Source organism: Poecilia mexicana, unplaced genomic scaffold (assembly GCF_051168715.1).
Source record: "Poecilia mexicana isolate PSO_F unplaced genomic scaffold, ASM5116871v1 scaffold_8, whole genome shotgun sequence".
NCBI lineage: Eukaryota > Metazoa > Chordata > Actinopteri > Cyprinodontiformes > Poeciliidae > Poecilia > Poecilia mexicana.
Window position 1 is genome coordinate 20642600 of NW_028263377.1, and position 242021 is coordinate 20884620.

The 242021-nt window shown below is 38.6% G+C and overlaps 11 protein-coding genes, 2 long non-coding RNA genes and 3 other non-coding genes across 23 annotated transcripts; 8 read left to right on the forward strand and 8 right to left on the reverse strand.

Moving 5' to 3' along the window:
- Positions 1–830: 830 nt before the first annotated feature.
- lfng (LFNG O-fucosylpeptide 3-beta-N-acetylglucosaminyltransferase) lies at positions 831–8509 on the reverse strand. Its single transcript, XM_014999260.2, has 8 exons — positions 7295–8509; positions 4033–4081; positions 3756–3858; positions 3513–3666; positions 3341–3426; positions 2726–2891; positions 2522–2607; positions 831–2431 (listed from the first exon to the last, which is right to left on the reverse strand). Exons 1-8 carry the CDS (start codon positions 7682–7684, stop codon positions 2365–2367), a joined length of 1101 nt encoding a protein of 366 aa, XP_014854746.2. The 5' UTR covers positions 7685–8509; the 3' UTR covers positions 831–2364.
- Positions 8510–36620: 28111 nt separating this feature from the next.
- Positions 36621–39036, reverse strand: rps11 (ribosomal protein S11). Its single transcript, XM_014999259.2, has 5 exons — positions 38972–39036; positions 38371–38511; positions 38086–38161; positions 37221–37350; positions 36621–36815 (listed from the first exon to the last, which is right to left on the reverse strand). The coding sequence occupies exons 1-5, from the start codon at positions 39017–39019 to the stop codon at positions 36692–36694; spliced, it is 519 nt and encodes a 172-aa protein (XP_014854745.1). The 5' UTR covers positions 39020–39036; the 3' UTR covers positions 36621–36691.
- On the reverse strand, positions 36903–36987 carry LOC148158056 (small nucleolar RNA SNORD35). The gene has a single exon (XR_015764127.1). It is a non-coding gene; the product is annotated as a small nucleolar RNA SNORD35 (small nucleolar RNA).
- LOC148158057 (small nucleolar RNA SNORD35) lies at positions 37447–37531 on the reverse strand. Its single transcript, XR_015764126.1, has one exon. It is a non-coding gene; the product is annotated as a small nucleolar RNA SNORD35 (small nucleolar RNA).
- LOC148158058 (small nucleolar RNA SNORD35) lies at positions 38234–38318 on the reverse strand. Its single transcript, XR_015764125.1, has one exon. It is a non-coding gene; the product is annotated as a small nucleolar RNA SNORD35 (small nucleolar RNA).
- Positions 39037–40048: 1012 nt separating the features above from the next.
- On the forward strand, positions 40049–43252 carry LOC106925143 (apoptosis regulator BAX-like). 2 transcript variants are annotated; one of them, XR_015763898.1, is made up of 7 exons: positions 40049–40158; positions 40498–40546; positions 41134–41286; positions 41419–41554; positions 41779–41883; positions 41986–42216; positions 42432–43252. XR_015763898.1 is itself a non-coding variant. In XM_014999258.2 (6 exons), the coding sequence occupies exons 1-6, from the start codon at positions 40080–40082 to the stop codon at positions 42091–42093; spliced, it is 630 nt and encodes a 209-aa protein (XP_014854744.1). In that variant the 5' UTR covers positions 40049–40079; the 3' UTR covers positions 42094–43252. The 2 variants fall into 2 exon arrangements, 1 of the variants encoding a protein (XP_014854744.1); XM_014999258.2 differs by having other exon boundaries at positions 41986–43252.
- Positions 43253–45000: 1748 nt separating this feature from the next.
- On the forward strand, positions 45001–50688 carry LOC106925142 (apoptosis regulator BAX-like). The gene is made up of 6 exons (XM_014999257.2): positions 45001–45063; positions 45648–45696; positions 47023–47181; positions 47284–47419; positions 47508–47612; positions 49331–50688. The coding sequence occupies exons 1-6, from the start codon at positions 45036–45038 to the stop codon at positions 49427–49429; spliced, it is 576 nt and encodes a 191-aa protein (XP_014854743.1). The 5' UTR covers positions 45001–45035; the 3' UTR covers positions 49430–50688.
- Positions 50689–53023: 2335 nt separating this feature from the next.
- map3k14a (mitogen-activated protein kinase kinase kinase 14a) lies at positions 53024–63467 on the reverse strand. 3 transcript variants are annotated; one of them, XM_014999251.2, is made up of 16 exons: positions 63403–63467; positions 59163–59444; positions 59009–59084; positions 58721–58916; positions 57812–58201; positions 57605–57739; positions 57373–57502; positions 56987–57115; positions 56078–56182; positions 55830–55987; positions 55589–55739; positions 54711–55028; positions 54512–54621; positions 54120–54249; positions 53931–54031; positions 53024–53852 (listed from the first exon to the last, which is right to left on the reverse strand). In XM_014999251.2, the coding sequence occupies exons 2-16, from the start codon at positions 59428–59430 to the stop codon at positions 53634–53636; spliced, it is 2616 nt and encodes an 871-aa protein (XP_014854737.2). In that variant the 5' UTR covers positions 59431–59444; positions 63403–63467; the 3' UTR covers positions 53024–53633. The 3 variants fall into 3 exon arrangements, with proteins under 3 accessions (XP_014854737.2, XP_014854739.2, XP_014854740.2); XM_014999253.2 differs by lacking the exon at positions 63403–63467 and adding an exon at positions 60784–60924; XM_014999254.2 differs by lacking the exon at positions 63403–63467 and adding an exon at positions 60585–60726.
- Positions 63468–66557: 3090 nt separating this feature from the next.
- On the forward strand, positions 66558–90995 carry gpatch8 (G patch domain containing 8). 5 transcript variants are annotated; one of them, XM_088007668.1, is made up of 10 exons: positions 66676–66714; positions 69555–69632; positions 70426–70462; positions 75991–76063; positions 82042–82083; positions 84114–84181; positions 85148–85234; positions 85352–85495; positions 85788–85924; positions 86008–90995. In XM_088007668.1, the coding sequence occupies exons 6-10, from the start codon at positions 84155–84157 to the stop codon at positions 89840–89842; spliced, it is 4230 nt and encodes a 1409-aa protein (XP_087863794.1). In that variant the 5' UTR covers positions 66676–66714; positions 69555–69632; positions 70426–70462; positions 75991–76063; positions 82042–82083; positions 84114–84154; the 3' UTR covers positions 89843–90995. The 5 variants fall into 5 exon arrangements, with proteins under 5 accessions (XP_014854736.2, XP_087863794.1, XP_087863792.1 ...); XM_088007667.1 differs by lacking the exon at positions 70426–70462 and adding an exon at positions 73291–73309 and having other exon boundaries at positions 66680–66714; XM_088007666.1 differs by lacking the exon at positions 82042–82083.
- A 992-nt stretch (positions 90996–91987) lies between these two features.
- Positions 91988–95449, reverse strand: gosr2 (golgi SNAP receptor complex member 2). The gene is made up of 6 exons (XM_014999256.2): positions 95260–95449; positions 94950–95014; positions 94155–94263; positions 93394–93526; positions 92691–92831; positions 91988–92246 (listed from the first exon to the last, which is right to left on the reverse strand). The coding sequence occupies exons 1-6, from the start codon at positions 95286–95288 to the stop codon at positions 92085–92087; spliced, it is 639 nt and encodes a 212-aa protein (XP_014854742.1). The 5' UTR covers positions 95289–95449; the 3' UTR covers positions 91988–92084.
- A 9178-nt stretch (positions 95450–104627) lies between these two features.
- Positions 104628–111855, reverse strand: wnt9b (wingless-type MMTV integration site family, member 9B). Its single transcript, XM_014999255.2, has 4 exons — positions 111313–111855; positions 110672–110925; positions 108924–109189; positions 104628–106605 (listed from the first exon to the last, which is right to left on the reverse strand). Exons 1-4 carry the CDS (start codon positions 111396–111398, stop codon positions 106144–106146), a joined length of 1068 nt encoding a protein of 355 aa, XP_014854741.1. The 5' UTR covers positions 111399–111855; the 3' UTR covers positions 104628–106143.
- A 4601-nt stretch (positions 111856–116456) lies between these two features.
- Positions 116457–117211, forward strand: LOC148158059 (uncharacterized). Its single transcript, XR_015764026.1, has 2 exons — positions 116457–116569; positions 116914–117211. It is a non-coding gene; the product is annotated as an uncharacterized LOC148158059 (long non-coding RNA).
- Positions 117212–117480: 269 nt separating this feature from the next.
- On the forward strand, positions 117481–123695 carry arf2a (ARF GTPase 2a). Its single transcript, XM_014999249.2, has 5 exons — positions 117481–117595; positions 120574–120728; positions 120825–120935; positions 121053–121177; positions 121554–123695. Exons 2-5 carry the CDS (start codon positions 120584–120586, stop codon positions 121713–121715), a joined length of 543 nt encoding a protein of 180 aa, XP_014854735.1. The 5' UTR covers positions 117481–117595; positions 120574–120583; the 3' UTR covers positions 121716–123695.
- Positions 123696–134344: 10649 nt separating this feature from the next.
- On the forward strand, positions 134345–195105 carry LOC148158060 (SRC kinase signaling inhibitor 1-like). Its single transcript, XM_088007670.1, has 2 exons — positions 134345–134468; positions 194464–195105. Exons 1-2 carry the CDS (start codon positions 134393–134395, stop codon positions 194856–194858), a joined length of 471 nt encoding a protein of 156 aa, XP_087863796.1. The 5' UTR covers positions 134345–134392; the 3' UTR covers positions 194859–195105.
- Positions 195106–198070: 2965 nt separating this feature from the next.
- LOC148158061 (uncharacterized) lies at positions 198071–210593 on the forward strand. Its single transcript, XR_015763899.1, has 3 exons — positions 198071–198579; positions 201861–201887; positions 210380–210593. It is a non-coding gene; the product is annotated as an uncharacterized LOC148158061 (long non-coding RNA).
- Positions 210594–212006: 1413 nt separating this feature from the next.
- On the forward strand, positions 212007–226510 carry srcin1a (SRC kinase signaling inhibitor 1a). Its single transcript, XM_088007893.1, has 11 exons — positions 212007–212014; positions 212158–212500; positions 214332–215107; positions 215247–215348; positions 215740–215867; positions 217954–218117; positions 221298–221473; positions 223883–224189; positions 225439–225700; positions 225815–225954; positions 226090–226510. Exons 1-11 carry the CDS (start codon positions 212007–212009, stop codon positions 226327–226329), a joined length of 2646 nt encoding a protein of 881 aa, XP_087864019.1. The 3' UTR covers positions 226330–226510.
- The last annotated feature ends 15511 nt before the right edge of the window (positions 226511–242021 follow it).

Genomic DNA, 242021 nt, shown 5'->3' on the forward strand with positions numbered 1-242021 from the left:
TCTATTCTTGGATCATTTTAATACTTCTTATTATGCATATTTATTATATACTACCAGATGCATGCACATATGCATGACTGTGTATATTTGTGATTGTGATTATTTTGTCATTAATGAAACAAGTGTCTTCCATATTTGTACATTCATGGTTCACCTTGAATGATATTTGAAGGATCATGAAACTTGTGTCCTCTGTGTTTCAGCTTAATGTTATTATTTTCTCAGGTTTCTGATTCATCCGGGTGGTTTTATTCAAAGTCTATCCATTAGTAGACAATATTTTATTTTATACTAACTAATTAACTCATGCCATTCTAGTGTCATGCCATAACATTGCCTGATGAATACATTTCTGTACATTTAGAGGATCTAATAGTGTTAATAAATGTAATTATACCGTAGAAAAATTATACACAAACTGTGCAGAAATATTTTTTGTTTTAACTGTTACTAAATTTAGAGGCAACTTATTTTAAGTTTTGCAATGGTTAACATGCCTGCTTTCTTCACCTTGACCACTAGATGTCACTAATTATTACACACTGTTCTTTTAACTTAAAGTGTTTTTTTTTTTATGCAAATTTGGCAGAAACAATAGTCCAACTGTAAATGCATATGGAGAAGTAAATACATGTCAAGCGAGAAGAAAAATAAAATTAAAGTAGATTGTTTAATATTATACTCAACAGCTTCCCCTTGAGCGTGAGATACCACTTCTGGTTTTGCATCAACTTGCTCCCATGTTTACATAAAACTTGCCTGCAGCTAGTTAAAAAGAAAAAATTCTATATAAACTCTGACAAAACTAAAGTAACAACATGACAACTGTGTAAAAGGTTCCCAGTGGTTATGCACTTTTATTCAACTTTTCGGGTCCCACCGTGGGTCCCTTGGCGGTTAATACCAGGATCAGCTCATAATCCCTGAGAAGTCAGATGTGGGAATGAACTGCTAAAACCCTCCAGATACTGGAGAATAAACACCAGTCATCTAGCACAGTTCAAGGCAATAGCAAAAAAAAAAAAAACACAAACCCTGGCCAAGTCCTTTAAAATCGGCGTAAACCACAATGAGAACGTTACATTCTAAGCATACACAATCACTACTCTTTTTAAACAAAGGTGCAGTATACAATACCACCATAAAGATGAAACCCAATATGGGTGAGAGAGGACACGGAGGGATCAAAACACCTCCATGTGGAAACACTGACGCTGCTCTCACCTCAACAATAACCAGCTGGATTTATGTGTAAATAAGGACCAATTGTGCTGACAATAACAGATAAACTCCTAATGCTTTTTTGTGCAAGCCACAATAGACTGCAGCGTGGATTACACGAGCAGATGTTGCCGTTTCTTGGCTGCTTTAGCCAGCGCTTCTCCGCTGTGAGGGGGTCTGTAGAGGTGAGGTGCAGACGTCAGGTCATTTGAAACACAGCTGTGCAATTCTTAAAACAACATAAAACCTTTTCAAAGCAGATTGTAGCTTTCCCCCCGCCTCCCCCGAAACACAATCTCTTCCACTCATTGCTTTTCCCTGATTGTAACTAATGCAAGGAGTGTTATTAAATACATAGACATGAATAGGGAAGTTAGTCTCTTAGGGGGTTATTTTTGTTCTCCTTGGAATCAAATCTAAAGTATGTCTTAAAAGTACATAAACTCAGTCAGTTAATCATAAAAAAAAGTCTCTCTTTTTTTTCTAAAATAAGGGGTGGAAAGTGCTTTGTTCTGACATACTTCAGATTAGGTCCCTCAAAAGAAAAAAAAAAATGCATTTGGAAATCTGCCAACTGCCAGCTCAGGTTGTGGGAAAAGTAACACTGTTCATGTAAAATTACAGCAAAATCTTCATCTCAGAGCATTTATCCGGAGTCATTTAGACTAGAACTGAATGCAAATGTCAGGAAGAAAAATGTTCACGAAAAAAGTATCTCGCCAAAAACACACCCGAGTGGCATTACAGTTTTTAACGGAAAAAATAAAAAATATAGTGCTGGCAAAAAAGGCTTGAATATATGAGAATACATTCTATGAGAATTTCTGATGCATTTACAAGCAACATTTACATCACAAAAAGCACGAGTGATTGCCTGCAAAGCTAAATGGCAAAAGCTACTTCCTTCTGACAGACGCACTCCTCCGCCCCAGCGTTTTGGGGGCGGAGTTGTGGCCCCGGAGAGGAAGAAAAAGAGTCCAAAGAAGGGCCGCACAGCAGCTTAGTAAAACAATTCCAGACCATGCACGGCTGCGGCGTCAATGCGGCAGCAACACGGTCTCATACGAAAAAGAACACTGGTCCCCGTGAGCGTTTCAGATACCGAGGCGCGACGGGGACGAGGATGAGAAAGGAGCGGTCACCCTAGAAGGCAACCTGAGGGGGACACCATGGAGTGTCTGGGTACAGCAGACAGTGCACAGATTTGAACCTGGGAAGTGCAGAACGGAGAACTGAATCAGTGGAAATGCAGAAACGTGTCAAATGTCTGCAAAAATGTGAAGCGGAAAAACGTCCCCACCTTGATGGATCCTCCTCCACAGGAAAAGCCCCTTTCAAGCTGATGATATTGCTTTTATTTTCAAACATCCCATAACTGAGAGTGATCTGGAAGCAGAAGGAAAATATATATATATATATATTATAAGCATTTTATCCAAACTTAACCTGCACATGCATGTTTTAAGAATAGAAAAAGAAAACAAATATCCTATAAGGGTCTCACCTGTTTGTGAATCTCAGATCGGGACACCTGTTGCAAGTTTTCCAGGTGGGAGTGAAACAAGCTGCTTCGGGTCAGAGGGACTCCCAGAACTGACTCAATGATGTAACCGATGGTGCAGTCATCGGGCAGACGGATCTTCTCTGCTGTGTTCATAAAGTGGCCGCCACTGAGAAAAGAGAAAGAGAAAAAACAAAGGTGAAGACTAAACACAACTCATGCTTTTCTCTGTTAACTCATTTCTCAAAATGAGATACTCTCACAATGTTCAGTCCCTCTACTGAGGTGTGTTTGAAACCAGATATTTACATATCATGTATAAAAACACATAACCTCTTCTTTTTTTTAACCAAATATGAACATTTTTTGGCACCAAATGTGCACATCAAACCCAGAAGTAATGCAAAAAACAGTTTGTGTATGTGTTGGTATAGTAACATGGGCTGAAATGCCACTCAGAGAAGAAGAAGAACCTATTCATCAAAGAATGGAGTAACATTGCAAATGAAAATAATATTGGTGATCTTTATAAAACAGAAGAAGTTCAGTCTGATTTCACGCCAGAAAAAGATGACGTGTCTTTTTATTCACTGGTTTTAACAGTAAATATATTCTCACCTGGCCCACGGGCTCATCTTCAGCGCCAGACCCCGGCTCACACAGAAGCCAGCTCCTCCCGTGGCAAACCAAAAGTTGACTGGTTTCTAGTTTAGGAATAAAACTGACAATTACTACATTGCCGTTTCTTTAAAACAGCAACATCACAAAGGGCAACAATGCTTTATCGTACCATTTTGTTGTCGCCCAGCCTCTCTGTGGCCTCTATCGGCCGGTCCAGACTCGGTTTACCGATGTACAAATCCTGGGTGTGGGGGTACTGAGACAAGTGCTTCACGAGAGTCCGAACATTCACGTAGTTATCGTCGTCTACGTGACAGAACCATCTGGGAAGCAGGAAAAGCAAACAAGAGATGAGATGCAATCATCTTCAGACTATTAATGCACGAGCCCATCCTCGGGCAGCAAGGCTTACTTTTTTCCTGACTCAATAAACTTGTCATATTCCACCGCCATCTTGCAGGACAAAGCTTGCCGACTATGAGCGGCAGAGCAGTTGGTGTTGATTGCGTGACTTCCTGCAGGAGCAAAATGACCGAAACAGAAATAGTTTTATTGTGAGACTGCACAATCAAAGGAAACTGAGGAAAATAAAAAAAATTAATAGCTTTCATAAAATCTATTTAGTAGTTAATGAAATGTCCTTTCAAGCAAAGAACATCTCTGTTGACGAGTTTCCACATACAACTCACCGATTTTCTTCTTTAGCTCATCGTCTTCGCCGTCTGTGAAGATGTAAGTCTGTGGACAAAGAGAAGTCATGGATAAGATGACTTGGTCCAAATATAAAGCAGGAATAAAAAAACACTGGTTGTGGAGCTTTCACACAATCAAAAGCAAAACAAAATCCCGCTTCCTCGCGTCAAGCCGCTGCGATTAGCATCAATCAACGTGTCTTTTATGCAGTGGAAAACACACTGCGTTAAACAGCCCCTTGCTCTAATAAAGGCCTTTTGTCCTGCATTTTACTCTCTCCATGGCAACCATACAGCCGCCCTGAAGCATCCCAGACAACCGACAAAGGAGGAGGCAGACTGTCCGCCTCCCAGACACACACCCCACATCACGTCCACCCTTGGACCAGCCAGCTCGCCCGGCTAATCGGAGCCTCGCAGTGTTTACTCTCCTGAAACAGTGACGTAAAAAAAAGTTACAGCCAACACTCCATCGTCTTTGTCCTGGAAGGTGTGTGACTGAGGGACTCATAACGTCTGAGGAGTTTTAACCTCGACACTGCAGGCACTTGTTGAATGTAGCAATTAGTCATAAAAAGGGTGAGCAACAAAGGCGCCACCGATAACTCCCACAGAGCAGGTGCAAGCTGCTCAATGAGTATGATGAAAGGGCCTGAGGCCGCAGGCTTTATAACCGCCAGGGGTATGTTTACTCTTCACCTCAGGTGAGGCAGCACCTGCCAAACATCACGCCACCTTATCAAGGGCACGCGTCTAGACACGCCGGGTCGTGGTGCCTCACGACAGGGCGCTTTGTGTCAGCCAGGGCCTCGATCGTGCATCCGCAGTTAAAGAAAAGATCTATTTCTCTACGCAATAAAGGATGCAAACAGAGGCTACCGCAGGACTGTTCGGAGCAAATTCTGAGCAGATGTTTTTTTTTCTTTTTCTTCCCCTTTTTATGCTAAAAGCAGAGAGTCTGTATTTGTTTAGGACAGGGTGGTGGTTTCAGTGGCGAGGGGATCACAGGCTGGCGCTGTTTGCTTTAAAAGCTCGATGAATAGATGGCCTAATCACTGAGGCAGCTGCCAGAGCTGCCAGGGCACTGACAGAAAGAAAGATGGAGGGAGGAAAGGGTGGGGTGGGGGGGATCTCACCACTGATTAGTAAATCGAAAACCGTGTGTGGCCATTCACCCCCTGTTCCTCCTCATCCTGCCTCTCTCTCCCCCCCCCTCACTCCCTCTGAGCCCCAAACGCAGCCAGAGGCTCTTGAAGAGAACAATGCGGAGAGTTTTCATGCTGGGTAAAGGCTCCGCTGGGTAAATTCTGAGCATGTTTGCCTGCATTTGCATACAGCTGCAGGAGTTAAGTGAAGAGAATGCACTTTAGGGAAGAGCTTCTGCTGCCATTGTTGGATTCCTGGAGCTTAAAGGTACAGCTGCTTTCACAGAATATGAAATCCAACCAAAAAGGGGGGGGGGATTCTAAATGTTTGGTTGTTAAAGTAGAGATAAGAAACAAAAGAGAAAATGAAAAAGAGGGGAGTGGATACGGTGCAATCCAGAGCACAGGAAGGGGTTGCACGAACGGCCCTGTCTGAGCTGAACGTGGTGCCTGGCTGGCTGCCTCCAGCTCCACAGGAAGGAAGGCCACCAGGCTCCCTTCGTTCCACCAACCACCTCCACCCTGACTCCTTCCCCTCTCTGTTCTGCAGCCTTTCAGCACTTTTTGTCAGGACAAATGAGCTGGAAAACAATTCAGGGATACGTTAGAGGCGTGATGTGTCCACGCTTTGCCTCTGTGCCAAGGCCGACCACTTGTACTTTACAGCCTCATGCTGAAGCCAATTTATTAACTCGGCTACGGAAATATTTATAATAAAAATGTCCGAGGCTCATACAGGGAGACTTTTGGTTTCGAGACTGCAACTTCATTTGAATATAAATTTTTTAAAAAAGTCCCTTTGCACAGACAGCAGTGCAAGGAAGTGAATTTGTCTAGCAAGAGATAAGCATAAACAATAATCCAAACTTCACAGATGCTCGTCAGCTGACCGTGAGAATCAAACCTCTGCTGATGAGGACGGCCATATGCACACGGTGGGAACTCTGAGCATCATATGGCTGGCATTAAAGCCGTTCTTTGTTCCGTCTCCCCCTGACCACCTGGCACCCTTCCTCCAGAAACTCCCTCCTGCATTGTGCTGCTCAGTCTATCCTTTTTGTCCTTGCGGGACCCCCACCCCTCCCACCTGTCTGCCCCTCTCCATCCCCCCAGCTGTCTGCCTATCAGTCCTGCTGTTACCTCTGGATGATGCAGTTCACTAACATGATCCACGACAGTAGCTGCAAGCCAATTAGCACATGTCGCGAGATGCCGAGGGTGTGTTCAAGCCTTTAATGGGAGATGTTCAAACAGTTCCGGCTAATGATTTCTCCGGCTCTAAGATGTTAGAGCCAGTAGTGACTGATGGGTCAGTGTCGTTACAGATGGTGATTCAAGCATGTTCTGAAAGTGGAGTGCATCAACATGCAGGATAAAATCACTTTTGATGTGCTTTCTTCAAAAAAAAAAAAAAATAATAGGCCTCTCTTTGTGCACCAGTGTGCAAACCTGCCTGCAGATGCACCGCTTTTGTCCCAGGCATCCCCTCTCATCAAAGACCCCATTTTCCCATCCCTTCCCAGTGTGCCTGAACCAGACTCAGTTCCCATGTTCCCATGGAGAAAGAGAGAGAGAGAGAGAGAGAGAGAGATAGAGAGGGAGAAAGAGAGAGAGAGAGAGAGAGAGAGAGCTGGGAAAGCCTCCCCCCACCCTCCACTCCTCTTCTTGTTCAGTAAGATGCTTTGTTAGTCCTGGAAAAGGGGAACAGAGCTGGAGTTGGTTCTGTGAAGCATCCATTGCAGCAGCGGCATTCACAGGGACACCGAAGAATAGGAGGGATAATAGGCAGTGGGGAGGCAGAGAGGAGGAGGTGGGAGGAAGAAGAGGGAGGACAGGGGGTCCTGAAACTGCTCCCTCCGTTCTCAGGGACATCATTCAGAGGAGAATAAAAAGTGAAAGAGTTGCAGAAACTTAGCACCGTTTACAGGAACCGCGAGGATATTTAAGTGTGCCAAAAGGTGACAAGAGGAACAAAGCAGCACCTAAAAACACTAATCGCCAAAGATTTTAATATTTAATTGAAGTTGAATCACCTTCACTGACAGCTTGCACATTGCTGTTAACAAACTAATTAGTATGAAGGGAAAAAAAAGAAGTCAGGAATGCTTTTTCACCTGTTGCATGTTCCTAGAGATCCACGTCTCCAGCAGCAGGTTCAGCCTGGACTGGTGGAACTTCTTGGTTGTCTTCACGGCGATGAAGATATCAGCCGCGCTGATGTCCTCAGCCGGAGGGGGGTCCGAGGCGGCGGCTGAGGTCCGTGCGGGCTTCTCCACCTCCCTGCGTCCCCGGGCCAGCTTGGTGAAGTAGGTCGAGAATCCTTTCTTATTCTGGGCGCGCGGTGCGCTGTCCTGCGCGGAGCGCGCAGCTGCGTCCTCTCCGTCCGTCTCCTCGGCCACCTGGACGCGGTGATGCTGCACAGCGACCAGCAGCAGCAGCAGCAGGCAGAGGCATCCCGTGGAGGCTACGGAGATCGCTGTCTTTTTCCCATTATTTTTCGGCATGATTAAAACTTCAAAAGAAACTTCAAAAAAACAAAACAAAACAAAACATAACAAAAAAAAAAAACTATGAAGCGGCGCAACGTGCAACTGATGCCAAGTCCATATGGTGCTGCTCCTCCTCAGCGAAACACAAACTAAAATACAGAAACTCCTTTAGAGATCATAGCAAATGAGTAGCTCCATTGTAAAGTGGGGGTATTTAAAATCTCTCACAGAGGCCACGCCTTCTGGGAGGTCTGTGAATCTGACATGCAAGCCTGTGATGGTTCATTGGGCGGGGTTTGGTTTGGTGTCTGGGTCTGCGGCTTAGCTGCAGTTTTCAAGATCTCACAAGAAAAAGTTTGACCTTAGAAAATCCTGAATTTCGGTCATCAAAGAGCAACGTGTACAGGAGGAGCTATTCATGTTGATCAAAAGTTAGGAAAGACAAGATTTTAAAAAGATGTCCACTCAGCTACTTAAGTGCTGCAGACTTGCTTTTTTTAAAATCAGCTGGATTTGGGTATGAGTGCCTGTAAACAAGAACAATATCCCTGTATTATTATTTGATCTAAACGTAAAGTTTTGTTTACCAACACACATTGCACGGCAAAAATCACAATAATTCAGTCATAAAACCTAAATAAACCATAATGGTCTTTCCACTGTTATTAAAAAGCTTCTGGAGCTATGCCCCTGTATATATTGGGACTGATAAAAAAAATGAATTGAAAAATGTTTGTTTTTCACAACACAGCTGTGTCCACACTGTGGATACATCTATGGATGAACTTAATTTAAGTTAAAAAAAAAAAAAAAAAAGGCGAAAATGGCATGTTTCACCTTTTAGTATTATTCATGTTTGAAACCCTATTTGTCCCTGGATTAAGAAACAATTGGATTCTTCGATTTAAGGGAATAGAATAATCTTTCCTTAGTTAAGAGGATACAACACAGGTCATGCCACAACTGGCACAGAGAGCTCAAGCTTTTTTGTTAGTATTTATTTTTTTGGTGGAGACTGAGCACTGCATTGATGGCTGTCTTGTCAATGTTCAACAACATCTGGCTGCATTTTGGCTATACTGTGCTTGCTTTTGGTTCCACACTTCTTCATTTTAGACATAGAAATCAATATAACAATTGCGAACTCCAAGCCTGAATCCAACTTCAGAGTAAGTAAATTAATAATAAAATATGTATTTCCTTTAAGAAAAATGATAAAGTATGGCTATTGCTTTGCATTGTTTTTGCGAAACCAGTTTTGCCATGCTAGGCCTATTAGTGATCCCCATATGGGCACCACTTAGAAAACTTTCTTGAGATTCCCGTCTTCCAGGGAGAAACTTTTTGAACTCACCCAAATGAGAGCCGTGTGTTCACCAGACAAACAGGCTCCATTGTTTTTATTTGACCTTGTAAGGAATCTGAACAGTTGGCCTCTCTTGAACACTTGTTATTCAAATTTTGGCTCTCACCAGCGAGTGCCGTCTGGTTCTGGGATGCAGACCAAACGACATGAGCTCCATTCAGAGGGGCACGCAGCTGCAGAACCCTCAATAAAACCCCTGCAACCCAGCAACCACCAGCCACCACCAAACCTGCTGCTCGATCTCAAATCTTTAGTACTATCTTTTCTTCTTACTTTCCAACATTTTCCCATTGTAACGTTTGTGTTTAAGAAAATTAACGGTACCCAAAGTTGCCATGTGTTCCTCTAGGGTGTATTGAAGAAAAGCCCCACCTTGTGAAAGGCATCATTGTCGTAAAATAGTCTTTCCGTTTGAGCTAAATTGCCATAGCAGGTGTGTCCCAGAAAATAAAATGCCTACATGTTCTGTTGTTCATTTGCATCTAAACAAAAACTACAAGCCAGGAACAGGGGATTGTTTCTCTGACATTCATTAATCTTCAGTCAACCGCTTGTTTTTTGCTGAGCAAGCAGACTGTCCATCCCTCTTTTCAGATCTGTCAGATTTGCAAATTCAGATCTTTGCTTGACAAGTGGGAGAGCTCTACCCTGACTTTTCTAGGCATTTCAGTTTATTTGTAGCGGTTTTTGTATCTCTGCTGGCACAGTTAATCTTCAGAGCCTTCATACAAGTGACCAGAAACTCACAAATATTTCCGTAAACATTTACAATTTTCTTTCTAGATTATTTGGTAATCTGAGGTTGTATTTTGAAGTTTTGACTCACTGTGGTTTATTTCTCTGCATGCTGCAAAAAAAATTCCTTACTGAATTGCGTAAACCCTGACACAAACAACAAATGATTAAACAGACATTTTCGTATGGCTACTTTCTCTTTTTCATTTTGGATTCCACAAAACCCAAAAGCACACGCGGATCTCCAGCGGCGTTAGATCGACTCCTAAAAGATCCAGAATGTTGAGAAGAAAAAAGAACCTGGAAGATATTAGCTGAAAGCCACAGCTTCATACTGTTTCCATTTTCCTACATTTTGGTGCGTTTAACATTCCTTTGGATGTATCTCTGAAAGTCTCTTCTTTTGAATTATTTTCTTTACTTACAAATACTTCAAAGGTCTGTTTGAAGATGATGCATAATGCTTTGATTTAAGCTTTAGATCTTCGATAAACTACGCGTTGGAAAAGCACAAGTATCTTTTATTTATAGAAGCTTGAGATAAACTCTAGCTTTATCTCAAATGTTCCGGCTACAAATACAAAAACTGAAAAAAAAGGGGGGATTTTTAAAAATCAAGTGTTTTATTCACTATCTCTGTATAATATTTAAAAGTAGTATGCAGGATTCTACATATGTTCGATTAAAGGTAATTTTACAAAGCAAGATTAAAAATTAAAAAAGACCAATATCATTACTGCTATGAAAAAAAGACCCGTCAATTTGATGAAGTGTCAAAAACACACATCCCCCTTCCTGCTAATAAAATTTTTCTTTCTCTAACTTCCTGCTAATAAAATTTATCTCTAAACATTTCACAAGACATTTTAAAGAGTTTATGAATCCCTACACTCTAACAAGCTTTTCAAGGTTCATGGAAAAGACCCACAACATCACCGATTCTCTAATTAATAGTAAACATGCAACGCTTTAAGATTTTCTTTTATACCTCCTTTACTATCCTCATCAAAATTCATTGTGGTGAGAAAGACTTTAGACCTCATTGGACCTTGTTTTTGACAGTTCAAGTCATTTAAAACTTTTAATTTATTGATCTTACTGCAGATTTAGATAAGTAGCTCTCCCCCACCCCCCAATCTTAAGAGCGACAAAAATGCTCCTTTGTGCCAAATCACATCCTGGAATCTAAAATAAATAAAAAAAATTGTTCAGTTACATTTATTTTGTGGAAATTGTGTGAGATCTCATGAGTGTCTCACTTTATTTGGTTAAATGCCTTGGATACATTTACTCAAATGAAAGGTTGATTTCTGGATTCTTCTGTTCTTCTGCTGTTTATATAATTAAGTCAGAATTGTTGCTAACCACAATAAAGAACTGAACACCTCTGGGTGAACGTGTGAGTTCAGAGGAAAACATCATGCGTAATTCTCAGAGGACCAGTGATTAGCATGAAGATCCTGTCTTCACTTCTGTTTACTTTCCCATCACAGATACGGTATCTCTGACGGGATTAAAGGTCACAGCAGACCTGAGAGCCGGCTTCGTTCTCAGAACTCCACTTTTTTTTTTTTTTTTGCTCTCATTCAACATTAGATGGATCTCTCAAAGGGCCGGCACTGAGTGCTCTTCAGCTTCTCTTGAGATGAGTAAACATGGACAATTTGTACAGGACAGCAGAGACTCCATTAAGCTAAAGAGAGCTTTTCAGTGCAAACAAAACAAGACACTTAGTGAGACACTATCTTTAAATAGAGTAAAAACAACATTGAGCTTTTAATTTTTTTTTTTTGGCAAAAGAAATATTACTTTTCACATAAGTCTCTTTTTTTGCAACTTTTTGAATGAAGTTAAGTATAGATTAAGAAAAGTCAAGACACAAAGTTGCTCACTTTTCAAAATCAAACCATGATATGAGACAAAACTGATGTTTCTCTCACAATAACACAAACGTTTTCACTTAGTAAAGAACCTCAAGTCGTTCCTTGAAATCAGATAGCCTCTGGAGACCCTTCAAGTTCATATGTCAACAAACCCTGGGGACCTTTAAAAGCTTTTGTTGACTGAGATATTTCCATGTCCAGTCCCAGTCTTAAAGACACTATCCAGAGTTGTACTTGCACTTCCAAATGTAAATTAATAATAACAAAAAAAACTCATCTGGATAATGAAGTTTGACCTTCCAATAGAGAATTTCACAAAATACAATGTTCTGAAAATATATATTTAAAAAAAATACTAGTAATGCTGCTTTGTGTCTATTTGGGACAATTATATCACAAGAGGCAGAAGAATCAAGCTGAGCAGCTGGCATTAGTAAACACAAAGACAGGCTAACAAGTTTTCAAAGATGTAAACAGATTCTGAAAATCTTGCTCAATGTAAGCAACAGTGAAAATGATGTTTGGTAGAAATGTTGATGCAAACAGTGATCATCTTCACGATTTAAGCATGTGTGACTTGACTGGTTTCCTCTCGTTAGAGATTTTATTTCTGTCATGTTAAGTGTGTATTGCAGACTGTATGGTTTTTATGTTAACTTCCCTTGAAATGATTGCTTCTGTTCAAATGATCTTTGATCTTTGAAATTTGTCTTTTCCGGTCTGCCCCAGTTCTTTTCACAAACTACTTCAGTATGAGTTCCAAAAACGCACGCTGTTGATATAAACTTTGTGCTGCAGCTGTACAAAACACTGGCAAACAGTTTTATGGGAGGACATTTGTTAAATACATTAAAATAAAAAGGAAAAAGGAAAATATTATAAGAATAAATAACACTGAATATAAGGATTGGATGCCATAACTTTTATGATGTCACAAGAAGTTTGCATACAGTTCAAGCTTCCTTTTGAGAAGGTATTTAGTTTTGATGAAATAGCACTTTTCAACAAAAATACCAAGACAAATAGAAAAATGACCATGAATGTTAAAGGTTAACCTTTATTTTGTATGTTCCAACTCTACCATATTTGCATTAATTACCACATTCACCACCATGTGAAATGAATAAACCTTTGACTTTTCCTAGATGTGTCTTAGAAAACTCGTTTCTCGAATGGATAAACAAGCTTTCCACTTTGAGCTCAGGGAGATTTTTCTGTGGAGAAGAAAGATAACTCTACGGATCCAACAAAAACAGGAAACTCATGCCTGGTGGCTGATGTCCCGTTTCAAAGTTCCCCACGCTGAGGTCGTACTTGTGCACTTCGCACCCACTTTACTGCCCTCGTAACCAAGTGAAAACGATCTATTTGCATAGCGACCCCTGCCGCTGCCCTATTTCCAGTCTGTCACCCCAATTTTTTTTTTTTTCCCAGCATTCTCTCTTTGTCCTTCTGTTGTTGTGGGAACATCAAATGATCAACAAATTGAGAGTCCAGCCTAGTCTGATCTTCTAAAGCCTAACAGGCATGCATGCGGCGGAACGGCCCAAAATAGAACAGACGAGGAAGACTTGGCTCGGCTTCCTATTTGTTGTCTCATCACCAGTGTTAGAGGAGGGTGTAACATGAAGAGGTGCAGCGACATGATCTGTGTTTGCATTGTGAGGAAAGAATGGGACTGTGGGATCTGAGACTGTGGAGAAGACAGGGCGGTCGGATGTGTCAGACTCTCACGGGATGACAGGCAGAGCGGAGGAAGACTCCAGTGGGAAACTGCTGAAGTTTCACTCTGGTAGTGTCATGTGGGTTACAAAGTGTGTAATCCACCTTTTTTTTTTTTTTTTTTTTTCCACAGGGAGGTAAGAATAGCAACAGTCTAACAGAGATAGTGGTCATGGCCTCAAGGGACATGATGTGAGTTCTTTTTTATAAGATGTAGTCTGAAAGAAAAGTAACTTTCTATGGATTCAAAATAATGTATGGTATTTATTTAAAGCAAAAAATCCAAAATGTTTGATATCAGACCAGATAAGCATGGAAGATAAATAAACTAAAGTGATGATTTATGTAAAAAGTCTGTCTTCAGACTTTGGTGTCCTATTAGTTGTGGCAAAAAATAAATAAATAAATAAATAAAATAATAATAATAATAATAATAATAATAATAATAATAATAATAATAATAATAATAATAATAATAATAATAATAATAATAATTTGTTAAATATTGATTGTTGCCTCACAACAGAAGATTTCCCCTATTACATCAACTTTTAATACTCATCTTCATCTCAGGTTTTTTATTATCATTACCTAAGATGTCTTTCACTAGCATTCCCAAAATTAAAACCCATTTTTGTCTGTGAAATGTTCGGATCTCCCTGATCGTTGTCACTTCTAACACTCCTATGCCCCATGCAGAGGCATTTAGTCGACTGCAAAATTCCACATCTGTAGCCGTTTAGGTTTTTAATGAATGTTTGCTTTGCATTCAGAACTCTATTAGCAACCAATTACCTCACTTTCAACTCCCCATTCAAAAAGATTTGATCTCCCAGCTTGTTGTTTTTACAAGTTAGCTGATGTGTTTGTTTGTTTGTTTGTTTGTTTGGTTTTCTTTTTGTAATGCAGGGCGGCAAAGTTCAGTCGGGGCTGCCGGGAGCAGAGGGTGATATACAGCAACAGGGGAGGCCGTTCAAAATAAGAAGCCAAGACAATGAAAAGCAGATGTGACCGCGGAGTAGTTAAATTACTTTACTGGTATGTGAAAACAGGAAAAAACAGAGATAGCTGAAAATATTTTGGGAATTAAGTAATTAAGTTCTAATGCCTCCCAACGTTGGGAGTCATGATCCCACTCTGAGTCAGGAGATTCCAAGTATGGGGTTTTGAGATTACTCCACATATTAAGTTGCGTTCAAAGACCCTTATTCGTAAAAACTAAAATAGTTAGTTGTAATAAATGCAGTCAAAAACAATATAAGATGGTTTGGGTTGTTATTTGTTTTAAAAGAAAAAAGCTTTAAAAGAAAAAAGCACTTCAGGTGGCACCATTTGCGTTCTCGGGTCTCTGGTGCTGTTTTGGGAAAGATTAAGAGTTTGGCAATTGTACGACGTTGTAACCATTTTTTCTCATGCTCTTTACACCCGCCAGGATGTCATCTGAGTTAGCACCTCTTCAGTGTAGCAGGAGGTAATATAAATCACAAAATCAAACTACCCCTTAGGGATTTTGTTATTTCCTTTCATACAACTCATATTAGTGTTTCCATATTAGAGTAAACATCATTCTTATGTGCTTCCTTTAACGAGCCACAAAGTACTCTGAAGTTAAAAACAAAGCAAGGTGGATGGAGCCCCTCGGGATTTTTCCACTTAAGTGACATCAGACCTGGGACTGGAGGAGATTATTAAATCGGTCTACTAGAAAAACATCCCATTCATTAAATGCTTGTTTTATCTGCTTGTATCTCCATGATTCACAGTTGAGAGTTGCCATTAGCGTGTTGCCTTAATTGATTTTTTTTTGTTTTTTCCCAAAATAATGGACTCAAATCCATTGTTTTCCTCCACTGTTTGTTACATTTTACTTTTTCTTTTGTGTCTATTTTACAAATCCATCATGTTTATTTGAATGCCACATTTCAGCAACAAGGGAGTTCAAAGCGCTTTACATTATGAAAATTTAAAAACATCATACAGGCACCAATTATGAAACCAGTAACAATACATTTTGTCAAGCGCCATCATCAATACACATCAAATATGTTGGTCAATGTGACGATAATTATGGGTCAAAAGCGACGCAGAGTGGATTAGAACCAGAAAACCTGAGTCTAGCACTATATAGTATTAAAATGTTGTAAAAACTATGTGAGATTGGGATAAAATGGCATGTTCTCAGAAACATTTTTATTTTTGAAAATCGTTTAAACTGCTCTTTTGGGTGGCCATAAGCACCATCACAAACAATGACTGCTTCACTGGATTCAGTGATGGACGATGGTGAGTGTTTTATGACTTTAAGAAAATTTCAAGCTACTGGTCCCACTGGTGGGGAGAATACTCTGAATTAACAAAGAAAACTTGATCCCATTGTCCCCTCCATGAAGACAATAGGAAAGCTGAGATAGCATCAGCTTGTTAGTGCCACAGAAAGTGCTGGCAGTAGCGAAAGCACAAAGAACTGGTGCTAAAAACACCAGCGTCTCTTTGGCACTGTAAACAATTAACTGGAAAAACAACAATTGCAGTGCTTTAAACAATGGAAGACCAAATAAAGACAATGAGAAAAATCTTAGTCCATTAAAATGGATTTGGCACGGATAGTTGCTGTACATTTCCTGTATTTTACTTATTTGCATCAAAGCTATTTAAATTCCCCCAACCCCAAAAGATGAGTAATAAAAATGCCCACCATCTTGAAAAGTCGTACAAAGCAGTTCGTAAGAGCTGCCAGCAGCCAGTGAGTCAAATGTAGTGGAAAGATTTAAAACAATTCAAGTGTGTTGCTGTATTTATTTCTGAATCCATGACAAACTTACATTTATGAAATTATAGTTCTGAACTCTTTTTTTCCCCACCCTTATTTGCCTTTTCAACAAATTCCAGGAATGACATTTTCTGTGATCTCGTATATTTTCAACAGTTTCCTAAGCTCTTTTATTTACACAATCCGATCATTTCAGTTAATACAGCAGATTTGTCTGCCATGACAGCAGGAGGATTTTGCATTGGAGGGAGAAGAAGCTTAACGAGACAGAATAGCGTTGCACTTGGTATACTGAACATGCCACCTGTCAGAAAATCCTACACTGTAACTGACTCCGCAAATGGATTCATTCTTTCACTGAAACCATCAAATCCTGGTTAGTTTAGGAGAAATATAACTAGTTTGCTGTTGGGATTAACATCCAGCACCAGACCTGGTTCAGCTCCAGCCAGGGAATCAGAGCAGCATCAATCTCACAGACCAGAGTTTTACCTCCTGTTGTCAATCCAGCTGAGCTGATCCTCTCATATTAAATGGATTAGCAGAGGCACTGTTCATATGTCAAAAGCTCATTACATAGAATTTAGCAGGCAGACATTTTTATGCCTTATTTATGAACCGAAATGTGCTGTTTGTTTTTTTTTTTTTTCCAGTTGTGTATCCTCCCTTTTTGAGAATATATTTCTCTTTGCACTGCATGAGTCAGAAACATGATCCCAATCTGCTGAAGCTCTGTATCCTGTTTGTTTACATCTTGTCATATCCATGGGAAAGTGTAGTAAAGCTTAGAAGCCTCCTCAGTTTTCCCACGGGACATCTCCGCAACAGCTGCAGGTAGTTTTAAATTGAATCCCTTGCAGCATTACGGAGATCGAACGGATCATGTCATGGATATGGAGATGTCAAAGGGATCAGGAATCAGTCCAGTACAGCGGTGTTGACATATCTGGAAAGGCAGAAACACCCTTAATCTGATTCACTCTGATTAATTAGCATTGTAGTTACAGAATTTACCCCACTCTCTACACTCAACTTTACCAGTTTGCCACTGTAATAATAAATATAACTGAAATTTTATTGCGATCAAAACCTGATCAAGATTCCCATTTCTGTAAGGATTCTGAGAGCATTTTTGCTAAACAAGCACTTTGCTCAGTGTGTGCGTACTCTTGTTTCACACACTGCAAACAGAACCTGGTTCCAGTTTAGAAAAAAAAACATATGCAACACATTAGTATAATTACCCAGCAGGTAAGAAAAGCATTTAGGTCTGTAAAAGAGAATTACCCAAAAGCAGAGTCTGTAAAAGGTAAGGATCAGAAGAGACCTCACCTGTTAGAAAACCTGCTTTAGTCTGTTGGGACTAAGCAGACTAAGCAGAACTTGCAGCATAATTTTATTAATTTGTAAAAAAATAAAAAATAAAAAAATTGACACAGCTAGTAACAATTAAAAGCAAGAGAGGGTCTCAACATGACCATACACCCACTTCCTTCCTTCTTCAACCCTCTTCTCCACCTCCTCCATCATCCCTACCTATTTCCGCCCTCATCCCTTCTTCCTGTCTCACTCGTCCCTCATACCTACCTCTTTCATCCTTTATTCTTATCTCTTTCAACCTTCATCCCATCTTCCGTGCTTACTTATCTCTTATCCTTCAATTATCCCCCTTCACCTCTCTTCTACTAGGTCAAGTCTCACCTGCTGATTAAACCAAACTTAAACCAGTTTCTCGTATTCTCTTGCAACATCCACACTTCTCTTCAACATTGATTACTTTTTAAATCAATCCACTGTGTGTTGTGTTCTTTGCTAGTGCTGCAGAGTGCGGTGCAACACCTAAGCTTTGCAAAACATTATCACACTATCCCAAGCAACACTTGTTGCAGCATGTGGCTGTATTTGTTAAAAAGAGCGTGCTAAATCTGGCCCACCTTCAGGACAGATTTGTTACCCTCTCAAAAATATTTAGGTCATTACAAAAACGTGCTTAAAATGATCACATCCAAAAGAAACCTAATTCCAGGCTCAGAGACCTGTTGAGACGGTGTCCCGTGAAAGTTTCAGTACAGAAGGAGTTACACAGACGCACATCCGCCTCGCTGTATAACTGTCAGAACTGGTCAGACACTCCAACAGCTACAGCCACCCCCACCTCCACCGGACAAAGCAGGGCCCGGAATCGTTGAAGTCTTTGTGGCCCATTCACTGAGGCCGGATCGGCCGCGGATTGAGGCCACACTTTCTCCCTGGCCCTTTCCCACAACCTCCAGGCACCTTGGAGGAAGCCATCCATGCAGAACGGTGCTCCTTAATCAAAAGCTGAATGTAGAAGTTGTCCCGGAGGTTGGCTGCTGCAAGAGCGGCATTAGCAAAGCACATGCAGCCCTTTCACAGCGAAACAATGCCGCCCATTGTGTCGAGCCACAAGTGTCTATTCTGATTTAAAAAGGGGTCTCACCAGCAGATAAATAATGATGAAGGACCAACAGGGACAACGGTCAGGATTCTTTCAGGACACCAGAAAATTAACACTTCTTTCACTGCAATTAAAAAAATAAAAAATAATAATAATAAAATATATATATATATATATATATATATATATATATATATATATATATATATATATATATAACTGTACTAAAACACATTTGCTGTTACAAAAGATCTAATCTGATGAGAAATAGTCTCTTTAAGCCCGTCTTTGTTTTAAACTTATGCTACAATAATAGAAATAAGAGACCTTTTTCATTTTTTGTTTTGTTTTAGTTGACAATGAAGAAAAAAAACATTGAGCCAAGACACAAGGAGAGTGCTTTCAACTTTGCTCCTCCTCATTAGGTCTCATCAGTGGCTTATAAATAGCAGTGAACCATCTTTAAATAGGACATTGTGCGTTCCATTGTCTATCTATTTCTGTTGTGTCACTGAGGTAAAACCACCGCGGTAAACATCCTTCTGCACAAAGACCCCAAAGCATCCAACTAAACTTGATGTTCTCTATGCTTTCTGTTGGTTCTGTTAAGAAAAGCCAGAAAACAGAAGAAAATACATTATTTTCTCACTGAAATAAAATGTCAATGTCTCATGGCTTTCTGTCAGGGTTTTCAGCGACAGACCCAGGAACAAAGTAAAGGATCCGGATGTAAGACATCACGTGTCCTTAGAGACGACAAACAAAACCAAATGTCCAGAACAGTAGAGCATTTATCAGATAGTGAGACTCAGATAAAGGTGTTTGTCCAAAACCTTACAAAAGGTTTTTCTAACTACGTTTGGCTTTTCAGTATCCACATTTCTACAAGCCCTATTTGAACGTTATCTGACATGTTGTTACATTTTGAACTAATTTGAATTCAAATCTGACTTTTAGCAACGTTTACTTATGTTGATTGTTTTATTATTATATATTTAATGAAACCCTTCTATTAGACATTTTTAAAAGATATAATCTTGTGAAAACTTGCCCAGACATGTCCTGTCTCCTAACCCGACTACATCAGCATCAGAAAGACAAGGGTTTTTTTTTCCAGGGGTTGAGCACTACTATTCCCCCAATTATGCTGCTTTTTGTATTCATTGGAACGATGGGCATCTATCAGGAGCCCCAAAGGTCTCTTTCATTGCCCAATAAAAGATCTGCATGGCGGAGCCTGTCTGTGGGTTGCTCTAACGTTGGAGACGACAGATGTGTTAAACATACAGGCTCTTTCTCCACAAAAGCCTGAGGAGACGGGGCTGCATGCTCCCTGATGGAGATGCAGCTTTATGTTAATTACTGAATGGAGTAAGTCAAGCTGGCGAAGGGCTTCAAAAAACATGTTCAAGACATCAGTGGTAATAAAAGCTGCTCACTTCTTCTTATTAGTTTGGAAAAGGGAGCAAAGACAAGATTGTAAAACTGTTGTGAGGTGCACAAGTAAACCATGATGTTAGATCTAATAAAAAAATAAAAAATAAAAAAAAAACAAGGGTGGTACCAAAGTGGCTCCAGCACTGACTGAGGATTGGTACTGAAGACAGTTCTGAATTGGTTCTGCAGGAGAATTTGACACCTGATTATAATGTGACAAAAATAAGCTGTTTTTTTCCCCAAAAGGTTTAACTTACATGTAGGACACACTGATGCTGTTAAATCAAAGTGTATTGTACTCTTCAGAATATATTTAGAAATATAGTGACATAAATAAAGTCTGTGTTATGGCAATGGCATTGATTGTTTTGCTATTTTGACAGAAGGAATCTGATTAGCTAGTTTGTGGTTGATGACTTAAAAAGAGCAGAAAACAGCTACACAATGACAATACGGGAACAGTAATACAAAACACATCTTTTGACCATTTTAAAATGTGTTTTGAGTTCTATGTGAATGAAATTCATTGTATAAGCTGTTTTCACTTTGCAAAAAATGAAAACAGAATGAAAATATCTTAACCTGATTATTAAGATAATCAGGTTAATATATCTTAACCTGATTCTCTTACAGGTTAAGATAATCTCACCTCACACGACTAACCATATAAAACTAGTTACACATTTTTGAGGTGAGGTTTTGTGGTTTTATAGTATCTCACTGGGCCTCTGAGTCAGAGATAACAGGAGAAAACATGACTTCTAGCATGATAGCCGGCTCTGAGAGCCTGCTTGTTTCCCCACTGGGCCACGATTCCCTCCTGTATTCCTGTGGGAATCAAGATAATCCTGGGAGATTATGTTTTCAGTCTGTCAGTTTATTTATCTGCTGTATTTTACACCTGGTAAGCTTACTTTTTAGCAACAGCGCCTATGTGATTTTTTGAAAACACTAAAAATATCGGACATTTTCTGAATATTACTGCATCCGGAGTGGTTAAAATCCACTTCTGCGCCCTGGCATCCCCTTGTGACACTGAGGGAGGAGGAGTTAAGGACCCTGCATCAGATCCCTGAGCCTGAACAATAGAAGCTTGGCTTGGACGGCCCGAGGCGTAGACATCTGTCGCAGAGAGAGTGGAGTCTCTTTGTCAACTATTGTGGAATGTGGAAGCAGACTGATGAGAGCTGGGTGATTCCTTCAGGCCACGACGGGGCATCAAGCTCGAAAAGAAGCTGCAGGAAAATCCTCTCTCCTTCTCTCTTCACATTTAGCGATCACAAGAGAATTTCAGAAAAATAAACGTCACTTGAGTTCCCCAAAGCCAGTCTTATGCAATCAAAAATGAGTTTTATTCATTTTAATGAGATCTTTTTTGCAAATTAACAGAAGAACTCATGAATAATCGTTTTCTTCTTTGCTAACATTTCTAAAAGGATGCCGACTAGAGGGAGTTTGTCCCAAGGGCAGAGGTGATGACCTCTAACCTTCTCAGCAGGTGGTTATGGAAAGGTCTTATTGAGAAAAGTCAGAGCAGAAGCATTCTGGATTTTGGAGTTAGAGCAGAAAAGGGGCTGTCACTTGGAGATTAGGGGGGGACGAGGCAGATGTTGTACGAGGAATCCTCCAGGGGAAAGTGTGCCACCACTGAGAGAAGGGTTCAGGGCAAAAGGCCATATCATCCAAGAAACCGTGTGGCTGCTATGGCAACATTCTTCATTACTGAAACATCATTCATCAAGAACAAAACCACATTTTACTTAGCTTTTAAGTCAGTAAGAATTCTCAAATTTTACTCCAAATAGGATTTTAGGATCTTTGTTTTAGTATCTGACTTTTCATTGACAAAACAAAGAATAAAAGGAGTTCATCAAATAGCAGGATTAGGATTAATTAACCAATACTATTTGTATTATATTTTTGAACATTTGCATAACAAATACTAAAAGTAGCTTTCAAATGATGATTTCATTTATTAAAGTAAATATATATATATGTATATATATCCAAGCCAACTTGCCATAATGTGAAAAGTAATTCCCTCATGCTACACCCAAACCCAACTACTGCCACATTAAAAATTAAAAAGTCGCCTAAGCAAAATCAGTGTAAGAGATCTCAAAAAGTTATTTTGTCCAATCAAAAGAAATTCAAAGTGAGATGAGAAACAAAGTCATTGACATTCAGTCCACAAAGATTCTTAAAGCAGTTTCTAAGGTTTTGAGACTCCAGAAAAGCACAGTGAGTGTCACCATCTCTAAACTGAGAAAGCAAAATTCATCCTTGGGAACGTTTATAGATAAGAACCATAAACTAAAAGCAAAATACGATAAAGGCTATTTTATGTTATTACATCTGCCCAAAAAAATACCTTGATGATCCAGAATACATTGCAAAAAATATTCTATGGACTGATAACTGGAAAGTGAGCACACTTTAATGGCATCTTAGAAAAAGAATATCACACAGATGATCAAACATGGTGATGGCCATCTTCTTAATGTAAAAACAAAACAATTAAAGGGGCCTTGAAGAAGCCTAGTGAAAGTCCAAACTTAAATCCAACTGAGATGCTGTGATGAGAACTTAAATACATCTAATGTGCTTCTGGAGGATGAATTAATGCAATTATACATAGAAAAGTGAGCCAGAAATCCTCCTCAGTGATGTAAAGAGACTTGTTATTGAAAACAGACAATGTCAATTGTTGTTGCCAAGGGGAATACAACCAGCTATTAAATTTAAGGAGCAATTTTTATTCCACATACTACCAAGTTGGCATGATTAACTTTTTCCCTTTAATAAAAAAAAAATCTAAATTACACTTTCTTTTTTCATGTATTATTTGTCTGATCTTAACATTAGTTTGATGACCTGAAACATTTAGCTAAGACACTGTCCCCATCTAGCATTTAAAGTCGTCTGCAGACCAGACAAACATAATGCTAAACCCTGACCATCGAACATTAACTACAATGAGAAACCTTATTGTCTGAGAATGTGTCAGCTGCTAAGCTTCAAAGCCACAGGGTGCAAGAGATATAAGACCTCCAAATAAAAGGCACAGCTTGTTATTTTGTGTTCTGTGAGTCATTTCCTTTGAGCTGCAGGCAAGAGGAGAATGTGACTTTCTGCTGATGATCAAACTTATCAGACTCCCCACAAGGCAGGCAATAAAGCAGATGCTTGAAATGACTCAAAAAAAAGGTGTGCTTTGTGTCTTGGTAACTGGCTTCAGATTTAGTAGAGTCCTCACAAAGATCTATAAACAGAAGCTGAAAACTGTTCTTGAAAACAAAATCTACTTTTTTGCATGATCTGGGCAGCGAAATACAATAGTGCCAGAGGTCTCTGTGGTTTCACAAAGGGTCCTTTTCTGCTGCAATCCCTGTTGGCAAACTGCCTTGCCCTCATGCAAGACCTGTCAGTCCCATGACGCATGACATTTGTATAACATTACTGGGGTCGCAGCCCACAGTCAAACAGATGAAAGAAAGTGAGTCAAACCTATACGGACAACTCCTGACCTTCAGTCGGCATGAAGAAAGCATGGGTCAGAGAGTCCTCAGATACGCATCTTCAGTCGATGCCTGGCCAAAACATTTGAAAGAACCCCACAATGTCACCCTTCATCGTTCTGAAGAGCTATTGTTGGAGGAACGGAAAGAACAAAGAAAAGTTCCTTATCATATCAGTACATGCCTCTGAGAATGCTAAATTCATTGTGTTCAAAAAGAAGTGTTTTACTTTTCATGCTGCTGGTAGAATGAAAACATTCAAATAATTCAAACATGATAGAGCGCTGAGAATACTGTATGCCACAGTCACTATTTTAGTTTAACTGTCTGCTGGGTAACAACAAAAAACATGTGGTCAGTCACAAGAGTGAACAGACCCGAGCCTCTGAGAAGATTGTAGCTGAAAAGCCTGCAGGTGATTAGCAGACTAGCTGCCTTTTTTCCTCTTGTTAAGTACATATATACTTTTTACCCATTATTCTGAGAAACTACATTCCTGTAGAGCGATGAAGGGTCATCTGAGAGATTTATTTCACTCATAGCTCATGGATTATCTTCATCCATCATAGTTGTCAAAATCTTGATATTTTTACAGCTTAAACTTACAGTTCCTTACATAACATTTGGAGGAATCCTCTTAGTTCCTTCTTCACATGGATAAATATGGCAATATTTACTGTCAGAAAATGATAGTTGCTCTCCTCCAACACAATACCAAACATAGTCTATTGCTGGTTCAGACTGAAGTATATATATATATATCATAAGGTATATATATACCTTTTATATGCTTTTATATGCTTTTACCATAAGGATTGATGTCGCCGGTCCATTTTAATCTGTTGCCATATTGCTGTTGAAATAGGTCATCCTTTGGAAGGTGTGCTTGCAAAAAAAAAAATGCAGGAAGACTATTTGAGAAGCTCCAAAAATATGTTTTTTGGCCAAATGAAAGGGAAGTGATGAGGGATTTCTATCATTACTGAACAATAGTGCCATAAGTGGCACCAAAGTTGTAACTTTCAAAGTGTCAATCCAAACAGAAGTTATGATTCACAGAAAAGGGAAGAAAAATCTAACTCTTTAAAACTTTATGGATCTTGAATTATTGCAGTAACATTTAAAACACAAAGTTGTCTGCAGAGCAGTGCGCTGCCAGGACTAAAAATGATAATAAAAGTCTGGAAGAGGAAACCATAAAGGAATCTGCCGATTTGTTCTTTGATTGGTTGTTTATACAGAGTTGTATCTTTCCATAACTTAATTCATCTAAGAAGGTACGTTAAGAAATGTTCCCACAAACTAAGTTATTCTAGTTTGCGTACCCCCAAATTAATTCAACCATACACCTAATATAAAAAGTAGCTCAACTGATTGGGAATCCATTCAGATTTAGAGAGAGACAAACTAAAGCTGACTGATAGACTTCTGGACTTCCTCTTTACAATACGATGTGGCAAGATAAGTGTCTGTTATCACTGTGTCATGCCAGAAAGGATACAGGTACCATCAGACTTCCAGGAGCCAGCACAAACATGGAAACCTCATCACAGCTTGAGCAGAGCCGGAGGGAGGAGTGCTTTCCTCTTTGCGAATCCTCCTCTGATTAGCAGGAAAGGGTCACCATCCCTCTGACATCTCTTTGTCTCCACAGTATTGACGGAAAAGCATTCTGGTTTCCCGGATCGTCGGCGTGTCTTTCTCGGTCTTGGCCAAAGTTTGGCTGACCTGGCTGAGGAAACGTGGACGTGGTCACAAATTCAGGAAGAATCCATGCTGAGATTTTTCCCCTTGTAGTCTGCTAATCGTCCTGTCTCTTTTTATTTCATGCAGTAGCAGAGAGTAATTTGCGGACTACTTTTTTTTTTCTTAATCTTTACTACATAAATGCCCATAGTCGTTGCTCTCTTAAACACTTTAAGATTTTTTTCTGACTGCTTAATGAAAAATGCCATCATCCATGTTTAAACTCTGGACTTGAAAATCAGCAACAGCATGGAAATGATAAAATACAAGCCAAGCAAAAAAAGAAAATCAAAGGCATAGCATATATGGAAAAAGCAAACATCAGTTGGATGATCATCAAAGGGATTTTTTATAACAAAGCATGCCAAACTATGCTGTAATGTTGCTTGTGGTGGTCTTTATTGAAGACAGATGAGTGAGAAGAAAATTATCTCTCTAATTATACTGTTTTATGTGACTGTTAATAGACTTCATGACAATTCTGTGGCTTCCACTGTCATACTTTCATGGTCATGGATTAGTTCATAGTAAAAAAAAGTGTATATTCATAGTAAAAACTTGTTTTAAGAAAAAAAATAAAACTTTTTTTGTATAATTTCAGACATTACCCCTGATTGGGAGTTTGCAAAGCCAAAGATTAGAATAACAAAACGAATCCTGCAGAGGATGTGAGCCCATCTGCACTGCTTCCTCTCCGCTCTCCCTGGGTGGGACTCCCTCCAGGTCGCTAAAAATCGCACATATCCACTGTTCCCCAGTTATGTCTCCAACTATACAGAGCAATGACCTCTCAAATATAGCCTTCATGTTTCTCTTTAGTGCTAAGGTTAGCGACCCTTGTGGTCAAGGCTCTGTTGCAATTGGGCTGCTGCCAGCAGAGATTTTAATCTCCAGTTGCGGAGCAGGAAATCAAAAATAAACCGTGGACTACGCTAAATTAGAGAAAACAGCTTGTTTTATCCACTTCTGCGTAGCATGAAAGGAAGAGCCTCGGTTCTCAGAAAACATCTGTGATCATCTCAAGGAAGGGAAATTATTTTAAGGCAGGATGCTCTGGGAGTCTGGTTCAATGGGCTATTCCAGTTTAAGTTAAACAGGCAGATTATAAGATACTCATAACATTGAGTTTGCTTTGAGAGTGTATTTGACTGATCTGAAACCAGAGGAGACATGGAAGCTTTTAGAAATCACATTATTGGGGAAAAATGAATGCGCAACATTAATTGTAAAGTCCAAAACTAACCAAGATCTTTCATGAATTTGAGTGCAATCTTCATCCTTTTTAACATGTGGAATACATTTTCTGTGCTAATGCATTTGTCTGTACCAAGTCAAATACTTCCATCTTAAATGGAAAAATTGGGTTGAGCCTGTTGGATCACTCAATCCCCTTAGGAAGCATGTGCATCAGTGCAAGAAGAGGAAGTTTACTCTTCTGCTCAAAAGATCACTGTTTTTGTTGGGGCCATTGCAGCAATATAATCATCGTCTGGACTGTTCAACTTGACCATGACTGGTTATACTTCAGCAAGCATTGTATACATTCCCATTACATTTACAACAGCACAAATCAAAACCATATACACAGCACTATGACTATAAGATATTTTCTCAATCAATAATATACAAAGACACATTTGATAATGAAGAAAATCCTGATAGACCTGACATAATGACTTCAAACTGAGTAGAGGAAAACAATCTCCTTCCTGTTTATTAAGCTGGAACTTAAACTTGAAAGTGAAAATCTCTATGGTTTTGATGCATAATATGACAAGATGTGATCATTCTTCATCTTTTATAAATTAAAAGGCAAAATTTGCAAATTTTGTAATAATTGCTGTGGCAAACTGAAACAACTCTTAGACACCACAAAGGCCAATACATACAAGAGCAGTAAACTTTGACCACTATCCTGTCACTTTTACATGTCTCTCTGATGCTACACAGCTGAATCAAATAAGGAGATCATTAGCAGGACATGACTGCACTGAGAAGCTAATAGGTGTTTTGGACCAGTGGAACATCTAAGTAGCCCTTGAGACCTGGAGTTTGACACCCCTGTTCTAGTGGCTGTAACATACTTCTTTAGTCCTGAATTTTATATCAGCAAAACTCTATTGTTAGCTCGTGATGCTAATCGGTTAGCCTGTACTAGCATAGCTATCCCTCTATTTTCGCTTCGCATGCTGTGTTTCAGTGACTGACTTAAGGGGAATACAATGAGCTCAGTTAGCTATATGAGAGGTTTAGATTCAAATGGAGGGCCTATTTGTGTAAATGAGAATGATTTCCCTTAAAAAAAATGATCCACATATTTTCAGTAAATTATCTGTTGGTTAGGTGTAGCACAAAAATTTCCCCTTAAAACTGTTTTGTTTTAGATGCAGCTATAAAGCAGAGGGCTCCATTTCACAAACTGAGTCGTCATAAATCAATAAAAAAACAGCAACAGAAATGTGCTAATGTAATGTTCTGATATGTAATTTTGTCCATTACACCTGAAAACACATCCTTAACATTCATCAGCACACTTTCCAAAATATTTTTACAAGTTACAAAATGCCATTTGGTCCCTAGAGGCTTACCAAAACATCAGCTTCCTTTCTTTGAATTTTGGTGGTCTTAAAGCCAGATTCTGTCTTAGGATAAGGAGGTTTACTGTTTGCTTAAGTGGGAGACAAATGTAGCATTTGTTTTTCTTTTTGTGGATTGCTTGGAATTGGTTGTTATCTTGAAAATGTTTTACAAAGTGAAGCAGAGATACTCTGGCAGGCATGCCTGCACACAATGGCACAGGGTTATCATTTGTATCACCCCTTTCCCTTTAGTTTCACTGGGAGGGGGTCCTGTTGTTAACTTTAAAGAAGTTTATCAGGGTCAGAGCTCAGACAATATGGAAGTGCTCTTACATGGTTTTGAGTGGAAATGTTATTATATTTTTAAACACATCTTTCTAATGATGCACATCATACACTGAAATCTCACACTAAAAAATCTAGAAACAGTCAACCTATAATTTTATATTGTGGGAAAAATCCACAAAAGGAAACAACATAAATGAAGTAGCCAACCTTAATGGCTAATTTGACTATTCTGATTAAAAAATGTAACTGACATGTAACTGAAGGGTATCTTACCCTTCACAATTAAGGTTTAAAGGAATATATTCATATTCATATATTCATATTCATACAGAAAACAGGCATTGGTACAAATGATTGTAAAACTCCATGCACTTCATTCTCTTTGTCCTGTACAAAAATCTAAAAAAGTCTTGCAGACATCCTTGTGTACCAAAGCTACATGAGTATAAAATGTAATCTATGCATCCTTATGATTTACTGCTCTTTTAATTGCTTTATTTGATCAATATTTACTATATTAAAAAAAGGTTTTAATGTGCAGCACTGTAACACTCGCACTTTGCTTTTCAGTTTTGCAATCATGATTTATACATGTTCCACTCACAAAAACACAATAAGCATTACTATTTTCTTTTATAATTCTGAACCTACACATGTTAGCCAGTCAGTATTTCACCCATTTTGCACAAAACTGCAGCTGTTGTTTTGTAAAACAAATAAATTAATTAATAATAATATTTTTTATTTCAGCCATTGTTTTTAGAAATGTTCCTTCTCGGGAGGTACTGGTGGGCTCTGGGTTTTGTTCAGGGTGGAAAACTGGCAATGCTTTGCTAATCATGACAGCACAGTGTTGCTGAAATACCTTGTGGTTTGTGGGGTGGGGTCTTTGTGGACGGGGTTTGCTTCCCACAGTGACACTAGATCCTATTATAATGGTATCTGGGGAGATGGAAACTGGGTGAGCACCTCAGACTCTTTGTCACATGTTTTTAGCAATTCCTAATCAGTTTTCTTTTTTTCTTTTCTTTTTTGCAAGACCCACTGGGGGGCAAAACATGTTTCCATCAAAAGAGCTGAGTTAATAAATTTACCAATTACTATTTAATATATGTCTTTGAATTGTTTGAATTGTCTATAATCACTACAGAAATGAACTACCCCCCCTAAACCCAAAAAAGAAAAATTGCTGAAATATTTTGCTTGTAAGTGGAACAGCTTTTGCCAAAAATCAGAGCAGCATCAAGTTACCAAAATCCTAATTGCTGCCTCTGACCTTTCTCATCCACATTGTCTTTATAATAAAGAGTTACACATTGAAGATGAAGCTATAAAGTTTTAATTAATCTGAGAGGAGCTCTGTGAAAACTGGGCCACTGTCACAATATCTGACTATATGTGGGAACTGAGGTCAAACTGGATGCTGTATTCTCATGGAAAAAAGACTGAGAGAAAATTAAAACAGCAGACAAAGGAACAACAACAAGAAGGATCTCGACAACAATGTGGTGCGGTTAAGTAGTTGCTTGTCAGAATACTACTTACTGTGGTTCTACAAGTTAGCATATTTATGAGCCATGAACAATATATGTATTTTCCATTGTGGAGAACTATCACAATTTTCCACCATGGGAAAACTGTGATAAAATAAGAGCAACTCAAACAAGTACTTCAAATGTATAGACAGATTTGGCGCTTGGAAAATAAATTCTCATAAAGTTGCTATAAACAGCCACATGAACGAAGCAAAGTGAGAATCTCTGTTTAATTTGTGACAGAAAAATCACTTCAATCTGTGCTTTAAAGTCAGATGTCTCACTGCTGGAGATAAGAAACAAGATCCACCAGAGGAGGCAGGACGGAGAGATCAATTACTCCGAGGTTTCCCATGATTCCAATTCTCTCCAGGGAGATCCAAACCACTGCTATGACGCTGCGTGGGTCTCTCAACCGTCATTATCACCAACTGGAGCCACAATAGGTCAGGGAGATGAGATAACATTGTGAGCAGTGAAGCAGCAGGTGAGAGGCTCGACGGGGCACGATTAGGTGTCCGGGTCCCAGGGTGTAGCGTTGCCTGAGGGCCTCTGGGGCCCAGGCCTCACCATCTGCCAGGGTGAATTCCTCTTGCTGCAGAGAAAAGACCACTCAGAAGCAGCATAAACTATTGCTGTGAGGCGTAGCTTTGAGTTGCTCCTGTTACCTTTTATGCAGACAAGTGTTACACTTTACAGCTCTTTTTTCCCCACTCTGCAACACGGATTCAAGGAATAGGAGAAATTTTAAAATATATATAGTTACTGTTAGAGGATTTACAATACCTCAGCTGTTTTTGTTAAACCAAAATTTTAATGTAAACAAACAAACATTTCATCTTTGGGCATGCAGTTCCTGGTTAGCTTGCCCTATCCATTCCAAAACTATAGTTTTGATTTGTGTTAAGAAGAAATGTCCAGTTCTAAAGCCTCACTGTGACAAAGTTCACTTCAAATAAGAGGAACTTGGTCAGGTTGATTGGGAACAGCCAAGGAATGGCCAAGACTCAAGTCTTTTAACTGGAAGATTCTGGAGCACAAAGTTGACTGACCACAGTGAAAGTGGGTTTACCATCAAAGTTAAATAAGAGGGTGACAACCGGAGAAAATTGGCTTCTTAAATCTCAAATGAAGACCAATGGAATATCTCTGGAGAAAAGGTTTTATGGTCAGACATTCTACTTGTCTGAAAAAAGCCCAATTGGGCTTAGAATATTGGCAAACAATGACCTAGGAACATTTAAAAATGTATTCACTGTGCTTAAAAGCTGGGTTCAATCCAGGAATCCAACCAGTTTAAAATAGACCTAAGGTTTAAGAACAGTTGCCAGATTTATGTGAGCACCTCATCGATAGCAACAGAGAGTGTGTGACTCTACTGCCACGTGCAAACAGACACTAATACAAATATTAGGAAGTGGTCTATATAATACTGAGCCTGTGTGCATTAGAAAAAAATATTGAATTAAATTTAAACATGTGTGCCCAATTGTTGTATTTTTAAAGCTAATTAAAGTGCATCGTTAAAACCCAAAAGATTTCAATTAAAATTGCCATGCTGTGCGCATGTTAAATTCTGCCCAGCACTGCATCATCTGAAAATAACACTGACTAGATCAGTAGTCCAGATTCTCCTTTCGCCTACAGTTCAACACTCTCATGTGGTCCATCACTCAGCAGGAGCACACTGCAGGGATGCCTTAATGACAGCCGTTGTGGATCGTTCACACATGACCCAAGAGCGCTGCTGTGCACAACGCCACGTCCTGTGATCTGCCAGCACTGGCCTCCGCTTTGATCTGACAGAGTGCTGTAAAATTGGAGATGCCTGCTGCACTCACACATGCCAGACACGCGGTCTGCCTGACAGACAGGCATGAACGTGGCTGAACACGAGCATATTGAATTAGGAATTATGGCGCAAACTCGGGACGTGGTTGCATGGCTCTCGTCTTACCATGCAGACCAGGTGAGCATCAATCAATCAAGGTTTTTGTAATGAATAGACTTGAACAGGGAGTGATAACGTTTGACCCTTTGAGAAATGTTCACGCGAATGTAAATAAACGGGCAGCAGTTTCATAATCACAGTTGTACAACTGCAGATGAGTTTAAAGAGACAAAAGGAATGTTTGCAGTCTCGATAAGTCTGCAAATCGCCACATCTGTTCAAATACTTCAAATCAGTTAAGAAGCTCACGGTTTTGTCGAACACATGAGACACTAATCACTGTGACCATAACCTCTAACCTTAAAGTAATAGATCTTGACATGCTCATTATTCATTTTTTCTACTTTCACTCACTTCAAATGACTGGGAGACATTCCTGAACCATACTTGATCAGGCTAAGGATAGTTTGCTACACATAGTTAGGATCATATTTGTGCAACATAACATCGTGCCGCCCCAAGTTTTTTTTTTCACAGATGATGCTGCTGGACACTTGTCTATGTCTGGCTCAAGAACATTGCCAGTCTTTGTGCAGAACTGAAAGGATGATGACATGTGCAGATGTGCCTGGTAACTCGGGGCTGACCTTTGGTAGAGCCAACAGTGTTTCTGTTGTGCGCCCCAGCAATAAGCTGCCGGATTGTGAAGAGGTTAATAGTTTCATATTATGCTGTAGAGGAAAAGAACTGTAACTGTATGAGTGGGACAGCAGCGGGATTGAACTTACATTTCCTGAGGCAACAGGAAAAAACACGGAAGTCGTGTTTTTAACATGTCACAGAACATTAGAAGAAATATTTTATTGACCAGTAATTAACACAATAGGATGAAAAGTGGAATTCAGATATAGAAAATAGAAAAGAAAAGATAGAGAAGAGGATATTGGAGGAGGAAAAAAGTTATGAAAGCCCAAACAGTATGACATTCTGCAATAATTGAGCAAATAAAGATGTCACAATTATACAGAGAAGTATCCTGAAAAACCTGATAATGGGCCATTTTCAGTTCTCTAGTAGAGTTGTTATTATTTAAATCCTCCTTATCAAATTATCAAATTATTTGGTATTCAACTAACAAAGTTCCCAAGACCTGAAAGAAACAGGCCTTCATCGTGTTTTTGAATGAGATTGAAGTGTTCCTCCATAAAACCTGGAATGTTGCAGAAAAATGTAATCTCAGTACCAAAGCACATGACTCCAATTTAGTCAAGTTTACATTTTCAAATTTGTGATGGTAGCACAGAAAACTCGGTTTTCTCCTAAACATCTAGCAACCATGTAAATAGTATCTAACTTCCTGCTTAGTGGTTTAGCACCATGTGGCTAAGAGGATAAGAACAGGATTTCATGAAAATTAATATAAATTAAGTTACTAAAAAATCTGATCAGTCAAGAAGAGTAAAATATAAATTTAAAAAAACACCACAGTTATATATTTTAAATGCATTAATATTTTTGGTATAGGCTCCTATTTTTTGATGTATTTTTTTTCACTAAATTTATATAATCAAATTAATTCTGGAGTTTTTGTGGTAAATCTTGTTAACGTAATGACCAACATATTTGTCTGTGTATCTTCATGCAGAGGCGTCTGAGGACTGATTTTCTGTTCGAAGACAAGAGCGCGGGGTGAAGAGCCGTATCAGATACAACCCAAACTCATGCCGACAAACCCGTGCTCCATTTGTTCAGTCTATCAGGTCTTCTGCTGGAAAAATCAGTCTGAATACTGCTGACAGCTTCCAAACCACCAAAAACAAGGGTTCATCAGTGGGGGCCGAACAATATCCCTCCAGACCAAACCTCCCGCTGGGAAACCAGAAGGTCCCTGTTTTGATAGTGACCATTAGCTTCATTTGGCTTGAGCTTCTGTGCCACTGGATACACAAGTATGTACGACTGTGACATTGGATAAACATGTTGGCAAACTGAAGGAATGTTAAGAGAAACTTTTTAGAAGAGAGAAGGGAGACAGATGGATGAGATGCTCAGCTGAAAAAGGGTTGAGAAATCATATAGGGATGCTGCAATGGTGTTCACTGAAGAAGTAAAAGTAAAATAAATGCCTTGTATTACTGATCAAGCAACAGTAGAGTATTTAATTTGAACACCTTTTGGGAATGTTTTCATCCACAGCAGTGCATAGAATAAAATTAGGAATTTTTTTTTCTCCATCTTTTCTTTTCATTAAAAACAACCTGATTCAGGTGTCAGATGGACGGTGCAATAAATTTTAATCTCTAATGCTGACGCTCACATTTTGTTGATGGTATTGTGTTTTTTAGAGGCAACATCTAAAAACATTAGCCAGGAGGTTAAAGGTTGCAAATGGGTCTTCCAAATGGACAATGACCCTAATTATACCGCCAAATAGGTTACAAAAGTGGCTTAAGGGCAACTTGCTCAATACATTGAAATAGCCCTCACAATCTGTCCGCGGTCCAGATCAATCCATGGGAAACCCATGACATTTCAATCAGCTTCACCACATTAGAATATTCAAAGAAGAATGCATCATTCATAACTTGAAAAATGGTCTCTCAATTTGGTCCGTTAGAAGCAAGGTAGAACTTATTGGGTTTCTAATTACTACGAAGGCACACATGGATCAGCTGACATAACCAGCAATACAATCTGGCATCACTAAAAGCAATTATCCATCAAAACTTGACAGATAGTCGGCGGCTTATTTTTGTTGTTCATGCTTTTTCAAAGGATCAAAGCTCTGGCATTTAACAAACAGTAAATCGGAGCATAGCTAGACTCATGCGGTGGGCCTACTGGGGCGTCGTGCCCCGCGGGGTGTCTGATTCTGAGAAGCGCTGTTATTCAGAAAACATAGTGAAGAAGCCCTCCCACCCTCTTGCAGTGTCTTCAACGTAAGGAGACGGAGCTGGGAAAGCCCCCAGTACAAGACAGGACATTTGTGGTTTAACACTGTGACTCTGCTGTTTGGGTAAACACTGCAGCATGTGTCGAGGGTCACATAAGCTAAACAAAAACAAGTAAAAGTTGTAGTTGAGAAGAAATATTTGCTGTACGCATCGAGAGAACAGCTGTTCGCTCTGCTAATCATTAAAAGATGGACCTACTCAGACTACTGGGCTCACATTAGTCACTTTCTCCTGCTCAGATAATCTCCATATGGTCTACATTCACTGGAAGATTAGGATAAAACATGCACTGCATCAATATATTAATAGATGTTATGGTACGCTACAGACAGACGGTGGTGGGCGGAGGTGGGGGTCTGACTGATTCCCACGCAGAAAAAAAAGATCTCTTCTCAAGCAAAAAATAAGGACAAATGCAAATGAATCAGTTGACGCAGACAGCCATGAATACACTCTGATCTATGCTTCCTGTTCATTTGTATGTTTAGCTGGATGTTTAGCTACCGAGAGTTACAAGCTTAAAACTCCACAAAGAAAGCAGGCCATATCATAGACAAAGCATTACTACCATTGTCGGATTCATAAGATGATCATTAACTAGGTTCGGGTAAATAAATATAACGGATTACAAAAGCTTAACTCCCATTGCCAGCTACATTACATTTTTGCTGCGCACATAAAAGGTGGAGGGCCATGTTTCAAATAAACTAGAGCAAGCATATCAACTTGCCTTTGTAGAAAGTCTGAATTGTGAATCTCATAGAAAGTGAGCTGTCCTTGCTGTATCTGAGATATATATTTATAACCAATATACATAGGTAATAATCAAAGTTAAAAAGAAAATTTTGTTTAGCATTAAACAATAAATTAAGTTTGACATTAGTTGTGAAAACCCTTGGAAAGGAAAAGATAGAAACTTTGATTTAACAATGACGCCCTCTGCTGGTAACTTTTGCAGATATAGCAATAAAATTAATTCAACCACTAAGAGGGGCTGCAGTGAACATAAGTGCATGATGTTCATATTGAGGTCAGGATTTTTATCCACCTTAAGTCCTGGAGCTTTCCACCAGTTATTTTACCTTGTATGGAGTTTATTAAACATTTTTGTTTTAGGCTGCTCTAAATCTAATAATTAATTGGACTTAATTTTTTTTCTTTATTTTGAGCATATAATTTTATGAGGAAATTATATTATGTATATGTAATTTTCATATGTACTCACAAAATCCCTTTTAAACCAAAATTGTTTTGTGGATTTCTAAAGTTACAGTAGGATAAATGGCAGGACTGGTCCATCATAACAAAATTAACATTAATGGGTAGATTGTAAGAAAAAAAAATTCTACACTTTTAACTAGTTTTAAACCTCTAATATAAGTCAGTTAGGTATCTAATGTGCTGACTACAAACTTTAGCAGTAATCAGAGTTTAAGGATTAAACTAGAGTACAGACCTCCAAGCCAAAACAGATTCTGTAGCAGTTTGATGCAAATCTTGTGAAATACATAAAACCTCCTCAGGAACATTGGTTTTCCACTCTTTGACAAGACCCCATTAGTGAATCTCAGCTACAAAAACTCAATTGATCAACTTTTTATTTTAATATACACATTATTTAATGAACTATAGGATTGATTCAGTGTTCTTGCATGCTATTTTTTAAACCAGTCGTTTTCATTATGCCATTCAAGGTATGTCATCTTCAGGCTTTTGTGTTCTGTATTTAATCCAGTAACTAAGAACTTCACATTTTTTATCCATGTAACCCAAAATCTAAAATGAAAATCCAAACAAATGTAAATATTGTATATGAGGCCCCACTGCCACCTTAAATCCTTGACTGTTGACAGCACTTCAATTAGCAGGTTTATTTTGAATTCTTTAGCTAAATTTAAATTAATGAGAACAGTAGGTATTTATAAGCCATCTTGCATTTAATGTCTACCACCATCCAGCATGTTTTTGATTTTGAACACACTTCATTAAAATGAATGTATTAATGACAGAAAATGTTAATCCATTTATTTTAATCCTTTTGGCAGTGACACAAAAACCATAATCTATTAGTGGAAAGTCTAGGACTAAAATAAAACAACAAAGAAAGCTTTTAAACAAGATTTTCTTTATTAGACAGTGAAACAAGCTGTTCTGTGGGCTGCCATGTTTATAGTCTTGCCTAAAACTTCTGGAACTGTTTCTTGGCTCCAGCAGCCTTGGTCACCTTGAGGACGTTGAATCTCACCGTCTTACTGAGGGGTCGGCACTCTCCAACAGTCACAATGTCTCCAACTGTGACGTCTCTGTAGGTAAGAAGTTTAAAAGATGATTAATTTAAACATGGTTTTAAACACAAGTAATCAACTGCTCCAACTTAAAGGGTATAAAGTAGAAGTGCATCAGCGTTTGCCAAAGGCAATGTCGTCAAAGCTTCCTGAGCTTGGAAGACCATCGTGAGAAAAAGCATCATTTGCAGCTAATATGGATTCTTTGGACAGGATTAGTATTTAAACTAGCATTCCAACAAACATGGCAGACTTATTATTAATGTTCCCTGTAGAAATACCTAAGACATCATTTTTACAATGAGCAACAATATTAAAATCAATAACAGCTCAAATCGAGTAGGAAACAATACATGATTATGTAACCTAAATAGTTACATAATCACCATTGTTAAAGTGAGCAGAGTGTAAAACGTGCATTACCTGAAGCATGGTGACAGATGGACAGAGAGGTTCTTGTGCCTTTTCTCAAAGCGGTTGTACTTGCGGATGTAATGCAGATAGTCGCGTCTGATAACGATGGTCCTCTGCATCTTCATTTTGGTCACCACGCCTTTGGAACAAAGACAGAGCTTCAGCTTTGTGTCAACACTGTAGAGCTAAGTCAAGATCCCACTTCAGAGGATGATACCGCTTTCACTTTTGTCAATAATCAACATCAGTTTTGCCATTAGGCACTGTCGTCAGAACCCATAGGGGCTTGGAAGACCATCGTGAGAAAAGCATCATTTGTAGAATAATGACAAAGGTGAAGTCGGGTATAAACTCCATCCTACAATTGTAGCTTTAAAGGTAGAATAAATCCCAGTTTGAAGTCAAATAAAGTTTGACTTCAAACTTTATTTGAAGTCAACACAAATTTATGAAATAGTTATACAAGTAATGAGTCTGTGGCTGCCGTTTAAGCTGCAATCACTTTATTAAGCTACTGCTAAAACTACACCCAGAAACATTCATTGTTTTTCCCCAAAAAAATTAACTTAGACAATTAAGCTATGTTTTTTGTTTTTGCTTAAATTGTTGTCTGAAATAATTATGCTTGATTTACCTGAAAATGAGTAATGCACTTTTAACCAAAACCATTTTTTAAAATGTCCAGGTATATTTTAAATTTCAAATATGAACAGATTTGATAGAAGAGCAAATGCTTAGTCAACCCAGTCTCCGTCAAAAATCTCTTTAGTTGTAAAAAATGTGGCTATCCTACTGAAAAAAAAAACTATTGGATAAGTTACAGTAGCTAACATAAAAGGCAAGTGTGCAGGTTTGCTGGAAATAATATTTTTACCTGAGAGGATACGGCCACGGATAGAGACATTCCCAGTGAAGGGGCATTTCTTATCAATGTAAGTGCCATCAATAGCCTGGAAAGAGGAAACAAGTAAATTGTTACTGGGATAATCACTCAGTAACCCCACAAGAAAAAAAATGGATCAGATGTTGCATCAGTGTTGCCAAAAGGCATTGTCGTCAGAACCCTAAAGGTTTGGAAGACCATCGTGAGAAAAAGCATCACTTGCAAAATTATAAACAAATACGTCCGATTTTACCAGCTTCGGAGAAGGTTTGTTACCTCTCTTGGGGTTTTGAAGCCAAGCCCGACACTCTTGTGATAGCGGGGGATCTTCTCTTTAGCCTCCTTGCCACCCTCAACAGCCAGAACACGCTTCTTGTTCTGGAAGATTGTGGGCTGTTTCTGATAAGCCCTCTCGGTCTGCAAAAAAATACAAATTTAAAAGATTTAAATTTGAGTGACGATCACCATCCACATTTCTTTTACACCGCCACAAATGGTAACTAAGTTCGCTAAAATCGACTTCCTGTTTCAGCAAATATTACCGCAGCTAACCGCTTTAGTGACAAATAGATCACATTTAGCAGTGGAAGCAATACAACTGGCAAGATATGCTGGGACATTTAAGATATCTTTATATTCTTAACTATAACCTCATCATTAGGCTAACAACGCTAGCATTCCGGCTAATTCAGCATTACACGAGGGTGTGCAGACCGAAATCAAATACCAACTCTAAACAATTAGATTTGACCTGAAATTGCTTTATTCCATAATTTAGGTCAATATTGTAATGTTCATGTCATTTGAGGTGACAAATAACTTTAATAAAATGCCTATAAATCGATTTAAATTCACCACGCTGTCTTCAACTACATACTTGAGCATCCGCCATCTTGCCAGCCGAGTTGCGAAGAGGCCTGAGCATGCGCGTGATGGGCGGAAGACGACGGAACGCAGGAAGTTACGTTCAAGTGAAGTTACGTGAAATAAAAATTTGGCGTATGTGAATTAAAAGATGTACATTACAATGAATATGGAAAATGTCAGTGGTACAAAGTGTTCCAAAGAGTTACAGATGTGTAAAATATAGTACAATAGGATATATAAATAATGAATAAAGAAATACCTTTATTAGACATTTTGAATAAATCCTATAATAAATGTACACTTTTGTGTTAGTATTAATAAAGTCAGTGCTTTCTTATTGTGCAGAAAGTTCCATTCTGAACAGACAACTTGAAATCTGGGGATTTATACAGCAAATGTCTGTCATGCATAAAATACATAATTATATATACATATTAATATGTGTAATCTTATACTGACTACTCAAAGGATTTGTTTAAAATGTCATGTAAGTATTTAGACACATTGTCTTTACAATATGAGGCACTTGCCTGAAGCCTGTTTTTTGCATGAATCTTATATTGATTGTGATTCTCTTTCTAAACCAGTCTGATTACACAAAATACAACTGTAATGTTTTTTTAATAAACACAAGCTATATTTTCTATATTTTATTCAAGCTTTTTGAAAAAAAAAAAAAAAAAAAAAAAAAAAAAAAAAAAAAAACCTCTCTGCAGGAAAGGCTATTACAGAGAATTTCAAACACATTCCTTTTAACTTTATCCAGGCCTTACTTCTTTTGGTTCAAGTCTTCTCTGCATCCCCAGAATGAGAAACAAACAATACATAGAGAATCAATATTCAGTCTTCTAATTCAAGACTATAAACACCCAATTTTTTAAGAGATGCTTTTAACTGAAAACGGCTTAATTGTGTCTGGATTTGAACATTTAAATTATATTTGTCTTTATTCTGCCTCTGTTATTTGTTAATTGCACTGTATTTTTATCACATAAGCATTTTTGAACTACCTTCTTGATGAAATTTGCAATACTAGTAGTAAACATGCCCGGTTTTAGATCTCGCGAGTTTTCACGACATAGACGCGATGTCATAAATCAGCTGTACTTGGATGAGAAATGAAAAGGTCAAACTTATATGCGGAAATGTTAGAAAACAACATGGCTTCGGGAGGAAAAGGAGACGATCAAGACACAGGTTATTCGAAAATACAACTTGTAACAACATTCCTAACAGTGTGATATATTTAAGATAACTTTCTTATGTTTAGCGGTTTGTGTACCCTACGGGAGTTGCGGGCAACTTTACAAATATTATGATACTAAAATTAAAAACCCTTAACTGTCACACCCGGAAAATATAATGGAAAATGGCCCGCGGGTGTTCTGCTATATGTTAAGGGTGTTTAAACAAATAAAGACAAATGTATAAAATGGCTTTTTATAACTTTTTAAAAAATAAGTAAACTGTTTCATTTTCAACTTAGCCATATCGTCATTTCGATTATGTAACTCTTGTCTGATTCTTGTCTTTTAGGATCTTTTAAAGATACCATAGTGAAACAGCTAATTGTGTTGTTAAAGAAGTAAGTATCACTACTGAACTGTTCATGATTACATATAAAAGAAATGGATGTGCAGAATCAATGTTCTAGTGTTTCAAATTACGTCTTACCAAAATATTAAGTCATTATTTCTCTGTGGGTTGTGTTCCCTTAAGTTTGATGGTATTATTTTTCATTTAGTGTGATTTATAGTCAGGTGGTACCTTCTCTCTCTTCAGATCAGTTCAGTTTCAGTTTCCAATTCCAGTAATGTCTGTTATTGCGAGGTAGACAGATTGGCACCTTCAACTGATGAAGGAAACTGCCAGGAGGACATTTTTCTGTCCTTATTAACTAGCTGGGACTTTTCTTTATGCTCTAATCTAGGTGTTGCTGTGGCTGTTTACATTTTTTTTTATAAGGAAAACAACTTTAAGTGATTATTGAACAGATTCTAATATGCCATAAGCCCATATCAACAATATTGTTATCCTGGTCATGTAGATATATGACATGATTGTACACAGCTACTTTAATTATTTTTTGAACAACTTCACAAACTGGCTACTTTCTTGGCAATGTGTCTCATTCTGTTTGCCTGATCTACACCCACCTCGTCCTCCTTTTAGTTTCATCTGGAAGCAGATCGAAAGACGTTCACTGGGTAATGCTGAAATGATTCGGAAAGTACTGGACACACCGCAGCTCAATACCCCACAGATGCAAAAAATCTCTCGGTGTCTCCAGGCTGTTGGAGATCAAGTGGATGGAGATGTACAAAGGTGAGCTTACCTTTCTGGTAGGGTTGCAGCTCTAATTTAAGCACAAAAGTGGATTTTGAAAAATATAAGTTGTAGAATTAATTGTCTTTCCCTTAACCAAATATGGATTTCATCCCCCCCACCTCCCTATAGTGCAATGAAAGATCAAACAATGCGTCCCTCATTAGAGAACTACATCAAAGTTGTCCTCGGGATCTTTTCAGACGGTGAAATCAACTGGGGCAGGGTGGTTACAGTATTTTCCTTTACCTGCCTATTTGTTTTGAAGGTAAGTGAAGCACTTGGTTTCTTCTTAGGGAATTATTGCAGCCATACACATTAGTGTTAAAAGTATTTTCATATTTGATCAACTTTGAGCTTTTTAATTTTAGAAGTATTTGATCATTCTTATTTTAGGAAGCAAGTTTAACTTGTGCTCAAGTAGGTAACAGGTTTATTCAATTAAATTGAAATATATAAATTCAATTACACACTTTCCACACGTCTCTCCAGGCATACGAAGACAACATTTTTGACATGATAAAAAACATAATCAACTGGACCGTAGATTATTTCCGGAATACGGTTGTCAACTGGATACGAGATCAAGGTGGCTGGGTAAGAAACTCACTAACAAATCGTGTTTGAGGACGTTGTCAGCTGGTTGTTGAGCTTTGGTCATAAAAAGAAGGTTAGTAATATTCATATGTATATTTTCAGGAGGGGATTTACTCTTACATTGGCACTCCCACGTGGCAAACGGTGGCAATTTTTCTGGCTGGCGTTCTCACCACCCTTTTCATCACCCACAATGTGAGGCGTCCGTGAGGCGCAAACGGAAGAACGATGCAACAGTTGAACGAGAAGATAATGGGCGTCTGCAAGTCGAGTCAAACAAGAGGATCTCGTATACAGGGAAGGATTCCTGATCTCCCGTTCGAGTGTGAGATTGTGAGTTGGACTAGAAGTGTTCCTGTTTACATACACAAAATCAGGGGATTTTAGAAAAAACAAAAAGTGAACTGAATAATTTTTAGCTGAAAAAGCAGAGTTTCAGTAGATGTCATAACATGTTGAAAATTTATTTACATTTATTTGCACTTTTGGTACTTACTACATTTTCCAAGTGCCTAGAACTGAATTTTTTTTTTTCCAATTTGTTTCAGAAACTATCCATACCCAACATACTGTCAGTTCATATTTTGTGGAACAGGCACTACTATCCACTTCCAAGTTTGTGGACACTTTATTTAAAATGTGCTGTCGGTTACACCTTGTCAGTCTATGAGTTAAGCATTTGGCTAATTATATAAATATATTACTCTTGAAAGATGTTATCTTCTGACACCCTTATTTATTTGTCTATTTTAATAGGTTGTCTGAAGGACAGTTTCTAACAACACATCTACAATATTAAAATGCAGTTAGTACCATGTGAAGCACTGATTGTTTGAATAAAACAAATGTCTGAAAAGCAATTTGTAGAACCTACATTACTGTTAGAATATGCCTTTTTGCACATCATAAGCTCTGATAACCACAAGTGCTCTCAGTCTGAAGTACTTTGGTGAACTGTATTTCAAAATGTAAAAGGTATATTTAAAGCATAAGCTTTAATTGAATGACATGCAATCATCACACTGAGTTTTCATGCATTGTTGTCTACATGTATTTACTCGATTTCTGGGACATTGGGGTTTGTTCATCATGTGTTTTTTGAGTGTCATGGACTAATTTTTAATGTGACCATTGAAAGAAGTTGTGTTAAACTTCTGGCATATGTTCAATCTATTTTCTGACAAGTTCTGAGCACTTTATATCTGACTAATAGAAATGCTGTAATATTATAAAGCCAGTGCCTTCTGTTTTTTTTTATAAGAACAGTTGTATTCCAAGGTTTCAACATTTTCTGTTTGTAAGGCTGAAAAATGCCTCACGTTCACATCATAAGTTGAAATGCAAAAAATAAATGCCTCCTTTTTAAATACTCCTTTTGTCATGTGCATCCATCACTATGAACTCTGTCATTCTTAAACCTTTATAAGGTTGCTTTAACTTTTTTGCATTGATTCAACATTAATTCCAGATTATTTAAGTGCTTATTTGATTATTACAAATTTTAAGGGGGGAAAAAATCGTTTAAATTGGGCAAAAGAATGTGAAAGCTTCTGTAAAGACTCTTAATTAAACTGTTTTTTTATTGTTAATATTACATTTATACATTGAACCAATTCTATCTCTGAACTCCTTATCTCTTTCAAGATTTCAAACCTTAATCAAATGTTTCAGCTAAGGTTTACTCTTGACTCCAATGTGCTGTTTTTGTAAAGTGCAAGCCACCATTTTATGGTAAATTTTAACTTTTCCATATGGAAAAGTCACCTAGTTTTACTTTGGGCTTAAATTGAAGGAAGTGCAGTATGCTTGATTTTGCTGGTTTGTAAGGACAAATGTTTTAATGAGAATATCTTTAGCTTCTCAAGTTAGTCCAGACTTTCAAGACAACCTAAGAAGAAAAAAAGCTCACTTCATGTGCGACAGACTGGAAAGAGCGATCTTATCAAGATGTTAGACACGGACGGGAAGAAATGAAAACACCAATAACCATCTCAAGTTACTGTTTTGACGCCAGCCGTCCAGAATTATTTTCACCCTATAAGATAACATCTACTTTTAAAAGTGGCCTCACAATGTTGAAAAATATTGTCAAATAAAGGATAATCAATGCGGACGACCTTCTACAAGAAAATGAAGCACAATACTTTAACATAAATTTAAAAAACAGAGTTTTATTAATGCGAATATTTATTATGGACAATTAAAATATCATATATCCTTGCTCATTTAAATGAATTTACACATTGAATGTTTTGATAAGAAATTACCAGATGGCTTAAAAAAAATCACCTTTTACCTCAATTTAAAAAAAATACAAGACTTTGTTAAATATTCCTTTAATCATTATATCCAACACATTTAATTGGACTTCAGTTCCACTCAGTTTTCTTTAAGTAGAGCTGAATTATGACACTTTATGAATTGGTCATATTAGCATTCAGTTCAGTACAAATTCACTTCAATTTCTAATAATAATGCCATATTCATATAATTTTCTATACAGTACACTTTAAACTCATAATGCTACATGTTACCCTAAGTAACACCTCTGACTAATCTCCACTGCAATAATTCATGGCGTAGTGATAAGTAAAAACACAGAAAGGCAGTTCTTGTCAAATCTTTCTCACCAAATCCCAAAATTATTTTGAACCTCTTTGCAATCTTTGGCTGCAACTGAATGATATAAAAATAAAAGAAAAGAAGAAAACAACAAATAAATCATACCAGTACAGTTTAAATCTGGTTAATCGGGTTTTCTATGGTTGACAGCAGGTTGGTACTAAACAAAGAAAATGTAATGTCAAGTCAAATTGTGGTTCGACTGCAAGGGTGAGGACACTGCAACTATGTAGATGTAGATTTTATTTCATATGGTTAAAACGGTGATGAATACGTTTTGAAATTAAAGTCATACTTGTTTGGCCACCATCAACATTGTTAGTTGTGATACAGATTGAGTCATTTCGCATGAAAACATTGTGTTTATGTTTATAGTAACTACTGTTTAGATGATCATGACAGAGTGACTGACTAACCTCAGTTCTGTCCATCATGGTCACATCAGCATCAAGGAGGAGCAGAGGAGAGAAAAAAAAAGATGTGGTCACATGACTGTGCGGAAGTAGGAGCCGGGGAGACATAGAAGCAAAATGGCAGAAGGAGGTGGAGGTGACCAAGGTATTGGCTTGCATCTACTATGTTTTTTTTATTCGTATAAGCTGTGACAGTGTTCCTAAATGTTTTGTAGGGGTAGAAGACCTTCCAGATTAGCGGTTTACATCGGATTTTTTAGTTCCAAGTTTATCGAACTGTCGCGAAAAAAAACAACAAAAAAAACACCGTTGCTTGAACTGATGTTAGCTTAGCAAAACCGCTAAGTCTTAGCACTGATGCTGTAGAGTTTTTTTGTGCTTTTTAGAGACTAACCTCAAAACATTGATATTTGGATATTCGTTTGTATTCTTCTCTTCACGCCTAAAAACCCACAATATTCACCAGGAAGCTAGACTATTTTGAATATGAAAAGAAAATGTTGAAATGATTTAGCTAAACCTGACTCCTGGGGTTTAACGTGATGCTATGGTGCTCTGGAAGTCTCATCTGAAATATTTATTTCGAAGCCGAAAAGCGGAAAAATAATGAAGAGTAGGAGTAAACAAGCTGTTGGTGTTTAATTTGAGATGAATTTAGCGTGAGTTTCGCTTTGGCGCTGGTGCATCAACATTTGAATGATGTGACTCATCCTGACCTTTGTTTCTCAGGAAATTCATCTGATCAGATTGTGGAAGTCGGTGCTGTGTTGTTGAAGGAGTAAGTCAACGTCGCATCTGACTTTTCGTTTTCTCCTGTTACACTGTAAATAGATGTGATTACTACGACTTGTATTTGTCCTGTTGCGCATTACGGTGGCTTGTATTACTGTCTTCAAGTTGATATTACCATTTTAATCTGGGCCCTGGATGGCTCAGTTAATAGAGCAGGTCCACCGTGTGGAGATGCTACTGTCGTCAACTCAACCGTCCTGACTATTTATTGATCTTGCCATTTCTTTTATTGATGGTATTCAATGTTTTCTGCCTGCTACTATTTATTTTTTTACTATGAACATTGGACGCCCAATATAATGAGGTTTTTTGCCTGAAACTCTTTCGCCTTTGGTAAAATACAGCGGAAGAATGTATTTCTGTCTCTCCAGGCAACTCATGTTACTGAGTGTCTAATGACAAAAGAATTTTAAAGACGGCATCGTATATGAACACAATTGGTTTTATTGATAGAACTTATGTCAACTTTTTCAAGACACGCCTGAGTTATGTGTAGGACACTCTGACTTAAACATACCCTAAGGCTCATCAAACCGGTTTCAGCTTCTCAAGAAGAAAAAAACAACAACAATAACGTGAATGCTGGGTACAGCGTGTTCAGACAGAAGATTCTAATCAGCATAATTAATAAAAAGCACTTTAAAAATTTGTAACATTAGTCTGTAATTACAGTCTTAGCATATGTTTAACATATTTTAACCAAACTGCTGTAATTATATTCATAAGTGTGATTAATTTTTGATATATATGTTTTTTATATATTATTCTCTAATAGAAAGTCAAAATGTGACAAGCCCAATATGATTTACTTTTTAATGTTGGATTTTATTTAGGATTGGAGTTGGGATAAATTTAAAAAAAAAACACACTTGTACTTTTTTTGAGATTGTACTTTTTCAGCTTTAGACTAACTTTTGAGCTTCTTTTGAAGCATTGTTTTTGTTCAAGGTCTATCAATCAATCCAATTTTATTTGTATAGCACATTTCAGCAGCAAGGCATTTCAAGGGGCTTTACATAATTAAAGAAAAAAAATAAGAACAGCATGTGACATTGAATAAACAGTAAGAGAAAGAGATTTTGAAAAAAAAAAGAAAAAAAGAAAAAGATTAATCTATAGTGGTTTATTTGGGTGGGAGATTATTTTAAAGTGATTATACCTGGCTTGTACACATCCTGTTGCATTAGAGCCACTGCTGATCAAACTGCTTTTTATTTTAGTGGCTTTGTAACATATCATTGTGTTATCAATTCTGTGTCAAAGTGTCCTGGACTGCAGATCAAACTTTTTTTTTTCTGTTTTGCCCGAGTAGCTTCATTTTCGAGCGGATTCGGCGGCACGTAGACGGTGATGCCGTAGTGACCAGAGAGCAGCTCGGCGCACAGGAGCTGTGTGACCCAAATCACAAGAAGCTCGCTCAGTGCCTTCAGCAGATCGGAGACGAGCTGGATGGAAACATGGAGCTACAAAAGTAGATGAACTCTCTAAATTCCAACACAAAATTTGTAAATGTTTATTCTGTCTGCACTTGCCCTCACTCACAAATTGACTCAGAAAATAATGTTTTCTCTAGGATGATAAACGACTCCGCCCTGAGCCCGTCAAAAGACGTCTTCATGAAAGTTGCCTATCAGATCTTTTCTGATGGTAGATTCAACTGGGGCCGAGTGGTTGCGCTCTTTTACTTCGCCTGTCGACTCGTCATAAAAGTATGTGAAAGCTCCTCTGCTGTTCCTCTGTTTGGGATTATTACTGAATAATAAAGTGGTTTTTTTTTTCCTCCCATCCATTTTCAAGGCCCTTATAACCAAAATTCCTGATATCATCAGAACAATAATTAACTGGACAATAGACTACCTCCGGGACCACGTGATCAACTGGATAAGAGAGCAAGGCGGCTGGGTAAGGAACCATTAATTACTTCTGATTGTGATTACAAACAGTACTCAGTGATTCTTGAGAATAGGGACAAAATGGGTTTTAATTTTCCCATATTTTTTTTTTTAATTATTTCTCAACCTTATGTATGCAAATATGACAAATAATGTTTAGAAAATATGAAGATGCTAAGGTACAGGCTCCCAGTTGCGAATTTTTAAAAAAAAATTACATTTTTAATCGACCTGACCCAGAACTTTGTCATCACCATCTGACAAAAATAAATCTAAAATTATTTTTAAAATACCCCATTAGTGATATTTTTACTCAATTTACAGACAAATGCTTCTCAAGAAATAAAATAAATATTATTTAAAACAAAAAACAAGAAAAAGTCCATCTGATGGAGTTGACAGTGCATGACGGAGTTGACACAGAACTGAAGGTGGTGACAAACTAGTGAATAAAATGAAAAACTTGGTACATGTGAAGTAATGCAATTCATGTAAAATACATTAAAATGAATTAGTTGCACAATTAAGTGAGATTTGACAACAATTTCACTGAAAGAGTCAGAAAAACTCTGACGGAGTTGACATCTGACGGAGTTGACGAAATGCCAAACTACCTCAATTTATATGATGTTATTCTGAAGGAGGCCATATTGTAGCTCGTCAGGTCCATGAAATCTTTACATTATACCAAAATTAAGCTTTTATTTCGCAAAATTTCATTAAAGTTTTGTAAATTGTCAGTTATGGAGTTGACACATCATGGTTGTGACAAACAACTTAGGAATAAAACAGAAGAAAAAACTAAAGAATAACTTAAGCTAACCGGAGCTAACTGGCCCTCCTAGCAAAGGAAGAGAAAAGACAACGTCATGGGGTCCTCAGAAGTTCTGGTGCCCCCCAATAATGCCTGATTTTTTTACATTCTTTTCATTTCTGACGGTGTTGACAAAAACTAAGGACAAATTTCAACGGAGTTGGAAAATATCTAAAAATTATTTTTAATTCAATTTATCGATACTTTTATAATTATTTATATGACTACTTATACTTAATTGTCATAATATATAATTTTAGTATTTCTTTAATTGTTTTAAACTATAAGAATGTGTTGAGTTCTGCTCCTGGACAAGGGCTTTTACAGGCATCATCCACCGACTACAATGTTTAAAATAAAAAAATATTCAGCAAAAAAAAGAAAAATATACATTGTTGTGCTCACATGACCCAGGTTAGTTTAGTTAGATATTTGAAAAAAATATATTTTGTGTATATTTTATTCAAATTTCATGCTTTATCCATAGGACCTGTTTTGTCCCTATTCTCAAGAATCACTGTATAATCACTGTGTAAAACTCACCAGGAATCCTAAGAGTAAAAGTAGCTTCTTGTGATGTCATTTTAGGAAAATGTGTAGAATTTGTGCAATTCCAAGATTTTTCTTAGTATTTTACCTCTATGCGATCAAAGTTTGTAGGCCTTAATGGATCTCCTAACGTAACAAAATGCTGATGGTGTGTTACAGTTACGTTAGGCTTAAGAATTTTTAAGCTAAGATCGGATTTCTCTGAGAATCTTTGCAAGTATAGATCCAGACTTGTATGAATAATTTGAATAGTTCCCCAAACTTTGGAGTCTTTTGAAACAAACAAAAAAAATTCAATAAGCAAAATATAGTGTAAATAATTGTTGTGGTTTAAAACTTTGTCTTTTTTTTTTTTTTTTTTTCAGGAGGGAATTCGTTCCTACTTCGGCACTCCCACTTGGCAGACGTTGGGGGTTTTCCTGGCCGGTGTTCTTACCACTGCTTTAGTCATGCGCAAGATGTGAAAGCCGCTCTAGGAGCAGGGAGGAGAAAGACGGGGAGAGCTACGACTGAAGGAACAGGAGCAGAAACAAGATGATCAAAGGGCCAACGGAAACAAGTCAAGGCAGAGTTAAAAAGAAAACAAAACAAAAAGTTGAGCTAGAGGAACTCGTACACAATTCCTGTGAAACTGAGAGCTGGACTGGAAGCGCTGTTGTACCCTGTGATCGTTAAGCCGCTGAGGAGGAGAGATGTGCATGATGCGCAAAATCAGAAAGATAGGGAGGATTTCAGACTTGAACAAAGAAGGAACTTTAAATAATTTATTTTTTACTTGGTACAAAGTCACTGCACTATGTTTCTTAAACCTAAAACTAAAAGTTCAGCTGGATGGAGTGGGTTCTCTGTTATTTTAGTTGTAGTGCTCTTTCTTTCTTACTTTCTTTTTTCGTTATCATCATCATCATCATGTCTGTATGCTAGCCCATCTCCATTAATATGTTATTGTGAGTAGTCCCCCTGACGGAAATTTTCAACAAACTGGCGGGTATGGACATATTAGATGGTCACATTGAGACAAGATAATGACATTTTTTTAAAACAATTAATAGATGAACTAATCTGAACATGGAGTTTAAGCAATAGATTAAAACAAGCCCAGTTGTCTCCCCGTCCAACCAGGAATCCAAAGTGTCTAACTATTTCAGGGACTAACGGAGGGTGTCTAATCAGTTGGTTGTGTTCGAAGTTTGTTTACATTTAGAAAATACTCATCTTATCGTTTAAAAGAAACACAACCTTACCGAATTGTTACTGTTAGGATCACTGAAAATTCTTGAGTAAATTTGTTGCTGTTTTGGGTGTTCGGAATATCACTGCAACTGTGACTCCTATAATAAAGAAAAAAACACACACAAAACAATCTGTTTTATAAAAGAGCCATGTGTCGCGAGTCAGCAGTTGCTTTGACATATGAAAGAAGTTGTGCTGCATACACAGAAAGCAGTGGGCTGCTTACCTCACTTTTGATACGTTCAGAGTACTGTATTTTTGCAACAGTTATTGAAACTGCTGCAAGGTCATGCAGCGCAAGGCTTTTTATACGTTTTCCTTGTTCATCAGTGCCTTGGTGTTTGCTTTTTTACGATGAAACCACTTTGATATGAGTTTTCACCTTTTCTATCATATTTGTACGGGCGGAAATTGTCTCAAGGTCCCCTGAAAACTTTTTTGCAGTGACTTGTTATGTTGTGATAAGGAAAATAAATCTTTTAAAACACTTCCTATGGCTACTTGTGTGCATTGTTCAGATGAAGTGCTATTATGAAATAGCCAAGTCATGTAAAACGTTAACATTTTTTAGAGATGTTTTTTGATATAATGTTGGTGTATTTTTTTTATATTCCTACTCGCATGTCCTCCGAAAATACTTTATTACATTTAGGGGAAAAGCGTTTGCAGCAAAACCTTTAGCTCTACAGAGGGTTCAATTTTATTTAAACAAACTCATTTTTTTCTGATAGACAAACTTTTGCCTGTAGTGCTTAGTTTAATTGGTAACATTTTACTTGAAGGGGTGTGCATAAGACTGACATGACACTGTCATAAACATGACATAACATCTGTCATGAACAACTTTGCGTTAAATTATAATTTACAAAATCATGCAAAGTTGGCACTTTTAATGGACTTTCAATGGAACTTTTAGAGCAACTTTGCATTAAAAGTGTCATTATTTACAGAATGACACTTCATGACAACTGTCATAAACATTCATAAAGACTTCTTTATGTTCATGACAGATGTTATGTCATGTTTATGACAGTGTCATGTCAGTCTTATGCACAGCCCTTCAAATAAAGTGTTACCATATGGGGTATTGTACTGAGATTCAACCCAAGGCAGGCCCTATTTTCTGTATGCTCATACAAGGAAGTAGTATTTCTCAAGTAAGTGGGAGGGAAGCAAACTCTCTTACATTCACTATCAAACTCTCTTACATTCACAGTCAAACTCTCTTACATTCACTATCAAACTCTCTTACATTCACAGTCAAACTCTCTTACATTCACTATCAAACTCTCTTACATTCACTATCAAACTCTCTTACATTCACTATCAAACTCTCACATTCACAGTCAAACTCTCTTACACGTACTATCAACGGAAGTTAACTTAAAATTTCAGTTTCTGATTGGACCCCAGGCAGGAGTAGGCGGGTTTTCACGGACAGAAAAATAGCTTAGCGTCAGCGACTCACAGAGGCAACTAATATTTTAAATGCCATCGTTAGCGCTCCTACAGTAATGTCAGCATTATCAGAAGTGTTTAGAAGCCGACAGCCAGCATCGAAAACCCATCTATCAGTGGGATAAAGCTAGCCGCCTCTTCGGAAATGGCAGTAAAGCCAGCCTGCACTCGATTTTAATGTGCGCTACAGCACAAGTTATGGCGCTCTCTTTTCAAAATAAAAGCGCACATGTTGCACATATGTGCTACCTCTACAGAATTTTTTGCCCACATAATGTTTTTTGCCCATATAATATGTTTTAATTTATTTTCAGATACATGATTTCCTTTAGCAAATCAATTAACACGAAGTTTTACATTTTTAAAGCCGCAGGAGAGAAACATGAATCAAACATAAACCGGAAATGCGCCTTTGTAATGAAATGTAAGAGTTTGATCGTGAATGTTAGAGAGTTTGACAGTGAATGTGAGAAAGTTTGATTGTTTGATAGTATGTGTAAGACAGTTTCTAAGGTTTTGCCCATGGGGCCTCTCATAGGAAACTGTTCACCTTTCACCCTTAAGATGTCCTTTATAAATTTAACACAGAACAAAACAATGTCTACCTCCCAAAACTTTCTGAAAAACATTTTTTTTCCATCTTTAAACATGTCAGTATGTTACAACTACTTCTACCTGAAATGTTTATATCAACTATAATCAATATTTTGTGTGATTTAACCATGTATGGCTCCCAATCTTATTTATTTTAGTTGGAAAAAACAACTATAAATGGTACTCTACCAGCAGCAATGTGCCACTGTGATTAAAAAAATCTCAAATAATACAGTATCTCAATATAGTGACTCATTATAATGAATGAGATTTTTTTAACATGGGCTTCCATAGTGATGCAGTCTTCAAGAAAAAAAATGTTGAATTCAGCTACGTTCTTTAAATGGTTAAAAGTGCTGCCATCTGGTGGTACAGATTAAAATTGATTTTGAGCCCAAAATGAAATCTTAGCATAAAAAAATGCAACGGCTCATGTTCAGCTGAATTAAAATATATTTTCATATATTTTCCGCTTTTGGGAAAGCTGGCAGCAGTTTGGTTAATATTTTATTCACACTTGATTACTCTTATTCAAGATAAGCCTGTGACATTTTGCTTTTCGTCATGTCACCATAGCAAATGAGTACGAAAACACAGTCAACATTTTCAAAAGGAATACGAGACGCCACACCCAATGATTCAAAGCAACCTGGGCTTCCATTAAACATCAGCAGAATCATAGTCTGATCCCCTCCATGCCACACTACATTGATGAAGTAATTCATAGCAAAAGAGTCCTAACCAAGTATTTAAGTGTATAGAAATGGAAAACATTTATTTTTAAGATATCCTTTTATTGATCTTATGTAATACTCAAATATTCGAACATAGAATTTGGGATTTTTATTATCAGTAAACCATAATCACCAAAGTAAGAAATGAAGGCTTGAAATATTTCACAGTGTGAAATGAATGAGTTTGACTTTCTGGAATGAACGACAAACATTTTAACATGCAAAGGTCATAATTGACAATTCAGAAGATAAAACAGCTCTGACAGTTCCAATTTTTCAGAAAAACCAAAAGAAATAATACATATTTTAAAAGCATGTTTGTCTTTTTACACTAATTAAGTGTGCCTAAACTTTCACAAGATGTTGAACACGTTTTTCATTGTAAACAATAAAACTGAACAGACTTAATACCCAAAGGGATGGAGCCAGAAGCTGGCTTTAAAAACGAAAACAAATGTTGAGACGTTGTACATGATTAGGCGCGTTTGTTGCCTCCAAGTACATGTAACAAAAAGCGAAATGTAAACATAAGACACAATGCTACAAAACAACGCTCCAATAAAAGCAATTGAAACATCAGACACTTTTGCTAAAACATTCACTATTTTTAAAGCACTGATTAAAACAGCATTGGATGGTGAAAATCAAATCAGTTCAAGACAGAGTGAATCAGCTGCATTTCAGTGGTAGAACAGAGATGAGGATTCTTGCTCATCTCTAACACTCCGTCCTTGATCCTCCACCTCCAAGCGGAGCTGAAGTCTGGAGCAGGAACACAGCGGAGTTCAAGACCAGACTCCAGCACCTCCTCGTCGTGACTGATCTGCTGGCCGTTCTGCGTCTCCAGGGTGAACACCCGCTCTGAAATCTAGAACAGCAACAAATATTTAGCACTTTCTTTCACTTTTTTGTCTCACTGAAGTGTGTGAGAGCTGCCCAGTCTAACCTGATCACTGATGCCAGTGGCGATGTGGCCAATCTTAACCCGACGTTTCTCTCTGATCTGAATTTTTTCCCGGCTGAAGTCTCTGATGCAGACATCCACCCCTGCGCCAAAAACAAAACGCAGACATGTTTCCTTTTGTCCTACAGGATGACTTGGAGGAAGGAGAGATATTTCTGGGCTTTAGCTCACCTTCAAAACAGCAAGGTGGTGTTTGACCAAGCAAATCTAAACTGAAGACCTGTACATCTGGTTGGCTGTTGTAGGAGAAGAAACCAGAGCTGTATTCATCTCCGGGGCTCAGGGACCAGCGACCAGAGTCCTGGGAGGAATAAAAGTAATTCAGTTAAACAGATAGTTGAAACCTACAAAATGGAACACTATTCGTTTCTAAGAGTCTTTAACGGCTACATTAAGGCTTTTCCTTCGGACGGTACTATTTATTAAAGTTTAACAGAGTAAATCACATTATGGCTGCTTAGAGGTTTTAAAAGTGTACACAAGACATTACTGACATTATTGTTATTATTTTATTAACTCTGATGTTAAATTTGAACAATGTGGGTTTCTCTAATTTCAATTACCTTCTTGTCCCATAGTTCCCTGTTGCAATAATGGTCACTGTTAATACAAGACAGGAGCTGCTCCTGCATCTCAGCAGAAGGAAGCTGGGACAGACTGCTCAGGTAGAAGTCTGAACACAAGAGAGGCAAAGAGCAGGAGCAGAGATTAGACATGGAATCAGACACATGACAACAACCATATCACCGGATAAAAACTCACCTCGCTCCAGTTTGCGAAGCTCAAGTTCAGGCACAGTGGTGATCTTGTTGTTTCTCTTGAAGTTTGGCTCAGAGACGAGCATCTGCGGAGCGTTCCATGACTCCCGCTTTGGCTCATTGAAGCTGGTCTCCAAGTCTTTCTCAGCAGCTTTGTTTTTTGTTCTTGGGTCTGTTATTATTTTATCTGCAGATTTCTTGTGTTCCTCCTCATCCTCAAACTCACCACTGCTATAAACGGGGCAGAGGTCATCAGGAGGTTTGTTTGGGACATATAGAGGCTCTGTGTAGGGTCCCTGGACTGAACTGGTTAATCCTCCAACTGCAGAGAAAAAAACGATTACATCACTTAGTAAACTCTCCGATTACCTATTTGGAGATTAGATATAAGCTTAAATCATGACACATGTACTAAATAGGAGTAATAAACTAATTTAGTTTGGTTTTATTCTCCTAAGTTCCAAACATCCTGGAAAACACTGTTGAGGTGGCTAAGAATGGCAATGTGCAAACTAATCAGGACTAATGAAAGCTTTTATTCCAGTAGCGTCCAACTCCACTCCTGACCTTTGGATGCGTCGCTTCTCCAACACCTGAATCATATGGCTCAGCACCGAAAAGATGTGGTAATGAGCATTCATTTAATTCATGTGTAAGAGAAAGGATGCATCTAAAATTTGAGGGATAGTAGCTCTCAAGTGCTTAAGTTGGGCATTTAAGAGCTACGTCACCTATGTTTATTTGCAATCAAAGGGATCTAATAAACTATGAGGTTATTGGATTCCTATCAGTAGGATTTTTGACCACAGCAGCATACTAGTGTCACCTAAATGGCTTAAACACAGCTAGCAGGAAATAAAATACACTAAATAATCACTTCACCTTCTTTCAGAGCTCTATCGGTTTTTTCTTTGAGCTGAGAAGCTGATGATCTCTTGACTGGATCCTTCTGGAGTCCAGCCTTTAAAACTTCAGCCGTGAGAGGGCTGCAGTCAGGTGGGATCTCTCTGACCGGCGGAGGCTCGTTTGCAATCTGTGTACATTAGAAAAGGAGAATTTCGTTAAACTTTGATATGAATAACCAGATAAATAGCGATACTGTCTGTGTGACTGTGAGCAGCACCTTCAGGTAGAGTCTACAGGTGTAGTATCTTGTCCATGGCTGACACCCGTTCAGCATGTGGAGCAACATGCAGCAGCTGCTCCACACATCTGCTTTGGCTCCACGGGGTTCTCCTTTTACAATCTCAGGGGCCATGTGGGTCTCTGTTCCCTTCAGATCTGATTTAAAGAAGGAAAACAGTAAATACACACAAAATTAGATGAGTTACACATCACAAAGCTGGTTAGCTAAAGCTTCACCATGCTTACCTCTGGACGTACTGAGGCTCTGGCCCTGGTTGTCGAGTTTCTCTGCATGTCCAAAGTCACACAGGAAAGTGTCTCTCCCATCTTCTGACAGCAACACATTGTCAGCTGTGAGAACCAGGCAGACATATTAATCTTTGTTTTGGATAAAATAGTCCAAACTACAGCCTCTGACGGGACATGAAACAGTCGGCAGGGCAAAATCTGAAATTAGCTCTTAAACGTGGAATCAATATTGAGGCTACAATTGCTGTTATTTCTTTTAAAGTATCCTGAACACCAGGTGGCGCCTAAGCTTCAAAATAAAACATGTTTTTTTTTCTGCTGTTCGGCTGTGCTTCGTTTGTTGCACTTCCTCCTTTAGAGTTCTCCTTCTGTTTTTCTGTTTCCTCCTTTTATTCGACCTTCTTTCTATACTTGCACTGTTCCTTCTCTACTTGTCTCGCTTTCTATACTTGTACTTTTTTTTTTACCCAACTTGTCTCGTTGACTGCTTCCTGCTCCTCTACCCATCCCCCCATGCCTCTTCTGCTTAGTTCTTTTCTTTCTTGTCTGCACATGCGCCGTTACTGAAGAGTGGCTGTGACTCACGCTGTGGGAAATTCCCAGCCCGTCAGCAGCACACAGGTGCCTCAAGATCAAATCTAGACTGTAACTATGACACTCATGTTCCACACAACAACTAAACAAAGACACAAATTCTTCAGAGGAAAACTAAGTCAAAATGTTTCTTACTTTCTCTATATATTTTCCACTACATACTATGAAGAGAGTGTTCAAATTACATTAACACACCAATATTAATCATCTGATTTAAAGAGTACATAAAATAAAGATAGTGTTTAAGTTCATTAATCGTTATTAACATTTTAGCTTTAGCATAATTCAGATCAGACTTGTTCAAATACACACCTTTAATATCCAAATGTGCCACTTTCTTCTTTATCAGGTATTCCAGGGCTGCTAAAACCTGAGACTGGTAGTGAAGACTTAAATCCTCTGGAAGTCGGCCACGCTTCATTATCAGCTGACCCAGGGAGCCTGGACATAACAGATAAAATCTTGTGTAAAAGCTAGATTATAAAGTTTAAAGTTTTCTAATAAAGATTTATGAGTTTGAAAAGCTGGAGCTGAAGGAGTGTTAATGGTCATTTAAGACATTGCAAAATCCTCACCTTATACAACCTGATACAAATTATACACTATTTGAGTACAGTTGAATTTCAACTGTCTCTACTTTAGTCTCAACAAAATGTGTTTTGTAAAAAAGAAGAAAAAAAAAAGCAAAGTTTATTTACCTGATTTTTCCTCCATTAAAAGGACAACATTTGGTCCCTCTCTGACTACTCCAAAGAGCTCAGTGATACGAGGAGATCGGAGGGTACTCCACGCACCCACCTCCTCACTGCTGAATTTCTTCAAGGCAATCTGTGTTAAAACAATATGGAGATACAGAATGAAATCCTACATGTCAGTGTTTAAAATCAGACAGTGGGGACAAAAATGTTGGCAAAAAAAAAGGTAGTTCACCTTTTTGGCTGCAAATCTGTGTCCTGTGTTGACATCCTGAGCACTGTGAACCTCGCCGTAGGAACCTTCTTTGATAAAATGTGAGAGGATGTACTCCCTCCCCTCCTTATATTCAAAGTCCACAGGTTGGATTTTCTTTAAAGAAAAAGACATGTTAATTTTACATGAACAACTTCTGAAACATGTAAAAGAAAGAACAAAACATACATCACTGTTGAAGATGAGTCCTTCATTGCACTCTGAATCAGCTGCTGAAAGCTCATCTTCATTCGCCCTAGCTTCGCACTCCACATCTTTGAAAAATGGCCCCGCATAGCAAGGGTCTGCCAGGCTGACTACGTCTCGGAGACCCGCAAGGGCGAGAGAGCAGTCTCCCACACTGCTGAAGGAGTCTGAGCTGATGTCCTGCTCATCCGCCGGGAAGCTGGAGAGGTTAAAGCCTGGGTGAGGCCAGTTCAGAGGAGCGCAGCTTGAGCCAGTCAGAGTCAGGTAGATCTGTCTGTTGTAGAAAAGATCGCCATAGTCTTGGTCCAAAAGGCTTTCAACGCTGCTACAGCGAGATGTGCTAAAGCTGCTTAGTCCTCCAGAGAACTCCTCCTACAGAAGATAACCAAAAAATAACAGTTTACATATAATAATAATAATGTTTACATGCTTAGAGGCTGAAAATTCAAGGACATGCGAGGCAACGTTCAGGATTTCATTTGGGGAGCTTCATGGAAAAGGATATTAATAGGCTGAAATTATGACTTCCAGAAAATGTGACAATTCATCCTTTCAAATCCCTTCCAGTGTACAAAATAAAGCATAGAAACAACCAAGTCTTAGAAAAAAAATTACAAGCTTGGTAACATTCCTACTGAGGGCAGGAAGTGTAAACCTACTGAACCTATTCAGTAACATAAAAAGTGCAAAGTGTTTTCATGTCAATATATTCAATCAATGCTAGATTATAATTAATTCTTGTTTTCTTTAAATAAGACCTAATTAAAGGTTACGATGATCAGAAAACACTGCTGGTATAAGAGCGTCTTATTCTGATACCCTCTAAATCCAGTTGATATCAGGAAGTGCTATGCTAATAAATGTCTGGATAAAAACAGACAAACGTCTCACCTGGATCAGGCCACTCTCTTGTTCAGGGACTCCAGAGAGCGTTCGATGTCTCCGTCGCTGCTTCTCCTTCCCCTTCCCCTGCTTTCTTCTCTTTCCTTTGCTCTTTTGCCTTCTTTGGCTCTTTTCCTGTGTGACATGTGGCTTTTGGAACAAGGCTGAAGTTGGGCGTGCTACATGGTTTTGTTCTGAGGGAAGGCTAAGCAAATTTGGGATGTTTTCATTAATTTCAGTACATCAATAAATGCAAGTGGATAACTTTAAGGAGAGCCGTGAAACTTAATGAGATACCTGGTCAAACAATTTGGGAAGGCAACATATCTTTCAGAACAAGAGGGACTGAATTCCTGGGAATCCTGAGTTTCACCTAAAAGACATGTTGGTGTTAAATAGTGCTGAGTCAGTAGAAACATTATTTCCTAGTAAATAAGTCAAAAATATTTACATTCAGCTTGAGCAATGATGGTAGAGATCTTTATTGGCATTTCTCCCACTTGCTCGGCAGTTCCATGTGTCAGGACTTTTTTCATGTGTGGACTTGGAATCCATCCTGTTTCTTGTGTGTAGCTCAGTTTGCTGTCCTTCCCATCATCTTCCTCCTCTTCCGCCTCCTGCTCCTTGCAGGAGCTGGGCGGATAGGACCCCTTCAGCTCAGTTTTGGGGGAACCAGAGAATGGAGCGGTTGAATTGAAAAGCCTCTGCCTCACCGCCATGTCATCTGATAGATCTGGAAAGGGAGAGCAATAAGTCACGTTAGTTTTGGACAGTTAAATAAACTTCTTAAAATGTAAAGATAGATTAATACACTGTACGCTCATTATTTTGTTTAGACCTTTTTGATAACCTGAGGTTCTAAAAACACATTTAGTTTGCAGTTTGATGTAATGCTTTAATTATTGTAAATTGGACTGGAAATAGTTTTTCATACAAAAAGTGACTTCTGATCTCAGTGCCACAAAATGGATTTGCAGTATTTCTGTACTTTCACATGCTTTCTGCCACCATCAATGTGTAATTCCAATACAAATACCAATGTCTTTGAAATGTTTTAGAAAGGTTTTTATTAGAGGTCAGTTTTATGGAAATTTAATAAAAAGGAGGGAAAAAAGAACAATCAAATAAATATATTTTTAATTCTATCAATTAACTGGTTTTATCAGCTCTTACCATTTGGTTTTAGAACAAAAACAACTTCAATAATGAACCAGCAGCTGCAATGACGCAGAAAATCTCATAAAACCGTTGAGACAAAAGAGCAGAGGTGTCTCACGTCAGCAACTGGGCAAACATTTTTTTTATAGCTCTTCTAAAGGTCAACATATTGGACTGTAGAGTCCAAGCTCAAAAGAAAAGAAAAAAAAAGCTTGACTTGAAAATCAAGTTAAACTGAAACTCTGCAGTGGGTAGACGATACAGGAAACTAAACCCTGGCCTTGTTTTGACAGTTGCAACAGTTTCATTAAAACCAAGCGCTCACTTTCAGTCAAACGAAGCATGTTAGGTAAGACACAGCAAAGATAAATTACCAACAAAGTTTTATGCTGAATAAAACTTTGTTGGACCCCTTCAGCTCGGTTTTGGGTTCAAATGTATGTTTTACATGAACCAAGGATGTTCATCAGAGCCCTGCTGAAAATGAGTTGAGAAGGCACAGTTGCAGCTTGTTGCATCATTGAATTCCCTGATCAAAAGGATTAACACTAAAATCTTGATTCAAACAAACAGAACCACCTACGTATTTGTTATTTTTAGAATTTCATTAGGACACCTTAAACAGCACAAACGCATACCTACAACTAAACTACCCAACATCCCAACAAAACTTTGAAGCCTAACTTCAATTCAGTGACTAAATTTTGAGTATTACCTTTGCTGCGACTTCATGCACTGCAAGATCTTTTAGAACAATGTGGTTAAAATGCTACTTCCGTATACCATCGCTGCACCACCACACCCCGATGACACAGAAAGGAAATTGAAAAAAAAAGAAAAAAAAAAAAAAGAAGTAATAAACACAACTACAAAAACAACTCCTCTCAGTATGCACGAAGCAGAGTGCTACCAACCTCTCTCTGGTATCTGCTCAGCATAACCTCAACGGCATTAACTAACTGCTTTGTTTGCCTTTCTTATCCTTCATGGTCTTCTCAAAGCTCAGCCTGTGCTGTGTCTCTTACCCAGCTCTGTTTGATGCTGGCAGCCAGCCAAATATGGGAGGAGCTGGCTAACATGACTTATGGGAAATGCTCTCCAGTTCCCCATATCCCCCCTCCTTCTCCTAGTTACTCCAATACAGCTCCATCTATCCTCCAACTACAAAGGATTACAGGAGGACATGCTTGATAACAGCTCTGGTGAAGAATTAACTGTGGCATAAGCAGAATGCCAGCTTTCATCTATTCATAGTGGCCATTATATAAGATTTTAAAATCACACAGAAAATAAGCACGCACATTACAATTGCAAAGTAAAAATACTAAGTTTGAACAAAAAGCAGAGTTAGGACAAACGAGTTGTTTGCTAAGTAAATACAAAGCACTGTATAAATGTCACATCTGCATCTGACTCATGAGTTGGGATGAGTTTCTGACTCATCGTTGACATCCTGAAATGTGAAGAGATTTTTGACCTTTCAAGTAACCTGAAGTTGCAGCTACTGAATCTGCGACTCGTCATGCCTCACCACCATACATTTTGCATTATGCGCAAATAAAAAATAAACTCTCTACTCTGGGAAAAAAAGCAAAAAAACATTACATTACATTGATATATTTGACTTTAATTCTACATGTCCGGTTCAGGAAATTGTCAGCAGCATCTAAAATTTGGAGTGAGCATATGAGCTGTCTGCTTCTATCTCTCCGACACAATCTCACTTTCTTTCCTTTTAAGCAGCAAAACAACTTACTCACATCAAAACCACTACAGCACACAGGAAATTCACAATACCGCTAGGCTCGGCTGCACGCCACGTACCAAGAAAAAAAAATTTTTTTGAGTTGCATGATGTGCTGATAAGAAACAATTCAGCAATATAGAAAACTTCTAAAGTTTCTTGACATTGCCGTTTCATAAAATTATGATCTGATTCTGGCAGATCTTTAAAGGTTTTATATGGAGATTGCAAAGTGACAACATAAGAGTCAAAACGCATGCTATAAGCCATTATCACCAACCAGCTAATACTCTGTAAATAACTTCTCTCTTTGCTTTGTCCTTAATGTTTTTGATTTCCTTTTCTATTTCATCACATTTGGAAGTTCTTGAATGTTTTTCTGTTTCCTCTTCTTACAAATGTATTTGTATCTAAAGTAACCCAAGTGCTTCTGATAAAGATTTAGCACTGTCAATCAACCTCATGTACATGTTGCTCAATGTGCTTATGGCAGAGAGAAGAAAAAAAAACTTACAGTACAGGAAAACCATTTATCCACCGTTAGTGGTTGCCATGTTAACTAGCCTGAGCATAACAGAGAGTAAGGGGCATGAGGTGATTGACAGCACTCAGACCCACCTCCTGGCTCTGACTTGTTATTTCTAATTAGCACTAGGAGAAGGCAGAGGACCTCCATTTTTTCATACCATACTGTCATTAGTGTTAACAAATATGTAAAAATATATACATTTTTTCATAAAATGTATTAATTACAGCTACCTGTATCTGCAATTTTAAAGCAATCATCTTGTTATATTACAATACTTCTAATCACTGGGTGAAGGATTCCTACAGTCTGAAGTAATTGTTACAAGTTTGTATTTGCAGAGTACTTTTTTATTTCAACTAAACAAACTAAAATAATACAGCAATAATCCACAGTTGTACAAATAAGATTGAGTTGTGTTCTTTAAATCATGATAAAAAAAGAATTTATGTGCAACTGTATAAGGCTTTATTTAGAACCACAGTAAAGTTGTGGGACTCATGAACTCTGGAAGAATGCAGGTTTAGGAATAATTTATATTTAAAAAATACTTGGTATATATAAAAATTAGAAAACAGCAAAAATAATACAAAAGAATACCTCAAAAAAATAAACTTGACATTAGAAGTTAGGCATGTCATTATCGTTGAAAGAAAATATGTACGTAGATTTAGTTTTACGTGAGCTATTTAGCTAATGCAACATACGTGAAAAAAAGCAATATAAAGGATTTCAAATATTTCAAAATAACCTTCCTTTATTCACAATATCAACATTTATAAATTCATCATTTTCTATAGCACTTCTAATGTTTTCAATCTATATTATTGTCGTCAGAATTGAAAACTGCGCGCAGCTCTGGAAGCAGGACAGCAGCTGTTTAATCAGAAACATCCGCTTGATGGGCGTGAGGCTATCAAAACTGCTCACACAAACGTTATGGAGCTTAAACAGCAACATCTTTCATCATACTAATATAACTTCAAAAGCTTGAGCATTTAACGAAAATTATACATTTATTTGGGAGATATCTTATATGTATGCTGAGGACGTATATTGGAAACCATAACTTCCTTCTAGCCGTCTCTCCGCCATTTTACAAAACATCTTTAGCCACTGTAGTTTTGGTTATTTGTCGTAAAGTCATGTATTAGAAAAACAACACAGTGCCAACATAGGACAACAATAAAAATAAAAGTCGAAGAAATGATAACACGGATAAGTTACTGAACTGTAGAGGAATAAAATAGTTCATCAACTCACCGTTACCAACGTTAAAGGCGTCGGCCTTAAGGAACCCTCCGCATAGAGTTCTCGCTTTGAAAAAAAAAAAACGCTTCCTCTTGGATTTTCAAATTAAAAGTGTCTATATTACCTAATTTGTATTTAGTAGCTTTAAATTCATCGTTACCAAATTAATTTCTCTGATATTTGAGAAACCCGTTAGTTAAGTGTTTTTCTTTTTGGTTTGTATATTGATAATACTGGTTCATGTTTTTCTAACTGACATTTAATCTTTTATTTTGAAAGTAAAGCCCCTGTACCTGTTTTAGGCACCATATAAATTTTGGCAACTTCAAACAAAAGTCGAGTTTGTGAAGCCGTCAGATGAAAATAGTCCTACAGATCGACAATTGAGAGTTGACCTTTTACCAAAATACAAACAAACTTGCATTCATTTCTCTCGTTTAATAAATGCGAACTTTTTTTTAGAAGGAACAGAAAGAAACAGTTTGAATTAATTTTTCAAATAATGTGTATGAATTTGAGTGCATTCTATTTATTTTTATCTCTACTACATGCAAGACTGAGTCCATATCCTCGTTAAATTAGACTTTATTCACTCGAATAGAGCTACCCGTATACCGCCATTAAATCCGATTAGTCCTTGTGTCAGAATAAAAAATTAAAATATAAGTGACTGACTCAGTAATAGAAAAACTCTTCTAATTCTTTGACTTACAGTTGTATTGAAGATATGGCAGAGTCCATCAATTTGAGAAATACATCTAAAACAATATTGCTCATTTAGTATGAAAACCATCCTGGGAAATACAAACATTTTTTTTTCTGCTTAGTATGAGGCAAAATATTTTGCATGGCAGTTTGATAGATTTTGAAGTTTTTTCACTCATGAACCCTGCAACCTATGCTCTGTGGACATCAGAATAGAAAGTTCAGCTGTTCCTATTTCTTAAAATCCTAACTTTGTGGTTTTTTAAAATAAAATGTAATATTCAAGTAACTGAACATCCTCAAAACATCTATTAATCTTTGGTCATTTTCTGCTTCTTGTTCAGATTGTGAATTGCATCAAAATCAACTATATCTCTCTCTCTCTCTCTCTCTCCATATATATATATATATATATATATATATATATATATATATGCTCATATATATATATATATATATATATATATATATATATATATATATATATATATATATATATATATATATATATATATATATATATATGAGCATAATCCGCTACAATCGTCAAGTGTTGTGAAAATATCTATCAGAATATCTGGATAAGAAAGCAAATCTGAATTAAACTCTGTGAGCCTAAAGACCAGAAATGTTTCCTTCTTTTATGTGTGTATAATGTTTTTTATAATTTAATGCAAGACTTAATTTTTATCTTATCTAACATGTTTTTTCTAATCTCTGTTCCTTTGTTCTTCCTGTAAAGGACCATAAATTACCTTGTGCATGAATTGTACTATACAAGTGCACTTGCCTTGCCTTGCCTTTTGTTACTGTTATCTTTACTAGCATGCATTAAGTGCTAAACCGTATAAAACGTCCAAGGCAGTAAATGTACAATGTTTTTAGATAGAAGTAAAACAACACTAATACTACAGCTTGATGTGAGGGTGTCAGAAATCATGGACTCGCTGGCACATCTCTTTTCTATGTCAAACTCTCTGCAAACCCATGACAACAATGTAAATATCTGGTCAGAAATTGACAGTTGGGTGTGAACAGCCTTCCGCATAGTGGACTACCAAGGCAAATGCTTTTTGCATGTAGACTCAGCAGTTAGTTAGTGTTTAAAAGTAGGGAGTTTTGTTTATACATTGTTTGCTATGAAAATATATCAAAATATTTCATATCTTTTTATGTTCCAATGATTCAGTAAAGGAATACAGTCAAAGGATCATTCAATAAGTTTCTAATATCTGGGAAGTTTTTTTAAAACCTGCAAGCATTCTTAATGATTCCTGTACCTTTTACTCCCAATGTGAATGCATGGCAGGTAAAAGAGAGACCCAGGTTTATCCATTTTCAGAACAAACTCCTCGTCTCAAAGTGTCAATATAATACTTCTTGCATTTAGAGTTGGTTGTTTTAACTATCTTTTTGCAATCAATGACTGTCTAGGTGCTACAATGACAATAAATAAAAAAAAATATATAGAGAAAGTAAAGAAAGAAAACTATTATATGTAATAGCATTGATTTGACACAAGATGGAGGCATTATGTAAAAGCATGTATGGACTCATGATTATAATTAATTTTGCTAAGCTTCAGGAATCCGATTGAAAGAATTGCGTTAAAAACAATTTGTGTTTATATTAATCGGCAAATTTACAGACATCTCTGGGACTGACATTAAACCATCACATCTGTAGATTTCAAACTGCCTCTGTCTCATATTTACTTGGTTTTCTAATTGACAGGCTAAACGGAGGGATGGTCAAGTGTTGACAATCTGGTTAGTGAGCTATGTGGGCAAACATACCACAATTGTTTTTTGAAATGTAGGCTACACAACTGTCTTATTATTATTGCAATAAGTAAAGTGTGATATTTTCTATTGACAATAATTCTCTCATGCTAGTTACTGGGAGTTGAGCCTACATTTCTACTTTGTTACGAAATCTGTCAAGTACCAATTACAGATAATTTATATTTATTTGATTTGAGACCGAATTAAGATTTATGTGTTCAGCACATTCATAGTATCTGGAATGTAAATAAATTACAGACATGATGATGATTTTGAAATATTACATCTGACGTTTTGCTCAGTACTCAAGTAGTCTTAAGAAATATTTTTTATTGTTATTATTATTTCTGGATGGCTACTTTTTACTTTTACTTGAGTAAAAATGTATTGAAGTAGTGTAACTATACTTGAGTACAATTTTTGGGTACTTTTCAATTCTGATCATATTCAATATTTCAGATATTTCAGATTCAGAAGTAATAAAAGCGGATGCGATCAGCTCATGTTGGACGTCTTTCGGGGCAATTGTTCTGTTTTTGTTCACTGGATAGCCAAACCTATCCCTTTTCTGTTTTTATATTGTCAAGTCTATTCATGAGTCAATTATGTTGTTCAGCATCTGTTTACAGGACCTAAAAACGACCATAATCCAACAGTCAGTATAGATATTAGTGACCGTGTTTCCTCTGTGTGACAGGGAAATGTTGTAGTGGGCAGAAGTGAGACATAAATCCTCCGCAGTGTGAATCGTTTGCTCACCACCAGGAGAAACTGCAGCTGCGTTCAGAAAATGGCCGACAGATTTTCTAGGTTCAACGAAGAGCGTGATTTCCAGGTAATGCACATCAAAAGACCAGAGACTTTTAACGAATTTTGCATGGTGGAGTATTTTAGAACATGGGATAGGTCTTAAAGGATATAAAAACATCCAGTATTTTACAACCAGCTGCGCGCATTTCGGCATATTCGGTGCTTGCTAGCACTGCAAGCTAGTTTAGCTAACGCTAGTCCACTGCGGCTCTTTTGACATCAGTTTTCCAAACGTCTCCGAGCTTTATTCCTGTCACCAACGTCCAGTTTTATTCACGTCACTTTCCTATTATTTGAACCATTTAAACCACTCACCAGGAAAAATGGATATAGAATAAGTACCTGCTTATTAGTGACCTTGGGTATGCTGGTTGTTTATCGAAAAAATGCTAACGATGCAAGCTTTGCTAACATAAAGCTATACTAGAGCTTGCTGTTCCCTTTTGACAACCAAAAAGTAAACAGTGCATGTTTAAAGAGTTATATTATCCTCATACTTTTAATCTTTTGGTATAGTCGTTTTAAATTACCACAAGCTTGTACTTTAAGGTTTTTAAATAGCAAGTTCTATACCTGCATAACAATGAATTTCAAGCATAGTCTTCTGTTTTTGCTTATATGAATGAAACTGCAACCAATCGGCAGATTACCTAAATGTTGAGTAAACTCGATCAGCTTCACTTTTTTAAATGCAGAAATGATCATTTTGCTGAAAACAAAATACGCTTAACCCAGATATGGTGTGCTCTTTTTGTTTTTTGTATTAATGTTATTTTAATGTATACCAATATCTCCAAAAACTCAATAACCGAGTTTTTGTAACATTCCCTAAGCATCTTGTTACAATGCAAAAAATATATAAAAAATGCAGGAACAGCTGAGTAACTTTTTCACCATGGCTTATGTTTCAGCCATTTGTCCTTTTCTGTCTTATCTGAGATCTGTGGCCACACCCAGCCAAAGCTAGACACATTTCTGGCCAGTAAAACTGTCATGTGTTTCTTGTGAGTTGGTGCTTTCTCATCAAACATTTGCATTAATTTTAAGCATTTTTTTTGAGTCACTTATGTCACATTGCAATGTATATCCACCTAATCAAATGTTCGCAAAGATTTTAATTATTCTTATGTAGGTAGGAATTATTTGCTGCTTGTTTAATTGTTGTCAGGCAGTCTGCAATATGCAAAGCAAAACATAACGTCCTTTCTTACATGTTTTTATTTATTTATTTTATGGCTATAAAGTCAGGTCATACATAATAACATTTATAATTTAATTTTTTATGCTGCTAGATTCAAGGTCTTGCTTAATTGATATAATTGTTTGTAATTAAAATTGTGTTTTGAAATGTGTACTTGTCTTACTTATAATTCTTAGTTGCCTGCTTTTCAAATGACTTTGTGGTGATGTTTTTCCACCTAACTCCATTTGCCGTAGAACTGTGTTTTCAGCTATTTTGTCAGTGAGAACCTAATTGCTGTGAGGTCTGAATGACTCTGTTGAGGATCACTCAGGCCCAGCACAGAGAAGCTCTGTGTGTGAGATCTGCAGTGAATGCATTCATATGCTCAGCATTCAGAAAGTTTCTTCATGGATTGATGCTTGATGCCAAGCAACGCAATCTGGAAAATACCCACAGATGGTATAACTAATCTCTGCTACACAGCCCAGCTAAGAGCTTTTCCACTTTATGCTTTTCCAGTGGGTGTTGCAGTTTTAGCATGTACTGCAGAAAATGCTAAGCTATGTATAATTCTTGCAGATGTTGACTGTCAGAGAATACTTTTTTTTTTTTTTTTTTTTACCCCTCATGGCGGTGGCGGTACCTACGTTGTTAGTTGGTATGGAAGCCCAAGAAGATTCTAGCAGTATATGTTTACCAAGAAATGTTTATTTATTCTTGTACTGATCAGTAGAGGAAAGCGAACACTGTTCATAACTTTGCAGTAGATGTGCATAGTCATATTGATTATGAAACAAGTATGAGGCTTTTGTGGAGAGCATATGACATTACATAAAGCACATTATGCGGTCTAAGTAAAATGTAGAAGGAAATATGGGGGAGAAAGGAAGCAAGTTATTGACTTGTTCATGAATCAGTTCATGTCTTCTCTGCGTCTCACCTTCTCATAATCCTAAGTTTTACTTTTGTACATGTGGTGTTTGATTCAATCTGAATTAATGGCAATAAATAATGTCTATATAGATTTCTGGTACTGCAGAGTCGCTGGAAAATGTATCCGCAAATGGCTACTGTAGTCCCACCACTTGAGAATCTTCTCCTCGCAGAAAACTTTAATGAATAATTTTACTAAATAATTGAAATGCTACCAAGCACATTTCACTGCTAAAAGCTGTCGGTGATGAAACTGCAAGGTAATGTACTGCAAAGGAAGAAATAAAAACAGAATTTCACGCAATTTGTATATAATATTATGCAATTTCCAGGATTTTAAAACAGTAGAAACACACTTTGTAGCTGTCCTCTCCCATAAACCAACAGTTGACGTGACATTTAACCAGTTCAGTCCCAAAAGAAAGCTGCAGTTGCCTTCATCCGTCTGATAATTAAGCAGACCACATATAAGCTAATGAGTGACGAGACCCCAAAGTCACATCCCAGACACAAATGCATTACATGGAAATATTTGACAGTATGATTGTACACAAAGCAGCCAAGAACCAAAACCTCGGATCGGCTCTCGGATATCAGTGACTAACTGGATTTTTCAAAATTGCATCACAAGACAGATATTTATGAAATACTCTAGTTTGTTGTACGTCAAACACCAAATTATCTTTAGTAAACCTAGTGACTGTTTTTATTTTTTTTATTAAGGTTAAATGTGTGTTTCAATTTCTCAGGGTGGGAATCACTTTGACCAGTATGAAGAAGGCCAGTTGGAGCTGGAGCAGGCGTCCCTGGACAAGCCTATCGAATCGGTAAGGTTGCATCCATCGTCCCTCACCATTGGACCAGCTGTGAGAGTGGATATGATTGGTCCAGGGAGGAATAAGAACCACACCTTTACTCCATACTGTGTAGATGCATCTAGTGTTTTCTTGAACACACTTGCCACCTAACCCGTAGAATCACTCGTCAGTGTCCATTAATACCCTTTAATTCACTCCCACTTCTCATGACCCCGACCTACTTCATTTCTTCTGACATATAAAAAGACGATTTAGATCCTAGATCTTCCTGTTATATGTGCAGCCCACAGATAACCATCAATTTTCTTTTCTTCGTAACAGTCTCACATTAGTCATCGTTAGTCATCTTAGCAGAGATAAACTTGAGATGAACCTATAAGCATGAAGTGGATGAAGCACTGTCTTATTAGCCGTTATCTCAACATTGTAGCTGCTCATCAATTTAAAACAGTAATTTTGGGGGGGAAAAATAAACATATTTGAATATTTCACAGCACTTTTATGTGGAAATTCTGCTATCAGAAATGAAGCCACATTAGATTTCAGTCTAAGAAATGTTGTATGTTTAATATTTTTTTAATTGAGTAGAAATTATTATTTAGCAAAACAAGGCAGTGCTTATTCCATGTTCTTTGTATAAAAGAGGGTGCACATTAGATGGTGTGAATGGGTACATTTGTGTTTGACTGAGTGTTTGCTTATGTAGCTTTTAGACTGTATGTGTTAGTGTATAGTATTTGTATTTATAGGACAGTTATCTTATTGTACACAACTTGGGGTGTTCGACATTTCTCTCCTGCAGCGAATTGGCCCCCTATTAGCTAAGCAGCAATGACCCGGTTTGTATTTGCACGCTCTGCTTCCTTACTCCTTATCTTTAGGGTCCTTTGTAACGCTTCTTTATCTTTCTTTCTCTACTTTTCTCTTTCTGTTTCACGACTGTCACACCTGACATCTTATTCTCTCTCCATCTCCCTCTCTCTCTCTCTCTTTCTCTCTCTCTCTATTGCTCCCTCCCTTCTACACAGTGATTCGGTGTACAGTACCCTCTGTCATTCTGTGCTGGCATGGTGCTTGTGCAACTGGGACTGCATTTTACGCTGAAGAGGCATATTGATAATAGCGCAGGCAGCTCTCTTTTCCTGTCTTCCTCACTTTCTCCACCCTTCTTTCTGTCTTAGGCATTTTGGTGAGCAGGCCAAACTCGGAAGTCCTCAAAAGTACCAGGAAACTTTTTCTCAAGATTATTAATGCACTTTGTGAAGCAGTCAGATAGGGTCAGCAATCCTGGATGTCAAGTTTAAATGTATTTATTTTTTTTTGGATTATAATACAGTTATTGTTGAAGACTAATTAAAAAGTTAACTTTGAATAGCTAAATAAAGCTAGCCAAGGTGAGCAGGTGTTTCTGCAAGCTTTTGTCTCGAGTTTTTATTTAATAATCTGTAGGAACTGCAGTACAAATATGAAATTCTACTTCCATTTCATTTACACATTATCTTGTTGTATCTGTTTTTAGTTGGACATGTTTGTCATAACTCTGAGCTTCAGAATGAAACACTGTCCCTACCTAAACAAAACCAGTATTTTGTCCATGTGGGTGGTGGAGAAGTAAGAGGACAAGTAAGAGAGAGTGGTGGCCTGCTCACCTGGCTTTACCTAGCTGTTTTACTCCTGCGCTATTATTTGTGGAGGGGGGCTGAGGAGCAGGCTGCAGCACCACGCAGCTCCTCACACATCTGTGGAAAAAAACAGAAGCTGGAAGTGTCACCTTATCACCACTATCAACTTTCTTGTTACAATTTTGTGGTGCTCTAAAACAAGACACTCTTTAGTATCAGATGTAAAATGGATTCTAAAAAACATCTGAGATGCTTGAATTGGTATAGTAAACGATAAATATAACATTTTTAAGTTGGCTTAAAAAAATAGAGAGGCATAGAAATGCTTAGCTCTTTACTTTTAAGCTCTTAGTCCACTTGAGAGCTGTTCATAAGTGCTTCAGCCCAGCTTTTCAGAACCCCTCCTTTGCCATTATTTGTGTGTGAATTATAGGCAGTTAGAGGTCTGTGGTATTTTATTGGGATCTTTTTTAATTCCTGTCTTACCCCTTTTGGTCTTTGCTATTTTTCTCCTAACACTGTTTTGCATTGCATGTGTTAACTTGGTAGCATTAAGCACCATGTGCTCTCAACACTCTGTGTTGTTGTTGTTGTTGTTGTTTTTGTTTTTTGTTTTTTTTTTAAACTCGGACTCATTCCTTATTGTCTCTTATCTCCTCCCCCCAGTCCCTTAAATCTACCATCCACTTTCCTCCCTCCTATTTGACCCGGTACCACAGCGATATGCAGTGGGCATCCTCAGAGCCACAGAACATGAACACTCACAGGAAGGAAACATCTGTGAATCCCGCAGAGAAACTAAATTCAAGTCAAGACGTTACTGTACATGTTTTAAATGCACACATGTAGTTACTGTGGCTCAACATGCTATTTAAGCCATAGTTGTATGAGTCATTTTAAGTTTGTAGAGCTTGATATTGTTGAAAGTATTGAACCAAATACTTTCTCTTTTTAAAAAGACTTATCTTCTTAAACATGAAACCACACACAGGAAAAGGCATCATTTTAATACTTACGTTTTGCGCAGGCTTTAATCATGTGGACAGAAGTTATGATTGTTGAATGGTGTTGACTAAAAACCCAATTCTCACCTCAAATACTTGAATGTTAAATAAAATAAGTGGGGGGGGGGATTAAGAAATGAACAAAACAGATGATTGATCACATTATTTGCAATAGTCTGAAGCATGTCCCATCTTTGAAATTGGGACTTAAGATTTATAAGGTAAGTATGTTTTTGAATTGTTGTATGTAAATTAGTTATTTTAATAAGACATTTCTGTGTTTTTTTATTTTTTTTATTTTCTCAACGTATTTGATAGTAGAATCTTAAACATTATTTTTCTTGGTAAAACAGAAGGCACTCAGGTCTTCTGTTTTACTCGCTTAGCTTGTTACTCCAAAACAGTTGTTTTTTTGCTTCGTCTCACCTGTCACATCTGACACGGACCAGCATGTTCAGATGTCTGAACTAAAGAGACTGCAAGGAGTTAAGAGGAGCAGAACTTGTCCAAAAGCAGCTGCTCTTCTGTCTGGTCCTTTTAGGAAATGACAAATGTGTGATCTGTTTCTAAAGTAAAACATTTATATAGATTTAGGCATGAATACATGAAATCAAGATTCTCGATCCTGAAGGTGGATGATTGCACATATTTTCCCAGTAAAAAAAACAGCAACCACTAAATAACTACATTCTCTGAGGTCTCTAGGTGGGGTCCCCTGCATATCACTTCCCTTATCCATATCTTTTGCCATGCACTGTGCCAATGACAGCACATTGCACACTTTTATATAAAAAAACCCACCCCTTGTAGATTTTTGTTTTGTTTTAACCTTTTGTTTATTTTATCCTTTTCTCCTGTTTTTAACAGTCAGTTGGTGGATTTATTGAAATGTCTGCCTTTTCTGTTTGTATACAGTATAATGTTTGTTTCAAGGCAGAGAGAGATTTGTATTTTTAAGACCTAGAGAAGCTAGCAGAATTGCAGTTGAAAGCGTTCGGTCGGTTTCTTACGTTGTGTCACGTGTGACTGTTTTTTTGACAGCCCAGTATTTTAAAGCCAGGTTCGTATGGAAATGCCTTCACTCCACTTGCACTGCTGTTGGACTCGCCGTCGTTGCTTTCATCCGTCTGTCTATTCTTTTGGTGCACTCATCTGCTGTCCCAACACCCAGCGTACACGTCATCTCTGGCCACCAACCTCCATAGAGTTCATTTTGACCTAAGCTGTTTACAGTCAATAGGTGCACACTTTTGCTGCCTCCAGCCTGCTCTACCTGATTTGTTTCTAAATTCTCCAGAAATGATTTGAAATGAGGCATAAGATTTGATATTCACAAGATTTCAGATTATTTAACTGGACTGTTATTTGTCTGGCATTTCCCAGTTCATAGTTCTGAGTGGATTTTAATTTTCTTTTCCTCTCAAGTAGCATATGCAACTCTGCAAACGATTAAATATTGGCATCCGTAATGTTGCTGCACGTCGACGCTCTAGCAAACAATTAGGAGACACAGAGCGAATGACGGGAATTATATTTCCCAGAAACTTCACTTGGCTTTTCAGAACCGGGAAAGAATAGAAAACTGCCAAACTTTAACAAGTCGTGCCAAGTTAGATGTGTTGTTTCCTCTCTGCCGTGTGGTGTCCAGCACTAATTTTTTTTCTTATCTCTTCCTGTGGAGGAAAAGATCTAAGTCAGAGTACACAGGGTTTGGAAAAGCATGAATTGGAGGACAAAATAACAGGACAACAGGAAGTGACACTCTCATTTCTTTAGATAGCCGGAGGCACAAATCAGTCACATGGATTTGTTTATTCTAGTCATCATGGTATGGCATTTTATAATCTAATAATACAGCAAACCTTAGCTTTCTCCTTGAAATACATTAAGGAGAGCAAAAGCTGGTGACAATATGTGATTTTAAAACGAAGGATTAAGTCGAATTTCCTCCACATGCACCACTGTGGACAGAGATGCGATGTGTGCCGTGTGTTTGAGGCCACCACTCCCTTCACATGCTCTAACCTCTTACAAACCCAGCTCACTTCCATCACCCGAAAACCCACCTTCATCATCATGGCTCAGCCTGCTCTGTTCTGCCAATTTTCCTGACCTCTTGTCAAAGAGACCTAATCAAGCATTGTTGAGCCATCCTCCCTCACTGTGCCTGATCCATCCGATATTAACTCAGCTGGAGTTTTGTTCACCTGTCCTCTGCTCCCCCTCCCCAACCGCCCCACTGTATGTGTAAGACTCACAGTGCGCTTACTAACACCGACGACCCTTTTTGTTAAAAACAATTTAACAAAAAGCTGCATGCTTTTTTTATTATTATTTTTTTTGTTTTATTCCTTTCCCTCACTTTCTGTTTGTGAAAGTCGACGTCAGTCTCTTTGTGATTATAAATATCCTTTCTGTTTGGTTTGTATGGTTTTTTTTTTTTTTTTTTTGGGGATAGAATGCAGCACTCTGGTGAATGTTAGACAAGCTTGGAATAGTTATAATCACAACAGAAAACACTGCTTATAAAGAAATGTCATTATTTCTTGTTTATATGTGCTTGAGGATGTACTGTAGTGTGTAGTGGTGGGATGGTCTTGCATTTCACTTTAATGTTTTTGTTACCTCGCTGACCAATACTAGTGAAATAACATGACTTGCTCAGTGGCCCCACAGTGTACTAGAAAATGCTCTTGTGCATGTTTTTGAATGCCTCTCAATCTCCTTTTGCTCATTATCAGTTGTCGGATCCAACCGAGATTGCTGATGCATATTATATGAATCTTGAGCAGAAATGCAAAACTGTGTATAGGTTACAGCAGATCTCCAAATTGTTGCTCATTGTTTGTGTGAAAATGGCTGGAATCTGACAATTCATGATCTAAATGCAGGAGGCGTCCAAAAACGTGCTCAACAGTCATTTTGGTATATCTAACGGGGTTCGAAGTACACTGTTGTCCTTTTCATCTGAACGCCCACAGAGCCCTTCACACATGCATAATCAGTCCACTCTGGGCCTTGTAATGGTAATCCAAGGCCCAAAAGCTCCACTTCTGTCTGTTTCTTTTGCTCTATTTTTGTGACAGCTGAATGTCTCATGGTGCTCCCCTTGTCATGGTTACGGAATCACAGCAAGCTTGGAGTTTCTTGGTCTTCATTTTGTTATTGCTAGATTTCCATACCTGTTCCGTGTCGCTTTTCTTTGTGTACGAAGATCCTGCGCTGTAGTGTGTCATATATGTATGCGTGCAATACATATATTGCCCTCTCCTTCCTCCTCCTCCTTCTAACTTCTTACATAGTGGATGTTATTTGATGTGTTTATCTTGATAATAAATGATAGTTGTTTTTCTTTTTGCCTGAAAAACTTCCTTTTTTTTTTTCTTTTTTCTTTGAAAGTACACTCATGATGTAGGAGTAAACCCTGTAGGTTGCAGACCACACAGAGACTCATGCATTTACTTAACATAGAGGCAATCTTGCCATTCAACTCAAGTCTCCCAGCCTTTTTATCCCTCTCCCCAACTGCCCTAACACTCCTCGTGCTGGAGGACACTGATTGTTACACGCTGTAGGTGATGACAATAATGATAATGGTGATGGTGGTGGTGGTTGTGCTTATGATGATAGTGTGATTTGAGTGTTTTGTTTGTCTTGATGTTTTCATCCATGCCCACAGGGTATAGCTCCTCTTATTATTGGAATATTTTTGGTTTTTTTCTCCTCTCTTCTCTCTGCCAGGATAACATCGGGCACCGGCTGCTTCAGAAACATGGATGGAAGTTGGGGCAAGGACTTGGCAAGGCCATGCAGGGTAAGGATTCACTCTAAAGCACACTCATGTTCTCAATTTGCTGGTGGCACTGAGCCACTATCTACTTTTGTTTTCTTTCTACTCACATTTTCATTTTTTATTTTTTTGTTGTTGTTTTAAACGACACCCTCCCTGATTTATTTTTCTCTTCACACCTTTTCTTTGACCTCTTCCTTTTGCCCGATTCCGGATTGGAAAAATCGTGGCCAAAGCAAACATGATTCCAGTTGTTTTTGTCGCTCTCAAGTTTCCGTTCCCTTAAATTTGGAGATGGAAGAAAAGATTCGTGGAGTCCTTTAGTGGATTAAGTGTTAGAGAGTAATCCTTGGTGATTTTTATTTTATTTTATTGTAAACTGGTACATTGACATCCAGTTTAACAAGAATAAAAGTTCAAAGTTCTCTCACATTTTCTGATTTTCTTCTTTTTAGAAAAATCTTTTTCACATATTTTGTTGAAACCACAAATAAGACATCATCTTAGATGTTAGAGTTGGCATTTTTAACAGACATTTAATGTTGTTGCCATGTAAACTTTAGCTGTAGTGTCATTTTGGATTGCTTAATATAGAGCACATACAAAGGTATTTGAAGAATGAAGTTATTTTTTCCAACATAAACCATAAATGCGATTTAAGTGAAGATTAGATTTAAAATGCTTAAAAGTGAGGCTGTATCACACTGCCACTCAAATGTGTGCAATCCAGCTGGTTGTAGTGGTAACTGTATGTTAACATGCACAAAACTAAAACCAATAATAATTTATGTTGTTAGTATTAATGTGACACAGCACATTAGGACCTTTTGTAGTTGTTTCATCTGCACTGAGCTGCACGTCCACCTTCACTATCAAACAACTTCAACTTCTGTAATACCTTATATTTTTATGCAATCAAAATTAAATCTCCTGCATGCAGGTGAAACCATCAGAATCCCTTTATTCCAAAAAATAGACCAAAAAAGTAAGAACTTCCTTGTTTCTAAAACATATTCAGAACCTATACCTCTGTAGTATTGGACATTTTGTAGGTTTCTCATAGCCTGTTTTTGTACCATTGATGGTTGGTTTTAATCTAAGTAAAACTATTCTCGCTTAATTATATGCATGCAGTTAACCATTTTAACTCGATATGCAAAGCAGTTTGTCACGTTTATTCTCTTTTATGCAGTCTAATCATACGCTGATGAAAGATGGAAACAACATTTCAGTCATGCATATTAAACCAACATATTGCATTGGCAGTGCTTCTCCAACACCTGACACATAGGGTAAATTTTGAGATTTGTATGCTAAGTAAATTCTGAATTTCAAAGTTTTCATAAAATTGTTAAAAAAAAAAAAGGTAACTTTCCCCGGGTAATTCTTAGCAGCCAGTTGATGCTCATTCCGAGAGTAAGGGCTTAAGATTAGGATGTTTGAATGTGTGGGTTGGTTTTGGCTATTTGATACTACATTATTAGCTCAGACCTGCTGTGTTCATAGGTTCAGAGGATAAGTAGCAGTGATCCAAAACCTTGGCATGTTTCACAAAGCCCTTCCTTGTTTTGTTGTTTAACTTCCATTTCTCAGTATCTTCCATTTTTTTCCACAGTGCAACAGTTTTTTTTGTTTGTTTTTTTTTTAAAGAAATAATCACTGATCTTAGAAATTTACCTCAAAAGGATTCAGCTTGGCACCGTACCCAAATGCCAATCATCCATCTTAATGCCTAATTGGGCCTCTATTTTTTTTGTTTTTTTATCTTATCTACCCTCTCCACTACATCTGGTTTTATTCCAAATCATTGGTCTTTTCTCAGCCATCCATCACCATTTGTTGCAAAATTTCAACTTTTGTTCTCACTAAAATGTCCACCAGCAACATCTGTTCTAAATGTTCTATTAGAAACCCAGCTCACACTGTCAGAAAAAAAAATCCCACATGAGCTCAAAATATTGCCACATTAAAACAGTTCAGAAGAATATCCTCCACAGAGAAGTTTACTGGTTTAAATGAACTTAATTGTTTGATATTGTGAGACATTATTTGCTGGTTCTACAACCTGTTGTTGTCAGGTAAACATTTACCTAAATGTTTGCTCAGAAAAAGTTGGTATTAGTCCAAAAAAAAGTGATTTTTATTTATTTTTTTTTACAAGCAGGAGTGTGTTTAAATCGAATGAAGACTGACATTGTAACTGAGATCTTCTCAAGACACCACAGGGAAGCCTATTGTCTGGTTGAGTGGGGTTGTTGTCTTGTTGCTGCCCAACTACTTTTTGTTGATGTACATATATAGCCTTAGTTTCTTGTGTCGTCTCAAAGGTATTTTCAGCATGACTGGGGCAAGTGAACGGATTAGACCTGGAAGCTGTTTCGTTCTGGGCAAGCTGACAAGTGCATTGAGGCCAACAGCACAGCAGAGAGAGGAAAAAAAAATTCCATCCATGTTTATTTCCATCTGGCCTTGAAGAGCCGAGTAACAATATATTTGAAGTGATAAGATGAGCTTTGTGTGGAGGAGAGAACACATCGCAGGGGATGACTGTGCTCTTGTTTGTGCCTCTGGCAGAACTCACGTGGTTATGTAAGCATCCTACATTGTGGGCAGATGAGACTGCAGCAAATTGTGTCCAGTTGTTGTGTAGGAATTAGTGGCCCCGCTTACAGACCGCTGTCCTCTCCAACTTGTGAGTAAGCTCCCATACTAATCACAGCATCACATCTCATTGAAGTATGCTGGATAATCATGGTAATCTTCCTCCTCTTTCCTGTCCTCCTTGCCAGAAGAGACGGTTGTTGACATTTGAAGTTAAAGCATTGTCCCCTCTTTACGTTTTTTTCACTGTATTGACTTTGTTCTTGTTCTTCTTTTGTCCCTTTTTTGCCCCTTTTAGGTAAGGTTTGTTGGATCCCTTCTCTATGTCAGTATGCATGTGTGGGTGTGTTTTCTTTCTCCCACTCTGCAGTTGACCTAAGTGTAACACTCCTTTTACAGTGTATCATAGGCTAATGGCCTCGGTCAGCTTCTTCCTCTTTGCTTCATAATCACTAAACCTTTATTTCAATCTGCTTAAGAGAAAATGCTTCGATTTGTACCAACAATCAAGATCCATGTGAAATCAAGTTAGATTTAGGAACCCATGATTCATGATTCACATCCCCTAGAATCATCATCTCCACATATTTTTAGATTTTTGTTTTCCCCCCTCTTTGAGTTTCCGTGGCTGCTGTTAAAGTAATCTGATTGGCTGTAACCACGGCTCAGACTCTGAATGGCTTGCCGTGTAGAAAAGTTTCCCTCCTCTGCTTGTTTACCTGTCTCTACCTCTAAAACAGTGAAAGTCGTGTTTGTATGTGCGTGATCATTATGTGGGACTGAGATGTGTGTGTGTCTGCTACTTACCGGGCAATAGAGTCGACTTACAGGGAAAACCTCTCCACCTTTTTACACTCCGAGTGTCTCTGTCCCCATGGTACAGACTTCCATCCTCCCCCCTCCCCCCGTTTCTTTGCCCCTCCTGCACAGCATGTTTGTCCAGAGGTGCACTCCTGCTTGCCTCAATCTCTTACTTACCAGAGGCTTTAAGCAGTGTTGGAGGTAGGATGCAGAATCACAATATTCATTAAATAAAAACAATGTAAAGCTAAAAAAAAAAACAAAAAAAAAAAAACTGATCCATAGTTGTTGTTTTAGATCCTCCATTACACCTATGGCATTGCAGAAATGACTCTAAACACTGCTCAAAGCTTTGCTGGCTATTCTTTCAGGTACGTTCCTATGTTTTATGTTTTAATTTGTTTTGGGGTTAAGCACATCCCAGACTGAGCTTGCTGGCTGTAGACTAGCCAGGACGAAGGACCTTGAGGAGAGGTCCTTACTGGGCTGACGAGCGTAGGCAAGGCAAAAAGCTTAGAGGGGGAAAATTGTGGTCTTCCCTGGAAGCATTCATCATATTTTAAGACAGTTGATTTAGGCACGGGTCAGTTATTGTTGAGGTCAATGTTCTTAAGAGCAAGTTATAATTACTTTTCCTTCAGAGAGTTTTTGTTGTTTAAAGTCCTTACCAGAGAACGCCTCAGAAAATCTGATATAAATGGCCAAAATACCACAAAGACGAGCTGCATCTGGTCATTTATAAATTACAAGTGGAGACGGCAATGTCCTGCATAGCTGAGCTTTCAGAAATGAAGTCAGTGCAAAATGACAGGTGTGGTGAGACATTGACAACAGCACCTACGCATAAAATCTGTTGAAAATCTCTCCATACAATACTTTTTATAACAATGATGGTGGAGGAACAGGGTTTATACATCCGAGCCGAGGAGATGCTTGGAATTTAAGCTTTTACATTAAACTACCAGCTTGTCACACAAACTGTATTTTATCAGTGAATCATTTCCTCCAGCTAAAATAGCGGATCTGTGGCTACCTCACATGGCGAATCAGGGACGAGCGACTTGAACCCTTAGAGCTTTAAGATTAAGAACCTGCATAAATGAATATAAACAGTATTTATTTTTTACTTAATACTTCTGTAGCACTTTTATATTAACTCTGTAGTTAGTTGTATGTAGTAAACCTACTACATCTGCAAGAGTTGGCTCACAACAGGCAGGCGTTTCCTTCAGAGATGCTTATTGTTCAAAAGGAGCCCTGTTATAGAAAACATTGTTCATGTTGTCAGAACTGGCACATGCTTGAGACTAACCAGTGCTGCCTTCCATCTTCCACATTCTGCTGCACACTGCTGAGCAGCTGGCTTTTGCACTTTATCCCCTTGCTTACAAAAAAGAAAAATGAAGATGTATGAACATATTTTTAATCAACTAAAGTCAGTTATGATGTGAAACTATTCCGCTTATGTTTTAATAATAATTCTAATAAGAATACACCTGACTGAGTGATTTCACCTGGCAGTGCTTGGAAATAATTTTTTTCCACAACAGCAAGTTAGAAGCAGTATCTCTAAGATTTCTGCAGACTGGCTGCCTGAGCTGATAGCCGAATGCATAAGGTAGTACATGCTTGTTGTAATCTGTTTCACTTATAGATGCAGCGATATTAAAAATTTGAGTCAATATCTAACATGAATATTGCTGTTATGGCAACTGGTGTGATCACTCTGACATTGCTTCTCTGCTTCAGTTAAACACCCCACAGTCTTGCCCTGCTTCGCTGTCACTGTCATATGAGCAAACAAATACCACATTGCCAATTTTTTTTAATTTTTTTTTAAACGGCTCATATTTATTTTATATATTTAAGTTAATACAGTTTTGCAGTGGAACAATTGTATTTTTCCCCAGCTTACCATCTTGTGAGCATGTCCTTCTGGCCCGTGCCTAAATGTACTCAATACTTATTCTAAGTTGGGGGAGAGTCATCTGGTAATCTCTTTGTAAAAGAGTAAATATGTCTTAATAGGCATACGTAGGATACGTTGTTTGACGTACTGTAGCTGCTTTTTCCCTACAGGTTGTTGATGACCAGTAATATAGGACTTCCTATAATCTGAACCAGAATCTACCAATTCTAGGTAGACTTTAGTGTTTTTCTGTGTTTTATGCTGCCTGGTTTTTGGTATGCATTACACCTCTCCATGTAATAAAAAATACAATTTTATTTTAAAGGCAACTTGTTGAACTGTAAAACGAATAAATGAAAGTTACTGGTCACAGCATTCAGTAGTGGAAAAGCTTAGGTTTAGGGGATGGTAGTCTGGTTTCTTCGGTTACATTCTCCGTCAAAATGCACAACATCACCACTTTAGGAGCCTGGGGACTTGGACAAGCGGTTTGAATTAGTGGTGAGAGGAGATTCCTGTAAGCACCTAGCCCTGAGTAAAGGGACGAGGTGGGTGGGGGTGGGCGGTGACACACGGAAGGCCCTCTGGTAATAAACGCCCTGAAGCCCCATTACCACACACCCAACCCCACCTGCCCTTCTCTGTGTGCCTCAATCTTCCTGCTTAACCAATTGGTGTTTCTTTTTTACAGCGATTTGATCCTGCCCATGTTGTGCTGATGGTAAACTTAGTGGTAAATGTTATTTTATCCCCCAATTGAATTGTTTTATTTGTTTTTTTTTTGTTTGTTTTAATTCCTCCCATTATTTTCATTTTCCTCTCATCAGAGCACAAATAGGCTTTCAATTCTCTCTGTCCTAGTCCTCATTCTGCTGCTTGTATATTACCATGCATCTGTATTACTCTTAGAACATTGTCATTTTGTTTTCAGTTTTTTTTAACCTTGTGATTCACACCTTGTGATTTTAGCTGCACATTGTTTTTTGTCTGGTCCTTTTTGTTTTCCACTGGAATGGGGTAATGCTGGAGGTATTGTCACTGTGTAGAAGGACTGGTGATAGTTTGGGACGATTGTAATCGGTCATGAATCTTCAGTTCTGGGCCTTGCTTGTGACTCAGTTCGGACAGACCACTGCAGTGGCTGGCTAACAGACCAGACTTTTTTTGTTTTTCCTTCACTGCTCTGATGCTGTTTGTGAAAGACTGTGAAACCACACATCTTTCAGTAGACTTGTGTTCTCAGTGTTACCCAAACAGCCGTTCCCTCTTAATTCCTCCATTTAAATAAGGCACCGAGAACCATGAGGTAAGAGGAAGATACTGGTATAAACCCGTCTAAACTAAGAGACACTGCAGTGGGACTGAAAGTCCAGGCAGGCAGAGACATGTTACAATGTCGATGCATCAGCGATTTCAGAACGAATAAGTCATTGGGCTGTTCTGACTTAATTACCTAAGGCGAGCGCAAGAATGATGCTTAATTACATCAAACGTCTCTTACCTTCCTCAGTTTAACAAGGAATCTACTTCCCTTTCATTTTAGAGGCATGCATTTCAATTTGGAACAAAGCCATCCAGGGTCATATTTTTAATAACCCCAATGGCATGCCTAGCAATCTGGAGGGGAAAGAAACAATTGTGAATATATTGGAGGGGAAAAAAAACTGAAACCAAACTGAATTAAAGTCGCCATCAGTAAGATTGGTTTTTGTATCTGGCTGGCATCAGGAGCAGCAGACTAGTCCAAATTCTTTTTCTGCTTTTTTCTTTTGAGATTCCCCTGTCTTTCTTTCTACCTATCTATCTTTCCTTCCCTTTCCTCCTCCTTCTCATCCCCTCATGTTTTACCAGGTAAGTATCCCCTTCCCTTGCACTGTCAACATGGCGACACCTGGCCTGTGACGTCACTCTGCTGTAGTTCAGTGCTTGTGTCTTTATTTTTTTATTTTTATTTTTTACATTCTCTCTGCTTTGTTTGGCTGATTATAAGTGGATTAAGCAATTTGTGTCAATCTCTAAAGTAGTTTTGATTTTTAAATATTTCATATCTATAATGTTTCATTCTGTTTTGGTTGTCTTTTGGTTTTATTTTTCTAAAGTTAATTTCCTTCTGTTCTAGCTCTTTTCACAGCTTACGTAGTAGTTTAACTTAAATGGATAGGAAATTAATATTTTGACGATGGAGAACAAAAAGCGGGCCTGGGAAAATCAAACTGCTTTGTACCTCATGACAGTAAAAGGTGTTTGCTATGGACAGTCCTGTTTATAGATGAAGCAATTGGCTTAATATTCTTAAGAGTTCCTCTCCCATGAAGGATTTACGGATGAAGGCTTCTGTTGCAATCTTGCCCAATGCCATATATGGGTACATCACTTCCTTATAAACGTTTCTTTCTGGTTTAACAGGACTTTAAGACAGGGAGGGGGGAGGAGGTGCCACTTCAGTGTAAATAAAGGCCTTGTCTTTATTTAATCCAACAGAAATTTATCAAAGCTACAAAGACTAATCCACCTACAGTGCCTACTATACAAACCGGCAGCCACATTGAAACTTTATAGGTCACGTTTGTTCAGGAGTTGGCTGTAGTAAGCTGTGAGAATGGCTGGTGTTTGGTTCACTGTAGCTTTCTGGTCTCTTTGCACTTTCAAGGCAAAAATTCTCTAACCCCAGCACCCTATGCTCTAAAAGCAGGCTGTCTTCGAGTTAGTGTTTGGTCTGCATCTCAAAAACTCAACTAGTCTTCTCTGTCTCTTTTGCCTCAGGACGCACCGACCCTGTGCCCATTGTTCTTAAATATGATGTCATGGGAATGGGCCGAATGGAGATGGAGGTAAGATGCTGAAGTTGTCCATTTGATCCCGTTTAATGTTCATGTTTATACTTATAAGTTGTTGAGGGAAATTAATAATAACTATGACATCAGTGGTTAATGGTGTAAGATTAATTAGAATCTCATGTCCTGCTGTAGCTGATCCCAAACCAACATGCTGTTGTTGATTCTCATTCCAATCTGTTGAAAAAACTGAGAAACAACATCAGCTGCTTTGCTGCGAGTCATCTGAATAAACTAGGTCACTTGTTATTTTGTTCTGTCCTCAATTGCAAATCTCATTCTGACACCTAAATCTGAAGCATCAAATCCTTTTATACGACAACAAAAAACTACAAATCCCAATGAGCACCATGCACATATGAGCTAACGTTGACTAAAGCTCAGCAGTCTTACAGAGTCCAGCAGATGCAAGAGGAGCTCTTTGTAAATTATTATTCCAGATTTGTCAGTGCTAATTGCTTACTGTATTGCATGCCTCGTGTTATTTGTCCTCAGAGATTCTGTTTGGAGATAAAAAAAAAAAAGTCATCAAATTTATCTTTAAACACCAGGGTTGGGGGGCGGGAAACGTTCTAGTGGCCTATTTCCGATCTTTAGTTTTGCTCAGTTTTGACCTACTGATGGTGATTTTAGCCCATTATTTGACTCCTTCAGTAAATATGTAGATGGTTGCATCCTTCTGTCTGCATCAACGGCATTTTTTAAATGTCACCTCCAACCCTGGGTTATGTTTGGCCTTTGTTTCATCTGCATTTGCACAATTAAAGACAGACTTAAAATTTATTACATCTTTCCTACATTAGAAATATAGAGAAGTCGGCATGTTTTGGAGACTACGCAGCAACGAAAATTAGCTCCATACTTGCACTTGCATGACTTCGTCAAACTTATAAGATGGCAGACTACTGTTGACTCTCAGACTGTTTTCTGGAGGTGCTGGAATCTCTGTGTTTGTCCTTTTAGCTGGACTATGCAGAGGATGCCACAGAGAAGCGGAGAGTGCTTGAAGTGGAAAAAGAGGATACAGAAGAGCTGCGGCAAAAATACAAGGTAAGGTCCTTTTTTTTTCTTTTCTTTTTTTTATGATTTAACATTCATTAAAAAAGATGATCCCTTGTGTGTTTTCTGATCTTCTTGAAAGTGACAAGTGTTTCTTACCAAATTCAGGACCAGGTGGAAAAAGAGAAAGCTATCGCAAAAGCTCTGGAAGACCTGAGGGCGAATTTCTACTGCGAGCTTTGTGACAAGCAGTACACTAAACACCAGGAATTTGACAACCACATTAACTCGTACGACCATGCCCACAAACAGGTACTTTTTTTTTTTTTTACTCTGAAGCAAAATTGTTCATCAGTAAGATAAAGTAGCAGTTTTCAGGGGTTACTCAATACATCTCTTTAAATGTGATGGAAAGTGGATATACGTAACATTTTGCTCTACTTTTATTACCATCTGATCATGACACAAACGTGAAAATACGACATAAAGAAAAAAAATCTGATCAGAGAAGATTCTCCAGTAAAGTTTAGCGCATTCAGTTGCCACACATGTGAAAAGGAATGACTGAAACAATCTAATGCAAGTCCTTTTTAATATGATGCAGAGGTTAAAAGAGCTGAAGCAGAGAGAGTTCGCTCGCAACGTCTCCTCCCGTTCTCGGAAAGACGGAAAGAAGCAAGAGAAGATGCTGCGTCGGCTGCACGAGTTGGCTGAGCAGAGGAAACAGGACAAACAGGACCGGTATGATCATATCACCACAGTGCCCCCTGCTGTCCTTGAGTCATTGAATCTGTGTTTAAAATGATTTTTATCTTGCTTTTTAGTACTCCTGGAAGTGGCCCCATGTTCAAAACAACCACAGTCGCTGTTGACGGGGAGAAAGAAGGAGATGGGGACAGCGTTCCACTTGAGAACCCCATTTTTACAGATTCCATCCTTGAGGGTTCACCATCAGAGAAAACTGGCCAATCTTCCCCGAAGCCCAGCCCAACTTTTAATTTTTCTCTGGGGAAGAACACATCCTCATCCTCATCCCCAACTCCTACTGGCGCATCAAAAGTCAGCGTATCATTCTCTTTTGCAAAGAAAGCCCCAGTCAAGCTGGAGACGGCAGCGGCTGTGTTTGCTGATCCTGGTGAGGAGGCTGTGGAGGAAGAGGAGAATCAGGAAGGGGAAAAGGCTGGAGGACAAGAGGAGACATCTGTGTGCAGCACAGAGAGTCCCAGAAGAGCACCTGAAGGAGATGAAGGAGGGGAGAAAGGTGGCGCAGCTGGGGCAGAAGATATCCAGCAGCCTGACGATGGTGGCTCCTTGGCCTCGACTTTAAACAAACTTAAGATGATGATGAAAAAGGATGAAGGATTTTCTGGACAAGAACCACAGTACTACCATTACGTCCCGCCAGCTCATTGTCGTGTAAAGCCCAACTTCCAGTTTTTGTTGTTCATGAAGGCTTCTGAGCAGTCCCAGAGCAAAGATGATGAGGATGAAGAGGAAGTGGAGGAAGTTCAAAAGGCTGAAGAAAGCTCTGATCACACAGAGTCCAAAGAAACTGAGTGTAAAACTGAACAAGAACAAGGTGAGGCTGTATCAGCAACTGAACCAGAACCACCTCCTTTATCGCCTAAAGTGAAGACGGAGGACAATATCTCGTCTTGTGAGCAAGAGACAGTTTCAACTGCTCCCACTTCTCCTACTCAGAAAGCAGAGAACACACAGAGCACACTCGATACAAACACTGGTCCAAAAATCCCAACCGGTCCCTTCTTCCCTGTCCTGAGCAAAGATGAAAGTACCACTTTGCAGTGGCCTACGGAGCTTCTTGAATTTACAAAAGCTCAACCTTCACTATCCTACAGCTGTAATCCTCTCTACTTTGACTTTAAGCTTTCAAGAAATAAAGGACTACGCGGTGGGAAATCAGCAAAGTCCCTCAAGCCTGGTGAAGAGGCTGATGACAAAGGACAAGTTGTAGCAGCTTCAACAGCTGAAGCCGCTGAAGCCGAACCTGACGCATGCACTGATAAAGAGACACCTGAGATGAAGGACGATCCCAGCCAGCCAGGACCTGATGAGCAAAAACCCACGACTGCCAGTAGTGGCACGAAAAAGAAAAAGAAGAAAAAGAAGCATAAGAAATCGGGAAAACATTCAAAACGCAAAGGAAAAGAAAAAGATGCAGCTGGGGATGCAGAAGAGAATACGGAGGCAACGCAAGAAAAGCCTAAAAAGAAGAAGAAACACAAACGGAAAAAGAGCAAAAACAAAGCTCAAGATCAAGAAGAGGTGGCAGGTGATAACAAAGAAAAAGTTAAGCCAAAGTCAGAAGATAAAGCTGCTGGTTCCTCTGTTCAGTCCACAGCTGGAGGAACAACAGGAGCGGAGCCGGGTAAAAGGAAACGCGCTGCAAAGGAAGTGCCTTCTAAATCTGGAGCAGAACACGGAGGAAGTGGAAAAAATAACGACAAGAGCAACACCTCAGAAGACCACGGTAACTCTAAAAGACAAAAAACGGACTCGAGCAGCTCGCAAAACGCGTCGTGTTCTACCTCTGCTCAGAAAAGTCCAGGTCACGGTAGGCCACCCAGCAGTGAGAGCGAGGAGGAAGGCGGCACCAACACCCAGCATTCACGTCATCACAGGTCCAGCCCACGAGAGCAGCGGCGCCACCACAGCGAAGAGTCCAGACGGTCCCACAGCCGCTCATCAAGGCGGGGAGAACGACGCGGCAGCAGTCGGCGGCGCCATCGTGGCCAAGCCTCCCGCAGTCGCTCCTACTCCAGCAGTTCTGGGCGCTCCTCAGCGAGAAGTAGCGCCTACAGTCATCGCAGCCGCAGTTACTCCGACAGCTACAGTGACTACAGCACGGAAGGCCGCCGGCGGAGGCGCTCTAAACGTTCATCTGACTCAGAGTATGAGCGGCGGGGCAGTCGAGGTCGCAGGCGATCCAGAAGGCATCAGTACTCCTCTTCATCCTCAGACGATTCCCGCTCTCGTTCTCGCAGCTACAGCAGGAGGAAGCGGCACCGGCGGCACCACCACAGCAGCTCCAGAAGCTCCAGCAGCTGGAGCCGCAGCACCAGCACAAGATCCTGGAGACGCAGCTATAGCCGGAGCCGAAGCTCAGCGAGTCGCTCCTCCAGTTCCAACAAAGCCTCGCCTCACCGACGGAGCGCCAGGGGACGGGCGGACAGCGACACACATCGCAGAGACTTCAACCGCTCTCGGATCTATCGCTCGCAGTCTCCCCGCACGTCATCGCGAAGCCTCAACCGGAGCACCCACACATCCACTTCCCAGAGTTTGAGGTCGGTCGGGTCTCGTGATGCAGGGGAACACAAGAACATGCTCACAGCGCGTCAGCTGCTTGAGAGGGTTCAGTCCAAGAAAAGTTCAGAGGATTCTGCCTCCGGAACAAAATCTGGGATTAAGATTAAGGATCCACCACAGGGTTACTTTGGTCCTAAATTACCACCAGCCCTGGGAAGCAAAGCCATGTTGCCCCTCTTTGGTAAGCTGCAAGCAGGGAAGAAACCGTTGATTCCCCTAACGAGACCCGATGAGGGAGAGAAATCAGGAACGGGGAAGGGTTCTGAAGCAGATGGAGAGGTTATCCTAGTAGAACCTATAAGGGAGTTCCCCCCTCCACCACCACCTCCAGCGCCACCAGTGCAGAAGGTCGAGGAGGTGCAGCAGAACACAGCGACGCAGGAAGAGACACAGCAGCAGTCAGCTACAGAGGAGCAAGTACACCAAGAACCACAGCCACTGTTTGAACAAGATCCTTCCATGATTATGCCCCAGTATCAAGCAGAGCCAGGTCAAGACCCCTCCCAGAACCCCATGATGGAGTCCATCATGCCTGAAATGCAGCAACAGCAGCCGGTGCATGGTTACCCCGCTTACCACCCTTCCAGTCTGGAGGAGGATGGCATCGAGGCAGAGGAGGATGGCCTGGCGCCATTGGAGAGTCAGCCAATCACGTTCACGCCAGAGGAGATGGAGAAGTACAGCAAGCTGCAACAGGCGGCGCAGCAACACATTCAGCAGCAGCTTCTGGCCAAGCAGGTCAAAGCCTTCCCCTCGGCTGCTGCCGCCGCGGCCGCTGCCGCAGCAGCTGCTAACTTAGCCCCGGCGCCCCCTCCACCAGCCCTGCAGCAGATCCACATTCAGCAGCCAACCGTCTCCGTCGCCTCCGGCACATCCATCACCACTGTCCAACACGCCATCCTGCAGCACCACGCAGCCACCGCTGCCGCGATGGGCATCCACCCCGCGCATGCCCACCATCCTCACCCTGCACATGCCCAGCTGGCACAGGTGCATCACATTCCCCAGCACCACCTTACTCCCATCTCCCTGTCCCCATTGGGCCCCTCTCTTGGTCATTCTTTGGGACACTCTCTGGGACATGCGGGGCTAATTCCTGCCCACCCAACAGCCTTCCTCTCTGGTCAGCCTATTCATATTATCCCTGCTTCTGCACTTCACCACACACCCTTGGCACTCCACCACGTCCCGCACACAGCCCTCTACCCAACACTATTCGCACCTCGGCCATCCCAGGCTGCTGCAGCAGCGGCTCTCCAGCTACACCCACTTCTGCACCCAATATTCTCAGGACAGGACCTCCAACACCCGCCTAACCACGGCTCTTGAGTGACGATGGATACAAAACAGGATGTAAACACTCGGAACGCTGACAGAGGGCTGTGACGATCTTGATTTAGGGATGGGGATGAAGTCTTTGCATCAGTGTATAGGAAGTCAGACATGTTGTAAAACCACAGTTTTACACTCGGACTAAAGGGGTCATTACATGTTGCAGCCTGTGTTGGTTAAAAACGGTGACACTAGGGTTTTTTTTATATTGGTTTGGATTTTTTATTTTCTTTTTCAGTGATGTTTCCTGTTTTAAAGGCAGGTTCACAGATGTAATGAGACATTCTGTTGAGATTGTCTTATAAACCAATTGGGTCTGCATTCCCAACCTCACTAACCACTGGAGTTTTTTCTCATTTATGCGGTCATAATCTTTGCCAAGTTTGGCATCCAAGGAGATCCATAATGGTTGAGATTTTATAGAGGATCATGAGACAGGACATAGATTTTGTTACAGAAACTAACAGCTTCACCTCTGTTTTTGTGATGGACTTAATGATGTGACACTTTTCCCCATATAACTACCTGCTCTTTATTGAATTCTTGGTCTCAAAATAATTTGTGTTGCTGTAGTTTGTACATATTTCAGTGTGTAATGTGAAGAAGCCAGCCACTGATGACTATGAAATAACTATGGTGTCTAAACTGGTATGACACAAAAGAAGTCCTCTAAATTTGCATAAATGTGGCAGAGGTTTTAGCATCTCTAATACTCTGAGGCAAAGCTCCCGTTTTCCCATTGGAGGGTACGTGTGAATGAATTGCACTGAAATCTGTACATTGGGGTGGTGCTTTGGCATCATGTAACAATAAGATTGTAGTATACTGCAATAATTGTATTTTTATTTTTAAATTATTTTCCAAATGCTCTTCAGAAGAAGAGCTTTGTTTGGCTTTTTTCTGTAATTTTGTAAATAAAAATGCTGTAGATTAACCTATTAACATTCTGAAAAGGTTGACACTGCTGTTGCTAAAGCAGACGAAATTACAAGTTAGTTACAACATGGATATGCGTTTTATCAAGGTTGGTTCTTAAAATGTTCCTGCTGAGGATGGCTGGGATCCCAGACATGTTATCTGTCAAAAAAAACAAAAGTTGACTCTTGTATTTTTAAAAACGACTGTTTCAACAAATAAAACTTTGAGTCCATGTGTTTGTTTGTTTTTTTCTCTTTTGATTGCATTATTCTAGTTCTTTTCACAGTCCCATCTGGACAAGATTACCAAATCATTCTGCAGGTACCAGCAGGAAACAGCAGATGGCGCCCTAGTCACATTAAAATCCGTTAAAAATAACATGAAACTGAATCCTATAACGCCTAAAATTGTTTCCAAGCGGAGAATTAAGTATAAATAATGGTAAACCTGGAATCTTTTCAACAAGTACAAGTTACAGCATATAATTAGTGGTGGTTCAGTCAAATAGATAAAGATGACATGCTATCTTACAGGCAGCCATGAAAGATGGGCAATGAATATCTACAGGTAAGGGCATCTCTTACCTGAACTCCAATATAAAAGTGGACAAAGTTAAAGTTTCGGTATTTTAATCATTTTATATTGAATGAAATTTATTAAAGTTAAATGAAATTTAACTTCAGAGATGGGAGAAATTTTCCTGTACTTGATCTAACAAAAATTGACATTTTACAAAGCTTAAATAGTACATCAATAATACATGATTAATATTTCTAAACTTAAGATGAATAGACATCCTCATTAAGTGGTGATTTCCTATTGTCAGGTATTGTAACTCATGGTTTAAGCAAACTGCTTAGCATTGTAGTTGCCCACGGGTGTCATTTTCAACACATTTTAATAGTACTGTTGTGCTGGGCAGGGAAATCAAACTATTCAACTCTGAACATCAAGAATCTGTGGATGTCAGATTACTTTACGGGTAATAAAACATTCACAGAATGAAATAAATGTTTTTACACATTCAGACTTGTTTTCAATCATACATTGATGGACATTTTAGGAATCTGAAAGAAAAAGAACAGGAGCAGTTTGAAGAAGAGTCCAACTGATCAACAGAAAAGTTCCACACTATAAAATACTGTCTGGATAAGAACTTCTTCAGCCTAACCGTTTAACATGTATCCAAAGTAAAGTGGTGAGTTTATTGAAAGTAAACAAGAAAACAATGGCACCTTTTATTAAAATCACTTTAAATTTCATATCCTGTGGGATGATGTTTTCCTGAAATGTCCACATCTGATCGACTACCTAGGCGTGGTCAGCCCAGGTATCTGATGACGAGGAACATGAAGACGCAGGTCAACAACATGCCTCCAATCATGATGAACTTATCCTGGGTGGCTCGTCTTTCTATTAGTCTCATGACTGTGTTAGAGAGGCCCAACATGTTGGCTACATCCAGCATCTTCTTGTGCGTCCCCTGTGGAGCCAAGAAAAAAAAAAAAAAGCCAGTTAATGACAGCAACAATTATCACATGTAATGACTTCAACAGCTGTAAAGCCGCAGCGCATTGTTCATTATCAGCACTAATTCGTCTAGAGTTTGGGAGAGGGCCAAGCGCCTCCCTGACTCCACCACTGTCAGGAGTTTCTCATGTCTGGACTGCCTGGCTGAGAGTGCCGGTCAACAGTCACACCCTGATAAGAAGAGGCTGAAGCCAAAGCCAGGAAGCCCATCTCCTCCCTGGAAACGAGGACTCACCCACCCGCTCAGAATACCCTTGGTAACAATGACATAATTACTATGGACAGCAGAAACTGAGCCAAGGATGTAATTAGCTTCCTCCTTAGATATAACTAGATGGGTTAAATGTTAAAACATTTAAGCTAGCTCAGAGAATCGATTTTGTTGATTAGCACACACCTTGAGAGTTGACCTTTGATCTCTGAGGCCATTGAGGATGCTGCTGCCGCTGCCCAGGAGGTCGTCCATGCCTCGGTGTGCGTTGTGCAGGCTCGTGTTTAACTGTATGGTCTCGTCTATGTGGATGGAGGTGTCCGCATCCTGTTAAAATAATTTTTTTTTTTAACTACACTATATTTAACTAGAGAAATCATATCACTCTATTAAAATACCTTCACCTGCTGTATTTATACTTCTGTAGTTACAACCACAACTTTCATACTTCATTGGTATTTCATCTGACAGAGTAGCACAAAATAGCACATAACTGTGACATGAAAAGATTAAGTATGGATTTGAAAGGTTTTTTTTTTAGAAATAAAAATCTGAAAAGTGCAGAACTGATTTTTATGCTTCAACCAGACAACACCAACATATTTTTTGGCGTACATGTGAAGCAGTGTAGATTGATGACAGCTTACGCTTCACGTATATTTTATCTCCCGCTTCACAATTGCCAAAATGAAACTTGAATGACGGTTTGTGGTTTGTACTGTGACAAAATGCGAAAAGGTTTAAGGCTTTGCAAAACCCTACATGTCCTCAATGGAGAAAAAATAATAATGTTAGTGATAATCCAACTGAACTCCTAGTCTTCACTAAACTTCAAATGTTACACTTTGAAGTTTGAATGTGAGGCTGTATTCAGGCACGTGCAGCTTACATTTGTGGTGAAGGTGCGGCTCAGGAGTTCCTCCCTCTCTCTGTCCTGGGCTTCTCTGGTGTAGCGTCTATGCTGGAAGTTTTGGAGAGCGGTCCGCAGGTGCTGAACATCGTACTTCAACTGATCCACTCGTCTGATGGAAAAGCAACGCAAGAAATCCTTTTTTTTATTATTTATTTATTTATTTTTTTTAGAAACAACACACTAGATTGTACAAAGAACTCAATTCAGTTCCTATCACACTTTACTTTTTTTTTTTTAACCATCTTCTGCGTCTGTAACTATTTCAATAACTATTTTAAGACACTAACATTCATGGTGAGTGGCTTTGGAAAAGTATTAAAATTAAATTCATGAAATATTATGCTGTTTATTCCATCACATCATCCTGAAATTCATAGTTTCTGGATAAAGGAGAATTCTTTTGGAGCTCAAATGTGTAAAGAGTCTCTCCCAGGCCCATCCTTATCTTTCACCTAGCTCTTCCTAGAGACCTGCTGGGATCAGAGGAAAGCTCATGGCGAACACTGTCCCCTAGGGCCTGTTTACCCAAGCCAGAGACGAATCTCTGCCCGACGCAGCTGGAACGCTGACGATGACGGGGCTTCAGAGGAAATGTTTTCATAGAGCCACGTCGCCACAGGGCAGCACAGAGCTGTTTTTGTCTTCTGCATCCACCCTGTGCCTTTATGAGATACAGCTTACGCTGTCAGATTTGGGCCTTTTTACGGCAACCAGCAGTTGAATCACTCAACACTCACAGTTTGGCGTTCTGGCGGCGGTTTGGTGGTTCTTTACTGGCCAGGATCTCGAGGCGTTCCAGATGAGTGAAGATCTGGTCGATTCTAGCCTGTAGTTCATTCTCTAACACTTTAAATTGAGAGAAAAAAAAACATTAGAAGAAAGAAAATAGATGAAAACATTAATGATCACTATACACAAATTTCAGTCACTTTTTACATTGTAATGGGTATTATCATTGGATTTATACTCTTTATTTATTGTTTTAACTTATATTCAGTAGCAATTTTTTAAAGTAGCTGATATAGCTTTCTGACCCAGCCAGGAGGGAAACAGGGACAGGTAAAAAAAAAAAAAAAAGAAGCCGATTTTTATTTCCAATGAGTAAAGTGGGTGGCATTAAAAAAAAAACTTTTAAAAATATATTCTTGAAATCAGGTCAATTTTTGTAGTTAATGTTTTTGTTTTGTGTGTGTGCTTTTGCTTTTATTTATTTATTTATTTTTCTTACATCCTCTTTCAGGAGAAAATGTAAGTTGATGTCATAGTTTGTGGAGGTGGATAGACTGGCTCCCACCCTACTGCTTCCTGTCTCGACCCAGAGCTGATGTGACGGGCACTATCCACAGAAAACAACCCGTCATCTGGGCACTAACCTCTACCAGCGTGTCCAAAACATTAACGAGACGCTACCACAAGGAACTTGTACGGAGAACTTTTAGATAAGGAGGTGGCAACAACACTTCTCTGTTGTCTGAATCAGAACAAAATTTATAGGCGAAACTGAATTTAACCGTCGTCGTGATCATACTCACAGTGAACTGATTCGCGGTCTGTCCTTTCCAGGTTTCCCATTTGAGACTGCACCTCCTGGATTTGCCTAATCCAATGCAAATACAGCGTTTAATTGAACAGAAACTGAAATATTAAAATACCAACCTAAGTGATGTATTTTTCATTACCGTACCAACACACGCCAAAGACATTTTCAAAGTTATATGTATTTTGTCAATGAGTTTCCTTTGAAACTGGACCGTTAATTAGGTTGCTAGGTTAGTTACAATACAAAGCTAAGTCAGCTAACAGAGTCGGCACAGTTTTCACAGAAGCTGTCACTACACTCACTTGTTGGTCTGGTGGTAAAGCGTCTCCATTTTTATGGATTCGCTGAAACGCCTTGTGTCCCTTGTTGTATTCCTATCCTTTTTATTTTATCCCTTGTACTCTGACAGGTGGCTAAGCTAGCCAGCTAACGACGAAGCAGTGTGTACACGTCATCAGCAGAGCTTTTGTGTACGGAAATGAGAAAGCGGAAACTGACAGAGATCTAAACAAAAACGAAGATGTCTCACTCGAGCTAGAAAAAAAAATCGTCGTTTTACATTTTTTTTTTACTTATCTTCGTCATTACGTCTTGTTAGTAATTATCTATGACAAAATTATGGGAATCTATTAAGCTTTCCACACTATTGTTTAGAAACAGAGTTATATCCTATCCATCCACATGCTTTTCGTATGTCACTATATTTTGTGCATTTCATTTACTTTGCAGTTCTCGTCACAGTTTCACATTAATAACCTTAGATAAAATTTATCTTTATAATGATCTAAATTATTATTATTTTTTGTACAGATTATGACGAGGAAGCTCAGTGAAGTCCGTGGTCTTTGAGCAATGGACAAGTAAAAATAAAAAAAACTTACTTCAAATTTTCAGTTGCATAGCCGCATAAAAAATGTATTTGCCCTTTTTCTTTTGGCTTTTTCCAAATTTAAATAAAAAAAAAAAAAAAAATGAAATAAAACCAAATATAATTAAAAGCTACTAAAGCAACCTTTGTCTATGTGAAAAAGTAATTACACTTCATTCATTGTTAAATCATACATTAAAGATCAACCAAATTTTTTACAAGTTCAGTCTGGCTTGATGACTGCCAGAGCTGTAGAATAAAAATATCCTATAAGTAGAACCCGTCTGATGATAAACTGAAAAATTACCATCATTCAGCACCGAAATTCAACAGATGAGAAGGAGCCATTTATCTAATAGTTGGGGCGATGTTTCAAAACCATTTTAAAACTTTAGGAGTGAATTTAAAAGACTTGCTACAGGTTATTGCAAATGATTTATGGACATTAATAGCCAAGTTGATTTGATATCCCTTAATAACCAAAATCATTATTTTATTTGTATATACTCAGGTTAATCAGAGATAAAAATTAGCTTGATGACTAAAAGGTCTTTCAAAAATCCTACAACTAAAGAAATAGCTTAGAGGAAGAGCGATGTAAACTGTGAAACTAAGTTTCTCTTTTACTGTCTTTCATTTCGTTACTATCTTTTCACCACTTTGAATATCAGGCTTTAGGCTACAGTTTCCATTATACTGCATATTGTCTTAAAGGTAGAAGCTGACAGCAATCTTTTTGGCCCACAAGTTTCAAGAGTGAAGGCATAATCTGTTGACATGTAGACATGTGACAGGAAAAACTGAGAAAGCATGTCCTGAGGCTAGTTTTTGTCAGCTCTCCTTTACTGGGTCTACTTAGGCTATCCATTTTTTTTTTCCCACAGACAGTTGTCAGAATATTCCTGCTTGTTCATCCAACTTCTTTGCAAGCAAATAAAGACAACGAGGTTGCTAATATCACCTTTTCTTTTTTCTAAAATAATCTCCATGGAGGAATTCAGAGGAAAGAAACAAGGTGTTTGTGAAGTTCTTGGCAACCAACTGTGGGAAAAGAACCATGATTAGATTTCCCAGAATAAGCAGTAAAATTTTCACAATATCTCCTTGGTGATTGAGTAGGAGAAATATTGTCCTGGGGCACTGCCTGGCACCTAAACAAAACCACATCTCAATCACTTTAGCCCAGACCTCCGTCACTGTGGTGTCTGGGAGGAAGTGAGTGCACTGGCAGTAAGTAAAGTAAATTCAAACATCTTTTGACATAATTATCTTCACGAGCTGTCACATGAGCTCCTGTTTACTACCGGTAGCCGTATTTGTTTTCCTCAGTCAGCACAGCAGTCAGAAATGGGGCCCAGACGGTTTTTCCGCGGCGACCTGACCGTACACGAGTTTTATCTTCAGGCGACACACTTCTCGAAAGAGGTCCCTCTCAGCCTACCTCTCATGTCTGAAACCCTGAAATCTGTTCATGCCACTTCTTGCTCCTGCTGTTCAACGTTTTTGATTGTCATAACATTTCCCCGGGGCACTGGTTGGATGTGCGGAGCTTTAACCGGCTGCTTGGAGTAGCGAAAAAGAGGGAGGAAGAAGCCCCCTCTGTCAAAGCTTTTCCTGAGATATATGCAGTTGCATTTGGGTCGCAGGGTTCTCTCTGTCTGTCCTTCATGCTTCAGCCCCGAGGAAAGGATGAGATGAGCTTACCGGTGTTGTTCCACACCTGAGCACCACAGGCACAAACTGGATTCCAGACACCAGGTGTGGAACCTGGATCCGACCCTTCTGACTGACCGAGACCCGTCCCCCCCTCCCCCTCCCCAGATCTGATATACAAATATTACCATGAAACCTTGAGTATATTGTTTATCTTAAAATAAGGTTGTGCATGAACTAACCCTAACCCTAACCCTTGAATGCATCTGGATCATCAAAGAATGCTGTTTCTCAGTGCCAGACTTTTGGCCTTTGGGCATCTTTCAGCAAATAAACACAATTTAGTGCTGGATCAGCCCCCCCACCTCCTCCCACCAATCCTGGTTATACAACAGGAGCTAGAAGAAGAAAACCCTCCGCGCACTGGAGACTACAAAGAGTACGTCCTTCAATAACGCTGTTTTGTTCGCTAAGAGAAAATGATATGTTATTGAATCACTTCTGCACAATATACTTAATGATGTTTTCCAGGCAGAGTAATGCGTCATAACTCTGCAGTTGATTGCCCAAGACAGACAGAATGAAGAAGCCAATTATGAGGAGAGAGATCGCCTTGGGTCAAAAATTTTTGGATACCAGTCATTTTTTGAGGGAGCGTTGATCTTCTCACTCCGCCCCCGAGGGAGATGAGCCACCCGTCTTTGAAGCCGTGATGAGACGCTGAATGAAAGCAAATGAGAGCCTGTCAGATTTGACAGGAGAAACTCATAAGCTCCCAACGTCTTAGTTTGTTGTGCTGGGAACAGGGTCAGAAGGGATGCCACCACCCCCTGACCGCCCACCCAGGAATCTGACTGACCACCCCTGTTGCTTCCCTACCAGGTCAGATGTTCAAAGATAGGTGGATTCATACTGCTAGGAACACTAATATATAGAGATACAAAAATGACCAATAGGCCAGCAATAGTACAGAACCCTAGCAGGATTAGCGTTTAATCCAGGGGTCACAATCCAGTGTCTTGCAACGTTTAGATGTACTGTATCTCTGCTTAAACACACCTGACTCAAATATCTGGATCATTAGCAATTCTCTTTTATAATTAATTGGAGTCTGATGAGATAATTTAGCCACTTAATTCAGATGTGTATCGGAGCAGGGTCTTGTCCTTCTGAACTAGACTGGATTTTGAGACCTCAGCTTTAATTTACCTTTCTCCCCACTCTACTTTATGCTGTATTTTCTATGTAACACCTTCTTGGAATCATCCTGATGGATAAATACCATTTTATACAAAAGTTTTATTAATTTGCAATGTTTTTATTGTTTCTTTGAGCCTTAGACATATTAAATAATTTTCTTCTGTACACGAGAGAAACTACGAAAGTACTCAAAAATACCACTACCACTACCTTAAATGAGGTAGGGGTTTTTCCTTCAGAAAAACCCCTACCAACCTACCCCTCCTCCTAATGGGGTTCTTAAACTCCATCTGCTTGACTCTGGATTAAATAATAAGATTCTTTATAACTTTCTAAGGTGATAACTACTGGTGTCTTTCCTTTTGTCTTGTTTTGACAAAGAATAATGTTGCTATCCCACCTGCGACATGCAGATTTCCTACAATAACAGATGCTCTCCACCCCCAAAGCTTGCTGACAGCTCGCAGGGCCGGGGACATAAACAGCGCATCACTGGGCCTTCCCTGCCTGACAGCTTCCTGGTCACCACCATTAAGTCCTGTGTGTGTATCAGTTTGCTTAGCCTGTGGCTCACGAAGCTCAAAAGACTTAACACTTCGACAATACATTACTGTATGGTTGCATCCTTTAGTGACAGTGACGGCTTAATTGCGAGCGCTCATCAGCGCCGCGCCAAGATGGCACGCTTGTGTAGCTGTAGAGATTACATATAATCCCAGACTTATTTTTCCAAGATGTTGCTGGTTGAGGAGAACACATCGCTCTGGCCTCTATCAGTGTTTTTCCTCCCACATTGTTGATGTGAGAAAGTTTTATTTTGCCTGTGATGGAGGTCAAAGTTTTTGTGGCCATGTGTGAGAAAAACCAAGTGGAGTGCCATACATTGAGCAAGGGGGAGTAAGTTATGAAGGTGCACAAGGTCTTACATGTCCTATCACAGTGGAGGTCTTGGGAGCTGTACTGTTAAGGCTGCAGGTGTTCCTGTTGAATGGCATGGGAACAGACTCCTCCAGGAGATTCTCAGTAGGGAAGGAAGTGAGGGGCGCTCGCCGGTCGTTTCAGTAGGGATGAAACAAACATTTACAGGAATATTGTCCCAGAAAATCTGAAACAGATTCTTCTTTTGATTTATTTCTGCTCTAAAACGATGCGTAAAAAGGCTAACTCTCTACAGCCAAGCGTTAAATATTAATCTTTATGCAGGCTTTTTATCTTTACTTGCAGTCCTTTTAGCAATTTATCTTCACCCCAGTGGAACATTTGTAAAGAATTCAACCCAAGATAACTTTCACTTCTCTAACGTTGAGCTAAGCAGTTCTTCTTTTTTCCCCCTTACCTCTCATGCACTCATAGTTTTGTGTTTACCAACTTTGGTACAGGTACATGAAAAAGAATGCATATTCTAACATTTTTTGTCTCTTTTTGTATGTGTGCATGAGGTTTTCTGTATGTCTACAAATCTCTAAGAAAAAACACATTCCACTGCAATAACAGCTGCAGATATTTTGGATTATGTCTTTGCCAGATTTGCACATATCGACTGGGGACTGGATGGAGAGCGTACACGGACACAAATTTGTATGTCTGTCTCAAAATTCTTGATTATATTTACGTCTGGACTTTGACTAGGCCAAGCTGCCATGTTATTATTCCTTGTTCTAAACCATTCCCTTGTAGCTCTGGCTGTATTTTTAGGCTTATTTCCCTGCTGGAAGCTCAACTAATCTAAAGTGTTTTGTAGCCTCCTCCTCCAGGATTATCCTGTATTTAGCTTCATCTATCTTACTTTGACCAGCTTCCCTGGTCAGAGTTGATGGTAAGATCAGCTCTTCTTTCTGGTGAAGAAAACTCTGCAGCCACCACAGTTTGAGGAAATGTCTAGTGTTAACTTTCTTCCGCAAATTGTTGTTTACAAATAGACCAAAAATCTTTCATTTTGTTTTCATCTGATTAGAGTTGGTGCCTATCTCCAGCTGTCAGTGGGGGAACACGTACACGTTGGAGAAATCTGATTTGAATTATGGAAATTTGACTATATTCAGAATGTTTAAAAATGATTTCTTTGAGAGCAAACCTGTTAATGATCGATAAAGTTAACAGCATTGGGTACTGAGAAGCCATTTCTTAACCGAGTGGAAAAACATGAAATTATTACGTTTTCTGTTCATCAGGAAGTGTTATCCATTCCTGTATGGATCTACATTTAAAAAAGCAGGGTCCTATAAATTTTAGGTGCTCAAAAATCCATTCTAAAAATATATAATATTATTATTATTACATTATTCTGTAAATTATTTAAAAAAAACAAACATAAAAACAAGTCATACCCTAAGGACATTGTTTCATGTTAAACTTTTGATGCTTGAGGCTTGTTAAAATAAAACCTTGCTCTTGACATGCAAGCCAGGCATGAAATTATCATACTAAATATGCTTGCTTGCATTATCATCATCACATTTGCTTTTTTTTTTTTTTCCCAACTTCAAGTACAGATCCATCTTTAAAGCTGCGTTGTCTAATCAGTTAAGTCTAATCAGTCATCAGCCACAGCGAGGACTTAAGGTCCAATCACCCCAACCTCAGAGATACCTCCACCTTCACCTCCTCCCGTACAGGTATGCACTCAGCCTCATTGTAGCTCTAGGCAGTGCATGTTCTTGTTGTGGGTTGAGCAAATGCATTACTCATTTCACATTCCAAATTCCTACCCCGTGCTGTATTCACAACTCTCCGTCCTGTGCTCTTTTCCTTTTCTTTTTTTTTCCTCCTCACCGAATGTATTTCTTCTCTTCATAATTATTTCATTATTAATTTGTTAATGCGGAGTAAGGCCGTGGGGTTTAAAGCGCTGGGAGGGTGGGGATTGACCTGAGGCTACCTGGTTGTGATTACAAGACGGAGGCTGCTCTTTGTGTCCTTGAGCAAAATGTCGTCCAAGCCTCCTACGCCTCATTTAACATCTACTGTTCTTACACAAATGAGTGATGTATAAACCTGAAGGCTACGCGAGTTGCAATGGAAAAAAAAATTGCTTCAGTTTAACAATGCATAAATTTGTGCATATCTGAATAGACATCCAAATGCTGGTTTAAAAATTCATCCCAACTCTTCCAGAGATTACGCTGGTCAACTTCGTAACCTTTACTTGAACCGAACCCCCCAGAGTCGTCCTACGTTTTAAAAATTACAATGTCTCAGGGTGGCATCGGAGGCTCCGGCAGGCCGCCTGCAGCCCACACCCGCAGAGGAAAACCTCACTACAAACACACTCTCGTATATCACTCCTGCTGAAGTGACCGCAGGTGTGTGCCGGGCAGGTATGCTCGTGCACATATGCAAAAAGCCTCTCTGCCCTCACCCGTCTCCACGTCCAGACTGCACCCCTGCTCTGCCTAACCCCACCTTGGAGATTGTGTGCGTGTGAATTCAGCTCTGGCTTCGGTCAAACCCATTGCAGCACCACCCCCTCCACTTGGGGCAGCGAGGGAAATGAAGGCTTTAGGAGTTTATTATAAAACCACAAGAGCAGCGGCAGGGGATAGGCCTCCCGGGGCTGCAAAACATCCCTCCTCATCCCTCCGTCCTCATCTTCTTCTCTCAAGCCCTTCAATATATCAAACCTCAGTCCTGTGTACTGTCTGTGACACGCTCCTGTGTCTCATTTCATTTTCTTACCTGTAGCTCTGCTTAGAGAAATGCGGCTTTTTTTTTAATACAATGCATTCTTGTTGAATAAAGTTAAATATTGATCTGCAATATTCTTGTATGAAAAGTTAATATGGCGAGTCAATTGTGTGGCAATACGAACTCGTTTGACCTCAGACCAACAGTGAATTCATAACTTACCTGAGGTATTAAATTCATTTTTGAACAAAAAGTCCAAAGGGTCATGCAGAAATTAGATGCTACACTGAGTTGCTGTTTAACCCAAGTCATCCATGAAGGTTTATATGTTGAATGCAATCTACCCTCGCAAAGAATGTTTTGCAAGATTCTGGCTTAGTATTGTCTATTGTGAGGATCTGCAACCTTCACAATCCGAAGAGACACTTCTGCCATCACTCCCGCTATATGAAGCTAACTGTCTCTGAAGTTATGAAGAGAAACTGCTGAAAGTCCAACGAGCCACTTGTGGGCCAGGAGCCGCAGGTTGCAAAACCCAGGTCTATTGCAGTGCAGAGTAATATAAGAATTGCTGCAGCCTTATGAAAGTAATGCTGCAGCAGAAAAGCTTTGGACTCTTTGGTGCTGTTGTTTCTTTTCTGAGGTTATTATTAACAAAGCTTTCAAAGATGCAAACTGCAACTGGCTCGTTTGGATGTATTTGGCGGCAAACTCCATACAGAAAGAGGCAGTTCAAGAATTGAACCCTGGTTGTTTTTGTTGCGAGGCGTCAGTGCTAATCAACTGCTCAAACCTTGATTTTAGTGTGCAAATAATAACATTACCCAGTGCTGTATTTTTCATAAATATATGTTGACAATAAAACAAAAGCTGATTAACATACAGGGAGAACTATTGTGGATCGTAAAGACTTAAGTTCAAATAAAGTGCATTAGAACATCATAGCTCTATAAATATTTCTTTCCTCCCACTGTAGAACAGATCTTAATAAATCTGTCAATTTTAGTATGCCTTGTCCCTCTTCACAAATGTCTTCTCTGGGTTTTATTTTTCTACCATTTTTCTAAAATCCATGTAGCATTCTCACACCCGGTCAAAATATGTTGCTGTAGGTATACAGTGCATAATACAAGAGAACGTCCTTGAAGGAAATACTGAAAAACGTCATTTATGAAAAGAGAAATAAACAGTGCCATTGTGCATCTTGTGATATCACCACAAGTGCTTGTGAAAGCCTGTTTTTGGCAGACTAGATTTGATATTGAAACAAGGATTTGAAAATAAAATGACAAGTTAATTTGTTGGTGGCAAAGAGTCTCTAAAGATAAATGCGTAACTTTGAAACAAAAAAGGGGGCGGGGGGGAACGTAACCCTTTTGTTGCACAGATGAATTTAGCAACATCTGATTCTTTGATTTTGTTTGTTTTTGTTGCAATAAAATCAAAGAATTCAAAGTGTCAAGAGTAACAATAAAAAGTATAGTTTGAAAATAAGGAGATAATTTGCAGCAAATCCCTGAAGGCAAAGAATTGTATAACTTTGTTTGTCTGATGACATCAATGTTAAATATTAATTCAGATGGTTCTGTTCAGTTACCAAGTGTTTCATGTAGCCGTTTCACTCCTACTTGAGTAATTTCTCGCATACTTTCACTTGAGCAAAAATAATGTTGAAGTTGTGCAACTATTACCTCTGCTTTTTATGTATATCCATAAGGAATATTTGAACTTATTGCACTGCAGTGCAAGAGGTCTCAAGCTGATGTTTTAATAAGGAATAATGCGCATAATCACCCCAATTAGAGAGCAACATCAAAAGCGCAAGAGTGTGCTTTAAATACTCCACACAATGGGCCCCTGTGTGCAGATGCACTCATGCAAACGGCTGGAAAGTTATGATTCACGGGTAATAGGATGTAAACTGTTCATGTCGCGTTTGTGGGGCGGCCCATTGTGTGCGATCTGGGGGTCAAGCAATCCACCGAGTCATCATCCTTGTCATCATCGTCATTAAGATTGTCATCATAGTTGGTGTGTTGGCCAGAGGCAGAACACCTGTATGCATGTCTTCCACTCCCCCCCCTCCATTCACCCACTAACCCCTTTGCCTTTTACTTTGTGGTTGACGGCGATGCAGAGAGACCACAGTGTTTTCAGATGAAAAGGAGGGCAGGGCGCCATTAGCAGGAAATGGTTTTTGCTCAATAGACGCAGAGCACCAAGCAGCAGGCAGGTGGATTCAGCTCACTTCTTTCCAGCGTGGGGCCTCTAAGGTTTGTGCGCGGCTGGACGCAACCGAGCCAGACACAGCAAAACACACGAGCCTTACAAATGTATGTCTTTTTTTTATTAATCGTATTTTGTTTTAAATAATAATAATAATAATTAAAAAAAAGTTTAAAGCAACAAAGTTTCAAAACAAAAACGTAAAAAAAAACAAAAAAAACAATTACACATAATTCCACATTCAAAGAACCTGCACAGACATCTAAAATATATTTCAACCAAATGCAGAGGGAAAGACATGTATCTACAGAGAAGAAAACTCTGCATAGCTCATAAATCTTACTGATATTTGCCAAAAGTTGAAGTGAGGTAGAAAAATTACAACTCCACATTGTCAGACGCCTGGAGCCCCGATGTGAGTTATATTCATAGCTCATCTGCAGTTCAGAGGCAGTCCAATGAAGCATGAAACGACCCAATAAAAACAGACACTCTAGGGTCCAACGTGCACTTTCGACCTGCACACATGGACGCTGAGCTGGATGCAAGGCGGGTGGGGAGGAGGGGGGGAAGTAAACGTGGTCATTTTCTTTGATTAGCAATTAGGGAAAATACGGAGCGTGACTGATTCACTTCAAAGGCATGCAGAACAAAGATGCGGCTAATTTGGACTCTAAAGAGCAAATATTCTGATTTAATTTTACACTTGAAAGTATAGAAAAATGTATACTTCTGTAAATGCCTACGATTAGAAAAAAAACAAAAAAACAGAACTGCCATGATCCCCAAATTAAGTTGGATTTCAAAGAGAGTGGTCAGCTTTTCCAGCAGTGTGCTAATCTCCCTTTGTTCTCAACAGCACATTTCCATAGACATTTCCATAAGAGCAACTGAAAACACAAAGCTTCTTTCTGTACACGATAACCCTGTTAATGCACATAATAAGGTACGTCAGAGGTGCAAGCCACCATAAAGCTTCCAGTGATTCTATCTAGGCATGTGAGACCCCAGCATCAATAATTCATTTGGTATAATATGTAGCAAGAGCAACTTAAGTGCTTTTACTCAGAACAGAACTTTAAAAGTTCCCCACAGCAGTCAGAGACAGGCAGGCGGAGTCGTCTTTAACTCCTTTACAGCCTTTTTGGCAATACTTGATTACAAGATTTAATGCATAAAGCAGCAGTATGCGAGGCACAGAAAGTGGCACAATAAATAGTAAAATATGGGAGGCCGAATACCACATCAATCAGTCAGTGTCAGAGTTCATACTGCTGGTAAGATCCAGTCTTGTTCCCATTTTGAGTATCTTGATTCCCTCTTTTGTAGAAAAAGTGAGATTTCAGTGCATCCAGCTAAGGAGAAGTAGAGTAGTCTGGAAACATCATCATCTATTGTCATCATAATCTGATGATTAGCAAAGAACCAACAATATTCGTAGTGGCACATTAGTGTTTTTCTCCCAAAATATCATGCAAGTCTTAAGTGATATTTGCAAACACATGCTTTGACGTGACATTCTGCAGTGGAGTGCCCACGAAGGTCAGAGTTTTATCTTTTTTTTTTTCTCTCCCCGCTGCTTCAATCGGATCATCTCCTTTCTCCAAATGTTTGTTTATGCGTTCTTGCAGGTGTACACCTCCTCTTCCCTCACACATGTCTGGCACTCCACGTGGCAGCACCAGCGCACCTGGCAGTGGCAGGACAGGCTGGTGAGCCGCATGGCCGTGTTGTAGCCGCGTCCACAGCACAGACTCTGACAGCTGGTGTCCTTGGTGCACGACCGGCCCCCCGTGCCCGGCGAGTAGCGGGAGGGCCTGCAGAAGCTGGGGGAGTCCTCCAGGTAGACCAGGTCGGTGTTGCGGGGGCTCTGGCCATGGCGTCTGGGCCCTGCGAGCTCAGTCTCTCCCGTGGCCGCGTTGGTGACGCTCAACACCCTCACGGCGTTGTCGTATCTATACTTCAGCAGCCGCCCAGTGTCATGGAAAGGGGACAGCTGCTTCCAGCAAGTCCGTACGGCACAGGAGCCGGAGACTCCGTGACATTTGCAGGTTGTCTTCAGCCCACTCTTCACTGCCTGAGATAGGAGGGACACAAAGAGAGAAATGTCAACTCTTTCAGTTTGATTCATTACCTGCGTTCTTATCTGAGGAATCTATCTGGCTGGAGAGACAGTTTCCTGTGGGGTGGGTTAAGGTTTAGCGGAGATGAGGCAGTCGCTTTTCCTCGGTTTAAAAATTTCGACATAATGGATTGAGGGGAGCTGTTTAGCTTGTCGTATTTCATTCGCTCCGCATTTCTCATTCGGACAGCTCTTGAAATTTCTTTCCTCAATGTGTCGAAACTAGCTCTGTCTGTCTCCCTTCTGTCTCGTTCGCCTGAGGCAGAGGTGACAAGAAGAACAGACTGGGGAATCTCTCCGCCCAGTTTCTAGTACATGCATGCTCATGGAAAAAAGAGATGAGAAATTTCTATATAGGAAAAAAAAAAACAATAAAAAAACCAATAAAGATCAACTGCTTGTAGACAGTGCACCTTGTAAACACAGATTTTAATATATTATGAACAGGAAGGAAAATTACACTGTTTTCTAAAAAAAAAAAAAAAACAAAAAAAAAAAAAAACTGAAAAGCTTGGCCAGGATTTGTATACAGAGACAATACTTTATAAAACTTTTCAGTTACAGTTGCAAGCCTGTTGGGTTTCATCTCTGTCTGTGTAACAGCTCCAAACAATTTTGCACATCTAGAGATTGTTTTTTTTTTTGCTCATCTCTTTTTGTAAAACAGCTCAAACTCAGTCAGAAAACACTGGCAAACATCAAGCTTTAAGTCTTGTCAATTGAATGTAGTTCTACTTTAGCACGTTAATGAGTTCTGATTGAATTGTAGTTTGGGTTGCTGCGCTGTAATGGAAGTGCAGTGTTAATTTTTCATGACTTGTAGTGTTTTGCACGAAGCCCAAAAAGTGCAACATCAATCCAATCAGAGCAGAACTCCTTCTTCAAGTTGTGTGCTGTACCTTACATTGGAGGTGGCAAGCTTTAAATGAGCTTTCCTAAGACTTTTTTTTTTAACAATAGCTTTCTTCTTTCTAAATTCAAGATTTGTGTAGTGAACACAGTTGATGACTGTCTTTTTAACATATTTTACCACCTGAGCTGTGGATGTTGGCTGCTCCTCCAGAGTTTCCAAGGGCAAATGGCCACTGCTTGGTAATTTTGCATTTGTGCTCAGTTAGCTATTTACAGTAAAGCTTGAAATATTGTTCCATAATACTTTAATAAACATTCACGTACTTATTTCACATTAACAGCTTTCTGCAGATGACTAGTTGCTCTGTATTTTAGTTAGGAGTATCAGAGTAATGAGGTAAATAAATGACACACATCTCAGATGTGCATTTGTAGATTTGACATCTTTTTTTTTTTCATTTCACCTTCATGCACCACTTTGTATTGATCGCTCACATCAAAACTGAATTAAAAAAAATGCTCTAAAGCTTGTTGTTGTGACTTAACAGAAGGGGAGGTTTATTCATATTTTTTCAAGGCTCTGTGTGGGATTTCTTCACTCAGCTTGATGGTCAGTGATTGGAGCGTGATCAGTCAGGCTGAGAGCTGCTGTTGTGGAGAGGGGCCAGAGATAGGTCAAACTAAAAAAGCCAGAGGGCTCCAGTGGGTTGAAAAGTTCTACCCAGGTCCTCCCTCCCTGCACAGGTATGAATGCCCCCGAGGGGCTTCTAAACACCATTACTGTGAGCTGAGGGGTCTACAGCCTCTTGTGTTTTTTTTGTAAACTCGGCCGCTGGACTCTTTTTGGCGACAACAGTGTAAAACTTTTAGCTCACTTGAGATGAGATAAGATAGAGTTCATCCTGTTTTGCCTTTCGGTTCCTCCGACAGACTTGTCTTTTTAGGTGCAAGCCACAGGAGATGCACCCCGAGGCTCCCTATTTTCAGAGTGGTGGTTATGAACATTAGGTGGATTTATGAAGAGCACAGTGATCCAGTAAGTGGAAAAAAATGCTTGCTCGTATATTAAAAAGAGGCCACGGTTATAATCGCTCTCTCCGACATGAGACCTTTAATTTTCTGTTGGCCCGCACAGCAAGCTTTATCATGCCTGAGAACACCTGGCTCCAATGATCCCACAGCCATGTTGTCTCCTTGCTGCACTGCCTCACCCACCCAGGTCAAAACATGGAAGCAAATGCAAGGGGGAATTGGTGGAGGGGGTGTTTTTTTTTTTTTTTTTTTTTTTTGACTGGAAGCTTCAAAACCAAACGGGCGAAGCCTAAAGTTGTCAGCATCAGGTTTAATTGGCAGGTGAAATTGCAGCCCAACTTAAAGGAAACAATACATTTACACAAACACATTTTATTTTAAGCACTCACCCGGATACCGACGTTGATGTTGTGGGCATCGACCTGCGCCCTGAGGTCTTTGCTGACCCTCTTTTGGCCGAGGAACTTTTTGAGGAACTTGGTGCTGTATTTCAGGTTGTCTCCACAGACCCCCCATTGCCACGCTTCTCTGTGCTGGATCCCGGGGGAGTCGTCACACGTGCACCTCTCCATCCGGCCTGAGCTGCAAGCTTTGGCGAGTGCATGGGTTAGTGCAGCGGAGGACACGGCCAGAAGGAAGGCGGTCTCCTTAAATGCTGGATTCAAAGAAAAGAAAGAAAAAAAAGGCACACCAAATGGTTAAATAACTCTGCTGCCAGTGATACATAAAAAACATCTTCAACAGCCGTTTTATGTCTGTGGCAGTAATTGTCAGTGGATCTAATCCAAAAAATGTGTTTTCTTTCCAATAATTAAGCAATTAACCCAGCGTGTTTACAAAAATCTCACTACGTTGTCATGGTTTACAACAACCTCAGGAATCCTGTACGCTTTCTTGTGTCAAAACTTCTCCTCTGACCTCTTCTTGCGGCTCTGCACTGTTATTTTGCTTCCCCCAAAGTCGTCACCAGTGTATATTTTCATCTAATTAATTGTTATTTTGACTAGGAAGGATTTTCCCAGATGAAAGTGGGTAATCACACCACCCTTTTCCTCTGGGAATGGGCATTTTCCCGAGATAAAAATAACCGCAGGGCTCAAGCACTCTCCACGTCGTTTGCCACATTTCTTGGCGCTCTACTCCCTCATTACCTCTGTGCTGACCTGTTCATGTTCTCCCACACAATGATATCCATATGCATAAAGTCTGGACCGTCCTACAGGATTTTTGTGTGCACAGCAGATCTGCAACTCATTTTAAAATGTTATCCAATGCAGTTTAATGTGTAGCTTATTAATTGTTTCAAAAGTCATGCAGAATAGATTTTAAGAAGGAAAATGCAATATAACTGCGAGCGTGAATTGCTTCTTACCTGTGGTCAAAAGTTTAAAGTTCATACAAGGGAAAAGAAAGTCTTAACTTTGCATATCAAACAATAAAAACAAAAATGATGCTTGACATTGCACTTCACAAGATTTTATGTAAAATTCTGGTAAAGGAGACATCATGTGAGGCTTGTGACTACATGCACTGATAAAAACCATCAATTTAGATTTTATTAGAGTAAGCAGACATGCAAGTTTGATTATATGCTTTTGCAATGCTGCAGCCGGTGGTAAGTTTACTCCGTGTTTTTGCACACTTATTCTTGCAGATTACCCTCTGGAAAAAAAGTCATCAGCCAGATTTTACACACACACACACACACACGCGCACGCACACGCACACACACACACACACACACACACATATATATATATATATATATATATATATATATATATATATATATATATATATATATATATGTGTGTGTGTGTGTGTGTGTGTGTGTGTGTGCGCGTGTGTGTGTGTGTGTAAAATCTGGCTGATGACACACATATATATATATATATATATATATATATATATATATATATATATATATATGTGTGTGTGTGTGTGTGTGTGTGTGTGTAGGTGCGCGCGCGCGTGTGTGTGTGTGTGTGTGTGTGTGTGTGTATATAACATATATATGTTATTATTATTAATGTAAATTTTGATCACAACCAGCATAAGCTCATCTCGGCACACTTTTATCTCTGTGATAAAATCAGTTGAAGTTGAAGCAGAAATCAAAACCAGAATGCGCGCTCACCTCTTTTTAGGAGGCTTCCTCGGCCATCCAAGGTGCAGTTCCAGCGCTCGTTTCTGAATTGATAGCGACACTCCAACTGGCCGAGGCGCACCGACTCCCGGAGCGTCTCGGCTAAACCGGGCTCTCTGCGGCACATCCTCTTCTGCCGCCTGGTCAGACTCATCTGCTCGCACTGCTTCAGGTGGGCCTTCCCCGATGGAGCTTCATTGGAGAATGGACCTGGTAAAAGCACCAGTGGCTCTCGGCCTGTCAGCCTGTGATTAAGAAGAAAACGATAGTAAATGTAAATATGGGTCTATGTTAAAAAACAAATAAAAAAAACAATCACTGTATAATTTAAGAAAAAACAAAAAAACAAAAAACAACTTTCTAGTTAATAATTTCTTATGGTAATTAACTGACAAAGTTCTAATATTTCCCACGCTTGTTTTAAAGCTATTTAAACTTTTCCTATCAAATCCCGTTTTTAAAAAAATGACAAAATGTCTAAATAGCAAATGAAATAGCAAACTGAATATGAAGACGTCAGACATTTACGCGTGCGTAATTAATTATTGAAGCTTTAATAAATTAGGCTATTCCCATACAGTGACTAGAATCAACATATGTAAAATGCCTGAATAAAAAGTTAACAGTCTGACCCAAAGTAAGCTGCAGTGTTCGAGAGGAGGATGCAGAGTCCAATTGTTCGCAATAGGCAGGCGGTCCCTGGGAGCCTGGAGCGCATTGTGCCGGTTCGGCGCTGTTCCTCATTGCGGTGACTCTTCAATGGAGAAAGTCCGCGCCGTCTACTCGGCGCTTCTCTTTAAGGGGCCCCACATGCTCAACACTGAGTGTCGGAGCGATGCGCATGGCACAGTGGGTCCGCTGGGAGGCAGGGCTGTTTGGAGGAGGAAGCATCATCCTGCCGCACCCTCCGTGAAGTCTCGGCATTGTTGTTGAATGTCCCTCCCACTGCGACGCCACCCAGATGCGCATGTTTTTGAGCCAAGACAGTTTTTTGGAGTATCTATCTCCCCCTTCTCTGTGATTCGCGTCTTTTGATCCAGACCCTTTAGTCGTGCAAACTCTGTTATTGTGTATAAACTGCTATATGTGAACATTGCAAAGCTTTTCCTGGATTATCTCCACAGATTCAGTATCCTTAACAATGGCAGCAACACTGGAATAAACGACAACATTACTGTTTAAATACACTATCTATTTAGAACAATGATGTAACTTATGCTTAAATTGAAGGGAAATGCCAGCGTAATGATTCATAAAATGTAATTGAATGTAATTGCGTAAGGTTTGTTCCTCCAATTTAACTCCACTTTCCAGTTATGGATGTGGCCCCATCTAGTGTGCGGAATCTAGGAGGAGGGGAGAGTTCTGCTCAGAAGCGTCGAAACAGAAAAAAAAGTAATTTACATTTTCTCGGAAACTGCAGAGGACTCAGTGTTCAAGAAGGATTGATGTTGATGTTTTAAATATTACCCAGCCCTTCAAAGCAAATTATTATTATTATTATTTTAAACTATTTAAACACCACCGTTTTTGAGTTCTTTTAAAATTGAAATGCAAAGTGTAACAATTACCACGACTAAACCAGGAGACGCGTTCTAATTGAACAGGAGGAACTGGCAGGAAGTGTTGTGCCACACTGGAAGAACATCACTTTATCTTGGATATGAACAAGACAAAGAGGATTATTTTGGTCTTCAGTAGACAAAACAAAGAGTCAAACGTAGTTCTTACACTGGGAGAAGAGTGTGTTTTGTTTGAGCACTGCAAATGGGTTTTCGCCTGACTTGGGAATGTAGCTCTGACTTTAAAGAGACATACCAAACTACTTCTAACAATGCAGCATATAGGTATTTAAAATATGCTGAAAGGTCTGTTTTACCCTGTGTAAACACTGAAGGTAACCATTTTTTTTTTTGCAGTTATGTATTTGTAGCTATCAGCACTGATGACTTCTCTGGTCATAGTGGGAGACACTAAAGACCCAGCTTAGGTTAGGCACAAATCAATATTAACTACTTGCAGAAATCAGAATAAGTTAATTAACTGCAAATTTCTTTGACTGTATATGCAGTAATTTTTAAAAAAAATTCTTATTCCTTTTGAACTTCTTTCATGCTATGTTATGTTTCAACCATATACTTCAATATATATGTTTCATTGGGATTTTATGTCATTGAAAAACACAAAGCATTGCTTTATTGTAATTTCAAAGAAAAATTATTCACTTTTCACTTTTTATAAATATAAATAAATGTCAATAAAGTGCGAAGAAGTTTAAAGATTAGGTCACAAAACATTATATTTGGCTTTGAACATTCCACAGGGCATTGTTCCATCCATCTTATATGTAAATAGTGTGACATCACTGAACCGCATCCAGGCAATGCTGCGTCTGTAACCTGCGACTATGGAGTCACATCAGGACTTTCCTCAATGGCTCACAATAGTGACCAATACATTTTTTTTTTCACTTTCAAGGACTCTAAAAAGCTTCCTGATTAAATTTTCAGTTAATGTTCAGCAAACATTGAAAGTTTAGAGTGTCTGGATATTACTTATGCAGTATCACATTAAGAGTAAATTATCATATGACTAGAGCTGTTTATATCTTGGTTGCACCTTGGGGAGAAGAAGACTGCCACAAACCTTATCATCTTATGCAAATGTTTGGGATAAGGCCAGTAGGTCATGGAAATAGATCTCAAATGGACACTTCTCTTCAAGTTATTTGACTTGAAGAGAAGTCAAGTCAAGTTATTTGTGACTTGGTCACATCCAGCAAGATGTGACCAAGACACTTACTGGTCAGTCAATGCAAGAATCATTTCCAGATTTCCATGTTGCTTTTGCACCACCCATGCCTGGGAGAAATTCAAGGCTTTATTGCACATTGTGTGCTTCAAGAAAGAACATGGAAAGTGAGGAGGGGATGAAATAACCCAAAATTGAAGAATACCAAAGTCACCAAATGGTGAGAAGGAGCCATACAACTGGCCTTTGATTCCAGGCCTTGGGGTCTGGTATCCTGCAACTTTCAGGTGTGTCCCTGGTCCAACACACCTGAATTAAGTGGATCACCTCCTCAGTATGCAGTCCCATTCTCCAGAGTCCTGCTAATCACCTGATTCAGGTGTGTTGAATCAGAGGAGGATGGAAAAGATGCATGACACTGGCCCTAAATCCTGGAGTTGGAGACTCCTGGACTAAGTCTATTGAGTCTTATTGTATGACAGTGTGACAAATGTTCATAATTTTCAGAAATATGAATGAAAGCCTCTACTGAAGATGTTATCTTTATGATCTATCTTATTGTGATGACAGTACAACTGACTGAAGTTCAATATAATTATGCATAAACACTCAAGCACTCAAATGTACCTTGGTTTAAAACACATGTGTCAAACTCAAGGCCCGCGGGCCACATGTGGCCCGCTATGTCATTTTATGTGGCCCCCCAGCGTTTTATAGGTCCATGATTGGCTTAAAATAGGTTTTGAGCACGAATTGACGACAAACTACATCTCCCATAATGCATTCCGATTGTTACCAGCCAACATTACGGCTTCTCGCCACTAGAGAGCAGCAGAGTCACCTTAAGCTGCTTATTGATTTTCCCAGCGAATAAAACTGAGACTTCGACAAGCTAACATCAAAACGTCCAAGAAAAGAAAAATCGATCTACAAGTAAGACTGTGAATGAAGATGTGTGTGAGTTGGTGTCAGGGCGGCAGGTCGCGCTAGACTTTTTTTGTTATCCGTTATCTTGACCGACAACATAAAAAAAAAAAAAAAAAATTGGCCCTGTACTATTTTTATCCGTGAAATTATAATCATATTAACATCGCTATTTAGCCGCATTTTATGCTTTTTAGTTAATATTCACCGTGAATCCAGATCCCATCACAGATTAAACAGATAAATGCATCTACATTTTTCTCCGTAGTGACAAAAAAACCACTGACTGAGGCCCCAATAACTTTTAATAAATTAAATTAAGCGACTTCACTTAAATTAGCATCACTTCACCCGCTGGGGTCTGAACGCACTTCCTCCTGGTTCCCATCTGCAGAAAAATCTGCGCTAATTCATCAGTCAGTTGGATCTGTCTGATCCAAACAGATCAACTGAACTCTGAGTGTTTTACCCTGCGCGGTCCGGTGTGCGCTTTAAGGATTTTTTTTTTTTTTTTTTTCGCTTCTCCGAAACGGACAGATGTTTCGTCTGCAGCTCCTCCAGAGCGCCGCTCTCCTGGGTAACGTGAACCCAGAAGGCTCCATTTGTTAAATCCGCTGGATGAGTTACTCCCAGCGGTTTTTAATTCTTCGCAGTGGCGTAACGTAACTGCCTCCGCAGTGGTTGAGCAGCAGACTGCGCATGTTACAATCTAATTAACTTTTGCATCGTCATTTATTTCCTCAAGATAAACTGCCGGCTCCTCAGATGGATTAACACAAAGTTGCATTCTCTTTAGTTTTCTCTGGTCTGTAATGGAGACTTGAATTTAACGCGCCATTTCAAACAAAGGTTTCAAATGCGCTTCCTAACCAGAAGCTCCAAAGAGTTATTTAACAATATGAGGTGTTCAATTTATTTTTAACATTGTATTTTCATACATTTTATGCTAGGGGTGCCCAAGTCTAGTTTTCCAGAGCTACCATCTGCAACTTTAGATGCGTTCCTTCTCTAACACACCTGGATCATTTACTCATTATAAGGCTCTACAGAACTGAGTTGCTGCTAATGAGGGAAGTCAACCTTTTGCCTGGGGTGTGTTTTAGCAGGGATGCATCTAAAAGTTGCAGTCTGAAGGACTGCAGCTGGGCACTCCTGATTTGTACCGTCAATGTGGCCCTTTGAGGGTGGCCAATATGCTGAAGTGGCCCTCTGTGAAATTGAGTTTGACACCCCTGGTTTAAAATATACAGATAGTCAAATTTGTACCTTACAGAGCAAATGTTGCACTAAAGTAATGCTGTGGCAAGATATATTCCAATAAAGAAACAATGTTCACATATTATGATCATATCTATTTGGAAAAAGCGCTTTTAGCTCATCCTAATATAAGAACACCATATTATCCCACCGGTCACAATTGTGACCGATCATAAAACACACTTTTTCACATATTTTTCCACAATTTTTAAAATTATTTCCCCTTGATTAGTTCAAAGGGCTACTAATGACATCTGATTTTAATATTTTCATGTCTGGGAAAAATTTGGGATTAAATGGGTTGCAAAAAGTAATAAAGAGGCACCAATTTAAAAAAAATAAAAATTACCATATTTAGCAGATTTTTAAAATGTATTTCCACAGTAGAATGACTGTAGACGAATCAGGAACATTTCTTTGGGTCTATTTCTTTTGTTATTAGGTTAGAAATGATGTGCTTTTTTACATAATTATACCAACATCCAGTTGAATGAAATGTACCGATCTACTTTTTGCAAATACTTTATATTTATGGAAAATTATACTTCCCCCCCCAAAAGTCATGCAACATGTTCTTAGGAGTAACTCCATTAATCAGGTGGGGGAATCTGCCAAGAGCGCGACTAAAGATGAGGCGTGAAATATAGGAAGAAATTATCATTTGTTTCTCTCCACACCCCTTGATGGCGCTACAGCAATATTTTAATGTTTGGGTCAAATATAAATAATAATAATAATAATAATAATAATAATAATAATAATAATAAGAAGAAGAAGAAGAAGAAGAAGAAGAAGAAGAAGAAGAAGAAGAAATACGAAATACGGCGGCCATCTTGGAGCGGTCGTCCCTCCTACTTTGCTAAACCAAAACAGTAGAAGATGCCTCAGCTCTGAGGGATATTGTTGTTCGGATCGATGGACTATTGAAGTGAGGGCTCCACAAACAACATTTCACAAGTAAGATGGACATATTTTGTGATTAGAATATTACTTTACTGTATTCATGCCCTGCTAATATTAGCTATAGTGATTGGTGTAATACCGGGTTCAGCCCCGCTATGAAGGCTAACTGAGATTCCGTAAATCTAAAAAATATATATTCTCTAACATTGACTTGGATTGTCTGACTCAAGAGCCAACATTAAAAATGAAACAATGTAACATATATTATAAAACTTATATTATGTGTTATAACATTCACCAGCAAAGTTTACACAGGTGGTAAAGACTATTATTTATATGTAATTCTTTCACTCTGTCAAAGTGAGATACATCCCAAATCTTCCTTTTTTGTTTTGAAGGTTTCCTAAAGACACGATGTGAGGAAGAAGTGGGAAATATCTTTAAAGAGAGACGGATTCACTGCACAGCACGGATGAATCTCGCATCGGATTTTGGACTCAGTCTCAGCTGCTGAATCACTCTGAAGCTAGAACTCGTCGGCTGAAATATATCTATGCATATATATAGATATATATATATTATTCAGTATTAATCATTATTTATTTGTCATTATTATCATTATTTATTTCTGTTTGTATAGTTATATAAATATGTATTGATATTACTAAATAATTTATTAAATAAATCATGAACGGCTGTGTGCTTTGTAATATGCTCATCATACATCAATATCAGAATATTCCATTCCTATTCTATTGTTATAGCCACTAAGCATATTTAAATATGCTGAATTATGTATTAAAAACATACTTAAACAATACAATTGTTTATAAATGTAGTTTTGATAAATGCGCTGATACGTCATTGTGCCTGCTAAACACGTAACGCTGAGTGGAGTGGTGTACCGCTCCAAGATGGCCGCCCTAAATCTCGTCAGCGACAATAGGCGAGAGCGGACCATGAGGCGTCTATTCTTATATTACGTCTATGAAGAAGAAGCGGGGCAGGATGACGACAACCGGAAATCGCCATTTTCCAGTTGAGCTGTAACGGAAGAAAGATCGAGAAACGTCTACAAAGGTAAATTTGTTATTCAAATATTTAAACAATCGCGGTTATCAAATAATCCTTTATCAACCTATTATTAAAAATGTGTATTTTTACACGTTTGTTTTTTATTACGGATGATTCTTAGGCGTCGAAGCCAGACATTTGGAGTTCGTTAGCTGTTTTTTTTTAACTTCAACGGGAGTGCTTTGTTGTGTTTTCATTCATACATTTAATCCTTAAATATACCTTTATTTTTATTTTTATTTTTACCAGTTTTTGTTGATTTAGCAGCTTCGCAGAAAAAGCCTTGGACAGTAACCAGTAATTTATTGTCAGTTCTGGATCCTTGTCGGCTAACAAGCTAACACTGGTTAGCTGTCATTTTAACAGTCAATTTGTTCTCTTTTTGATCAGCGTGCCCACAAAATATAGGTTTTCGAAACTGTTTACTTTCCAGATTGCGTCTAGCCTAAAGTTACAAATTCTAGATAAGCGTACTGGCACATGTACAAACCGCAGCAATATATTTGTTAGCTAAGCATTTGGTTCGATGGGGGTTGTAATCAGCTGACGAGGTTTAGCTTATGAATATGTAGAGAAAAATGCAGATGTTTATTTTCACACTTTTTGATATCATGATAAAGCTACAAGTGGAGTTCCTCCTTCGTTTCAGTTTAAGTCGTCAGCTTTCTCTCATTTATACCTAAATGATCGCCACTTAAACAAAAGTGAAACTATTTAAGATATGTGTTCCGCTAAAAGATAAACGTTTATAAATGCAGACAGAACTGGCAAGTTTATAAAATGCAACTTTACCCATTTCTGTTCAAATGCAGATTCCTTTGTTGAAATTGAATCTCTGTTGAATGATAAAAGCAATTATTTTCCGATTCTTCCTCATTGTAAGGATTTCTGGGTGATGCATCATTTTTGAATGGGCACAAGTTTGCAAAATAAAAAATATTTTAAAAATTATTTCAAATTTTCGCTATTACGTGACTTTATTCACTTTTACAAAAAATAAAGCTATTGTCAAAACTCATATTTGAAAAACTATTTTGAATACATTTTATAATAGTTTTACTTTTTCAGCTAAAGGTGAATCAGTAGGTTTTTATGTGTGTCCTACTGGTTAATTCAGCTATTAATGTGACTGTGTTGTTTCAAGGCTTTCTAAGAATTACTATGTGGGTGGCACCTATCACACACCTCAGGGGACTCCCACATTAATTACAGTGATATTTTTAACATAAATGAATCAGACACTTTGTAGTCGGCTTCTTTGAGCTTGCTTGATGTGCATCTCCCTTTACTTGTTCGTTTGCCTCATGTCATTAGCTAATCGGAAGTCCTTAGTTGCCATTGGCATGTAATCTTGATATTTATTAGGAGTGCATTGACATGAAAATGTGGACCAGTATCAGTATCTGATTTTAATTTTGTTGCCATAGCTGGTATGTCATGTTTACTGATATAAATGTATTTTCATACTCTTCTTGACACCATTAATAATAATAATAAAAAAAACTACTGCTGACATTGTTTATCTGCTTTGTTTAGACATTTCACATGTTGAAACAAACACGTGTTCCCTCCAAAACACATATAGAAACAAGATGGGGATGCAGATTTGTTAAAAAATTGCTAACTTTGACTGATACTGTAAGAAAATAGTCTGACAATTCTGAACATTGCATAACACAACCAGTGGCAGAATGTCGCATCAAATTTTGTATGGCATCTGGAACGTGGAGTTTTGTTTCTCTTTAACAAAACTAGAAGCTTGGCGCTCAATCCAGGCGGTCTGCGTGGAACACTGTGGCATATTTTCAAGGAATTTGCTTCCTTCAGCTTTGAGGCCCTTATCTCTGTTACAGTCTTGACCTGGAGCATGGAGCAGCGCAAAACAAGCTTAGACATGCTTTCCCCGATTTATCCACAAACTTAGTGTATGTAACCTTCAAGACACGGCAACAAAACCGTGGAAGGGAAACGAGAATTTAAATGCGTTATTTTTTGCTGTGGTTTATGTCATTTTGCAATTCTTCACTGGTCAAATGAAATGTTAAAATGTGGGGTAAAAAAAAATGTGAGGAAGTTATCTGGGTGCTGTTTGTAAAGATAAGGTGACTATTATCAGATTGGACTTTAAGGAAGTTGTGATTAACCCAATTCAGTTTGTTAATAAGTACATTTCTGTACTCAAATCCTTTGTACACAACAGTAGAGATGGACATTAACATTGATACTAGCCTATATTGATGTCATAGAAACACATTATACATATTTATTTATTTATTTATTTTGCTCGGTTTAAAAAGTACCTTTTGCGTAACTAAGACAGTAATGAACTGCATAAAAAAAAAACCACCACTATGGAACATGAGTGGAAGTAGGATCCAAAAGGAATGGATGTGGTTATAGATCTAATTGTGGAAATTATAGTGACGATGGTCATGTCAATAGATATGATGTGCAATTCTTCTCTGTGAAGCAAAAGGGAGAAAAATATTTCTCAAGTTATTTTATTTATTTAAAAAAATGTGTCATATCATATTTTATGGCACCTTCTGACTGAACGAAATGAAACCCATTCATTCGTAAGTTAGTCCTTGAGTATTCAAGGGTTTCCTAGGGGCAAATATATGAGGGGGTTTTCTTCTTCATACTTTTCAAGTAAATGCTTTTAAGGCAAATTATTTTTGCTGTTTTGTCAACGACAGCTTCAAGGAAATCAAGCAAATGACAGAAGTGTGTTTTGCAGTTTCATTAATGTGCAAAAAAAAAAAAAAAAAAATACAGGAAACGACAACAACCAGCAACTGTCTGAAAGCGTCTTTAAATAAACGAAAGATGAATTTGGGCCAGAGGATGTGACATTTAAGATCATGTACATTTACAGGTCATACCTTACAGACACCATCTGTAAGTTTTAGTTGAGGCGCTGCGTTCTGTTTAGCACCAGCCTTTTTAGAGACGCTACCCTTCAGTTTTGTGCGTCTCTGCAGGTACACCAAGATGGGGAACTTTTCCAGCCTCTTTAAGGGACTGTTTGGAAAGAAAGAGATGCGGATTCTGATGGTCGGACTAGATGCTGCCGGTAAGACCACCATCCTGTACAAGCTCAAACTGGGAGAAATCGTTACCACCATTCCTACCATCGGTGAGTCGTCTTCCGTCTCGTTATTACTTTATAGCTCGACGCCTACATTTTACATCGGCTCTGAAAATATATGTATATATTTTTTCTTGTTCTAAGGTTTTAATGTTGAGACTGTGGAATTCAAGAATATCAGTTTTACGGTTTGGGATGTTGGTGGCCAGGACAAGATCCGGCCCCTCTGGAGGCATTATTTCCAGAACACACAAGGTGAGAGATGTGATGTTTCTACTCTGTCGTCTCAGCACCAGCACTTTTCTGCTAAAACTTCCTTTACATTTGAAAGTTCTTTGTTTTCCTCCCTCATATAAATCCTCTTCTTTTCAGGCCTTATCTTTGTGGTGGACAGTAATGACAGGGAGCGAGTGGGCGAAGCAAAGGAGGAGCTGATGCGAATGCTGGCAGAAGATGAACTGAGGGATGCCGTGCTGCTTGTGTTTGCTAATAAACAGGTTAGCTTCCAACATGGACCTCCACAGAGGTTTCTTTCCTGACCACAACTCATAAAGTGACTTAATGTACTTAGCAAATATTTAAGTTTAGGCTAAACGTTGTTCTACAGGTGGTGTTTCGTTGGTCACTTTTGATTAAAAGGTCTAAAGCAATTAGACTAATTATGCAGGTTTCGTGTTAAATGGCTTATTCAGGAACACCAGTGAATTCAGTTGTCCTAGTCTAATCAGGTTTAACATTCTGCGGGTCACGTGCATCCAATTCCCTCTGCTCATATCAGACGGTGTAAAACTTGCCTTAAATTTGCACGCGAAAATCTGACCCTTTGTTTTGTTTTCATCGTCATCTTATTGATTTTTTTTTTTTATCTGGTAGGATTTGCCAAACGCCATGAACGCAGCTGAGATCACAGATAAGCTGAGCCTTCACTCTCTCCGTCACCGTAACTGGTACATCCAGGCCACATGCGCTACCAGTGGAGACGGGCTGTACGAGGGTCTGGACTGGCTTTCGAGCCAGCTAAGGAACGCAAAGTGATCCATTGTGCCGCGTCTCCATCTGCCAGCTCTGCCTGCAGTGTTTCTTGGGAGGCTGCACATGGCCTAGATGTACTTCTTTACTCTCCTCTTTCCTCAGTTTCTTTTTTTTTTTTTTTTGGAGCTTTGGCCAGTGCGCCCCTACATCAGTGTACTGTATGTGTGTGTTTGTATAAGTATTTTTGAGTGAATGAATGAATGTGCAGAAGTGGCAGCAGTCCTGCTGTGCCTTGAACACAGTTAGCTCTCAGTCACTTCTCATTCCTCCAGTGCCAGCAACACCCAAAGGCTGCTGGTATCCGTAAAGCAAAAAGCAATGCACGATGCTGAGTGCTCTGTCCTCTAAAAAAGAATGTCTAAGAAAAAAAAACAACAACCAAAAGGTAATAATTCAGCTTTTTTTATTTGCTGGGAGCTTTTCCAACATGAGTTTATTCACCTAGAAAAAGATGCTTTGTGTATCATCTAGCAACCTAGAACAGTTGAGGATGAAAACAAATTTTAAATGTCGCTATATATTTAAGATCAAAGACATAAAAGCACGCAACAACCGTTTAGTTTTATCTTTTAACTCCCTAGTTTGCAGGTTTCTAGTGATCAGAATGTAAATGTATTCGGTGCCAATTTATGTCAGAATGTTCTAATGGGCGGAACCTTCTTCCATTCAGTTCAGACGCGTGTCTGATATTAAGTATTTCTTTTTGGCCTCATTTGTCTTTTGACTAAATCGTATTTGTTCCGTGTAAAAGATCCACTGCGACTGGATCTGGTGACGGCAATAAATGTTGCAGCGCATGTTTACAAATATGGAGGAGTGTTAACTATTGCATGGTTCGTAACCTTAAGGCTTGTGTGGGTTTCAGCTCCACAGAGCCAACTGCTATGACAACTTGCTCCCACTCTGGCTCTTTATTTAGAAGTAGACTTCATTTGCTCTTGTAAGTACAGTAGTTCATTGGTTAGGGTCTGATGATTATAGCTATTCTATTGTTACTGTTTTTTTTTTTGTTTGGAGGGGGCGGGGGGTTTCTTCATGCATTTCCTGGTTTATCTTAGTCTGAGCTGCTGGGTGTGCTGTCCTTTTGAGTTTAACCTTCTCGGGACCAAGTTAGTTGCAGAAAAGTCTCATTATGTTCTGTTTTGGATGTGTCTGCATTAGGAGGTTTGCAAGTTCCTTTTTTTTTTTTTTTTTTTTTTAGTTTTCGTTATTACTGTGTTAGACGGTACATGTTGAATAGGAAGTGTATAAATCAGCCTTACAAATACATATTTAGTGCTTCAAGCTTCTTGCTTCAGGGCAGAGTTACTTCCTCTGCTCATTTACAAGAAATGATTTTACCGTATTTTACAGCCACATCAGCTTGCACAATACTGACTTGTGTGATGACGGCTGTTTTATCTCTCGGCCATGGCAGTGAACTCGCATGCAGTAACACTCTCCATTGCTCTACACCAGCAGATAGTTGAATGTGCCAGTTAGTTTAACCAGAGTAGTCACTCCAATTTGTCCCAAAGTCCTCTGCTATGAGAAATAAAATCAATCTTGAACAGTACACACTGAGTGAAGATGACTGCACAGTTATGTTACACTGACCTCAGAAGGGAGCTTCCGGTTCCTTTTTTTTTTTTTTTTTCTACAACTGGATATTTCAATGTTTTGGGATCATTATTATTATTTTTTTTTACGTTGTAATATCTTTGTACTTGCGTCACAGTATATCTTACAACGGTTTAGTCCAGTTGAAAACGTAAATGGGAAGAATTTGAAATTATAATAAACTGTTATTAAAGTGTTAACTTGATGTCTTTTATCATCTTATTTGGTCAGATCTGAAGCTTTAATTTGCAGCATCATTTCTGTACAAAAGACTTGTGTTCATATTTCTTTATCTCATTTTTATGCTTTTTTTTAAATAATAAAAAAAAAACTTGTCCTGTAACACCGAATAAATGCACTATAATAAAGAGAATCTCTATTGTACACTTTTTATGGTATCCTCATTTATATATTTGAAAGATTATTGTACTTTTGGAATGCTTTAATACAAATTAGTATTTTCAAATAAAATTATCTTCACGCCTACTGGCATTCATTGCTCTAATTTTATATTTCAAAACGGCTGACATTCCTTGCTATTGCCGCTAGAGGGCAGTGTATTATTAAAAACCTTGGTAACATGGCGCTAAATATCTTTACAACACGTAGAATATGTTCTGAATGTTCTGTAAAACAGCTTATGCTAAAGAGTGAACTCGCTCAAGCATGTCAGAGTACCGGTAGTTTGAAATTACATCCTTCTTACAACATTCACTCGTCAGATCAGTATCGACTGTAATCCCATCAGTGGTTTGAACATTGTGTACAGTTTGAGATGAGAAATCGACTCAGTAGAGAAAATTCTGAATCCTCAGCTGTAAACCAGTCTGTGCCGTTGTCTGCGTTAGGACAATAAATCCTTTGCTTACTGACAGAAATCAGTGGTTTAAAGGGGGGATTTCTAATTCTCCCACTGTCAACACACCTCACTTCACCCTCCATTTCTGCACCATCTGAAATTCAGGTGGCCAACTCTCCAAAGAGTTGTTACCTTGGCAACAGCACCCTATGTATTTATAGGGAGTAAGTAAGCAGATGTTAAAAAGGAGTGCAAGGGACCAGACATGGACCATGATGTGTCTCCTTATATAGCTTTAAGAGCACAAGCAGGAGTGGAAGCTGAATGAGATCACACACATTTAATTTGACACGACTCCTTAATTAAGAAGACTAGCATGATCAGATCCTAACAGCAATAATTTCTCACCTTGCATTAGCAGCTGGTGCCCTCACTCCTGGAATTGCAAGGTGCTTAACGACCTAATCGAGGTCTTTTTTTTTTTTTTCTTTAAAACTTGCTTGGTAATTGAAGTGGAGCTGAGGTAATTTTCTTGTCTCCCCAATGCATCAGAGTCCATTTCATTTCTCCGTTACATTTGCCATTATCCCATTTTTCCCCTGACCCTTTCTTTCTCTTGCTCTCTGTTGTACTCTCAAATGTTACTGAATTGAGCTAAAAACTATTAGAATAAGATGTACATCACACACAGCATTGCACTTGACCTTTAACAGGTGCCCTGGTGCCACCAAGTCTCATTCAAAAGAGTGACATCATGCTTTTTAGTTTCACAGCATATTAGCTCTAAACTTGTGTATAAATGGAATTTTCAGCATCTCTTTTGTTATAGATGTCTGCATCACCGTGAACTCTGAGTTGGATGAATAATGTACTCAGGTAATGAAGAGTGAATCTCGATTCTTATGTCTAAAATACTTCTATATTTAATATGAAACTCATATACAAGTTCATTACACGCAGCATGATCTATTTCACCCATTTATTTCTGTCTTTTGCAAGTTATTGTTGCAGTACAGCTAATGAAAACCCAAAGTTCAGTTTCTTTGACAATTTCAGTTTTAGATTATAAGAAAGGTCATTGTAAGAAAGATATTTCACAGAAATGTTTTCGTACTCAAATCTATGTCCATGCGCTGTACAGTATTTTAACTCGATACTCAGTTGAAGCTTTTTAGCAGGGGTCTCTGCATCAATGCAACATGACGGTGGTCAGCCTGTGGCTCTCCTGGGGTTTTAAAGAAGCAGAGGTTGCTTTAATAACAGCATTCAGCTTTACTGCATTGTTGGCTGTGGTGTCTCTCATCTTCCTGTTGGCCACATCCCATCAATTCTCAAAGAGGTATTATATCAGACCGGTCAGTCTGTCACAGTGATACTTGGGTCATTTATTAGTTATTTAGAAGGAGGAGAGTTTGGTTTCAACATGTACTAAACAACATATACAGGTTAAGGTATTTTTTGATGTATGTCCCTTGCTTAGCTTTGATAACATAACATATATTTAATAGATGATGTTATGTTTTTGCTGTTTGATAATCTGCAACTAAATCTTTTGAATGAAATCATTGTTTGTCTAAGTTCAAGCTCTGGAAAGTGACACAGTTTTTGTCTATGTTTAATCTAAGACAATACATTATGAAACCATACTGAAACACTAAAAATAGAGAAATGTTATGTTGAAACACATGCAATGTCCTTGTCAGCTACATACGAAACGGTGTCATTAGCATACATATGAAAAAATCCACCAGGACGAATTGGAAATTACTTATGGACACATTAAAAGTAAGTGGACCAATAACTGAGCCTTGGGGTACACCCTCCATTTGGAAGTAATGCGATATAATTTAAGCCACTTTAAGGAAAACCTCTCAATCATTTCTGATTGAGAAGTGAATCGAAATAACTAAAAAATAACTGTGTACCTCCCTCTAATTTACTGAATGGGCTTTGCTTCACAAACATTTAGAAGCTGATGTTTGTGCATGTTTTTTTTTTCGACCCCATTTTTTCATTCCGATTAACCTTCCATCAATATGTTTGAATGCAGCACTCTGTGAAAAGCCTTTTTTTTAAAACAGTGATCTCTTGAGGCTTGCCCTCCTTTTGGGAAGTGTTGGTGACCTCTTCATTGTTGTGTAGGCCAGGAAATTGGCCATGACATCACATTTCTGCATGAAAATCTTTTTTAATGAGTCTTTATTTAAAATCTCTGTGAACTGAATTTTGGGGTTGGTGTAATGGATCGTAAAAATTAACATAAATGTCTGGCGAATATCACATTATGTGTACTAAATCGTATACTATGTATACTGCTATATTGCTTTTTTAAAGGAATAAACAACTTGATGATATATTAATCGAATGAAATGCCCCTGTTTGTGGAAAAAATTTAATTGTTGTTTTTCCTTTTAACTTCTTCAGGGTTTAAATTTTAAAGGCTCAAAGGGGCTACATTTTGTAATCTGTCATAAAAACAATGAATTAACATTCTCTTCACCTTTTCAGTGACATTTATTGTCCATCAGATTGATGTTCTGTCCCTAGGTGGGGGTTTTATAAATGGACCTGTCAGATGAAACAACCTTTAAAGCAATACATTCACCATTATTAAAATTAAAGTAGTGCTCAAGCAACTGTTATTACATGCAACAAACTAATCAGTCAGATTATTTTTCTGGAGACTCAGTCAATCGACACATTTTGCCTCTAAATGGATGACTTTTACATGTGATAACTTGTGCTTGCATCATTGTAATAGCCTTTTTACTGACAGGAAAAATCTATAAACCTCCTCCACCACCAGTTACCTCCTCCCAGGGGAAACCTGTGCTGCAGCATTATTTTTCATTGATCTGGTTCAATAAAAGGACACTGAAAATCAATTGTAAAGGACAGGAAAATAATTTATTTATTTTAAGCTACAGATGGCTACTCTGCATGTATCTGGCCAGCCTATGTTTTGATATAATGTCTAAATCCATTCTGCTCTGACTACATTTATAACATTATTTGTCGCTCTTATTCTCTGGCACAATGAAGTCACAGAAGGTGCACAGCAGTGAGCTTTCAGCTCAGCCGGTGTTTGAAATCCTGACCGTACAACCCACACATACACGTCAAAGTAAACATAGTTCACCAGTGACTAAACTGCACGATGTTAACAGACTGGTCATTTCTGGACTTTCAGATTGCCATGGAAACACACGATCTGCCAGCTTCATCAGCTTTTGATTAAGACTGAGGCCAAGAAAGCCTCGGTTCCATCTAAATGGGTCCAGATGAAAATCTAAATCAAGTTGGATGACTTTATTTATTTTGAATAGAGAATGATTCAACTCTGCTGACCCAGCTGCTTTTAAAACTCCCATTTTATTGTTTTTTTTTTTTTTAAATCTTCCTCCAAATAGTGGGATTGTTACTGCTTCTCATCAGACATATCAATACATAGTATTTTGGTGTTTTTTTTAATCATTCTGCTTCTTCAAAAATGATGTCCTAGAGAATAACCATCCCTTTACTGATTAGCATGTCTCCATGGATTTATAAAGGACACTCCACATTTATTGGCACTCCTAGTAACAATGTGTAAAAAGTTTTGAAAAAATTATTTCACATTAAAAATTGCTATAACTCTAGCAGTTAACCTTTTGTATTTTTAAAATTTTAACTTCCCTAATAAGTCCTTTCACTGTATACATTGTGAAAATAAACTGGGCAATTACAAGTCCAGTTATTTTAAACATTTTAATCATTTGACAAGATTAAGTGACTCGCTGTGTTTTTGGTACAATTTCCCGAGATATGAAGATGAACACACATTTGCCTTAATAAACTCATAAATTATTTTCATCCTTTGCCATTTTTAAGAGTGGCTAATAGATAAGAGCCTGTGTGTCACATCATATCTATAGCATAAGAAATGCAAGAAGCCATAGATTACAAAAGAAAAAGGTTTTTAATCGCACCACTGAGATACATATTAATGTTTCAGTGACAGCTGAATTTACATGAATTGTAGGAGGTGCAATTAAAGTTACTATTTTTGGCACTACTTTGTCCTCCTGCTCCCCACCACAACACACTAAATAAAGGTGGCATAAAAAGGTTAAACGAGTGGATTCAGCGGTTTTCTCACATTTGTAGGGAAAATGTGTACGGAAGAGGATTAGGGCCACTGGAAAAAAGAAGAAAAAAAATCTGACTTTAATCTCAGAATTCTGACTTTAATCTCAGAATTCTGAGATTAAAGTGAGAACTGTTTTTTTTTTCAGTGGCCGCAATCCTCTTCTGTAAATGTGAGACAACGGAGAAATAATAAAATAAAATGGAATAAAACAAAATAAGGTGTAATAAAATAAATTCTGTAGAAAGCTGCATTGACTTTTTTTTTTTTTACTTTTTAGCAAGGATTTGTTGCGAAATGTACAAGTCCCAGCATTTTGGATTTAAGAATGAGGAAAAACTAATGACTATTCGTTATTATTAAACATGTTTTGTAAAATGTTTGTAAAACAAAATATTGAAAAGACTATTTTTTCTGGGGAGAAACAAACAGACAATTAAAGCCCCATGGTAACTGGGAAGTAAAACTGTTTAGGAATGTGTCTTGAGAAAGGTTCATTAACTGAACATTGAACAACAGAACCAGAGTAAGTTTCGGTACACACTGGGAAATTATTTCTATAACGTTTAGTAAAAAAGCGGATATCTGTTAGCCTAACTGTTGCTCGTCAGAATATATATTTAAGATTTGACACACGTCAGGTTTAAACAGCATTTCAAATCAAATGTTTCTGCACTTTTACATATTCGGGGTAGGTATTGTTTTTTGTGCTAAGCTAACTGTGAGCTAATTAGCAAGCAGCTGTGGGGATGGAGCACGAGGAGAGGTGCCGTTGTAGAATAACGGCACCTCTAATTTAAAGTTTAATTTTCACATTTAAAGTAGAGCACTTGTGTTTTAAAGGAAAAGAGAAACTGTAACAGAGTAATGTGTTCGAAAGTAAAACAGGTGCGTATCGTCTTGTTTATTGCAGCGTAGTTGATATTTATTATGAAAGTTGCATAATAGTGTTCAAAGTTAGTTGAATACATTATAGTATTTTTTTTAAACCCACGTACATTTCATCTTAAGTTGTTTAGTGTGAAGTTTCATACAAATTTCTAAACACATGATAAAACCCAGCGAGACTACACACCTTAAAGCTGCTTTTAAGCTGTGCATCTAAAGCAGTTTCTGGCAGTAGTCTGAATTTGGCTTACCGACTCTAAATGTATTTATTTATTATTTCCACAGGGACAGTTGGTGTAAGTGAAAACAACAGAAGACATGCCACAGAAGGTATTAAAATAGTTAGGTGCTTAAAAGTTGTTTTCTTAATCATTGGAAAACATTCAGTTTTGGTTTAAATGTCAGATAAAGAGGGGTGAGAAAATTATTTTACTGTACCAAAGAACTGGATTTAGAGGACTTAAAATAATACCTTATAAAATAGTCCTTTCAACTTTTCCCCATTTTCTCACATTACAATCACAAACTTAAAAGTATTCCCTTGCGATTTAATATGATTGGCCAACACAAAGTGTCAAAACACTGTAAAGTATAAGAAGAATTGTGGAAGTCGGACAAAACAAATCATGGATCCTTTTCCTTATGTTTCACAATTATACACGTTGTTGTGTTGGTCTGTCTGTATTGAAGTTTAAATAAAATATGTCAAAAGGTTCTGGTTGTAATGCGACATAATCAGAAGTGGTATTTTGAGTGGTCTCTGAGTTGAAGGTTACCCTGACACACATGCATTTTTGCCTGTCATTTCACATGCAGCGTTTACATGATTGATTTGCTAGGAGAGTCACCTTTGCTGTTTTTCATTCAGTGTACACTAAAAACACCTTTTTGCCCTGCACACCATACTTTATATTAATATATCCAAGGCACACTGTCATTGCCAAATGCACTAACCCCTTTTCATAACCTTAGAGAGCCAAACTCCACTGAAGCGAGTGCAGATCTATTGTGCCAGAGAAAGTGCTGAAAGATTTCTAGGTCAATGAGCTCGCACTACTGAGATGGAGAAGAGGAAGGAGGACAAGCAGGGCAAACTAGGCTCCTGTTTCTCTATAGGGACGACCCAAGAATTTCTTCCAGGAACAAAAAATGGTATAATGAAAAATAAATTCAATTTTCAACTCCGCATCCTAATAATTCTCCCTGCAATATGGAGCCAAAAATATAACTGCAGATTTCATTTCACAAGAAAACTGTTGCAAAGTGGGCTCATCAACTCCCTAAAATTACTTACTCAGCAAGATGCTTCTTAGCAATGAGGTGCTTCCAACTGAGTAAAATGCAGAACCCTGCAAAGCACCAGCCCTACACAGGCCCTGCTGTTATTTTCCTAAGTAATGAGGACAGTAGTCTCACTGTGTGAACTGAAGTTTAATGTGTAATCCATGTCAGTATGTTGTTTATAATCTGAAATGGAAATTAGAAAACATTGACTTTACAATTTTATGTAAACCATCATTACTTTTGTAGGCACAGACACACAGACCGGGATCCCAAATTTAAAATGTAGACAGTGGATGTGGGGTAAATATCCACAGGCAAAATTCTGGGAGACCACATATACTTTTGTCAACTTTAACTTGCAGACTTTTCTGTTGCAGGTTTTGTTGTCCGGTTTTGGGATTTTTGGGAAAGTCTTCAGCTGACAGGTGGATGGATTCTTTCTTCGAGCCTTTGAACCAGCTGGACATGGCGCAACGTAAGTGACGAGCAGCATGATTATAAATTATTCATGATTCTCATCACTGTAGAGACTATCCGTCCTCTTGTCTCTTTGTATCTCCGACATTTGAACTTCTTAATTCTTTTGCTGCTTTCAGCTGTCATTGGAATGGACAATTGCTCCTCATTCCCAAGCCATCAAATACTGATTTGTCACAGGCCTTAGTTTTTAGTGTCTTTAGTGTCGACACCATGTCTGCACTGGTTAAAGTAAAATCTACCTGACAAAGTCCAAATTACATCCTGCAGTCAGAATACGTTGACGTTGTGTATTGAGCTTGTGTCTATATTTCTAATATCAAGAGACTGTTTGTTACTGGTGTTTAGGGAATGACATGTGTAACATAGTGGACTATTCTTTCCACCTTGTTTTGTCTTGATCTTTAAAACCATTTGCCCCTGTCAGGCCAGTTGGCTTTATAGGATATGGTTTGAAATTCACTTTGATATTATCTTGAGAAAACGAGGCATTTCACTTAGTTTGTATAATAATAAAGCTGGTTTTGTCATGAAAAAGCTTTTAACTATGCCATTGTTTTGAGATATAAAAGGTAGTTTTTTAGATACAGATTATTATAGAAGTTGAAGAAATTTTTCTCAGAATTTGCTTGAAGGTTATCCAAGAGTCCTATGACAGTAAGTATTTTCACCTTTCAAGAAAACAAAGCTCATGTTTTCTCCAGGGTTCCAACACAGTCTGGAAAAGCACAGAGTTTGGCTTAAATGTTTTCCAGATTTGGATACTTATAAAAAAGAAAACAGTGCATTGAAAAAAAAAAACATTTTTTTCTAACCTCTAGACCCTTCAGTCATCTGTCAATCTGTCCATCTTTCTCTCTGCCTGTCAGTTCATCTTTTCATCCAGCCAGCCAACTGAATGTTTTAGCAGGAACCAGTTTTAAATCCTGACCACTGTAGAAACATCTGCCATGAAATGACAACAATTTTATTGCATCTCTAGTTCTTTATTCTTTTAAAGGAGTGAGAACAAATTTGGGTCTTTAAATGTTCGCAATTTTATTCAGAATAACATGTAGAAACCCAGTATCTTGAGAAAATATCTGCCATTTTTTTAAAGATGACAGAAAAGTTAATGCGTGATCTTAGACCAAAGTAGCTTCTGTGGTCGTGTTCAGGAACCAAAATGACTTGCTTAATGTGGGGGAGCTGATGTCGCAGGGTTTTCTAAACCTTTCATCCCTTGTCTGAGTGAATTAGCCTGGCTCCTTTCGGTTCTTCAAGCAACCTGTAGTGTTTTATTGTCTTTAATATTTGACATTTTATCATAAATTCATGTGAGCTTTGCTGCTTTTTCTAATCAAAGGCTCGTTTGAATAGCGGGTAACATCCTCTAATTAAGGATTCTGATTGTTGGTGTCTGTTGTTGATAGTTTTGCTACAGCAGGACAGAGTCACTGCCACAGTGATGCTGAGGTTACTCTCCCGTGTTGCCATCCTTTCTGGATCTGTGGTTGCCATGACAATCAGCTCCAACCTCACCTTTGGGCCAGCGCTGCTTCATCATTAGCCGCTGTTATCACAACGGGATATTTCTAATTTTCCTTTCCAATCCTTCTTTTCTCAAATCACCAGCGGAAGCCCTCTCTGATCCTCGCCCTCTATTAATGCTTCAAACGTTTTCCCTCTTTCCTCCTGCAAGCTCTACCGTAGAGCCCCGTAAAGGACCATGTTCCTGAACTCCCCCCTGTCACCATATCATGAGATGTGCCTCAGGCGTGTAGCAATGCAGTGCAACGCCTGTGTCTTTAAGAGGAGAGAGAGAGTATAATGTCTAGCTGGGAGGAATGAAGAAAGGGAAATGCAAGTGAGATAGAGTGGGTGAGGGAGTGTAAATTTATCATTGGGAATAATTTTTTGTCTCATTCTACGGTGTGTGTGCAGAGCATCTCTGAACCGGCATGCTCAGTCTTCCAAAAGCTCAAAGAGTACGCCCATCGCTTCCTCACTCTCTCTCCATCTCTCACTCTCACACGCACACACACACACACACACACACACACACACGCCAGCTCTCCCACCTTCACACACACACACACACACACACGTGCTCAGAGTCACACACGCGCAGTGTTGTCAAAAGCGCCGCTGCTGGACCTTAGCCATCTCGCGAAGGAGGTTCCGGCGGAGGCAAGAGAGAGCCAGAGTGAGACAAAGGAGAGGAGGACGGTAGAAGGCGAGGAACGAATAGGAGAGAAGAGGACCGGCTTGAGGAAGGAGAGACACAGCGCTTTGTGAAGAAGAGAAAGCGAGGAACAGGAGGAGGGAGGAGTGGAGAGGAGGAAAAAAAGAGGAGGGGGAACAGGAAACGCAATCACTTTCAGCTGCAGCCGTCCGTGTCGCAGCATGGGCAATGCACCATCCCAAGGCATGTTAAACCCTCTCTCTATGCATGTTTATGTAGCAGGTATTTCCTTTGGTTCCGAGTGCCATGCCATCTAACCAGCTGGCTGTCCTCCTGCTACACTCTGTGGAGGCAGGAGGTGGGGTGGGGGGCTGGGCTAGAGGCTCGTAGAGAGCAGCATCACCTGAGGAGAGTGATGCTGGTAGATGGTATCAGGTAGCAGGTTAGCAATAAGGTGTGAGCAGTGAGGTTGCTTAATGAAGACCAGGTGGTATGAAAAAAAAAAAAAAGAAGAAAAACACTGGGTGGAGGCACCATGTGTGAGAGCAGCAACAAATGGTGGAGAGCAGAAGTAGCACTGGAGAAGCAGGTGGTGTCAGTGGGTGTGATTGTGTGTAAGGAAGAGAGAGGGACTAGTGACAGATTTTTGTTTTTTTATGTGTAGATAAGAGCAAAGTGTGAGGATTCATGTTGTGGTTGCAGCTGCTGCTGTCAACCAGATGGAAAACCTTTGGGAATTAAAGTGCTCCGATGGGCGTGTGTGGGTGTAAAAAAAAATAATACAGAAAAGACAAAATAATATTGTGAATTTCAAAAGAAAATAAGCCTTTCTGCCTCTTAATAAAAGTGTATTATAAATGGATGAATGGGTGGGTCTATCTTTAAAGAGATGCTCTGGCTTTTCCCCTGGGAACTCAATCCAACCTCTTATCTTCAATCCCCTTCTTTCCTCTTTTAATCTTGAAGGAAGTTTTGCAACATTTTAAACCTTGTTGAAAATTACTTCCTGGACAGAGCCAAGAAAAATCTCAGCAAAATGAGTAAAATTATATTATGGAGGAGTTAAATTTAAGTAAGAATGTGAGACAGTATGCTTAATTCATTGGAAAACACCTTCACCTAAGACATAATTAGAGGTGAAGTGAAGAGTGAAGACTTTTCAGAGGAAGAGGCAGCATCACATGGCTCAGGGAATTCATCCACATTAATTTCACTCTCTTACTTCTTTCCCTCCCCTCACCTTTTTCCTTCCTCCCCTCCTCTTTCATCCCTCGCTTGCTGCTCACCAAGGGACAGTCTCGTAGCCGGTGTTTAGAAGGGAAGCGAGACAAAAGAGAGAAGTCATGAAAGACGGGGAGAGAATGAAAGGAGGTTCAAAAGAACAGAAGATAAAAAAATGGTTTACTCGTAAATGGACGGGTAAGTTCTGATGCGGAGGTTCAGATTCAGGCAGCCGCAACTTGCTGCTAGTCTAACGGATGTGATCAGCATGGTGTGATTTTGAGATCAACAGTAGAAGAGTAAAAACTTGTCTTCTTGTGGGATTTTTCTGTTTGGTGTTAAATGAGCTTTCTTGATCTTATTTGGCTGCAGCAGAGAAGCTATTTTGTAAATTACCTTTTATTGATATCCAGTTATTTGAGTTATTTCCTCTGACTGTCTCATTTGTATGTGTAAACTCAGGAAAATCTGTTTGAGCTTCAGATTACTTGCAGTCATGGAGCCTTTTGAAATGTCCAGAGTTGTATGTGTCTGTGTGTGATTCAGTTGTGGGTTTTTATCTGAATTGTGTCTGTAGTCATTGTCTGTCTCAGGAGGATTGAGATGGATTAGCCTGAATATGCTCCCATGGGAGCCTTTTATTCCTAAACATGAACAATTTGGCTGGATGTTCTCTTCCTAGAGAATCACAGCTGTTTGGAATAATTTGCCAGGATGAAAAAAAGGAGATTTTTAAATCGCTTTGACCTGCTGTCATTACTGTTGCTGGCAATTCAAAGTACTAATTGAACATAATGCCGCCAAGGACCAATCTAATTGCATTCAAGCCACCAACAAGGCAGTAATTTGTCAAACCAGTCTCAGCTTTCCCAAGATGGTGAGTGAAGAAATGTGCTGTTTGCATTTGCAAAGCCAGGTTTTCTTCACTTCCTGTAACTGCAGAAAGGAGCATCTTTGTAGAGCAGTTGGCGATTCAAGGGTGAACCATAGAAGATTTGATTAAGCAGAAGTTGAGCTGTAATCTCAGAACTGGCCCACCGGAGAGCTATTCCTCATCATAATGCTGCCATTGTGCAGAGTCTTTAAATCATTTTAGGTTCACATATCCATGTTCCACTAAGCATGTTCAGCTGAGGTTTATACCAACACTCTTGTGTATCTATCTTCTGATCCCATATCATGGCTATGCCAAATTGATGCTTACTAAAGGGCTTGCAAGGGTTGAGATAGGTGTCTTTTAAGCCTGCATGCTTAAAAGACATCATAACATGTGAAAGGGGAGATCTGTTAGAGACAGGGATCACAGACAAGGCTGCACATAGGGTGACCGAGATCTCTTGGCTAAAATGAGATTTTTTTTTGAGCTGTTATGTCTGGATTTTGCTGCTGACATCATGTACAACACACTCATTCGACTGACTGTGAAAGAAAACTCTTTAAAGTTATTTAATATCAGTTCAAGGTTGATCTTGAATACTGTAAAGGTGTGTATTATCTAGGATGAATGAAAATGGACACCCATTTAGTAATTTTAGGTTTGAAGAAAAGTGGGAGATAATGGTGTATAGTTGGCATGTGGTGTTTTGAAACTAGCTACAGAGCTGGCCTGTTCGTAATATCATCTTTTCAGGTAATAAAGCAAATACAGATGATCTGCACTGGGTCATATATCCATCTACCATCAGATATTTATTTGAGATGCAGGGACATGACCTTTATTGATTCATATCCTATTCTCGTCTTTGTTGAAGTCTGTTTATGCTGGATCACACTGCACACAATATGAGTTCCAGGTTCAAATGTTTGTTCACTACCAAACTGTTGGTTTAAGCTATTAATGCAGCTCTTTACTGACCGCAGCACACATCAGATCTCGCTACGATGGTGAAGTCACAGCTTTGTACACATCCACCTGCTTATTCCCCAGGACTGTGCCACACAAAGCCCCATGAATCCTGCCCGCCTGCGATTGGCTAATGATGATGCAATGTTTTATGGCTGAGGAGCTGCATGTTTTAAGGGCATTTTTGAAGTAATTGACCCTACTGGGAAAAAGCGAATGCACATTTGTATTGGTGTTAAAGTAAATGAGATAAAGAAATGTTGAAGATGACACACAGATTGAACAATTTTTGTTCTGAGCCCTTTCTTTTTTCTGTTTTTTTTTTTTTTTAAAAAGAGCCAAGTTCTTAATGATGGCGCGATGAGAAAATCTCATAAGCCAAACCAGCTTTCTTTTTAGGCTCACCTCACTGATTGTCCTTTCTCTAGGGCATTTTTGCTCGTGTACTGATGGAGGGATACTTCCACAGGTTAGAATTTTTTCATACAAAATTGATTACTACATATTTTTTTAAAGTCACTGTACTTGTCTTGTACTCAGCAGGGATCCCCTCTAATTGAAACAAATGATGCAAAAATCAAAGATTAAAATCTTTATCAATGGCTTGTACTTTTACTCAGGGGGTCTGAGGCATTTATGACGAGACTCACTGGGCTGCAGTAGTAAGCAGCACCAGCAAGCTCTCAAGGTCATTAATGATTTAGTGGTTTTAATATTACATGCATTTATCAAAGAAACTTCTCTCCATGCCACAGCTATGTTCATTGTAGTTTGATTGCTATGCACAACAATAATTAATATACAGTGTGTTGTTTCATATTCTATCAAATCAGTAAGCATGTACATCTTTGAAGTAATTTTAATTCTCACAGATTATCTGGAAAGGAATGCTACTGTACATATTATTTTAACATTTTCAGGGCACAGACTGATATTTTATTGTTTATAAAATTGGGAGCAGTTAAATGTCAGTTTATTTTCACCCTTATTAATGTAGAAGGGACAAAATATTTGGAGAAGTAGTAAGCATTACTTTGGTAAAAAAGGTCTTTTTTTATTTTTAAGAAAATACCAGAAATGGACAGGTTTTTTCATGGCATGTTGCATTTTAGCGCCACCAGAGGAGTAGATGAGTTGCCATTTAAACAGTAGTTGTCTGAATCTAGGAAGGATTTAATTATCTTTCAATACCCACATTTATTCTGTTAAGATGAGCACCAAGCACCTTTTATGTTGCTTTTTATGAAATAAAATCCTCTGACTTACATACATTTCCATTTGTCGTGCATTTGGAGAAGGTTTTCACATTCACTAATTTTGAATGTGAAAACCTTCTTTTACATTTGTGTAAAAGCTTTGTGGCTTTTTAATCTATGCACACATCAAACATACTTAAATATTAATAAGCATTAAAATAATAAATTATATTCTACTTTTAAAGCAACCAAAGTGAGCTTTACATAGAAGACCAGAATAAAAACATAAAACAGGCAGTCAAGGGTCAAGTTTAAGAGGATATTGGGAGTGTTTTTTTTTTTTTGTATATCCAGAGATTAAGTTTTGCGAAGGTTGACAGGAAGAGGATTATAGAAGTTTGAGGTTTAGTGACTAACAGCTCTGCCACCTAAAGTATCCATTCCTGTGTGGCAGATGGAGAGTGGTCCAGTTCCAGTCGATCTGAGAATCTCAAATTAAATGTAGGGATAAAGGAGGTCAAAGGGGCACCGAGGTGTAAGGCAGTGACAGGATTTGTAGGTGAGAAGTAGAATTTAGTAACAGATCTGAGACCTAACTGGAAGGCAGTGTTGCTGAATCAGACCTGGAGTGATGTGTTGCCAAGGTTTGGTGTGGGTGAGAAACCTGGCAGCTGAGGTTTGGATCTGCTGGAGCACTTCCAGAGCGTCATTAGGTAACCCAAACAGACACTGTTGCAGTTTTCCGGATGAGAGTTTATGAAAAAACTTTCTTTTAGTATACAAATGATGGCCAAAGGCTTGAGATGGAAAAAGTTGTTGTTCTATAGGAAGTCAAGGCTAATCAAAGGTTTAAAACCTATTACCATCTGTAGTTAGAAGCTGTGAGATATTGTAGGAATGTATGTAAAGGTTGCCGTTTGCATTTTGTTCTGTGTAGCAGGCGTGGGTAGATATTGTATCTCACAGTCTTATAATATTGAGTAAAAATACGTGTATCTGAGTATTAACACAAACATGTATAACTTGATATAAGTTATTTTGCTTAAAGCAGATATGCCCACTGCTGTTAAAATAATATCATTTTGATTAAAAAGCTTATGAAGCCATGACTTCGTCTGGTCTTCTCCAAATTGCTTTGAGTCATATAAATCTTAGAATATGAAACCTTCTGACTGAATCTCTCTCTTGTTATTATAAAATGATACAATCCTGACTGACCTAAAACAGGAAAAGTTTGGTCTGACTTAATGTTGATGATGAAAGTATGCCTGTATTCAACTCTGTAGTTTTTCACTGTGAATATTTTGTAACATCTACACCGAAAAGATGACGGCTCCTGTGGATTATTCTTCTAAATGAAAGACAGGAGAGTTAAGTAGAAAAGTTTGAAATAACAAGCAAGAGCAACATAGACAATATAAAAAGGATATGTTGCTTTGTGTATTATTTCTGCTAAGCTACAATGGAACCATGGATCTCAAATTGGTCTTTCAAGTTTTACAGATGGCAGGTTAAAGTTGGAACCCCTGTTTTTTGTCACCTGTTATGGACACGATGGACATGGATATCATGTATCCCCACATCTTAATCAAAGCACAGCAAGATGGTGAACATCTATGTCGTTAAAAAACAGCACACAGCATGATGTGCATCATTTCATGAGCTCTGGGAAAACGACACTCCTATTTGTTGCCATTTCCTGCTTTGTGTTTTGTGGTGTCACATCTTCTGTTTTAAGGTTCCAGGACTTTGTCACCCAGTAAAATCTTCACTACTTCCTCAATATTTAGCTACCCACCAGACCTATTCGTTTGGCCAATCCAAATGAGATTCTGGGGACATTTGCAGAAACAGCTGATGCTGAATTAATTTCTTGCCAACACCAAGAAGAAAGAAAAGTGTTGGAAGACTTCATATAACAGATTTGATAAAAACTTTTGGATCAGTATCGGTGTATTGACATAAATAAAAGTGCATAATTGTCCTCCAGCTGTTGTCCTCTGCAGGGGTATAATCACCTCCTGTCAGATGGTGATGTTTGTAAACTAATCAGGTTAGATGGTCTCTATAGCTGCTAATTTGGCTGGAACTGTTTTGAAATAGAGAAGATATTTACTCCATGATCCACTGTGGAAGGCTCTGACATTTCAGTGCTATTTATGAGAAAAATATTTACCTCCCTGCTCACTCAGTTATGTTTTTGCTGCAGCAGCCTGATGGAAATGTCTGGTTGCTCATAAAACTTCCAGCTAAAATCCCTAAAATAAATTTCTGATATGTGAACATTTTCTGTTGTGAAACTAAGTTGTTAAAGCAATACTTTGTGCTGCAGAGAGAGGGAATAAACATGTTTGCAAGTAGAGATGTTGTTTTTTTTAGGACAAAATATTGAGAATGCCAAATCCAGGCTTATTACAGCAAATTCTGCTTTTGAAAACATATATTGTGATAATGCTGCCTGGAAGTAATTAGAATACATCTCAGCACTATTTGAATGCAGTTTCTCTGATTTTCTGCGAGGATATTTGGCACAATTCAGATCAATCAGTGAAAATCGAGATGATAACAAGCAGAATATCCAGATTTAGCTGGCAAAAAAGTGGTCATTTTATCTCAGAGCTAAAGCATTTTTGCATCAATTAATAAGCAGCTTCTGTCTATTTGAGGTCTTTGCATAACTTGGGCTCTGCAGAGGTTGGAAGGAAACACCAAGCTGAATGATTGAAATCCAACATAATGGTGAAATTCAGACTTCACCACATATGTGAGACTGCATATTGTCTCCTCCCCTCCCATCATCCACCCTGCCCGTGGCAATCAGTGTGATGATTGACAGCAACCACAGCAATCCCACTGTCAGTATTTTAAGGCTACCAGTGACTTCTTACTCATTTATTTTCAGCCAGATTGCTGTAACTGAATGGAGATGTCAACTTTCAGTGCTGCCCTGTAGCAAAGGGTGTTTACGTGAAGATGTTTTTGAAGATGCTTCTGAAAATTGTATCTTAAATAAATGCAAGACATCTAACCACAATCTCTACATTTGATACCAAGGTGCACTGTAAAATGTAATTGCCCTTTGGTTCTCCAATAAAGGGCATCTAACTTTGCTATGTCTTTGAGTAAGCACATCTAGTGCTCATTTTTTAAGATTGTAACAGGCACGCGGTTCTGCAGGGATGCTTTTAACCTTTTTAACTAATCATGGGTTGTTGCAACAGTTGTCTTTGGGTTGCGCCTGGAGATTTAACGCATATCTTCTGTCAGAGCGGTACAGTCTGTTAAATCTTTTTGGCATCAGTTTGGCTTCCTAATTGCTTTTTCTTACTCATGCAAACCCCATGTAAGACTAGAAAATTAGACACAATTCCCAGTACAACATGAAGCCACTCCCATGCCATGTTATCAGACACACACTTGCAATTTCATGCAATTTAGTGGAAGAACAGCTTCTATATTTAGATTGTTTTACATTGTGTTTCAGTTGGTTTTGGATTACAGTTTCTAGGTTTGCAGGAGTAGTGTTTGCTTATATACTGTATGATTATTGATTTTAGGCTTTTACTGATTGATTTAAACTTTAGCTTTTTTCTATAATTCATTTTTCAGTGAGACAGCAAAGAGAAAAATGTGAAGCCATTTCAGGATAGAAGTAAGCTACAGTAGACCAGAAAGTGTCCAAATCCCTTGAATAATTTTTTACAAGACAATCATAAGCTGAATTGTATCTAATCACGATTTCACATCACAGGCCATTTCAATCTAGTGCATATTTGCCAGATTAAAACAAGCAAAATTTGTTGTGTTTTGATTATTTTTAATTGTTCTTTGGCTAAAAATGGAAAAACACAGATTGGATTCGCCAAATGAACACAGCACAAATTTATGGAAATAAGTCTGTGCTCAGTCCCTCCAGAATAATTCTACTACCACCACTTTTGAAGTGTGTTTCCACCTGCTGGAACATCTAAATTTCCCCCAAGCTTAATCAGGTAGATTGATGGACAGCATCTGTGAACATTTCTTTCAGTTCTTGCAATAGATTACTTAATTGAATTGAGGTATGGGGTTTGATTGGACCATTCTAACACACAAATGCTGCATTTGCAGGGTTGTTACCTGCTGGAAAGTGAACCTCTGCCCCACTCTAAAGTCTCAGCAGCTTTTCTTCCACAACTGCTCTGCATTTAGCTCTTCCAACTTCTCATCAACTCTGACTGGCTTCACTATTCCTGATGAGAAAAAAATCATCCCTACTTCGTGATGCTTCCACCACCTTATTTAGCAGTGAGAGTTGAGGTTATTCTCACAGCTAAATAACCTCAGTTTAAGGGAAATGGGAGTTTTGGATGAACACAAAGTGTGTTCCTTAATTCCACTGTCCAACAAAGACCAGATCAGTGAAGTTCACTACTACTTCACTGTCATATCAACAAATTCTCCCACCAGAGCTGGGGATTTCTGCAGCTCATCTAGAGTTATAATGGGCTTCTTGGCTGCTACTCTGATTAATGTTCTCCTTTCCCACCCTGTTAGTTAAGAGGTCTGTGATGTCTTGGTAACTTTCCTCCACACTTGTATTATGTTATTTTATTATTTAACTCTTAAACGAAACTGCTCCTGTCACATCCGGTATGTTCCTTGGTTCTGCACAATGTATCAGTGTTCCCTACGACCTCTGAAGTTATGTGTGGTAGGCATTAACCTCTTATACCCCCAGGGGGTATAAATAAATTTAAACTTAACATTTTGGGCAAAACCTTTATGCGGAATAGTTTTTGAAAGATCAAAGCCTCTTTTAGCGGATAATAAAAAAAAAAAAAAAAATTTAAAGGCACGTGGAGCCTTTGTTTACAGAGCGAGCCGAGGTCCCGTGGCAGCTGGACCCACCAGTGGGTCCGTCGGGTTCTAGGGGTTAATGTATATGTATGTATTTGTACCTTGTTATGCCAACCTTTCCTTCAGAGGTTTCATGTGAGCCTCACCTGGTGTTTTGTTGCACCTGAAATAGCTCTGCTCATGCTCTCTGTTTGTAACATTCAGTGGAAATGGGGCACGTAGTATCAGATACACCTGTTTCCTCTGTGCATGGGATGGCAGTGAGTTAAACAAAAAGGAGATTGTGTTGCACTTTTGTATTTCTCACAAGGTTGTGTTTTATTACACCAGCAAATCTGTGGTTATTATTAAACATTTAAGATCAGATGGCAAGTTTAAAGCGTTTAAGGGAAGTTGAGCGGATTCCTTTTAGAATATTCTGGATTCTGAAAGAGGGGAGAATTTAACTGAGCTTAAATTTCTGTACCTCTAGGCAAAGCACTCATTTCTGGCAGCTGTTATTTCACAGAGCTAGAGTGCTGGTGAACTGTGAAGCACTAAAACGCTTGAAAGGGGAAAACAGCTTGAACCAAAAATTTTCCCAGAAGAAAGGGGGAAAAGTTAAACTTGGAAGACGGAGAGGAAGTAAAGCAAAGTGTGAGCAGAAGTGGTAAAAGTCTTCTTTCCTCCCAGGGTGTTTCCTCCTACGTTCCTCTTCCTTTGCTTCAGATTTTCAATTTTAAAGATGCTCAGGCAGGAATACAAAGCAAGGAGTGCTCTGATGATTCTGGGCAGATTATCCTCCGTCTGCCTCTAACCGAATCCAAAAATCTCTCAAATCATTCTGGTCCTGGTCTCAGTAGACCTCTTAACCATCTCCCTCTTTGCTCTTCTTCTCTACTTCTAGACTAAAATTTGATTTATTACTGGTATCCCTTCGCTCACTGAAGCATATAATATGACTCTAAATCCATTGGGCTTGGCTCCATGTTGGATTTCCATCTTTGCCTTGCCCCAGTCAAAATTTCAACTTTCATTATGTAGACTGTCAGCATATCAATCTCCCAAATCAGTCGTGCAGGTCAGTTTGTCTGTATCATTTTTTGCAATTTCTCTTTTCTATGTGATTGCACATTATCTGCATTGAGACCAAGCTCTGCTGCAATTCTCTAGATCACTTTTCATTTCCTTCCTCATTTTCCCACCAGGAGCTAACTTTCTCGCAAGAAAACCAATTCGCACGTTATCGCTCACTAATATACATGTAATAATGAATTTAAACCGGCAGAGAGACAGATAAGGATTTAAATTATCCAGGAGTCTAGCCAAGCTTTTAAAAATGTGTGTATTTAACTTTCTGTAGCTGCAGGGGTTCAAAGCTTGCATGTGAGATTCATGCATGAAGCCAAACCTCGCTGCCATGAAGTATTAGAGCAGTGAGTATGAAAAGGTCAGATCTGTTATACGCCAAAACAAACCCGTTATATTCTGCTTCACCTGGTGCTGCCTTAGTGTTGCATGCTTGGTCTGAGAACACATATATTTCTTCATAGATCAGCAACAGAAAAAGTTACTTTTTGAAGGGTGGGTGGAGGAAAATACTTTGAAATTTATAGTTATTAGTACAACTTCGTTATTGTTACTGATTATACTAAGTCACTTCCCAGTTATGATTTCAGTTGGAGAGATATGCTTTTGAATCTTTTGACCTTGTTCAATAACAGACACTCTATTGATGGATGCACACAGATGTAATCCCTGCCGAAGCCAGAGCTCATCCTGGAACCTGTAAGAAAGGTGACTGAAGGCTGGCAGAGTTTTTCCTCTTTCAAAACTGTTTATTAGAAATGCAGCCAACTCACAATTACAAACAGGTTTTGGGGAATTGTAATAATGACGTGAATGCTGTCTTGGCAACAACATAATTACAGAATGCTGTTAATTAGCAAGAAAGTCTGAGTCTCCTTACTTAGGCTGCTGCTCCTGCGACCCAACCCTGGATAAATGGAAGAAAATGGATGGATGTTAATTAGTAATTATGATCAAGCTATCAACAGGATATTCAGATGTGTCCTCCATTTATTTTTTATGGTTTGATAACGGTTTTTGACCTAGTTAAAGTAAAATAGACAGCATCCTGATTTTATTACTGGGCTGCAAGATGTCAGGAAAACAAGCAATCGTGATGCTATTGCTAAAAATCGTAATGGCTTTAGATTTACTCAGCTTTTCTGGTTTCTTTTCTTTCTTTTACATCAATGCGAAGCATTTCAGCCACTAAAAATATACATATGGGGTGTGTCCAAATTAAGGGGCTCCATCCTTCACAAAACCCAGCCTTCAATTTGAAGGCTTTTACTGCCTTCTTCAGATTTATTCTCGACCTTACCTCAGTGTATGTCTTGTCGCCTAGCAATGGTGACTCAGTTAATCACAAGCTGGTGGAAATGGAGCTCAAAATCTTGCTGAGTTTTTAGTTGTAGTTATAGGCCTCAACTTACGACCTAATGCTTGTTCAACTACTCTCAGCACTGTATCAACTGTTCTGTAATGCAAAGCTGATTAATGATCTAATAGCAGTCTGTACCGTACTTGCACGATGGGAGATTTTGTTACACTTTAAATCACCAAATTGCCTAGCACTTCCAAGTGGCTGAAAGACATCATAATGCATCTTAGTCTAAAAACATTTCAAAAATCCATTTAGTGTCGGGGTCAGCAACTCAAGTCCTTTGAGGGATGGTGTCCTGCAACTTTTTGATTTATTCCTGTTCCAGCAGACCTGAATTAAAAGGCTGAATTACATCCTGGATTTGTCAGTGGGTTTTGCGAAGGCCTGTTTTTCTTTCTCTTCCTCTTGTTGTTGCTGATTTCAATTAAAGGTACATGCAACCTACTTAACAGATGGCGTACCACCTGGGGTTTTGTGGGTGGGGTAGGGTGACAGGACCACTGTGCTAATGGTTGTATCTTGTTTTGTAAAAACTTTGAAAATATGAGTTGGTGCTTGAGGAGCTTTCATTATTTATCACCAGTTTTCACAGAACTTGTATTAATCTGGCAATCTTAAGTTTTCCTATCATCCTCCAACCTTTCACTTCTTCAAATGTATGATGTAATTTGTTGATCTTTTGTTTGTAGAAACATCTTATGACCACTACATTTCAAGGCTGTTACAGGCTTGGACAATATCGTGACTAATAAATATGAAATAGCTGGAGCTATTTGATCTGATAACCAAGTCTGCTTTAATCACCAGATGATTAAAATTTGTCCTTAACAAAACTTAAACCCAAATAAGAAGGACGTTTAGTTTATTTTGAGATATTCAAACTGTAACTTTAACCTTCTGATTCCATTTCAACAGTTAGAGGACTGTAAATACTTTTATTTTATTACAGCCCATTAGATAGTCAAGGTTGTTCCACTAATTCTTACACTCTGCACAATTTCTATCTCTATGCTGCTAGCTTGATAAATAAAAAAGAATATTATATGCATGCACTCCTACTTATGAATATATTTACAAATCGATGTGTGCATGCCCCCAACTGTCAGGCACCTGATGAGAAGCTCCTCTGTTCTCCAAGCCCTGCATTCCTCCCACAGTTACTAGGAAACCAGAGGCTCACTGAGTCGGCTGTTGAGGTGCAGTGAAGCATCAGGTCGAAAGCGGGAGGCAACGGGAATATAAGGAGTGAAGCACTGGAGTTTACGGTTGCATAATTGTGGCATTAAGAAATTTACTGCACCTTTCGTTCTCATTTCTTCACTTGACACCTGTGATCATTCTGCACCTTTTTTTCCTCAAGTTTCCTTAATTGTAGAAATATTTCATTGTACATGTGCATTTGCTCACTCCAGCCGTATAGATGACAGTCCTTTGTATTTGCTTCAATTTACCTCACAAATCCTCATAATGGTGTAATAGTCGTCTCTCTTTGTTATGATAAATGTGATGCATCCACACCCCTAATGACCCCACTCACCATTTCTGATGTTCTGTCCTCATTGTGCATGCATGCTAATTCACACAGCAATACATCAAACAACCGATCTGTGGAGAAATGTTGCAACAGTCCAGGTTGCATAATTTATCTCTGTGTTACTGTAAATCAAGGTGTGTGTTTTATTTTTACATTGCATATGTGTTTTTGCATTTTGTTTCATTTATTTATTTTGTGCAGAATGTGCATGGTGTTCTTTTACTTCATCTGCTTCAAACAAGGTCTCCAACATTGTGGCTCTTTTTCCAAGATCCTTTTGGTCTAGCAGATGAGCGCTTGTGTTGCCAAGAACATGGAGCTGGACGTGTGTCTAGTAATCCAACTTTTTCTTCTGATCAAGATGCCAAGAGGCCATCGTGATAAAATATCAACCCCACCTTCTAGTTGGCCAGGGGAATTGTGCAAGAATGGCTGTTAGAGCTACAGAGAGAGAAGCTCCAGGGTTTGGCATTGGGGCTCTTCCAATTCAGCCCACCTCTTCCTATCGCCAAACAGATGCTCTGGAGATGGAGGAGTGTAGACAGATGGGGTTCTGCTTGTCATTCAGACCTTTCTGATATTTATTTGTTGAGTATTTTCAGAAATGCTATTTCTACAATTCCCTGGAGGATTTTGTTGGATGGCTGCTATTAGAGATAAGCCACAAGGTTTATGAGGGTTATTGTCTAAGTTATTTATTAGTCATTTGTCCTCTATAAGATTTCTTGCACACATTGTCTTGGCATTAGTTAAACTTAGCAACATGAATCACTGTTTCCTTGCTGTTTTGGTATCATTGATTCCTACCCTAAAATAAAATTCAGATATTCATAACATCAAATAATTAATAATGTATAGTTCCCTCTAGGGGGAATTCTGTATTTCTGAGGTTTCATTAAAAGACATTTTGCTTCTCAGTTGTGCAGAATACAACATAATTGGAGTCATAGTGGACTTTGTTATTGCTTTATATATTCCGTCGTTTCACTTGCACAACCACTTACTTTCATCTTCTCACCTTCTGTTAAGTGTTAGGTGTGGATAGAGAGAAGAGAAACTATATTTTAGCTAAAAAAACAAAAAACAAAAACGACTTGGATACAGTTTTAGTCATTCCTTTGAAAGAAGACAAATTTACATCTAAATGTTAATGCACTTCACCAAACACAACAAAAAACAACAATTAGACTGTGCCTCACTTTAATGGAAACGCATTTGACTGAGCGATGTTTCAGACTGAACAGAACCCTCCATTTTAGCAGAGATTGACATTCTGCCATAGCTCAGTAGTGTTTCAACAAATGTTCTGCTTTGTGGCGGCTTTACGCTTGCTGTTATAATGCAAACCTATGGTGATAAAACATGATTTTGCAATTTTGCATCCTCCTTTATGTGCGCTGACAAGCAAACTGAGAGGTGGAGAAAGATGGAGAGGAGTATCTTTATTTGAAGTTGATCCCTTCTGCATTGGTATTCTGTTCTGGCTTGGCATGTAAGCCTGTTAACCACAAACTGTTGTTGCAGAGCATGCAAATGGGGTTTTGTATGAGAAAGGACTCACATTATGCATGCAAACAAAGAGTTTGTGTTTGAGAATTATAAATGTTTTCCCCACTATTGCACTCTCTTATGGTATGGTTTAATTGTAGATAATTAGTGTATGATTGGGTTAATTCAGCTAGAGATTAAATGTATTAACAAATCCTTAGCTTGCGTTTTACAAAACTGTTTAATGCTCACTTAAGTGTTAATTTTATTTAGGAGGTCTTCTTAAAATATATTTTTTGTTTTGATATATCTTAATTTATAACATGCTACTGGCTTAAACTCACCTTCTATCTTTTTAATACCTTTAAGTCTTTTCATGTGTTAACACCTGGAGTTTCCACTGTTCATGTTTTCGTAGTGTGTGCAATGTCACAATTACAAAAGACTGCATTGATGCAATGCTTAGCACATAATTTATCGTTGTTAACTACAATAGTAAAAAGAATCCTTCAGGTGAAATTAGGTTGTGCTCATTAATGTTTAATTTTACAGAACTTCCTTTAGAGATTGTCCAGAGCTCAAGGTCTCTGTTTCTGAAGTTATAGGAAAATGTTTAAAACATTTTATGAGACGTTCATTTTCGGAAAAAAAAAATCTCTAGTGTTACAACGCATTCAACAATGTGCATCCGCGTCCTTCTTGCTTTGCATTGCCAATCTCAGACCTTGAGCACACTCTTATCAGACAGTGATACCCCTATCTAAATAGTTTATAAATATCTGTCTCTCTGAAAGAGAAAAGAAACAAGTCTGAGAGGATAAAAACTGTTTATAGTATTGATGCCAACTCCCTCTGTGTCTGTTTACATCACTATGGAGTGGAGAGTGAGTGATGACGAAGAGACAATGAAGTGACCCAAGGGACGGACATGTTAATGTGTTGACAAACCCACACACACAGAACCAAGACATTGTGCCCAATTGGACTAGCCAGGACTGTATCTGTTTTGTTAACATTTGGTTTCATTGTCTTTATTCAATCTTTGATCATTCAGCAAGATAGTCTTTCAAATTACTTACAGTTAATTTCAGAGGTTGCAGTGAGGGGTCCACAGTGACGTTCCAAGACAAGGAGAAAGACATGCAGTCAATATGAGGGTGACCTCACTGCTCATAGGCAACAACAGAGAAAGGAAAGTGCTGGAAAGGCACATGCTGAGGTCCAAACTCTCTCCCCAAAGAGAGAGTTTGGACCCCCAAACTCTCTCCATTATCAAAAAAGTTTGATATTGGACCAAACAAGCCTTTCTTAGCAGTGGTCCAAAGTGGTCAGAGCTCATGGACCAAAAGTGGCTCACTCAGAATTCATTAATACTTTTTTATTTTTCCTATTGTTTTTTCAAGCATTCAGAAAATTAAAATTCTGCACATAAACTCTGTTTACCCTTTTAGAGAGAGAGAGAGAGAGAGATCTTTTGATAAAGTTAAATCTGTATCAGGTGAAAATAATCTGAATGTTTAATTTCAATTTCCTGTCAGTTTCCATGTTTGTTTGTCTTGGCTAACTTATCATATTAGTGTGGATAATAGGCTTATTTATTATTTTTGTGGCTACATGCTGTATAATTATTCAATTTCCAATTGAAGTGTTAATGTTGGGATTCTGAGATTAAATGTTTATTTCAGAATATTGTGCTATCATTTCTGTCATGCAATTTATGTTTCCTGAAAAATTGAATTTAGCCTTGGGACATATAGTTGAAAATGTGAAACTGATATACATATATGGAAAAACATTGATATGATTTTTTTTACATACTGATCTATGTAATTTGCATGGAGATATTATGCCATTCAGTTAGTCTGTGGTCAACATTTTGTGACAATACTTATGGGTAGCACATTTTAAACTGTTGGAAAGCATGTTTATTCCCCCTTAAATTCTGGACTTCTGTAAGGAATATGCACTTGTGGGTTGGTCTGTGGAGTTAAGCATATAGGTTACACTCTTGGAAAAACTTGCCAAGTCCTCCCTGTCAATGCCACACAGTTTTGAGTGGAGGCAGTGTGATTATGTGGGGGGCATCTTCCTCAGTAGAAAAACAAGATTTGTCATCACTGGAGGCAATCTCAGTGCAGATATATAATCAAGATGGCAATCCCTCACCTCCACTCTTAAGAACCGAACTCTAACATCCAAGATGCCAGTGCTCATTCACACTGAATGGGATGACAACCCACCCCGGCGTGTGACCAAGCTGATGACCGTTGTAGTTATGTATAATTCTCCCATGTACTATTTAGGCTGAATAAACAGATGAAGCTTTTTAGCAATTTGTCTTTTTCTTGGGTGCAACCCACATACTCAGCTTTGGTGTCCAACACAAAAAATGCATTTTCCTTACAAATGTGGGAGAATTTATGGAAAATAAACAGGTTTTCCAACAGTATATGATTTATTGCCAAAAAGCATTGTTAATACAATGCAATAGAAAAAATTTCCTCTCCTTTTGTGTTTTTGTATGTTTGTCCAGTTGCATAGACTTTTAAGACTTTTAAAGGATCCACCTGATATAAATTATAGTAAGCATGACGGTAAAGCCCAGGGGGAGTGGTATGGACATTGTATAAATAGAAATAAAATAACAAAATTGGAAGAATATATGGGTTAACTGCAACTAATATCATAATTTCCGTATTCAACTATATTTCAACTGCATTTCTTCTATGGCTTATCCATTCTGCAGTTCAAGACTGAAACTAAAGTAGTCTCTAAACAGGTGTCATTTGAATATTATTTTATCTAGCACAGTACAAGTATCATATCCTGACTATAAAAGAGATATTTCATGCAGTTTTTTCTTCTTCTCCTATGAATCTAAGCTAAAAGTCTGACCTCTTCAAAAGTAGATAGATTTGATGTGTTAGTAATCAATTACACTTCATTTAATTGACTAATTTGGAGTCGAAAGGTTTTTGTTTTTTGTATTTGAATTACATAAATAGAGCACAGTAGCAGCTACCAGTGACTGCCACTTTGTACTTGAGACACTTCCTTAATCACAAATCAATTCTATTGATCAGCCTGCTTGTCAATTGACAAGTACATTCGGGATAGACACTTTGAACCAGGACACACAGGAAACGGTTCCTTTAAGTTTTTTTTTTTCTCGTAGCAACAAATATACACTTGGGGGTGTATATTTGTTTGTACACCCCAAAGTGTTTGGTGTAGTTAGCAGTCATGTGCCCCCCTCTCTCTTCTGCTGTTTGTGATAATGGCAGCCGGCTGTGTTTTGAATGATTCATAGATGAATACTAATGAGACAAGCTGCAGATGTCGTGGAGGAACCAAGCTGAGCCCTTTAGGTGTCACTTGATGCTGAGGCATGCTGGTCACCTGTATTTACAGGTACCAATTTCTTTATTCAAAAAGATCCTTTTTATGCCAGGGTTAATTTAACCTTCATAGCATTATGGGTTGTCATTGTCACTAAATTCATGCCAAAATGCAAAATTATGTCAGCACATGCTGCAGATTAGATGAGGAAAAAACCCTAGTAAGATATGAGAATGAAAGTCAAAGAAACATCAGAATGGTGTAAACGAAAAGGCTAGAAACTGTCTAACAGCAAAGAGTAGTGCTGGCCTTCAAAACATATCTTATTTGTCTCTTCTTCTCCTCATTTCCTTGCTTGCTCTCATGCTCTCTTTCTTTTTTCTTGTTTCATCTTCACGGTTGGATATACCTGATGCTCCCTGGGCCTTGTATGAGTCAGTATCGATTTCTCTTTCCTTTGCTCTCTTGGTGGGTGTTTGACGCAGGGGTTCAGTGACACGCGGAGCTTTGTTGTTGCCCTTTATTCCTTTTCACCATCCCCAGTCTGGTCCAGCCTATCATATCACAAAAATGTTCCATCCTTGCCTCACCTATATGACTCTAAAACCCACAATTCCTGCTAGACTTGCCCCTCAGGCAGAACAGAGTAATTAGAAATAGCTAGATTAAAGATCATTTAATCAATATTACATCCAGATTACATCCAGAATAAGTCATATCAAATTCTTGGTTTTGAAGATGAAGATTTTTCCAAACATCATAAAAAAAACATAAGAAATGACTATCTTATTGTGTCTTGACTGTATTATTATTGTTTTCTTTTGGAAGATGGACTGCCTGGCATTTTGTTTTTATAATTATGCTTCATTTGTTTAAGTTTCAATTTCCTTTCCACATTAACAATTGTTGCAATATTTCTGCGGCCTAATAATGGTTAATATTTTAGTGCAATAGATGCATTAGATATAGCAGATTTTTTTTCTACTGCAAAAACATATTTAAATGCCTGCCTATAACACCTGCTTTAATCATTAATGCTCCACCGCTGGGAATCAGTTTAATAATTGTAGAATCCTTCTCTGTAGATTGATTTTTCATCTGTTTTGCTAATGAAGCACTTTGCATATACTCTGGCATTTTATAAGGGCTTCCTGTTTCTTTTTTGTATCAGTACAAATGAAACATCTTTACGTTCAAAAACTGCAGCCTGACTTCTGAATCAGCCAAGTTTGATTGCATGTACAGGTGCTGGTCATAAAATTAGAATATTGTGATAAAGTTCATTATTTTCCATAATGTCATGATAAAAATTAAATTGTCATATATTTTAGATTCATTGCACACCAACTGAAATATTTCAGGTCTTTTATTGTTTTAATTTTGATGATTTTGGCAAACAGCTCATGAAAACCCAAAATCCCTGTCTCAAAAAATTAGAATATTATGAAAAGGTTCTCTGAACGAGCAATAAAAATAATCATCTGAATCAACAAAGTAACTCTAAACACCTGAAAAAGATTCCTGAGGCCTTTAAAAACTCCCAGCCTGGTTCGTTACTCAAAACCGCAATCATGGGTCAGACTGCTGACCTGACTGCTGTCCAGAAGGCCATCACTGACATCCTCAAGCAAGAGGGTGAGAAACAGAAAGAAATTTCTGAACGAATCGGCTGTTTGCAGAGTGTTATATCAAGGCACCTCAGTGGGAAGTCAGTAGGAAGGAAAAAGTGTGGCAGAAAACGCTACACAACGAGAAGAGGTGACCGGACCCTGAGGAAGATTGTGGAGAAGGGCCGATTCCAGACCTTGGGGGAAGCAGTGGACTGAGTCTGGAGTAGAAACATCCAGAGCCACTGTGCACAGGCGTGTGCAGGAAATGGGCTACAGGTGCCGCATTCCCCAGGTCAAAGGTCAAGCCACTTTTGAACCAGAAACAGCGGCAGAAGCGCCTGACCTGGGCTACAGAGAAGCAGCACTTTGGACCACTGTTGTTCATCCGAAAGTTTGCTTTCGGATGAAAGCAAACTTTGCATGTCATTCGGAAATCAAAGTGCCAGACTCTGGAGGAAGACTGGGGAGAAGGAAATGCCAAAATGCCAGAAGTCCAGTGTCAAGTACCCACAGTCAGTGATGGTCTGGGTGCCATGTCAGCTGCTGGTGTTGGTCCACTGGGTTTTATCAAGGGCAGGATCAATGCAGCAGCTATCAGAAGATTTTGGAGCACTTCATGCTTCCATCTGCTGAAAAGTTTTATGGAGATGAAAATTTAATTTGGTCTGGAATCGGCCCTTCTCCACAATCTTCCTCAGGGTCCGGTCACCTCTTCTTGTTGTGCAGCGTTTTCTGCCACACTTTTTCCTTCCTACTGACTTCCCACTGAGGTGCCTTGATATAACACTCTGCAAACAGCTGATTCGTTCAGAAATTTCTTTCTGTTTCTCACCCTCTTGCTTGAGGATGTCAGTGATGGCCTTCTGGACAGCAGTCAGGTCAGCAGTCTGACCCATGATTGCGGTTTTGAGTAACGAACCAGGCTGGGAGTTTTTAAAGGCCTCAGGAATCTTTTTCAGGTGTTTAGAGTTACTTTGTTGATTCAGATGATTATTTTTATTGCTCGTTCAGAGAACCTTTTCATAATATTCTAATTTTTTGAGACAGGGATTTTGGGTTTTCATGAGCTGTTTGCCAAAATCATCAAAATTAAAACAATAAAAGACCTGAAATATTTCAGTTGGTGTGCAATGAATCTAAAATATATGACAATTTAATTTTTATCATGACATTATGGAAAATAATGAACTTTATCACAATATTCTAATTTTATGACCAGCACCTGTATTGTCTGTTTATGCTGATAAGCTGGAAATAATCACAGCGCTGGCAAGCTAAAGGCATTCTTCGAAGTAATTTGGTGGTAGTGTTGCCATGGCTCCCTTTCTCCACCAGAGAAAGTGTGATTGGTGTTTGCAGACTCTTATAGGCAGGTTGATTTCTTGCTCACTGAGAAGGTCCGCATTACATACTGATAGTTTTTGTGTTATTCTTGAATTAAAATCATTGAAGCCAAATGTAATTCTTTTTGAGTCAGTAGCTGTGTTTTGAGTTTCCTGAGCAAATATTGAAAAGCAACTGAGATGTAATCTGGTGACATTTTGGTATTCACACATCACTCCATGCATGAAGGGGTTGCTTTTTCTGTTTTCTGATTGTTAAAGTAAAACACATGCAGCTTTTAAGACATAAAGGAAAAAGAAATGGAAAACACCATAAAGAGAGAACATATATCCAGAGTTTCAGTGAGTTAAAGGAAAGTAATTATTTTTAAAGCAGTTGTTTCCGTCATCACGAGCTTCCCTTAGTTTTTGAAAAGATTCACCATAAGCATATGGAAAGTTATGCAAGACCAGTGTTTGCTGGTGACACATTTTGTGCTGATTGTTTTAGAGGTTTGTCTCTGAATTACTGCCAAGACTGATATTAAACAGAACCATTGTTTGTTTCCTCCATTAGCATGAAAGTATACTAGCTACCAGCACAGCTATCGACGTGTTTAGATGGATTACATTAATAAGAGTGTTTGTTTTTGAGCCAGTCGAAAACAAAAGCACAGCCTTTTCTTATCTGTGGATGTAAACGGTGTGTGTAATTGCAGCAGTAGTTAATCCATGCTGTTATTCGAGGGACAAATAATAGCAGAAAAATGCCTTGATGGTGTGGTTGTTTCATGCTCCAAGCCTAGCAAGTGGTTGTGTTGCTCAGCCTCTGCCTCCAAGCATGTTACATTATGTTCATCCTTACCTTGTCAGCTAGGTGTCTCTTAAGCAGCTGGTCATGCTGCTCGTTTTATAATTTTAATTACACTTTAGGGTGTTTATTACAATGCCCCTTAAGAACTCAAATACCTGTTTTATTAGAAAACGAGGCAATATCAACCTTTTTTAGGAGTAAGATTTACTGGTATGAATGTGACCTTCTCTAACCCTCAGACTATTAATAAAATACAACAAATGACATGAAACATACAGGTATGTCAGACATGTATGTCTACACTCTCTGTAATGTTGTCATCATCACTATCATTCCAATCTTCATATAATAGATAATCTGAATTACTTCTGCTTTTGAACTTGTTCTCACTCTTTCAATTGCAGTACAAAATATTGTGCTTGTTTGGGCTTGTCTGGGCTTGTCTGCAGTGCAACAACACCAGCCTTTGGTTAGAATGCAAGCTAGTGGAAGCACTATAATGGTTTGGGCAATGTTCTGACGGAAAAGCTTGGATATCACTTTGTCACAAACATCTTGCCTGAGCATTGTTGCAGTATGTATGAATGGCTATAAACTCTTTCAGCATAATTATGCACCGTGTCACAAAAAAAACAGCTCTGACCAGCTCTCCAAATTCCCCAGACACAATCCAATTGACCATATATGGGATGTACTGAACGAAACAAGTCCAATGTAATGTTGCCCTGTCCCTGAACTTGCACCTACCACCATAGTGCTAGATACCTCGGTTCACCTTGGAGTACATGCTTGAACAGGTTAAGGCTGTTTGGGCAGCTAAATGGGGACCAACCTATTATTAGGCAGGTGCTCAAGATGTAATGTGTAATCTGTGTATGTTGTTACAGGTGAAAGGGTTGTGAGAGGTGAATAGTGTTGGTGTCTGGGATTTTAAATAGATATCGTCTTACTTTTTCCCTGCACAGTTGGTTGTTCCTGGTGCCATTAAATCTTCTGTTTGGAGTGAGATGTCTTGGTTTACCTTTGCACCTGTGATTCATTCACAGACTCATTAATCTATCTTTAACTGTTATCATCATAATCAACATATTGCTATTGGCATTATCACAATAATTGTATAGAAGGCACAAAATATGCTATTTTGTCTAGGAGAGGTGATGGACATTCAGTGTGGCAGAGCTGGGCTCAATGTCAGGCTTAGGAGCTAAGTCTTTGTGTGTATGCGTTTACATGTGATTCTTGGGGTTAAGAGGCATAATTGTCTGTCTTATTGCAGATTTTGTTAATGTGTAGTCTAAAATGACCAGATCCAGGGATGTTTCAGCACTTGTTCCCCTCTCAAATTGACTGACTGTCTTGTAGAAACCTCATTTCCCACAGGCTGCAGCTCACAACAGAAACGTGTTTGTTGTAAATCTGACATGTTGGCCAACTCACTTTGGTCACATCTCATTGATTTCCAATCACTTATGTGGAGGCAATTTTAAAGAATTTCAAATAATTTCAAATATCCTCAAGCTGAAAAAAAAAGTAGGTTGTGGTTGCATTACTGCGGCATCTCTCAGCTTTATTGATCTGCAGCCAAACTTATTATAGAACAGGCTAGGATGTGCTAATATTGTAACCAAGTCATGTCAAGATTAAATTTGTACAGCGATGTACTTCTGAAAGATATGATTAGATATTTTCTGTTTAATATACTTCTATTTAAATTTATTGCCTTTGCAATCTAAGTAAAAAAATCTATAGCTGCATGGAGAGAACACCTACTGGTATAGATTTCTGTTGGTGAAAGACCGGTAAAGTGCAGCATCTTGCACATACACAAACTTTGTTTAATCGTGTGTTCGTGTAGGGTGGGGTGACTCTGAGCCAGCAACTCAGTCTGTACCTTGGGCCGCCAGCACTGTCTGTGCAATCATGCTCCCATTGAGAACAGCCTTTCATCTCGGGCCTTTCAGAGAACCCTTTCAGACTCAAAAATAGAGAGATGGTAAGACGTCGATCAAGAGGGAAAGAAAGCGCCAGGAAGAGAGGAAAGGAGGAAAGTGCTTCTGCAGCCGCGAGCGCCCGTCTCCAGTCGTCTTCGTGAATAAGCCTGCTTGTGATGAGGAGCACAGATGCTGAAAGAATGTATAGCAGAAAAAGCGAACAAGAGTGAGAGATGCTGTTATTTAGTGTGTTCACCATGTTATCAGTCAGGCAGACTATTTAAACCCTTGCCGTATTCTAACTTCAGCATCTCTTAAAAACATACTCACTGAGGCATAAAGTTGCTGTGGGAGGAAAATGGTCTTTTGCTGTTTCAATACAGTAGATTACATTTAAGTGTAGAGCAAAGATGCATCACTCAGTTGGTCACAGGATATTTGCTGTGCATAGCTGAGTGGAGCAGGTTGAGTGGAAGGACACTGGAGGTTTGCTGGAGGTCCAAGGGGAAGAAATGTTTGAGGGGGACTACCAGGTGCTCCTACCTGATGGGCAGCCAGTCAGCCAGGTGTGGGTGTTGGGATGCGGTGATGGTGCTGTAGCAGGTAAGCCTGTTCAGCTTCAGGAATCCATTATACACAAAATTAAAGCCAACAGTAGGAAGCTACACTTTAAAGTTTTCCATAATAGCTCTAAATGTGACAGGATTCTTACACTGGTTTGAAATGTAATTTTTCTAGAAAATAAGTTGTATTTGTTTTAAGTAGAAAACACCTCCTTTTTATCTTCTACGATATTTCGCTGTGTTTCTTTTTGCTATGTGTAATATTTATATCAGGGAAATAAGCTACAAGTTTTGTTGTCTGTCATAAATGATTTAGAACTGCTCTGTATGCCAAGAAAAGCCTGAGAAAACAATCATCACAAATGTGTGAAACAATTCTTGCTTCTGCCCCTGTAGATTCTTGGATCTGTGTGTGTTTGCAGGAGTAGATTTATTTATTTTTTTGTATGGCCTTTAAAACTCATACAGTTTTCTGTGTGAGGTATGGGTCTAATTTAATGTCAAAAAGAAACAAATACTTCTGAGTTGTGGTGAATGCGGTCAATGTAGTAAAATCATATTTTTATTGATGATTATGGAAACAATATAAATTCATTTACAGCTTCCTGTTTGCCTTGTGTGTCTCTTGAAAGTAGATACTTATATACTAGAATGGATGGAGAACTCTGGAAAAATGTGTCTGGAAATGGATCTGCAGAAACGCTATTTATGTTTCCGCCCATATCATTTATCTGCAAATGATAACTGCTGACCCATGAATATGACTTTGACCTCACAAAACACATTTTTTGAATCATTTTATATAATGATGATACAAGATATCACACTCATTTTCAATTGGGACGAAATGTCAAAGTGATAAGATTTTATATCCAAAAGGTCAGCGTTGTTGTAAAAATCACACTGAACTGTGGAAAAACACTTTTTCTGGCTTTCATTCAACACAATTCTCCATCGTCTGTGGGATGGATGGATACTTCAAATTGACTGGCTGGTGAAGGCAATGATTCTGCACTCATGAATTTTTATGACGATGGGATATTGATGCAAGTTAAGCTCAGCAGTTGTGCATCCACATATAGTGAGCATATGTAAAAATTGTTTGGGATAATTTTCAGAATTCACAAGGAAATATGATGGTTATGACTTCCACCTCCGTGACAAGACAATCAAATGATGTTAGTTATTGCTGCCACTGTACCCACACAATCAGGATAAATCCTCTACAGCTACGAGCTGCGATAAAGAAAATCACAGTGTGCATGCATGCATATGTTTGTGTGCTCAACAACCTTGCTTTTTTAATAGATTATGATCATGGCATCAATTATTAATAACGATTATGAATCTTAATGAATTTTTAGCAGCAGAATATTGCCCTACTCCTTCGACAGCTTGTATGAGCAACCTGGGATGTTTCTGAATTCAATTATGCATTTATTGTAACTTAGATTAGTGTTAGAGGATACAGCTCGACATTGGATTGCTTGTCACTTTGACAGCGCAGCTTTTACACTGGGTTGTAAGGAGATTTTGGAAGAATTAAGACAAATCATTTATTATCTTGGTGACAGCCTGAGAAACGTCCTTTTGTTTGGAAAACAAAGTGAAGAAGGGTGGCGCTAAATGGAAGTGTCCTAGCAGAGAAAGAGATTTGGAGACAGTAGGAGGATTGGCAGGGGTGTGCGTGTTTGAGATAAGCGACAGATAGATGGGAAGCCAGGCAGAAGTCCTCTCCCACACGCTGGAATCCCAGAGATGCCTCCCACAGAAACTGTGAAGCACGCTGCAGTTGCACTGTCACGCAAGGACATATGAAGGACACAGGCAGAGGGAGACAAAGAGGATGGCTGTACCTGGCAGAGACCGTTCACACTTAGAGGAAGGAGAAAAGATAGACCTTTCTATTTATTGAATGATAGTGCCATGGCTCTGGCTCGCCTTTGTAAAAAAAAACAGAAAAAGAACTTTTACTGGCCATTTAAAGGAGCAAATTAAAAAGTAATACCGCTCTTTATTAAAAAGAATTAGGTATTATTACTTACAAAAGCTTTTAAATGCTTCCACTTGATGCAGTGAATGGGTACTGTGGCTGGTAATGATGCAATTTTATGCACCACTATATGAACACTGGGTTTGTCCTTTTTATGTTACTGGAAGTTAATATGGTTTTATCAGCAGGATTCACATGTTAAAGTGTAGTCCTTTTACAGTATTCACTAGTGTTCAATTTATGATCTGAAATATACTAAGGTAATTGTCTACATGTGGTTTAGATAATTATTTCACCATACATGGTAGAAAGGAGGAATCCTTTGCCATAATTTTATTTTACTAGACTTATAAGTACAAAACCAGGAAAAACATGTTCAAACTTATGGTTATCGCATTTGTGCGTCATCATTTACGTCCGGTGATGATATAAACTATCCTCAAAGCACAGTACACTCTGGAGGTCATGGCTTGAAAATGCCAAAAGAATTGCATAATTTCCAAAAGAATATGAACCCTTTTCTTGAAATGGCCACGGTGACTACACAGGCAAATTCATAGAAATAAGCACAGCAGATTTTGATAACCAATCTCAAATATTTTTCTGGCAGTCCAATAAAATCTACATCTTCAGCCGTATAAATGCTAAAAATACAAAAAAATATATGTCTCAAAGTCGCACCAAGTTCACAATTCAGATAGTATTCAATAACTGCAGAGTTAATTGTATAGGTTTGAAGGGAAATTGATATCTTCATTTTTTACCTTTTCAGATGTTGGTTTGAGACATTAAGTCAAACACTGCAGAAAAACACAAGTAATATTAATAGAGTTATATAAAAAAAACTTGTTAAAGGCCTAGTATTCTTTGTGGTTAAGCTGAATAACCACGAATTCAGCTTAATTCTGAATTCATGGTTATTCGGTCTTGTATTCTCTTCATTCTTTTCTGTTTCACCTATTCTCCTTTCCCTACTGTGTTCTGCCTGTGCTGCTTTCTTTGCTCCTTCCTTTCCTTGGTAACCGTATCTATGCAGCAAGGTGTGAGCGGGGCTATTGGGGATTCTCTGATTGGCATTTTTGATCATGAATAGCGTTTGCCCGCAGTCTACAGAATCCTTTGGTTTCTACTTGGCACACAGCGGCAAGCTAATACTCGGTGGCTTCCATTCTGAAGAGATGTTCATGAATAAGTCGGAAACCAACCGCTGAGCTTGTTTCTGCTCGTTTACATTGAAGTCTTTTCAGCGGTTTTCTTGGTAATATTTCAGCCTGATATTTTTCCCATTTACCTTAAGCTGGTAGACACTGATGGGAAAGATAATTTCTATGGGTGGAGTATTGGAGGTTATATGTGGGTCAAGCTTTGCGTGACCGACAGGCTGCCATTATCACCACCCTAATACACAAAAGACCAAGAGCATAAAAGTGCTGGGAGGGATAAGGGGAGGGGTGAGTTTCTGCTGGTCTCTTTCTGACAGGGAAAAGAGACTGAACATCGATCCCATGGGTTTCCAGCCTAAGATCCTTGGACCATATTTAATCTTTGGAAGTATAGTGGTTCATGCTTACTCATGCTAAAATCCCAGGATTTAAATAGTTTGGATGTTTTATTTGCAGATAAATGAAAAAAGTGTGGGTCGTTTTTATGTTGTTTTTTTTTTGTGTCAATGCTTTTATTTGTCGTTACAATAGCCTTGACGTATAAATATGCTGTTGTTGACCCCAAAAGTTGTCATCAGGATGTTAAGATTACAAGGTCTTATGGTCTTTTTCTATCCTGTCACTAGATGAAAGGGGTCACTATCAAAACCTGGCTTCACTCCCACTTCCTCTCATCACTTTGATTTTAATTTGGATACACCTCATATTTCAAATCGTTTCTTTTCTTTTTCTTCTCCTTTCAACCATATTAACATCGTGCAATTTTTCGCCTCATTTTCTCTCTCTGTTGACAGCCGCCCCTATCTGCTGGCAACCTAATTTGTTCTGCCAGTGACACTGATGTGTAATCGGGTAGAGAACAAACAAACAAAACAAAGGCCTGGTCTTTCATCTGACCTACAGAAGTTAGAGCTGACCCGGTGTGAACAAATAAATAATAGAAACAAAACAAAAACTGCATAAATCATGTCGTTGTGGGCATGTCTAACGTCGACCCAATACTCACATACTGTACTACTGCTTCGGCTTGTCTGCAGCAACCTGGGAATTTCATCTTCTTTTTTATATTTAGCCATGTGAAGGAGTCTCGAGGTCAACCAAATCCTGCTGAGAGCGTTTATGAAGACAGATGACAGATGCTGCCATCAAGGATTGATGGCAGAATAGAGAGCAGCCCATTAAATTTGACTCGATGGCATCCTAGACGGTAAAAGGAAGATGCACCTTGAAAGCTAACAGAGATTTGTTGAAATTAGATTGCCACTGTGATAGTAAGGATTAGAAACATACAAAATTATTCACAACCCTTAAGCTTTTCCACGATTTGTCAACATAACAATCATGAATTTTCACTACGATTTTATATGATAAGCAAACACGAATTAGAGCATTATTGTGGAACTGGAAGGAAAATGATTGATGGCTTAACATGTGAATTGTGGCTTGCGGTTGCAGGTATATTAATTTTCTCCTGAGAGAGAGTTCTACCTTGTAGGACTACCTTTTGCTGGGGAATGTCTTCTCCAGCTTATGCACGTAGCAGCTGAGTCTTTTCTTTGCAAAAAAAAGCACAGGATTAACCAAGTTGGATGGAGATTTTTATTTTAACACCAATTATAAAATGTTGCCACAGATTCTTATGTGTTTAGGTCATAAGAATCTAAACACATAAGTCTTAGACTGTTTCTAAGACAGTCTTAGACTGTCTTAGAAACAGTCTAAGACAAGAGCCTGTTTCGACCTAAATATTCCCATTGAAGCTCTAACTCAGGGATCAAGTTAAAAGTAGCTATGAGCAACAAAAAATGATCTTCGTTATGAAAAATGCAAAAAACAATTATATTATAAAAACAAACTATTTTAATGAAACTTTCTAACCTGATTTCTAATATGTAAATAATTTTAGTTATATTCTAGGCTAAAAGAACATGATAAAAGTAACTCGTTTCTTAATTTATTTCAAGAAAATATCCCCACTGAGTGATGCTGCCTCTTCCTTATTTCACAACAGGAATGACATTTCAGAGTAATGTGCAGCCTTTTAGGCTAAAAGTTCAATTTTGGTCTAATTTGATCAGAGAAACATGTCCCATATTATGTCCTTTTACTAGCAATTATCATTTACTTGGTAGTGGTATCAAGGTAAAGGGGTCCGAGTACAAAATGCATGCCACACTTTTCACATTTTGATTTGTTTAAAAACTGAACACCATAAATTATTTAAATCAGTTCTTATTGGTCCAACACATATGAACATTTCTAATACACCTAATGCTGAATACTTTTTACAAGGCACTGTATATTACATAGTTTTACACACTGTCTGCTTGAGCCAGTTAAATAACCCTGGACTGACAGCTTATGTTGTTGCTTTTGGATTCAGTGATTCGTTTGACAGTCAAACAACCAGAAATATCACATTGAGTTACGCTGCTCTGCTTTTCAAGTGAACAGATTGTAGGCTGCAGTTTAGGGCTACAATTTTTACATGATCATCTAAATTCAGAGGAAAGGCCTGGGCTGGAAGTGGGATTTCAAGCAAAGGCTGGGAGTTCCTCTTGGATCTGTCTGGCTCTAAGTAGTAAATTCTCACATCTCCCTTGAGGGAGCCCCGGATTACCTGCCTGTTAACAGGGGAATTTCCTTTGGCTGCTTTGCAGGCTTCATTTTTGTGTCTCTTACAAAGTAATTAGAAGTGTCATGAATCTTGAACGGATAAAAGATATATATATATATATATATATATATATATATATATATATATATATAGATATATATATATATATATATATATATATATATATATATATATATATATATATATATATATATATATATATATATATATATATATATATTTATTTATATATAAACCTTGAAAGCTGACAGATGAACTTGTTTTTTTGCTTAGAAATGAGCTCTTAGGATCTGAAGTACCAAATATAACGGTGAATGTAATAGTTTCTTTAAAAAGAACAAAAGCACTGCCATGATGTTTTTTGTAAGCCTTTTGTGTTTTTTGTGTTTGGATTGGCATTCATTTGAGTGTTTTTCTCTGTGTGTTTTTGAAAAAATATTACATCAAGGAGCTACTTTCCTTCCGTGGAAACGTAATGGCTCACTGAAGGAGTATTTCAGCTGCTTTCTTCATCATAGGTGTTGAATATGCATGGAGAAATCTCTCATATTTTACTGATTGTAGGAGCTTACCACTGAATTTTTACTTACACTTTCCTGATGCAATCTCAGTAACATCCTTCTTTTGGATAAAAAAAAATAGCATGCCACACTATTCAAACCTCATATGAATCATTGCAAGTAAAACTGATGTTTAATAAAATGTTACTGTACCAGATGTGGGTGTTTTCAAAGGCCTTGCAAAAGTGTTAATCCCCTTCAGTATTACAACATCAAACACAAGTTCATTTTATTGGGATATTATGTGATAGACCCTCAGTAAGCATTGTTTTTATATTTAAAATGTGGCATGCATAATTTTAGTTCATACTTTCTATAACCATCTTCTGCTGCATCTATAGCTGCAAGTCTTCAGCAGGTTGTCTCCATCAGCTTTACACACTTAGAGATTTAAATCTTTGACGTCTTTTTAAGTAAACTCAATCTTATTCAGACTGGGTAAGGAGAATCTGTCGGCATTAATCATTTCTCAATTGCTGGCACATATTCCCAGTATTATTTATGTCTGGACTTTACTCTGAGGTTTTCAAATAGAAAATGTGCATTAATCTTATTTGTTTCATTGCTACTCTTGTTGTGTCTTTATCATTATTGTTCTGCTACAGTCTTGGACCCTTTGCAGGCTCCAACAGATTTTCTTCCTGGATTTTCCTTACTCCGTCTTCTTATCAGTTCTGCCAAGTTTTCACTTTTCCCCGCTGAAGAAAAGCATCGCACAGCATGATGATGTCTTACCATGGGGACGGGGTGTTCATGGTGGCTTGCAGAGTTAGCTTTTCCCCACATCCACTATGTTGGCTATGAAGTTTAAGTGCCTCAACTAACCAGAGTTTTATGTGCCCCTTGCATGACTTGTGGCAAACTTCAAACTAGACTTGCTTCGGCTTCCTTCGAGATGTGACTTTCTTCTTGCCGCTCCTCTATAAAGGCAGTATTTGTGGAGTACGCCACTGAGCATTGGATGGCACCAAAGTCTCCCACCTGAGCTGTAAATTTCTGCAGTTCCTCTATTGTTGCCATGGTCCTCTTTGCTGCTTTTCAGTTTATGCTTTTGTTCCCCATCCTGTCTGTTTTGGTGGGCAGGTTTGTGGTTGTATCATCCTTTTCTCTGTTTGGAGAGGATGGATACATGGGGTGTTCAAAGCTCATGTTGTTGCTTTATAAGCTAATCTACTCCACAACTTTACTTTTGACTGCTGACCTATTGGTGTGGTCATTGGTCTTTATGATGTTTGTTTGCAGATGTTTGATAACTCTGAGACCTTCACAGGACAGCTGTCCTTACACTGATAATAAACTATACAGAAATAGACTTTATTTACAATAAGTTCATTTGGTTCTACTGGATTCTATTTAAGGATTTCAAGGCAAAAACACTACACATTAAAATCACATTAGGTTTATGGTTGTAACATGACGAAGCATAATTTTACTTTGGTAACTTGAAGCACTTTGTGGATGTTTTCATTATTTTGCCATCTTAACATAAATTAATATGGATATTTGTGGGCGCGGATGACTGACAGCCCAAATTGAATTTTATCAATCACCTACAGAAGACTCTTGCTTGCCCTGTTGAGCAGAGAAAGAACAGAGAAAAAAGCTCTTTTATGTACCTCCTTGAGAGACACATCTACTGTATTTTCTCAGCCAAAATGGAGCGAATTTTCATATAACATCACACAAATGATTAACTCTCACCATCAGTAGACATTTTGCATTTACTATTTTCCCCTTCTCCATGCAGTTCATTATTGCTGGTTCTTCAACTCACTTTTTCATGCGGATGTTTAACTGCAGGCAATTAAATTAGCCACTGGTAACAGAATTTTTTTTTTGTGTTAATTATATTAACATGTGTTCATCAAATTTAATCAGAAGTTTCCCTTTTGATGTGTTAAAATCATTGATACAAGAAAGACTGATTAAGCTTCTATTTTCCTGTCTTTTAGTTTAAATCCTTTTATTTTTCTTCCAAGGACTATAAATTTTAACAATCACACAAGCTCAAACAAGCCATTAAGCCCCTTCAATAATAAAAAAAACTTCTCATAATTTGCCACCCTTGAAACGTTAATTCTTTAATTCAGGGTTAAAGGAGTGATGAATGTGTTTATGTGTAGTTTTTTGTCAGCAGCAAAGACGGATGGTGGGAAAGCCTCAAGGCCAGACCTGAGCTGCACAATATGGAGAATGTTTTAAAGTCAAGGAGCTCACACGGCGATGCATAGCACTAGTGTGGACTTGATACTTTCCTATCCTCGCTCTTCTGTGAAGTTAAAAGTCCTGTCATCATAGCGGCAGTTTGATGTAGTGGTGTAGTCCTGAATGTGAAGGCTGCCAACACACAGGGCTGAATGTTAAAAGCGAGAGCTTCACAAATTAACATCTGAAAAGAGGGAGTGACAGAGTGCAGCCACGATGGAGCCCAAGTGCAGTGCTGCGTAGCCGATACCCGATCGATATGTCACACAGTCCCGTCCAGCTTGCTGGGGAAAGGACCGGTCTCCTTCAGACCTCACTGACTCTTTGTTTCCTCCAGTGCTGAATCCTAATTCATCCACACTGCTACACCGAGTCACTCTCTTAAACAGTCATTAAAAAGCTCCTTAAAACGTCACAGAACATTGCACTCAATTTTTTTTATTTATTTATTTTTTTTATTGATGCAAGTTTCGACATGAGCGTTTTAGATCCTTGTAAGGCAAAACCTCCTTAATTACTAAACAATACAGCATTTTTAAAATTCTAACCATCGATATTTGTGACCAGCACAGATGATTACATTTTAGCCTGTAAACTTGTTGGAGCAGCAATCTCAACTGCAGGATGTGGAAAACACCCTGACAAGTTTTTAAAGGAAAGAAAACTGCTCTTGTCAGAACGTGGTGGTCATCGGGGAAGGAGGATTGATGGATAGACCTTCAGGGGACAACTTCACAGAAGTGCTGAGCAAGTGCAGCAGCATGATTAATGTAAAGCCCTCTCTATATTTGGAAGGCTGTGGGACAATTTTAGATTTCCTGTATGTGGAGGTAGAGGCTGTAATTACATCCCATAGAGCCTGTTTTAGTAAAAATGAATCTCTTATAAAACAGGTTTGCGCTGAAGAAAGTCAATCTAAGACTGCTTTATTCTTAAAATATGTTTAACTCATACAAGCAACTAATTTTTACCAGTAAGTCTGATGAGAAACATTTGCTCTGGTCAGTGGTTTACATAAAATTATCACAGCATGAATATCAACTTTATTTATGGTGTTAAATAATTTATTCAAACCATTTTTCACCAGAGGGGAATAAACAAAACATGCAAATTCAACAAATTTAAAAACCAAGAATTTGGTACACAAGCGGATTTTATCTGAACCACATAAGGTGAAGGTTTAACAGTAGCACCACAAGTATACATATGCAATTTAATTTAATACATTTCCCTTAAACAATCTTTTGGCATAATGCAAGCTGGATATTTGACCATTCTTCCTGTCAGAATATGTAAGTTTACTGTAAATTACTTGGTTTCCTGGCAGAGACTTGAATATTAAACTCAGCTCACAGATTAGTAGAGGTAAGACATGTGCTTAGTTTAAAATGCAAAACATATTTAAAAAAACTGACCTGTACTGTCCCGCTTATGAAGGGAAATAGGAAAATTGGACATAAATACCATGATTTCTGCGCTGTAAGCTGCCACTTATTATGTGAGACACTGAATATTGGTTATTTACTACATGAAATAAAGGCTTGAAATCTTTCAGTCTGTATATGAAATCTATATAATATATAGTTTCATTTTATAAAACAAGTGTCAACAAATATTGAATTTTTTCATAATACAGTAACTTTTTCAGATGTACCTGTATTGATGAGCAACACTTTAATGTCTGTTTTGCAGTGGGATGTTGTTCAGTTTTCCCTTGGAGTGATATTTATTGACACATCGCTGTGATTCCCCTCTGTTCTAACATTTACAGAAGCTAACATCCCAACACGGGTCTGATATCTGAGTTAAATTCCTCTTGAGGCAAATATTAATGATGGAGAAACTCACCCACACAGTGACGAACGTTGTCTGACACACATTCAACATCCAGCGAGGAATAAAGCTGAAACAACAAAAGGTTTTAAAAGCTGATTTCATCAGTGCCTTTCACTTCGCCTGACTCACTGATGTCTGACTTGGGTCATTTGTCACCAAGCACCACAGCACAGGCTTTAGGGATCCTGATCACATAAAATTGAGTTATAGGACCCAAAATACAATATATTACACCTGTGTGAGCCATGGTACAGTTACCGACAACTCTGAGAAGTCCTCGGAGAGGTGTTAAAGGATGGATGGTGGAAATAGCATGGTGACGGTGTGGGGAAGAAGCTGAATTTTGATTTTCAAACTACAGAAAACTGGACAAAGAGGAGGATTTTTTTGTGTTTGTATATATGTTTGGGCCGATCCTGGTAAACTCACACAAATATTAATCGAATCTTAAGCTTCTTTACACTTTTGTAAGTGTAAAGCTCAGGCCTAAAATTTTTATAACCATAGTTGCAGGAATGTTAATTTCCTTAGTGGCAGCCTACTGTGTGTGTGTGTTTTTTATATAAGAAGTCAGAAAATGAAATCTTTTTTGGTCCTGTGCAGACCACTCAGCCTCAGTGACTCACATTCATTGTGAATGCGTCGGAGAGATTACCTAAACGACACTCAAGTGGCCGTAAATGAAGCAATCTCCTGCACTGCCTATCCATTACTGTTAGCATCATGATTAGCTTGCAGCCATTTACCCAGCAAATCCATCCATCCATCCATCCATCCATCCATCCATCCATCCGTCCGTCCGTCCGTCCGTCCGTCCTCTCATTTGGCTTCACCCACTTTCCTCTTGCTCTTCTGTCGAGGCCCTCTTCTATTTCATCAATATCTACATTTTCTAGGAGCATCTCTTATCAGCTTTTTTTTCCCTTTTCCCTTGGACTTCCTCTTATCTCTGCCCCATGAGGCTGGAACTGTCCTGTGTGGCCAAGACGAGCTGTAATGAGACGAGCACTTTTGCCTCTCTGCTCACCTATCGCATAGAGATAGTAGTTTCATTTCTCACTCTACAGCTCTCTCTTTCACTGTGTGGGACAGTTTAGACGCAGCGTCACAATCAAATCTACCCTAAAAGGTCAAACTTGCATTTACTTGGCTTTTGAAGCAGCCTTTTCTGTTTCATGTCAAGATACTGCACTCATGTTGAAGGAAGCATTAGGAGCTGCAGGCTGAGGGCAATTCTAAACCTCTAGTGACACAGACAGCACTGTGTGAGATTTTGGAGTCATATCTCATTTCTTATCGATTTTCTTCCGAATTCTTTCAGTTTTTTTAAGACGATGCTGAGTAACATTTATTCAGACTTTCTGAAGGTTTGAAGAAATCATTGAAAACTATTAAACTCTACTCATAGTTACTGTTGGAGTATCACCTACCACGGAATTCCCATACAGTCTAGAAATGTCTGGAAAATAATGTAATTTGATTAAACTATTTTCCATATCTTTAAAAGTAGAAGCTAAAATAAGACCACAGAGAGATATTTAGATTTTCTAGATTTTACTTTTTGTCCCTTTGTCTAAATTCTGCTCGCTTAACCTCTGTAGGAGGTCTGTCATAAATTTATAGTGAACAGCTGCATTTATTCTTTACAAACTTGCAAGATAGGGACTAAGAACTCTGGAAATTGAACCTGGAAAAGTATGTCATATTGAAATTTTTTTTTTCCATAACCCTAGAACCAAATGTGAAATTAAAATGAATACCTCACTTTGAACTGAGCTGAGTCAGGTGCAGCCTCCCAAGGCAAATTGAACATAAACTGTCTATTTTTTAAGTTTGCAGTCAAAAGCCCCTTATTGCTATTTTTGCTTCTTATTTCAGAGAGAGATTTGCAAAATGTATTGCACTGTGACATTGAGGCCGTCATCCTCATGTGGTTCAGCTTGCAAGTGTAAGCTTAAATAACACATTTTCTTCAAGCAGTGGCAGCAAACACAAACAGTTTGATAAAGGATGCATTAGGGAGCATGCTCAAAGCAACAGCAAAGAAGTGATGTGGAATAAAACAAGTAGAGAGAGCTGGATGAGGATGGAAAGATGCCGGACCGCGATAAATGACGTATCAGAAGGGAGTGAAGCCTTTGCGAGCACAAAGAGGAGGGCCAGTGGGACGAGAGGTGAGAGTTAAGAAGGAAGGTGGGCAGGGTGGAGAACTGAATAAACATCAGGATGATTGAATGTGATGGGGAGAGGTGGAGAAAGAGTCTGTTTTCCAGATGCCTCACTCAAAAGATAAAGGGAAGGAAGGAGTGTTGGTTATCTCTGGGGAAATGCTCAGAGAAGGAAGTGGAAGATGGAGGGAAGGGGCAAGTAGGGGGCAAGTTGAGTTTTACGGTAAAATAAGCAGCAAAGTGCAGGACAGGATGTTAACAGCAGGAAATAAAGGGACAATGTGTTGTGGTCTTTCTTCCGTGACCAATTATGGCCTGTAATGACCAAATCACTTATTTGCTGATAGGGTTTACCAGTAGTAACTGAGCTAATAAATCTCAGATGACTTATTGCAGCCACACAGGCACATACAGAGAAAGCTACACACACCATGAACAGTTTACTCAAAAAGAAGCAAGTGTTGGCTTATCTGTGCACTGGATCACAACATCCTCTCTACTGCAACATTAAGTAAACCTAGCGAGATGCTAATGCAATTACAACACGTCACCTCTGTACACAATTCAGAATAATTAAAAGGTCAAAGAGGACGCAGTAAGCCATTAATATCTCATCTGTATGTATTTGCTGCCACTAAATGGCTTGGTGAGTAGAGGGATGCTGCTAAAAGGTAGAGGACATGGTGTTTGTTGCTTATTTACTTGTCCTTGTGAGACATTAACTCACATCGTAAGCTTAACAACATGTTTCGTTTTCTTTGTCGCATGTTCAAACAGCCACAGATACGTTATGAAAAACCTTGCACTCACATGCCACACAATTAATGTTCGACGCTGCTGATATGCCAGAAATAATTCAGTATATGTCAAAGACACCTTGTGTCTTTGCATGGAGATTCCTTGGGGAGGGAAGCTGTGTATTCAGCAGTTGTCTAGCCCTATGTGGCCATTGTCAAGCTCACACTGCTCAGTGGGTATAACCCTGCACAGAGTGAGACATCTGCAGGTTTCATCCTCAGCTCTTTAGAAGGAGACTGGTGGGTATGTCCTTGGTCTTTGTCTTTCAATCCAAGTTTTCTTTTTTTTTTTATTGGAAAATACACAAAAGAGTTTGTAAACTCATGGGTCTGTAGTGTAATGTTAACAAGTGGGTCTTTAATACAAGTGCATGCTGCAAAATCTCTTTTTTTCTTCCTTTGAAAAGTGTCCTAGGCTTAGTGTTTGTGGGTTTCAATTCCATAAAGCCATTTATGGATTCATTCTGTATTGTTGTATAAAAAGTCAAACTGGACAAGTGAGTTTCTGTTTTTATGTCCGTTTTCAGCCCTCAGAATCCCCAGTTAGTCATAGATTGTGTATCTCTCTTATTTTTTTTTTGTTTGTTTTTTTAATTTTAACAGGGCACATCTCTTCCACTATTGCATCATTCTTGCTCAGGAAGGGGAAATGCTCCAAAGTCAAGATTTCTATGCAATCAGATGTATTTTATAATAATTTGGACTGAATCAAACTGTGTTTTTTGTTTTAGCTATGCATGTGTGGGTTATTTTCAGGTGCTCCAACTTCCTCCCATGGTCAAAAACATTCACGTCAAGTTAATTGGCCACTAAAACGTATCCCTACGTATACGTTTTAGTGGCACATGGTTTTGTGTCTCTGTGTTGCAATTCAATGAACTAGAAACCTTACTCAGGATGCCCTCTTTCCAATGACAGTTGGAGATGCTTATGTGACCACCTGAGTCGGTAGAATTGATGAATTGGTCCTAAAACTCACTACATGATTGTATTGTGTTTGTTTTTTTAAAAGTTGAACCTGGTTGTAGTTCTGGTAATTCCCTTCCACTGTTTCCACATGTTTACATAGGATGAGGGATTGCTGTAGAGTCAGTTTGTTTTGTTGTAACACAACAAAATCTCTGTTAACATTTGTTCTGTTGATACCGAAATGTCAATCAATTAATTTTGTAGCCAATTTCTGATATATTTTATAAAGTGTTGTCCATTTCAATTTTAGCCAATTCCTAAGTGTATATTGCATTGACATTTTAGACTATTTTGAGCATTTTGTGTTAGGGTGTAGCACGGCTAGCATATCGAGATAAACATTACTTTCTTACTGAGATTTTTCAAAAGGCTGTCAACACTTTCAAATGCAGTATGTGCCATGACAGACAGAGACGGAAATAAAAAAATATACCTTAGCAACTTTATAGTACTCCTTTAGCTTTGCTCTTATCTGCTGAAGCTCTGTGGTTTATTGCTCTCTCGAAGGCTGAATAAAACTCAGACATATCTCAACCTGTCATAGAAAATTTCATTTCCCTTTAAATAGATTTTTTCCCCATCTTGTACTTCCTCTAATTTCAGTTTTAGATACCTCAGTGATCCTGAAGTTATGTGGCTTTGCACCTTTTCCACAGCTTTTTTAGTTTGTAATGGCCTGGTCATCGATCAGAGCTTATCAAGGTGCAAATACTCGTATTGTGGTCACCAGTCAATTTTTCTGGGCACCCATAATCCTCTTCAAAACTTTCAATATTTGGTCTCCAATTGACCTTTTTTCTTCTGTGTATGATGGCCTCTCAGGTGCAGATCAGGACTGAGTCTTACATATTAATCAAACATTAGTGCTGTCTCAGAGGAGCAGACCAACGAAGGCTCTCCCTTAATCCACGTTTGGTTTTACCCACTGCCTCTGGTCAGTGTGATTTCTTTGCAGACTTTTCTCATGGATCTAAGTTCAGACCCACTGGTGTTAATTACCACAGCACTTCTCTTGCCTCCCCAGACTGTGATTGGCTATCTTTATTTGAGCAAAGAAGTGCCCTTGGGGCTGTGTACTGTGTGTGTAGATTGTGTGCTGCTTTGATTGCAGGCTCTTTTAATAAGAGCAGATCAAGATGCAGAGATTGATGAGCTTTTCTGCTCCTGTGGGCTTCAACAAGCTTGCGTTCTAATTTTGTAGACTGATGAATGTGAAATTTTCCTTTCTTGGGATCTGCAGATGGAGGAGAGGAAGAATGTGGTAGATGCAAAAGTAGAGACAGATGGAGGTAAACAAGGAAGAAAAGAATGACAAAAACTGGAGGACAGGGAAGGCAGGCAGGGAGCGGAGGTGACTGAAGCAAAGGATGAGGCCAGTGGAATTTGTAATCCAGGACTCTGGCTCACTGACAAGCGCTGTCATAAACACACACACAAACACACATTCCTGATCGGGGAATGGCCTCCAGCACAGAATCAGTGCATCCAGGTCTACATTTAGAGGCTAGTTGGAGATGACCTGTTTGAAAGGTGTTTTAGGGCACGAGTGAGCCATGTTTTCTCCGCCTGCCCTGCTAGCTTGGCATGACCACTCAGATGGACATAATAAGAGGGATGGAGGGAGCAAAAAATAAGACAGACAGCCAGGGACATGAAATCAGACAGAGAGGAGAGAGACAAGTTCAGAATTGGCAGCCTTACTTGCCTCTCGTCTTTGTGTTTTCCAGTACTCCTCCTCACTCCCTCCTCTTTCCGAATCCTTTTGTCCCTCCCTGCCTTTGATTTTTCTTTTTCCTTTTTTATACTCTATATTCTGTTTAAGACAGTGGCCAAGTGAGGTGGTGACAGCACTGGATGAGTGAGGAAATGTGTGGACGGATGCGATGACTTAGGAGTCAGGAGCGAGGATGGAAAATGATGGAAAACTCTCAGGTGGGAACTTGGAAAGCTCCCCTCAATTCTTTAAATATTTTTTTTGTCTATTTTATATTTTTCCTGCGCTCTCTTATTTTAGGGAATCCTTTCCTGCTTGGTGAAATAGCTCAGATGCTGGAGGTGTTTAATCTTGATAACTCATGGCGTTATGGGACTCACGGAACGCGCGTCACAATGTGTTTGTGTTTGATTGTTGGTTGTTGTAATGATAGTCACGTAGCTCTGCTGTCTGCCTCTGCTTGCCTCCTGGATGTTCAAAGGCTGTGGAGCTCGGTGGCTCCTCCAGGAGTCAAGCTGTTGCTGCTGCTGCTGGCTCATTCGCGTCAAGCGTCTTCACAAACTCTGCTATAGCTTCATGCATGCCCTATGGGGAGGTTTAAGTCATTTGTAGCCAGTCAGGTTTAGTTCCTCTTGTTCCAGCTGTTGCTTCGTTCGCTGCCACACTGAATCACATCCCCGGCTTTTAATAAGAACTTTTTGTGTCTTGTTGTTGAAGCTTATTTTAAATTCCTCTCAGTAACGATGTCAGCATGCCAAAATCCAAGCCTTCAATCAGTCAGTGTCAATGCTTCCTTTTCCAACTATTCCTCATGTTCTTTTCCCAGTCCCTCTGGTGTCTGCTCACATTCAGTGACAAGAGGGTCTGGGGATTCTAGCAAGATGATGTTAGCAGGACAGCTGGGCCTGTTACACTGGTTATTCCTCATAATTACATCCACTCTAATGGCCTCAGTGACGGAGTGTGTTAGTGTGTCGTAGGGTTGCAAAGCCCAGAAGCCCAGAGTGTCACTGAAAATGACAAGTGATTGCGACATTTTTGCAAGATCTCACATAAACAGTTTAAAGTTTACAATGTAGGCATGCAAAAATGGCACCTTCTCAAATAGACAATGCAGTCTGGCAGTATTGGTTCTGGTGGACTTCTCAGTAACCCTCAATGGAGGTCAACACCTCACCTCCCTTCTTTCCATTGTTTCATTCGCAGCACACAATGTCACAATTTAGACATCCATATGGGTGTGAATGTCATTGTGTATTAAACCCAGGAAGTAATCCTTGTTTCAGCAATTGGCCTTTTCATGCTCTCTTGCATTGTTGCTTTTTGCAAAGACACTTTGTCCACCCTGTTAATTAGCCAGGTGAACCCCAAGAGTTCAAACATTATTTATTCATCGAGTCCTCAGTTCGATCTCATCCCTGAGCAGTGAGTTAGTGTGTGTCTGGGTGTGTGCTTGTGTGCATTTAGGATCAGCGCCAAGAGGATGTAGGGTTCAAAGAGTCAAAGTATTTAATATACACACACACACACACATGCGCACACACACACACACACACACGCATACACACACACACACAAACACACACACGCACACACGCACACACACACACACACACACACACACACACACAGATTTGAAGGAGTTGACTTTTAGCAAATCAGCAGCTTCAGAGATTAAAACAAAGCAAACTCCCCTTGAATAAATTATCTTTTTTTCCCCTCTATTGCCTCTTAATACACCTACACACAGTTGTCTCTTTTGAAGGAGTTTAAAGGATTCTAGACAGCTAAAGAACAGGTAGTGGAAGATCAAAAGTGGGCAGCTGACATTTTCTTGTGTGCTGAGATTTCTTATAACTGTAGCGCAAATATGTGTTGGGCGTAATGCATCAAAGTCAAGTGAGTATTGAAAAAGCTAGTGTGCTTATCCTTAACTACTGTCTTGTTCAGTACTCACCGTCTTGAAAGCAATAGTTCTTTTTGTAATTGTAAAAATGCACAGGTCAGAGCTGTGCAAAAGTCTTTAGCCATTGCATTTGTTTTGCTTTCAAGGGATAATCTTTTGTCTAATATTTGAAAAGGCTATTGAATTATGGTTCTCTGGGATTTTAAAAAGTGTTTCAAGGTGTTTTTCTTTGAATACTGATTGATTATTCTCTCATTTTCACAATTTTTCTTGATATTTTTCACAATTATGCACTACAATGGTTATTTGGAGGTTTTACTTGTATCTTTTCTGCTCATGAAAGATTTTTTTTTATCTTGCTTTTTGCTTTCCAGTCATATCACTTCATCACCAATTCTTAAAGCTATTTCATACACACGGGTTGCCATTTTTTCTCCCCTTCAGTTTCATTTTGTACCCTTTAACAATTTTGGATACCATTTAATTTTTTGTTGTGAGCCTTTTGAAACTTAAGAACTATAACAAATTATGACTTCTTTTCATGCTGGTAGATAGTAACAACTGAAGTAGAAAATTTAATTTCCTTCAGTGGAGATTAGAAAATTACTCTAAATTGTAAACTGTCAAAGCAGATACAAAGCATCACTCTGATAAATATTAATGGATGCATTGTTGGCAAAAATGTAAAATGACAAAAGGCTCCTCATTGTGCCTGAAATTGTGTAATCAAGAACAGCCCTCAAATTCACCAAAACAAGATAGATGTAGTTTGTAGTTCCCATCAGTGTATATATATGCATTACGGATTACCTTCTGAACTCAGTGATTAATTGGATATTAATTTGATTGATCTACATAAACTCAGTTGGATTTTATTAAACCAGACATGATAGACATGATTTTGTGCTGTTTTTTTTCTAGTAAAATGCTGATATATAGTTATTGAATAATTCATGCATAAAGAAAATTCAATTGAATGCAATAAAAGTCTGTTTCTTGCTCTATTTTTGCTTTTTATATATTTAATGCTAAAAAAATTCTAACCATTTTGCCACAGCTGCATGATTGAACAGATCTGGTTCAGCTATTGTTGTTCTTGTCATAGCCATGACACTTCCTTTATTCTAAACTCTGCTCAGGCTTTTTTTTTTAGCAACCACTGTGCAAAATTATGTCACGGTCACATGAAAGGACTTGACAGAAAATGGGTAAAAAGCTGCCAAACTTAGACAAAAACAACACTGACAAAAATGAATTGGAACCAAAACATTACATGAAAACTGGTAAGCATTTAGAACATTTCGACAATATTACAAATGTGTTATTTGCATATGTAAGACTTAGACTGAATTATTTTACATTGTAAAATCTGTATCCTATGCTCATGCCTCGTAGATTTATTTACCTTAAAAATGTAATACATTAAAACTTGCAGACACCAAATCTTTACAATGCTTGTGCAGAAACTGGTATAAGGTGTATTCACAACTGACCTATGTGGCCCACCTTAAATGGACCAGAGTTTGTTTCCCCCCATCTGTCTAGACCTTTTGTGCAGATGTGAATATACTCAGGTGACTCCTGGTAGTTGGTCACATTGCTGATTTCAACTCTATGTTATTACTACCAGCTAATTGTTAATTCAGAGGCCGAATATGCACTCATTCAAAGATTACATTACCAGCAATTCGTTAACATTTGCAGCTTTTGTGTGCGGTTTTTCTCCAGGAATGATTGAAATGCTGCTTGAATTTCAGGAACCTTGTGAGTCAAAAGCACAGAGAAGAAAACGGAAAACGTAAGAGTGACACTGGTTGAGAAGAGGAATATGAGAGGAGATGATGAAGGGCTTTTGGCAGTATTTCTGAGAGCTCCATCTTCCCCTCAAAGTGTGGTTTCTCTTTGATATATTTTCCTTTTTCCTTGGCAGTCACGTTGAGACGACACAAACGCTCGACCTCTGACTTTACAGTAGTTCTCTCTCTGTGGGGATCCGCTCTCACCACCAGTTTTCGGGTTATTTTTAGAATCTATCAGCAGCCGCAATTTTCTAGAGAAATTGTTTTACCTGCACTGCTGAGTTTCGAGCTGTGTATATGGATGATGTTCTTAGAAATGGATGCACTAAACACAATATTCCATGAAGAACATTTTTAGTGCTAAATGATAATTTAACATGACAAAGCAATGTTGGTGTCAAATAAAACATGCAATTCTTCACTTATCCCCAGCAGGGAAGCTTTTACAGTTACTTCTCAATGTGATCACAAGTTAATGCTGTTTACAGAGAAAGTGTAATGTCTTAGTTTTTCTGCTTAATGGCATTTCCTGTTAGTTAACCTGTAGGTTCAAGGATTTCTGCTATAAGCTAAAGATCAAATTCTTACTTCGTCTGTGGCAGTCCACAGTGAGACCTTTATTTCACCAGGAGTATTTAGATAATTTGTTTTGGCTAAACCTTTGCATTTGAAAATAATCCTTTATGATTGCATCACTAATGAAAATACATATTATTTTTAAATCTTGGAGATGAACGAAAATTACCCAAATCATTAAGAGCTTAAAATATGCATCAATGTGACCTTCTCTTACACTTTAGGAAATGCATTTGATAAAAAGTTAACAGTTAAACTGTAACTTCTTAATTATTTTAACTTTGATCTTTATAATTAATATTCATAATTTTATATCTGTGACCATTACAGATTAGAAAGAACATGATATTTTAAGAATTACTTGCTGTTTTACCAAGTGTGGCTACACTGGGGATAAAAGTCTCCAAGCTTTTCTAATGAATAAATTACTTAATCAGTTCATACTAAGTTCACGTTTATTTTTGGAGGTTAGTTTGGGAATAGTGGTAACATATTTCCTTTTCTCTGTTTTCCTGTCTTGATCTGGTCATGAATTATAAAACCAGATGTATATCATTTCTAGAATTACAGCTTAAAGCTCTGCCATAAACAACATCATTCTTAGGGCAGTTCGTTGACAGCAAAAGCAAAATGTAAAAAAAAAAAAAAAAAAAATGGTATTGACCTTTCAAGTTACAAATGGTTGCCTATGTTTGCACATCCCACAGTTAAAGTTACTTTCATCAATTATTTGGATGTGTGTTAGTGGCCACTTACTAAAATCAAGTTCCATATCTTTACCCCTTTTTGGTCTTTGACATTTTTCGGCACTAAATATCTGGTAAATATTTGCTAAATTCTTGAATGTTTGTCGTGTTTTTGATTGGTAAAGGCTCTAAGTGCAGAAACAGACTGAGGTAAAACGGGAAAACACAGAAAGTGCCGGTAGAGGAACATAGATACAGATAAATGCACACTTAAAAATAACACAGGAACCATTTCGCAAACTTTTTGGCATCCAGACCCTCACAGGTCAGAGTTTTAACAGAGTTCTGTTGCAAATGCCAAACAAAACTTTGAGACTCTTGATTGTTCTGGATATGTGCAACAAAAATTTTGTTTGTCGAGATCCCAAAAAAATCTACTCTGCATTAAATGACTAAGTAGTGAAAGGAAAGAGTAAGTATAGGTACATCAGCTTTTAGTATCAATAACAGAAACATCACTACTTTCAGATTGATACTTTTACTATGTGAAAGTGTAGTAAAGTAGCCTCATCTACAGCTATAGCAGTCAAGTCCTCCTGTGTCTCCAATGGTCACAGTTACCATAAATATTTCATCACAGTCCTTTGAAAGCAGCTGTGGGTTCGCAGCTTGCAGGTGTATTCAGCCTCTGATTGAGCCATAACTCTAAGCCTCTTTTAGTCATTCCCTGGGCTGAGCTACAGCTTTATGTCTGGACGATCACCCACCGTCTAGCAGAGCCAGAGACACTCGGGTTAGACTGGGGTCAGACGTAGGGTTTTTTTTCTTTAAAGGATCTCTAGTGAGGATCAAGGAGACTGAATTTCTTCTGGGTATTTCAGCAGCGGCTGCTGGGTGGGTGGTTATAGCAGGGCAGTGCTGTGTCCACTTCAGGGGCCATTTACAGAAGTAGACATTAGAGTGTTTGTCAGGAACTGCCACAACTTTTAATGACAGTGGGCAGATTTTCAACTAGTTTATTTCAATAATTAATTTTTTAAAAAATGCATGAATTACTCATAATGTTATACAGATTGATGTACTTCAAGACTTAAATCTAATGCAAACACAACATTCAGTTTTTCTGTAGTTTAAAATATTACCTGCAACCAATTAATAAGATTTTTAACAAAATAAAACTTACCATATGCACGTTGGGACTTCTTTTATATGAATTACTGCACCGTTGCAGCATAGCACGGTCAGCTTGTGGCTCTGCTGAAATTTTAAGGAGGCCTGGTGTCTTTCGTCATCCTTCTATCACTACATAGATTCTTTTTGGAGTTTAAGCCAGGTGAATTTGTCAGCCAATCAAGAGCAGTGATGGTCATTAAGCTAAGTATTGATCACATTAGCAGTGTGGGCAGATGCCAAGTCCTTTGTTTTGGCTCTCCATTCTTTTTCTAAATTCTGGGACCTTAATATTCATATTAAAAGATTAATTTGGCCCAGTTAAGCTTTTTCTTCTTAGCCCAGGTCTGGCTGTATGTCTGGCTCAGAAGTTTCTTATCTCAAGGGCTGTAAGAGTTTTAGCTTGAATTGGCTTGGCTTCATTATTCTCTCATGGCAACCATTTCTTGTGCAGCTTTTTTTTATACCACAGTTTTTTCTTCCGCTCACACTTTTTTTTTAAATATGTTGATACAGGACTTGAATAGTTTTCCCTATGATTGTAGCATTTGTAATGCCTAAAAAATCTATCGATCTTCATAATTTGTAAGAAATTTTATGTTGTTCTCATTACCCGGTGAGCCATAATCATAAAAAATTGCAGAATAAGTATGAAATATGTCATGAAATTTGTAATAAATTCATATGTGTATTTTACTTAAAATTAATCATTAAAATAATTTAACTGCTTGGTGATATTCAGTTTTTTGTTAGATGGCCCTGTAGTTGCATTTTTATTACCACAGAGATCCAGAGTCTCAAGACTTGAATTGACAGACATGTTTTCCTGTTGAAAATGCAAGTATTCCCAAAGCATAAAGAGCTAAAAAAAAGAGGGAGAAAAACGACAAAGTAGCAGAGGAGGCAAACAAACACAATGGTAGAATGCTGCACTCTTTTCAAAACTATCCAGTATCCTAGAATGAAGGTTATTTTTATGGACTAAGAACTTTTTGCTTAAATAAGTATCCATAGTCCATCTTTTTTAAAATGCAACTAATTTGTTTTGTTTAAAAGATACAGTGAAATAAACATCCTTTCTGCAATGATTTGTTCACATCATTCGCAAACACCCTAAAAGTGCTTTATAAGGGCTGGTTTGGGATTTTTCTGTAGATGAGATAAACGCTGTGGCGGGAATCAAAGAAACTTTTGATGGGAGCCGCCGACCGTTTAAAAAAGGAGCGCGCTTATTTTTGGGATATCCGTCTGTTTGGTCTCTTCATACATCCTCTGGGAGTTCTCTTGTGAGATTAATTTCTCGCCGTCAAGTTCTAGACTCCCTCCTGTCAAACACACGCTCCGGAGCCTATTTATAACCGGACGCCCTCTCACAAACACTAATGAGTCTCTGGGAGACAAATGGATTCAGAGGACACCTTGTAAACCCTCTACTGCTTATTTTGTTTCCCCCAAACACTCTTGCAGACCCACGGTCTCAATGCCTTTTCTTCCATTTTTTTAGGACTGTTTTCTTTTCTGTGTTCACACCTCATCCTGGCCCACTTTCTCACCAAAATGTATCAATCCCCGCTAACCTCTTTATGCCGTCCCCAGATGTCTCTGTAATATTTTGAGACTTTTTGAGTTTGACCACCTATATAGTCATCTTATATCTCCGTCTGTAGCTGTTTTGTCTGTCTGTCTTTCAGATTTCCACCTCTTCTTTCTCTCTGTCTTTGTGTTTCAGCTAGTTGTAAGTCAGTCCTTGTGCTGGCTGGATTAGTGATGGGCCGCTCTGCCAAGTGCTCTGGGGCTCTGGAGCAGAACATTTAACAACTGTCAAATTCGAGTGTCATTCACCCAACAGGTGGCGTGAAGAAAGGGGGAACAATCACAAAAAAGACATTTCCTGATGTCTCTGTTCATATTAAATGCTTGTGTGTTCTCTCTAAGTATCTAAGCCCCCTTCAAAGGCGTTCTGCTTGAGCTTCAAAAGCTTACATATTCAGTCTGTGTGTGAATTGAATAGGAATAGTGGTTAAAAGCATTTGTTTTGGTAAAATAGTGCACTAAAATCTTTAAAATTAAGAAAAAATGAAAAATAACATTGAATCGACCAGGTAATGATAAACTCAATTTTTTTTTCCTTAGTCAGAGATCAAAATCTCTGTGTTCTGAGTTGCTCCTTAATGCATTATAAAGAGTGCAAAGGTGTAAAAGCAACAAAGCAGTAAATAAGAGCAATTAGGCAGAATTTACTCATTGTTTGTCTGTGTTTATGACCCAAAACACACACCAACGCCTCCACAGCTCCACACAACCCCATGGGAAGCTGATGCCTCGTTTAGTTTTATGCGAAAGCCAACTTCCTGCCAATGGAGTCCATGTACAAGTGCATGACTGCTTGTCATGCACTTGTACATGGACTCCATGTACAGTGTTGGCTGCTGTATGTTTAGTCTTAACAACTGCATGCTGTCACTAGCTGACATTTGTGCAGACTTTGCCCTGGGTTACAGTTTAATACAATGTATGTTAAAAATCAGAGAAAACTGAGGTACCCGAAGAGGGTTATGTTGATGAAAACACATTTCAAAGCAATCACTTTGACCTCAAATGCTACAAAGCTAGATGAACGTTATGAAAAACACATTTCTCTTTTAATGGTCACATTCTCATAATGATGTTTTAAAGCAACTATGTGCACACTGTCACAAACATTTTATTAAAGTAGCTAAAAAAAGATTATTCAAACTTTATAGGCAACAAGTACAGCACCCCAAAATTTCATTCCTTTATTATTCCACTGGATTAAAAATGTTTTTTTTTTTTTTTTTTTTTTTTTTTAACACATTTTTGTTAAGTGTGCAAATAATTTAGCTTTAGATTCATAGTTTTTTATTTGGCCTCACATGCTGGTATTATTACCTCTACTCAGTAGATACAGCAGCCCTGCATGCCTACTTGGTTGTTGTTTATCACACAAGTGTTGTCAGGGGTTTGTCACTGTTGTTTTTGTTGTGGGCGCTGCGTTGCGCTCTGAGTGACAGCTTGTTAACATCGAACTCGTCATCTCCTCCTCTTTGTTCGTGCCAACTGGGCCCCCCCACAGATCACAGGAGAACCCCACGCCATCTGCACGCCTGCCACACCCCTTCTTCCTCTCTTTGCACACCCAAATGAGGCGCCTGAAACACACAAAGCACCATTGGGACCAGAGACAGAGAAGCAAACAGAGAGCAGAAGAAAGTAGAGAGTCAGCTTATGTTAGTGTACACAAAGATCAATGAATAAGTGATGAATAAATGGGAAAACAGGAGCTCACATATGACTTGCATTACTTCACGGTAGATTGAAAATGGTGCACACATATGGAATATACTCATTTGAGTCTGATATTGTCAGGGGAACTTAGTTATACTGACCTTGGAGAATATTTTTAGTACATAACAAGAAGAACACTCAAACTAAAGACAATTTACATGTTTTTTTTTTTTTTAGAAACTGTTTGCCAAATAATGGCCCTAAAGTAAACTGAAGCAAACAAGCAAATCTATTTATGATGCATTTGCTGTAAGTAATTTTCTCCAAGTTTTTTTGTCATGACATATAGATGGATACCTACAGAGAAGAAAAGTGAAGTTTTAAGTATAAGGTTGCATCAAATTATTAACAGCCAGGGTGCACTGGAAAAAAATTTAATTTGAAGCTGGAGTTGCTGTTTTGAAGGGAATTGCTCTTTACACTGTCCTCTGTGGCTGGACGAGCAATTACACTAACTCCCCACAAGGGACTGCTGTGTGCCGCTTAACTTCCTATTCCTATACAGATCACACGACAAAAAAGGCTGGTTTCCTTCTCAAATATTAAAGTTTTCACTTAACTTCCAACTTGTTTTATATCAACATGTAGTTTCTGATCTCACTGTCCTCAGATGCCATTTTTAATACAGAAGATAAAAGTCTTACTTTGTGATGAAAGAGCTTAGTTTAATATTATATAAAATGTTCTGAATGACAGCTGAGGGGAAATGCACATCCCTCTCCTTTGATTTTCCAATTTGTCTTTTCCAAAGCCGGTCGACAGCACAGCATGCAGTGTACACTTTGACAAATGACGATCTGCATCAAAACACAGATCTATGGGTGCCGTATTGACAGGACAACTTGTAATCTAAGATGCCCTGCTTGTTTCGCATCTGTCACCGACTACGCCTTCGCCATGTGACGCTTGTGCATCCTTTATCTATACACTTGCTGTTTCAATATGTTTGTGTGCATGTGTATTGGCTGCAAACGGCTTTGTTTAACAGCTGACTTGTTGCTAAGGCAACAAATCTGCAGCAGGAAATGATGCCAGTTTTTGCAGAGATAATTGCCAGTTGTTTTAATTGATTCTGGGGTTTTTTAAGGTCATTTTTTCTTGCTTCTTGCTGTTCCAATTAAAGAAAATCTTGGTAGAGTGGTCCAATTACCTTGTCAAGATAATTCCCATCAATGTGGCTTCCATTCTTCTTACAATTTCAGAAAAATTAGCACTTTTGTGACAGCAGATGGTGAGTCTTCCAGGTAGAGGACAAGAAATATTGTCCATCTTAGAGTACAAAGAAGCGAAAAATGTCAAGGAGATTTCTAATCGATCGTTTCTGTAAAATACAACGTTTAGTGTCTTTTGAAGCTCCGTCCTGTCACACATGCTGGTGCTCCTGCCACCAGCTGAACCCAGCACTAAGAGCAACTTAAAATAAAGCTGAATGACAAGTCGTCAGAATCTACAGTCCATTAACTGGTTTTTAAATGGCAGACATAAAGCCAAGCATTTGAGTTTAATATCAAATCCTACACAGTGGCATTTTCAAATCATACTGCCATGGAGCGAAATCCAGCTAATTGCTAGTATCACTGTCACTGCTTGAACATTCGCTTCTGTTTCACTCGTGCTGCTGAATGTGTCCCATTTCTAACATTACCCGCGTGTTTGGGCACTTCTCCATAACTGCTGCTTGCATCTGTTCTCATGTAATCAGCTCATGCAAGCATTTGATGAATCTCAGCATGCAATGTAATTCACCAATTTGATTGAAAACCATTGGCAAAAGCCTCACTAATCTGACAATAAATGTGTGGGTATCTGAGATTACTGGTTAGGTTATTCTGTTGACTATGTTTGGTAGTGAGACTGGCAGCAAGAAGATGCTCAAAGCAGGTCTGCTTTGAGAGAGGCAGCAATTAATTTCAACGCCTGAGCCAGCTTAGTAATCCTGCCCTATTAAACAGGTAACCTTAACAGGCAAGCAGCTCTATTAGCAGCGAGTCTGACAAGATTTAGTGCAAATTTGCCTGTCATCATTAAACCTCGGGCTCACATCACATAGCAGCAGCACAAATCAGGTTTACAGCCCTCCAAAAAGATATTTTAATAATGATAATCTTGTTAAGAGCATTACTTTGGTTCTGAAATGTCTTCTTATGTTCAAAAACAAACAAAAAAGAGATTACCTTGCTTCTCCAATGTGTAACCTATTTAAAATCAATCAACTTACGAAATTGCTTACCTCTAAACATTCAGTGAAATGATTTTCTTCTTTTTCTCCCTGGAATTCCAGATGGTGTTTAAGAGTCCATTAGCCATAGCCTTTTATTTTTTTCTTTTAAGAAATTAATGGTTAAATGTACAATAATCTCCTACAGTGTCTTACAGACTTTGTGATCTGGGGAGAAAAATGGGAAAACACTCTAATCTAGCAAAACAAACATTTTACATTAGTATTCAATATACAGTACAAGAGAAAGATTCCAAAGAAGTACAACCACCACAACAATTTTCAGTTTATTGAAATTATCCCATTATCTCTACAGTTTTTCAGTCTTCTATCTTTGGGCTATGCATGAAGCTAAAAACAATTGTGATTGTGGGTATCTTTCATTATAACCTAATACAGTTATTTATTTATTTATTTATTTATTTATTTATTTATTTATTTATTTATTTATTTGACATAGTTCAACATTTTTCCGTTTTTCTGAAAGGCAAAAGCTACAGGCTTATGTGGTAACAGGGCATACGTGGCAACCCTTCTGCAGATAATAACAAGGATAGGCTACAAACTGTCCTTGCTATGTTCACATAGTGTGATATCTAAACATATTAATAGAAAGTTTAGTAGAAGGAAATCGGTCTCTGGAGACAGGGTCAAAAGCAGCATTCCTGTCCAGGGAATCTCACTAAACTACTGTGAAGATGTCCTATGTTTTTTATTGAGCGTGCGTGCGCGCGTGTGTGTGTGTGTGTGCGTGTGTGTGTGTGTGTGTGTGTGTGTGTGTGTGTGTGTGTGTGTGTGTGTGTGTTTGAACAGGTTTTGTTTTCATTGCAATAACCATAATACTGTATGGAAAAATACAGATATGTTTGCTTATTTACTGCAGTGATTTCGTGGTATTATCTGTTTTCAGTTTGAATTCAGTCCTTACTGGAACATTTCTACAGAAAACAAGCTTCTTGGTTTAGAATGAATAGAAATTAAACCTTTATTTAGTATTTTAACAAATGCTAATACTGTAGTTTACTCCCCTGTTGTTTTCTAAACAAGCAACACCAGGTGGATGGTGCAACAGGTGATGACATTTCCCCGACTGTAAAGTCTTCCTTTTATGTTCCGTTTTGATGCTTCTTTCATCGCCGGCTCAGCAGTGCAATGAATTGTGCAGCTTTTTTTTTTTTTCCTTTTTGTCTAAATATCTGTCTGGGTTACTGTTTGATAGGAATACTCTGGAGTGATGTGACAAGTCGACAATTTTAGTTTTGGTTTAAAGCGTCACTTGTTGAATTGAAATAATTGAGTGTAAAACTATCAGAGGCATTGCGATCTGCAGCCTGTTATTTTGTTTCCCCAGTTATGCTGTATTTCACTCTGAACATAAGGGTTCTTCTGCAGCTGGTTACTGAAGGTAGCTCGGAGGCTGTAGGGTTTTCCCTGTGAGAGAATCGTATCTGTACTGTTATAATGAGATGAGTGACATGTCTTCTTCACACCGATAGGTGCTCCCATGTGTCTTCTGCCCTGATTTAACAACAGGTTGTAATTGGAAAGTGTTCTCACCTGCTACTGCCCAGCTTTTATCACAATTGAAACTGAAACAAATAGGTGTGTCTATCTTCTTCATTTTGTTTCCCTTCTTCCCGTCTCTCTCATGTCTCCTTCAGCTGAATAAACGCACATCGGTAGATTTGTGCTACAGATCACCCCAGAGGTGTTTCAGTTGAACCTCTAGCTAACTGTAACTTTCTGTGGTGGATTTTATTTATTAACAGGTTTGTGGTAAGAGCCATATTTACTGCTACCTGTCTACATTCTTCACAAGTGTTGACTGGACAAAGAAAAATCATAAGCAGGCAGGTCTTGCTGGTAGGAAAACATTGTAAATAGAGGAGAGCAGGAGGTAAAAAGTTGGATCTGGCATCTTTATTGTGTTTTAAAGATCAAGGGAAAGTACTGGCATCACCTTCTATGCAGCTGTCTGTGTTAGTTTTATGTTAAGATGCCCGAAGCCTTTTGATTGCCTTGGTTTGTAATTACATCCAACAGCTCACACATGCTTGCTGACCTTCCCGTGATGGCTCACTCTGTCTGCCAGGCTTTACTTTTCCCCTCTTAACTAGCTTCTCCTGTTGTAGCAGGAGAGGTGAGTGCTTCTCAGCTTTTTGAGATGATCTAGGGTGGAAGGTAGTTTGCATACTAATTTATGTTTAATTTTTAATTGAATTTAAGCCATAAACTTTCTACTTTAAGTGTAAATCAAACAAATCTAGCAGGAAAAATTGACAGTGAAGGGTAGCAATGTCACATGAAATTATAAGTAAACCAAACAGACCTAACAAACTGGCACCCTATGGAGAGATTTAGAAAAATCCTGTAGTAAGCAACATCTTTCCTTGGGTCATTTCAGAGGGTCACTGAAATTTAGTTGTGGAGCAGGAACACTATACAGAGTTACATAGTGCTCCTTGCAGGGGTCATACCATCTGTTTATCTCAAAAGTAAAGTAGCTGATGGTTGACAAACATTCTTGGTTAAATCTTAGTTAATGGCTGACATTCAATGCATGCTTAAGTTCAGTTTTTTTTATATTGTAGATCTGTCTTTTTGTGGATTACATGATTCAAAGTAGCAGCTACTCCGGCCTCTTCTGTTGCTAAAGTGCTTTGTTCAGCCTTTCTTGTGTTCTTCTAGTAATTTGTTTTAACTGTCCCCTATAGAGCATGGCTCTACGAGTGCCAACCACTTCCAGTTTAGCTAATTTCTTTTTCCTTATAGCATTAACAGAAGAACCTGAGTTGCACATTGCTGACTTTACTTCCACCGCCATTATTTTCTGATTCAGTATTCCTGATTCAGTCTCTGTGTCCTGCATGCTCTCTCAGCCAGGAGTCCACAAGGAGCTGGTTTATGCCTTGCAGCAAATCAGTTTCTGTGTCAGAGAGGAGGAGTCGCTTTTACTCTGTAGCTGTCTGCAAAACAACAGACTTAATGGCCATACCACAAGCTTTACAAAATATAAAACATCGTTAAGTCACTCATGGAGAAACAACAGTGATGATTTGCACCAATTGAAATAAATTCAACAAATTTCTTTTAATTGGTTTTGGCCTTAATTTAGCACAAAACACAAAACAACAAAGAGACAACTGACAACAAAATTTTATTTCCCTTTGGGATTAATAAAGTATTTTTGAATTTGAATTTGAAAAGACTATTGATGCTTTTTGTGCTCTTATGCACTCTTTAGTGGACCTTTTATAAATGTTTCTTTACATAATAGATAATTTTGATACTGTTCTCTGCTTTGTTTTGTTAATAAACAAAAACAATAGTGAAGCATTTTTTTTCAGTTTAATGTTGCTTAAAATTAGAACAGCAGTTGTCTTCTTGGTCTTATTGTGTCACATAAGCATTCATATTGTTTGTCTTACTGTGTATTGATATACATTAAATACTTCAACAGTGTTGTTATTCTAAATGTTTTTTTTATTCAAAAGCAATCAAAAAAATCTGTTGCTTACATTTAATTTGTTGAATTAAATTTGTCCAGGTTAAATAAAAATTTGCATTTTTTTTCCACTACAACATAGATATTCCTGGGTTAAAGCCAATCCACTGTAGCCCTACTGCAGAATATAACATGTCTTGTCTAGGGTTGCCTAAGATTTATTTCTATTATTACTCCATCAAATTCACCCAGATTCCCTGTCCATGCTAAAGAAAAACATCCCCACAACGAGTCGGCTAACACCATGTTTGTCATATTAGGGTTGTTGTGTACAGGATGTTGTGCAGTGTTAGTTTTCCACCACACATTGCTGCTTGTCTGATTAATGATCTCCTTACCTTGCTGTTTTATTTAGGAAAGCCATGTCTTAGTAGGTTTGCATTTGTGCTGTACTCTTTCATTTTTGGATGATGGATTAATTGGTGTACTGCGCGATGTTCAAATTGTGGTACATTCAAGCAGAAAATTATTTAAATATCTGGAATATTCAGGTGTAGAATAATACTAAATACTTACCAACATGTTTCTAATGACTGTACGTAAAAGTAATATTTTGGAGCTCCCCATCAAGGGTCCAGACTTGAATCTGATCCAGAATATATGGGGAGAGCTAAAGATTAGGGTGAAAGCAAGAAGGTTTTCCAATCTCAAACAGTTGGAGCTCATCACCAAAGATAAATTATTAAAGAGGTTTGATTGCTGCAATGCCCAGAACAATTTTTCTGTGGACTATTGAGAAGGGTATAAACAAGTTCTGACATATCACTTTTTATTGAAATGTAAATAAAAACATAAATATCTTTTACTGCCCCTTCTAAAATGCTTTCTTATGATTTCATTCCAATTCCAATACCTCTATTTCCATCACACACTCCTTGGTTGAAAGAAAATTATTTTACAACAAAATCTGCCATGTATATAAGATCAATTTTGAGATTCAACATACAATTTTTTATAGCTTAAGCCAGCTTTAAGATTATTTGTAATGTTATCTCTGAGCTGTTTGGTGTGTCTCTTGGTCCTCATGATTCTGTTTTACTGTTGCTAGCTAATGTGCCACTGAGGGCTTCACAGCATTTATATTGAGATTAATATAATCTCAGTATTTATACTGAGATTAAAATATGCACAGGTTAGCTCAGTCAACTTTGAAACTGAAGAAAAGCATTTGGAAGTAATGTATCCTTTTCCTTTCACTTCTCAATAATGGGATACTTTTGTAGGCTTGTCACATAAATTCCTTCTAAGAACTTTGAACATTGTGTTAGTAATAAAACCAAACAGAAGCGTTAAATAGGCATCAATGGCTACATAAGCTGTAGACTAATTAGGTTGCCAGAGGAAGCTGTAATTTCTTCAGACACCTGTGTCGCTAATAGATGTAAGGGATATGTGGCCCCTTTAAAACAATGTTTAGTCATTAGCCTCAGGAGGGATTTGAATGTTTAAAATACCTGTGAAATTAGATTTAACTACTGTATCCAGAGCTGCAGCCTGCGGCTCTCTTATCATGCTCTGAGACATGAAGACTCTTGTACATTCCCCTGCTCATTCTGACCCACTCGTACTACACCCTCAAAATATAAAGCTGCGGTTCCTGCTGCTTCCAAATCCATCAAAGCACTCAAACCACTTTCTCTGATTCTCCATACTGTGTAAGTCTGCATATAATGAGGGAGAATCCTTGAATCCTGACTTTAAAGTCCTGTTCCCCTTGGACTTTAGCCTGACAAGAAGGTAGGAAAAAAAAATGCTGTCTTTCTGAGTTAGTTGGTTTAAGGTTTGGATTTAGAAAGACTGAATATTCAAATGTGTGTTTTGATAATTTCTGTGGGTGTGTTGGCGATTGGTTCGTGTCACAAGCTGTATGCATAAATAACCAACCGAAGGCGGTGCAAACTGGTGACTTAAACCGTGAAAAGGGTGGCTTTGTGAAGAAAAGTCTACAAGTTCTATGAAAAAGATCAAACATTTAAACCTATTGACTGCTGAGAGAAGGTTTCATACAGTTTGTTTTCCATAAGCCAGAAGCAGCAATTACAGTTGAGATGCCAAGTTATTTTTTCTTATCTTGCAGAATCCATAATTTTAAGATCATAATTTCCCTCAGCCCATTTGTCTTCTATTATCTTTCCATGCCCACCCGCTTGCTCTCTTTTAACCAGGTAAAAGCTTTTGATCAGACCCTCGATCATTCCTTGATCTTTAAGTGGAGCTGGGATCTCGCTGGCCGAGGTCACTGGTCTTATCAATTCAGATAGCAGGCTCTCTTTTCATTCAGGCACTTAATTATTCAGTGGATCAAAAAAGCGCTGCAACATGTTCTTCGTCTCTGAGCGTCCACATTAATCCAGCGTTAGATCCAGAGTCAAATGCAGACGTTTCTGTATTGCATTAAGGCGTTTATTTTTTTCACCAACATTTTTCACATTTGTGTTTTAAATTACGCTGCCGTTGCGTGGGCCCTCATTGTTTTGCCTGTCACCGTTGTTGTCTTCCAACTTATGTAGAAATGTATTCATTGTGAATGTTGAGAATACAAAAAGAATAACCTGTTCCCATTTTCTTTTCTTATATCCCTACCCACACAACTTCTTCTACTTCTGCTGCTTTTAAGATAGGGCCTTTTCATACAGTGTTGCAGCCCGGCTCTATAGAGTGCAGTTTGAAAAGTTTTTAGGGTAGAAATCAAAACACATTTTATAAAGAAATATTCCTTTTTTAGCACAACAGAGTTGATTGTCCTGAGTGTTTACAAAGTTGTTATCCCAACCTATATTTTGGCACAAGAGCTTCTTTTTTTTGCACAGTAATAATTGCTGTGCAAAAACACGAACGTGATTACAGTTCTTTCAGGCTTTTGTTTTGTAGAAAACAGACATTCTGAATGTGAAACACCTCAGCGCTGCTATTGTTGTTATTCATCCAGAGGCACACAGGCTTAGATAAACTCCTGAAGAGTGAAATGGAACAACAAAACACATAATGGGCTGACTAGCGGGATTTCTCCATTATTGCATTTAAAACATTGGCAGACCTGACAACTTCAAACTTTAAAAGCTCATCACTCTGGTCCTTCAAACAAGGTCTTATATGTTTAGTTTTTTTTCCATTTTCAAACCTTATCTTTCTTATGATACACACACACCAGTTCAGTAAGAATATACGTGAAAATTTATATGAGAAATAATTTGGCTATTGTAAAATATTTTGGTACGCTTGAAAAGTATGCAACATTACAAGCAGACGGTGCTCAACAGAGGGTGAAGAAAGAGTCAAACGTATATTATTATTTCTTGATTGAACATTTGCAATCAATGTTCAAACAAATCAAAATCGTATTATTTGTGTCTTCTCCAGTACTTTCTTTGTCTCCTTTAATGGAGACAAATTCTCACAACAGTGATAGAAAGTAGGGGAACGACAGACTGCTAAATACTGTGGCCTCAGCAAGAAAAATCTCACCAAGCAACTAAAACAGTCGACATTCTTCATGCCAATAGGTACACTTATATGCCCATGGGTTGGCCCCTTAAGCATAGAGATCAGTGTCCCAACTTGGGAGAACGACACATACCCCAAAATATGCATGAGTGTTTCAGGCTGCAGTTCAAATTCAAATTGTATCTTCTATGCTTTCAAAGAAAAGCCCTGGTAACATGTTTGGATTAAGGAAGTGAGGATGTTGAAGAGGAGGAAGAAAAAACAAGAGCAACTGTTCACATGCCTTAAAATCATATAAAATCATCTCATATAATCAATCAATCGCAAAACCCCCCCCAAAAAACAACAGGCTTCTTTTCTTCAGCAGTGATTAACTTACAGCAATCTGTTTTTGAAAAACAAATTTTGAATTCTTTTGCAAATTATTTCTTCTGTCTGTACTGTTGAATATTTAAGCAGAACTCCTCTCAAACAGTGCACCTTATGCAGAAACCCTCAATTTTATCAATCTGAAAGTTCTAATGTCGTTTCCGTCTCCGCAGTAAGGCGGTAACTGGTAGTGTAGGTGTAGAAACTTCACATGTAAACAACCAGATAATAACAGCCACCATTGTTTTCACATTTCAGTTAGTTTTTTAAAATTTTCCAACTCCACTTTCCAGCGATGTTCAAACTGGTTTTACCCGGTGATGAATGGCTGCCTAACCAAGGCAGAATCTGAGAGAAGGAGCCAATCAGCTGATAGTATGTGCATCATTTTGCTTTGTCAGCTTTTTACTGTCATGCTGCGGACACTCCGGCACATTAACAAGCCATAACACACAGCCACGGCTTTCCTCACTATTGTAATCAGACCCTTGAGTAAGGTCCTTGTTAGCTGATGCACAATAAGCTCCAGTCTAATGAAGTGTAAACCAGATAGGAGGGAGCTCTAAGCAGGAGTTTAGATGAATATGACCGGCAGCCTTGGAGAGCAAGGCAGAACTCAATCCTAATGTTGTTAGCCAGGAGGTCATTCCTTTCTGTCTCGCCCTTTACTCAGTTTATCAGCGCTTCATAATGTGAAGGATGTAAGGGCAGAGTGTTAAAAGTGAGGATCACGCTTAAGTGCGAGAACTCTTTGAGCGTGACTAAAGTGAGAAGTGAGTTGAGAATCGGTACGCTGTTTGAGTTCTACTTTTCTGGAGTTATCACAGACCTGCTCCGACTAACAGACTTACTCTATGTGTCGGTTTATCCTTTATGTGGAAAACGTCTGTCTTTCTCCTCTGTACATTACCGGTCTAATTGCAACTTTTGCCTGGAGAAATCTTCCTCTGCTGCTCACTCGTTCAGCTATTCCTATTGCTGCTGATGAGCATTTCATGTGTAGGAGGTCAGCTTTCTTTAGCCTTATTTTACACTTTTAATTTAACCAGAATTGCAAAATTGATTTTTTTCCCCACCTAATCACTGACTGTAATTTGCAATTTAATTTTGCTGTGAAAATGCATAATCATCATCATTCATTCCAGCAGGTTATTGGAAGACAAACAGCATTCATATCCCACCATCCGTATGTTAACTTGTTTGAATCCATTATGATGCATATATAATGCATTACCTTCTGGTAACCCAGAGAAAGTGCTATCATGCCTTGATAGCTTTTTCCATCGCCATATGAACTAGACCTGATGTGTTTGCTTGCACATCTGTGCACAAACACACAAATTAACCCTTCACATGTTTCTCTTTTAGCCAACGCTGGGGCCTGTTATCCTAAGCAAGGTAACTCACCGGGCGAATGGCTCCCTGCTTTTTTGTCCCCTCCTAAGTTCATTGCTATTCCAGTCACATATTTTATGTGTAACCATCTTCTTCCGCCTGTCTTTGTTCTCTTCCTGTCTGATTTCCACCTTGGGCTGCATTGCCTGTCAGATTGAGCACTGATAAAAAGGCCACGTGCTGTCAGAGTGATGGGAGTCCTTAAAATGGACAGAAGGAACAGAGAGATAGTGAGAACATGTAAAGAAAGTGTCAGCGGGTGACGGGTGTCTGAGGGAATGATGGGGAGAAGTTGCTGAGAAAAGTAAGACAGAGTAATGATAGAAATGATGTACCTGTTCCTACATGTTCCCACCTGACTTTCAATCACTTAATGCCAAGACATTTCTTTTTGGCTGTTTTCTAAATAAAAACATGAGAGCCACTTAAAGACAAACAGGCATATCAGAATGGAATAACCGACAAAACAAATTCAGCTTAGAGCCCCTGCTTTTGATCTATTGCAGAAGCACTTTACTTTTCTCATTTTTCTTCCCCCTTAGAACTTGAAATCAATAATTCTGCAAGAAACTGCTCTGTCCTGGTGGCAAATAGTCTAACATCCCACCCCATTTCTCTCTCTTTCTCTCTCCTGTCCCCTTTGTGCCGTTTTTCCTCTCTGCTCCCCTCTGCTTCACTTGTTTCCACCTGTGTGTGTCTGCTGCCTGTCTGTATGTCTCCACCCTGAAATGTTCCTGGATGCGGATTTGGGTGGCAATTTGCCTCTCATCCGTATGCGTTCCGCCCTCCTTCCTCTTACCTCTTTTTTTCCTTTTCCTCATCCCTCCTTCTCTTTCTCCTCCTCCTCCTCCATCCTCATCCTTTAGATCCCGAGCGTGGTGGCAGTCACATGATCTCCACAGATGACCTGGAGTATCCACGAGAGTACAGGACGCTGGGGAACAGCGGCCGGCGTTTCTCCAATGTCGGCTTGGTGCACACATCTGAGCACCGCCACACTGTCAGCGCCGCACAGAGTCTGGAGGCCCTGACCAACTTGCATAAGGCTGACATGGAACGGAAGAGGGACGCCTTCATGGATCACCTGAAGAGCAAATACCAACAGCAGCAGCAACAGCAGCAGCAGCAGCAGCTGCAGCATCCGCACCACAGCCCCCACCACAACCCACCATCACCCTCACCATCCCATGCCAGCATGAGGGGCTCCTCGGATCGGTCTGCTAGAGAACAGGTAATAATATTTGTTACGTATTTTTACTGATGCCCTGAGATATGTTTTTTTTTTTATAATTGTGTTAACTTGTGACTTAAGGCAGTTGCAAAAGTGTCTGCAGTTCCATTTATTTCCTGATACACTAATTGTCAGCTTTTTAGCTGCTTGTGAATTATATCACTGTTAGTCTAACAATAGTCCATTCTAAAGGACACAAAATAGACTTGTACTGGATAATTAAAGCAGCTGTTTTTAGTTGACGTGTCCAGATTCAAGTGTCAGATCATGGTTGTAATCTAGGGAGTATTAAAGTGATGGTATCAAAGTCCCTAACTTAAAGGGAATATCTTATGCAAAATTCACATTTGGCATATTTGTATACTTTCACTTGGGTTTCTACTGCTTCTAAAAACAGCCCAAGTACTTTAAAAACCCCAGCTGGTTTTTGACAATAACTTAAAAACCAGGTTTTTGAAATTACAAGTTTCAAAAGCCTTCCGAATGTAATGTCACAAATCAGCAAGCACTGCCTCTCACCTAGCAACTCCAGCAAAGCAAAGCAACCCCAGCAAAGCCCAGCCTGTAGCAACCCAAGCTGAGCTCCAGGACATTTGGTTAGCTGGTTTTACTGCTGTGTGCACACTACAATGGCTGGTGGAAAAGATAAGTGTTTTGTTGTTGATTTACTATTCAGAAACCACTTGCTGCATTCTTATTGGTTGTGCCGGAGGCTCTACTTCTGCTTTTCAAATATAGACGGTTGTGTAATTGTGAATTTGCCTTCAGCCATTTTCACAGTCAAGTGTAAACATTGGCAGAACTGAGCAGACTAAATCTCATTATCTAAAATGATTTTGTGCAAAAAATTTAATGAACATGCTTTGTATAGCTCATAGACCTATCCTAACCAAATCAAGGACGCCTAGGTCACCTTTAACAAACATACCATGTTATTGTTGTTCTAAATTTGACTTTGCCAGCCACACCCTAGTCAGTGTTTAGGAACTGCAGCCCTTTTCCTGTTCATGACCTTTTTCTAACCATGTTTGCAATGATTCTTACTGCTGAAATAGAGACTGTGTTTGGTGCTGCATCTTTCTGGCTCTCTTTGCCACATTTTGTTCACAAGCTGTACGGAATGTAACCGTGACACTGAAAAAAATATTTTTGGATATTTAAAGTGTAGCCCTAAAGGGACATTTTGAACATGACCAAGAACAGCAATTTTATTTACCCTGACTGTTTTTTGCAAGAATTTTCACTCTGAAGTCCAACACAGGGCTATTATTCGGCAGATACGGAGCAGGCAACTCCTCGCTCCACAGCAGTGACGAGTGAAGTCTTACTAAGATGTTGCAAGTAGGAAAAGACAGATGATTCTATTACAGTGACTACATTTTATGGCTTATTTAGATTCACTACAAACTCGATAGAATAAGTTAACCGTAACAACGTTTAAAGGGATTTTGTCAAAGCAAATTTACTATGTTCTCTGTTGAGGCACAAGATGAGAAAACTCGTGTCGGGATTGGAACCGGATTATTATCACTTCAAAGGAAATTTGTAATACTCACAGATATTTCATAAATAAGACACAGAGAGACATCTTGTGATCAGTAGTACCTCCTTCTTCTCTCCAGTTGTGATGTTCAGACCAAAAAGCTTTATTTTGGTTTCATCGCATCAGAGAGTTTTGTGTCTCTGGGTCCAGTAATCTTTAAGTTGTGATTCTGCCAACTTCAAGCAAGTTTCCATCTCCATATGACCGCTTTAATGTTAAGTACTGGTTAGTGGAGAGCATAAGCAAAGTGCATGCAATAACCTTCTGGAGATATTCCTATCTGCAGAGTATCTGCCTATGAGTTTTTTTATATTTTCAAATAATGGTTATCAAATTCCATCCTCCCAAAATGTTTTATGTCCTTCACCAGATTTGTATTTTGAAACAATCAAGTCTCAGGGGCCTAAAGACAGTTTCTTCAGCTTTATTGTTTGGTGTTTTCCATTCCAAATCAAGTCCAGTCAGTTGAACTCACCACAGATCGACTTAAAGTTGCAGAAAGTTGTTTAAGTATGATCAGTACAAAAAAGATTATGGCTGTGAAGAAAGTGCTTTTGTTATATCATCGTTGTTGTTATTCTATTTAATGAATTTACATAAAAGGTAAATTTTTTGTTGACCCGTGTAGATGCTTCAGCTCTACAATTATTATTGGCGATTTTTATACTGTTGAAATGTTGTATTTATTTTTCTGTGCATTAAAGACACTTAGATTGTTTTCACACTTGATAGTTTGGTAAACTTGATTCAACTGGGGACAGAAATTGCACCATTTGTAACATTTTTAGCTTGAGTGGTTCGCTTTCACACCGCACTGTGTCAACATATTTACCCCATCACCTGTGGTGCCGCTGGACCACTAAAGGAACCTTTAGTGGTTCCTTTAGAACCACTAAAGGAAATATGATTACTTCTAAAGGAGACATGACCACAATTTCCTTCTTCATGAAATGTAAACAAAAATGGAGTACTGTCAGATTTGAACTAGGACTTCTTGTTTGACTTTGGCAAAGGAGCACAAAACATTTCTCCTGCTAGCACTAGATTAGCGAGTTTGTTTTGGTTGTATTTAAACAGATTGCCCTGCACCATACCCTTCTTCATTTTTTTGGAGCGACCTCTGGTCAGCTTTTCATTCACATATGCAAACCAAACCACACCAGAGTTCACTTCAACCGAAGCTAGACCTCTGTGATGTCATTCACATCTCCCCAAATGAACTGGACTTCCTAGGCAAACAAACTAGATTTTGGTTAAAGCAGACTTAACAGGGCCAATGTGAATGCACCCTTAGTTTTTATGATACATTGCAAGGATTTTTATGTTGTATCTGTCGAGTATTGGCTAGTTTCTGCTTGGCAGATCCTGCAAAGTGTTACCTTGGGGGACAAAACTGGATCCCGTGAGGTGAAGGAAGACATATTTAAGCATTTAAATGATTTTTGCCCCTTTGAAGTGTAGCTTATGTAAGAACCAGTTTCACAGTTTCCGTCCCTGCAGCAAACATGCAAAGGGCATGTAAGCGCTGCTGCTGTATGTAAATTTGGGAAAATTCAGGCGTAATAACGTGACAGAAAAGCACACGAGGGAAGAGGAGAGAGAGAATGAAAGGGATTGAGAGAGAGAGTTGGGTGGGTGAACGACAGGTGGAGTCCCGGTTGCCTTGGGAACCACTCCCATATAAGGCACGAAGGGATATCGTATTGCAAAGGTCAGGTTGTGTGGAGAAGAAAGAATGGGACAATAATGAAGACAGAAATGATTGACGAGTGGAGGGACAGCACGGTGAGCAGACGGATCCTGAAGTGACAGGGCATTTTCACTGCACCAGGGAGGGAGCAGCAGACTCCAGGATTCCTTGTCATTTCTCTCGTGGAGGGAAGCCAGAAGGGGGCGGGGGTTCGTGGTCGCAGTCAAGCAGTCCACTGACCAATTAACCAGCACCAGCAGGACACGACCGCCCATCTGTGAAGGAGTTAATCGGCTGGTGTTGTAATGAATTAAATAAAAAAAGAGTTTCCGCCGCATGTGCAATTGTAGAGCGAGACGGGGAAAGAGAGGGACTTGAATGAGGAAGAGGGAGATTTGTAAGAGAAGCAGAGGGAGGGAGAGACGAGCAAACAGAAAAAAAAATGCGCTGAGGATTTTCTGCACCTGATGGACAGTCTGGGGTGACTGGAGTCTTGGACAGGCACAGGTGCTCTGCAGGTGAGATTTAACTGGGAGCTGGAAGCTGTTGCAGAGAAGTGTGTATGTGAGCGTGTGTGTGTGGGATAAGGATGTGCCAGCTGGGATTAGATTCCACGCCTGTTATGTTTGTTGTGGTTGTTGTAGTGACAGAGTGCATATGCCTCAGCAGGCAGAAACCCACAGCAGACGAAAGCTGAGGGGACGATAGTAAAAGCTGTGCACAAAGCTTTTCGTGTCTCCCTTCGAGCGTGGGGTTGATTTTCTGTGCAGATATTATCTGTGTTTTTAGAATGAGTAGCGAAAGCTGCTGTTGTGTTGCAACTAAACTGGACCAGAGGATGATTTAGGGTGCACGAGTAAGAATGAGTGAGATGGAGGGGAGCGGGGGGTGGGGGGGTGCAGGGAAGATGACGACATGAGAAAAAGTGGAGGAGGGAAGGGAGGGAGTAAAGAGTCTGCTTTACATGCAGGTCAGGTAACGCAGCGCGCCACTCTTTGAGGCTGCGTTTCTTCGCTGGACTCCACTTGCACGTGTCTGTGTGAATGTTTAATTGTGCAGATGATTCTCACATTTCTGAAGTGAGAGTTTCATTTGACCCCTCAGTTCTAAGTTTAATCTGACATCTTAAATAGACCGCAGTAATTATCCGCTTAAGGCATAAAGTGACATAAGAAGCTGCTTGTAAATTTGCAGCAAAGCATAGAATAAGTTGTTAAATGTACTCTTACGACAGAAAATGTTCTTTAATTGCATGGTTGTCAGGGGTAACATAATCAAATAAACCCTCTCCAGTTTGCTTTTTGTAGTATTTACAACTCAAAGTCCAAGCTGTGTTTATCTGCCTCTGTCAGCAAAGCGGGCAGAAAGGATTAGATATGTTTACCTTAGCATCACAAGTGCACGTTATTAATGCAACAGACGTTGCCAAAGACAGATGCACAAAACCACAAATTTCTTCTCCACCATTAAAGCTGGTGTCTCTGACTTATTTTGTCTTGCGGGTAAGAACAAAATCATTCTTCTTAGTGTCATAACAAATTAATTGCTTTTATTTACAACATTGAAATGATGCCCTTCGGCTCCCCGCAGATGATGAAACTTTCTGGTTATGTTCAATATAACCGGATAGTCAAGACCAGTTTACTTTTACTCTGGAGAGACCTCATGATTAGCTCGTCCCTGACACAGACCCATTATCAATGACCCATTAACCCCTAACGCAACCTCTCCTCAGAGAACATGATATTATTAACAAATTCATCCATCCAGTGGGTTTTAAAATAGCTTATTTACACTTGTTGAACCAATGCTTGAGGAGTGTAAAAAATACATGTTTGTATTCAACAACAGCAACCAAAAACATTTGAAAAACACAAGCAGCACAGCTGGCAGGAGTATAGACTTTTTTTCACAGCGTTACATCAAAGCGTTGTCTTTCATTCTAGCTGCTATGACGTTTGTCAGGAGTCATTTATATGTTAAAGGAGAAAGAAGCGTGGGTTGAAATTTTTATGTGTTTTTTTTTCTTTTGGCATATGTCTGAGCCTATATGTTCACATACCTCTAATATTAAAGTACTATATAAGGAACAACTGGATTTCTCAGTTAATCAGCCATTATCTGCTGCGTCTTTGTTTCCAGGTTGTTGAAGTACTTACTATTGCTGTAACATAATTATCAAAGCTCTGGCTCTTTTCCAGAAGACTCCTTTTATAAAACAGCGTACATGAATGCAGCAACTGACTGAGCAAACTCACAAAAGAAGCAGCTTGACAGATAAACCTCGATGTCAAAGTATGCTTAATTACAAAGAACATATGGAGGGGCTATTTAATGCTAGAATACTTTTGTCAGCGTTAAGTGCTGTTGTTTGCATTTTCATTATAAAATTAACACATTAATCAGAGTAAAACAACATTTATATTAGAAAAGTACATTGAAGTTGGTATTTACTTTATTTTTGGCCAAATGTTGGAATATTATATGTCCAACTGTTTTCTGCAAAACAGAAAGAAAACATCAACTAATACTGAGTATTAATAAATCAGGTACACCTCTGAATTACCAAGCAGTTATTTCTGTTTTCACAAATACATTGCAGCCAGAAAAGTGCCAGACATGAGTTTTTATCTAAAGCAGAATACATTTAATGAAGAGGATCTCCTGCTGTGAGGAGTTAGCATAAAACAACAAGACCTAATGATATGTACCTCCCTTGTTCATAAAAAAAAGCATCTGTCAAGTTTCATGGCTTGTGGAAAAATATCAAAGTCACAGTTAAATTCTAATCTTATTGATTATAAAACTTTTTAATAAACTAAACTCTTGAAATAGGTTTATTCTCAGCATAAGCATATATTTAATTTATGATTATATGTATATATATATATATATATATATATATATATATATATATATATATATATATATATATATATATATATATTGAAAACACACTGACTATCATAACTAAAAACATGCCTGTCACTTTTTTAATCCTATCTCAGGGTAATGTGGACTTTATAGAAGAGAACCTAAATTGGGTGAATATTGCCTGCAGAGAAGAATAAAAGTGGAGTTGGAATTACAATTGAGATTTGTGAACTCTGCTCCATCTTTAATATTGCGTATCGTCAACTTGAGATATTGCTAGGCCAGCAGTGACTATGTCTGGTTTTAACTATGGGGTAATTATGGCTTATTTTAAGTCTTGTTACCTTAGGCCTTTTATGAATATGTTAGCACTTTTTCTGCAATGTCCAACCAGCAGGAATGGCAAATGTGCAGATGTTTGCTACGTTATTCAGTGTTGCAAATTAGCAGGTCAGCTTTGGGGGTTGTGATGAAAAGTGAGCAGCAGGTGGAAGGAGATTGGAAGAAACCAGAGAGCAAGAAGGGGACAAAATGGTTGTTTGCCAGTGGTGAAATCTGGGAGAAAAGCCAACGTTGCAAGGAGAGAATGGACTGCTGATTTTACTTAATATTGCTCTTTTCATTTCATTTATAATAACACAATCTCATGTCAGGTTTTCAGTAACCTGATGCCTGAAAACGGAGCCATTACCTCCATCATTGACCAGTCAGTGCTTGTGTTTTCCATATATGCTTTAAATTTACCTGTCAGCAATATACAGTAAATCCTTACAGAAGGCAGGATAAAAAAAAAAAATTGTTGTTACATTTCAACTAATGTTTTTAAAGTTTACATTTTCTTGCATTTATTATGTATGATTCTCGAGAGAGTAATTTCTCTATCTTTCTCGTGTTTCTTTCTTTTGTTCTTCATGAAACTCCACAGCAACAGCCCAACTACTGGAGCTTTAAGGTTAGTGCTCCTTGTCTAAGTGTGTTTGTCATTCTTCTGTCTGTTTTGTGTGTGTTTACGTCTGTGGCATCTTGTCCACCCCCAACCCACTTAATGTCCCTCCTGCTGCTCTTTTTTCACACCCTTCTTACTCCTGCAACATCTTTTCACTTTTTTGGACAGAGCTTGTGTGGTTGTGGCTTATGTGGTGACAAAAATGTCAAGGGTGAAAACAGCTTAATCTTCTTCGTGTCAATTTAATTTGTAGACCTTCATGAACTCGTGACACCTCCGTTAGTTAGCATTACTGACCGGCTGGTTGTATTATGCTGGCAGTGAAGTAGAGCTATCAAATGTGTCTTTATGGAGTGGTTTTTGATGAGCAGAAATAAAACAGAGGAAAAAGCTGAAAAAAAGAAGCTGAAAGAATAAAACAAAAGCATCAGATTTCAAAATATTCAAGATCCAAAACTACGTCGAAAAACACTGTTTTAGTTGATAAACAGCTAAGCAGTTGATGTTTTTCACCTCTAATCAGATTATTAGATCTGAAGTATAATATAATTGCAAACTAATAAAAACAATTATTGCACTTATTTTGTATTATTTTATGTTGTAAATTAAATGCTACTATTATGTAGTAGCATTTGTCGATAAAATCTGATCGTTTTCTGGTATTTGGTTTAATTATTTCAATGCTACTGAACCATAAAATGTAGTTTTAGCGGCCTACTTTCCCTGACATTGTAAATTGCTGTTTCCTTTACCCCACAACGTTACTTTAAATTTGTGTATTTGTGTTGCTGTTTTCTTAAATTGTGTGATTATTCAGAAAACAGTAAGATCTATACACTGATATCAAAGGTGCTTCTGCAGAGATAGATTTTACCATGAAAGCATCAAAAATATTTAGTGGGGGGAAGATTTGAAGATCATTTCTTATACACAATGTGAATGACAACCTTTTATATTTGCAGGGCTTTCTGCAAAGTTTTCTTTCTAATCAGTGAAGCTCCAGAAACCCACGCCCTACTTCAGCATCCCACCAGCTCTAATCTAAGCTCGGCTTTCCACTCTTGTGCTTAGCTTAGCTGAGAGTCCGGGGAGATTAAACAAAGGCTACACTCAGCCGCTGTGAGGTTCCTGAAAGAAAATCTTGGAATATATTTCTATTTTTATCCAGTAACATAATCTCAAATGAAAAAAAAAAAAATTACTTGAATGCATTTATCTCCCACATGAGAAATTAATAGTTGTGTCAATTTGTTTTCTACACACTCTGCATTCCTGTACTTTGAATAACTTCTTTTTTAAAATTGTGAATAATTGCTAGCTTTTTACTGAAGTATTTCTCAAGGCTAGAACCAACAAATAACCTCTTTAACCTCTTTCCTCTCTTGACAACCTGTTTATATCATCCATGGTCATGGGCCTGTTCTTTTGATTTCATCTCTTCAGCTCATCAGACTTTGAGTAATATTTACAAATTCTTCCAGGATCTTTGGATGAGAGGAAGATATTTGTGAAAACCCAACTTTTACAGTCATCTGACCAAGGCACAGTTAAACTATAAGGTTATTGGGTCATTGTTATTGATTTTTATCAAACAAAAAATTGGAAAATGCTCTCTTTGAGCAGTTCTCAATTATCAGTTGTAGAGACTTTATTTTATCTACTGTGCTTTGAATTATTATCCTCAATTTCTGTGCCAACAAAATAAAATTGCCTCTGCATCCGGCTGTTTTTAACACGGTTCAATTTGTTTTAACATTTTAATAATTGCTGTGACTGTAGATATAAATAAGCATGGCTCTGTGGCTTGTTTATTATGGAAAAAATGAAATCACAGACATTGATTATTTATTTTGTGCAATTACATGTATGATTTTTATTTGTTTTACTTTAATTTTACCAGAAAAAAAATGATCTGCAAAAATCACCCACAAATGTGGTGACCTTATGGTGACCCAGGCCAAATTAAACAGCACTAAATTATGTCAAGCAGCTTCTAGCCAATCAAATTTTGCTCCTGTGATCATGTGTCAGACAGTTAGCTTGTTAGCACAGCTAACTGTTAAGAGACACATTTAAGAAAAGTGCGCCTGTTTGCCATGTCATATTTACAGTTTTAATCTAAACCTTAAAAAAAATAAAAAAAAGACAGGAGGACATAACATTTTCAATTTGAGTCTTTCAGGCCTATATGACTAATTCTGCTTGGAAATCTCAATCATCATCTCACCTCTTCTTGGAAATGCTATTTTTCTTCGTTTCCTTTCACATGCTCCATCAGTTTACAATTTACTGGGATCTGGCAGAGCCATCATTTCCATGCATTGATGACTTCAGGTCGTCTGAAGAGAAATGACTCCATTATTATGAGGAGATTTTGTGTCCAGACGATTGACTGCAAAGCTTGAGAAGTTGAGGTGAATTAATTGGACAGTTAAGACTAAAATGGATGTGTGGTATGGGCATATTAAGGAGTCAGTTTCTTTAAATTTCATTAAAAATTTAGAAAGTGCTGACTCATTGCAATTAACCGCAAGCAAAGCATGTGGATGAGACTCAGAGCTTCTGTCAGCAGAGACTGAGGCGGAGGCAGATAATCTGACAAATCAGTTGTCTTGGTGAGAAGCTTATGGAGTGACAGGAGAGAATCAGTGAGTGACGTTGTGTAAAAGGTGTGAGAGGAAGACATAACTAGGGGTGAAGACAAACAGAAGCTTTTGAAGAACACCAAGATATTAGTTGTGGGGGGGGGAACTGAACAAGCTAGATATCAAAGGACTCAAGGAAAAGTGGAGACGTTAAAAGATTTGTCGTTTTAAACATTTAACCAAATACCCTGCAACTAACGAGTTCACGCACATCAAGCTGTGCGACATTTCTCTTTTCAGTTTTACTCAAGGGGGTGAGATTAGAAGTGGAGGCTACTTGCATCCATCATGTCATGAACGAGCCTCGGGGCCCATGCTGCAGTGCAGTTTAGCCACACTGTTTCACCTGCTTGTCTAGCGCTTTACCTCAAATCAGCCACATACTAAAAAAACACACTACTGGATCTCCATTGTCTGACACAGCAGACAGTAATAACCCTTTCGGCTCTCCGCAATCAGGTTGTATCAAACGTGATTGCCTCTCCAGCGCTATCAGCTGCAGTTTACGTGTTCTGGATATGAAATAAAGCGGACATGTTGTATGTGCATTCATCGGGGTTGAAGGATTTACCTCACAAATTATGGTCCAGACATATTTAAACAAGCCGATTAAAGTTTTTAGCATCAGGGTGTCAAATTTTTCGGGCAATTATGGGGGCATTGTGACCCTCAGCAAAACCGCTCATCTGATTACAGCTGCTCTGACAGAAAATTAGATTTCCAGGGAGCAACTGCGGTTAATTTTGTTTTTTGCTTAATCTGTACAGTGAAAGTGAGGGAGATAAATGAAGATTTAATTGACTCCCAAACCAATCTCAGTGTTGCACTTTCATCTACAGCACTGTGAAAATTATTACAAATGTTGTCCTCTTATCCTTATTTGTGGGACGAAAGTTTCAGATAAGCAAATTTATGATCGGTCAAAGACAACATGAGTCAAAATGAACAAGCAATTTTTAATTTAGTTCATTTATAAAAGGAAAAAAAAACTATCCAAAACAACCTGACCTTAAGTTAAAATTGATAGAATTGATAACCCCTTTACTTACAGCAAAGTAGGCCCAGGGCACCACACTATTGACTCACTGCAATATTCTTTTTATGAAATGTTGGGTTAGTTTTACATCAGATGTCATGGGACCGAGACATTTTTACATTTACTTTTGTCTCATCAGTCAGCAAAGTATTTTTCCAAAAGTAATCTAGATGTTTTTGGGAAATGTGAGACATTCCTTTGTGTGTTTTTCACCTTAGAAAATTCCACAGATAACATGTTTGTGCAGTTTGTCTTGAATAATCAATAATGAATGCTGACCTTAAGGCAAGTTAGGTCTGGAGTGCTTTAGATGGTCTTCTGTTGTCATACAGGTTAGATACAGGATTTATTTATTGTACAGGACAGGTGGCAATGAGGCCAGCGTGTGGCTTCTGAGTCACAGCTAATATACCACATATCAGGTGGAATAAATATATTTACACAGGGCTAGTTTGGTTTGAACAGCCTTTTACCATAATAAATCAAATCTTCACTTACAAATGTTTTTTTGTCTAATCTTAAACATTCAAGTGTAAAAAAAATTAAACAGAACAAATCTGTTCTGGAAAAATAGTTTTTTTCTGATACAGGTTAACTAGATCTAATTTTTTAGCTGATACATAATGTTTTCTAGTTTTTGACCTTATAACCTTCTTCGGTGAATGTTTGTTTTTAACAGAGAGAGCATGTTGCTACTGCGTAGTATTAGCACAAGAAATCAGAAGAACTGGTGGGAGGTTGCATAAGTTTAATGCAGTTTGTAGCCTGAGGTCTGTTGTCGGGCCACCTTGTCCTACTTTCCACTACATTTGCTTGTCTTCTAACCTCATCCTGTTCCGTACTCTTTTTTCCTCTCATCCACAGTGAATAAAGACTCAAGAAAACTCAGTAGCAATTGGGTTGGGCTGAAACTGTCTTAATCAGTAGAAAATAAAGGGTTTTCTGAGAGAAAGGCAGCAGAACCGGTTCCTGGCTTGTCTAATAGGAGCAGATGCAAAACCAGATGGTGTTTTTGCATGAAACGTTTAGAATACAAAATTACTGCAGAAAGATATTATCAAGCCTCCTTAAAGTGGAAGCAGGAATAAGGAAGTCAGTATAGACGGCGTGATGTAAAAAGTCAAGCTGAAAAATATGATACATTTGTAATTCAGCAACACGTTTCTAAGAGAATACAACCCCACTCTTTGCTGTTCCCACAGTTTTATTTTTCTTTCCGGCAGGATTAGAATGTAAAATTTGCGGTTTTCAGGCTTTGTGGAGAGCAAGTACTCGGATGCAACACATCCTCTTTGATTTTGTATTTGCAGAAAAAAATACACAGTTGCTATCATATTCAAGCTTGTTTTGCTTCTTTTTAAAAAAAAATAAATCAACTATTACAGAGTAGTAGAGTTGCAGTCAGATTGTTGATAATATCTAATTCCTCTGCTGCATTTATTAGAACTAAGCATTCCAAACATGGTCGGCAAACAATGTTGCTGAATTTAAATTAAAAAAAAAATTGTCAGAGTGTGCTCATACAGCTTCTGACTAGGAGTTAGGCTTAATAATTAGTAAAAATCTTCAACATGAGTTGGTACAGATTGCACAAAATTCACTAATTACTTCCAGACGTTGCTACTGTTAACAATTTTTATTTTAGTTCATTGCTACAAAAGTAAATCTAAGTTGTTATTAATCTTCCCCTTGGCAAATACTCAATGAAATCAAGTGTATTTCTCAAAGTGGTACACATTTCTTCATATTTCAAACATTAGGACTTTTCTTCTTTAGTTTTTTATCTACAAAAAATCATTCAGTCTCCTCCCTTTAGACAGGAGATACAAAGTCCCACTGGCCAGGAAAACAACAAAATAAAAGTCATTCATCCCTACTGCAATTACAGCTCTCAGCAGAGGTATTTGAACATCCTGTTTACTATTTTTATCTTGTTTATGTTCTTTTTTTTTAAGTTTTATGTGTGTATAGAGTCCTGTCAAGGAGAAATTTATGTCACTGTTGGTGTCAGATAAAGTTTTCTCTTCTATTCTAAAAAAAATTTCATCACTTCTCCCTTGATGGAGACGGTATGAAATAATATCGAATCCTAGACCTACCTGATAAAAATGAATACATTATATTTCCCCATTATTATACGGCGGTTCGACAGTAAGGCTAGAATGTTGCACTTTGCAGTATCTGGTGGGCCCCTGGGATGCTGCTGGCTGTTGTTTTTTTACAGTGTGGTCACTGTTTAGATAAATTACCCTATTAGAAAACATGTTGGGGGTTATCTGTCTGCATCACACACTTTCCGGTAGTGCTCTAACGTTGTCTGCCAGCACTATCTCTGGATTCTTCATGTGTGGGTGTGGGACTGCATTATGTATGATAGTGTCAAAAGGACTTTGACATTGCATGATGAAAGCCCACAGGCAGTTTACCTTGCCAACTTATTGTGGATGTTTTTGTGAACAATAGTAGTAAGTGTAAGGCAATAATTTGCTCTTGAGTAGATAACTATTTTAAAATCATATATCTATTCGAAGGATTCTTTTTGACAAAAACTCAAAGACTTCAGCGGATTTTTAAAAGTGAGGCAGCAGCAGATTAATGTCACAGAAGAAGAATAGGACTTTATTTTTTGCTATTAATGTAAATTCAGCTATGCTTTTCAAGCAAAGCATTATCCAAAGCAGTTGCATAAAACTGTTTAACTTGATCTCCTATTTTCCTACTTTATGCAATAACAACAAATCTGAATTTTATTAATCTTGGTGTAGATTAAATTTAATAGGATACTGTGTCAGTTTTTCTATGGGGTACACTGTACAAATCTCAGAAAAAGTTTGTCACGTGCAACCAATCTTCCAAACATGCATCCTTTCATTGTATTTAGTTAAATACCAAAGCAGAAAATGTATCATTATGACATTATTTCCAGCAATATCAAAATGGCTGGTAATAATGACGTAGTTGAAGTCAACTTGCACTCAGAAAAAGAATATATCAGTCAAAAGTGACTATTGCTATTACTCGAGAGAATGCACAAATGGTTTCCTTGTCGTTTTTGTTTTAGATTCCACAGCGAACTATTAGTTTCAGTCTAAAGCAGTCGACAGCAAAGCAATGCAAAAATTAACACAGAGGATTTAAAAAAACGACCAGCTTGTATTTCCACAACAGGGCGCAGAGTTGCTTTGGTTTCCTGTAATTTGGCAGCAGGGCAGATGAGAGCATTTGACATAAGAAAATCTTATAATGGTACATTACATAAAATGAAACACATTTTTTTCCTGTTACTTTTCTGCCTTTCATATGGATTTTAAAGCTTCAGACAGAGTTTAGTAACTCCCAGGTCAACCTAGCACAATCAGATATTAAATAAATATCACTCAGTTTTTAACAAGTGCCACATAACGTTAAAAAATGCTATTCCTACACTTGTCCTGGACAAGTATAATAAAAAGGAAGTTACAAAAAGGAAAAGGGTAAGTCAAAATGTGTGCAGTTCCTTTAAACTAGACTGGATCCTTTTGGATAATCACTGCCTAATCAGCTTAAAGGGACGAGCCGCCTCTGAGTTTAGAAAGTGCAACTGATTTAGGACAAAACTGACAATCCAAAGAGCTAAATACTAAATGAGAAATATGTCTTCATAGCAGTTGTCATAGAGCATCAGTCAGATCACTTATCTTGATCCATATCTTACCCTTAACAATCATCTACAGCATAAAGAATCATCATGTCAGAAAGACTTGACTAACACTTAACAAAATAATGCCTTTTTATCTTTGGTGTTTTTAAGAGATTGAGATGATTTTTATATTGTAATAAGTGACTACATCAAACTGTCTGCCCTGCTGCTTGATATTAAAGTGAAAGTAAAGTTGAGCTTAATCTTTTTTCTTTGATCATTGTGGTTTGGTGGTTTTTCATGAAAAAAAACTTTTTATTCTGAGTCTGAGCGCAGAGATGACCCTTCATGTCACTGCAGTTAGTCTCCCATTAATTAAAAGTTGCACCAATATGAAAGCCACAGAAGGTTCATGCAGCAGCTGAACTTGAACAGAGAAAGGACGAGGTGACAACCGTTGTGTTCATGCTCCAAAGAGAAGGAGACAGGCACTGCTACTAAACTGTGGGCTGAGGATGTGTCTGCTTCTTCCGTGAAAACAATCAGCAGACAGCATTCGGGGAGCTCATTACAGCAGCCTCTGAGCTGGAGGAAATGCTACAGCGGTGGGGAATCAGAGAGTTCAGTTCAGTGAGCTCAGCCACAGCCGAGCTAACAGTCTTTGGGAGAGAAAGTGCAAGAGAGAGAAAGGAAGAAAGAGAGAGAGAGAGACGCCTGGGCTTAAGCCAGCAGGATAAACCCACAGTGAGAGCCTGGGATTTACATGAGCTTCTCCTCCTATCCCACAAGAACTCATTTAAAAGTTCATAGGTACGCAGGGACAAGGACCAATGAGGGGGTCCAGGAATGGATGTGGATGTGAAGTGAAGAATACAGAGTAACTTTTGTCAGGTTGCACACACAGTTTGACGCTGATAAATTCAAGAGGAAAGAGTTCCTCTACATTATAATGCATTTTATATGTCATTCTTCTGATGTTATAAACTGTGATGCAAGCAATTGTCAGTGAATGGCTGGTAGCTAAAACCCATTGTCAAGGTCTGAATAATCTCATTACTTGGCTTATTGTGTTATCCCTCATTGTGTGTGCTCCCTGTCTCTTCCAGTTGGTCTTCTGACATCAGCCTTGTCAAATCCATTTTTTCTGCCACAGTTTCACCTCTCACTGAATTCACACATGCCTCTGTGTGTCCTGCAGAGTCGCAGTCCACGCCATTCCCAGTCCACCCAGTCCGGGCTTGCAGACCAGGCAGCCAAGCTTTCCTTTGCCTCCGCCGAATCCCTGGAGACCATGTCAGAAGCCGACATGCCCCTCGGGTTCAACCGGATGAACCGATTCCGCCAGAGCCTGCCGCTGTCTCGTTCTGCCAGCCAGAATAAGCTAAGATCTCCAGGTAATGATTCCGAGGCGATCCTGGCATGACCCGTCTCAACAGGCTGGTAGAACTCGAGGCAGATTTTACAGCTTTCTCTTTGCTTCACGTTGCTGCTGCTGCTGTGAAGCACTTTCCTGTTAGATGGTGGGAGGAGGTGTTATATTCTCAGTGCTTTTACCATGAAGTGTTTCCCTAGTTTAATTGCCCTTCTGCATAGACATAAAACAATCAAATGAGTGTTTCTAAATATATAAAAGTGTAAGTTTTCCTGATTAGACACTGTAAATTACTAACACTAATACTCTTACTGTTACAGACTGTGATCTAATGTTTGTAATACGATCAAGGAGAATTGGTAACAAGAAAAACCCAAATATTATTTGTGTCATATAGATATTAAGTCTACAGAGTTTAGTCATTCTGGACTATGGTCATTATTTGTAACAGTGAACGAATGAGAAAGACTAAGGTGTTTAGCAGAAACGCTGATCTCTTTCCTCTGTCTCTACTAATACCTGTCTTTTTTCTTTTCTCTATGACTTGTTTATACAAAGTATTATTTTTTGCCCCATTTGTAATTCCTTTTTCTTTTCCTTTGTTGTTGTTTTTGTTTGTCCCTTCGTGTATGAAGATGAATTTTCAGGTTAGTCAGGCATCATACACATCTTTTAACAAAACATTCTTTTTTTTTTTCACAAACTTTACCTACTGCTGCTTATGTAAAAAAAAACACTCTGCATTTTAAAATATTTTTAAAATGTAACTAATTATTTTTATTTTTTCTAGATATCTAAATGTTCACTAATCAGCACAAAAGTTCTCAAGTAGTTTCCAAAATTGTGATTTTTGCTTTTATAGAACCATTTTCTCATGTTACATGTTACTGGGATTTTATAAGATGAACCAACTCAGCGTGGTCTGTCAGGTTTTCTTCAGTTCCTTACTCGGGAGGAGTGTGCCCACAGTGTGATACGTTTGGTTACAAAAGGCTGTTTCTGGAAGGATGTGTTGTCTTCATTACAAGTAGAGATGAGTAGAGCTCATCTGATAAGAGCTTCTTCTTATCACACATTTGCTGTGACTCCTGCATTACTTGTGACATGCTGTGACCAGAACTGCAAATTAAATGTCTTATGACTTTCCATCAACAAATCTTTTTTGCAACTTCTCTGCAAATGCCAGATTTGTGAAGTGCGCAATTAATAGTTGACCTGTTGACAACTTTTCATATCTGAGCTGTGGATCGTTGCAGCTTCTTCAAAACTACTGTACAGAACAACAGGATTTAATTACACACATGTGAAGTCTATTTAGCAATTGGGTGACTTTTAAACATGATTAATTGCACTTATTTGTTTTTATTAATTTCTGACAAAAATGAGCAACTTTGTGTTGGTTTATTACATAAAATCCCCCAAAAATCGAATAAAATTATGACTGTAACATGACATGAGAAAGTATTCAGAAGGCTTAATTATGAGACCCAGAAAGTCGCCATAGTTTTTTTTTTTTTGGTGCCAGTAATCAGAATTTGTGGATCACAACCAACACCACAGTTCGCAAAATATGTCTCCACTGGTTATTCTCCCATCTAATAAAGCCAAACACTTCTGACTCAACCATCTCTCCCCCACAACTCTCTCCTAGGCGTGCTCTTCCTGCAGTATGGAGATGAGACACGCCGGGTTCACATCACCCACGAGCTGAGCAGCATGGACACGCTGCACGCTCTCATCGTGCACATGTTCCCTCAGAAGTTGACGGCGGGAATGCTGAAGTCACCCAACACTGCGATCCTAATCAAAGACGAGGCCCGAAACGTCTTCTACGAGCTGGAGGACGTCCGGGATATTCAGGACCGTAGCATCATCAAGATTTACCGCAAAGAACCCATCTATGCTTCTTACCCTGCGGCTGCACACCTGGCTAATGGAGACCTGCGGGTAAGCAGAAGAGACCTGAGAGGTGGGAAGGGCAATTAGTGTTGAATACCCCTGTTATATTGTGAAGTCGGCGCTGCAGCAGAGTTCTTTGGAAGATAAATTTTGCTGTTTTTGAGAACGGTATCTTTACAGACTTTCGCAATGTATTGGGGGTTAGCAATGGAACATGTTTTCCCGTCGGAAATGTATTTTTTCATCTTCAAATAGGCCATCTGTTGCTGTGCAGGCAGGAGAGAACATGTTCCCCTGTAAAATGAGCATATTTTAACATTTGAAATGATTTCTGCTTTAGTAAAGATAAAGCAGCCTGAGGGAGAACTTTTTTTTTTTTAACTATTATTGATGCAAAACTCTGCTTACCATCTGCATTATTCACCCTGAACTGGGAATACAAATGCTATTAAAAAAACACTGAAGAGTGTTTCTGTTTACTTACACTGTGCTGTGGCAATGCTCACACTCATTCTTCCATCTATTTGGAGCAGATATGGGGTAAAGAAATGGCTGACAGACAGGGAAGAACTATGAATACATTTGGATAGATACTCCAACTTAATCTGATTACAAATCATTGTGTGTCTGGTAGTGGAAAGCTGATGTTCTCTGTGTGTGATATTGTGAGCTCAGATTCAGAGAAACAAAACTGTGAGCGAGAGAGTTAAGCTTCTAATATAGTTATCCATCCAATATTGTATTATATCAACTGGAAAATCAAAAATGAGAGGTGTACATGAAAAGCACTCTAAAGGGGATATTAAAAGATGAGAAAACACAAACCTTTAACTGATAGCTGATGTATAACTAAAGTCCCCTTTCAAAGGTGATTACATCAGCAGCTTTTTGTGCATTTGATGCAGTAAAAACAGTTGAAAAGATATTTACATGCAGTTCTTAGAAAGACACATTCTTTTTTTTTTCTCATTGTCTGATATTAAACCAGACAAAACCTTTCCTGTTTTTAGAAAGTCAGGATTACAAAATATTTCTATTTGCTAAATACCAGAGTAGTGGGTTCCTTTGAGAATATTGTATTATGTTCCTTCTAAAGCTGCACAATATGTTGAATCACAGTCCTCATTGCAATATCAATATGTGCAATATTGCAGTCGCAAGGGACTGTTTACACTCAGTCTTTGGTAGACTAAGATATTGCAAATCCTATATTCAGGCACTTGGATGGACTTTCATTGTCCACACCTGATTGAAAGCATTGGTAACCAGTGTGATAGAAATGAAAGAAAATAGAAAGGAAAATATGAGTTAAGGACAGTAGATTTTGTCTTACTGTAAGATTACAGTGCCTGTAATTATTATTACCCTTCAGGAAGAAAGCAGGTTCTCTGTCCCATAGATACAGGTATTTTGTTGTAAAAATTGCAGACCAACTCCATGGCAAAAGAGCAAAAGGCCTTGTAAAGATGCTGGCTGAAGCTGCTCTGTATTGCTTTCAAAGCAGTCCCTTTCAAAAGACTGGATGTCCATAAACATTTTTTCTATGGGCTTATGTCCTTATGTCTGCTTATTCAATAGAAATATGCTGAAAATTAGATTTTTTTAATATATACTTTTTTAATTTTGCCTTAACAAAGAGAGCAAAGTTCAAGTTTGTTTTGCTCATTTGATCAATGCTAACCAACTTTCAGCCACATTTAGACTTGAGCATTTACTTTTTAGACAAAAGTTTATGCTGTTTATGTTGCAATGGCAGTACTTTCTGTCTTTGCTTTGCTTTTTGAGAAGTTCCTCAGCAATTTTTGATGTCTCTGGTAGGGTAGTTCACATCCCTATCATCTAATGGCTGCCATCCTAACAACTATTTTGTTTCTTACAGAGAGAAATGGTTTACTCATCTCGGGAATCTTCCCCAACGCGCCGCCTCAACACTCTTCCTTCCTCTTCGACCTCGGCACCCTCTGGCTCTCCGTCCCGCTCTCGCCTCTCTTACAGCGGGGGGCGTACTCCCTCCTTCTCCGGAAACCATCCTCAACACGAGCAGCCCAGACATCCCCACCATCCTCCAGGTGGCCATGGTGCCAACATGGGTCTGTCTCCATCACCAAGTGCCATCCTGGAGCGCCGTGATGTCAAACCAGATGAAGAAGTTTCTGCAAAAAAGCTGGCTCTCATGAAAAATGAGGCGCTGTATGCTGATCCCTACAGTTTGATGAATGAGGGTCGCCTCAGCATTGCCTCCACCCAGTCTTTGGCTGCCATTGGAGACCCTTTCAGCTACCCTGTTACCACTGGCCTCTACCGGCGAGGGTCCGTACGCTCTCTTAGCACCTACTCTGCCGCTGCCCTTCAGGGAGACCTGGAGGACTCATTCTACAAGCCTGGAGGTTCACTATACTCGGACACATACTCCTCTGCAACCCTAGGAATGGGGTTCCGCATGCCGCCCTCGTCCCCACAAAAAATCCCTGACATGCAGCTGAGGGACAGGGACTCGTATTCCACTTCACCACGACCCTCGCCTGTCAGGCAGACTTTCCGGAAAGACTCTGCCTCCTCCTCTGTGTTTGTGGAAAGCCCGAAGTCGAGGCCCAGCTCCAGTTCAGAGCCTGGTTTTGGTCCTTCTTTATCTGGACAAGACGCAGACACAAGCAGGTCAGCCTCATTTGGAACAGCTCACTGAATGTCTTCAACTATAAGACATTTTCTAAATTAGCCTTTCACAGAAGCATTGACCGTTCCACTGTAATCTGCCTGTGCCTATAATTTTATAAGCATTATGTATTTTTTTCAGGGACCACCGCCTGGAGCGTATGGAGGCCATGGAGAAGCAAATAGCCAGCCTGACAGGCCTCGTGCAGAGTGTACTGACCAGGGCACCAGACAGCGACAGCACGTAAGACCCTCTATTAGACCCCATTAACCCTCTAAAAGTCACAAATACAGCCTCAGATTTGACACATAAGCAGGAGTATTGACAGGAACAGCGGCAGGCTATTATCAGAGCCATTACCAGCTCCATGGTAGTGAGGTATTGCGCGAGCACAGGTCCAGTACAGACCACTAAACCATCAGCTGCAGGCAGCTGTGCTATTGATCTGCTGTCGGATTCACAGAGTTTTCAGCTTTTTACATTAACTATGTCAAGCTATCTCTGTTCATGTGCATACCAGGAGTTTATTTACTAAAAGATAACTGAGTTAATGTGAGAAGTTTCATCATATCCGGTAGTGGTGCTTTGAGCATTAGCTCTGTAATTGCCTTGCCCTGTGGCCGTTGATCCTCAGATGCGGCCTACTGCGTCTCTGCATGATGGCGGGCTGCCCTCCAGACCAAGGGACGGAGTTTTCACGGCCATTACCTTTCTCTTCCAGCGAGAAGACCGAAACTAACAGTGACGGCTCCGCCACTGGAAGTGAGTACAGCATAGTAATCGAGATCTGCGAATTGAAGTGTTACTAACACTCCTGTTTCTCCGTTGCCATGCCTATACGCATGTTCTTGCTAACTCTGCTCTAAAAATACTGAATGCATACTCTGCAGTGATGCTGATCTCCAGGCCTATTTGTCCATGCTCTCAATGTGGGAAGACGGGCAAGATTTGATATGGGGTACAACACTGCTGAGCTACTTGTTGGTTTTAATTTTCTTGTTTTATGTTCTCAGTCTGAGAAAATGGAAAATTGTGCCTTTCCTGTTTTCCGGTGCAGCATTTTTTTCAAATATCAATATCAGTGAGCCTCGTGAAGCTGGTAAAGGTGAAAATAATTCTATTTTATTAGTTTTGAATGTGACTAAAACAACTCTCCTCAAAGCAGAAGTGCTGGCAGTTGCACAAAGGACCAAGAAAGTTTTCCTTCTCAATTTCATGGCCAGTCAGTGAAAAATGGGTTGCCTCTTATGGTGCAAAGCATAAGATATCTAAGAAATGGCTGTAAACAGCAATTTTAACTTTAAGTAGAACCATTCTGTGCTAAATTAAAGGATGTTTAATGTTTTGCTAAGCAATATAAAATACATTTGATCATTTCACTTGCTTACATTTAAAATTGTACTTATTTACATTATCATCTTGTGGTCTAAAATTTACTTTACCAAAAAGACAATAAACGAGGGCTTTAAAAAAAACAAGAGTATTTAGACTTTCCTAAATCTTCACTTGGATCAAAATCAAATCTCTAATCAGTACTAACTCCAAGATAATTGGAAAAAACCCACAACATTTCTGACTAAGACTTTTTTTTGCTATTAACTCCTTTTATTTTTCTGTTGTTCATTCTCCAAAATGACCTGTTCACCACTGAATATTGAAATACCCTATTAGATGCACAAGGAAAGTAAAAACAAGGCTGTTAGAAATAAGTAAGCAAGCAAATCCTCAAAAGTGTAAACATAACCCTCTAGGCAAGGTTTGAAAACAGACACAGCTGTGAAATAGTTAACTCACTCTGTGTGGAATTATTTATTTTAGATGGTTGTTGAACTTAAAAATGACAATTTCATAACTTGTCAGCATCTGTAGCATGGATTAGATCAGTTATTGTCGTTTTTAAGTTATTTTTTCTCCTTCCTATAATTTTTCCGACTTATTCAAACACAGATAATCTTTGCCCAGATCTTCATGGACTCAGTTCAAAGATTTAAATGCGTCTGAATCTTCCTCATAAATTGGTGCAGTGCCAAAACACTAAGGCACCTCCACAGTCCCTTCCTCTGCTGTAATCAGTAGAAATCTTCCCTGTTCATCCCTCTTCAAATATAAAATCTGAAGACTCTCCTCTTTCTTTTGTCTCTATCCCTCCTCATTAATTTCTTGGTAACTGGCTCACTCTTTCTATATTCCAGCTGGACGTCAGAAGAAGAAAGGTAGTTGGCATCTCCTCCTCCTGTCATCCTTTTTTTATTTCTTCTGTCAGACATTCATCATGACTCTCTGCCCTCTGTATGGGTGTTGGTGTTGCTGAAAAACCAGCAGTCTCTGTTCTCATGTTTTCCTCCTGGCTGTTTTTTTTCCCCGGAAAGCGGACTCCTCTCCTTATGTCTCTAATTCTTGAATTCTTTGCTTGGTTGTTTGGGAATTTTCAGAAGTTTATTTTGTCACACACTAGACACTCGTTTGCGAGTGTGTATGTGTGGTCAAATAAATGGCAGATTGATGGCCATACTCACAAAGCCCTGTGTTGAGATAAGAGCGTTCACATCCCTGTGTGTCCCAACTAAACAGACAGTGAACTTCTCCCCCGGTTACTAATAGCATGAACTCACTTTTTACCCGATATACAACTAGAGTTTTGTGAATATGGTGGTTTTTGTTGCTTTTTCACACTGGATAAAGCGTGCGTGTGCCCAGACCTACTCTCTATATGGATGTATTTATTTGGGTATTTATGCTGAGAGTGTGTGTGTTGCTCATATTGTATCTGAAATGTAACTGGAGCGCTGCTTAGCGAACTAACAGAATTGTTTCCCAATGATCCCCCAATATCCTGCTTTGTGATTAGCAGCCAACACGCCGTCAGCACCTTTAGCTCTGATGCCACCACCGCCATCTAACACAACCCCGGTGAACGGCGTGGGTCGCCTGCAGATGAAACTCCATCTGCACGGTCTGCAGCAAAATGCCACCGACCTTCGCAAACAGCTCGGTCAGCTTCGCAAGATACAGGTATCTAAAGTTTAAACAGTTTATCTATTTCAGAAACGCTTTCCTGTTCACTCCTGAAGATATGTACCTTAGAGATATTGCCATGTAATTTGGAAAACTTATGTTAAAATTCTCATTCTCTTTAATGCATGATAATAAAATCTCATTTCCAACTGTCATTCACAAACACTGTGAGATTTTGTTGATTGAAACATGGTTGTGCCAGCGTCATGCTGTCTGGATGCTTTTCATCATCAGTCATCGGGGAATTGATGAAAGTTTATGTGAACATGTAGTTAAAACAGAACAATCCTGGAAGATAATCTGTTAAAAAGTGCAAAAGATTTGAGTTTAGGACAGAGGATCTGTAGCAAAGCTGGAAAATACATGTTAAGGGTGAGGCAAGCTGCTTCAATTGACTTTAGTTTATCATTTTATACTTGTTTTTTTTACCATTTGGAATCCTTGTTAGTTTGCCATTGCAGGAAATTACACTTGGCATTCATAAACACAACTCTAAGCATCTGCTGGCTGAGTATATATTAAGATTATTGGAGCCGACAGCTGTGTTCTCTGCTGACTCTGTTAGATACAGATATCTGTATCTACCTCACAGATCTTTTTATGAATTGCATTTCATTAGCATAAACACATCTTGTTCTTGCACTCCCTGAAATCCTACGGGATCGTGGGAAGGAAATCGCCACCTTCCCTGACACGTAATTGAATACAGTCTAAAAACTTGCAGCTTCGTTCACACAGTCCTAGGATATGACCTAACAGTGTTTTGAGTGGTTATTGGGGTTATATTAGCTGAACTTTAATGAATCAAGCTTTGCAGAGAGAAAGATAGAGCATTATAAATAATCATCTTTCAAAGTGACAGGGAGGAATATTAAATTTTATGTGCAGCTCAAAGCAATACAAGTGTACACATAAAAGTTTCATCAGTTACAAGTCTTTCCCGAGACAATGTTCTGATGACTGTGCATAATTCACAGTCTTGTGAACACCCCTTGCTAACAACTTTCCACTAAGGAAGTGGCCTGTGGCAAAGCAAGCTTTGTAGATCTTGCAGAGGAATCAGCAAAGCTGTTTTAATTTGAATTCAACCATTTTATAGCAAATACACAATATCTTGATAAGTGTAAACAGAGCCCTCATTTTTTTTGGAGTGTTCAGACCAATAATAGTGTTTAGAAACCAGAAGATTGTAAATTGCTTCAAAATATCACAAATTACTCGTGAGGTTACTTTTTATTAAGTTCCTCGCTGTTTTGGAACTTAATGTTTTGGCTTTCACTTATGAAAACTTTATAAAAATATCAATATATTTTAGATGAAATCTGGAACAACATGCAGATTTCAACAGTAGGAAATATGCTGGGCAGAAATGGCGTCCAAGTGGGAATTCCAAGACTGAAAGCGCTGCTGACGAGTCAAAAAGTGGAACTTTTTCAAAGCAGTCCATCTTGTTTCATATGTCATAAAACTAATGCAAGATTCAGTAAAAGAAAATCTTCCTGACAAGAACGCTTGATTTTTCCCAGCATCACCTTAAACAGGCTGTTCAGGCTCAAAAATCCTGTTAATGAGGCCTTTTTAAAACAAGCCTACAAAGATGATTGGACCAAAATTATTTCTGCTATTAAAATTTCTTTGATGAACTGAAACATTTTTAAAAAATTAGGTCTTATCATAGGATTCATTTTCTGAAGTTGTCAGTGTGAGGTCGTGTTGCTACTATAAAAATGAATGAATTTTAAGACATTGTACTCATGTTTCCCATATTGTCAATAGATATGGAGCTACTGCAGTATGCAGGCGGCTTTCAGCTTTTTATGTTCACTTCAGTGTTCAGGTGGTATTGTTTTCTTGCAAGAAAACCTGCAAGAAATTTTGCTGCAGTGGACATTAGTGGTATTCCATTTTGCTTGGGCTGCAGTGGTACAATATTGAAGCTAAGCTCGTAGTTTGTAGTGTTCTGAAGCGATTTGGACAGATTGATTTGATTGGTGTCTTTGCAGAGGAAATATAGAGAAAAGAGAGTAAGAGACAGTGAGTGTTTCAGAGCTGCTATTTGTTTCACCACAACGATCACAAGGATTTCTTGAAGTTGTTAAGCAGCAAAACAGCTACAGCTGTGATGTACACAGAGAGGAAAGTTTATTGTTTGCATGTGTATGACCTCTACACCTGGGTTACTGTTGTTGCCCAAGGCACTGGCCTTCTGCTTCAATTTTGCATGAGGCATATGAATTATACATAAAGTCAAGGAAAAGGATGAGCAGTTAAAATTTAGAGACGAGGCAGCGCACAGGAAGATTAAAAACATGTAAATGCATTAAATATTTTTACTTAAATTTTTGCTGAACTCCAGAGTATACATGAGTGCAGCTGTTGGCAGTATACAACAGTTGGGAATACAGTGTTATTCTGCATGTTAGTGATACTGTTGTCTTGCTCAAACAGAAGGCTGATAAATTATTAATTTTTTCTGGCTTAGCAGGTGATTTCAAACCGGGGTGTTGTGTTACATGGAGCAGACCTGCAGAATGTTGCATTTATAACACAGACAGGGAGCTCAGTTCATGCTCAAGTGATTCTGCCATGGGCATTCTTTGTTTTTCTCAGAACTTCTGAACTCATTGTTGGGAGAAATATTTTGTGCAAATTAAAATTTAAGCAAAACAAGTGTGAAAGTCTCAAAATTCTAAAGTTTATAAATTATTTTTTCCTCACTGCACTGATGATGTTCTCTGCAGCTGCAGAATTTATATCCTTAACAATGTCTGGTGTTTGAAGATTAGCAACATAAACTGTTAATAATTCCAACAACTTTAACTTTGTCAACCTATATTAGGCTACAACAATGAACTTTGATGGAGGGAGGAGGCGTGTGTGAAGTTATGGACCACCACAGAAATGACTAAGTGGATGAAAAAAAAAGTTTTTTTTTTTTTATTATTTTTATTTATTCCCCTTATTCTGACACCCCTAAATAAACTCAAGTGCATCTGAATACCTTCGAAATTCCCCATGTAAATAAACAGGGTCTACTGGTGTAAAATGTATTGTAGGTATAAAATTGATCCAAGGGTTGTGAATACTTATACAAGGCACTGTCCAATACTTTGCAAGGTTTGTGAGCATTCTTGTCTTCCTGTTATGTTGATTTTAAATGTGTTTTTTTGTGTGTAGATGGACAACCAGGATTCAGTGCGAACTCTGCTGAAACGGACAGAGGCTGAGCTAAACGTACGCGTAGCAGATGCCTTGCGGAAGCAAGAAGATCCTTTGCAGAGACAACGCCTCCTTGTGGAGGAGGAAAGACTCAAGTACCTCAACGAAGAAGAACTCATCATCCAGCAGCTCCAGTCAGTCACATAAGATTATTAAAACCATAAAGTAAAACAACTTACTGTCTAAATCCAAAAACTTTGTATCAATATTTTGTTCTGTAATGGAAAGTTTTTATTTTGCATTTTTATGTGGCAACAATGTGTGATTTTGTCCTCTATTGTATTTGAAATGTAGCAAAAGTTATATGTCAGACATGAATTGGTATGTCAGATGTGAGAAAAGTTCAGCTTTTGCAGCTTAATGAATTATAGAATGACTCGGTGATATGAAGAAATTTAACTGTAATTAAGCCCGACAATGGACAAGATGCTTATTAAGATCTGAAATACATAGCTGTCCAGTAACTAATTAGAATGACTGCAAAGATGAGAGTGAGAGCTACCTTGAGATTTAATCATCAGATATTGTAAGTTGCTTCAGTTTTATATGTGGAATTGCTAAGCCCCTAAATCACTGCACATTTCTGAATAATTGGTTGAACACTTGGAGATCTTTGTTAATCAGTATTTGTTTTTCTTCCACACCAAATGTAGCCACCTGCTTTCATTCATTACCTACTCTGCTTTTAATAAAGGAATGCTGTTTGGCCTTGCAGTTAACATAACAGCATTATAATTTCATATTTGCATAAAGTCTGTGCTCTTGAAGATATGATAGGTACATAATTGACCTATTTTTTCAGTCACAGTTTATGCAAATAGCTTTTCAGATACCACTGCATACTCCTTCAGTTCAGCTGTCCATATCTAGTTGATAAACAGGCTGTTTATTGGCAGCAGATTAATCGACACATTTCTGATGTGATCAAGTTTCAATTTGAATAAAACTTGATCATAAAAGAAAAATCCCTGATGCTCAACCTTCTGTTTGTTCTGTCTCAGTGACCTGGAGAAATCAGTGGAGGAGATCCAGAAGGAGTCGTCTGTCAACCACAAGCTGGTGACAGTGCAGGAGCTGGAGGAGAAGGCTACAGTTCTGAGAAAGCTGGGAGAAACACTCACAGAGTTGAAAAGTGAGTCATGCTGGCACATCCCTCACACTGTGCACTGCACAACACAGAAAACAGTCGTTATGTCTAGTAGTCAGTTTATTTTCCACTAATTACTCACTGAGGCGCTGATTATCTTTTAGTCACCCGCAGCCAGTCTGCAATGTTTAATCGCTCTCGCGTTGCCCATTGTATGAATGAACTTGCTGACCATTTGCAGTAGCTCAAAACGTGGGACATTTAATTAACTTGAAAAGCTTTCGGTATCCTTGAGAGGTGTTTTGTAAAAGCATGCCTGTTTTGTGTCGCTCCTCTGCTTTTCTTCTACAGATCAATTCCCGAGCCTGCAGAGCAAGATGCGGGTGGTGCTGCGGGTGGAGGTGGAAGCTGTGAAATTCCTCAAAGAAGAGCCGCACAGACTAGATGCCCTGTTAAAACGCTGCAAGACTATAACTGACACCCTCGCCACAATGCGCAAGTATGAAACTGCTCTGAAGGTGGAGAACAGCACATTTGGCAGCTTTAGGCTCAGATTGAAGTGTCGAGCAAGCCGATACAGTGATGTGAAGAAGTGTTTCCCTCTTGCAGATTTCTGTGGTAGGATTGGTTAAGCCAGCTTAGTAAAGGTTCACCACTGTTTCATTCTTTCTCCATTTGTGGATAATAGCTCTCACTGTGGTTCGTTGGCATCCCAAAGGCTTAGAAATGGGTTTGTAACCCTTTTCAGACTGATAGATGTTGATGACTATGTTTCTCTTGTCTTCTTGGATTTCCTTAGATCAGAACGTAATGTGTTGCTTCTTGAGATCTTTTAGCTTTCTTCTAGAAGTGATCTGTCTATGGAAACCAAACCAAATAAATATGGTTAATCCCAAGGATGAGTTAACTAGAGGGCAGTTATATTTACACATAGCGCAAAATTGGATTGGACAGTTTTTTTTTCCTCAGTAAACAGTTTGGAGTAAGTTTTGATATCTCCCTTAAATTTGATATATTCTGAAAAAAAAAAAACTTCACTGTGATTTGAAATATTTAAGCATGTCAAATATCAAAATCAGGAGACTCCAAACTTTTAAGGGAAAGAAGCATCCAGTAATGCTTTTTTCATGGCACTAAATGCAGATTTGAATGCATTTTATTAGGTTTCATTGATAATAATTTGTTTTGAAGAAATAACACTCCAAACTTTGAAGGGAAAGAAGCATCCAGTAATCATAAATTCCAGCTGAAAGTACTTTCAAAGCTATTTTTATTCTCATAAATATGCGTTGTGATTTTTATGAAGAGTGAAGGAGATTTCCTTATCAGGTTTAGTCCTGAAAAGCTTCTTAATAATCTTAATTATTCTCAGTATTAATCTTGTCACACTCAAGTTTAAAGGGAACATTTCACAGGCTTGATTAAGGATTTTTTTTCTTCTTCCTTGTCTTGCCAGGCAAGCAAATGAAGGGGTTTGGAAAAAGCAGGACAACTTTTCTAGCCCCTCATCAAAGCATAATGACGACTTGCAAAAATTTTCGAGTTTTGACATTCCTACCAGTCCACCGCTAACTATCAATGACATTGGAGGAGGTAACAGCCTGTCTAACTGGAGCCCTCACTCGAGCCTCAGCCGTGGTCTCGGAAACCCGTCCGGTCCTCATAAGGACAATCATCCTCCTATTCCTCACAAAGGCAAAGCCCTGGAGGAGCTGGAGCGGCGGGCTGCCGCTGACAAAGCTTTGTCAATGGAAGTCCGACTGGTAGGGCAATTTCTTTAGTTACATTTTTCTTTATTTCTCTAAAATGCATTTCACCCCAAAACAGTTGGTGGAAGTTATTCCAGTGGTGTCTGCTTATCTGTGTGTCCTTTATATACCTGTGTTATTTGGTCTTTAGAGAATTTAAAAAATGAGCGGCCATGGAGAGTTTGTTTACGGCTTAAAAATATGTGCGCTGACACTGCTATCCACATGGGATCTTGTCAGTACTCTGGCAGTAAAAAAAGTTTTTACCAAATAGCTGAAACAAATAATCCACACTCTCCAATGAATAAATGAATACCTACACCAAATACCTGCACAAATCAAGGCTCCCAGAAGGATAAAACGCACACACACCTCAAAATTGCACATATATCAGGTTGACAAGAGAAAGAGGAAAAGCTTAAGGCTTCAGTGCTAATGCAAAATGTATTTGTCATGCTGTTAAAGAGAAGCACTGGTGTCAGGGAGGATAAGGAGGAAAAGCACAAGCCGTGGCCCATAGGCCTTAGTATGTTATTTTTGTTGTGTTAAGTGCAACTCAGCTTAGTGTGACTTGGGGGGTATCATCTCATGGTGATCAGTGGAAAAACATAAACCTTTTGGAATTTGATTCTTTCTGACTGCCCCTGTCAAGATATGCACTGTGCCAATTTAAAATTATTGCACAACATGGCACACTGAATGCTGCACAGAAAACATCCTCTTATGCTGCTGGTGGGTTAATAAAAATACTGATAGTTGTGTATGTGTGCAAAAATCCAGTCATCAATTATAAGACTACTTTATTCGCTGTAATGCGAATAAATATTTCTCCACTGATTAATTTGAATGTTATAAATAATTCTCTACATGATATTTTTTTTAATCAAATGATTTAAAAAAGAACATTACTTATCTTCTCTCTTTTGAGAGAGGCCTTTCTCATTTCCTATGAAAATATACTTTTTGGCTGAGCAACAAAAAGCTTCAAATTATTAAAAGTTGCTACATGCAGTGTGCAGATGTGACACCCATGTCCATTGTGACAGGACAGCCAAGGAAGCTCCAGCTAAAAACCTATTTGGCCAGTACTGAAATTTCAGTATCTATAGATTTGCTTTCACGCTGAAATTAAATTTTCCCAATTTGCTGGAATCCAGTAACATTTGATTGGTCTTGGAGATTTCGATAGCCATCTGGCAGTCCTAATCTGATGTGAAACAGGCCTCAGACAACACTATTCTGGTTGCCATCATTCACTTTGCAGGCGGCAGAGCGGGACTGGGAGGAGAAGCGGGCCAGTCTTACACAGTACAGTGCTCAGGACATCAACCGCCTGCTGGAGGAGACCCAGGCCGAGCTGATGAAGGCTATTCCAGACCTGGACTTTGCTGCCAAGCAGATCAAGCCCTCTTCCAACACACCATCAGCCCAGAACCCTCAGAGTTCGGCGTCAACAACAGAGCACCGCAGTAGCAAGCCACAAAACAAGCTTTCAGCAAAAGAGGGGGGTTCCAGGCGTGGCTCTGGTAAGGCTGTGACTTTCAAAAGTCTGAATCACAATATTTACTGCAACCAGTTTTGTTAATTTATAAGCTTCACTGTCATGTTTTTTTTTTGTTTTTGTTTTTTCACTTTTCCAGATGAGCTGACAGTACCACGATACCGCACAGAAAAACCGTCTAAGTCTCCTCCTCCTCCTCCGCCTAGACGTAGTTTCCCCTCATCTCCAGGAGTGACATCTCGCAGTGGAGAGCCATTAATTCCTGGAAAAAGCATAAAGGTACAAGAGAAAGAAACCATCAAATCAATACAGTCTTATGAAAACTAATTTGTTGATTTGCTGAATATTTTTTGTTCATTAGGACTTTGCACTTTGCTCTTTTACATAATGTTTTAATCATTTTTGTTTTATTAGAAATCAGAATCAGAAGAGAATGACACTCAAAAGCCTCACATAAAACTGAGGAGGACCATGTCCGAAAACCCTCGCCCTGCATCGACACCCCCAACGCTCGCCTCTGGAGAGAAGGAACAAGGAGAGGAGGAAAAGATCGCTGCCGAGCTTGAGGTAAATGAAATATGGATTGTACATCAATTTGATTATACTTTAATCGCAATAATGTTGCTCAATCAATGGCCAAACTGCACTTTATAGCTATGAACCTGACATCCACAAAGTGCCAAGGGGTTGCAAGAGTACATACACACTCTAAGGGCATTTGCAGATACGCTCATCATCATTACCACATGTTCAAGCAGCAGGTGCCATATGTCCCTCCTGCCCCTGGCACCGAGAAAGCCCAAAGATCGCATAATGCTCAGTCGCACACATCATCACCCAGGACTCACAGATAGACAGATGGACCCCGAGAGCTGTGTGTTCTGTGTTTAAGATGGGCTGCCTGGAAACTTGATGCAACAAAGACTTAATAACACTTGATTTGGATTTGTCAGTGGGTGTTGTCTTGTTACCGTGACGCTCTTTTAACCTCCGTTTTGCCTCCCCAGCTGTTTGAGAGAGCCCCAGTCAGGCTCTCTCGCCCCACTTCACTTTTCCTCCCCATTAGTCCACACATCAGGAAAAACACTTCCCCCTCCAGGCTAGACGTGTCCCCTCTTGAGGCCTCTGAGGTAACACGCTGGCTGGCCATGAACAGTCTGGATTGTTCCCCTATGTCTCTTTTACTTCTTAACTACCTTCACTGTAACTACTGCTCAGTTTTTGACCGCATGCTCTTTTAACCTTCTTGGCTTAAGCCTCATGGCCACACAACTGCTGCTGATTTACTTTCGACATTCATGTGCAAACAAGAAAACCTGAAAACATTTTGCACAAGCTTTACACTCATTAGAGGGTTTAACCGATAATTATTGTGTGACTGTGCACTAATTGTATCTACCAGACTGTGTCATAATTTATCGCAAGGTATCGCGAATAAATGTGTGTCAAAACATTATTATTCCAAACTCAAGCCTAAAGTGGATGAATTGTGATGAAAACAAGGGGATAATTGCTACCTTAAACTTGCAAAAGCTTTTGTTCAGATCCGATTAAATACCTGGAAAACTTTTAAGCAACGATCCAAATTTTGGTAAATTTTTAAATTCAGTGTTTTTCAGATCCACTGTGTTCCCTAAAACAGAATTTCCTGATTGAAGGACAAATAAAGAATTAATATTATGATTAATTCTGTTTTGAGATTTATGACTCATCATAGTTGGCTCTATTTAGCTCTTTGTGTGTTCAGGTTGTGAAATTTTATACCAATAAAGTGGGTCGTACCATGTATTGACAAAAGTGGTTTTCAATAAGATTGGCACCAGCAACCTTATTGAAAACAGTCACTTCTTATAGGAAAAATCCAATTAAATGTTGAAATTTTCTAAATATTTCAGTTTGACAGCATACCAAATACAATAAAATACACGATTATTTTTATAACTGTTTCAGACATTTCTACTATGGGTGCTGATAAGTGTGGAAAGAATTGTGTGCAGCTGAATGTGCAGAAAATCCATGACATTTAGACACCCAGTTGAGGAAGTAGGGAACAAAAATAATTTTCCTTATGAGAGCATCAACCTGCTACATTTAGTATTATTGGATTGAGAGCAAATGAACCTATCCTGTTTCCCACCTTTTTCCCTTGCATGCGATTTTTGTAATTAGGTCCCAAACCTACTTGTGCATGTATGCTAATTATCTATAAATGCATACATATGCATAGTTTTTGTCATATCTGTCAAGTTTGTAAAGTTTTTCTTACATTTTTTGTAGAGGTTTAACTAGTTCATGTGTTTCTATTTATATATTAAGTGCTTTCTTTATTTATAGGGAAGGAACTTATCTCCAGTCCCCCACATCGTGTTGACAGAATGTTTGCCAGACTCACTCACTGCTGCAGAAAATCCTGTCAGAGATTTAGCAAATTACCCTGTACAAAATAATCCAGCACCCAATTTGTGCAATCAACTTATGGTCCACAAGAATGTGCTTTCAAGGGGAATATCTTCAGAGGGAAGCAAACATGTTCTCAAACAAGACCAAGAAATCTCCCTGCTTCTGACAGACATGGAGATGAAATGGGTGTCTCCTCACGAAGTTCAGGAACTGAAGAGTATAGACCTTAAAACTCTAACTGTTTCAGCGCAGAATAAAGACATTTCTGAAGCACAGCTGAATGAACGGCCTGTTCTTATAGTTTTCAGGGAGGGAAATACACTGAGAGATACATACAGACTGCTGTATTCCCTTCTAGAGTCATCCAATCCAGTTCCTAAACCGAGATTAAGATCCTCCCACCAAATCACCCAGCAACAATCCCTAATGGAGGCTCTAAGAAGAGGGATTGAAACAGGGGATGACGTGCTAAAGTTTCAGCATGCTGATGATGTCAGAATACAGCAGAGTAATTGTGATTCTAAAGGAGGCTCACCAAGTCAGAGGAGGATGACACAGGAGGTCAGATTCAGCACCTACCAGAGGCTGGACAGTTTGGAGGAGACGATTCGAGAGCTGGAGAACACCTTAATAGAGATCAGTAGCCATCCTACGAGAGAGACGCTCTACACTGAGTCAACCACCAGAAGTATTCCAGCACAGCACACTGGGAGTCTGATGCCAGAGACCAGGAGGCCACCAGTTCCACCCAAACCAGCATCAATTCAGGTCCATTGTTTGTTGCTGCTGCTGCTGTGTACATCTGTCGCTCTGAAGCAGCATGCTCTGTTTTCCTTCTTCTCAGCAGATGACTACTGGAATTTCTCTTTCAAGCCTCTGATGTCTGCTCCCTGACTCATTCAGCATGTAATTTTATTTAAGATCAAAAATATGTACAGAGGACAGACAACAGACTCCCTGTCTTCTTCTCTGTTCTGTTCTTCAAACTGGAGCTGCTCTCCTGCTGAGCCGTGCAACAGTAATTATTTCCCTTCCAATCTACTCTGACACTTGCTCGTTTCTCTTCTCCTGTTAAATATATGCATAGGGAATGCCTGAACTTTATTATTTCTATTTTTTTGCTTATGAGCCTTGCCTTGAAATCAGCTTCCTTTCCCTCCTGCAAAGCAGTTAACAATACCATCATTTGAATTTTTAACCAACCTTCAGGGCATATTTTACATTTTCCTAAATCGTGCATTAAAGGGTATTGCCACTGCATGTGCAATGAGATTTTTTTTGTACTGTTTTCACAAGGCAATGAAATACATTTGGGTTGCCTCTATTACATAAGATTATTGAAGATAAAATTGTTTTGCAGGGTTATTATGCAGACAAACCAAAGTCTGTTTCCTATTCCAGAGCCTAATATTGCTTATGACCATGTAATGAACTTCTTGTCCTCGGCTATAATGAGCCGCCTCTTTTCATCTCACCTCCAGCTGACCGCAAAGCGACAAAAGCTTAGCAATTAGCAAAAGGCTTAAAGCACAGCTGTCTTCGTGCCGAGATGACTTGACAGTTTGCGTAGTATTGACTCTTGCCTGGAAAGCATCCTCCCACTGAAATACTTGACAGTCGCTGTCATAGCGAGTTTCAGCCCTCTGATGTGGAGCCATGGAGCGTTCCTACGGGAATGGCTGAGGATTACAGAGTCTTCACACATTATTTCATCACTCCAGCTTCAATCACGTTGATCATTCCAACTGAACCCTTCACCCTGTTCTGGTCCAACATGTACTGCAAACTAAATTCAGACAAGAAGGCTCCCTTCTTACTCAATTGTGGTTCACATTTCCGAAAAGAAATAGAAGTTGAACTTAACCCAATGGACAGCCAATACGTAGCTGGATATCTGGGAAAATGAATACATCTTTATTTGCATTGCCTTTCATCCACACGAAAATTCAATTTTATATCACTGAGAGCGATTATTTATAAAAACTCTGACCAAAGTTGAGATCTGAGAAAATTCTGTATTTGCATGTGTTGAGAAATGGAGTTTTAGAGTCCCGTGCATCAGTCAGCAACCAATAATGAACCAATATATCCAAACACTGTCTTTGACATGATTTCCAATTGACATTATCTCATATTTTATTAATTTTATATTCTAATATGTTATTTAAAAGAGGTGTAACCTTAATATCTGTCCACATAAATGGACCTCCTGGCGCCATGTTGAATTCGTAACTCTGAATTCGTAATTCTGATTGGTTGACACAGGTTTTAACTTTGTGCTACAATGCCCTTGTTGCATTTGGCATAAATGATTGAGTGCGTATTTTTATTTTTATTTTTTTAAATGATCATACTAGTTTTTATAAGTACCTTGCTGTGTGCAGACAAGGCCTAAGATTTGTAAGGTAAGAAAACAGAGAATTGATAAAGTAAAGTGGAAGGAAAATTATACATGATTGTCAACATTTTTACAAATAATTATCTGAAAGGTCTATCATGCATTTGTATTCAGCTCACCATTAAAGCTGATGATCTTCAATAAAATCCACTAATCAATTACGATTTGAGTTGTGAAGGACACACAGGTCTTTTAGGAAACATTAGTGAAAAGACACCGTCATGAATGCCAAAGAAGTCAGCAAACTGGTCAGCGATAAAATTGTGGAGAAATTTGGACTATAGCAGGGGAGGAGGTTTACCCACTTAAAGTGGGAGAGCGTGTAGACAGTAAATCTATTGGTTGTGCACTTCAGAAATATGAGGTCAGCAGAAGAGTGACAATGCCGCTATGTAACGAAAGCCATATAGACAGATCAAAGTTTCCCATGCTTCTTAAGGAACACATCAAATATGTGGAAGAAGCTTCTCCTGTCAGAAGTGACTAAACTAAACATTGTCGCCTAAATGCAAAATAGTGTGAAGGAAAACAAACACTGTACATCACTTTGGACATACTGAAGTAAAACACATTGATAACACATTGATGGGCAGCAACATAATGTGGAGCTGCTTCAACTACAAAAGTCATGGTGGTCAGAGTTGATGGGAGGATAGATGGAGCTGTACTTTGGACGTCCGCGGTGTACAAGTTTGTAGTTGTGAACTGACAATGAGAAAGTTCAAGGTATTTGCAAGGCACTATAATCTTTTATCTTGTGTCTTTGTGTGCAGAAGAGGCACAGCTGGATGAAAATGTGTATTTGTTTTTGTGTTTGTTAGAGGCAGTGAATTGAGTAGCTCAGTAGGGAAGATCATTAAGCACAGAGCTTTGCGGATCTTGCTGTGAAGCTAGATCACGTAGTGTCACTTTCAGTGCTGCTTTTCTATGTTCTGTTCTGTCCCATTCTCTCTTGATAGAGGATATTTTTCAGTGAAGTGCATTTTCTCAACTTTATACCAACTATCTTCTCAAATCTTTAAAGAGAAAAAAATCCTACTTGTCTCAGGAGACTGGTTTGCTTGATGTAGTCAAACTCTTTTCAAGTAAATTCATGTCAATGGTAGAAACAGAAGGTATTGTAGAGAGGAAGTGAAATGTATAACCAGGTGCTCCATATTTAATCGACTTTCTGTTCTGCTTTTCTCTCTCCTGCTTTTCTCTCAGGGTGGGAATAATCCCAGCATTGGTAAAATTCATTCCTCAGCTGCCTCAAAGCTGAAGCACCTTCAGCAAAATAGCACAGAGAAGACTAAAAGTGGCAAGAAAGAGGACTTACAGAAGATGCAGAGCCTGCAACAGGTATTATCTGACTATTAGCTCTGATTTTGATCAATCGCGTTGAATCCACGATCTAATGGATTCATCATCTTAGTATTGTCATAACTGCCCACAGACATTTTATTCATTTCTTTTTACAGAAGATTAGTATAATAAACCCTTCTTAAAGGCAAATTTAATGACATTGGTCTTTGCTATGTGACTTCTATACATCTTAAGTAAGCCTTCAAAGTTGTTTAAGTACTAAGATTGTGGGCATCTATTTCTGGAACCCATTGTTTTCTTTATTTTCATTCACCACTCAAGAATAAATCGTTTCCATGACCATTACATCATCTCCACGCAAGTGTTGCACGTCCTCGGCATGCTTCACCCCTCAGCAAAAGAATATGACTTCATATGACAGGTTTCAGCAGGGACTGCATGAAGTTAAAACCATTTTTGAAGAATACACATAAGTTGTTTGATACCATAGACTGATGCATGAGACAGGACGCTGGACACAGAATTGGGAACAAAATGATTCAACTTTTACCTCGTTGTCTTTTAGATCCAAGACCATCGAATAATTGGGGTTATGAAGTCTCTCTTTGTAGGGATTTATATTTTAATTAGTGGAAACAGACTATTAACCAAAACTCTAGAAAAAGCACATGCTATGAAAGTTCTATATGGTCCAGTGCCACAAAAAAGTATTTGCCCCCTGATGGATTTCTTTTATTTTGAAATGATGATAATGGAAAAAGGCATCAAAACCAGCTCAGCATTGGGTGAAAAGTAATGACTCCCTAAACCCTATCACTGATTATGTCACTATTGTGATGAATTAAAGTTACAAGGACTTGCAACTTTAATTTCTTCTCATTAGCAGTTTTTCAACCAAAGATATTCAGTTCAATGCATGTCACCTAGGTCTAAGTCATAGAACTCCTTTATTTTATATTTTGAGGACTCGATTTTTTAGCTTATCTCTGAGTTTAACAGCTAGAATTATTTTAACTGTAGGATTTTCTATAAGAGAGGTGAATTCATGGCTTTATCTATTATGTCAAGTCATCCAGGTACTGAAGCGACAAAGGACCCCAGATCACCACCAGCCTATTTCACTGTAGTTATGATGTTCTTTTCATGAAATCCTGCATTAATGTTACACTAGATGCAGCTGCCACATCATGCACCCTGAGAGTCATTTTGGTAAGCCAAGTTCTCCTGCGAAGGTTCATCACTCAGTGTTTTTTTCTTTTTCTTGGATTACTGGAGTTTTAAAGCCTTAGAAATGTCCTTGGAACTCTTCGCAGACTGATAGATGTCACAGACTTTGTCTTCCATCTGCTCTTAATTTTTTTTTCTATCAGTTTGTGTTCCTTTTTGATATTCTGTAGGGAATGAACAATTCAATCTGACAACTCTGTGTTGTCCAGTCAATAATTAAGCCTGAATGTGGCTGGTGAAATCAAATAAATGAATTGTGATTAACAACAGATAATTTCTTGATTTAATAAGAGAAGCAATTATATTTTCACATAAGGCCAATTTGGTTTGGAAAGTGTTTTTCTCCTAATTTGAATTCTGCATTTTGCACTTTTTGGTCTGATTTTAAAATAGCGTTTGATCTAAAATATTTGTGACCAAAAAAGACCTTTCCATTGTTCTGTATTAAATCTTCTAGTAAAACATGACTTAGCACTTAGTGGAGAAGCCTGTAGTTTGACACCAGGTTTGTTGACAGTTCTGCTTCTTTGTTAGACTGCCTGTAGCTGCTCATTTGATGCTTTGGTTGTTTTTGTAATTGTAATGCTAAAAGGCCCTTCCAAAACCCAGACTTAATATTTTTTGGAGCATGAACAAACTTACAAAAGATATTAGTTGGTTCAAATTATTATTTTCCCAAAGCACTATTAATGGACTGCTTTTATGATGTGAGAAAACATGAGTGCACCTTTATTTTCTTTATACCCTTTTAAAGCTATTTTAGATTAATGTTCTTGTACTTTTGCTCAATAGTTGACTCTACAGGGTTTTTTCTTTTTTTATATTTCAACTTGTTAGCATTTAAAGGGGTGATGTAAAGTAAAGACTTGGACATAAGGATGCTAGATGGTCTCCAGAGGCTAGGAAATTAAACCGTTGAAGCATGTCGGTCGAGCAAAGCTGGGAGAAGATTCTTGCCAGTGCATGGGGGCAAGGAAAGCTTAATGTCGATGTAATTTGAAAAATAACAGAAGCAGTGAAGTGCACCTAAACCTTCATAACCCAGAGCGCTTTCAGACTCAAAAGTAAGTTTTGTAGATTGCAGAGAAATGAATGTGTTTGGCAGAGAGAGAGATTTGGGAGATGGAGAAGTAATGAGGCTTTGGTCTCCTCAGACTGAGAAGATTGGGAAGAACCTTTGCAGTGCTGAGTAATAACCGCCACTCGAGTCACTGGCAATCACAGATGATTTAATATGAAGAGGGCATCTCTCTTTCCGTCATTAAATCTTTTACATTTCTCCCCCTTTATGTCTCTTCTCCCCCTTTTTCGGCTTCCTGAACTCTGCAATTTATACAAGCTTCCCCTTTTTTCCTTTTCCATCACCCTCTGTCGGTTTTGTTCATTCCCTGAGATTTGAAGGTTGAGTAGATGCCTACTCTTGTCAACTGAAAGGGAAATTAATCCTATTATTTCAGAATGACACTGACACTGCACAGTCTCTTTTGTGCATAAACTGTTCAAAACAGCTATTGTGAAAGACTCTGGATGTGTGAAAGCAATGTCCTTAGAGGGGCTTCGGACCCTCAAAGCTAATTGTCAGAGGACAAAAACCGGTGCCAAAGCAGTTTACATACTGGTTTAATACAATTTTATGGTTAATAAGAAAAATGAGACAATTGATTTAACTAAGAGAAGGTAAAAAAAAAGAGGCAACTATGGCAAAATGAATTTGTAGCTTTTTATTTTATAGGTGGAGAACAGTGGGCATTGTGAAGGTCTTTCCACTTATTAATCCAACTAAAAACCAAAATACGTTAAAAAATCTGTCACACTTATTGGATTTTTTTTGTTTCACATTGTACCTCGTATACCTTCCTGTGTGCCTTGGATATATTTATGACAAGACACAAAGACGAATTCCTCTAAAATTGGATGCAAGTTTGTTTTTCTGCCTTCAAGCCCGATGAGGAGGACGGTGAGAGGAGTGAAAACATCTCCAGGGCTTCTTGTTAGTGAACAGTAGGTCTGTTGTTTGGGGAAGCGAGCCATCACGAAGGCTTTCTCTCCCATCATCACAAATGTTTGAAGTTTGCTAAACGTTACTGGAACTTTAAAATTAACCATGTGCTTTTGGCCGATCAGATTGAGCTGTAATGTTTTGTTACAAACACCCCATATGTGTTTGGCATAAAACGCAGGATGAATATTTATTAAAACCCCCTTTTGCCCTGTATTAAGCAGCTTGGAGGATCTGGGATGGTGTTGGCCTTTTTCTCATTTAAGAACTCTAAACTCTATTAAAGTACAAGGCTTCGTAGCTATTTGCAAAAACAGAACATTTTAAATAAAAACCTGGAGGTCTCTCTCAAAAATTTGAAAATGGGTGGTCAGTAGATGATTTGGTGATGATCCAAAACATGTAGCTGATTCAACATAGACCCAAAATCAACCTTCTGGAATGGTCAACTCATTCTCATGACCTAAATCTTTTTGAAAGCTTGTAGGGTAAGCTGGAGAGGAAATTAGATCAGCCGGTGTCCAGTCGGGACTCTGGCTGATCTAGGAAGATCTTTATAGAGGAATAGTCTCCCTTTATGCTTTCAGGAGTTTTATTAGAGTGCCAGCAGTTGCGGCACCACTGATTTTGTTAAAAACTAATTTCTCTTCATTTCTTTCCCCCAACTAAATAAACATGATCAAATTAACACGATGGATTTTCCAAAAATGTTCAGCGTGAGATTATTCCACTGAAATTTAAAAAAAAAAAGTAAACATCTTTTCCAGGGGTGTTGAGACATTTGGAGGCACCGAGTCTCTCTTCTCCTTGAAACCCCCTGTCCGTGGGACTAACACATTTCAAGCACGAGGACCAATCAAATCAATATGCCCAGCTGCTAGAGTTCAAAGCTCCTGTTTCTCCTCGTTTGCTTTGCCACAGATCAAGGAGGGCATGACAATGGCATAACTTTCACGCCTCAAACCATCCAATTCTCCGTTTGGCCTTACCTGGCTCCCGACAGTAAAACAGGCTAGCTGTAGGTGACGAGCACGAAGCGGGGGTAGTGGCGACATATCGTCCCGTTTGGCAGGAAGCTGTGAGAGTGCAAAACAAGGAGGCAAGTCTCCTTCACAGACCAGAATAGCAGTTTGAGTCAGGTGTGAGAAGAATATCTCAAGCAGAGCAAATGCAAATCTCTCAGCTGGCTATATTTCCCACAACAAAAGTCTTTGATATGTTTTTCCCTCCTGCTTGCTCTTTTGAAAAAGTGACAAAACTTTCCTGACTAAACTTTTTTTTTCGTGCTCCATCCATTCGGTGTATTTTGTACAGTCTGTGCCTTGCACTTACAGCATGTAAAAGGTTTCTGTCACATGCATTCACATCAGTGAAACAAAATCATCTTCAAAAATGTATTTCCCACAAGTTTCATTCTGTTGAAACAGTGCCATCTACTGGCCGAATCGTTCCTTATTTGAAATAAAATAAAGGTGTGGCTCTGCATGTTCATCCGAGTGTGTTGCGTTTTCAAAGAATGAACATCATAGAAATATGTGAAGTAAAGGTAGTCAACAGTGTAATACGTGCTTTTTTCACTGTTGCGCCTTATTAGTGGGATCAGTGGTTCTGTCATCATGTATAGATGGTAGCCTGTGTCTTGGCTTTCATCACACATGCTGATATCAACCTGAATAACAATCTCCTGTGTTTGTCTCCTGTTCTCACTCCCCCTCCTCTCCCGCCCACTACATGTTTTCTTCTGATACTTCATCAATCCCGCCCCCTTGTGTGACCCCGTGCTGCCCTTCACCTCCCGGCCTGCCCGTCTGCTGCAACCATTACCCTGCAGCAGTGAGCGACCTGTCCCCTCGTCCAGCCTCTTCAGTCTCCTCCTTTTCACGTGACTACAGAGATGCACACTTATCTGCCCACATTACTTAACCAGCTCCTTTTACATCTCTAGCATTCAGTCCAAAGTTGTGCTTCTAGACGGGTGTGAGTGTGTGTTTGTTTGTGCAAGCACGCTTGCTTGCACAGGTGTGTTTGAATGCCCTGGTGACGGAAGGTGCTGCAGGGAACACTGCCCAGCCATGACCAATTTTAGGACTTTTTAAATTTTTCATAATTTCCCACTTCAACCCCCTGACAACCTCATCTCTCTGCGCTCCTCCTCCGCCCCCTCCTGTCTTCTGTGTCCCCGCTCTACTCCAAGGCCTTGGGGATCAACCGCGCCGGAACCACTGAACCGTACCTGTCTGGACTGAAAGCGAGCATTTTTTTAGCCCGAATGCCTACTCCTGCAGCAGCTTTTGCACCTGGTTTGAGAATGCCCCCCCATGAGGGGACTTTGCCCTCCCTGACAGTCTCCTCCAGCCAAGCAAAGGCCCTCCTGGCGAGCCTGTCAGCCTCCGGCCTCTGCACCGAGGCCCTGCTCCTGTCCTCCGCTCTACGTCAACGCCGCCTTCTCCGGGAGCAGAGAGCATCGTCTTCTCTTCCCAGCAGCCTGTCCTCCACCCCTACATCCTCCTCTTCTCCCACAACCCCTACTCCATCCCTGTCTCCTTCCTCTCCCACACCTCTTGGTTCCTTTACCTTCTCTTCTGGCGTTGTCAAACCCACCAGACGGAGACTTGACAGCCCCCAACAACTCGGCAACAGCAAGGATGATGACAACTCTTAGTAATGAGTAATAGGAGGAGGAGGACATGGAAGAATATAATTCTAAAATTATCTTGTCACCGAGCAAGAATAGATGCATTTTTTTTTTACACGTATTTCCTTTCAGGATTCTGTTGATGCATATTTTCTTCATTTTTTTTTCTTACTAATGTTGAATACACCAGACTCTGGATGCTTCATAATCTCACTCCTTTTTCTTTTTTGGACAAGTTTCCTTCTCTCGTCTGGCTGCACCGTCTCCCACGCAGTCCTTTTGCCAGATTCCCAAACAGAGTGCACACAAACAGGCCAGGCTTCGCTTTTCCACCAGCTGTCTGCTACAAGGTTGGTGTGGTTGGACGTGTTCTTATTTAGTGGGCTGTTCGTGTTATAGTTTCCATAACTAGACTGTGTGTATGAAAATAGAGTCGCAATAATCACCAAGTGAGTCCAGTAGTTATATATGTTTAGGATAATGTTGCTCTTTCTTACCTGCATAACCTTGCAGAATAAATCTGCTGAGAAAATAAGAAAAAAAGACAGATGTGATGAATGTGGTTTTCAACTGTTTGGTGCAAAAAGGGCATTCCTTTCTTTTCTTACATCAACCAAGTTTTAGATTTTAAATCGGTGCTATATTTTCCCCTCTGTTAGTACTCACTGAGAGTTTACATAATTGTTCTCCCTCCTCTGCACATTTCTTTGGGTTTCTAATTTGATGTTGCAGTTGAAATTTTGTATGTATCTCTGCAAATGAAACTCGTGCATCTATCACTGTTAACATTTCTAGCCTTTCTAATCTGTTGGGAACAAGAATATTGCAGCATTATTCACAAAAGCACACTGTAATGAGCAGCCATGGATCTTCACATTTCTGATGTGAAGCAAGGAGACAAAGTTACATTGAAAGAAGGGGAAATGCAAAGGAGGGTCTGTATAAAAAGTTTGGATTTACTGTGTGCGCGGTGTAACTAGTTAATTGACAATCAGGATGTTTTCACTGTAGCATCTCACAGGTTGCCCATCCCAAAGACTCGAGCACACACTTGTAAAAGCTAAGCTGTACAGCACAGACACAATGTATGTGCAATAGTTTTATTTCATTTTGTTAATCTTTTACAATGGTATATTCTATGCTGCCCCTTGGATGAAATTGATCACAGTGATCAGAACATTTCACCCATATAAAATAGTTTCCCGTTGATATAGTTGCTTCAGGATTATCTGCTAAAAAGCACCCATATTTTATCATACAGTGGTTTGTACTTTATCTTTGACTACAATGAAGTGATAGCACTTAATTACAGTTTGAAATCAGCACATCTTTAGAAATTATGTATTTCTTGGCGCTTGTGAGGGAGTCAGGGAAGATTATAAAAATGTAAAGAAAGCACAGTTTCTTCTCAAAACACAAGACCCCTCTTTGTCACCTTAGTTATCAAATATGTTAGGAGGCTTTAAAAAGTTCATTTACTAAAAATGAGCGAAATAGGAATGATATAACTTTACAGTTATTTTCTTTCATAAAATATGAATGCCAGAGTCTTTCAAACTAGCATTTAGACACAAAAAAGGACTGGAGAACCTTTTGTGTACATGTTATTGTAAACTGGTGTGACGGTATTATTGCTGTTTAACAATATACAGATGCATCGCAATAAATGAAACTCGTATAGAAACATTACAAAAAGTTAAATGTATCTGGCTATTATTTCTGTTAATTTTGATAATTGTGGCTTATAGCAATAAAGATCCCAAAATTCTCAATTTTAGAAAATAGGAATAAAACACAAGAGAAAGAGCAGAGTTAGTCTTAAGAGAACTTTGAAGCAAATCCCATATTAGAGTTTAATGGAGATTCACTTGGTGGTGTTTACTTCACTGAATTACAGACATGATCTTCTTAGGAAAAAAAAAAAGATCTTGCTGTTGTTCGGCTGTCAAGGGTCCCACTTCACATGAAAGTCTGCTGGTATTGGTCCATTGTGTAGTTATCAAGTCAAAGCCAGCACAGCCATGGTCTGTATCACAGCACTGAAAGAGTGAATTGAATTTTGGGGTTTTTTATTAGCTGCAAACCAAACCAAGATTAACAGAACTATACACTTCAATATATGTTACCCTGTCTTTTAGTAAATCTTTATGAGTTTCACTTTTTAAACTGAATTACTTAAATTTATTTACATTTACATGTTATTGTTATCACAGAGATGTGCCTGCATTAAAGTGCTTTTGGATGTCTGCAAGTTGATGCTAAATTTTAAAATCATGCTTTTGAAGGAAGACTTGGTGCTACATTGGTTTGTTGCCATCAGACAGAAATTGTTGTGTAGTTGTTGCAGTAATAAATTATTATTGCATTTTATTCTTACTAAGGCACATTATAGGTATTTGTCAAATAACCTGAATTAGTTGCAAAGAAGTCTACTACTTCAATATAGCTAATTTTTACTTTTGAAGCTCAAATCATGATGTTAAAATTATTTCTAAATTCAATAATTATGGTAATTTCCTTTTTTTTGTCTCAATTCTTTTGGGGGAATCCAGGGTTTAATTTTCACTTTAAGTACTGCATTAACTCTGATGAGCACAAATCTATAAATTACACATTTCATCGGTCTAGTTTTGACTTTCACTATTTTGGGTGGCTGGTGTTTTTCTGACTGCTGTTTATTTACGTCAAATCGCGGCGGGGGGCGTTTTCTAATGTAGAGCCTTCATAATGAAACCATTCCATGGCTACAGGATCTCTGTGTTTGCCTGGAAGCTGCCTTGCCTGTTTGTTGACAAGGTTAAACGGACAGTTGCACTTCTCTGCTGTTCGCCAGAATGGCTCAAAGAAACTGATCCTCTTGGGCATCGAGATTAACACATGTGCAAAGGCTCGTGTCAGAGAGTAGGCGGCGTGAGGAGTGAGGATTAGTTTGAGGACATGAGTTTGAAGGCTACTTTAATAAGGCCGGCTTTGACTCGCCCCGTCTCCATGGAGAGCGCTGGAGTGAAAGAATGAGTGTCGGTCGGAGACAGTATTCGGCTGCTTGTTCCCCCTTGCTCTGAGTTTGCGTTCTTTTTGTGTGCGGTCTGTTGAAATCATTTAGCTTCAGGTTAAGAAGGTATGATTTCTGATGGGGTTCAGTTCTAAGCAAGATGTGCAATAGGTATTTAGCACTCTTACTCTTTTACCAAGGTATTCCTCTTTGCCTTTGTCATATTTATGCCTGTTTGTCTCCAAGGACCTGCAATGTTTTTTCCTGGTGCCTGAATGATCTTGCAAGCAGCACTGACATAATAACACTTTTACCCAAATAAGAGCTTCAGAAACCTGGTTTGGTTCCTGTTTTTTTGTTTCGTTTTGTTTTGTCTTAAAGAAAAATGAAAACTGCTCGAAAGCACAAATGTGCGAGCTCACAGCCTCATTCTTAGTGCATTCTGGATCTGCAAGGAAGATTCAAGCTGAGTTAAAAACTGAATAGAGTAAAGGAAATCCTTAAAGCAGTAACTTTCCTAGGTGAATTTGCTGCTTGAGCAAGGAGGAAGTATGTGGTATTTTAGCCTAAGTGAAACCAGAGAACCATGTTAAAATGCCTCCTGGACTTTTTTTTTTTTTTTGCTCAAAACAAGTGTTAGTGTGCTGTGATTTCAACAAGCTTGGGGGCATGTTGAGCACACTCTGGCAATCAGAAAAAAAACCCATGCAAACTTGAAACTAAACATAGGAGAAATATACATATATAAATATATCTAAGTGAGATGTTTGTGTATGATATAATTGTGAAACAAATGTGAATATATACATAAATATTTAGGCCTAGATTAAGTTCTATACTGTAAAATGTCCTCATATCTTCTGATTTATATATTAGTGACCATTTTGTACAGACTTTTCTTTTTTAATTCATTCAGAGAGATAATACATTTCACACTAAGATTATTTATTCATATGCAGAACATTTTTATATTGTTTAAAATATCTGTGTAGATAACTGTTAGGCGCTGTAATATACTTTAAAGTTGATTTTGAAATTCTAGGGTTTTCTTTACAAATAATGAGTTGAACTTTATGTAATTATGACGATTTCAAAAGCTTTTCCCTGAAAATGCTCGTCCAGCTTGTCTGCACCTTTGCCTCCTACTGTTGAAGTGTAAGAGGCTGGACCAGTGCCTGTTAGTAGGGGCTTATTTTGCTACTAGGTCTGGGTTATTTTGTATGTGTTTTTTCTTTTTCCTCATTTCATTCTGCCATTCTGTATTTGTGATCTAAATGGTATTAGTGACAATGGAGATGGTCAGAAACACAGAAAATTTAGTACTTACTGTGACACAAGTCCAAAGGCTTCAAAGGAGGCCTTGCTGCTTTGACTAAAGCAAGTTACTTGG

Excerpts from the sequence above, each read along its gene's own strand:
- gpatch8 (XM_014999250.2), top strand. The coding sequence starts at position 66,670 with ATGGCCGACAGATTTTCTAGGTTCAACGAAGAGCGTGATTTCCAG. Across the intron at positions 66,715-69,554 it reads ACGAAGAGCGTGATTTCCAG|GGTGGGAATCACTTTGACCA; the intron begins GTAATGCACATC and ends TCAATTTCTCAG. Across the intron at positions 84,182-85,147 it reads TGGGCCGAATGGAGATGGAG|CTGGACTATGCAGAGGATGC; the intron begins GTAAGATGCTGA and ends TTGTCCTTTTAG.
- srcin1a (XM_088007893.1), top strand. Across the intron at positions 215,868-217,953 it reads TGACGGCTCCGCCACTGGAA|CAGCCAACACGCCGTCAGCA; the intron begins GTGAGTACAGCA and ends CTTTGTGATTAG. Across the intron at positions 225,955-226,089 it reads TTCCTGGAAAAAGCATAAAG|AAATCAGAATCAGAAGAGAA; the intron begins GTACAAGAGAAA and ends TTGTTTTATTAG.
- LOC148158060 (XM_088007670.1), top strand. The coding sequence starts at position 134,393 with ATGAAAGACGGGGAGAGAATGAAAGGAGGTTCAAAAGAACAGAAGATA. Across the intron at positions 134,469-194,463 it reads GTTTACTCGTAAATGGACGG|ATCCCGAGCGTGGTGGCAGT; the intron begins GTAAGTTCTGAT and ends CTCATCCTTTAG.
- arf2a (XM_014999249.2), top strand. The coding sequence starts at position 120,584 with ATGGGGAACTTTTCCAGCCTCTTTAAGGGACTGTTTGGAAAGAAAGAG. Across the intron at positions 120,729-120,824 it reads TACCACCATTCCTACCATCG|GTTTTAATGTTGAGACTGTG; the intron begins GTGAGTCGTCTT and ends TCTTGTTCTAAG. Across the intron at positions 120,936-121,052 it reads TTATTTCCAGAACACACAAG|GCCTTATCTTTGTGGTGGAC; the intron begins GTGAGAGATGTG and ends TCTTCTTTTCAG.
- LOC106925142 (XM_014999257.2), top strand. The coding sequence starts at position 45,036 with ATGGCAGAAGGAGGTGGAGGTGACCAAG. Across the intron at positions 47,182-47,283 it reads GGAAACATGGAGCTACAAAA|GATGATAAACGACTCCGCCC; the intron begins GTAGATGAACTC and ends TGTTTTCTCTAG. Across the intron at positions 47,613-49,330 it reads TAAGAGAGCAAGGCGGCTGG|GAGGGAATTCGTTCCTACTT; the intron begins GTAAGGAACCAT and ends TTTTTTTTTCAG.
- rps11 (XM_014999259.2), bottom strand. The coding sequence starts at position 39,019 with ATGCTCAGGCCTCTTCGCAACTCGGCTGGCAAGATGGCGGATGCTCAA. Across the intron at positions 38,162-38,370 it reads GCTTCAAAACCCCAAGAGAG|GCTATTGATGGCACTTACAT; the intron begins GTAACAAACCTT and ends TCCTCTTTCCAG. Across the intron at positions 36,816-37,220 it reads CATCTGTCACCATGCTTCAG|AGACGTCACAGTTGGAGACA; the intron begins GTAATGCACGTT and ends TCTTACCTACAG.
- lfng (XM_014999260.2), bottom strand. The coding sequence starts at position 7,684 with ATGCCGAAAAATAATGGGAAAAAGACAGCGATCTCCGTAGCCTCCACG. Across the intron at positions 3,427-3,512 it reads GGCTGGGCGACAACAAAATG|AAACCAGTCAACTTTTGGTT; the intron begins GTACGATAAAGC and ends TTCCTAAACTAG. Across the intron at positions 2,892-3,340 it reads AAGATGAGCCCGTGGGCCAG|TGGCGGCCACTTTATGAACA; the intron begins GTGAGAATATAT and ends CTCTTTTCTCAG.
- wnt9b (XM_014999255.2), bottom strand. The coding sequence starts at position 111,398 with ATGCGCTCCAGGCTCCCAGGGACCGCCTGCCTATTGCGAACAATTGGA. Across the intron at positions 109,190-110,671 it reads AGGAAGCCTCCTAAAAAGAG|CATTTAAGGAGACCGCCTTC; the intron begins GTGAGCGCGCAT and ends CTTTGAATCCAG. Across the intron at positions 106,606-108,923 it reads ACATCAACGTCGGTATCCGG|GCAGTGAAGAGTGGGCTGAA; the intron begins GTGAGTGCTTAA and ends CTCCTATCTCAG.
- LOC106925143 (XM_014999258.2), top strand. The coding sequence starts at position 40,080 with ATGAAAAGGTCAAACTTATATGCGGAAATGTTAGAAAACAACATGGCT. Across the intron at positions 40,159-40,497 it reads AGGAGACGATCAAGACACAG|GATCTTTTAAAGATACCATA; the intron begins GTTATTCGAAAA and ends CTTGTCTTTTAG. Across the intron at positions 41,884-41,985 it reads TACGAGATCAAGGTGGCTGG|GAGGGGATTTACTCTTACAT; the intron begins GTAAGAAACTCA and ends GTATATTTTCAG.
- gosr2 (XM_014999256.2), bottom strand. The coding sequence starts at position 95,288 with ATGGAGACGCTTTACCACCAGACCAACAA. Across the intron at positions 94,264-94,949 it reads AGACCGCGAATCAGTTCACT|TGTTAGAGAATGAACTACAG; the intron begins GTGAGTATGATC and ends CTCAATTTAAAG. Across the intron at positions 92,832-93,393 it reads GCCGCACCTTCACCACAAAT|GATGCGGACACCTCCATCCA; the intron begins GTAAGCTGCACG and ends TTATTTTAACAG.
- map3k14a (XM_014999251.2), bottom strand. The coding sequence starts at position 59,430 with ATGGCGGTGAGGCAGAGGCTTTTCAATTCAACCGCTCCATTCTCTGGT. Across the intron at positions 59,085-59,162 it reads CATCATTGCTCAAGCTGAAT|GTGAAACTCAGGATTCCCAG; the intron begins GTAAATATTTTT and ends CATGTCTTTTAG. Across the intron at positions 58,917-59,008 it reads TTCCCAAATTGTTTGACCAG|CCTTCCCTCAGAACAAAACC; the intron begins GTATCTCATTAA and ends AAATTTGCTTAG.